We start from the raw sequence: 285,690 nt of genomic DNA on the forward strand, positions 1-285,690 counted from the left end.
TTTCTAAGGCTCCTTTCTAGAAAGTATTAATTTATTATATTAAAAACTCCTATTTAGTATTACTAGAACTATATAATAAAGTAAAGACCTAGTAACTATTATAAATATATAAAGCCTATTATCTAGAATAATTATATTTGCCTTTAGTTAAGAATAAGACTTAAGGTACTAGCTTAGAGTACTAGTTAAGCTTCTTACCGAATTCTTTTAGTATTAGGATCTTAATATTATTAGGCTATATAGGTATATATATCTATTATTTCTTAATATAGTCTATATATTATATAAGAATTACTTTATAAAATTCTATACTAAAAATAAGACTATAAGAGCTAATATTCTTATATCTATAGAACTAGAGCTTAAAAGAATATATCTTATTATAATTATCTATAATAAATATCTTAAGATTATAGGCTTAATAAACCTTAAATTAGTTCTTATAAAAGGTTATAAATTCTTAGTTATATTTAGCTAAGATAATAAAGCCCCGGCTTTAAACCTAATTATTATTAAAGAAGTTATAATCTAATCCGGTATTACCGAGTTTATTATATATCTCTAAGATACCTACTTCTAGCTATATTAATCTTATTTAAATAATTATATAAAGTAATATATCTTTTTTATTATAGCCAAAATTATTAATATTTAAGATTTAGCCTTTCCTTTTCTTTATTTCTTAGGGAAGTCTTCTCTAAAGTACTTTTCTATAGCTATAGTATTAACCTGCTTTTATAAATACCTTGACTTTTCTATAGTTTTGGTCTTATTAGAGTTCTACCGAGCCTATTTAGTATATTTGAAATATTTTATATTTTCTAAGAAATATTTTTTCTATTTATAAGTTTAATAAACCATACCTAAAGTAGAACTAGTACTTTATTAAGGCCTTAAAGAGGCCAAAGTACTACCTGAGGATTTCTTATATAATTTTCGGAACTTATTCTTTCTTTTTTAATGGCTTTATAAATTAAAATTCACTAAATTAGAGTTTTTAGGAATAGAGTTACTCTTACTAGACTCTTCTATCTTTATTTTTCTTAATTTAGGATAAGTAGTATATTTTGCTTTCTGAGCTTTCTTAAACTATTTAGAAATAAATACTATTTTATTTTCTAAGAAAATAAATACAAGTATCTAATAAGTCTTATAGTTAGATAAAGTAATATTAAGAGTCCGGATCCGGTTTCTCTTAGGATATAGGTCCTAGTTAACTTTGAAACTAATTATCTAAGTATATAACTTAGTAACTATCTTACTATTTTTCTAATAAAGATCTCAAAGTTCCTTAAAAATATTTTATTAACGGGTTTGAGATACTTAAAGTATATTAGCCAAGTAAGCCTTAAATTACTTCTAATAGACCTTATATAATAGTAGGCTTTGCTTTATTATAGCCTCCCAAGTATTATAAGATTTATTTTTAAAGGCACTTATAATAAAGTTAATTCTAGAAGAGTATCTATTATAAGTCTAAGATTAGGTTCTAAAAACTACTTTCTAGAAAGATATAAATATTCTCTATTTCTTAAGGAACTTTTTATAATATAAGTTAGATATCCGGATTTTAAAAAGCTTTTCTCGGTTTAAATATATTTTCAGAATATTATATAATAGCTTCTAATAAATAGTATTAAGATTATTCTTAAAGCTTATTATATTAGGAAAGAAAGTAAGTTCTAATTCTATTTTAGGAAGTTCCCTAGTAGAAATTACTAAAAAAAATAGAATAGACTTATAAATAGAGTTTTTATAAGATATAGTAAACTACAAGATATTCCTAAAAGTACTCTTATATTATTTTAACTATAGGATATATTAGTTAATTATATTTACTAATTCTTGCTTTTATTAGAATACTTTGACTTTAGTATATAAGCCTTATTCTATAGCTTAAGTAATAGTAATTCGGGTATTAATCTTAGTATCTTAATTATTACCGGAATTATTTCCGTTATTATTACTAGCTTTCGGAGGCTCCTAAGGAGCCCTATTAAAAGTATTAGATAAGTCTTTACTATTACCTATATTGGGATTAATCTAGTCGACTTTCTCTATAAGAATAGCTTTAGTAAGAGGTTATATATTTTACAGATTTCGAGATATAATTACTTATTAAACTACTTCTTTTAAGAGTAAAGAGATTAGCTTATAAGGTATTTATTAATAAGTAATAAGATAATAGAATAAATTAGTAAGTTATAAAACCATAGTATTAAATTCAGTATAAAACTAATCTCTATTTCTCTTATAAGGTCTAGAGAAGCCCCCTCTAAATAGGAGGCCCCGATAATATATATATAATTAGTAATTTATAAGCCTAATACTTATAATATAAATTGTAGTTAGTTATAAAGTTAAAGGGCCTCTAATCTCTCTAATTAATACCTGCGATATCCGAGGTTCGTTATATGCCCTTAAGTCACGTGTAATCCTATATATATTACAGAAAGCTACTAATTCTATTATATAGTTTATATAAATTATTTTAATTATTTTAAAAAATCTATTTCCTAAAATTATTATATTATTTATTAATAATATTAGAATAAAGAAACCTTATATAAACTATAATAAATAGCTTATTTTACCTAGTATTTAGTGTTTTATATTTAAATATTTTTAAAACCTAAATATAACTTTAAATAAAATTAAATAAGCTAGAATTAGTATTAAAGAAAAATTATAGTTTTATTATAATAGTATAATTATTATAGGCTTTATTTATAGAATATTTAGAAAAAGCCTTTTAAGCTTAGAAATTATTAAGATTTTAAAATAGAAATATTATAATAATATAACTAAAAATAAGGCATTTATTAGAATTATTATTTTTTATTATATTTGAATTAAAGGCTTTATAATTATTACCAAATCCATTTATTACTTAATAAAAAAAGATATAATATAGAAATAAGATAATAAATAAATATAAGCTATATAAATTCTTTAAGAAAAGCTTATTACTATTTTAATATTCTATAAATTATATTATAATTTATTAGAAAGTTAGGAAATAATTATATTAGTAATAAATACTAGCCTAAATAAATAAAATAGAACTCTTAGCTAATATAATAATAAAGAGAAAAAGAAAGTTATCTAGTATAAATCTAGAATCTAGAATAATACTAAATAAAAGTATAATATTACTAAAAAAGAATACTAAAAACTAGTAAAATATTTATAGAAAATATAATTCTAGCTATATAAAGTTTATTTTATTCTTAAACTAAATACTAATATATTTATTATATAGCTAAGTAAAGTAGCTATAGATTTTCCTAGAGTTCTAATTATTTACTAGCTAATATAAATTTAATTATTTGATTTCAAAATTAAGTATATTAAAGAAATTAAATATATTACTATTAATAAATTATTGAGATATCTATAGTAAGAAGGCAATACTAATTATAATAAAAATATTAATAAATAGTTAATAATAGAGTTTAATATTATTAGAATAATATCTATTAAATAGAAAGTTTAGTTAAAGGAAATAATTATAGTTTAATTATATAATATTATTTTAAAGAATTAGATTTCCAAAACCATTATTAGATATTTAGATAATAGTATTTAGTTACTAGAGATTAATAATTAAAGCTTTATTATATCTAGAAATAAATTAGTAATATTAAAAAATAATAATATCTAAAAGTTATATAATAAAGGCTATAGCCTTTTATATATAACCTCTAATAAAATAGTAAATAATAATACTAACTCTTATACTTTATTTAATAACCCAATTATTTTATTAGATTTCTTAAATAATAGCTATTTTAAATAATACTAGAATATTATATAATATTTTATAATATTTTCTAGACTAAAAGAATATCTAGAGCCGAGTTTCGAAAATTAAGTAAAAAAGCTTTAAACTATAATATAAGAAATTAATTACTATAAAGAGTTATATCTAAAGTATATTTATTTTAGCTTATTATTAATAATTAAAAATAAAAGGAAATTATTATTAAAAAGCTATATAATAAGATTAAATATACTAAAAAGAAAAATATCTTTTATTTAATAACTAGCTATTATTACTAAAAAGATTATTATAATTATATATAAAAATATATTAATATTTATAAAATCTATTAATATTAGAATAAAAGTAAATAAAAAAAAACTCTATATTTAATTTTCTTTTCTATTATCTTAGAATTAATATAATTAAATTATTAGATTATAAGAAATATAATTTATTAGTTATTACTAGAGATAATTTCTTAGGATAAGTTAAAACCAGATCTTTAAAAATCTAATTAATAAAAAGATTACTAAATTTATTTAAAAAGAAATTATTTATAGATATAATTTATTTAAATAGCTTAAAATAGTAATTTAGGAACTTAATAAACTAGAAATTAATAGAATTATTATTTTGGCTTATAATTCTAAAGGAAATAATATAATTAAAAGAGGATATTAATTAATTATTTAAATATTTATTATATTTATAATAAATAAAAAGAAGCCCTAGATAGATTTATTATTATATATTTTATTTATTAATTAAATTATTATATATAAACTAATTAGATTTGATTTCTTTTATATAATTTATAATAAGAAAGCTATATTACTTATAGAAATATATTTTTTAATCTAGAGAATATTTAAATAAAATAAAGTCTATAATTGAAAAATATTTCTAGAAATATATATAAAATAAATATAAATAAGAGACAAAGATATTTAAAAAGCAAAAATAAAAAAAAACTAAAAATACTAAAAGAGAAAAAAGTAATTTAATACTATTTACTAGATTTATTTAAAGCCTATTTCTAAAAAGAATCTAGTTCTTATATATAATATTAAATTAATAAATTAAAATAAGTTAAGAAATACGAAATTATTATATTACTAGCTTGGCCTATATAAGATAAGATATATAGATTAACTAATGAAATATTATATACTAGAAAAGCTTAATAGTATTATATTCTAGAAAATATATACTAGGAATTAATTTAAGTAATTTATTAAAAGAAATGAATTCTAATACTTTCCTAAAAACAAAATTAATAGTAAATATATATTTATAAATAAATATTTTAAAATAGATATAAAGTTAGAAAAGGAAATAATTATAAAATACTATAAGTAAAATAATATTTAGGAAATCGAGAAAGCTACTAGTATTATTATATATATTTTAGAATTATTAGAATTAAAAAAAGTAAAATATATTTCCTTTATAGAAAACTAAAAGAAAGTATCTAATAATAGAAGCTTTTCTTAATTTAAAAAGAAGTTTATTACTTTTAATTCTTTATATATCTTTTATTTTTTTTAATTATTATTTATAGCCTTTAGAGAATATTATTATTAGATTACTATTCTAGAAATCGAACGAGTTTTATTATTATTTATTTTTTACTATTATCTAGTTATTATTATTATTATATACTTTATTAAATAATATTTTTAATAAGAAATTCTATTATTAGATCTTAGGAATTAATTATAAAGCTTCTATTTTAATATAAAAATAAATAAGGAATTAAGAAGTTATTTTATAAATTCTTGATTTCGAATTATTATTCTTTCTAGTATATTTTAATAATATAAATAATTAGAATATATAAAAAAATAAAAATAAAAGAGGGCCTTTTATATATTTCTAGAAAAGAAAAAAAAGTTAAACTAGAAGCCTTTTAAGAGCTTTATTTGCTTTCTATTAGTTATTCTTATAATTTATACTAGTCTAAAGCTTAATTATAATATTTATAAATCTCGATTTTAATTTGAATTACTATTATAAGTTTATTTATAATATTTAAATAAATTTCCTAATTAGAAGTTATATATAAATAAAATAGCTAACTAGAAGTCTTATAAAAAGAAGAGAAAACTTTATTAAACCTAATAGTTATTTCCGAAAGTATTTAATAATATATAATTCTGGAAATCTCTTAGATATTAGATAAACTAGATCTGTCTATTTAAAGCCTATTTTATATCGAGAAACCTATTTTCTTTTTAATATAATTATAATTACTTTAAAAATATATATTAAGGCTTAATTAATATATTATATATTTTTATTTTTATATAAAGGAAATTTCTTTTATATGAAACCTATTTTCTAATTATAATACTATTTTTTTACTAAAGATATATTATTTCTTTAAAAAGTTATTATAATTTATTAATTCTTATTATTAATCTATTTCTTATTATTAAATATTATTTAAATAATTAAGAAAATACTTTTAATTTCTATATTCTTAATACTAATTCGAAATACCTAATTTTCTTATATTCTATATTAACTATTTCAAATTTAATAATAATACTATAAATTTTATTTATATTATTTTATAATTCTTTTTTTTTATAATCTTTAAATTCTTTAATATTACTTTCTTAAATATAAATATTATTTTAAAGTTCTAATTAACTAAATAGCTTTCTATTATATAAAATTAATTTTAATAAATATTAAATAATTATAATTAGCTTTTAGAAAAAATACGAATTAGTTTTAGAAGAAATAATACTTTATTCTAAATTATTTCTTAATTCCGTTATTTTAACTTCTTTTTTATTAATATTTATTTTATGTTTTTCTAATATTTTTAGTATTTTTATATATTTTATTTTTTATATATTTCTTATACTATTTCTCTTCTTTTATACTATTTTTTAAATTAATAAAAATATCTTTAAATAAATAATAAATTGAAATATATTTATATTATATAAATTTCGTTATTTTTTTTTATATTCTAATATTTTAAATATTATTATTATATTTCTATTTCTATTATATTACTTTTTTATTTTCCTGTTATTACTATTTAGTTTAATTTGCCTTAATTATTTCCCAGATTATATTTCCTTAAATATATATATTAGTATTCTTTTTTATAATAAAAGCTTAATTTTATATTTTACTTTTTATAATTATTTCTAATTTCTAATTATATTATCTTAAATATATCTAATTATTATATCTATTTTTCCTATTATATATATTATTATTTTAGTTTTATTTTCTTATTAAAAAGATAGAAAACTTAAATATATATAATGTTTTTATATAATTCAAGTTTATTTTAATTTATTTTTTATTTTGGGAAGTATTTAAAAGAAATTCTTATAATCTCGAGAATTTTTAATTCTATAATTTATAACTATTATATTAATAATACTTATATAATTCCTTTAAAAATAATAAAATAGCTAAAGAATAAATTCCTTAATTTAGTAAAATATAATAGCTAGTTTTTATAAGCTATAGTATTACTAAAAGCCTATAAATTAATAGTATTAAAGTTTAGAATATTAAAAGAGCTTAAATAGTTATAAAAGGCCTATTAACTCTAGAAAAGATAGCTATAATTATTAAATTTAATATAAATATCCTTAATAAGTTAAGTAATATATATAATAAGCTCTTGAAATAGAAAACCTTTATTAGAAACGGAACTAAACTAGGATTAACTAAAGAGAAACTAAAGAAATATTAGGCTAATAATAAAGAATTCGAGAATATTATTAAAGGTATTACTAAAGGTAAATAAAAGAAGCTTAATAAGATTAAGACTATAATAAATAATCTAGAAACTAAGAATTAGAATAGAATTATATTATATAATAAAGCCTTTAGCTAATATATTAATAATATCTATAAAAACCTTAATAAGAATATTTATAAGAAACTATACTTCCTTTTTAAAATAAAAGCTTTAGTATATAAGGCTATTTAGTTAATTAATAAAGCTATTTTAGAATATATTAAAAATAAGAAATATTAGAATACTAGTATATTTATTAAATTAGATATTATTAAAATACTTAAATATATTAAAACTATTTCGGAACCTAAAGAATTAGTTTTTAAGCTATTATTAGCTAATAATCTTAAAGCTAAATAATATACTTTTAATATTTCCGGAATTCTTATTAAAGAATATTATAATAATAAATCTTTTTCTAGCTTCTATAATAAGTCTAAAAAAATAGCCTCTTATTATAATTTTAGTAATAACTTAATCGGATTCAGCTAGTAAAACTAGAACTAATCTAATAAAGCCTATTACTAGTATTACTAATAAAGCTAATAAAGTTAATATAACTAATTAAGAATCTAATAAAAAAAGAAAATAAGCTAAGCCTAAGACTTCTAATAAATAGTATAAATCTAGATACTAGTTTAAATATAAGGCTAGTAATATATTAGGAAATGAAATAAAGAAAAGCAAAAAAGAAATATTATAACTAAAAAAACTCAAAGAAATATATTTAGAACTAAAAAGAAAAAGATTAATAATATTAATAATGTATCTAAATATTATACTTATAAGATACTAGCTAAATAAAAGCTAATATTTAGTTATTAGAATAATTATACTTTTAAGAAATTATATAATAGTATTTTAGGACTTATTTATAAACGAGAATATTATAAAATTACTAATACATTCCTTAAAGCATTTTATAAAATATATCTTTAGTAATTTACTAATACTTTCTTTATTTATATAATTAATATTAAGCTTATAGATATTTTAAAAGTAATTATTAAGATCTATAAAATTACTAAAAATAAGAAATATATTTCTATTATTTAAATAAATAAGGAAATACGGGATTTCTTTTTAGAAAATAAAAAAATTATAGATTATAAATATAAATATCGGATTTCTAATTAATTTATTCGAATCTATAATTCTAATTTAATACTATAGCTTTTATTTCTGAATTTAGTATCTCTAATCTAAATATAAATAGCCATATCTATAAAAAGAATTACCTGAAATAAATTAAGAAGCTTGAAACCCGAGAGCTCTTAATAGAAAAAATAAAAATATTATAGTTTTATTTCCGAAAAAATAAAGTATTAAAGTATAGAGATTTAGATAATAGCTATTTTACCTTAATCTTTTAATTCTTAATAGTAAATCCCTTAATATAGCTTGGATTTTATAAAGTATTAGCTAAGTATTCTATTTATCTAATTACTTATCTTTAGCTAGTCTAATACTATATTTCTGGAAATATTAATTACTATTAATATAAAGGCAATATTAATAATCTGGCTATTACTAAAGCTCTAAATAGTAAGTTCTTTCTTAGTAAAGAAAATCGGAATATTAGTTATATTTTTTATAGACTATAAAAAAGTAGTTTCCTTTAATAAAAAAGTTCTTAAAAATATTATTTATTTCTCTATTTATAATAATTTCGATTTGGAAGATATAAAAAAATTAAATAAATATCTAGTAAAAGAAGTAAAAAAAAAGTATTTAAATATAGAATACTTAACTAGATAAATAGATATTTTTAGCTAAATAATTTATAAGTCGGAAATTATAATTAAATAATATCTCTCGAATAAATTAATAGTTAAAGAATAATTTAATAATAATTTATTACTCAAAAAGCCTTTTATTATAATTCTAATAAGCCTAGTTACTATTTAGAATAAAATATATAAAAATAGAATCTCCTATAAAATTATTAAAGCTTTTTATTAAAAGCTTTTTCCTTTTATTAAAAGTTAATTTAAGAATACTAAAGATAATACGAAATTCGAAAAAGCTATTTATTTGAAATATACTAGTATAATTTATAATATAATTTGCTATAATAAGCCACCTTAGTATCTAGCTATAAAGGCTAAGATTAACTAATAGTTAAAGGCAAATATTAAGTAATAAGAAGAACTATATTATATTTAATATAAGAATATAGTTAAGCGAATTCGGATTACCTTTAAGTAAGTTCGAGAGTATAAAATAAAACTATTTAAAAGTAATAGATTATATTTTCGGTATATTAAGGAGAAATTAGAAATACTAATAAAAAATGATTCTAACTATTTTATTATTTCGGACTCTGAATAGGGATTTTCTATTAGTTTTTGGTATTTAGGAAACAAGTATAAATAAATGAGAGGTTAGATATAGTACGGCAAGCCGTACTCTATCAAAATTACTTTATTTTAATAGTTTTAATATTTTGGCTATATAATAAAGGCTGGGGCCTTTTGCATGTAACTTGCAGAAATCACATAAGAAAGCTAGCTTTTCTGTAGTTCTAGACAATAATCCCTTCTCCATTTTTAATTAATTGAGCTTTTATATACTGCATACTGTTTATACTTTATTATTTACGCCTTTGATCTTATTGTTTTGCTATCAAGTCACGTTTTGCGCTCTGGTATACTTTATGTGGGTTTTTGTCTTGTCGCAGTTTCCCTCCCACAGTAGTAGAGTTCTATGGTATAATACTTTTAGGGTTTAAAAAATTAAAAGAATCGGAGAGGCGGAATTACCTCCGTCCCCACCCCCGATCTGTATTACTTGAGATCGAGGTTTTTCATACTATTGGATAATATACGATTTTCCAACAAACTGCAATGTGTAACAAAATAATAAAGCCGGTTTGGGTGGCAATTAATTATGTGTGGTGGCTTGACGAATCAACATTCAATTGACGTCCCGTCGAACGGTCCCGCTTAGTCATTACACGGGCCACAGTAGTGAAGTTTACTACTGTGGCCCGTGCACCATCCAGAGGCACAGGCTGGAGGCCATTTTTCTGTAAAGGGGCATACACAATTCGAGATTTTAGCTATTATACCGCTCTAGAGTGCTCAGAAAAACGGAATTGGTTCCGGAAGAAGATTATATCGACTGATTTCCATGAACAACGCTGGCCTACGGTAACTAAGATCAAAAAGGGGACGAGACAATGGGAGTAAGAGGCCGAGTTTTTATTTTGAACAGAAGAGACGCAACTAGTGAGAAGCTCCAACCTCTACATGTGCTGGGAAGGAGTCCTAGTAGCTTGAGGTTTCGTTCGTGAAGTCAATTTTGCTACACCATCCGCGGCCCTCATAAACCCAATGATGTACTCAATCTTGTCTGGCCCAGTCAAGCGTTCAGGCGAGGCTTTGGGGTGGATAACGTCGCCAGGTAGAACAGATCGTCGTGTGAGATTTCTTGAACATCCGGGAAGAACAAGAGTAGACACATGCGAAGGACAAGGAGCTGAACAGTGGGTTTCAATGGGAGAGATTGTGCAGGCCCGACCATGGAGACTTGGGCCTCGATGTTTGCTGTGGCAGCCTCTGCAAGGCTCTCCCATTGCTCAGCCGTGAAGCGAATAAGTTGTCTTGTACTCGTCACAAATTCCTTGTGCCGGTCTGGATCGAGAGTTGTGAAGGCATTATCGATACCAAGGCGACAGCCGAACTCCTGATTTGGTAATGATCTTGCTTGAAAGTCTGGTTTGATAAGAAGCGTTCTGTAATTCTTTACCCCCTCTCGAATGCCGGTTGCTTCTTCTTGAGTTCCTGCCGCAGCCGCTCTAATCCTAGTAGCTGTCTGCTCTCGAGGTTTCGTCTTGGGAATACAGGCTAGCAAAGTAAACACAATTATGAAAGCAAAGATAAATCCAGCTATCCCAGAGTGTGCCCCCAGTTGCTTGGCTTCTTCCTTGGTGAGAGGCCTTGTTGCGATCAACTGAGACCACGACATAGGCTCAGAAGCGTTGGGTTCTGAATGGCATGTCATCGTGGATCTCAAAAGACAATTGATTGGAAATTCATATAGCACGATGTCATGAAATATGATCGTAATTATATATTACTCAGATACTTCCTTTTTCCATCGATCACGAATTCCGTTCTAGAAAGGTCCAAAGAAGTCGCGCATTTGGAACCCACATACCATGAAAACAAAATGCTCACTGATGGCACTAGAAGAAATAAAGTATTAGTTATCGCTAAAACAAGTAACGGAATAGGTCCCATATATATTGCGAGTCGTTTCATTTGTAGGTTTTAAGTAGGACCTACAACCTCACATGCAGAAACTTTCTCGTGAGTACTATAAGCTGGAAATATAGAATATCGTTGAGACACGGAATGCACTATATCAAGTATACTTTAATCCGTTCTAACTATGACCAGAGAACATGTCATGTGACGCGTCTGCTCCACCCATAAAAAAGCATACATCCCCTTTTCCATTTTCAGTTCGACTCGCCCGCAAGCTGAATCAGTCTTGTCCTCACAAAGACACACCCCAAAACATGACCAATTCCAAACTCCCAGCTCTCACAAACAAAAATCGCGGACGAGCCAGGAGATGCCTACTCGGCTATTCCGCTTCGCTTAGCCACGCCCCTTTCCACCACTCGCGGCACAGCCCGCAGGGCTCCCTGCAGGACTTCGCGATGAGACAGCAGGACTTCAGGACTGTAGGCACCAACGACGCGCCTACACACACGCTGAAAAGGACTTTGCTCTCATACCCTCTGCTTTTGTTGATCTTGACTCGATGACGGATAAATTCGCATCACAGCGAGTGGGAAATGTAGCAGATTTTGGTAAGTAAAGCGAATTTTTATTGCTTTCATCTGTATAATGGACTTGTCCATGATCCGGTTGACGGAGGCGGAGAAGTCGAAAAGGAAGCTGACCGTCCTCATTACAGGACCCAAAAACGCCGCCGAAGACCCAACTCCGTAATCATAGTAGACGCTGCGCTGCAGGAACGACAAACGCCAGATGTCATGCAACGCCGCCAAACAACGAACAGAAATACATATAGCAAAGTTCAAACCACCGGCAAAATTTCGTCGTCCAAAACTTCATTATCCCATTAATTAAAACGCAACACCAATCCTCGAGTTCCTTAACGACGACATACCCCCAGGGTACAGCATCATCTTCTCGTCATCGATTTGCAGCACAGCCGCCTCGCGGTTCCTCTTCTGCTGTTTCCTCCTCTCTCGCAAAGGATGTCGTCGATTCATCATGCATTGATTTTCTTCCGAAGCAGCGCCAATCGATGCACTCTCAAGTTCAAGCCGTCGATAAATATCCCTTGGGTGGATGAAAGGAAGTGCTTTCATTGATTCGTTGGCTTGGAGTTCAGGTTGGAGTGCAGATGGAGCTGCGGCGTCCTCCTTCGTCGCAACGCTTTCAGGCATGGGCTGCCTAGATTTGAGCCTAAGTTCCAACTTGTTAAAAGGCGACAGAGGTTCAGCAGATCTTCTTTTGCTTTTCCGATTATGAATGTTCGCGGAAAGCTGCGCCAAGACATCATCCAGGTTCTGAGTCTCCGGCAGCGAAGAAGTAGAGTCGTTGGAAACAATGATCAAGTCCTTTTTAATACGGTCGTACTTGAGCATCGGTCCTGACGAGGTGGACGTCGCTGATGAAGCAAGGGATGGCGAGGAGCTGGATGAAGTGGACAAACTCGATGTCCGAACCAAGTCTGGTGTGGTGACTTGCTGGCTGTCTTCGCTACACCAGCTGAACTTACGAGTGACGACCTCAAGTTGAGCGGGCGCAGATGAAGCACATGACTGTTCTGTTTCCGTAGATACCGTGGAGTTGATATCATCTTCGAACATGGTCTCCCAGCTGAATTTGCGACCGAGCTGCTGCGGCGGAAGGCAAGGAGAAATGGATCCCGCGTCCACTGGCATCCGAACAGTATTGATCTGCTCACTCAACGGAGCTTCGTCGACTTCCATTAGCTTGAGCAACGATAGGCTGTTTTGTGTTCTTTCCAACTTCGGGAGCTCATTGCCCACTGAAACCTCCGGGACCGCTCGTTCAGTAATATCTTGACCAAGATCCCTCGTCTCCTCTTTTATAATCGCACTTCGCAAATCCTTCAGTGCAATATCCCTCATCTGCGCATTACTAATCCCTTCCTCCACTTCCAGATTTATTTTACTCTCTCCCTGTTCGGGAATATCGCCAAGTCCTTGCCCTGCGCCAACATATGCCGTATTAGTCTTCCAAGTAGAGTTTTCAGTTCGGCTAGGACTACTAGGCAACGCAGGTAGATCGCCACGTCGTCGGAACGACACCATGCGTGACATGCCTACGCCGAGTTCTTGGAGGGCTTTGGTAAGGGACGACGATCCTGAGGAGCGTCTATCGCCGTCTAGCTCTGCTAGAGTAGAGGCGTTCGAAACTCGGCTCACTTGACCGATATCGGATGTGTTACTCCAATGTGCTGAACCTGCGGACCCTCGTTGGCGTGCAGATTGGGGAGGAATATCGAAATACCCTGCATTGGGATTGTGCTGCTGATTAGGGGTTGGGAGTTTAACGGAATCCTGTCCTGCTGAGCATGAGTGGTTGGATGCGAAGGTGGGTAAAACGGGAGGCGCCACAGTCCTGGCAGCAGCTTTATCAACAAGTTGATATCTGGTTTTGGGCGCATCGCATTGAACCTTTTTGTCCACCTTCCTCTCACCGTTCATAACGCTTGGAGAAATCGCCTTGCGAAAAGCGCGAGAAAATTCATCGATCTCGCTGCTTTCCGACGGGATCTGACCCAGGGCCCGACTTTGCTTCTGCAAATCCTTACGGCCGCTATCGAGAGGAACTCCCACGGTATCTGAACTCGGAGACAGATCCTTGAAATAAGATGCAGGAACCCAACCCTGCCGCTTACCACTTTGACGAGTCGACGATCCTGCAAAAGTCACTTTAGTTGTTCTTGGACGATGGTCTTCCTTCCGCATTAACTCATCAAAGTCGGTATCTAGTCTCTCCTCGACAACTAGTTTGCCCGAGCCCTCGCCTTGGATGTCATTGAATACCTTGGCTATTACTTCTTCCTTAGGGAGGCCTGCCGAACCGAGGAGCGAGCTGTTTGTCACCCCCGGAGCCAGCAACGATTCGCCGCCTTTGTCGGTCTCGATCGCCGATGCCGAAGACCTTTCTGCGGGGTAATGGGCCACCAGTGGAATCCCTCCCGGCCTTGCGACAAACTTTGGAATGGCGACTGTCAACCATTGTTTTCTGGGTGTAGTCTTCGGTAGACCAAATTTTTCCGTCGTCCTGATCGATGGCAGCCTAAGCGAAGTGATACCTTGACCCTCACCGTCGTCGTCGATCGTCATGGAGACCCTGCTTATTGTGGAGGCTCTACTTATTATGGAGGCACTGCTCGGACTCTGTTGGAGAGCTGCCTCTGGAGGTGTAACTGGCAACGAGGTATCCATAAGTTCACTTGGCCTCGAGGTATCCATAAGTTCATGTACTTGTCTACCTCCAATTTCGTGGGCGAGGAGTATTCGAGAAGCTGGCACCCATGCTACTGGTGCAGGCTCAACGTAATCCGTCTTTTCGTCATTTGGCCATGAGACAGTGGTAGTTGGGGGAGATGGCTGATATACTTGTGGAGTTCCCCGACTGAGACCATGTTGAGGATTTGTGCGAAGCCAAGTATCAACGCTGTAACGCCACGGGCGAGGATTACGATCGCCAGGTTCCTCATAAGCAGGTGGATTGCTGGAGGCTGCCTGAGCCAGAAGAAGTCGGCGTTGGCGCCGCACACCACGCAAGAATGGAAACGAGTTGTTATCACCCTCGTCACTAGCTCTCTTCTGAAATCTCGCCTTTGACTTCTTTAGCTTGAAGAATTGGCCTTCGCTCCTCGGCCAAAATCCATTGCCAAATCTGGGTCGTGAGGGTGACTCTGTATCTTCGGTGTCTCGAGGCGTGACGGGCCTTTCCCGCAGAGTGCCTAAGAACCGAACCACTCTCCGTGCGAACGAACGCTTCGGTGTAATCCTAGGACGAGATGGCGAGGAACTGATGCGGTCGTCCCCATACAAAGACCCTGCCTCGTCGTTGCCATCACGGTTAGTGAGGGACGAAGCAACGACCTCCTTCCCAGAGTCCAAGTTGACTCTTTGATATAGGCTTAGCTTGGCCTGAAAAGTCTGTAGTGGCTTTTTGGTAGTTGTGTTGCCTTTGGGGGTGTCCTCTTCCTTGATCGTGGGGAGGTTAGTAGGGAGTTCGGTATCCTCACCAGAACTCGCAGCAGGTATCTGTGGCCTTCTCCAGTCCACAGAAATTTTCCCTCCAAATACCTCCGGACACAATTTTGGGTGCTTCACAATGAACTCTACCTCATTCTCCGGGTGGTAATATGAGAATCCCTTGGAAATTTTCCGACGCATCGCCTCAGCATCAAGACGATTACTATAAGCATCGTAAATAGTAGCCAGAAGCCCAAGAGTCTCATTGCACTCTGTTTCGGACGTCCTTGGAAAGTCCCGCTTCAGCCTTCTCTTCCCGTAAAGTGCCTGCGTACACACAACGATAGCTTTCTCAAAGCGTCTCTCTACGAGATTTGCGATTGCTAATGCGTGGAGAAGATTGCAGACGATTGGATCAAAGTTGATCTTGGACTTGGCAATGCTGTTGACCAAGGGTTCTGCAAGCTGCCATTTATGCTGGAAGAAATAGCAAATTGCTAGTTGGATCTGGAGTTGCTTGAATTCGGAATCTTCTGAGGTTGATCCCGTACGCCTTTGGATCGCCAGCTCAAGCATGGATTGTGCTTTGGCAAATTCCAGATTGAGCATGCTGTCCTGTGCTACTTCTCCGTGTCCGCTTAATAAGTACGACTGGAACTCGGCCTCATGAGCTCGCTCCTCATTATCATCTGCCGTCTCTGACATGTTTGACTCAATCTCATGACTGTCTTCGGATGGGTCCGCTAATACTGGATCTGGGGTGGCAGGCCGGACTATCGATACTGCTGCGGAGCTGGGGATGCGTTGAAGGGGCTTGCGCTGTCGCCGCAGGGTCAGACGCCGCTGTTGCTTGACCCACGGATCAATTTGCTGTCTTTTATTAGGAGTGAAGTTCAATCCCCCTCTGATGCTTATGGCTGTATCCGACTGAAGATTCCCGAATAATGTTCCATTGAAGATTGTGCTAGCAGTCGAGCTGGCGCTGGAGTGGAAACTCTGTGCTACTCGAGTCAAGTTCTTCAGATTATAGGCGATACGACGGTCAGATGGATCTTCCAGCATCCGAGAAAACCCGTCGCTGTGGTATATGGCCGCTTGACGAGACTGATTAATGGAGATCTTTAGCATTTCCAGTTCATATAGGATCTTCTCTTGGGTTTCATTTCCTCGCAGTGAAAGTGTGCTGCTCGGCTATCAGAAAATCGGGATGTCGTAATGCGATTTGGAAGAAAGTAACTGACACTTGTATAGCAGAGAGCATGGTTTGAAGAGCCCAATTGGACTTGTGAATTTTCTCCTCGAAGCCCGTAATGTCTCCCGCATATATGGTCAAGTCCATTGTGACTTTCATTCTTCTGAATCTACCTGAGGATTTAGCTACCGCCTTGATCTGGTTAATGAACTTAGCAAGCTCGTCCAGGGTTAGCTTGCAATCCTCTAGCGAGAGCTGACTTTGCTGCCACAGGTCCACGTCCATGGAGGCGAGCGAGAGAGGTCCACGGCATTTTTTAAGAGTTCCTTCTACTGCTTCAAGAAATTTGATCAGTCTTGACAATTGGGTTGATAGAGCTGCGACTCTCGAATCGGCATTGCGAAAGGTTGCGACGAATTCGTGGAGAGCCGCAGACACCGTAGCAGCTGCTTGTATCAACGTGATCGTCGAGGTCGCGATCGAGAGGGGATCCATGGTGGGCTGATGTGCGGACGAGGTTCAAAGCATCAATGCAGTCAACTACGAATCAATCCTTCCATTGAGCATTCACGATGTGAAGAGGTTTCTTGCTCCCCAAGGCTTGCACATCCGAACCTCATGTGGTCAACTACCGGCGTGCACAAAATTCGTATGCCTGGGTGCGACACTTTCTGCATTGCTGCAGGCCATCCAAGGTCTCAGGCCCTGGAGAGCCTCACTGGCCCTGTGGGGGGAAGGGGAAGCGATCATGATTGGGCCTCGGTGAGCAGATTCAGCCTTGGGGTCGACGAGTCAGTGGTCAGTTGCATCGCTGACCGAATTGTGCCAATCAGAACAGCCCGATAGTGCTGCGCCTCGTTCTTAACAGCTTGGCTTACTATCCCCCCCTTGAACAATTTCGAGTGGGTCCAAGGATAACACCACCCAAGCACTGGCCATGTCAAGGGCCTTCAGCGAATAGTACTTCTCACAAGCACCTGATATTCCCCAACTCGGGAATATAAACGAGGTTTCAGGGTGGCGTTACCCAGGGACCCACTCGAAATTGTTCATGGGGGGGATAGTATGAGTGGGTTCTCAACGTCGCTGGCCAGTGGACGGAAGAACAGATTTCCCATCACGAACATGGGCAATTGTGAGTCGCGCCTGGGCATGGGATGGTGCCTGTCGATTGTCGATGCATTCTGTGAAGTGTGGGGAAGGCGGGGGGGAAGGAGGTGAAGAAAGTCATGTGACTCTAGACCTTGCCAGATCAGGCTAGAGCTGAAAGGCAGATGAGAAGCGACGAGAACGACTCAAACGAACTTCAACCTAGACACAACAAGCAGGTGGTATGCAACGAAACACTGCCAACTCTATCGCACCCCAAGATTCTTTGATCTGACTTGAACCTGCTTTCTGGCTTCTGCAAGTGCACAATGGAGCATGGCTAGCAAGGGATTCTGGCCACGCAACCGAGCAAGACCTGCGAACAGATCACAAGAAACGGTGGAATTAGCACATTGGAGCAGAGCTTCCTTCAGCAGAGATCCGATTTCGCGCCTCTACTGTGTAGAGAATATCGCCACGGAACAAGCAGGTCGAGAGCTACTATTGAAAACGAATGACGGGCTACAGTCAAACATATACGAGGCCTCCCAAAAATGGATGTATCCTCTCGAAGATCGTAGAAACAACGAGCATTTCATCCAGCGCACAAGGAATACAATTTACCAATATAAATATCCCAGCAGAGCACAGTTGGAGGTCTTGACGGTGCTCAATTCGAGGATGGCCCGTAATATCATGATGCGTTGAGTTGGTGTGGATATACTGCAACAATAATTCGATGCTGAGGTGCTGTCATATAGAAGAGAACCATGACGAAAAATCGAATGAGCATAAAGAACCGGTGGTTCTACAAGCGAGGTACCCTTCAAAGTTGGAAGCTCGGCCAAAGTATGGGGTTCCTACTCTTGGCTCCCTTCCAGTCTTGGTGGACGCAAGTCAAGCTGCTTGATATCATATTCCACTTATCTATAGTCTTTTTAAGGTCTCTCTTTGAGTATAATGTTCCATGTACTTCACTTTCACATTTGCTCTTTTGTAGTATTATGCTTGCTTGAAACCCCGTTCAACAAGTAGAGGCTACAATGTGAGCTCCCTGCTTCTCGAGCTTCGAGTGCTTACGCTATTCCAATTTCTATCTATCACTACCGCCTTTTCAATTCTTGGGCGATGTGTGTAAAGACAGTGAATTGCTACTGCTGGACTGCTCCACATAGTCACTCTGCGCATTATTCGGAGAATCACAATTCCATACCTCGTGCACCTAGAAAATCTCTTCGTTGCATTACAGTATCCCGTCTGGCACAACATGGACCTGCACCCGCCCCCTCTGTCAAGAATCAAGGCTGAATGGTCGAAGCTTGAAATATTTCTCCGTACTGCACCTCAGCGTATACCAGGTACTTTAGAGATGCCATTTTCCAGGTGTTCCGCAGAAGATCAAGGTGCAAGGCTTGCAAAAATTCAATATGTGTAGTACTTGCTGATAGTGATGAGCATAGCGGCGGTACTGAGTTCTGCGTGCACCCCGTACTTGTACTTTGAGTTGGTCAATAGATCATAACTAGCAGTGCAATGCAACATCTAGACTTGAAATTCTGTCCTGCTTCGTGTTCGGATAATTGATGAGGTTAAATATACTGTATTTTATGAACAGAAGGCAAGCAAAATGTCTTCCCCACCCTTGCATCCACATGCATATTCCCAAGTTGGGCCATAATGGCGTGCTCGGCAGCAACCCCGAAAACGGCCCTTGGCTTTCAGATCGACATTAGCCATCGTTAACACGCAATAGTCTTACAATAACTCCACTCTTGAAGCTGCATCTCAACTTGACCAACTATAAATCAGGAAGTGTGAGCTCTTGAACGCCCGAGTGCAGCTTGCGATGAAGGATTGAGGGACTCACATTTTCCAATTCCCAAAAGAAAAACCATGGCAGCAGCCACCAAATCGATTCTGCTCATCTCGACAATGCACGTTCTCTGCGGACCTCTCCACCCTCTCCATATCGCCAAATATGGCGCAACGCTAGACCACATCGCCAAAGGCCGATGGGGAATCAACATCGTGACCGGCCACCGTGCCATCGAGCACGAAATGTTCGGCCGCCAACGCATCGAGCACGACAAACGGTACGAGATGGCAGGGGAGCTATTCGACGTAGTGAACAGCCTATGGGGCGAGACAGAGAACCTCACATATGAAGGAAAAGTCTCACCCTGGCGGTTAGAAAACGTGTGGATAAAGCCTAAACCACTTTACGGACGGCCAGTGCTGGTAAACGCCACAGGCTCAACAGCTAGCATCGACTTCGCAGCCACGTATTCTGACCTTATTTTCATCACATCCCCGGGAGGAGCGCATATCGACAGCGCACTGGACACGCTGCCAGAGCATATTGCGCTTATAAGAGCAGCAGCTAAAGCCAAAGGCCGCACGATCAAGATTTTGATTAACCCTATCATCGTATCGCGTGATACACCTGAGGAAGCAGAGGCTTACGCGCAGAGTACCGCGGATGGAAAGCCGAAGCAAGATAGCAAAGCAACATTCGGCAACACTAATGCAAAGGCGTGGGATAGCGACGCTCATGCCTGGCGAGGCAGGAAAGATAATAGACATAAGCAGGGCCTGGGCCTAGGTGGGAATATTGAAATTATTGGTGATCCGGAACAGGTTGTGGATCAGTTGGCTAAGCTGCACGAGGTGGGGATTGATGGGGTGCAGCTTAGTTTTTATGATTTTAGAGCGGATTTGGAATATTTCGGCAAGGGGATTTTGCCCCTTTTGAAAGAAGCGGGGTTGAGGGTCGAGCCTGGTGTGGAGGTTGAAGGGAAAAGGAGAAAGAGGAAGGGGGATGATGAGAAGGATTTGAATAGATGAGGTTAAAAGGCTAGGAAGAAGCGCTGAAGCTGAAAAGCGTGCTATGCTGAACTTGATACACTACTCGACATTCCTCAAAATTTGAAGGCATTGAAAAATTCCCAATAACGCCTAGGGTGTGAGGGAGTGGAGGATAATACTACAAGGAGAGGTACCAAATTGAGATGAGATTGAAGATAGGACACTTGCATTCAATATCATCTCAGAAGTCCTTTTTTTTCACTTTCAGAAGCGCTTCTTTTACCACGTATAAGCATGTTCGGAGTAGATGAACAATACATTCGAATATTTATTTCATATTCGGATAGCATTGATAATTAATCTAAAATTTTGCCCTTGTTTGTCTGTTCGCAGTCAGCTCTTGTCAACCAGAGAGTCCGATGTTCATTCATCTTCTCCTCATCCTATATCATAGGGTCAATCTTGAAATCAGGCTCTTCTATCCTCTACTTCTTCTCCCACATCTCCTTTGACCATACCCCCAATTTCCCCATCCACTCAATCATCCTCTGACTATCCACAAAATCATACTGCTCCACCACCTGCTTCCCATCCTCCGTCATCTTCAGCAATATGACATACTCATTCTCATATTCTCCCGCATCAGCGGTCGCCTTTGCATCCACAGACAACGCGACCTTCTTGCTAACGTCGTCGACTACGGCATCTGTGATCGTAGCCAGGTACGTGTGCAAGATCTTGAAGACTTCCACGTTGAAGGTGGCGTATTCATCATTGTTGCGGTCAGGACTCTTGACAGTAGGTGGTCCGGCGCGGTGAACACATGTGGGTGCACACAAGGCTAGGATTTTTTCCAAATCCCGGTTGTTGTGAGCGTCGAGGTAGGCGTGAGCCGTTTGCAGGAGTTGGTCGCGGAGAGACGGAGACATATCGTTGGATGTAAGACAAGAGATAGATCTTACTTAAAATTCTTGACGTCTAAGAAACGGGAATGATGGGAAGAATTAAAGCGACTCGAGAGCGAATAAATCAAACCCTATAAAGTAAGCTAACGAATGTGGCTAAGTCTAGTCTAGCACATATCCCGCTGATCAGTAAAATGACATCGCAATTCATCCAATAGTATGCCAGATTCCCACCAGGATATAGCAGGCAGATTGAGAGAATACTGTGGAAAAGTCGAACTAAGATCCAGGTAGAGCGCACTAGAGGGGGAAGTGGAATTCAAAGCCTCGAGTTCCGGTACAGGAGAGATGCGAGCTGGGACGATGCAGAAGTGGTCATGTTGAGCGGCTAGAAATGCCAAAGGGAGCAGCAAACTAAATGAAAAGTTCGATAAAGATGGATGGCCCAAATTGAGATGGGAAAAGTGTGCTGCTAGTTGAAGGCTCTCACAATTTGGGTCAACAGGATTTTTTTTAACAGCAAACACGACCTCCTCCCAAGACCTCCTACTCCAAATCTAGTTTACTACCTTTATTCAAAACTGACCTCTATTTCTTTAGTGGGACAGCTATGCAGCCCAACTTAAATAAGATGTATATCCATCAGCTTCACCTCTCCTGACTTCAAGTGGTCTGTCCAGTCTACGCCCATGATGCCATATACAACACAAGCTCCCACTACTTGATACGCCTGGCCTTTCTTCCGAACGAGCATTGGATATTGGCATCCGGGCAAGATGCAAACTTCATCACCTTCCTGAATTCCATTTGGCCCATAACCAACATGACCTGACCGGGTAACAAAAACGGCTTTTTGTTCTAAAACTTCCAACATCGTCCCGGCGAAAAGTGTCCCCGTGAAGTGGTCATCATGACCTTCAGGGTTCTTCCAGGATAGCTCTTCATACTCGGAGGCTTGACTACCCCAAAACCCCATTAGAAGTTCTTGCTGTGATACCACCAAAAGATTTGAAGGCCCGCCTATCCTGTCACACTGAGAGTGAAGATGATCCACGGTACCCATAGTTGCTAGAAACCATGCAACACCGGGACTATCTGGCCTTAGGTCAAGCATATCCCTTACTATGCTCGTTTTAAGTGAAGGGTAGCGACTATCAACATTCTTGCAGAAGGCTTCGAACCGAGGATGCTGGTAATTCTTTGCTTTTGCTATAGAAGCAACCCAAAGCACGAAGCCTGCCGCATTTCTGTAGAAGTCCCTGCGAGTCATCTCTTGAAAGGAGATTTATTTTATATGCGTACTCGCAATATGTTACGAGGTATAGTCGGCAAAGAGTCGAAAGAAAGCTTGAGCAAGTGGGATTCCACTGGGATGCACCCCGTCGCAGTGGCGAACTACGAAGTCCCACAAGGAGATAAGGTCGTAAGAGTCGCTTGATGAGTTATTGTTGTGCAGGTAATGTGATCCAGTGAGCACCTTCTGCACAAAATCAAAGCCCTGGCGCCAACCGCTCTTTGTAACGGCAGGCATATGAACCCGCACGAATGAGTTCACAGTGTCGAGGAAAGCCCCCTGAGTCGATAAGATCATGGGATCCAAGGTGCTACTGATTGTAGTGGAGGCGGCTGAATCCGCACTTCTCGTGCAGTGACTATAGTCCCTGAAACTACCCTCCAATTCTTTATATGAGTAGTCGACAGCCCAAGAAGGTAGGCCAGGGATTCTGTCTGTCTTTCGCAAATTCAACCCAATACCATTTGAACCATCGAGCAGCAGTTGTTTCTTTTCGTCGATGACATGACGCAGAAATTCGACATAGACCTGCGCAGTTGGCTTTGCATAGTCGGGAGTTAACTCCCCCGTTGAGCCGGACATGCCCAGAACGCCATAAAGCTTATCTCGCGGATCAGTTGAGTTGCATCCACGACAGCGTTTGAGCAGCCTCGGCAGATCTGTTTCGTGAAGACCAGCTACTGACAATGCTGGAGGCCGTGGAAGTTCAAATGGCGGAAACCTGAGACCACCAATTTCGCCTATACGATCTGTAACGATCTTTAAAATATCCCATAGGCTTTTGAAGTAGATGATCTTTTGGAATGAAACTTGCTGTTTACCGCAGACTATAGTAGCGTTCGATGACAAAACCAGCTCTTGTACTGTCCACACTCGCCGCCAGTACGGCCTGCTCAGAAACGATTGAAGAGGATCGAATATAGATCCGGTTAATGCCTGGGTGAGTGGCATTTTGATACTTTCCTCTGTGACGAGCTGAGAAACATATTCGACTGGATCTTCGACTTCAGCCAGTGGCTTATCCATTTCGACCGTCCAGTTCTGGATTATCTCAATAGCAGCATCTGTATCCGCATTTCCTTCCCCTAGCCAGGCGTAGACGAGCTGGGCACTCGAATATATGGCTCCCATCATGCCCACCTGGCTACTACGTTCATCGATGTTACTTTGGTCGATGCATATAGCATCAACCCAGACAATGATCGTTTCAGCCTTTCCTCGCATTTGGCGGAGTGCCGCGTGGAGACTAGTTGTAACCAATAACTCTTCGTTATCCAGAGATATCAGCTCCGTGACCATTGGATCTCCCCACATGTAGCTAAGGGCGTTGAAACAAGGTTTGTCATTCAACGAAACAGTCAGGAGGCGGCACTCGATGTCTTTGATAGGATCAGAGGCAGGTTCAATTTGGAGTAGCCGAATCTCGCGTCGGCTGTATCGAAGTGGTTTGTAGGTTGATGATATTGCGCAGAAGAACGGCATTGTTGCTATTTTCTGCTTTTACCGTCGGGCGGCCTGTGGTTAAATTGGATACTGAAGAATTTGAGATCTGTGATATCCGTCGTTGAGTCCAGCCTGGTGTGGCATCAGTCTATTATCGCGCGGAGCACAGTGGGCGTAGGTTTTTGGGGAAGACAGAAGTCTAGTGTCGTCGGTACAAATCCCTGTAGAAAACTTCAGCACCAGTACATCTTTGTGCTTAAAAGGGTAATGATGCGGTAGCGTCGAAGGCGAAGATCATGAAGATGGCAAGGGGGTTCATCGGAGGCCGATGATTTGACACGGCTGAAGTGATTGCAGCCTAATCCCTGCCGGAATATCCTTTTTCCGACTATGGCTCGAGTAAGTAGACTCTATTATTTAACAAGGACGATAGAAGGTGCGAAATAAAGTGCGACAATCTTATCTTGTAAATTTTAGAATCTTGAAATTTATTATCATATAAATAAAAGTTATTACATGCTACCTTTGTTATTTATTGCAGCCTCGAGCAGACCTAATTGGAAAAGAAGTCTATCAACTGCCACTAAACACTATGGGAGGCTCAGGCTACTTCCTGCGGCCACTCCATACAGCACTTAGCTGAGGGCCGACTCTTCAAAAGTGAAATCTATAACAGCCTCGAAATCGATGACTATCAAATTGTTAGTCAACGCAGCAGTATCCTTTAGTGGGTGTCTCCCTACCTCGATGACCATCAACGCCGTCTTTTCTGTATCGGAAAACCTTCAGAGTTTTTGATATGAGATCACAGTGATCCCTGACCAGGAAGCAACGAGGTCTGAGCTCTAAGCAGGTAAGACTTAAGCAACTTGAGGCGATCTCGTAGAACTCACTCGTTTTAAATCAAAATACCTGGGCCTGATGCATTCCTCCTGATACTATGCTTACGAGCCATGCCATTTTGGCGATCTCCACCATCTCCGTCATAATTGGAGTCTACGGATTCCTGGAGCTGTACTGAGTTAGCCAAATTCCACATATATGGATGTTGAAGCAGAACTTACTTTGGGAAACTTTGAATTGTGTTCACGACAGCGGTAGTCGACGCGTCGTCAACACTCGTCGACGAACTTTTAGTCTTATTCGTCCAGCTTCTGGCAAGCCAACTGATGGTCCCCGGGCTCGCCGCTTTTTTAGATGAAGTTGAGGAAGAGCCGAACTTATTGAGGGACTTTGATGTAAGACTTGGTCTCTGAGATGAACCTCCAGGTGGAACAATATCGTCGCTGGGAATGATGTCCGGATACATAGGTGGTTTTGGATTCAAGAACTCGTCGACGCTAGTTCGTGAATCGTAATCTTTGGATTTTTGCGGCCTGCTTTGGTTTTTGTAAGGGGAAGGTGTGGACGTGGCCGACAATGGACGATTAATGAGGACGTTCGGAGCACTCTGTTGGCGTTGCGGTCCGTCGGGCTTCATACTCCTCGTCAAATCTTGAAAGCTAAGCCCGCTGCCAAGTTCCTGCCGCTCTCGACGCGCCGACAGAGCGGCACGCGCCGACCGACTATTAGTCATAGCCAAGCTTTTTATGCTCTCACTAGGTGTCCAATCTACTGTCGGAGGGGAGTCAGGTCCTGCAAAGATAGCATCCCAGTTGTGACTATCGTCAATTCCTGAGGTAGTCTTTGCTTCTGGAGGAGGTTGAGACACAGCCCCGACTTCCTGCCGCTAGACGAGGCAATCGACTGTTAGTCTCAGTGAAGCTTTTTATCCTGTCTCCTGGTGTCAAATCTGCTGTCGGAGGGGGGTCGACATCGTCGAGTCCTGCGAATATAGCATCCCAGCCGTGATCATCGTTGACTTTGGATTCATCCATTACCTGACGTTGTGAAAAGCTTTTCACGGTCTCCTCAGGTGTGGTTGCTCTCACAAGGGAGTCAGCAAAAGGATCCCAATCGTCATTGTAATTTTCAGAGGCGGTCTTTGTCTTTTGAGGAGGTTGGGACTTGAGCCTGTTGTCGACTTTCCGCGGCTGTCGACGCGGAGATCGATTGGCAGTGTCAGCAAAGCTTTTCACGGTCTCCTCTGGTGTTGACTTTGCTATCGCAGGGGAATCGGAAAAAGGATTGTGGTTTTCGGAGACAGTCTTTGCCTCTGGGGTAGGTTGAGACGCATTGACAGAATTTAAACGTGTGAGCCTCTCGTCCTTTGGCCTGGAAGGGTTTCGCTCTTCAAATTCGGCCAAAGTAGCTGTATATGCGTCCTCGTCGTCTTTATTGCCGTCTTGGCGACATACACGTATGAGAAGGTCGAGAGCTTTCTCTACTCCGCGTGAGCCCTTGCTGCCTAGCTTCCAGTAGCCTTTCAAGGCACGTCTACCATATAACATGGCTTCCGAATACGCTTCGTTCGCAAAGAGCACCTCCGCCAGGGAAAATGTATAGTACAGGACCTCATCAATGTCTTCTGGATTGGGTGGATTTGTAACTCTTTCCATGAGGAGAGACTGAGCTGCTTCCAATTTCCTTTGGCGAGAAAATGCAAAGGTTAGAAGTGGGGTGACTTCTGAGTTGATACTCAACCAGCGCTTCGCAGGAAGGGAAGGTCTAATAGCTTGTAGCCTGTTGAGACAACTCAAAAAATGGCGCTCGGCAGCTGGGAAATCGTTTTGTTCGAGCCTCTGCTTGCCGCGTTTCAACAGAGCAAGCATGGTTACTTCCTCTAGTTCAGTATCCGAGTCGACTGGGTCGTCTTCAGCTTCAAAGCCTTCCTGAACGGAGGAAAGAGGTGCACCAATAGAAGGCCGTTGAGAAGTATGGGATTGCGAGCCCTGCGGGTCCTCGAATTCGAATACCGTGCTTGAAGTTGCCCATCTTGACAACATTTCGCCAGGCTGTGATGGGAAAACGTCTCCAAACTCTGAACCATACTGCCTAGAATTGTGCTCTGCTGTGCCATTGCCTACCTGCAGATTTTCAGAGTCAGCATTTTCACCTGGTTGAGATGGGAAGTACTGTTTGAGAGACATTTCTCAGTCACTAGTACCCTTGTAATGCAGTTCCACCTTCGACACAGAAGATTGGTGAACCTACGATTGTGGACGCAGATGAGACAACGCCCGCTGATGAACGAATGGAATTTTCCAGATTACTCAAAACGCGGATATCGTCTTTTGTTTTGGTGGGTTGAACAGATTTCTGGAGATCTTCAATGCTGGAATGGATGTCACTGGCCATCCGCCGAATAGTGTTGTTCAGGTCATCTAGATTGGGGGAGATTCTATCTGCTGATTCTTGCAGAGTGACTTGATTCCAGCTGATCCAGGGTCAATATGGTCTTAGAGCTAGAAGCTTGCTTATCAGACTTACAGGGCTACTGTCTGAAGGGAGAGCTGCAAAGTCTCTCGATATGGTCAGGTTTGTTGTTAATAGATACTGATTTCTTCCACGGCGCTTTTTAACCGCAAGTGCTTTCGAAAGGACGAACAGTCTTAGTAGCCTTTACTGAGGCCATTAGCGGGCTAGTCGACAAAACCGAGAAGCGAAAAGTGATTTTCTGATTTTTTTGATTTTCGCGCCCGCACCCCCCTATACCTTACTTAAAAAAAAAGTATAGTATATATGCCTTATTCTCGACTACTCCTAGCCCCCCCTTAGCTTGCATAGTCCGTAAGGCAAATCCCATGAATTACGAGGCATATCTCTATCTCCCTTACTCTCTATATCCTCTATACTACCTATATTACTCGAATTATCTATATCTCCTTTATTTCCTTCTCTTCTAGTATCCTTACCTTCCTCTGCTATAACCTCCTTCCCTATTGCCTTCTAATCTTATATCTGTCTTTATACTTGCTTTTTATATCTTATAGGCAGTCGAGGCTTTAGTATAAAGGGTTTTATAGATATAGAATAAGGCTTTCCAGACTTAGTAGAATTAGTATTAAGTTAATAGAAAGTATAGACTTTACTATTATTATTATATCTATAATTTATATAAGCGCTATTAAATTCGCCTTCTATAATTATATAATATTTAAAAGAGCCCTTTGGTCTCTTCTTATTATTATAAGTAATATAAGCTTAAGAGAATTTAGTTCTATAAATATATACTAAACTTGCCTCTAGATTTGCCTTATCTTTCTCTAATTTCTTTAGCTTCCTACCCTAGTATAGCTTTATTTCTCTAACTTTAGTCTTATTATTAATTTACTTTACTATTTTAGTAGTATTATTAGATAGTATAAGGAAATTAAAGTATTATTATAAAGAAGAAAGAAAAGATTATATATAAGAATGAAATTAAGTAATAAAAGAATTTATTAGTTAAATATATTAATAGAAAAGAATATTATAGACTAAGTCTGAATTATTAGAGAATATATTATAAATATTATTTTTCCGCTTATTTATAGCTTTATTACTTTTTCTACTACTTTTGCCTTTATTAGAGCTATTATTTAAAGCTATATTTAATATATCTTTAATAAAAAAGAGCTTTAATAATAGTATTATATATTAGAATTAAAGTTATTTTCGGAAAAAGATTAGAATTAAAGTTAAAGCTAAAGTTAAAGCTAATATAGCTATATCTTTATTATTTATCTTTAGAATTGTTGGTATAGCTGTTCCTCTGGGAGTCACGTGCGTAGTCACGGGACACGGGACACGGGACATGGGCAATGGGACATGGGCAATGGGACATGGGATACGGGACATGGTCATGTGACCTCGCGTCCCATTGGTGACTCGACCAGTAGACTAGACCCCTTTAGGCTTAGCAGATTTAGGGATCGCATATTAATACCACGATACTGCGATCCCTACTTCTGAACAACAACTTCACTAACCTTACGCAAATAGCACTTCCACGCCTACGTAACGGTGCCATGCATTACTGGTGAACCGACAAGAATATAAAAATATATATTTAATATAATTATTTAAACCCGAATAAATTTATAATAAATAAAACCTAAAAATAGAAATATTAGTATTTAATAGCCCTAAATTAAGTATATTTAAATATAAAAAAAATTATAATTTTAAGTATTATAGTTATAAAAATAAAAATAAAAATAATCTTTCTTTTACTAATTTATAAAAGCTGAGATATACTAATAATAATTAAACTATATTTAATTTATATAATTAGCTAATTTACTTTACTAATTATAAATAATTCGAGGTAATTTAAATCTTCTTAAATCTTTATATATAGTTTATTATATAAACTTCTATATATTTATATTTAGTAATACTATAATTATAATTTTTAGATAAAAAGAATTTCTTTATTCTAGTATATATAATTATATTTATTTCTTATTTTTTAAATATATAGTTATTAAATTAGAAAGACTTAAGAATTCTAAATAATACTTTCTCCTAAAAAATATATATTTTTAATAAATAGTAAAAGTAAATATAGAATTATATAATAATATAACTATTCTATATTAGTAACTTTATTTTCTATAAAACTATAATTCTATTTTATTTTTATTCTAAAACTTCTATTTTTCTTTTATATTTTTTCGATTTTACTATTAATACTAAAAGCTTTTATTCTTTACTAATACCTTCTCTATTAATATCTTTATTAATACCTTTATTAATACCTCTATTAATACTAAGAGCTAGTATCTAATTACCTTATAACTTTTCTTTCTTTCTTTTTATTCTTCTTTATTTCTTCTCTGAATTCCTTTTCCGAACTCCTTCTTCTTTAATACTTCTTTTATTAATACTAAAAGCTAGTATCTAATTATCTTAAAACCTTTCTCTTTTTCTTTAAATCTTTCTAAATTCCTTTTTTAAATCCCTCTTTTAAACCTCTTCTCCTTTAATACTTCTACTAATAATATTAAAAGCTAGTATTTAATTACTACTTCCGAATTACTTTTATCTAGAACTTCTATACTATAAGTCTTTAACTTACTTATTTCTTAGAAAGCTAAATTTTAGATCTTTTTTTTTTTTTCTAATATCTTTTCTCTTCTTTTCTAATACCTCTTATATCTTTAGGCCCTTTAGAAATATCCTTTCTTAAACTTCTAAAAAAGAGGCTAATTTCTATTTAGATTTCTCCGAACTTTAATACCTTCTCTTCTTTTCTAATATCTCTTATACCTTTGGGCCTTTTAGAAGTATTCTCTTTCGAACTTCTAAAAAAGAAGCTAATTTCTATTTAGATTCTTTCAAACTTTAATATCTTCTTCCCTTTTCTAATACCTCTTATATCTTTAAACTCTTTAGAAGTATTTTCTCTCGAACTTCTAAAAAAGAGGCTAATTTCTATTTAGATTCCTCTAAACTTTAATACCTCTTTTTCTTCTTTAATATTTATAAAAGTCTTTAAGCTATTACTAAATACCCCTATTTTTTATCTTAGAATATATACTAACTTATTTTTATAGAAAATAGTCCTTTTCTCTCTAATCTCGATTTCTTTAATATATATTTCTTGTTTTTAGGCTATTTAGATATCTCTCTATTTACTTTTATAAAATATATACTAATTTATTTTTTAGTTTCTCTTGCCTTACTTTTTCTTTAATATTACTATATATATATCTAGTTAGTACTAGTTCTTATAACCTATAATTAGGCTTTCTATTTATTAAATATTCGAGTATTTTATTTTACTTTTATTTTATATATTTTATTTTATATATTTTATTTTTCTTTTATTATAGATTAGAACTTAAATAATATTTACCTTAAATACTTATATTTTCAGGTATATAAAACTTCTATAAATCTTTTAGGATTATAAACTAGTCTATTTTGGTTCGAGAAAGCTTTCTCGAAAGTATTCTAAAAGTTATAGTATTTATTATAACTTTTTCTAAAAATTAATATAGTATAAATATTTCTGGTTTATTTTCTCTTTATAAAATAAACTACTATTCTAAGTTTATATAAAAGTTCTAATTATTTCTCGAATTAAAATATAAGTACTTCTTATTCTTATTAAATTAGGTATAAAGAATAATAGGCGCTTTTGGGCTAGACTATAATACTAGTTAAATACTAAGACTTTCTATATTTATTTTATAAACTTATAGTTCGAATTATATTATATTTAATAAGGCTTCTATATCTAATTACTTTATATTATAATAAAACGTTTTGGTATTATAATTAAAAGAGTTCTATTTTATAATCTTATCTATTACTTATAGATTTTCTAGCTAATAAGTTTTAACTAATAGCTAAAAAACTTATTAGCTACTTTATCTAAAGCCTCTAGAAATAGGAAGTTATCCTAATAAAAACTTAGTATTAAAAATGAGTTTAACTAATTAATTTAAATAAGGAGTTTATAATAGGAGTTTTTATATCTAGATAATTTTATATAATAAACTTAAGTTCCTATTTCTGGTTATATAAGTAAGCTATATAAGAAACTCTTTCTGGCCTATTAAAATAGTTTCTATTTCTGGTTATACGAGTTATAATATATAATAAACTCAAAATTTTCTGGCTTATTAAAGCTTGAGTTATTTTTAGAAGAATTAGTAAGCTTTTCTAGATAAACTTATTAAAGCCTTAGTTTTTAAAGATATTAGTTTAGCCTTCTTACTTTTCTCTTAGATAATAGTTCGGCTTTTAAGAATTATATATAAATATTAACGAAACAAATATAGAGATATACTATATATATTTTCTAGATAAATTAAAATGAAATTTATAAAATTCCTATAATATTTGTATTAAATCTATAATACTAGCTAGTAAAGACTTTAATAACCTTAATAAAACTTGAATTACGAGCCCGGCCTTTAGATTTCCTATTTAACTTAAAGATTAAATAGTTTATAATAGGTTACTTATTATAAAATATATTATATTCTTTTTCTAAAGAATACCGGATACTAGTAATAGTTCGGAAGCCCTAAAGCCCTTAAGACACTTTATAAGTTTCGGGCTTTAAAGCTTTTCTATAGCTAGCTAATTATATAAAGTTATATAATTATACGGGTCCGGTATTAATATAAAGTAATTAGTAACTTTATATATAGATATAATATGGTTTTTAGTATAGCTAGTCTAATATATTATATATTTATATATAAATACTTGTAATTTTATTATTATAATATAATATATTCTTAATATATCCTTAATATAAAAATCTCTTTATAACCCTAGATTTTTAAGAGCCTCCTTTATACTAAAAACAAAATATATAATATAATTTGGATATTAAACTCAAAAAATAAAGAATTATAAAGGCCTTAATAATTATAAAACTTTATAAACTTGAGTGAATTTAAATATTATAAAAGTATTAAATTTAATAGCCTGACTTTTAAATTATATAAGAACTAATTAAAGAATATTACTTTAAAGTATTAATTATAAATTTCAAGTATATATATATTTATAAGAAAATAAGACCTAAAATAGTACTAAGCTAATTAAAAGATATAAGAAAAAGTATATTAGATATTAGGCCTATTTTTTCTTAATTACCTTAACCTTAGTAGATATTTATATATAATTTATTAGACCTTATATAATGGATTTGCTTAAGAGAAATAAGATTAATTAGTCTGGAAAGTTTAATAATAATAGTTAGACTTCTATCTAGTATAATAGATAAAGTACTAGTAATAGCCCGGATACCTTAAGTTTTACTTATAAAACTAAAAATATTATACTTATTAATTCTTTATATTTAATAAGGAAAAGAGGTAATATATTTATATCTTTAATATATCTGTTATTATAGAATAATACTAATATAGTCTATAAGATTAATTATAGTTCTTTTTACTAGAAAAGAGAATAGTAAAATTAAAGGAGAATCTAATAGCTTATTACTATTATTATTATTATTAGAATTAGCCTTAGTAGTACTTTCTATAATACTTTTTATATTATTTTGCGGCTTCTAGAAGTTGGTAAATAAAGAAAAATCCTGATATATATAAGTTAATTAAATCTAAAAACAAAAAAGGATTTATAAAAGAAATAAAAAGTAGAAGCCAGAATTAAAGAAAAAGATTATATATATATCTTTACTTACCTACTAGTTTATTAGATTCTTTCTTACTCTTAAAGTTTTATACTTATACTAGCAGGTAATACTTTTCTAAACTCTCTGAGCCTCTTTAGTCTATTATTTAATTTTCTCAAGTTACTATATCTTCTAAGTATTTTCTAGCTCTTTATAAGTAATTTTAAGATAGAGATCTTTATATAAAGTCTTCTTTTAAGTATTTTCTAGCTTTTTATAAGTAATTTTAAAACAGATATCTTTATATAAAGTCTTATTCTAATATAAAATAAGAAAAATTATTTAGATATTTTTAGGGCCCAGATATATACTATAGTAAGAAAGATTAAAGATAGTTTAAATAGAATCTAGTAAGACTATAAGTTCCTAAGCTTTTTTATTATTAGAACTAGTATAGTATACTAGTTTATTTGTATTATTAATAAATTAATAATAGCGGATAGATCTACTAATATAGAAAGAGAAGTAAAGTAATAGCTATTAAGAAACTATATTAGAAAGAGTAGAAAAGACTCGATTATTTATTTTAAATTAAAAGCTACTTATTAAAAAACATTTATTAGAATTTATATAAAGAATCTAATAAAAGAAATAGGAAAAAACTTATTACTAACTTCTTTAGAAAATTAGATAATTCTTTATTTAGCTCTCTAATTCTTTATATTATTAAATGCCTATTTATAGAGAACTAGCTATAAAATTATAGTCTATAATTTCATAAGACTAGATCCGGCTATATTTTAATTTATAAAACCTTAAAGGGCTTTAGGTAGCCTATTACTAGTATAAGAAACTATAGCCTGAGTAGTAGCCTAAGTAATTCTTATATTTATAGCCCGTTAAGCTTATATAATAGTATAAGTATTATTAGAAGAATAGTTAGATTAAGTAATATAGCTTATAGTAAAAGGAAATATAAAAGAAAGTAGTTATAGAACTATTAGAGCAGAAGAAGCCTGGAGTAAAGCAGAACTAATACCTGGCGGCTATATAGTAATAGTAACTAGAGAAATAAATATAGTAGATATTCCTAGAAGAAAAGATATAAAATAAGAATACTAAGAAAAGCTAGAAATCTGAAGTATTTCAGATATAAAAGAAAAGGCAGATATAGACGGAATTCCAGAGCTATAAGGTTTAAATTTACTAGTATTACTATTCTAGATAAATAAAGTAATAGCCTTTATATTATATTTATTATTAGTAAATTAATAGAACTTATAATATTAGATATTATTATACTAGTATTTAGCTATAGGATATATAGTATTAGGGCAGGTTTTAAGAAATAGTAATACTATTTTAAAAGATAAGAATTTAAGGATATAAAATATTTATATAATAATAAACTTAATAATTTTATTAGTATTACTTTTAAAAATAAAAAAAGGATTTCAAAAATAATATATTTAATAATAAATAATATCTATTTTAATATATCTAGTTATTTTATAACTGGCTTATTTAATTACCTTATATTATTAGAAGTATTACTAATAAAGAGCTATTTCTAGATAAAGTTCTAAATTATTAAAAACTATACAGGTATTTTTCTAGCTTATATATTATTTATATATTCTATATTTATTAGAATAATTTATTTAAGAATTCTATTTTATATAATAGTAATATTATATTTACTAGTTAGTTTTTTGGACTTTCCTAATATTAATAACTGCCCTAAAGCTATATATGTCCGGATTATATATTAGAGCTAATAGTAAACTTGAATATATAATTAGTTATTATTTTTATTAGTATCTCCTATATAAATATTAGCTATATTTATATTATAAAATATAAGCTTTTAATAATACTATTCTAGTATTTCTCTTAGTAGAAACTTATTAATATTTATATTAGTATATAAGTAAACTATTTATATAAAGCTATATAAGGTTATATTACTTACCCTAAACTAAATAATAATTAAGAATTATATTATAAAGCTCTATATTTATAAGGCGACCCTAGTACTATATCTTGTCTAGGGGCCTTATAAATAGTCTAAATAACTTGCCGGCTACTATATTAGGCCTAGATCTGTCTTTTCTAATCCTATAGATATTCTATAAATCTATAAACCTATATACCTCGTTTTGGATCTGCTATATATAAAGTACTAGTAAAGTAATCCGGTCTTATATATATTAGTAATTATAACTCCTGGTATAAATCAGTTCCTGAAAATAGTTCTATATATACTAATTAGAATTAGTTATAAAATCTAGTATTATAATACTAGACCTAATAGCCTTAATAAAAAGCGGTATAATTATTAGTACCTAATACTTTCTTCTAATAATAGAAAAAATAAAAGGCAGATATAAGGAAACGGAATTACTTATATATTACTAGTATAGCTAGCTCTTCTAAAGCTCTTACTACTAGAATTTAACCTACTAATTCTCGATACTTTTCCCAAAAATAAAATAGTTCTCTATATATATAACTAACGGATCGGCTATCTGCAAGAATATAAAATATACTTTAGTAATAAGGAGGAGTTTAGAGCCTTAATTAGCCTTAAAGAAGTAAAGGCAATAGCCTATTTAAATATAAATCTGAAAATACTATTATATAACCGAATAGGTAATTTAATTAGAGATTCCGATATATATCTAGATAATATTATATAAATAAATATTAATATAAATATATATTTTAATCCCAAATAGTAATAGCTTATTATATCTATTAATTAACTAAATCTAGTCCGGCCCAGATATAATATATTCTCTCTTTTTAAACTATATCTATTATATTTATAATATAATTATCTCGGGATCCAGAAATTATAATATTATATATAAGCTCTCCCTATAGATAATAAAATATATTAGTAAATAAGGCTCTAACCTTCTAAGCTAGAGCAAAATAATAAAGTATAGAAAGACTAACCGGGTTACTAGTAAACCTTATTAACGGAAATATATATATAAATACCGCTATCTATAATCTATAACCCGCCTATTATTTAGCTTACTTTATAGTATTACAAATAGTTACTTGTTCGCCGCTTGCCTGTCTATTATAGTTATATGGCAAATAAAACTAAGCTTCTTATATATATAGACGACTTTAGTAATTAAAGCTATATAGCCGCAATCCTTAAGATCTTTAAGTATTTCCTTATTTATATCTCTCAGATAATACAGAATTATAATCTATATATAAAGGAAAGATATATCTGCTATTTAAGTATATATTTGAATATTCTATTCTTGTAATTACTATTAGACTATATACGGATTAACTGAGATTCTATATAAATCTTTTAATCTATTTGTAATTTCTTCTTAATTAACGTTTATATAAGCCTATTTAGTAATGGCTTCGTAATATAGTAATAGATTTATTAAAAGTTATAATATTATTTTAATAAAATCCACTAAGTTATTTAATAGGAGTTAAGTTCAGGGTACGCTTTACTATTGCAATATACTTTTTAGTAATATAAGCGCTAAATTACTCGAGTAATATTACTCCTATATAATTTTGTTAATTAATTACTAAAAAAAAAGTAATTAGCTGGCTTCTCAGTTATTTTAACAGTTTAATTTTCTTATTTCTAATCTCGGGAATATTAAGGAAGTTATTAGACCCTATTAATAGCGTTATTCTAGAAGGGCTTATAGCCTGTAGTTATCTGACCATAGTAATTTGCAATAAATACTCAATTTTATATTATACTACCCGGCCCAATTTTGGCACGATTTCACGCGGTAGTATGGGCTCTCACTTCGTTAATTAGACAAGCAAGCAGCCTTACTATTGTTGCGTTATCCAAGCCGAAAGTCATATATGGGTGCTATACCCCTAATTAGGAATTCTGCCTTGGGGAGGAGGGGAGGGGTACGGGGCGCCAGTGCGAAAATCAGAAAATCAGAAAATCAGAAAATCACTTTTCGCTTCTCGGATTTGTCCGCTAGCTAGCTGTGGGCCTCAGTAAACGATCTGCCCGAAGCTCTTTGCGATAGGATTTTCACTTACCAATGGCGATTTTGCGTTCCAGTCTTTGATAAACCTTCCTTGCGTGATCGAATCTTCGAAGAAGATTACATTCTCCCGGTCGTACGCATAGAAGAGCTCAAGTCCTTTACTCCCAGATCAGATATCGCAGGCAATACTTCCTATCCGTACAAAATATGGCTCCACAATTCATATAATAACATTCGAGATGCGGAAACCAAATCTGTGAGTTATCTTTCACCCATACTTTACCTTCTTCAAATCATTGAAGGCTTAGTTGCAATGCTAATGTTTTCAGCACTTGAGCGACTACGATCGCAACACCTTCCGACTTGATAGGGAAATTCTCGACAACTCCTCAAAGCAATCTCACATCGATATGGCCCTGGCAATGTCCTCTATCCCCGGTATCATCAGATGTTATGGCTCACTCGTCCAAGGAGAATATCGGAACACGATTTTCGATCTCGAAGAGAAGACCTTGGAAGACTTCTTCAAATATACCTCTCCTCCATTTGAGTCTCAAGATATCCTCGATTTCTGGGATAGCTTATTCCAGCTGGCGTCGTCTCTTACAGATATTCGAAACCTCTTTAGCGGTGCCCACGTCGAACTTGAAGTGTACCACGTCGATTTAGCCCCTCAAAATGTATTCGTTGTTAGTGAGGGGCAGGTTTCGCCATATAAACAGAAGTTTAAGCTCGATAGATATCGCAGACAGCATAGTTTCAGTCACAGCCCATATCCTTATTAGAGTAGGTTGTCCAACTAGCCACATAGGTGCTCACAACTAATGATTGCAGATCCCCAAGGCGCAACCCCTAATTCTTTCGGAGTCTACACATGGCTTCTGGGGTGCTTGTTCAGTGAAGCAGTCATATGGGTAAGTGGTGGCTACTCAACTTTATTGAAATACAGAAATGCGCGAGGTTTGACTGGAGATGCCGAACAACATATATTCGCTTTCACGAGATATTATCATATCACTTTGCGCTCTGACAATGCCGTCACCCAAAAAGTTTCTGTCTTGATCCTAGGAGAAATGCTCGTAATTGACAGCGAACGAAGGTCTTCAATCAGTCGTATATGGCTGAAATGGCAAGATATTTTGAAGAACAAAAATTTCACATTCACCCCAGTTGGTCGTGACACTCGGACCTTGACGGGAATAAAATATGAAGGCCTGCCATTCAGTCAAACGGGCAAAGCTTGGCACGGTTTTGCTGTTAAAATGGCTGTACAAGACGATCTCATGAAAGCAGATGAGGACGTATCGCATCTCAGAACACACCTTTCATCTGCAACGGAGGTCACAACTCGAAACAATTCGGATGAATTGCAGTCTGAGAAACAGAAAGACACATCAAATAGTGTCTCGAGCCAAGGAGTTCGCGCTTCAGCATCCGCGACAGACCTATACCATGACGACGATGCGTCCGAGTTGGACAGGGAAGCAACGACTTCTTCTGGACGACTTCCAGGAGTCGCCGAGCAAGCTCTTGATTTGCTCCGGGAGCCTGCGAAGCCTGCGAAAAATCTCGAGCGTGTGAAGCCGAAATCTGTCTTCCGAAGACTTTTCGGAAGAGGTGACTCCAGCAAGGGGGGCCCAGCGGACAAGCCTGCAAAAGGGAAATCGCCGCAAGAGTCAATTTCCGGCACGTCTGCAGCGTTTACTTCGAGATATAAGTATCTTTATGAGCCCCTCAAGAGCACAAAAGAGATCAGGCTGCTCACATTGTTCCCTGGCGCTTTTCTTGATCCAATACGAACCTCGTTGTCTACTTTTGATATCGAGGCTGGAACCCCACACTACGAAGCTTTGACATACACTTGGGGGGATCCATCTTTGAGGCATGTAATTTCGCTCCATGGCCATGAATTTGAGATAACCGCTTCACTGTACGAGGCCTTAAAACACCTTCGTTTGATCGACAAGAAACGAATCATATGGGTCGACGCTATCTGCATCAACATGAACAACCTCGCAGAACATAGTAATCAGGTTATGATGATGAGAGACATATATCCTCGCGCATTACGCGTCCTCGTGTGGCTCGGTATTGCAAGCGAGAACAGTACCTTAGCCTTGGACACACTGGAACGGATTGATACTGCGGAAGGAGTACCACACTTGACATATGTGGGACGAAGTTTGGAAATCCCCTTGGAGCCTGGCGCATTGCAGGCAATATTGAATCTGCTACAAAGACCCTTATTTGGCAGAATGTGGCCCTGGCTGGAAATTCAGTGGGCTGCTGATGAATCTGTCATAATAGTCGGACCAGATTCTATGCCTTAGGAACATTTCCGCATTGCTCTCCGGTATCTCGCTCGCCTGCATCATGACGGCACCTTTGCATTGAGAGGGATCATCATAAAAGTGCTTGCGATGGTAGAAAAAGTCTCAGATAAATCCCTCAGAACACTCATCCAACGGACGCGACACCTCAACTGCACGGATCCTCGGGACCGAATATACGCCCTTCTGGGGAATCTCAGATACACTGCTTACAATCTTCCCTGATTATTCGAAGTCTGTGCTAGAGGTATACAAAGAAGTGACACTCCAGCACATTCTTGGGTGGGGCGATATGAATATCGTGAGCAGCTGTGAGATATCGAGCAAGACTGATTGGCCAACCTGGATCCCCGACTGGTCAGCTCCGAGCCGATGTCTTGAGCAGTTCACAGGTCTGAATGCCGCTGGCGATACGTACCCTGAAGCGAGACTCATTGGAAATGATACGTTGGAAGTTTGTGGGGTTCTTATCGACAAAATCGAGTTCGGAATTTCTCTCTATTTCTTTCCCAATAGCACTACTATGGAAGCCATCACAACAACACGGACACTGCTTCAACAGTACGAAAAAATGGACACACAAGTAAGAGGAAAATCTAATCTCGATGCAGTGTGCCGCACCCTCTGTGGTAACAAATTCTCTACACGATATATTCCGCACCATGAAGGTCTCTTGGCCCATTCTGATTTCATAGAAGCTGCCACCATGCTAGTAAATGCGCCGGAAAACTCTTTGCGAAGCTCCTTTCCTCGCGGTGTTTTAGAATGCATCAGCGAGATTGGGACGATGGCTGCCGGCCGTCGTCTTTTTGGAACTTCCAAGGGCTTCTTGATCTTGGACCAGAAGGAATTCGATCTGGCGATGATGGCGATGTGATCTGCGTGCTTCTAGGATGCAACGCACCGATGATCTTGCGGCCTTCCCATGACATCGAAGGTGCCTTTGAGGTCATCGGCCCTGCCTACGTTGACGGATTCGCAGATGCTCAGGCTATACTAGGACCTCTCAAGGATGGGACGTCTCTTGTTTATCAATATAACGAAATGACGAAAAGATCTCAGGTGGCATACTTGGATGAGGCTGGAGACACAACCTCCGATGATCCTAGGCTCGAACGTCTGCCTCTTAATTGGCGAGTCAGGCGCTATCCGGAAGAGAATGTACATGGCATATATGAGTTCGATGAGCGGCTGGCATCTGGCGGTGTATTTTCGGACAGGGACGCCCGTGATCCTAGGTTAAGGCCGGAAGCATTGAGGCGGCGTGTGTCAAGCTCCAGAACTTTCGGCTTGTATGAGATAGGATTCCGAACTGAATATTATCCCGCTACTAGTTCAAATGGATCTACTTCATCTTCCCAGGATTATATTTTGCTATATCAGATTCACACATCGCAAGACGGATACATTTCCTACCCAACTCACTCTCTTGCTCGCACATAGTATCAACCAGAATGCAGAGGGAACGAAGTTGAAATCCTGGAATGTTTTAAACTATCTAACTCTCGTATCTGACCTGTTAATGGTAGGTATGGTACCGTACTTCAAAGTACCCTGGGGAGGTCTCTGCTACCCCGCTATAACCCCGCCATTCCATAAAGTACCCTGCGCTGGCTTGCGTTTCGCCTCTGATATTAGCGCTCTTTGAGAATTCTGAGCTTTCTTGCTTCTAATAGAGATGGTATATTCTGCAGATTTCTACCTATTCTAACGTGGCTAACTGCCATTTGGTGAATAATTATCATGCCAATACGAAAATGAAGTCTTGAGAGAAGCGTGCCGGATGTCAAAGCCCCGCAGCAAGCCGTTCCCAGCCGCACCCCCACGAAGAATTTCTACACAGCCCTCCCCTTTACCTTCAACTTCACCTCAATCCATCGCATGACTCAACCTCTGTCCCTTTCAGAGATCATCTCATCTCAATTCGCACAGAGGCTCAGTTTCTAATAATATGACGACATGCACATGTAGCAAGGCTTAGCAAGTGCCTGACCTATCCTCAGGCTTGTGGACGCATCTGAGTGCGTGAGTCACCATGAGTCGAAACCCATCACTCTCCCTCACCGGTCCAAACAGTCTGTAACAGAGCGCAGCACTTTGCTATCTCAATTGGGAACCCAATGGAGGCAGTGGCGACAGGTACAAGTACTGCCTCTGATCTCTGTGTTCCTTTTTGTTTTCAATTCATCAAACAACGTCCTCTTTCAAGCTTCAATTGAAGCCTCAATCGCTCAGCGAATCAATTCAAAGTTATGCTAGACGCAACTACAAACACTGCAATAACGGGAGGAGCTCCCAGTGAGCAAGAACTCAATTGCACAACATGCCTTGCTCACTTCGAGACTAAGGAGATGAAGAGAGATCATATGAGAGCAGCGTGGCAGTGAGTTTTTATTCCTTTACCCGCACCCTATGTAGTTAACAAGAAAAGTGTCTACAACCTGAAACGCAAGATCGCCTCTCTTCCTCCCATCTCTCTCAAGATCTTCGAGACACAAGTGCGGACCTCGGAGTCGGGGAGCGAGGATGAGAAGTGGGGCACTAGCTCCAAGGCACCGAAGCATGTTCTGAGATCCGATCAGCTAGAGTCGGAAGCACCAGAGGCTCTTGCCTCAGTCAGCCTACTCTCGTCTAACGATGAAGAGGGTTTTGATGGGACACAGTGTTTATTCAGGACGCATACGATGTTGTTGGTAGAGGACATGATGAGGATAATCTCTGAGGACAAGCCTCTCAAAGAGTGATTGGTTCAAATCGTAGCCGTCCCCCTTCTCTACAGCAAGATCGTGGTGCACCTTAGGCCGAAGCTACTTGTGATCGCCAATTAAGATCAACTATTTGGTTTCCGGTCCCAAGCGGTAAGAACATAGCTCCCTAGTATTTCTCTAGCCTCTTTAATAAGAAGTATACCAGGTGAGATAGACTAGAGAGCCTAAATATACTTAGTAGTAACCGTTATTATATATCTAATTATATACTTTCTGCATATAATCTAGAGGTCCTTCTCTATATAAATAACCTTTAATCTACTAAAGAGACATATTATATATTATTTCAGCCTTATAAAGCCTAGTTATATATTCTTATAATATTTCAAATTACTAGCTATTTATAGCTTCTATCTACCTTTTAGCTTTTATTTACTAGATCTCTTTAAATATAACCCTAACTCTTCTCTTATATATTTCTATATCTTTTCCTTATTACTACTAGTTAAGTAAATAGAATAGATTTACTACCTTACCTCTCTTATTTACCGAACTATATTATTCTTCTTAGGTATATAAAATGCCTTAAAAAAAGAAAGAAATTATCTATTTTAAACTCGAGATATTTTATAATATTAGACTAAATAATATTAGCTTAGCTAAATACTTTAAAAGCTTCTTATAGGTTTCGAGACTCTTCTTTAACTAGATTCTTTATAAATTTAATATTTGCTACTAGTTTTAACTAAGTTTAATAGATTACTATATTTCTTTAAATAAAAGCAGTTATATTCTAGTTATTACCTAAAGAGAAGATTCTAAATAAATAATATCGGATTTAAGTATAAGGGGCAAGTATATAGGGAGTATATATAATAAAGTATAAGCAGGTATTTAGTATTCCGTATATAGTTTCCTGATTTAATTAAGGCTTATATAATATATTAGAATACTAAATTATATTTCTTAATTAGATAAAGAATTAGTATTTATCTATTCGAATATTAGAAAATATATAAGAATATATACTAAACTTTAGGAATAGATATATATTAGTCTATATAATTAGAGTTACTTATTAAAATTAGTTATATTTATAAGAATTACTCTTAAGCTTATTTACCTTAATTATTTATATATTATTCTATTATTATATATCTTATATTTTAATCTATTTATTACCTATAAGAAGTAGTTTATTATAAAGTAATTAAATAAATAATAAATCAAATTATTTATAGCTCTAATATTAATTAGAAGAAGTACTTCTATTATTACTAGTAATATCTAGTTAAGTATTTAGAAAAGTGCCTAGTTAGATACTTTCGGAGCTATCTAATTAAGAAAAAGAAATAGAATATAAATACTACTAGGGCTAAATAAGAGAATAAGTTTAGTAAAAAAGCTAGTAATAGCTTATTATTATATTAAGGAATTAGAAAAGGAAATATAATAAAGAAAGAGTCTAAAAGAACTTAAAGCCTAAATCCGTTATTTTAAGAATATTTAAATAGTATTTAAGGTAATAGTAATTATAAGAGGCCTAATTATATAAGTAGTAGTATTCTTTTCTTATAAAATACTAAAAACCTGGGAATTATTTATATATAAAAAGAAAAATATTAAGGAAGCTTAAGGCTTTTTCTATTAAATAAAGCTAAAATAATATAAAAATAGCGGGATTATATAAACTACTAATATAATAAAGTATTATAGTAAGAATTACTAAATTGGGGCTAGCGCGATTGCTCTGCTTAGTTAGGATCTATATACTTACTTCCTGAAGCTTTATACTTTACTTAAGCTCTTTTCTAGCTAGTTTAATAAACTCTTTTACTATCTAATATAACTCTCTACTCTATAATCTTTACGTGTATTAGTTATGAGCCCGGCCTCGCACTAATAAGCTTCCTAATTAGTACGCCGCAGAGAGTATTTAAGAGCTTATTTAATTTATTTCTTCGAAAATCACACTTTAGTTCGTATTTCCGTTACTAACTAATTAACAGAAACCATTCCCATAATTCCTATAGTTTCTAAAGCTTAATTGCGATCATATTAGAAATTATAGTAAAGATTATTATCCTAAAGAACTATAGTTCCTGGGCAGACTGGTTTAATACTCTCTATAAAGTAGCTAGTAATAAGGGTATCTAGAATAAGATTAATCTATTTAATAATAAAGTAATTAAAACGAATATAGTAGCTTCTCCCAGGCCTCCTCCTATAATTAACGAGCTTATACTAAAGAAAATAAAGGATTACTATACCAGATACTAAGTTAATACGGAAAATTGGGATAAAGATACTTAACCTATAATTAAGAAAGGATTAAAACTAGTATCTCTATAGCCTATAATATTCGGGAATATTAGAGATTACTATTTGGCGCTTTTACGGGACTATAAGATTAAGAAACTAGACTAGACAAATAAGCTAGTATACTACTATATAATTAGACAGTAGCTCCGTTAAATGGTTAATATAGAGATCCTTATAAACTTTACTCTGGGACTTAAAAAAAGTAAGTAAAGCTCTATTCGCAAGGTTCTCAAGGTATTATTAATAAAATACAATTCTATAGATATAGTACAAATTACTACTACTCGGAGAGTATATAGCTCGGTCTTACTATAAGCAAGTAAAGGAGAAGTGAGCCTAAAGTACTAGTTTACTAATTAGAAAAAGGTACTTAATAGAGCTAGAGCTCTTAAAATCACTGAAATTAAAGATACTCTAGTAATAATTAAGTTCTTAATAGCCCTCTAGCAAAAACTCGTACTAACCTGGGTAATAGAATAGCTTAGTAATCTATATAATAAAAACGAACTAGGGCTTCTAATTCTTATACTCGAATAGTATAGCCAGGTATTTAATCGGATTATTTTAGAAAATTAGAATACTAAATACTTAGGAGCTCTTATAATCTTTATTATACTCGGGAATTAAACTAGTAAAGAATTAGATAGTAAACCCGATTTAGATAAGAATAAGCACTATAAGTACCCATATAAGAGTTCCAAAATCTATAAGTATAAGTGGGACTTACTTAGCTATACTACTATAGAAATTATAATTACCGGATTAAGTAAAATTTGAATAAAATTTAAGCCTAATAAGAAATAAATCAGAAAAATCCGGGAAAGAATCTTAACTAAGTATTAGAAGAATCTGAAACCTTAGCTAGAAAAGAAATATAATATGAAAATTACTAGTAGACGAGCTATAGAGAAGCTAATACCCGGTACTAGTTCTAAAAAGGAGCTCAAAGTATTAGGAACCCAATTTCCTAAGAACTTTAATACTACTCTAGTAGATCTTATACTTATAATTTAGAGCCCAGGTTAGGAAATTTATATAATACTCGATTTCTTAAGATATCCGCTTTCTTAAAATATCTTATTAGATAATTATAGTACTATATATCTAGTTAATAGTAAGAATCTAATTAATTCTAGTACTTTTATTAAGGCAAAAATTAATAATTATATAAAAGTAGGAATAACTAGTTTTCTGATCATTAGATATAGTACTTATATAATTAAAAATATAATTAATAAACCTGCGGGACTATATACTAAAGATCTAATTCTCTATAATATTATAGTTATTAAAGGATTTTATATAAATATTATTTCCGAAGCTTGCCTAGCGAAAAAGAAAGCTTAGTATTATAGATATAATCTTATAATTAGATTAGAAGATTATAAAGAGAATATAGTATTAATATAATTAGATTATAGGTTAAATTTAGTTTTCCTTAAATATAAGCCGCTTTTTACTTACTCTAATATTTTGTTCGAAATTCCTACTAGTACTAGTAATATACTCATGTTTCTAATACTTAAATATTTAATTAGAGCTTAATATAAGAGATTAAGGAAGTATCTTAAGCTAAAAAGTAATTTAGAAGAAAAATAATATATGAGAACAGGGCATTTAGCCTATAAAGCTCTATAAAAGCTCGTTAATTATATATATAACATGAAAATTAATAGACTAATAAAAATTATATATGAGTTTTATACTTAGGTATATACTAGGTAAGTAATCTCATATAGGCTAACTAAGAGGAAGTCTACTTAACTATTTTAGAGAATCTTATAAGACTTATTTAATTACCTAAATAGCTATAATAGTTCGAGCTAGATTCTAATAATTAAGGACGAATTTAGTAGAAAGCTTTTTAGATACCTTTTATAGAGTAAAGGGGGTTTAGTAGTATTTAATATAATTAGGGATTTTAAGTAATAGGTATATAAGTAATATAATCTTTTAATTACTTATATTAAGTATAATTAGGAAAAAGTAGTTATTCTAATCCAAGAAATATTAGCCTATTAGATCTGGGCAAAGAAAGAAGATATTAAAATCGAGCTTTCTCCTTTATATATATATGAGCCGAATAGTAATACCGAATAAGTAGGGCAGGAAATTATAAATAAGGCTATTATAATATACTTAATAGCTAATTTGCCTAAAAAGCTATAGCCGGAAAGCTCTATAGCCGCGATTTACTTATATAATTAGAGCCCCTTATATATAAATTACTAGAGAATACTAAATAAAGTACTTAATTCGTAATTCTGTAATTATTTCTATTAGTATAACCCAGAGCTTATAGCTCAAATAATAATTAATCTCAGGCCTAATTAGAATAGGATCTATATATATGGTTCTAGGGCATATCTAATAATTAAGGACTATAAAGCAGGACGGAATAAGAAAGTATTTAAGGTTATATTATACGGGTATATCGGATATTTGGTTAGATATATTATATCTAATATTTATAAAATCTGGGTTCCTATACTTAATAAAGTAATTATTATACGTAATATTATATTTAATAAAAATATTTTCTATAAAAAGAATCATAAATATACTAAAGACTATAATATAAAAATTATAAAGAATATAGTAGAACTACTTCTAGAAAATGAGATTCAGGATACTAAATCAATTTTTAAGAATAAGGAATTATAATATAATAGCTTATTAGAGCAAATAGAAAATGAGCCTAAACTAGGGAATAATGAGTAAATAAACCAATAATTAGAAGAGCCCATAAGTATACTAATTAGTTATAACTCGGGGGTAGGGAGCTCTATAGCTTTACTAGAAATAGGACTTATAATTTCATAAAGTACTCTAGAGCCAGAAAGTATACCAGAGCCTAGGAATAGTAGAAATAAAGGTACTAAGCTCTTAAGAAGGCTTAGTACTATAGAGAGAGATATAATAGAGTATACCGGAACTATTAGAGAAGTATACTAAACTAATAAAAGCGGGAAAGGATTTCCTTAGGACTAGTAATAAGATTCACTAATAGCTTCTATAAGTAAAGCAGGAAGCTTACTTATAGAATAAGCAGATAGCTTAATAGAAATAGGAAAATTCTTTATAGAAAGAGCAAATAGCTTAGCTAAAGTAAAAGATTAAATAGTAAAACTAAAGAGAAAATAAATAAAGAAGCCAATTATTAGAACTAGAAATAGGCTAATCCAAACATGTTTATATAAGGGAAATAATTAGAACGGAGATCCAGGTAAAGCTAGTAGTAATATAATTATTATAATAAGCGTATTACTATAAATAATAAGTAAGTTAAATTAGATTAATTACTTAGAGTTTCTTTTAGGATCTTTCTAGCCTAATTAGCTAGAGGATTATAAGAAGGGATTTAATTATAAAACTATATATACCGTAATTATAATAGTAGTTTAATTAAGAGTATACCCAGAATAGAGTACTCCGGGTAGTATAATAATAAGAAAAATTCATATTAATAATCTTCTAAAGACTTTAAAGACGTGAAATAATCTAGAGAAATACCTAGCTAGGGAGTACTTTAAATCAGATACTAAATTAGAGATTAATAACTTTAAAGCTCGAAATTACTAGAGAATTATTCCTAGTAATAAAGTAAGCATATCTCTAATTTCTTTAAAATAGGTATTTATATATAAAATTAATTCTAATAGATATATTACTCGGTATTACTTAAGGCTAGTAATTTATAGAGATCTCTAAGAAGAGGTATTACTTCTATTTATATATGCCGCTATACTTATAGTAAAGTCTTTTTAAGTAGCTAGTATAATTATAGCTTATTTTAATCTGGAAATAAAGTAATTTAATATTATAAATACGTTTATTAATATAGAAAGAAATTCTAATAGGCTTATAGTAATATATAAGCTACTAGACGGTTTTAAGGTACTAGGCTATATAGTAGAGGTAAATCGAGCTCTATATAAGCTATGAGACTTTTCTGCTCTATAGTATAAGTATTAGATAAATACTCTCAAGAGAATTAGATTCTCTAGACTTAATAAAGAGCCCTATATTTATATAAATATAAATTATAAGGTCTTTATTATTTTCTATATAAATGACTTTTAAGTATTCTATTATAAGGATAATAAAGCGTGCGCTTAATTAATTATTACTTAGATTAAGATAGTTTATAAGCTTTATAATATACGGGATATAAAGTAGTTTCTAGAGATTCATATAATTAGAGATCGAAAGGCTAAAAAGCTCTAGCTAGCTTATAATACCTATATTAAGAAGATTACCAAGAAGTTTAGGGTAGTAGATAGGAAGTGCCCTAGTACTTTATTACCTGAAATTAATCTTTGGAAATATAGTAGTTAAGCTTATTTATATTAAATTAAGGTATATTAAAAAAAGATTAGATTATTACTTTATACTATAATTATAATTAGGCCGGATATAGCTTTTACTGCTTTAGTACTCTCCCAGTTCTTAATAAACCCTGCTCTAGAGCACTTTATAGCTATAGATTAGGCTTTCTAATATCTGTTTAGAATCCGGTTTTTAGTAATTTAGTATAATAGAGAATATAGAGAGATATAGCTATAGATTATATTTAATACTTTATATATAAATAACCTAGATATATAATAATTAAGCTATAGGTATATAATCTCCTTATTTAGAGGTTTAATATTATAGAAAGCTACTTAATAGAGTTCTATAATTACCTCTTTAACTAAATCAGAAATATATAGAGTTACTTATATAATAAAGGAAACTATAGCTCTCTAGAGGCTATTTAGAGATCTATACTTAGATCTTAAAGAGCTCTAGACTATATTCTGTAATAATAAGTAAACTATTTAACTAATTATTAGAGAAAATAAAAGAATTATTATAAAGCTCTATTATATTAATATCTAGAATATATAGCTATATTAAGAATATAATAAAGGCATATTTCAAGTTATATATCTTTAAATAAGTAGTATATCTGCAGACGGACTTATGAAAAATCTATCCTAATTTAAATTCAAGAACTTTAGAGCTTTATTAAATCTTTAGGATATTAGAGTAAAGATTAAAATAATTAAATAATATAAAAGAAGGCTTTTATTTATATCTTTTATTTATAAAATCTATTAAAATAATAGAGCTTGAGAACTAATAGCAGGAGATCTAAAGGCGCTCTACTATAGTATTAATAAGCTTATATAGAAGGCCCTTTACCTAATCGGACTACTTCTTATTCCTATTAATAGCCTCTTAAACCTTAGTAGAAGAGCTCTTATTACTATTTTCTTTATTAGATTTAGTAATCTTAAGTATAGTATAAATAAAGTACCTAAAAGCAAACAGATACTTTAAAACAGTTAGAATCTATAAAGGAGAATTAAGAAAAGAGAGCTTATAGTATCTTTAGTAATCGGAAGTTCTATAAGAAAAAGCTATATAATAGGAATATAAGAGATTAGAATAGCTAAATAAGAATAACTAGAAGCATACTTCTAGTAACGAGAACCTTGGCTAATAGTATTATAGCAAGAACTATTACTCTTGCCCTTTAAAGTAAATAAGACTATATTAAGTTAAAACAAGCTTTGAAATAATATAGAGAACTTATAATAACCCATATAAGGGATCTCTCTAAGACTAGTACAAGTAGGACGAGGAGTATAAGGCTTTGGTATAGACTTCTTTACCTTTAGTAGAGAAGTACTAGGAGTATTAGAAGACGGTACAGGGATCTGAACCTCGATACTCTATTAAAAGTAAGCTTTATATTAATAGTCAAGAGCTATACTTATAGCGAACTTGCAAGCTACTTAATACTATCCAAAGTTAGTAAAAGGTAAAGCAAGAATGTATTTTGGATTGAAAATACCTTGGATTTGTGAGCCGGAATTAACTTAATAGTAGTATGAGAAGAGATAGAAGCCATATTTATAATAATCGGAAGCTTGGAAGAAATCTCTAGAAGAGTATTAAAGAAGAGCGGTTTAATTTGAGGCTCTGGAGTTAGTAAAAAGGGATCCTTTATATAGGGCTTCCCTGGAATTCGGTAATCTGGGGAAACGATACACACTAAGCCTATTCGGATCAGAATATTAATACGGCTCTGCAAAACCCATATATCGGACGAATTTCGCTATTTTAAAGCTCTCTAATTGGGTAGAATAGGTAGAACACGGTATTATACTTTCCTGGGAGGTATATTACAGTGAGAATTACTGAATTAGGGCTAGTGCGATCGCTCCGCTTAGTTAGGATCTGTGCACTCACTTTCTGAAGCTTCACACTTCACTCAAGCTCTTTTCTAGCTAGTTCAATGAACTCTTTTACTATCTAATATAACTCTCTACTCTATAATCTTTACGTGTATTATAAAGATTATATATTATATTTCTTATTTTAAAAGTATTATTAGAAATATCTAGAAATATAAGAAATAAATAATATATATTAATACTATAAACTAGAAGAATTTTATAAAATTTATAAAGAATTCTATTATAAATCCAGAGAACTATAATATAAATACTATTATAATAAAGAAATAATCTATTTAGTTATTTAAAGCTAAAGATATAAGAAAAAATTAATAAATAGAGAAATATTCTAATAGGTTAAGAAAAACTTATAATTATAGTTATAAGAATTAAAAATTATATAAATCTATTTAATTTTTAATAAGAATAGCTTAAAGAAATGAAGGTAAAAGAAAGGAAAAATAAAATAGTAAAGAGAAAAGAAAAAAAATAAGTTTTTTTTAAGGCTTATTATTAAAGAAAAGTAAAAATATAATAATAGAATCTAATATTATTTTTATTTCTAGATTCGAGAAATCTAATATAACTTACTTTATTTATTAGAAAAAGGGCTATTATACTATTATTTATTCTAATTAAGTAAAGCCCATTTATTATAACTATAATAAGCTAGGTTATAAGTTATATAAATACCTTAAGCTAAAGAAACCGGGAAATAAAAACGCCTTATAATAATTATACTTATTTATATTATAGAAAAGAAATTTCTAGAAATAAGAATAATAATTAAAGTTATTATTAGAATAAAGAAAAAGAGATATAAAGTTCAAATAGTAGTAAATTATATAAAGAGGAAATTAGCTTTAGAAATAAATATTATATTAATACTAGAAATAATTCCCTTAATAATATTAGATAGAAACCGAATTTATTTATATAGGAATTATATTCTAAGAGTTATTATTAAGAATATAATAAATAATTAAAGAAAAGTTAATATTTATTTTATATTATATAATTTTAAATTAGGTAATATTAATTTAATTTTAGGATTTCTATAGCTATATTTAGTAAACTCTCTAATTTCTTTTAAGAATATAATATAAAGATATTAAATTTAGCTAAAGAAAATTAAGATTTTAAATATTAAAAAATTTATAAAGGCTATAAAATATAAGATATATATATTTTTATTAATTATTTATTTTATAACTAATAGCTAATTATTTATTACTATTATTATTTAAGAAACTCTTATATTTCTAAAGAAATATTATAATCTTTTTAAAGTATTTTTTATTAAAGCTATTTGTATTTTATTTAAATACTATTTTATAAAATATTATATTAATCTAAAACTAGAGTTTTAATTATTATATAAGCTTATATATATTTTAATAGAAAAAGAACTTAAAGTTTTATAAGATTATCTTAATACTAGCTTAAAAAAGAAATAAATCTATTATTTTATTAGCCTAATAAGAACTTCTATTATATTTGTTCTTAAGAAAAAAGCAGTTTTTGTTTATATATTAATTACTAGAATCTAAATAAAATTATTATTAAGAATTAAATATTATTATTATTTATTAGTAAAATAATAAATTAGATATATAAAATAAAAATATATATTACTAATTATATATCTAAAAAAGTAATAAATAGAAGATAGTATTTCGAATATATTATAAATATTTTAAATATTATATTATATATTTTAAGCTTTCTAATATATTAGTAATATTTCAGGCTTATATTAATTATATATTAATAGGCCTTATAAATATAATTTATATAATTTACTTAGATAATAATTTATTTTAAAAAGCTAAAGTAATATATAATAATTATCTAATAAATAATTAAAAAGTTATAATAATATTAGCTTTTTATAAATTTAGTAAAATACGAGTTTAATATTTAAGAAATAGAGTTTTTAAGATTTATAATTAGCTTAAAGAATATAAAGATAAAGGTTAGCTAAGTTATTATTATTTAGAACTAGTTATTTCTAAAAACTATTAAGGAAATTCAAGTATTTCTAAGATTTATTAACTTTTACTAGAGATTTATTTATAGATATTCTAAAATAATAAAATAATTAATAGATTTAGTAAAAATAGAAAATATATTAAAAAATAGTTTTATTTTAATAAAAAAGATAAAAGAGGCTTTTAAGAAACTTAAAACTATATTTATTATAATATTAATATTTTATTATTTTAATTCTATTTTAAAGATCTATATAAAAATAAATATTTCTAGATTTATTATTATAAATATAATTTCTTAGCCTTTTAGTAAAAGTATAAATATCTAATAATATCTTATTATTTTTTATTTAAAGAAAATAATTATAATTAAGAATAAATATAAAATATATAATCCTAAATTTCTAGCTATTATTCTAATATTCGATATTTAGTAATATTATTTAATATATATCTAATATATTATTATTATTAAAACGAACTATAATAACTTAAAATACTTTATAATAAAAAAGAAATTAAATAATTAATAAATAAAGTAAGCTAAAAAGTTAGCTACTTTTAATTTTATTTTAAAATATTATATAGGATATAATAACTTTACTAATAGGCTATTAAAAAGACTAAATTATATAATAAATATAATAAAAAATACTTTATTATTTATATTATATAATAAGCTATAAAATATAAAATAAAAGGCCCTATAAATAATAGTAATATATTACTATATTATTTCTATAAAGCTATATTATAAGGCTTAAAAAAGAAAATATAAGTATTTTTTAAATAGTAAAATATTAAGGAATTCCGAATAAAAAATCTATTTAGATAATAAAATAATAATAAAAATATTATTATTTGAGTTTATTATTAATATAGCTAGTTATAAATAGTATATATTATAAATTCTAGTAATATAGGCTATTAAATCCAAAATAGTATATAAAAAGAATAAAGAAATACTAGTTAAATTATTATTATAATATTAGAAGCTTAATTTAATAATATAATATTAATAATATAATTAGTTCTTTAAGAAAACTTTTACTAGAGCTATTAAGACTTAAAAACTTAATATATTTGAGTTATTAAAGTATTAGAGTACTATTTATATACTAGATAAATTTTCTTTTAAAAAGAAATTATTATAAAGAAATTATAATAACTTTATATAAAAGTATTTTAGTATTAGTAAAATGCTAGATATTTTCTATTAAAAAAAGTACTTTTAATAGAATATAAAAAAATATATAAGGAAAAATATTAAAACCTGTTTTATTTATTAATAATATATTAAAGAATTAATTATATTAATTAATTATATTAATTAATTAAATTAATATAATTAATTTAATTCAGACTTTTTTTAATTAGATTAGATTAATTAATTAGATTAATTATAATTAATCTAATTAATTTATTATATAACTATAGTAAATTACTATTTATTTAATAAGTATTAAATAACTAAGGTACTTATTAAGTAGTTCTAGTTAAACTAAGCTAGGGCTTATATAATAATAGCTATATATTAGCTTTTAATAATAAACTAGTTATTTTCCTATATTTTCTTTTTTTTTAATTTAGCTTTAGGTTATTTACTAAATATTATTACTTCTAATTAATATAATACTAGAACTAGAGCAGGCAGAAGTATTGCCAGATTCGGCTAGTATGAGAGGGAAACTATAATAAGACAAAAGCCTATATAAAATATACTAGAATATAAAATATAATTTAATAGTAAAATAATAAAATTAAAAGTATAAATAATATATAATATATAAAAGCTTAATTAAATAATATTAAAAAGGAATTATTTTCTAGAACTATAGAAAAACTAGCTTTCTTATATAATTTCTATAAGTTATATATAAAAGATTATAGCCTTTACTATATAACTAAAACCTTAAAATTACTAAAATAATATAATATTTTTAGAGAATATAGCTTGCTATACTATATTCGACCCCCTATTTATTTATACTTATTCTTTAAATACTAAAAACTAATAGAAAATCCCTATTTAGAATCCGAAATAATAAAATAATTAGGATTTTCCTTTACTAGTATTTCTAATTTCTTCTTAATATACCGGAAATATAATCTATTATCCTTAAATAGTCTTATTTTATACTCTCGAACTTATTTAAATATAATTCAAACTTACTTAATTATATTCTTATACTAGATTTAATATAGTTCTCTTTACTATTTAATATCTGCCTTTAATTATTAGTAAATCTCTGCCTTTATAACTAGATACTAAAGTAACTTATTATAGTAAATTATATTATAAATAAATAACTTCTTTAAATTTCGTATTTCCCTTAAGATCCTTAAACTAGTCTTTAGTAAAAAGGGAAAGCTTTTAGTAAAAAGCTTTAATAACTTTATAGAAAACTTTATTTTCGTATATTTTATTCTAAATAGTAACTAGGCTTATTAGAATTATAATAAAGGGCTTTTTAAATAGTAAATTATTATTAAGCTACTCTTTAACTACTATTTTATTTAAGAATTAATATTTAATTATAATTTCAGACTTATAAATTATCTAGCTAAAAGTATTTATTTATTTAATTAAGTATTATATATTTGAAAACTTTTTTCTTACTTCTTTTACTAGGTATTTATTTAACTTCTTTATATCTTTAGAATTGAAATTATTATAGATAAAGAAGTAATTAATATTCTTAAGAACTTTCTTATTAAAGGAAGCTATTTTCTTATAATTTATAAAAAAGATATAGCTAATATTTCGATTTTTCTTATTAAAGAAAAACTTATTACTTAAAGCTTTAGTAATAGCTAGATTATTAGTATTTTCTTTATACTAATAGTAATTAATATTTTTAGGAATATAGTATTAGGTTAGCTAAGAGTAAATAACTAGATAAATAGGATATTTAGCTAATATTTCATGAAATTCAAGCCATATTAAGGAGTCTGCTATTAAGAGTTAAAAGGCTAAGATAAAATAGCTATTACCTAAATCTTTATATTTTAATACTTTATTTTTTTAGAAGTAAAATTATAGTATTTCTATTTTCTCTATTAAGAGCTTTTAGATACTAAGCTTTTTAGTTTATTTTAGGTAATCTTTTTTATAAATATATCTATTTATATTTAGATTAGTACTACTAGACTTAGAAATAGGAATTATAGTATTAAATTAGAATTATAAATTTGGGTAGAATTAATTAGAAATCTAATACTTATATTTATACTTTATAATTTCTTTATTCTCTAAAAAGAAATCCCGTATTTTCTTATATATTTAAGTAATAGAAATATACTTCTTATCCTTAATAACTTTATAGATCTTAGTAACTATTTTTAAGACTTCTATAAGCTTAATATTAATTATCTAAATAGAGAAAGTATTAGTAAATTACTAAAAATATATTTTATAAGTTTTAAGAAATTTATTAGTAATTCTATAATATTCTCGTTTATAAATAAGTCCCAGAATACTATTATATAACTTTTTAAAAATATAATTATTCTAATAACTAAGTATTAGCTTCTATTTAGCTAGTATTTTATAAATATAGTATTTAGGTATATTACTAATATTATTAGTCTTCTTTTTCTTAGTTCTAAATATATTTCTCGAAGCTTTTCTAGTTAGTATTTCTTTCTTGCTTTTCTTTACTTTATTTTCTAGTATATTACTAGCCTTATATTTAGACTAGTATCTAGATCTATACTATTTATTAGGAGTTTTAGGCTTAGCTTATTCTTCTTTCTTACTAGATTCTTAATTAGTTATATTAGCTTTACTAGCTTTACTAATAATACTAATAATAGGCTTTATTAGATTAGTTCTAGTCTTACTAGCTAGATCTAATTAAGTTACTACTAAAATTATAATAGGAGCCTATTTTCTAGGCTTATTATAGAAGCCAGGAAAAGATTTCCGGAAATATTAAAAGTATATTATCTAGCCTTGAAATTATTAGCTAATAGTAGCTTAAAAACTAATTCTCTAGGTTCCAAAATAGCTTTAGTATATTTAAATACTTTAATAATATCTAATTTAGTAAATATACTAGTATTTTAATATTTCTTGTTTTTTTATATATTCTAAAATAGCTTTATTAACTAACTAAATAGCTTTATATACTAAAGCTTTTATTTTAAAAAGGAAATATAACTTTTTATAAATATTTTTACTAAGGTTATTATAAATATTATTAATATATTAGCTAAAGGCTTTATTATATAATATAATTCTATTTTAATTCTTGGTTTCTAAACTATTTATTATAGTCTTAATTTTATTAAGCTTTTTTTATTTGCTTTTAGTAATGCCTTTAATAATATTCTCGAATTTTCTATTATTAGCTTAGTAATTCTTTAGCTTCTCCTTAGTTAATTCTAGTCTAGTTCTATTTCTAATAAAGACTTTTTATTTTAAGAGCTTATTATATATACTATTTAGCTTATCTAGGATATTTATATTAAATTCGGTAATTATAGCTATTTTTTCTAGTATTAGTAGGCCTTTTATAATTATCTAAGCTTTTTTAATACTCTAAACTTTAATACTATTAATTTATAGGCTTTTAGTAATACTATAGCTTATAAGAACTAGCTATTATATTTTACTAGCTTGAGAAATCTATTTATTAGTTGTTTTATTATTTTTAAAAAGGTTATATAGGTATTATTAGTATAATAATTATAAGTTATAAAATTAAAAGTTCTCGAGATTACGAGAATTTCTTTTAAATACTTTCTAAAATAAAGAATAAATTAGAATAGACTTGGATTATATAAAGATATTATATATATTCGAGTTTTTCTTTCTTTTTATTAAAAGAATAAAGCTAAAATAGTAGTATATATAATAGGGAAAATAGATATAATAATTAGATATATTTAAGGTAATATAGTTATAAATTAGAAATAATTATAAAAAGCAAAATATAAGATTAAGTTTTTATTATAAAAAAGAATACTAATATATATATTTAAGGAAATATAATCTAGGAGATAATTAAGGCAAATTAAACTAAATAGTAATAATAGGGAAATAAGAAAGTAATATAATAGAAATATAAATATAGGAATAATATCTGAAATATTAGAATATAAAAGAAAATAATAAAAATTTTATAATATAGGCGTGCCTCGATTTTCTATTTATTTAGAAACGTCCTTATTAATTTAAAGAATAATATAAAAGAAAGGAAATAATATAAGAAATATATAAAAGATAAGATATATAAATATACTAAAGATATTAGGAAAATATAAAATAAGTATTAATAGAAAAGAAATCAAAATAATAGAATTAAGAAATAATTTAGAATAAGGTATTACTTTTTCCGAAACTAATTTGCGCTTTTTCTAAAAGCTAATTATATTTATTTAGTATTTATTAAAGTCGATTTTACATAATAGAAAGCTATTTAATTAGTTAGGACTTTAAAGTAATATTTATATTTAAGAAAGTAATATTAAAGAATTCGGAAATTATAGAAAAAAGAACTATAAGATAAATATAAATAGGGTTTATAGTACTATTATTAAGTTTGAAATAATTAATATTAAAATTAATATAAAATATAAAAAAATTAAGTATTCTAAATTAATATTAAGGATATAGAATTAAAGATATCTTTTTAATTATTTAAATAATATTTAATAATAGGAAATAAATTAATAATAAGAATTAACGAATTATATTAGCTTTTTAAAGAAATAATTAGTTTCTAGTAAAGAGACGATTTCGTAATTAGGAAATGGTTTTTATATAAAAGAATTTTCTTTTTTATAGAAATAGAAATATATTATATACTAACTAGACCTTGATATTAGTTTTAAGTATAGCTATAATTATATAGAAAAGAAAATAAGTTTTCTAATATAAGATAGGCTTTAAATAGGCAGATCTAATTTATTTAATATTTAAGAAATTCTCAGAATTATATATTATTAAATACTTTCCGAAATAATTATTAGATTTAATAAGCTTCTAATTAGTTATTTTGTTTATATATAACTTCTAATTAGAAAGTTCATTTAGATATTATAAGTAAACTTATAATAATAGTTTAAGTTAAAGTCGAGATCTATAAGTATTATAATTAAGCTTTAAACTAGTATAAGCCGCGAGAATAGCTAGTAAAAAAGCAAGTAAAGCTCCTAAAAGGTTTCTAGTTTAGTATTTTCTTTTTCTTAAAAATATATGAAAGGCCCTTTTCTTTCTCTTTTCTTTATATATAGTAACTATTTATACTATAAGAACTTTTAGAAAAATATAATAATTCGGAATTAAAAGTTTATAAGGCGATTTCTTAATTCCCTATTTATTTTTATATTAAAAAAGAATATTTTATATTTAATTCCCAAGATCTAGTAATAAAATCTTATATTAAGAATACTATTTAATAAAATATATAATAATAGTAATAATTAGATAATAGTAAGAAATAAGTAATAGTAAAACTTATTTAATCTCTAGAATAATAATCTAATAATAATATTTTCTAAAGACTATAAATAATAGTTAGGAGAAAGAAAATGAAAGATATATAAAAAATTAAAGGTAATAAGCTTTATTCTAGATTAAGAAAAGCTCTTATTATTAAATGCTTTTTTCTAATTTTTTATAAAAGAAATATATTTTACTTTCTCTAATTTTAGTAATTCTGAAATATATATAATAATACTAGTAGCTTTCTTAATTTTCTAAATACTATTTTATTTTCTAATTCTATATCTATCTTAAAATATTTATTTATAAATATATATTTATTATTAACTTTATTTTTAGAGAAATACTAGAATCTATTTCTTTTAATAAATTACTTAAATTAATTCCTAGTATATATTTTTCAGAATATAATACTATTAAGCTTCTCTAATATATAGTATTCTTTTAGTGAATTCGCATATCTCACTTTATATAAGCCAAGCTAGTAATATAATAGCTTTATATTTCTTGACTTATTTTAATTTATTAATTTAATATTATATATAAAAACTAGATTCTTTTCGGAAATAGACTTTAAATAAATCTAGTAAATAGTATTAAATTACTTCTTTTTCTTTTAATATTTTCTATTCTTTTTCATTCTAGCTTTTTTAATAATTTTATTTCTTATTTATATTTGCTTTATATATATTTCTAGAAATATTTCTTTATTATAGACTTTATTTTATTCAAGTATTCTCTAGATTAAAAAGCGGATTTTTATAAATAATATAGCTTCCCTATTATAGATTATATAAAAGGAAATAAATCTAGTTAGTTTATATATAATAACTTAATTAGTAAATAAAATATATAATAGTAAATAAAATATATAATAGTAAATAAAATATATAATAGTAAATAAAATATATAATAGTAAATAAAATATATAATAGTAAATAAAAAAATATATAATAGTAAATAAAATATATAATAGTAAATAAAATATATAATAGTAAATAAAATATATAATAGTAAATAAAATATATAATAGTAAATTTATTTAGGATGTCTTTTTACTTATTATAAATATAATAAGTACTTAAATAATTAGTTAATATTTTCTTTTAATTATATTATTTCTTTTAAAATTATAGGCCAAAATAATAATTCTATTAATTCCTAGTTTATTAAGTTCCTAAATTATTATTTCTTTAAATTCCGATTTACTATTTACCTTAAGCTATCTAAATAAGTTATATTTATAAATAATTTCTTTCTAAATAAACTTAGTAATTTTTTTACTAGTTAGGTTTTTTAAAGATCTGGCTTTAATTTATTCTAAAAAATTATTTCTAGTAATAACTAATAAATTATATCTCTTAGAATCTAGTAGTTTAATTATATTAATTCTAATATAATAAAAAAGAAATATAGCTTTTATTAGATATAAAACTTCTTTTTATTTTCTTTTATTCTTATACTAATAGACTTTATAGATACTAATATACTTTTATATATAGTTATAATAATCTTTCTAGTAATAATAATTAGCTATTAAATAAAAGATACTTTTCTTTCTAGTATATCTAATCTTATTATAGAGTTCTTTAATAATAATCTCTCTTTGCTTTTAATTATTAATAATAAGCCAAAATAAATATACTTTAAATATAATTCTTTATAGTAGTTAATTTCTTATACTATAATTTAAAGCCTTTTTATTTAATTTTCGAAACTCGGCTCTAGATATTTCTTCTAATTTAAAGAGTATTATAAGATATTATATAATATTTTAATATTATTTAAAATAGCTATTATCTAAGAAATCTAATAAAAATATCGGGTTATTAAATAAAGTATAAGAGCTAGTATTATTATTTATTATTTTACTAGAGGTTATATATAAAAGGCTATAGCCTTTATTATATAACTTCTAAATATTATTATTTTTTAATATTACTAATTTGTTTCTAGATATAATAAGACTTTAATTATTAATCTCTAGTAACTAGATATTATTATTTAAATATTTAGTAAAGGTTTTGGGAATCTAATTTCTCAAAACGATATTACGTAACTAAACCGGAACTATTTCCTTTAACTAAATCTTCTGTCTAATAAGTACTATTTTAATAGTATTAAATTCTATTACTAATTATTTATTAATATTTCTATTATTCTCGATATTACTTTCTTATTATAGGTATTTTAATAATTCATTAGTAGTAATATACTTGCTTTCTTTAATATACTTAATTTTAAAATCAAATAGTTAAATTTATATTAGCTAGTAAATAACTAGAGCTTTAGAAAAGTCTATAGCCGCCTTATTTAGCTATATAACAAGCATATTAGTATCTAGTTTAAGGATAAAATAAACTTTATATAGCCAGAATTATACTTTTTATAAATATTTTACTAGTTCTTAGTATTTTCTTTTAATAATATTATATCTTTATTTAGTATTATTCCAGATTTTAGACTTATATTAAGTAACTTTCTTTTTTCCTTTATTATTATATTAATTAAGAATTTCGCTCTATTTATTTAGGCTTATATCTATTACTAATATAATTATTTCCTAATTTTCTAATAAATTATAATATAACTTATAGAATATTAGAGTAATAATAAGCTTTTCTTAAAGAATTCATATAGCTTGTATTTATTTATTATTTTATTTCTATATTATATCTTTCCTTATTAAATAGTAAATAAGTTTAGTAATAATTATAAAGCCTTTAATTCAAATATAATAGTAAATAATAATTCTAATAAATGCCTTATCTTTAATTATATTATTATAATATTTCTATTTTAAGATTTTAATAATTCGTAAACTTAAAGGGCTTCTTCTAAATACTTTATAAATAAAGCTAATAATAACTATACTATTATAATAGAACTATAATTTTTCTTTAATACTAGCTTTAGCTTATTTAATTTTATTTAAGATTATATCTAGGTTTAAAAATATTCGAATATAAAATACTAAATACTAGATAAAATAAGCTATTTATTATAGTTTATATAAGGTTTCTTTATTTTAATATTATTAATAAATAATATAATAATCTCGAGAAATAGATTCTCTAAAATAGTTATAATAATCTATATAAACTATATAATAAAATTAATAGCTCCCTAAAATAATATAATTACTTTTAATAGCCCTAGAAGTATTATAAATATAGTTAAATCTTTATTACAAGTATTTAGTATAAGTTAATTATATTTGGAAAAGAAATTAATTAGAAAAATATAAATGTATTTAATAAATTCTTCCGAGATCTCATTAGTAAATAAGAATAGGTTAGTATTTTATAGAATTACTAAATTTATTTTCATAGTAGTATTAATTAGTTTATAAGTCCTAGTAATCTTTTTTATAACCAAAAATTATAGATTTCGGTAAAGTTTATTATATTTTTTAAGAATTTTATAGTCTAGGTATTCTAATAGTATTTTTATTATTACTAGTACTAGAGCTTTGAGATATAAGAAATTCTTCTCTTATTAGGCTTTATATTTATTAAGTTTAATTAAAATAAATAAATTAATATTTTTGTAAACTTTTCCTATTTTTTTTTAATTAAATATAATTATACTTTCTTAATTAATTATTAATTCTCGAAATATAACTAGTTTCTTTTCCTAGAACTAGTTTCTAATATCTAATTATTTAAGATATTCCGAAATAAGTTATAAATCTCTTAAAATAACTAATATTATTAATAAAAGGTAATTCTTATATTTCCTAGTATATTCTTATAAGTATTCTTTAGTTTTGGATCTCTTAAACTAGTCCGGATATTTACTAGAATCTTTCTAGTTCTATTATTAGTATTTACTAATTAAATTTTTTTATTCTTTATTTTATATATTTCCGTAACTAGAAATAAACTATAGTTATTATCTTTTTCTTTAAAAGCTATAGCTATTTTCTCTAGTATTATTTTTGTCTAATCTCCGGAATTTATAACCTTTTTATTTAGCTTTTTCCTATTTAGATATAAAGAATATCTTTTTATCTAATATCCTAAAATATCTTTTTTAAGCTCTTATATATTTCAGAATTCTTTCTAGTTTTGAGTTCCAGGTTCTATAGCTTCGGGAATATATTTCTTTATTATTAAAAGATTTTTTTTTTTTTTAGAAATATCTTTATTTAATATCTTTTTTATTTCCTTTTCTATTAAATCTAGAATTACTTTTAATAATACTCTAACTAGAGTCTTTTCTACTTTAGTTTCTTTAAAAATATTATTAATTTCCTAAATTCCTAAACCCAAAATAAAAGAATCTATAGGAAATCCCGGCGTTTTCCTATTTCCTCTAATATTACTATTAATTATAATACTAGATACTATTTTTTCTCTTTATTTTTACTTTCCTGTTTTATATTACTTAATTCCTTAATTCTAGAAGCTTAATATTCTTAAACTATTACTTTTTTCTATTTCCCGATATTTTTTAAAAATAAAATAATTATAATAATATAAATATTCTAATTATTTTTAGGATTAGTAAATCTTTTATCTTATAAATTATTACTTCTATATATAATATTTATCTTTACTTTTATTAAAAATAATTAATTAAGCAAAATTTTTAGAGTTTCTTTAACTAGGAAAAATATATTTTTATATTTTATTTTATTTATAACCTTAGCTCTAAGCTTTACTATTTTTATAAATCTAAATTTAGCTCTAGTAATAGTAAATATTTAGTAATTTATAGTATTATATACTATTTTATTAATATTTCTAGAGATTTTTTTAGAGAAAATATTAATTTTAATTCTAGTATTAATTATTTTCTTATAGTTTTTAAAATATAAATTAGAAATATAGAAATTATATAATATATTTATAAGCTAATAATATCTAAATATTAATACTATTACTTTTAAATTAAATAATTCTATTAGTATTAAATACCTAAGCTAGTACTTCTAATTCTTTAAATATTCTATTTATTATATAAGCCGCAGCTACTAGCTTTATAGATCTTCTAGTATATCTAACTATATTTAATATAATAGTATTTCCTATTTATAAGATAATAAGATAGGAAGTATTATTCTTAATTTATTAATTCTAAAATATAATAACTAGATCTAGTATTTTTAAAATATTAATAAGTATTTTTATTTCTTTCTAAGTCTTTAGAAATAATATAATTATTTTCTTTAGTAGTTTTATTAAAATATTATTAATTTTAGAAATCTCATACTTATTATAATTAAGAATATACTAGGTTTCTAATTTGTTTTATTTATTTCTGAAAGTATTAATATTTATATTCTTAACTAGGCCATTTCCTTATTTATTACTTTTTAAAGTAGTATTTTCTGGCCTTTTATATAAAATAGCTTTTCTTTTATTCTAGCTTATTTTCGGAAAATCTTTTTAGCTATTTCTATTTCTTTTTTCTTTTTTCTTAATAAGAAACCCGTTATAGTATTAATAGAAATACTATTTATAGCCAAATCTTAGTATTATTTATTAATTCTAGAACCTAAAATATTAGTAATTCTAATATAATTTCCTTTAAGGCAAAGCGGCTATTTAGATTCCCTAGATATAACTTATTTACTTTTATATATAAATTCCGATTAGCTAGTTCTTTTATTTCTTTCTTGCCTAATAAACTAGATATTTCCTACTATTCTCTAGATATTCTTAGATTATACTTTTAAATTATAATTAAATTTTCCTTTTTGAATTTAGGAAATAATTTAGTTAAATTACTAGTATTTATTAGTAAAGAGAAAGAAAATACTTTCTTATTTAGGCTTAAATAGGCCTTTATATTATTTTCTATTAAATTAGTAAATATATTTATAATTTATAAGCTCTTTTATTAGTAAATAATAGAACTAAGAAATATAAATATATTTTAAATTAATATTATTATTTTTATTTTTATTATAGCACCTATAGTAAATTCGTTTCCTTAGTTCTAGGTCTATATTATAGGCTATATTAACTTGAGTAATATTCTCTAATTATATTTAAAATTAACTTTCTCTAGAATATAATTATTTAAATTCTTTATTTATTCTAGTTTAATTACTATAGCTATTATAGTATTTCTTATAACCTCTATTATAACTTCTAGTATATCTTTCCTAAATACCCGAATTATATTTACTAGACTATTAATATTATTATTTCTATTATAATTAGCTAGATTATATAAATAGGCTACGAATATTTTCTCGAATTATAATAATAGCTATATTAAGTTATTTCTATAAGTTCTCTTAAGTTATAGTAATAATAAATAGTTTTTCTAAACTTTTTACTAGCTAGTTAATATTATTTCCTTTAAGTCTATTACTTTTAATAAGTTTCATATAATTAGCTATAAGCTAAATTCTTTTATTACTTATATTTATAATAGTTTTAGGAAATATAATAGAAGAAACTAGTAAAAAGTAATTATTTTCTAGTTTAGAAACTATATTATAGACTACTATATTTAAATATTCTTATCTAAGTCTAAAAATATCTGAATTATTAATAGTATTAAAATAGTATTTCTTTTCTTTATATTAATAGAATATTATTACTTTTTTGTATATTTTACTATATTTATAAGTAGAAATATTTGTAGGCTTAAAGTTTATATTCTTAAAAATATAATCTCTTACTAGAATAAATAATTCTCTTATAAATTCTTAATACTAAGTAATTTCATTTATCTTTTTCTTTTTTAGTAATTTCTTTAATATTTTATTAAATATATTAATATAAGACTTAGAAAAGATCTCTTTATTCTGGATTTATATAATAATTTAATTAAGGAAATCGCGGCTAATTTTAAATATTTCCTAGTTATACTTTCGGAATTCTTTTAGTAAAGCCTTAAAGAACTTGGTTTTCTAGTAATTTCCTGGGTTATTAGTATAGTATTTTAGTATAGCCTTAATTTAATTCTTATAAATAAGAGAAATATAATAAATAATTCTCTTTCTTTTAGTATTATTAAAAATATAATAGTTCTTATATATATTTATATATTATTTCAAGAATATAGAGATATTACTTTCTTGAAATTATAGTATTCTAGAAGCTCTTATAAATAGTAGATTTAAATCCGGTACTAGTATATACTTATTTTTAATTATATTAATCTTAATAATTTCTTTTATAACTAATTATAAAGTTTCTATATTTAAGACTTTTACTAATAAGGTTCCTAAAAGACTGCTTTTCTATTTAAATATATCTTTTGGTTTAGGAACCGGAATTAAAAAGAAACTAGTTAATAATAATAAATATAATTTAGATTTAAGTTTAAGTATTAGTAATAATAAGATAATAGCTTTTCTAATCTTATTTCTATTACTTATATTCTCTTTTCTGTTCTATTAGCTTAATACTTATAGTATTCTTATTTAATTTTACTAAACTAGATATATTTAATAGTATTATTAATAAATATAATAAAAACAATAATAATAAAAATAATTTTTCTAATTTTATTCTTTTCTCTGAATTTTCTGAATTTTCCTTATTATCTTTATTTAGTAATCTCTCTTTTTTTTTAGAGGCTTTTCTAATTTATTTATATAATTTCTTATTTCCGATTTCTTTTTAATTCTTTTCGATTTCTGTTTACTATCTTATTTAAAATTAAGGGCATTCCCTAATTCGGATATTCTTTTTAGACTTAGAAATAAAGTTTATTTTTAACTAAGATCTAACTTGTACTATTTTAGTATAATATTTCTTATTCTATTTTTTTAATTTTTTTATTCTTTTATAATTAGCCTCTATTTTTATTACTTCTATATATTATATTAGTAATTATATCTTATAGCTAACTTGTATTTAAGTTACTACATATATTAGAAATTAATATAAGATACTAAGATTAATACTTATATATCCTTAATATTTTAGCCTTAGGCTTAAAGTATTATAATAGCTTTTTTTTTTCCCCAAACTTACTAAGCTAATAATTCGCCTTATAGAAACCTCTTAGAACTTTATAAGAGTATTACCTTAATTATAAAGTTTTGATCTCTCTATATTACTTATTATAAAATATATAGGAAAGAAACTATAATAAGATAAAAACTTATATAAAATATACTAAAATATAAAACGTGACTTAATAGTAAAATAATAAGATTAAAAATATAAATAGTAAAGTATAAATAATATATAATATATAAAAGCTTAATTAAATAATATTAAAAAGAGATTATTTTCTAGAACTATAGAAAAACTAGCTTTTTTATATAATTCCTATAAGTTATATATAAACGGCCGCGGCCTTTATTATATAATTAAAACTTTAAAATTACTAAAATAATATAATATTTTTAGAGAATATAGCTTGCTATATTATACTAGCCCTATTATATATAAGATTATATAATTAGATTAGATTAATAGTTATTAATCTAATCTAATTATTTAATATATTATTTATTTATAAACTAAGGCTAAAAGATATTTATTATATAATATATTCGATTTATTTCCTATTTCCTCTAAATCTTAATAAGAAATTATTATAGATTTTATTATAAAGTTATTTCCTTTTAGGCTTTATAGAAAAATATATAATTTTATATTTATTATTATTAATAAATATATAAAAATAATATAATATATTTCTATTACTAAAAATATTTTAGTTATAGAATTAGTAAAGCTTTTTATATATTATATTATTAAAGACTTTAATATATTAATAAATATTATTTTAGATATAGGATTTATTTTTTACTAATAATTTCTAGTCTAGTCTTTATTTCTATTTAAAGATTTAATAATAGCTAAATATAATATTTTATTTTTAAATTAATAAATAAATAGAAAACCTTAATTAGATTTTAGAATAGTATTTAAAATATTATATTAGTTATTAGTAAAATAATTAAATAATAAAATTAGCTTTTATTAAGTTTATTTATAATAACTTCTAATATTCTATAATAAAAATCTCTTTATTTCATATATTATATAGTTTCTATTCTAGTATTAAACTTTATATTAGGAACAATATTCTAGAAAAAGAAATACTAATAATATATAAGAGAATATAAAGAATTAAGGCGAAATATTAGATATTAGAAAAGTAATAATAAAAAGTAATAGATATATAAAAGAAATATTATAATAATAAATATATTAAAAAGAAATTCTAAATATAAAGGAAAATAATATTTTATATAAAGAATATTTAATAGCTTAGGTCTAATATAAAGCTTATAAATAAATATTTTAGCTTTTTTAATATTCTAAAAATTATTAGAAATTATAAATAAATATATTATTTAAAGCTATTTCTATTATATTAAATTTATAATATTTTTTATATCTTTTTATTAGAATTATAATTCTTATAAGCTAGTATTATAAAAGAGCCTAAATCTATAAAAAAAATTAAAAGATAAAAGAAATTTGAAATAGATTTAGTTATAGTTTATAAAAAAAATTAAAAAAAATTAAAAAATCTTATATATTAGAAAAGCTATTTTTTAATAAATAATAATTAAAAGCTATTAAGGAATCTAGAAAATACTATTTAGAAGTTATAAGATTATTATTAGTTTACTAATAATATATAATACTATTATATAAGTATGAAATACTAGTTATTTAAATTAGTAAAATTATTATTATTTAGAAATAGGGAATATAGTATTATAGTATTAATATATAATCCCTAAATTTACTAAGCCTAATAAAGTCTAGTTTACTAGTTGAGTTATTTATAAAATATAAGGTTATATAATTATATCTCGTATTTTATATCTTATAACTATATATATAACTCCTAAAGAACTAGTTATACTAATACTAGAAACTCTCTAAAAAACGCGAAAAATAATATTCTTTTCTAATTATATATAAATTCCCTAATCCGGCCTAGTATTAGATTTCCCAAATACTTTATATATCTATATTACTTCTAAGATTTTAGTTATATACTAAAGGCTATAGCCTTTTATATATAATTTCTCTTTTTATAATATCCTCTTATCTTATATATTTATTTCCTATTCTATTTATATTTCACTTATTTCTTTATATCTAATTATATAATATTCGTATTAATTAGGTACTTGAGGGCATTTATTAGCTTCGATTTCGTTATAGAATTAGCAGAATTCGATTTTTTTTTAATTTATTTAATTTTTATAATCTTTTATTATTTATATATCTAGTAAAAATATATTATATTAATTATTAGATACTTTTCTCGAGTAGTTCCTAATTTAATAAAGCATTTATATAACAACTTCGAATTTATATAAACTATTAATAATAGTTCTATTTCTAGTATTCTATTAATTATAGATTTAATTAAAGCACCTATATTAAAGCCATAAGCTATATTATAGAGTTTCAAAGCTAGAATACTTCTATTAATTCTCTTATATTTAATAAAGAACTAGTAAATAATATTAGTATATTTAGTTTCATTTATTAGAACTAAAATATATCTAATTTAGGAAAAGAGATATCTATTATTTATAAATAAAGTATTTATAAAAATAATTAAATATAAGAATTCCTTTATTAGCTTTACGAATCTTAGTTCTCTAATAGTATTTTTAATTTATTATTAAATATACTTATTAAGTGCCTTTATATTAGTTTCTAAAGATTTAATAGCTTAAGTAGTAATTAATAGGTTATATAAAGCTTCTGGTTAATAGACTAATATAATATATATTCCTCTAGTATATTAGGTAATATATTAGTCCTTAATAGAGAGATTTTAATAAATAGTACCTCTATTATTTATAGTAGTAATATTTTTTATAGAAATAGTTTAGAGGTTTTTATACTAGTATTTCTATATAAGAGTAATTCCAGTAATATTTATATAAATACTACTTCTATTAAACTTGAGATTATAATTAAAAGTAAGGCATTTATACTTCTTAGTTAAGAACTTAGCCTTTTAAAGCTTTACTTACTTCGTTTTTATAAACTTATTAGTTCTAATAAATAAAGTATTATTAGTTTAAAGGCTAATAATTCCGAAGAATTACTTATTATAGAAAAAGTAAGAATTATAAATTAATTATTTTATAGAAAGCTTATTAATATAACGGGAATAATAAGTTTTAAACTAATAATTTCTAGTTTCTAGTATATTATATTATAGTTTTATAATTTTTAGAATAGAATTATTTTTTAGATTTAGCTTTTTAGTAAGTTCGTAAAATAAATTAATATAAAAATTATAGTTAAATAAGATTATTAATTAGATATAAGCTTGCGAGATATTATATAAATATAATTTTATAGTATCTATTATTATAGTAATAATACTAAGAATAATTCTCTAGCTAATATATTAAATAATAAGTAATTATATTAATACTATATATTTCTTACTATTATTATAAGCTTAGATAACTAGTCTCGATTTCTTAAACTCTCTTTCTATATCCTTATTCTTAATTTTATTAATAAACTAGGAATTAAAGATATATATCTCTTTTAATATCTAAGATCTAGAAGTAATCTTAAATATATCCTTTTCTAGAAAGCTAGTAATTTTAACTTAGTAGAAGTCCTTATATAAGTTATTATTTTATAGAAATACTATAAAATTCGGGTTCTTATAAAGGTATTCTTTATTATATTTTAGTAAAATAGCAGGAATAGTAAGAGGAATTATACTTGTATTACTTTTAGTTTTATTATAAAGTTCAGAAATAGTTTTAGGTTCGGGGCTATTAATAATAACTTTAATATCCCCTATATAAAAGGGCTTTATAGAAGTTAAATAGAAGATAGTATTACTATATAATAGAGCTAATATATAGTTTTCTCTATTAATAACTACTGGCTTATATAGCTTATTCTAATTATTAGGTTAACTAGTATTCTTTTTATATTATATAAGAATATCCGAATTTAAGGGAAGTTTATAGATATTAGTAATATTAGAACTATTTCGGTATTTAGGGTATTTATAATTTAATATCTAGCTTAAAGCTTCTGAATTTCTATTATTACTTTCTTAAATACTACTAATTACTATAATATAATTAGTAATAGGATATTATATTCGGTTATTTGAGATAAAGTACTATAAATTAAAAGAGTTAAAATAATACTATTAGGTTTAGCGAAATTATTAATAGCTTTAAAAGCTATTTAAAATATAATATTTTTATTAATTTTATTAATTTAGGCTATAATAATAAGGTTAATATATTAAATCAGGCTATAATAGTATTCTATAATTCCGATAGAATTATAAGCTTTTACGGGAATAATTTTAATCTTAGTTCCTATAGTATTTGCAAGTTAAGTAAACTTCTTACTAGTAAACTACTTTCTAATATCTATTATAATCTAATTAGGAGAACCTAAATAAATATTAATCTAATATTATTTTAGGGTATCTCAAGTATATAATATACTAATATTTTAAAGCTATTAGCCGGCTTAATATTAAGTATCTTTATTAATAATATAAAGTAAAGATTTACTAGAAATATAAAAAATATTAATAATAATAAAGTAATTAAAGCTAATATTATCTCTTAGGTTAAACTTAAATTATTCCGGTAATTATTCGAATTTCTAATATTACTTATAATACTTTATAAGATATTTAAGGGCTTTTATATTAATATTATAGCCTGCTTATTCTAGTATATTTCGGAGCTTATTAATAAATAGATAATTAAAATAGTAATATAGATATTATAATTTAATCTTTATAAGAAAGTAAGAGTTATAAATAAAGAATTCGGAAATAAAGCTTTATAGTATAATATTTCAAAACAGGAAAAAGTATTTAAAATATTATACTATAAATATAAAGTATCCGGTAAAAGTAATAAGATAATTAGCAAGATTATTAAAATAAATCCCTAGCTTATTTATATTAGCTAAGCTAAGTAGGAATAGAGTTTTTATAGATATAATATAGAATTATATTTGCCTAATTAGTATTTTATTATTATAGATCTAATAAAGAATATAGATCTAATATTAAACTAGATATTAATTTAATCTTTAGTAGTTTTATTAAGTTAGATACTATTATTAGTATACTATAAAGCTTGGAATTAGTTAGAACTAATAGTTAAGAATCTAGAGGCTCCGGTATTAATTATAATTTTATAAAAGTAATAAATATTATATCTTAATATATTATTAATTATAAATATCTGGGTATTTTCTATCTAGTTAATAAGCTCTAAAATATAGTTTTTACCTATTATCTAGTATATAAAAGAAAGAAAAGTAAGGTTATTTATAAGAATATTAGTTATAGGAATAATAGAAGTAAGAGTAATAGAAGTAGCTAAAAAGCTTTTAATAGAAATAAAATAGGAATCTGAGTAATATTTCTCTTCTTCATCTATTTCTACTAGTAAAACTTTAAAAGCATTATTTACTAATTTGTTTTTATTACTCTTATTATTCTCTTTTCCTTTAAATTTAATAATATACTATATATAAGTATTATTAAAGTATTTATTATAGTACTAGACTTTAAGTTTAAACCTTAAGCGAGAATCGCGATTTTAATAGCCAGAAACCCACTCATATAATTATTAACTACTATATTAAAAACTGGCCTATTCTAATACAAAATTAATGAAAATCATTATAAAGGGTATATATATAATCCTGCTAACTCAAAATATTAATCTGCCTTCCCTAATACTTCATATACTACCTATTTGCCATAATATAGGCCTCGATCTGGACCGGTATATTCTCTACTAGTTAATTAAAGAAACTATTAGAGAGAGCTTCCCAGGCTTCCTTTAATGCCTCCTCTAGCTTCTTCTAATCCTCCTCTGACTCTCTTATAGCAGATATTAGATTAGGAAATATCTTTTATATTATTTTTTTGAGTGCCTACTATATATACTCAATTAGGTTAAGGTCGGGGAAGTAGGGAGGCTAATTAGTAGTATCTATACCGTTCTCTTTAAACTATTACTTGACCTTCTTTACCATATAGATTAGGGCATTATCTTATATGAAAATAAGGCCGTTATAATAGCTATCTAGAAGCCTATTCTCAAGGACTTTAATATAGGAGTTCGCAGTATATCCAAACTTGGCCGATTCAAAATCCCGGGATAGAATAAAGAGAAAATACCTCTTTCCTTTACCCCAAAAGGATATCCAAACTATTATACATATCTGCTTTCTAGCCTTATAAATTATAATTATCTCAGGCTTCCATTTATCTTCCGGTATACCCTAATACCACTCCTGTTTAATCCCACTACCCCACTCTATAGAATACTCGTTACTTTACTAGTATATCCTCTATTACTCAATATCCCAATGCCTCCGAACTTTGTACTAGAGAAGCCTTGCGGCAGTATATATAGGCTTAAGCTCTGGCCTTTTCTTTGCGCACTAGTAGTAAAGGTTATTCATATATATAAGGTTTTTAATATAGGTATTACTTATTATAAAGCCTATATTCTTATAATACTACTGGAATATTAACTTTAGGTAAGAGCGGAGATTCTTGAATATTATTTGATAATCTTAATTGCTATAGAGAAGAGGATAGCCTTTGCGAGGTATAGAGGAGCCATTGGTATATAGGGTTTCAAGAGCAAGTATGCCTCTAATAGTATTACGTAAGTACTTTATTAATAGCTCGATTTCATGCGGTAATATGCCGGTAATGCGAGCGCCCTCGATCCTTCCCCTTTAGTAAGAAGTAAGCTCAGGGCCTCTACCGCATTAATTGCTATTAATATTGCGTAAAGGCGTATATTATAGTAATATAATTAATATTCTGGATAAAAGAATGAATGGGCGGGAACGCGAAAAATCACGGTTTTGTCTATTTCGGCTAAAACTTAGTATATATTACTATAAAGTTACGAGTATTTCGAGATTTAAATTAGTAAATATTTCTATCTTAAATCGAGCCTTTTTAGTCTCTTATTTCTCTAATATATATTTCTATAAGCGGCATTTAAATCTCTTATATATAAAACATAACTTTGAAATATAATTATTATAATTATAGGACTTAAAGTAATTATTACAGGTTCCAAAATTACGGCTAAGGTTATATTAATAATTTCCAGATAAATAATAGCTTAGAGGGTTTTAAAAACGGTATTATTAATTAGTAAAATAGATTTCGGTATTAATTTATTACTTCTTCTTATAAGTAGTAATAGATAATTAGAGCTTATTAATAAGCTAGCCAAGTTTATTAGAAGAGTCCGAAACTATATATTAGTATATTAGTAAGCCTTAATAGAAGATAATAATCTTATTATATAGGAATTCGGTATTTTATAAGGCAGGAATAAGGCTATATTATAATTTATATAGGTTATTAATTAGTATTTAAACAAGTTCAAATATTGTCTTTTTAGAGTCTTTTACTATTATAATTACTAAGGTAATAGTATTTCATTTATCTAAATTTCGATAATAGAAACCGGGCCCTTTAAAGAAGCTATAAATATTTATATAGGCTTCTTTATATATATAACTTAAGAGCAGGTTATTATAAAAGTAGTCTTATACTAGTTTCTTTAATATAATAAGAAAAGCTTTTACTAGTATTTCTTTTAGAAGTTCTATATATTAGTAAATATTAAGAAAAATAATAAGTTTATAATTAAAACTATTATTTATTTTATTATACTTTTATATTTTAAAATATATCTTTATTACTTTCCTAATAAGCTTTCTAGTAATAATAGTAAGTATTAATTAATAGAAGTTCGGGTTTAGTAGTAATACTAGTAGTAGTAAAAATGGAAGTAATAAATAGCTTTAATTTAGAGAAAATAAATAAATAGCTTGATTTCTTAACTAAGAATATCTAGTTTTTTTATATCTAGTTTCATCTAAAATAAAATAAACTAATATAATAGATTCCTAAAAAAAATATCTATTCTAATTAGATTATTATTAATAATATTAGCTTTATTTTATATGCTTTTTATTTTCTTTTAGGTGAGGTTAATAAAGAATTTTATAATAGTAAGGTTCTTATAGTTCTATTTAATATAAATACTATTATACTAAAGTTAAATTCAAAGATTTTATAAGAGTATATAATTAATTAGACTATATACTATAATATTAAAGTTCTTAAAGTTATCCTGAAATAGATTTTATAAATTATTATTATTCTTTCTATATAAGATATACTAATATATCTTAATAGCTAGTTATTCCTGAAAATTACTTTTTATTATAGTTATCGGATTAATATTATTCTTCTATTTCTTAATTAGTTCCTTTCTCTTATTAGTATCTATACTAAACCGAGTTTAGGTTTTCTCTAATATATATATATATAATTTATAATAAGAGGAGTTTAAAGATAAGGTAGTTTATAGTAGGTTTATAGAAAGGGTTTAGTAGTAAAAATATTCAGATATTTAAATACCTGGTTTAGATACCTGGTTTAGATATTAGATATCTAATTTAAATACCAGATATCTAGATATCTAGTAAGGATATTAAAATATATATTTTGCCTTTAAATATTTCATTTATAACGAGAAATTTAGAAAGAAAAATATTATAATTCCGGGAGTATCTAGCTCGATTTAATAGTAAAATTAATATTATAATTAAAAAGCTTTAAGAATATATATAGAATATATATTCCGGAAAGAGAGTCCTATAAATACAGGTATTATATAAGTAGAAAAGATAGTTTCCAAAAAAGTAATCTTGAGGCTAAAAGAAGTTAGTTTTAAAGAATAGTAGAAATTAAATAAATAGATAATTAAATGGCTAACTATTTATTAATTAGTAAAAGCTAGATATCTTTTTTATAATCTATTAAATACTTTTATAAAATTAATAAATAGTTTTCTTCTTTAATATAGAATAGACTAGATTTGTTTTAGGCTATTAAATACTTTTAGAACTAATCTAAAATCTTCTCTAATCTATATATATAAACTAATTAGTATTAATTTACTAGTAATATATAATACTATTATATAAGTATAAAATACTAGTTATATTAAGTTAGTAAAGTTATTATTATTTAGAAGTAGGAAGTATAATATTATAGTATTAATATATAATTCCTAAATCTACTAAGCCTAATAGGGTCTAGTTTACTAGTCAAGTCACCTATAAAATATAAGGTTATATAACTATATCTCGTATTTTATATTTTATTACTTATATCCTATATCCCGTATCTCGTAACTATATATATAACTCCTAAAGAAATAGCTATACTAATAATTACTTAAAGATAAATAATATTACTATATTAATAAATAAAAAGAAATATAAGAAATAAATACTTTTATTAGAAAAGCTATTTAGAAAAACTATATAAAATTTATATAAAAATATACTAAAAATCTAGTATTTATATTTTGTTAATACTTCTTATTTATATTTATTTTATTCTAGTATTTCTTATAAGGCCTCTATTTTTTTTTTTTTTTTTTATTTTTTTTTTTTTAGATTTTTAGATTTTATAAAAAAAGATAAATAAATTATTTTATAAGAAGGTTAGTATTTAATAAGAAATAAAAAAAGAATAAAACTTATTTAATATTATTAAGAATATATTATATTTATAATATATTAATAAGAATTACTTGTTTTATATCTTAAAATATAAAAAGAATTCTTATATCCCGAATTATAGCCTTTATATAAGAGATATAAGAGCTCTAATAAATAGTAAAGTTAATCTAGTTCTGGATATAATTAAAGTAAATAAAAGCAAACTTCCGGAAATTATTAGTAATATAGAAAAGGCAATTTAAGTATAATATAGTAAATTAGAGAATTTTAGATATTATTAAAATAAAAAATAAAAAGAAAAACTAGAACTTATAAAATTATATTTCTTATTTATATATTATATAATTATTTACCTTAATATATCTAATATTAGAGTATTTAGTTATATTCTTAGAATATTAAAGGTAATAAGAATAAAATATTATTATAAATATATTTATTAAATAACTAATAATCTTTTAATATTAGAGATTATTTATTTTAATAAATAAAGAATATAAAAAAGGCTTAAAAAAACATAAAAGAAAAAAAAATACTTATATATAGAAATATATATAATTATATAAATAAAAAAAGAAAGCCTTTTTATATTCTTTTTCTATAAATAGTAATTATTAATTTAGGGCTAGAAAATTCTAGAATTTATAAAAAAAGAAATTAAAGAATAAATTAAAAAATTAAATAAACTTTTCTAAACTAGAAAAATAATAGAATAATAATTAAGTTATAAATAAAGACTAAAATAGAATTTATAAACTAATTAGAATATTAGATTAATTTTCTAAATAGTTATATATTTTATAGTATTATTACTTTTATAAAAAGGAATTATAATAAATAATTTAGAAATAATTAGGCTTAATTTAATTATAGAAATCTTATAAGCTAAATAAAAGTATTATTATTAGATTCTTAAATTATTTTAAGAGTATAAATATTTAGAAGTATTAGAATAAAACTATTTATAGATTATTAAGGCCTTTTAGAAATAAGGGCTTAAAGAGAAATATTATAAAAAGTAAATATATAAAAAGTAAATATATAAAAAAAAAATATAAAAAGTAAATATATAAAAAGTAAATATATAAAAAGTAAATATATAAAAAGTTAAATATATAAAAAGTAAAATATATAAAAAGTAAATATATAAAAAGTAAATATATAAAAAGTTAAATATATAAAAGTAAATATATAAAAAGTATATATATAAAAAGTAAATATATAAAAAGTATATATATAAAAAACATATATATATAAGAAATATATATAATAAAATATAAATAAATATCTAGTATTTTATATATAGTTTTCTAATTTAATTAAAGCTTATATAATATATTAAATTATTAAATTATATTTTTTAATTAGATAAAGAATTAGTATTTATTTATTCTAATATTAGAAAATATATAAAGATATATATTAAACTTTAGAAATAAATATAAATTAGTTTATATAATTAGAGTTATTTATTAGAATTAGTTATATTTATAAGTATTACTTTTAAGCTTATTTATCTTAACTATTTATATATTATTCTATTATTATATATCTTATAATAATTAGCTTCTAAAAGAAATACTAAAAATAATAGCTATTAGCTAAATTAAAGAATTAGTTTAAAGAATATAAAAAAGATAATATTAGATTCTTTATATTATAATATAAAATTATATATTTAAATCCTAATAAGTTATCTAATTAAAAGTCTTTAATTAATATTAATAAATTATTATTAACTTTACTAAAAAAAATTAGGCTTAATAAATACTTTAATTTCTATTATATATATAATAGTAAATATCTTTTCTAGACTTCTTTTTCTTATTATAATTATTATAATTACTATTATTTTATTTTTATTTTATTTATTATAGTTTTTCTTTTAGCTAATTCTTTTATTAATAACCTTTTTATTTATAGAATTATAAAAGGCTAAATAATTATAATTCCAGGCTTTATAAATCTTAATAAGTCTTAGTAAATTTAAATTATTACTAGACTATAATATATATCTAAAAAAGCTTTCTAGTTTATTAAAAGAATTATATTAATTTAGTATTTCTTTTATATTTAGAAAATAAGAAAAAAGAAAAAAATAATCAAATCTAATTTTAATTAGAGAACTTTTAAGAATATATTATTATTAGTATTTTTATCCCTAATTATTTATTTATTATACTAATATTATATAATTATAAATATTTAATACTATTATTTTTTAATAAAAAAGAACTATTTATTAAATATTAAGGCTATAAGATTTAGAAGCTAAAAGCTATTTTTCTTATTATTTTCTTAATTTTGAGATTCTTTAATAAAATATTCTCGAGAAATATTAAAAAATAATATTATATTAGTAATTGTTTGTATATAAAGATAATATAGAGCTTTTAGCCTAATTTAGAAACTATAAAAAATTCTATAAGTTCTAAAAAATAATCTAATATAATTATAAAATACTAGAAAATCCTTTAGTAAATATATAAATTATATTTATAAATATTATTAAAGATATAGATTAGAGAGAAATATATTCCTATAATTTAGTCTAGAAGAAAAAAATTATAAGCTAGAGAACTAAATTAAGTTCTAGGCTTTTTATATCTAATTTAGTATTAAATTAATTAAAAAGAAAATAATTAATTAAAAAGTAATAATAAATAGTTTTCAGAAAAAGGCTAATAGTATAAATATTATAGTATCTAAAAAGGCAACTAAAATTATAAATTTTAATTAGCTAGTATAAAAGTATTAAAAATAGAAGCTAGAAATAAAGAAGTATTTCCTATAATAAACTAAATAGAAATATATAATAATAGATTCCGGATATTCGACTTTTATTAAAATAGATTATATTAATAGAATTATATTATTAAAAGTAGTTCAAATAGCCTTTATTTCCGATTAATAAATAAGGAAATTAAAAGCCTAATTAGCCTTTAGTAAACTGGGAATCTCGAAACGGAAATAAGTATAATTCCGGAAGCTCAAGATATTAAATACTATATCTAAGCTCTTATTTCTTATAATAGACTCTAGTTTTATTATAAATAATATTTTACAAATACTAAATAATCTAATAATAAAGCCTTGGTATATTAAGACTCAGATATTATATTATTAATTCCTTTTATAAAAAGTATTTAAAGTAAAGTAATTTAGTAATACTAATATAAAATTAGTAATAGTATTATAATAATATATAATTTAATAAAAGTATTATAATAATATATAATTTAATAAAAGTAATTTTTAGATATATAATTCCTATAACAATTATAGCCTATATTAATAGAGGTTATAATATATAATAGGCGAATATTATAGTAACTAGTAAAATAAATACTAGTATAAGAACTACTTGTTTTTTATAAGATAACTTTAATCTATTCTAACTTAAATAAGTATTAGTAACTATATTAAATTTAATAGCTAATTATTAAAAACTCAATTCTATAAAGCTATTAGTAGAAATAATACTATTTTATCTATATAATATATTATATATAAGTATTAGTTTAAGGAGCTAAATATCGGAAGCTATTAGGAATTATAAAGAATTAAATAAAAGTATTTAGAGATAAAATAATAAAGGGTTTTATTCTTCTGATTATATAAATTTGTATTTAGGCGGTCTAGTATAGTCTTTAATACTATTTACCTCCTATTTAGATAGATAATAATTATTTATTAGAGCTTTGAGAAAACGGTATGGTCCACTAGGAAAAACGAAATCTAGCAGGAAAAAAAAGCTCCCAGTCTCGCTTTACTCCATTCACAGCCTCGCTTTCACAGCCTCGCTCTCGATTAATTATATTGGGCAGATGTGTCTCAGCCAGCCTTTACTATCGCTTTGGAGGGAACTTTTTGGGAAACCTTACTCGTCCGCGTAATACGTAGGCTTTCTAACCATAGGTCCATTAGTCTAGACGAAAATCTATAGTTGCCATCTTGCTTTTTAACAAGAGGGATCCAAAATTGCTCCACAGGAACTCAGTAAGAGAGCAGAAACCGATTCCCGGGTAAAATTCGGTAAGGAAACTATAGCCGGGGCACACAGGAGGCCAAAATGGGTTCCACATTATGGTGCTCAGGATGCTCAGGCTCTGCTCAGGCTTGCCCAGGCTCTGCTCCGGCATGCTCACCCTCGGCTCAGGTATGCTCACCCTCAGCTCAGGTTAAAACAGCAGTTGCTCAGGTCCGCAGACTAAAACGGAACCAGCGAAAGGGAAAATTAATCCTCAGTCTCAGGGTATTAAAACCTTCTCAATGTCCATTTCCCTTCGACTGGTGCAAAGTATATGCAAATTTTGCAAACCGGAATTTTGAATCCGGCGGATGAAATCTAAGAGGCGCTTCCTTTCACTGGCTTCAAGTGAGTATTCGTCGAGGGCATCGAGTACCAGATAGCTACCTAAAAATCCACGTATGGTTGCTATAAGTGCATTTCGGAGGTCGTCTGGATCTGGATTCTGACCATTGTTTCGATATTTGTGGAGAGCCTCAACGGCTTCAGGGGTGTTAGGCCGGCAACAGTACAGTTGCTTGATCAAGGAGCGCATCAGTGCCAAGGTATTGGGCTTTTCTTTGTCGTTACATCTAAAATAGAAATATGCCAGAGCAACTTATGGGTCTTGACCACAAGTCATTTTGAGACGTTTGATAACAGAAGAGCTATGACTTATTTTAAGCTCGAAGTCGCCATAGAAATCTACCCAACACTCACCTTAGTATAGTCTTGCCCGAGCCAGCTACAAGTTTTATCAGCCAAATGGAGCATCTCAAATAAGAATGGAGCCTCACCTTTCCCATTTACCCAGAGGAAAGAATTAGGAGCATTGACCCAGCCCTTGAAGTCTGTGCTATCTTTGATAGGCCAATCGCCTGTTTCAGGTTCGTGTTTTCCACGTGCGCTGTTGTAGTTGATAGATGGGTCAGCAGTCGAGAGCCACTCTACCAATTTTGTCTGATTTTTTTCACTTTGCGCCGAAGCGACAGCTTGTTCAAATCCAATAATGTTTTCCGAAATGAGCTTCAAGATGTCCATGCTCTCGACATGGCGGCTAGAGAGCTTCTCATACTCATCTTGAGCTATGAGATCTTCCTTGATTTCGTATACCTTCACGAACTCACCCTCTTGGGCCGTAATTTCTTGAAGGAGTGAGTCCCACATATCCCACTTCGCAACATCGCGGCCAAGACGATTGGCAGCGTTTTTCGAGTAATAGCTTACACATTTCGCCTCGAATTTCAGAATACGAATGTAGAGTTCCTTGAGTGTATCTCGATACTCATGCAACTCCTCACCACTGTTGTCAGTCTTATATTGGCGCTCATAGAGCTTTTGGCGCATGTCACTCCGTACGATAAGGTTGCCAATATAACTGAGACCCGTAGCTAGCGAAACAGCTTGTTTTGAAGGATTGAGAAACAACTGAAGTTGTTAGTTACAGTCTCACTTTAGTTTTGCGTACTTTATTTCGATAGTTTCCATAGGCGTACTCACGTCTTGCTCAGTGGTTGTCTTACAGCAAGCAGAGGCCAGTTCGTTATTGGATTTCAAGACTCACCGGAAGAAGCAAGCTAATTCCAGCCCACGCAATTGAAGCATACGGGTTTGTGCTCACAACCCTATGGACAAATTTCTCGGCGTCATTGATAAGCTTCACAGCGGGTTCCGCCAAGTCCTTCAATACAACCTCGTGTTCGCCATATCTCAATTTCCAGGCGTTTTTCTTTTGCTTCTGCCACCTTCTCAACCAAGGCTGCCATCTGCTCCTTCTTCCCGACAGATACTTCAGGAGCTCCGAGTGTGATAGATATGCTACCCAAGATTGTCGAATGTCTTCCGACATTGCATCTTCGTAGTCCTTGATAATGCTCTTTTCCTTCTCTTTCAACTCTTCGTATGCTTCATTCCAGAGCTCCTTTATGGGCTTCAGTGACAGTGTGGATGCTTTCGACGCAATGCGTGAAGCAGTAGAAATTGTGTCGACGGCACCAAGCACGGATAAATTGTCGTTGTTGGTAGTTGGTTGAGCGGAGTGAGGCCTGCTGGTCGATGAAGCACCTGGCCTAGTTTCCATGACTGAAGGTTCAGCGGCCCGCGCGCCTGATGATGCCGGAATTTCAAGAGCACTTTCCATGGATGCATTCTCGACGGACCCCAGACTTGTCCTTTGTGCAACACCTGATATTGTTGACTGAGCACCAGGAGTTTCAGTCCCCTCGTAGCTCTTTGTTTCGGAAGTAGATAGCTTGTTGGGCCTGCGAGGCAGCAAAGATCGCTGGCCGGCTTTGGTGAACATATTCTTGAGCTTCGTGAAGGGCGATTTGAGCCAATCCTTTCCCTTCTGCAGTTTTTCCCCACTGCGTCCATCTTCGCTTCCTGCCATTTGTGCGTAGCAGGAACCCTACCAGCGATATCGTCACTCGATGTTGTTAGACATTCAAGGGGATAGGCTGAATGTCGGATTCTAGTCCTCAAGTGCAATGCATCGATCATTTTTGAAGATCTCTGTGCGAGGCTGCAATAAAGTCAGGGCACGAGGTCGCCTGCACAGCCTTAGCGGCAACGTGGACGAATCAACATGCTTGTATCTCTGTTCCCACCGAGACAGTCTTCTTTTACAGTTTCGCAGTGGACAATAATGTTCCAAATCAAGTTGGAACTGCCGATGCATATCCCAAAGAATGTGGAGTTGGGCTCTGTACTAAGTACGGAGATCGCGGCATAAAGTATCGGGAATACAGCGCGTTGGGACTCTAAACCCACTATAGCGTGCAATAGTAGGGGCTGAGCCCGCTATAAGACCCTGTAACTCTAGGCTATACGCCCTGAAAGCACGCTGTGAGACATTCGCAAGGCTGTGGAAGATCTTCAGGGGTATTAGCGCTGCTGGCAGAGCAACTATAGCGCTCGGACGCTGTAAGGAGAGCAATCATAGGGCTCTTTAGCGAGGTAGCCCCTGTAACGACAGGGGAGAAGGCTTTAAAAGGTGTGCCACCCCTTGTTAACTGCTTATAGGGCATTTTCAGGGTAATAGCCTAGAAATATAGAGGCTTATAGCGGTTGAGTGTGCCAGAAATGAGCTCTATAGTGGACTTTCAGCACAAATGCCCTGTATTCCCGATACTTTATGCCGCGATCTCCGTACTTTCAAAGCCTACTTCTTAGAATATCTTTTGAAACATCAATTACTAACTTTCTTAGTCCTACCTCCAAAAGTGACAAAGTCCAGCAAAATGTCGAGCGTAGACTCAGGAAATTTTGAATCAGTACCACCTTTTCTGCCCTGTCAGAACAGTGTATACCCCTCGAAAGTTATTCTTTGTTCCGTGTTACTTCGTGTTGAACTAGGGGTAGCGCCGAGACCTCTTGGCGCTCTGTGAAGTTGTCGACTCCCCGCTATCTAGCCCTCTCTTGGTTACTAACATGAGACTAATTTGAAAATTAAAAGTCGTTTGGGAGAGACAGATATAGGTGACTGCCAAAAAAAAAAATTAAGATTTTCGGCTCAATTTATTAAAAAGAAAATATGAAATTTAACTTTCAATATAGAAGCTTAAGAACTCAGGGCAGCGGAGAAAACTATGCCGAAAATACACCTTTTCTAGGTATACAGTATCTTTCTCTCATAAACCGAAGTAACACAAAGCGAAGAAATCTAGTCTCTCTCAACCCCTCAACTCTAGGTCACGCCTCAAAAGAATCCCCTCCTGTCATCTATCACTCCACATTATCCGCCCCCCTATCTCGTATACTATAGGCTGACTCCTAGCTAACTCAACTCCTGGTGGGACATCTATCTCACCTACACCATAGCCACCTTCTCCCAATTCGCCTCTCGATTTGGCAGAGGGTGCCCCTAATTCCTACTCTACATCCCCAGGCGTGCCTTGTGCCTCCCCTTATTTCTTCCTCCCGCAGCGCTCGGACATATACCAGGAGGAAAATAATCAATCGTTGCAAAGGATGAAAGATCGCGGGTGTCGGTGCGGACCCCACTGGGCCTGGTCCTTTACTATACTAAGGGCAGGCGGGATAAGCAGACGTGCTAATTTTCAAGTAGTTTGCAGTGAGCTGATAGAAGTAAAGAGGGGACGTGTAAAGGTGGTCGTGAGGGGAGCAGCATTGGGGGATGTTGGAGTGGGTGAAGAAGTTGATACTGCTGCCATCGGGGCGGAATTAAACGGCAGTCAAATAAAGGAGCCGAGTCTTCAGTCTTATCTGAGAGGGATGCACGACCTTTGTGAGAATTTGAGAAAGATTTGCCTCCTATGGGCCGGACCGGTAGTTAGCTGGGGATCGACAAATCTGCACTTAGTAATGGAGGTGTAGGTAGTATCAGGAAGGATCAAGATTGCTTCTTCCCATAGCCAATCCCAGCTCACAGTCCTATTCGGAAACCTTGAAGAGAAAAATTAGGTAATAACTTGAGCCTAATTGCCATTCGCCAGCCAGGTATGCTCTTTATATTAGATGGGGAGCGAATCCCCAGATACACCCTCTCCGAGAGTTTCTACTAAGTAAATAACTAATCAGCGGCGCTCATCAGTCATCGCTCGCGTCAGTCAGTGATATTCCGGAAAATATATCTATTAGCTAATCTAAACAATCTCCGCTAGTCTGCAGCTGATAAATTGAGGGTTTCTGCAAATGCTTTTCAGCCCTTTGAGACTAATGACTTAATATCTCGGCTGCTTTCTGTGTTCTAAAATTTCACAGAATGTAAGAATCTTGGCTGATCAGAATAGTCCCGAAACGGAGATGTTGAAAAGTCCGAATACTTGATTCACAGCTAATACTTCATCAATTTCATTTCCGAGCATGATATCATAATCCAGACGCAGTCCTCCTACTTAAGTTCAAGAATCATACCAGGAAAGGCAGGAAATTCCTCCTCGCCTTCAACTTGCGTATGCACCATCCCCACCTGACGAAAACCCAACTTCATGTAAAGAGGCTTCCCCATAGGACTAGAAAAGAGAGTTACAGCTGCAAGTTTATCAGAAACAGCTTTCTTGATGCCCCACTCACAAAGAGCCTTTCCGGCGCCCCGCCTCATGTAGTCAGGGTATGTGGCCAAGGTCGTCAAGCACATTTGACTTTCACCAAACTTCTTGTCGAACCACTCCTCCTTGGCTTTGCAGATGGCTTTTCGAAATGCTGTCATTCTCGCCGGATTGGCATCTCGGCGATCTAGGTGATCGGATGGAGAATTTATCGCTTCGTTGTGTGTTAGTAAAGTTCCGGAACTGCTTTCTATTTAACACGACGTACCGGACTTTGCTTCGACCTCAACAGGCTGTATGTGGGATCCTGGGAGTTGCCAGATAGCAAATGCAATTGGTTTCTTGATAGACGGGTCCTCGTTAGATGGAAGTTCGGCGAGCATGATGTAGGAAACGCCTTGTACTTGATTGGCAAAGTATTCAGTGTATCGTATGCGGGTAAACTTCTTGTGATCCTCTGGGTAGACAGAAGCTAATGGAAAACGGTATGGCCATTGGGGATCCAAAGGCAGCGATCCTAAAGCAATATTGCTGATGGCTTCGATGTCCGATACGAGAGCTCTTCGCAAAGTCGGCTTGACTTCCATAATATTTTTGCGTGGCTCGTGCTTCCAAGATTTGAACAACGCAAAGAATATGAGGCAAGAGATAATCGAGAGGAGCCGTAGACGTCGTCTCATTGAAAAATTTACGGTTCCCGACCGCTTTTTACAGAAAACTCATTCAAAGGTTGGGGTTGTTCAGGTGCCAGCCATCAAAGCCACGTATGAGAATCGTGGTATAAAATGATATGATCGGATACGCCGATGTAACTAGTGGACGTAACATTATGCACCGAAATCCACCAGTAAGAAAAGAGCATGAATCCAACAGGCCGAGTTGGTAGCTTCCGTGGAACGCTAAAGACCGGTCAAAGGATGGTTGAAACAACCGGTGAAGAAAAGCCTGTGGGACCGACCCCGGCTCATACCTCCACGGCGGAGAAGCAAAAAACGGGCACGGGAGGGATATTTTTTGGTTCACCAAGTGGGGGTCCGAAATGCATGGAGTGGTAAATTGAAGCTCAAGGTGGCAAATGCTATTCTGCTATAGATCAATGTATAGAATGTCTAACACGAGGTCAAGTTCTATCTACACCCTCATAAACATCCAAAACTTTACAACGAAGCAGAATCAACACAACCTAGTTAGTACAGGAGGCTCCTCACATTTCTTTTAAAACAAATGCCTATCTCCGTGACCACGTATGAAACGAATCAACCGTAGCATTTGTAGCAGCTAACGAGAGCGCAACGGTGATTTTCCGAACAGAGATACACCTGCTTCGTGTCAACCCCTCTATCCGTCCGTACTCTAGCCTCCCCGAGCCTGATGCTTTGTTTAAAGTCCCCATAGAGTGACGCCATGCGATGTTTTCCCATCGTACAAGAACATTTCGTCTCAAAGTTCCCCATAAAACTGGCTTCCCAGATGGCTGAGCCATCCTGCAATGGGACCATTCACATTCTGGCCGAGAGTCCACGCTTGCTTTCCTTGACTTGGTACAAAATACAGTGCTTGTAGTGCATCGAACTCACACCAAATGATTGAGTCGTCATCAGCCAAGTTGCTGCTTTCAGCGAATAGAAAGCCAAATTGTCCTAACGAGGTGTTAAAAGGGCTAACGGGTCAAGCGAACGGGATCGTAGAAAAGTTGACAAACCATTACAAGCAAGAAGACCAAGATAAGTGTGCGCCGAAGGGCATTCATTTGTTCCGACCTCGGCTGAGCTGCTGGTTTCGTCGGCGGAGGCGTGGGGCATGATGGTGGTGGCAAGGTTTGCAAATGATTTCCTGGGTGGTTGTGGCTTGAGTGGCTCGGAAAGCTTGTCCAATTGACAAGGTTCGTTCACTCCTTGACAACAGGTAGCTGCCAAATGATGCAGCATTTTCAGCTTGGAGAGGAGGGGAGACGTGGCGGGTGGCCAGAGTATAAGTATATCATGCCAGACTTCCAACGCAGACGCGATTCAGCATTCACAGGTTCTCCTTTTCAAGCCTGCGATCGACATGTTCCAGAACTTCTTTCATACTCAGGGTTTTTGGTGACCTAGGCACTTTCCGTCAAAGCTCGTGACCAGTCGGGCTTGCGGAAAAAATCCACGCGCAGGCTACCCCTGATCTGTCAAGACTCTCGCCGGCCACGTGACCAACCAACGGATCCATCCCGAGTCAGCCTAACGACGCCCATGCCTGATTTGGGCATTGCAGAGTTTCCGGGGAAATTTTCTTGAAGTATTAATGAACACGGGCCTGAGTCCCGGCATCCCCGAGGAGCTGCGGAACAAGCCTTGATTAATCATTCCGGCCTAAAAGGAGGGAATCTCATATCGGACAATCTTGGCGCTCGAAATACAAATGCGCGAGCCCTGGCGGAAGTGAAGATCTGTCAAAGATGCAAAATATATTGTTCATAAAGGTTGCCAATGGGTGTCATATAGTTGTGACAAGAAAAAGAAGTCATGTTCGCACTCGCCGTTCTTCTTCACAGCGTCGAAAATAGCGGCTAAACAATATTAGATCATTTCTCAGAACTCATACAAAGATAGGACATTGCCTACTTACCTTTTTCTTTGACTAACTGGGCAGTTTTCGTCAAAAACTCGAGTTGTTCGGAGCTGAACCCAGCCTGTTGTACGTTTCTCTCGATGGTCCAGTCCATGGCGAATGGAAGGCTGCCTTTGTTCATGTAATGAAAGTGTGCGAGCATAATATTCGACCCGGTATGCAATTCCTCAACGAATGACCCATAAACGTAACGCGACTTAGAGCAGGTAAGCAGGAAGAAGTGAACCAGGGAGACAGGAGGTGGGCTTACCTGAAGTCCGTATTTTTTAGCTTGCGTGTTCTCAAAAGAAGTCAGCAAGGCGCAGCTATGCAGCAGCACGAACAGGCATAGATATATGGTAAGCCATGACCTTTTTCTATCTGCCTTCATAAGCTCCTGTAGCTGCTTGAGAACTTCTCTCTTCAAGGGATGAAGAACGATGGCGGTCATAATGAGCTCAATTTGGGCACTCATGACTGGAGGCACAAGCACTTGATTGTAGTTTGCGGCGCTTGGGTCCAATGTTTGTGGCGCCATTCCCAGATGTTCTTTGCCGCAAATTCGCTCAGATCGAGACTCCATGCGTATTGCCACCCAGAGTTTCAAGACAGATCGCAAAAGACTTTTATCCTTCTCTCGCTTATCGTAAACTTTAATCAGCTTGAAGTCCAACTATGTTCTGGATGTACTTGCCTCTGCAATTTCGGAATGCCTGTAAGCCATGCGATATGTTTCTTGCAGCAATTCATCTGAGTCGCCGATATAGTGACCTATCGCCGTGTTGATATTTTCATCGACAAATTTCAACATTTGCTGGCCTGTCTCTTTCATATTGGCGATTGCGTAAGTTGCACATCGATGTGACTGTTGCTGTCCGTTGGTTGTCCATTTCCTCTCCAGGGAGTCTCCTTCCACGGGAATGAACTTCCGCACATTGACCTTATAGGTGGCGTCTCCAACATCCTGCGTGAGCTCGATTGTCTTCACATCAGGGTGCTCCCATTCTTTTATCTCGACGATTTTCATCTCTTTCCAACGTTGACACCATATAAATTGTGGATGTGGCCCTTTGTCGAAGAGAGCCGTATCGGAGATTTTATATCGGAGACAAGGGAGTTTTGACTGGGTGGGGTTGGTTATCCCCTGGCAAGTGATACATGTGCCATGAGCATTGTGAGGGTCTGTGTGGCACTGATTTGGTTATTGATGTTAGTTGGGCGCATGGCCATGAATTTGAGGGACGTACACGGATACGTTGCATTCTGCACCTCAAGCAAGCTCTCCTCTTTCTTGTTTCCCCCGTCTCCATTCTTTCCATCAGATCAGTGAACGCTCCTCTTTGCTTTGGTCTTCGCCTTTGGGAAAGGGGTCCAGATTTGTTGACATTTCTGGAACTCCCCCTCTGTGCAGTTAGAGAGGTTGCTTTAGTTCTGATTGGACTTGAAGACTCTCTCTCGGTGTGAGGGCGTTGGGTGCTCTCTGACTGTGACTGAAAGTCCTGGAAGGTATTTGCAGGAGTCTCTTTTGTTCTGCAGAAATTAGATGAGCTGCCCTCCAATATTTCACTTTCATCGTTCACGTCGTAGCCGAGTCCAATACTCAGGGAGGCGCCCATGGAGGACGACAGAGCCAATTGAGGTTGTTCTGGAGTATGAAATGAGAAAGAGGGTTGATGTTGTGGCGAAAATGGGAACCCAGCATTGTTCGACATGTTCGGGATCCAGTCGCTGCTGGGGAACTCCTCATAGAGATAACCATTGCGCTGCTCATATGTTGGGGCCCCTACAGTGGTCTGGTCTAGAGCAAGTTGTCCCCAAGGCTGAGCATGTTGAGAAGTGTCTTGTGTAAGGCGTGCCGCAACATGTGGTGTGGAATATTGATAGTGCTGCTCGTTGGTTCCAGGGTTGAACAAGTGCCGAAGACAAGTTACGTCGTCATCATGTATAAGGGTGCCTAGCTGACTGGAAGGAGCTTCAGAGTCATTCCTGTCGGAGAACGAGATTGGGAGAAATTCCTCTGGAAAGGCACCAGGGAACCCGTGCCCGAGTTGTGCGATGCTGCTTTGCTCTCCCAATTGACAATCGATATTTCTTGGAGCGAGGTTTTCCTGAAGGACTTCCGCATCTGCGCCTCCGCCGTTCGCATTCTCTGATGAGCCAGGGAAAACATTGTAGTCGCTCGGGGAGTGCTCAGAGAAGTACTCCCGCCGTTCCGGTGCAGTGGACTCATGTCGTCCGTTGGAATGAATGCCTGCACTGTGCAGACCGGTGGAACCAGACTGTGGGGTATCGATTGTTGTCGCACCGCTTGAACTGGACCCTGGGGATGTCGTTCCTGGGCTGTGTTCCGCGCAGTCTCCCGGGAAAGCAGCATCAAGGAACGCCTCGTCGGTGAGAGCTTCCAAGTTTTCCCATTCCCCCAGGTACTTGGAGCTCGGTAGGGCAGACATTTCTCCGGCGAGGACGATGATGGGAAGAGGATCCTCAGGCTCCGTGATAGCTGAAACGCTGTAATCCGGTCCGAGTTCTTACTCGTTAAAGTTAGCCTTTGTAGCACAGCCTGCAGGTACCCAAAATCCAGTAAGCTCAACTTCACACTTCATCGGATCTCTCTTTTCTCGGACGAGGTGTCCTCAAGAAAGCTTCGCTTCACCGGACACGTGAGAGGCGTTTCTCGTCCGAGTCAGTGGTTGAACTGCTCGAGCCTTCCTGGGCTCAAGTGACAGCGCGACTCAGGCTGCTCGCCAATCATCAGTGACGGTTGCTAGCTGCATGTACCTCGAATCTCACCGGGCACGTGTTCAGGCACTCACCGGTCACGCTTGTTGCGGCTGCGAGCAGAGCCTCAACTCCAAATTCCGACCCCGCAGCAGTTTGATTCTATTGGACAGTGAGGACTGGTTTACAACGGCCCATTGCACTCCATCCCTAGACCATTATTTGAATTTCATAGGCAGACTTTCCCACTTTGCCTCAGGGCACAATGATTGTGATCTTGATTTTGCTGCTGCCCCTAAAATCATAGGCATCTTGGTGACCTTGCTCGGGGACGGGGCCTGCTGTTATGGGAGCTGTCCCACGCTACTACTGTTTTGATTTCTATAGAATATCTTTATATTCATGTAGTAAAATTACATCGTGACAGATATTAGATTTTCGAAGTGTGTTCTGGCAGTTTAAATACGTCCTACATCTTTGATGTGTCCTTCTGACCAAGGCGCTCGAGATTCTCCAGCCAAGAGCTGCACGTATCACTTCGCAATCCAAACACATTCCCTGTAAAAGCAGAGCCTTGTTAATGGTTCGAATGCGTGCTTGGGGACCTATCCTGCTTTATTTGCCACTTCTATCTCCTTATTGGGCCCCTGGGTAGTTTAGCTGATACTGTGACCTCAGTCTAGTCTAAACCGCAGTTCACTGGTTTGGTCCAGCCTCGGTGTACGTCAGTGTAGTGTAGTTTAGTGCAGGGTTCTAAACCGCCGGTTGAAATACCTCTAGCAAGCTGCAAATTTATGTGTAAACTGCTTTGCTCTACAGTTGAATCGTGGTCAACCTTACCGCAACTAGACTGCAGTTTGAACCCTTTTTTTTCAGTTTAGTTTGTCTGCTCTAAAGAGCGGTCTCAAATTTTGAGAGTGGACTTCAGTCTCAAAACTGCAGTTTGCACTATTGTCTACCCTGCCCCTGGGCAGCTTTCTGCTACTAGACTTCGAATTTGTCCCCAAATCCACAGCCAACCTTTGACTTTGGCAAGAGTTTGGGAGCTAGTTGAAACACTACCTTGTATTTATACATAAATGAGCTAACAACATAATCATTATTCTCTTAGGCCAGACAGTACGAAGTAAATTCTGACAGCATGTGTTTGGGTCTGAATCCCAATCACAGTGCTCCTCACACCACCTTCTTTGATAGGACCGCATCATTCGTCGTCGACGCAACCAGACACTCGACCTGTGACCTCTAGCTGCAACTCTACATCGCCAATTGAGTCGCATTCACTTATCGTGTGTCATAAAAACGTGGAAAGATGTGGAAAGCTCTCAAGGAGGCGAAGTGGGGGGGGCAACTGAGGCTCAAATCAACTTCCCATCTTTTAGTCGCGTCCTCTAGCCCCCCTCTTTTGAGAGCATCTATAAAGCCGGCCGTAGTTACCATGAAATAACCTTCTCTCCAGCAACCAAACCAAAAATCGAACCACGCAAAAGAACCGAAACCACTTCTCACTATGGCAACAGAGCATCACTCCATCATCCAAGAATGGCCAACTACCTTGAACTCTACCCTGGTGTGGGACCGCAAGCAATTCACGAACGAGGACACCTACATCCACAATCTGTCTAACAATGAAAAGGCTGAGATCAATGCCGCACTGAATCATTTCAAAGGTCTGACTCTTAATGAGTGGTGGCAAACATTGCACAGAAGCTGACGGTCTACAGGTCTTGGCTTGGATGGACAGGAAGTCAATCGCCAGAACTTCCCACTGCCTACCGTCCAGGAGCGTCTTCGAGCCTATACCCAAGAACTCTACCGAGGCAAAGGATTCTTCTCTATTCGTGGACTCGATCCAAATGAGTACTCCCCTGAAGACAACGTCTTGCTGTTTCTGGGAATTTCTAGTTACGTCGCCGAGAGGCGAGGCAAGCAAGATAGCAGGGGCAACATTTTTGGTACGTGGACTACTACTACAAGAGGGATTGCAAAACAATTCTGACTCCCCTCAGCGCACATCCGCAATGCCACCATCATGAAGGCACCGCAGGAAGACCGGCCGTTCAAAGATTCCACTGTGGCACAGGTATCTCAAGATTGCCCGAGTCCGGCATGCAATACATTTACTAAAGAGCGTTCTAGGGCTTTCACAACGACATGTTCTGCGACATTCTTGCCATGCAGAGCCGTGCCAGAGCCGCAGAGGGAGGTCGACACTTCCTTTCCCCAGCTTTGACCGTCTACAACGAGCTGGCTGTGGAGAGGCCAGACCTGCTCGAAGTTCTAGCCACCCCAAACTGGACATTTGACAAGTATTTTCCTCCTCCTCCACTCACCGCCATAAGAATAAAAAACTAATGCTCTACAGCCGTGGCCGGGACTCGCAGCCCAAAAAGCGTGCACTCCTCTTCTACCACGGCGGCCACGTCATCCTGAATTTCGTCCCTCAATCACTCGTCGGCCTCCCAAACATGGCCCGAGACGCTGACTTGCCGCCTCTATCTCGCCTTCAGCACGAGGCGCTCGAGGCAGTCCAACGCATTGCGGTGAAGCATCAACTCGCCCTGTCCTTCCAGCCAGGAGATCTAACCTTCGTCAACAACTTTGCAATCCTTCACGCCAGAGAAGCGTTCACGGATGATGAGGTGAACCAGCGCTACCTCGTTCGCATGTGGCTTAAGAATGATTTGCTCGCGTGGAAGCTTCCGCACCCCCTTCAAGAGGGGAGCAAGAAGATCTTTCACGACAAGAGTCTGCAGGAGGTGTGGAACATTGCCTACACTCCTCGATTGACATTTGAAATCCGCGAGTGCTTCTCACCATGAGTTACGGGAGGTTATTAGCAAATATTTCGGGTGGTTTTGGTTCAAGCGTTGAATTCGAAGGTGTTTTTCTGATCCCTTTGCCCCTGTTTAAGTCTCGGTACGGTACTCTTCAGAACTTCTGTTAGTAGTTGAGATAACGATGAATGACATTTCAATGACCCAATTACTCCGTACATTGTGATTCCAAATCTGCAATAAAAATGCGGTGCTGAATCAATCCCTCCTACGAAGTGTCGGGGGAACCGCCTCTGACCCCTGATTTCTGACTTTGGAGGCTCAACTGTGAAACCAACCCCACGCTGCACACACACACACACAGGATATAAGCCGACCCAATCGGTTAGTGAAGGGGAAGGTGAAAGCGGGGGTCTCGCATGCGTTGGTATGAGTAAGTCAGTCGGCCTCTGACAAGATCCCAATGAGGAGATTATTGTGCAATTACCACGGAATACCTGGTATAACACAATACATAAGACAGTAGTTAGAATTAGAAGTAGAGCCTCATTCCCACTTGTAGTATTCCGAAATTTTGCTCGCTTCTACTTCTTGTCCTTTCCTGGTAGCTCAATAGACATCTTCTCTCTTCTATCCTGCTCGAACCCGTTGATGATACTTTGACCTGGTGCCCTCTCTACTCACTCTTCTCATCTGAATCATCTCCAAACGAGAATTGTCGTAGAAAAGAGAGACTCATATGCCAACATGGAGCCCACGCCAGATATGTTCCACGCGGTCATGTACCCAACCGCCGCCTTCACCCCGACACTCGCGTCGGACCCCTCGCCACCCACCGGCCCAACTCCCTGGGAAGCTTCCCCTCACAACCCAAAGAACCGAATAGACAGTCTCACCGCGGTCCTCACACCGACCTGGCGCCTCGACGGCGGCGAGATGGACGGCACCCGCTTCTTCGCCACCCCCTCGTTTGCCCTCAACCGCAGCCCCCTCCGCATCGACGTGCACATCCCCTCTCCCGCAGACCACGCGCCAGAAGTCCGCGGGATCCTCAAGTCCCACGCCGCCATGCTCGTCGACGGCAGCCAGCTCGCGCACCTGCCGATCGCCCAGCTCGTGCTCCGCATCCTCGAGCGCTGGTCGTCGTCGTCGCGCGGCACCACCGCTCGCCTTGCGGAGCTCTACCACGGCATGCCGTTCGGCTCGCGGATCGTGATTGACAGGATCTGCGCCGACATCGACGCCATCGCCGTCCACCTCATCCCGAACTACGACGTCGAGCAGCAATGGCTCAGCCCCGCCGCGCTGCAGCGCATGTGGAGCGCCGACCTCCCGTGGCCGGAGGTGCGCGATCTCAGCTGCGTGCAACTGCAGCGACAGCTGCACGACGCGATCGCGCTGGTGACGATGGAGGGCCACGGCGACGATGAGCTGTTCGTGTTCAAGTCCGCGACTGCAGACTGCAAATTCCTGTACCACGAGCTCAAGCTGCTGCTCAGCATGGCGCCGCACGCGAACGTCGTCGCGCGGCCCCTCTACATCGTCACGAAGCGGTGCCGGTTCGGCGGCAAGGTCGGCGTCTGCGGCTTCGTGCTCAGATATTACGCAGCTGGCACGCTGCAGCAGACGCTCGTGGCCAGATCGCGCGGCGGCGGCAGTCTGGCTTTGGAAGAGAAGTTCCGCTGGGCGCGCGAGGTGACGGAAGCTCTGCTGCACATCCGCGAGTCCCCAGCCGGGTTTTACTCCGACGTGAAGCTGAACAACATCATCATGGACGAGAGGGCGGACGGGCTGCACGCCATCGTGCTCGACTTCGAGCAGAGGGGCGGCTGGTACAGCTGGAGCCCGCCAGAGGTGTTCTACACCGAGTATCTGGAGCACGTTGCCTCCTCCCCACACGTTCCCGAGAAGACCAAGGAGAAATACACAGCCATGTTGAAGAAGTGGAAGCCAGACTGGGCGCCGAAATCTCGATCCGTTCGTTACTGGAACCCGGAGTTCGGCTTCAGCATCGCGTGGACTTCGCTCGCGGAGCCGGAACGGGAGAGGGCCCAGGTCTTCATGCTGGGAAAACTGCTCTGGTGTCTGTTTGAGGGCGTAGGGTCTGTCAATGCTTGTGTGACGCCTGAGACGTTCAGGGACGAGCTCTCGGAGCTGCATTTCCCTGAGTTTAGACGGACGCCGGAGGCGATGAGGAGCTGTATACGGAGGTATACGTCCGGTGCGCCGGAGTGGGAAGGTCGTTATCCAGCTGTTGTGAGGAGGGGAAATAAGCTATTTCCGAGGGAAAGGTATGAGAAGTTCGGTGCAGCTGGGTGCACTGCTTTTGAGGCCCAAGAAGCGGCTCGGCAGTGGTGGAAACAGGAGCTGGCTGATGCAGAGCGCTTTCTAGAGAATCGCACCTCAAAGTACGCAGAAGGGCTTAGAGGTAGGAGTATAGCTGCCCTTCAAGATGGGAGGCCACTTTTGAAAGATGTTTTGAGAGATGTTCAAGAGGTTGAACAAGAAATGTAGACGTCAACTCAGAATAGGGGCATGGTAAATTAAGCGAAATTCCGCGAACAACTTCCAAATCGAGCCTTGCTCGGCGGCCTCCTGCTCAGGCAACTTTCGTCGCATCCAGAATTTCGTGGGAAAGGGATAGGAGGCCATCGATGTCAGCCCAACGCATACATTCACCTAACCCCCACTGCCTACACCCTTTATCTCCCTCGTCCCTCCCACCCCATTTGCCCCAAGATGGCAGCAATGTTACCTCGCCTATTCACAACCACTCCACCCTATATACCTCATACTTGATCATGCATCATAGCACATGCTCCATCCGTTCCTGTCCTTTCAATGCCAATTCCGCCCGTTTCCCAAACGCCATACATCATAACACAGCATCCCAAGCAGGCAGCCCAAACGCCATTATCTCTCGTCTTCTTCCATCTCCCCTTCTCATCTCCTTGTTATAAACCGTTTCGCGTTTGTGTACAATGTACAACCACCAGTCCTCGTAATCCTACACTACCCCTCGTTCCATTTGCGAATGTATCGTTTCCGTAAAAGGCCAGCGAAATCGAATCTTCAACCCAAGCTCAAGCTCCCCTCCTCCTCACTCCCCCCACTCCCATGTACCGGAACCGGTGGGCTCGCGCTCTTGCTCCTCCCCCAAAACTTCATATTCATACGGAACCGACTCGGCTTCTTCCTCAAATTCCTGACCTTCTCCATGACCACCCCTTTCCCATCCTCTTTCCCCCTATCGCTCGGACTATCGTCCGTCATCGCCGGGCTATCGCCCTCGCTCCGCGAACAGGGACTCCTCCTCGTCGGTGTTTGGTTATTCTCGCCGTTTGAGGACTTCTCCAAGCTGTCAGAAGACATGATGCTCGTTCCCTGTGTTGATGGCGAGAGGGGCATTTTCCCGGTGGTGGCAGAGGTGGCTTGACTCGTCCAATCTTGGCCTGAAGTGGCAGACACGCTGCCTTCTGTGCCATCGCTGCTGCGCTGCTTATCTTTGTCTGATTCTGCCTTGCCTGCGTTAGGAGTCGGGGGGTCGATCATGATGGGGTGGATGACTACAGGGTCAGCGACAAGGGAAGGGCTGATCGACATGCCATTCGCGCCGTTCGTGTGCTGAAGGTCTTGGCTTGGGTGGTCGAGTAGGCCTGGGGCACTTGCTGTCGCGAAGGATAGTTGGAGCTGGCTTGGTTTGTTGGAGGAGCGGCGAGAGCCGGGATCTGGCAGAAGCTCGCTGGGAGATGGGTTAGGTGACTCGGTGTGGGGGGCGGATGTAGTTGAGATTTCGGGGAGCGCGTGGTGGTGAGGTTCGAATTCGTCGAGAGAGCCATTAGCGTGTAGGAAGGGGCTTTTGCTGAGCAATGCTTTCCTCAGGTCGTGGTCGGGCGACAACGTGGCATTACTTATCTTCTGGTGACTAGCATCAGAAGGATTTGCCACGCTCATCGCACGCGGGGAAAACATGCCGTCCGTCATTGCTGAATCATCGCTATCCTGTCTCGCCCTCGCTTGCTCGACTGCGATCCTCTCTTCCCAAGCTGATTTGTTTCGTTGTAACTCATCCACGCAGTAACCCATGCCTGGCATGACGTCCGTGACTCCTTGGAACAGGGGTATCGCAAACATGTTCATGAAACCAAGTTGTGACTTGCCTAATTCAATAATCTCTCGCACCGGAGGGGCAAAGAGAGCGGATGGAATCCCCAAGTCTGTTTCCATCGAAGCTTGGCGAGAGAATTCGTCGGTCAGAATCAGTGTCCACTGAGCAGCAGTTTCATATTTTCGAGCCTGCACTGGTTAGCCAAGCTTCCCCAGAATGACGGAGCACATACCACGTTGCTGATGTCGGCACACTTGATCAGCAATGAACAAGCAAGGGTCCTTTGCTCCTCGATCAGCCTGCCATTCCAACCATCAGTGCCCCCGTTCTCGTGTAACTTCTCCTGGAGAAAGCCAAGTCTCTTCATGTAATCGAAGTGAAGTCCCATATCAGTTGCAAGTATCGAACTGATCATGAGTTGCCTCATCTCAACTCCTTGAAAGGCTGCGGGCCAATGCCGTCGGAGAATTTGCGAATATGCAGCGCAATGGAAGGATTCTAGAACAGATCTATCGTTGTACAACTGGGCCAGGGGGGCATTAAGAGTGACAAGGAAGGCATTATTGACACCAGGGTGGCCGACATCGTGCCCGATGGCTGTAATTAGAAGGGTAAGGGCGTCGAATGGTCGGATGAGAGCAGCTATGGGTGAGAGAGGGATATCCAAAGTTTTGTTGGAAGCCGGGTACGGAGGTAACCTGCCAAGTTGGAGAAGGAAGTGGAAGATGGCTTGTAAGACATCCACGACATGGCGAAAATTATGATATGGAACAAAGGCATTGTACGCCGACCGGGAAGCTACTAGAAATCCGGTGAGATTCTCTGCATCGGGTGTCAGCATATGGAGGCACACGTCATCCGAAACATGACCACAAGTCACGGTCTCTTACCTGTCGATATCCGCCACTTCTCCAGTTCTGGCATCGCAAGCGCATGTTGTAACATGAGCAGTGCAGCATGCAGAAGCTCGTCGTCCGTAAAGTCGTGTGCCGAGAAATTCCACGAACCAACTGCGGATGCAATCTTCTCCCGGCGATCCAACGCTATGGATATCCTTATATGACTGAACGGTTGATCATCGCCGCCTACTTTGCATATCCCATCCATCAATCCAGACACCATGGCTTCCCGCAGATAAGCATACGGTTTCTGGTCGTCCACGCCCACCCATGACCGTTTCCTACCCCTCTTCATCTCAAGCAACGCTCTCTGCTCTTTCGAAGCGTCCTTGTGAGCTCGATATGCGTGAATCGCTAGGCTGGGTAACCGTTCGTGCAGCAGGGGACTCGTTAAAACATCGACTGCGCCAATATCTAAATATCGCATTGTCCTGTTTTGATCCAGTGGAATGACCAACCCAGAGCTCTTCCTCGGACTTGACGGGAACGAGGTATAACTGATTTGTACATCTGGCCGTGAATTCGCGCGTCTTCTCCCAGATATGGAGACAGTATTGCGTTCTGGTATTGTGACAACAGCGACTGGCACCACCAGCCGGGACAGACTCTGGTATTGAATCTCCGAGGCTATCCACTGTAATAGTTTGAGCCCATATGCATCCTCTTCCGCGGGTTCGTCTACCAATCCATCAATATGCCCTTTCGAGCTTGGAGAAGGGGTTCGAGCGTCCCGCGGTGATTGTTCATGCAATTGATCATCGTATGGGATATCTATGAGGACGAGGGTAGGTATTAACTCGACAATGGAGGCTTGATTCAATTCGGATAGTTTCGATACGCAGGACTTGCCGGATGTGCAGATATGGACTGAGGATGTCAGTTCAATGCTCAAAATCGGAGTGAATCGACATACCTTCACTGAATGTCCCGAGCAGTGTCCGTAGATTGTCGTCTACGGGGCTGGGGCTTCGGTGGGCAGGCGCATATTCCTGCGCATGATTTGGGAGTGTTTCTGTTGAGCCTGGAGACGTCGCATCGTCCCTCTTCACCAGCTTGTCCTCTCGGGCTGTGCGATCCACATACACCACATTGCATGCCGCATAGTCCATGACTGCTTCGCGCACCGCGAGGCCCGGACTCGACGTGCGTTCTCCCCAGCAGCGGATGATCGAGTTTGTCTCCGGAGTAGAAGAGGATATACGGCCGGAGCCAATGCTGCGCGCTCTTGGATCAAACTGCTCCGTGTCGCACTGATGGCTCGAGCGCTGGCGCAACGCCTTTCAGACGAGTCAGAAGTTCGTCACCGAGACTCCTCTCGGCGGTGTCGTCGTGACGTTGGTGGCGAAGGGGAAAGTATCGCAAAGGGTGGAAGGGGACGGGGTATGGAATTTGTGTCCGTATAAATCGGCAATGGGTCTATTTCGCGATTGCAAGGGAGGGCAGGCGGGCGGCGTGGAGAGAGAGGGAGGAGGTGCGTCCGCCGCTTCTGGACACCCAAAGCTCTGCCGATTGTCCTACAGGAAAGACTCGCGCACAAATTATTTTTCTCTAGGGGATTCGAGGGTTCTGCAGAGCGCCGGGCAGCTCAATTGCGTGCTGTGCGACGGAGGGACATGGGCTGGGCTCGAGTCGCAGTTTTTGCGCGAGGACAAAGCACAGGCACAGGCACAGGCGGTCGAGTCGAGTCGATGCGGAGCAAGCCTGGCTGCTGGATGGATAATGGGCAAAAATTTCCGCTAGAACAGTGGCGGCGAGGGTGCGGCAGCGAGCATGCCGAGGGGTGAGGTGTGTCTTCGTGATGGCGATGTTCGAGCAGGAGGAGGTTGAAGAAGAATGAGGAGGAGAGGAGAAGTTGGGGGGGGGGGGAGGTCGAGTGAAGTGGAGACGGGACGATTGAAGGCGTTCGCGATGGTGGTGAGTAAGTGAGCGAGTGGGAGGCCAGGCCAGGACCCGCAGGGAGGAGAAGCCGAGAAGGGCAGGGCAGCAAGGGCAGCAAGGGCAGCAGAGAGAACGACCAACAAGGCCAGCGCAAGAGCAGCCAGGAAGCAGCCAGTCGAGGCCGACGGGGAAGCAGCCCAGCGTCCCTGAACGCGGCTGTGATTGGACGGCCAGGGGAAAAAGAGCGGGGCAGCCCTCGCCGCGCCACGAGCCGAGTTGGTCTGCGGGCCTTCGAGAAGTGCGCTAGAAGTGTTCCAAGTTCCAATGCCCTTCCATTCCAAGTGCGCGCCGGTTTAAGGTTGGGATTGCACGCACGTAAATTTATATTAAGGCGTGCGCTCTGCGCCACTCCCTGCCTGCACAGTAGGGGATCGCGGTATTGGCTCGCAGGCCTCACAAGGGAGTGAGGGAGTCCGGCGCTTTATTTAATAACCTGCTGCATTATGATCTCTTATCTGCAGCAGTGCGCATGGTGCTCGGTGGTGTCGGTGGTGTCGGTGCTGTCGGTGCTGTCGACCTCCTGCCCTCGCCTCGGTAATTTTACAAGCGTGAAGCGTGCATCCACTGCTTCGTCACTGGGGATCGGCGCTGATGATTCTTCTGTGAAGCTTCTAGCGCTCACGGCCGAGGAAGAGGAATGTAAGATGCCCCGACTTTGCAAATTAAGGTTAGCATCAGGCCTCAGAAGCGCTGACGCTGGCTGCAGGAGCGGAGACCGGCCAGGTACTGTTCCCCTAAACGGCCAATTCAACGTCGTCAAGCCGCTCACGAGGCAGAGGTTTGCACAACACTTGCAAACCGCCGCCAGTACATACGCGCATGTCCGCCCCCCTCCGCCCCCTTTTCCCGCCGAGGAACTCGAGGCTCACGGCTCACCACATTGCAAGCTTGCAAACGCCAGCCACAAACACCCTACACCCATTTAAAAAGCCTCCCTCTCGCGAGACAAGGCCCTCATCTCCCTTACTACCTTCCTCATCGGCTTTCGCCAACATTCAATTCGCATTATCCAGAGGTCAACAAACAGTCTTGGGCCATCCCTTGATTCCCGCCATCTTGCAGGAAAGACTAGATGCCTCGGGGCTCGCCGCCTGCTGTTCCCATTCGCAGACGTCAGGAAAAGATGTTTCAGTGTTTCAGCTTTCCGTTCCTTTTTCCAGGCCGCCTCTCCCCTGAAACTCTCATACAGTATTGACGACAGTACAGCCAAACAGCAGCTTTTCCACTCCCACCCCTCCATCCCACGCTCACACCATCCATCTTGCGCCTCTGCGAGCCCCACACTCCAACCGCACTCGACGACAAATGCGGACATTGAGAACATGTCGCTGGATTGTTGGTTGCACATCTACTGTATATTTCCAGCAGACCTTGCGGGAGCGTGACGAGTCACGACGACCCCCTCCCCTCGTCAGTCAACCGGGACAATAAATCGCTGATCCCCGACCCCCCGACGCAGCGCCAGAATAATCCCCCCATCTCATCAAGCCAGCCCCCACCCCTCCAAGACTTCTCTGCGCCTCACCTCCATCCGCACCTCTGAACTCAGATATATTATTACATTTCGACCCAGCAGCGAGGCAACGGCCCCGCAGCAGCAGTCCGTCACCGGATTTCCCGGGTCGGGCACAGCTCAGCTTGCTGCAGCCAAGTCATCACCCTTCCTTTTTATTGTATTTTTTTGTTCGGAATCCCGCAGGATTGATTGCATGCACGAGAATTCGACCTCGCTCCGGGCACTCGCAGCAGAAGTCTGCACGGAAGCCAAGAACGTTCCTCGGACGGCCGAATCGGCGCGGAAGCGAGGGCAGCACTCGCTTATCCCCGACCTTCCTGATGAGATCGCTGCCAATCTGGCGAGCGGCCAATCGGGACGAGCAGAGCCCGGCCTGCTCCTCAAGCCACGATCTGCGCATCTCGGAAAGCATCGAGGGGGCGGGCAGAAAGCTTGTGGACTTCCACTTGCGATAGCGGCGGCTTGCAGATACTCCATGTGATGGTCCTTTTCAACAGCAGGCTCACCCCTTGACTGGTGCTTAAAGTTGCGCAACGGTGCCTTGCGCGGTGGTTATTGCAAGTCGCAGCCCCGGCTTTCAAGAAGGAAGGCAGCAAATTGAGTTGGGTTGAGAATGGGAACGTCGGGGGTGGCCGCATGTGAGCACGTGACTGAGTCGAAATCTCCCCCCTGAGTGACTCACTCGCTTAATCGGGGAATTCATTGCGTGCATAGCCTTCTTATTCAGCGCCGAGCAGAGTTTTCATTTGTACCTCGTACTTCAACCAAGTACCGCATGAGCGTGAGATTTCATGACTCTTTCTCTTGTCTGTTGTGAGATTTTCTGTATTTAAGTCTATAAGTCTAGCTAAAATTTCACTTCCACGAAAACAACCATACAATCAGTAAATCCCTTCATCTGAATAGCATATCAAAATATCACATCGCAATTTCGTCTTTCTTAAAATCTCACAACCACAACAGAAGACTTCTCTCAAAAAAAACATCAGCCCATAAACTGCGCAAACAAACATGGCAGTCCCCTCCCCATCTCTGGCCGCTGAACTCGCCCCCCACTTCCTCGAAACGCGTTCCGAGCCCACAGAAGAATCCTCCGCAGGTCTGACCTCGCAGATGCAGCACCGCCTCGACATCGTCAACTTCTGGGCCCTCGCCCCGGGCTCCCGCGTCCTCGAGCTCGGCTGCGGGCAAGGCGACACCACCATCGCGCTCGCGCACGCCGTCGGTCCCAGCGGCCACATCGACGCCGTCGACCCGGGCTCCCCAGACTACGGCACGCCCCCCCTAAAAGACGCCCAAAGCCACATCCTGACGACTCCACTCGGGGCGAGGATAAGCTTCCACCACGCAACCGCAACCTCGTACGTAGAGCAGTACGCCGGGCCGGCCTATGATTACATCGTGCTGGCGCACTCGCTCTGGTACTTCGAGAACCCTGCCGTGCTGCCTGAGCTACTCGCCGCTCTCTCACCGCACCTCTCTCCCAACACAAGACTCTGCATCGCCGAATGGTCCCTCCGCGCCTCATCCCCCGCCTCCACCCCGCACGTCTGGACCGCCCTCCTGCGCGCCCTCCTCGAAGCCAAGCGGCCCGTCCCCTCGGCCGCAAACATCCGCACCGTCCTCTCGCCCTCGCAGGTCAAGAACATCGTCACCTCGCTCTCCCCCTTGAAACTAATCAGGGAGGCTATCATGCCGACGAATGAGGGCATGCAAGACGGCTTCTGGGAGGTCAGCTACACGCTCCGTAAGCGGGAAGCGGATATCCAACGGTTGGTAGATACAGGCGTCAGTGATGCCGAACGGGTACAAGTCGAAGCTTATTTCGACGCGCTTCAGCATGCGGTGGATAGCTTGGGCGAGGCGGGGGTGGAGGGGGTGAGGAGTATGGATTTCTGGGCCGCTGTTTTTGGGCCGTAGGTATAGATAGGGTGAGGCGTCAGCTTTGATGGTGGAAGAGAAGGGTAGAAGAAGTGAAGGAATTGGAGATGGTGTGGATATAATATGGAGCGAGTTTCGCACTCTGGGAAAACCCCGATGGATGCTGGCCTGCCGGCGAAGGAGTAAAGGTCTTGGATGTGCCGGGTTTTCTTTCCGTTGCTTCATTATCTGGCTTACTTATTGCTCTTCCTTTCGATTAAACCGTGGGTGTAAGATTAGCTTTTACATGGGAATGCAAAGGCAGCTGGAGTTCCTGGTTGTAATTTGAGGTATAGGGAGTATATCAGTCGTGTCGCAGGGGTGGGGGGAAGAGCAAGTTTACATTGCGAATCCGGGTGTTTGGCTGAAGGAGGACAGGAAGGATTTGAGGGTGCTGAGCAAGTCTCCTAGGATCTTCGTACACAGCTGCACTTAGAGGATGAATTGAATTTGTTGTGTGGAGTGCTTCAAGCGAAATTCTACACAATCTATCAGAGCCAAATCCTTGGATGTTGGCTTGATGTTAATTGCTGATCCTGAGGAAGAAGTTGGGCAAATGATGAATGGTACTATTCTGGAAGGAGAAGTTCTCTTGAGGCATGCTGCTGTGTGGACGAGGGACTCTTGTCAGCTTGCCTAGACTCGGTGTCGAGTTTCCTTCTGCTATTGTGATATGTACAGAGGGCTTAAATTGGTATGTTTCAAGTGCTAACTTTCCTCTGAATTTGCTTTATCTATTTCTTTGCGACTTCTCTTCTCTTTCTAACTCTTACATGATAAAGACTGGGGATGTCACGCATTCATCCAGTCGTGTATGGTGTTTTGAGACATGATTTCAGCTGCCATTGGTCACTTTCTTTACTGTTTTGTAAGACTTCGTTCACTGGCATAGGAAGGCACGACTCTTAGTCACCTCCCTCCTCTGTTTTTCTTTAACATAACATAAGAATGCTTTTTTAGTGTTCGTTGATATCTTCACCCCATTAGCTGGCATGTCATAAGTTCAATCATAGTTTTAGGCTTGCAGAGAGGAAGGCACAACTTCAATTGACTCACCTCTCACCTTAACCTCTCTCCTATACATAATTCACAATCACAGCCCCCTCGTTCCTTCCGCAAAGGACATCTACTCACAGCTCTTTCAACTACGTCATAATTTCCCAAGTCATCACACTCACCAATATTTACGCCTTCGGTTCGATTTTCCCGCTCTTCCTTTAACCACCACTTCCTCTGAACCTACTCTCACATTCATCTTTCCCCCAACAACAGACACTTCACGCACAACACTTTATCCATGCAACACATTCCGCAAGGTTTACATAAATCTTCTCTTGTCATTTCCCACAATCACTCTTTCATGGTATGATAGGTCAGGCTACATATCACCCTCATCCCAAGACCTCAACAAACAAATCTATCCACTTTCGAGTCACTTTCACTGTCACAATGCATCAATCCGGTGTCACACACCTATTCACTTTCCTCGGTCTTCTCCTTCTCGGCTTCGTCAATCTGTCAGCCGCCTCCCCGATCTCCGGCATCGTTGCTAATACTACCTCTCAACTCGTGCGTCAGCTATCCAAGCTCGTCAAGAAAGAGCGAGGAGAAATCTTCGCCCGAGGAGATGACATCTACGAAACCCAATATCCGTGCACCGATGAACCAAACTGCGTACTCAAACTCCCAGTATGCATGGCCAACTATGATGACTCAAGAATGTGCACGATAAGCTACACTACGAAAGAGGACTGGGGCTTCGTGTGTCTCCCCCTCACTTCCCATTCTTAAATCCGAATCATCACATCTAACGTGTTCGTTCAAATAGGCAGCTCTCGAGCTCTGGGACAATAACTGCCAATCCCTCGGAGCCTTCGACGGCAACATTACGTACGACAAATTGCAGCAACAGCCCCAGGGCTACGCTCTCCACTCCCGGCTTCCCTACGCTGTCAATGTCCAGATCATAGGCAACGCCACAAACGCCATCGACAGGAACTTCTGGATTAAGCTCTGGAATGCAGACTCCGGATTGCAGATCTGGGACAGTACGCAGTACAGGAGCTGGGGAGCCCAGTATAATCTCGGAGGGTACAGTGGCGTAAGGCTGCCATTCCAGTGCCATAAACAGGCTGTCAAGCGCCTGGACGAAGAGCGCAGCGAATCGGTTAATGTATCCACGCTCGAGCCAGAACGAAGCTCATTAATCGTCGCCCGTGACGACATGCACTACGAAATCTATCCCTGCAGCCACAGTACGGGATGCGCACATGCGATCGGAACCTGCATGACTAACTATGGTGACTCAAGCATGTGCACGCTGGCATATGTCACCCACGACGACTGGGGCTTTGTGCGTCCCTCCATCACCCTCCCATTCCCGAAATTACACTGCTCTTGCTAACATCTACTCTCAAACAGGCGCAGCTCTGGCTCTACGACAATGGCTGCAACAAGATTGGTTACAACCATTATGTGCCATATGGATACTTCAAAATGCAGCCCCAAGGTTACGCTCTCGGTTCCCAGCTCCCTTGGACAGTCGATATCCAAATCCCAGGGGACCCCTCGAGCCCAGGGGGCGGCAACTTCAACCCCTACATCTGGTATGCCGGCTTCGGGATGAGGGAGCCGCTGGTCGATCTGACGTAGCTCGATTGGGCGCCAATGTATCTTAACGATGGATACAAAACTGCAGGCCTGCCGTTTCAGTGTCGCTGAGAAAGGGTGGCGGAGGGAGGAGCTCGATGTTTTTTTTGGGGGGGGGCGCTGGATCAGTCGGTGGGGTTGAGAGTTTTGCATTGATTCTATAGAATGCACTCCAATTTGAATGCTTCAATATGCTGCAATTATAGATTCGGCAACATGGGGATGGGGAAATGGGGATGCGAACAGAACATGGAAGGAACTGCCAACCTGGGAATGGGAATACTGGAAAGGGGATATGGAGATCTCTTCGCTGATTTAAACATGACAAACACTTGCAGATAGATGAATTCCGAAGCGTTGCGTAGTATTTCATGGTTTGAACTCGAGGAAATGCGCAAGTGATGACGTTGTTAACACAGAGAAATTCTCGCTTAAAGAAGGGGCGGGGATTCGCTTAGCCAAAGGAAACCATTCGACACACCTCCAAATTCTCAGCCGCTCCTTGGAGAGTGCATTGAATTTACCATATCTAATAGTATGCCTAAAGCAGGGGAAGTAAATTTATTTCAACCTCTAAAATTAAAACCTTGTGGCTGTCCTGAGCCTTTGAAGTGGTGTTTGGGCTTAGCGAGGATTCCGTTGAGACATGGGAATAGTGCCTTCATTGCAGGACCTCACCTTCATAGAAGCAAGTCAATAACGCCACATTTGCAAATAAAGGAAATAGATTATCTCAATGCCTGCCAGAGAGGTGGTTGATCCGAGTGAATTTGTGCAACGGGAAATGTGTCGGAAGAATATCGCGGCTGGCAAAATGGCACTCCTTCCTTCCCGATACCCTTTCACAACATCTGTTCATTCTGCACATGACTGACAGCCATCATCGCATAAATGCACCTGGCGCTATCATCTCTTGAGAACACAACCTCCGATCTCCACACCAGCAAATACACGGGCGTATTCACTAGCGCTATTTCCAAATAATCGCGCCCAGATACTTCCACCTCAAAGCCTAACCCTTTGCTCGCTCTCAAACACAATTCAACTCAACGCTATTTCTGCGGCGACCAAACTCCAAGCAATCATGTTAGTTACAATCCCTGTTGTTTCAGCCCTCTTACCATGGAACAATCTGACTTAGGTGACATCACAGCCATTTCACCATTGACACTCGAATTCCAATCCACGATGCATTCTCCTCCCGTCAAGTCACTCCTCGCCCTCCTCACCTTTCTCCTCTTCTCCACCTTCTGCACCGCCAACCCACTGCCGGCCCCTACCACACCCAATCCCCTCAACCCCCGCCAATTCTCCGGTGTGTTCACTGGCAACCTGTGCGACACCCATTTTGCTCAAGGCCCCGACCAGTGCTTCTTCATCATCAGCTCCAAATCCATCGACATCGACATCGGCGAGTGGATGAATTGGAGCTCGCTCTACATCTTCCGCAACACCTGCGAGCTGATCGGCTACGTCCCCGGCGTCAACCTCGATGGCAATTGGGTTAGCGTGGATAGCCAACTGCCGTGGACCGTTGACGCTATTACGCTGGCTTTCGTGCCGGAGTTTTGGTATGCGGGCAGGCATTATGATACTCATGGTGGCAATTGGTATATGGAGTGGGAGGAGAATGATAGCGGATTCAACGTTTTTAACTGGCGTTTCTTGTTCAGTTGTTAGAGCGTGGGGGATTGGAATACCGTATCAGGAATGAGGGGCTGGTGAGGCTTTGCGTTGGTTTTCTGGGGAATGAACGAATGCTTCTGGGTTATTGAGGCGTAGAGCTGAGGCGTTGATGGAAATCTACCCCGGTATGGGGCAACCGTTGCGTTATTTGATGCAGGCCAAGAATTCAAGGCTTGACTAGGTGCTTGCTTCATTTGCGGAAATAGCATTTCTTTGGCCTTCAATCTTACCTGGTTCGATTTGCAAATACCTGGGAACAGTTTTCCAATATGCTATTTCAAGGGGTAAAGGTAAGTCATGTGAGTGCCGTAGTACCTGAAGGTGAATTACAAAGAAGTTATTGGGGATCACATACTGGCTGACGACAGGTATCAAATGATTTTCTCTCTCTGTCGCACCTCTTCTGCATCCTCTCTTCTACAACCATCTCTTGCTTTGCCCCTTTTCAACACCATCTCTCTCAAACCAACGCTCTACACCTTCTCTTCTACAACATCTCCCAGCCTAATATTACACCTACATCCATTCTTTCTAAAGGCTACCTTCCAATTCTCATCCATCAACATCATGCACCAGAATATTCGGGCAAGCAAGAAAGCAATCCGACCACGAGTTTGAAAATAAGTTCACTTTTCACAACGCGCATCACTTTCATACTCCACCACTCCACCCATCACTTCCGTTATCCTCTCTATCCCACTCTCATCGTTATACCCAAAACTTGTATTTCACTGCACACATCTGTCAAATCCTACAGAATTCCTATAGTTGCCACCTCTAGAGAGCCAGCCTCTAATCCTCTCACGAGCAAGCACTCCGAACCCATTCTTCCATGTCTATTAACCTGTACCACTTTCGTACATCCAAGATGAATTCCTCTTCACACAAACAATCTTCGGCTTCCTCTTTCGGCCGTGCCTCTTCACCTTCACTACCGCTGCTCCACTCCCGGCGGAGATTGCGCGAAACGACACCGCCGTCTTCGACCGTCAGATGTCCAACGGAATCTTATACCGCAACGCCTGCGACTCTCTTAAGGGCGGACTGCAGCAATTCTACCTCAAGGGATGCTTTCTCGCCCTCTACCAGAAGAAGAACAACATGCCAAATGCTACACCTGGGATATCACCTTCTACATCTTCGGCATGAATTACGATCTCATCGGTTACCCCCCTGGTGACTTCAACCTTGAGAATACCTGGTTCTCTATGGCTAGCTAACTCTCGTATACTGTGGACAACTATACTCGCAATAATGTTCCGGGGCTCAAATATGTTACCCAACACTACAGCGGTAAATCCAGGGCATTTACATGGAGCAGTGGAACAAGAATGATAGCGGCATCGATGCGCACCACTGGCAGTTCATGTTTGACTGTGCTTAAGTTCCAAAGAACGGAATTATGACTGACTGGATAGGTGACTAGTGATTGCTTTTACTAAGGTTAGAGGGATAGAGAAAATATTGCTCGGAGGAATATAGCTCAATGGCCTGGCGGGAGGCATATACATTTAGACTAAAGAACTCGTTACTTTACCTGGGCATTGTTGTAGAAGGCAGGGTGGTGGATTGGGGGAGCACACAGCGTGACTTCTCGCCGAACTTAAGGAACAAATTGCGCTGGTGTTCACCAGAATTTTCTCACAATTGATGGTGAAGGCGATTGTGTGACACAATTTAGTTCCTCTGGCTCTGTCGATGATCGATTCCATATCCGCAACAATCCTCTTGGGGAAGCTGTTTAGGGAAGTCTTTCCAAGCAACTTGCGACTCAACTGGCTATCGAAATCAACATATCAAATCAGGGCATGATTTAATCAGCATACTTAAACATGCCGTATAATCGGTGACTGGCAATACTTTGTTCGTATTCGTGTCCCAGCCACATGCGGCAAGGCTGCATGATGACTTGGCAATCACCTTAGGATTGATAGGAGACCGCCTTCGCGGACACCATAATTAAAGCTAGCAACCCACCATTATTACGACGATGGCAAGGCCTAATATACAGAATATTCCACCCAGTCCGGCATTGTCAACGGGTCCTCCCGAAGATCTCGAGGAAGGCCCAAAGAGACCGACGGGTTACGAGGGATTGGCACAATTAATGGGCGTGTATCCCGAACTCGCTATCTTTCGCCGATTTGGAGCTCTGAACCTGCAAAACGTCCTCTTCCTACAAGCTGAAATCACTGCCCTAGAAGAGATTTATAGCGAAGTAGCTGCTAACCAAAACCACTACCCTGGATTTTCGGAAGAATGGTACGAGAAAGTGAAACGAGGAGATGTTTACCCAGACGGCCAAGACCGGAGAGACAGGGACTTTGATGGCCCATCGGGACGCTACAAATTGGTCCTTCGCCTTCGTAAACTGCTTAATGAATACAGTATGCTCACATTTTTCTTTCCTTTTCTTGGCTGACAAGGTTTTCCTTCTGGACTCCAAATTTACTGACCAAAAAGACAACGCACTCTTGCAGCAAGCATCTATTCTTGCACTACAGCCGCCCGCTAGAAACGACCTTCATTTCCTACGAAAATGGTTGACCACTGCGGAACTTGGGGCAAACTTCTTGCCACCACGGGATTCAGCTACATGGGACAACTACAGTATTCTCGACTTAGTAACTCTTCGCCCGCGATCCGAAAGCGATAAAAAATTCTCAAAACGAGTCACAGACTACTCGATAGCGCTATTCCGGCGGGTTTTCAGGCGGAGACGCTTATTCAGTGGCGATGAGCTGATCCCAGGGCTGGTTGACCACCAGCCCTCGAGCTTGCTTTTGTTCATGCAAATTGCCACAGCGGTCCTTTCATCACTCTTGCTCGTGGTGTCCGTGGTTGTTCTGTATTTAGTTCACGCCCCAGGGGCACGTCTTGGTATTATCGGTGCCTTCACTGTGATTCTCTCGCTGGGCTTGGCGCTTTTCAGTGGAGCGAATAGGAATGAGATTTTCGGTGCGACTGCTGCGTAAGTATTTTCGGCAAATTCCTAATTTCACTGCTAATGGCCTTCTAGATGTATCGCAGCTTAGATAGTCTTCGTCGGTACGAACTGAGGGAGATGGTAATTGAGACGTTGGATGAGGGGCTCGCTTAAAATAGGGGTAAATTTAATTTCACATCATGGACCAACGATGAGAAACGGGTGTTTCTCTAGGGTGATAGGGAAACTCAGTTTCAGTTAATTGTAAGAGTCATGAACCGACTCTTGGAGCTTTTGAATTACCAGATTGTCCATTGTCCCAGGCTTTCTTACCCGGGCTTTTTTACCCTCCTCGCTGCCCCACGAAAGTTCCACCCCTCGTCGGCGTTCTTCATCCCAAGCTAAGCCGCAAGAACGGGACGACATTCAAAGGAATATTGCTAGACTCCCTCAATGTCCGCTGACTCTTCAGATTACCTGCCTTTCTGGGGCTTATTTTCGGAGTTTGGCTGAAATGGTGGCGGTGGCGCATCCATTCCTCAAAAATGATTGGACCTCGTAACATCCCTGTTTCAGCTGCTCGCTTTCTGGACCTCGGATTCTTATTTGGATTTCAAACGCTTTATTCTTTCCTCTTCAACCACAACTGTTAAGTTGAAATGCTGATGCATGCTTGCTGGCAGGGCATCATTACCCGACCTCGGTATGCAGCAAACCCCGGCACTAGCCGTCAAGCGGACTAGGCGACGTGAGGCAAAATCATGCACGGAGTGTAGGCGGAGAAAGCAGAAGGTTCTTTGGTTAGCCCCTGTTTACGCATCCGGAGCGCTCACGCTGTACAGTGCAACCCACGGAAAGAAGGAGGGCCCTGCGGTAACTGCTTGAGACGTTATCCTCCTGTTGCGTGCGTTGGGAGGGCTGAACCGCCTAAGAAGCCGAACACGACTTCGTCAGTTCTATTGTCACCGACCCTCAAGACAGAGTTCTAAAATTTAGATCTACAGCGGGGAAGATCTTGATCCTACCCTCAACATCGAAGAATACTCCCCTGGCACCTCCAGCTCTAGTGCCCCTGAACTCGGCGAACCCAGATCTCAAAGTCTTTACTCACACTCCAACGACTCCCACACTCCAAATCATTCAGCGTCAATATCCCCAGCAATATCCGCAATAACCGATCAAAGTGTTTCCAGCTACTTCACAAAGGCCCATTCTGATGTAGAGAGGAGCAGCGAGATCATCCTTTCTTCGAATCCAAGCCCCGCTCACACTCCAGATGAATCTCCTTACGGAAGTCCTAAAATGTTTGGGGGAATCTTGACTTCTATTAACACTCTGTACAGCCTTCCCATAAAGCAAACATCCCAAAACGCAGAGCTCCTCCATTTCTGTACGTTTCTTTCGCACAACTGGATCCACCAAATACTAATATTCTTCTCCAAGTTCACAGCTACGTCGTGCCAAATCTCGTGTCAATAGATGGACGAAACGTCCCACCCCTATTCCTGAGAGAAATGTTACCATGGATGATCCAGTCGCCATTGATGCCAAATATTGCAATTATGATGGCATCTGCAACGCAAAGCAGTGAGCAGGAATTAATGGTTAAAAAGAGTGCTGAGACGCTTTCGATTCAAAGTCATGTCTTCAAGATCATCAATCAATTTTTGAAACGGGATTTCAGTGAAGTTGGTGGGGAGGCACTGCGGGCAGTGATCCATCTTGCCATATCAGAAGTGAGTTGATATTTATTTGCCGCTGCTAACTGAGAACGAGTGGCACTGACCCGACAAAGTTCTTCTGGGGATCTTCTGAGATGTTGTGGCCTCATGTGAAGGGTCTCAATCAAATGATCAAGCTTCGAGGAGGTTACACAGGGATGAAAGATCCTGTTTTGGAGTCAGTTTTTGTCCTGTAAGCACCTATGACTCTTGATCGGCTTGCAATGACTGATTATTCGCAAGCACGGATTATGAACTCGCCTGCTGCTTCGAACGTGATCTGTCAATGCAGGAACTAAATCCCGCGCGAGATACGGACCCACCTATTCCTCTCTCGTATGCAGAGGCTTTGAAATGCCCGTTAATCACCTCACCAACTACTTTCGAGCAGACTCGAGAATCTCTGAATCTCAATACTGCTGCGGCCGAAATTCTCGATGACGTTCGATTCCTCACTTTATTCATAACCTCACCAGATACACAAGCCAGCACATCAAAAATCCAAAGCACCGCTTCGTGGCTGCACAAGCAGTTGGAAATCATACCAGCGCCAATTGGACTTTCTGATATACCAGAGGCGGACCTCATCCTAGAGATTATACGCATCACAGCTCTCATATACACCAACTGCATCGCAACTCTCAGACCCTTTACAAACGCCTACATACCCACCCAATTCATCTCCCTTCTCGACAAAATCTCTGCAGTAGGCTTATTGCGATGGAAAGAGATCCCCGGCATCTTCCTCTGGATTCTCCTCGTAGCATGTCCGAGCGCAGGTAACGATTTGCAAGGCAGGTTCTTGAAGAAGAAGATGGCTGTCACGGGAATGACTATTGGAATGGAGGACTTTGGCTTGTCGATTGGATGTTTGAGGGCTTTTTGGAAAGTGCAGAGGTGGATTGCGAGGGAGCGGGAGAGGGACGTCATCGATCCTATGATTTTGGGAGAATGCGGGAATACTGCCACAGAGGAAGTTTAGTCACATCGCATTCGGGGCTTCTATCTGTGGCCGTTTCGTTTGGTGGCTTAATAGCTTGTTAAATAGTTGTAGTCTACGAGCCTAAAGAAGTTTGAAGGGGAAAAAGTATAAAGACGCATACCGCCATAAGGCATTCGGGTATCCACGATGCAAAACCCCCCATAAACTTGTGTTTTGCTATCCTTATGTCCTTCGGAAACCCCCGACGCTTGGTCCTTGGCTCAAGTCGATTTATCAGTTAAAGATCGGTACGGTCCGAATCTCGCCTCGTGTAATAGGAGGCGCGCTCGCTAATTTTCTTAATTAAATTCAGGGGTGGCAATACCGGAGAGGAGAACAAATGTCTCCTATTCTCAGTTTGTTGTTGTTATACGGACTCAAATCATAGCCATTCTGGAACCTTTCTCCTAATTATTGCTACAAGATTCTGCTAAAGGAACGGTCAAATGATTAATTATATGACGCGCCTGCCTTTCTACCTACACTCGCGGTGGATATAAAAGAGGCACTGAATATACCAAGTTCGATGGAACTCTTCAACTAAATCCTCTCGAAAAATTCCCCGGAGCTCCCGTACTTTTAAGATCACTTCCAAGATCTCAAAAACTCAGGTCTTCTCTTCTCAAAGTTCAGACCATCGACCTTCTTTGATTAGGAATATTGAAAATTTGGAGTTTTTCTGTCCACAACGAGCTACCTAGGTACTTCTCCTTATAACCTCCCCCCGTCCTATGTTGTAATTTATTCTCTTCGTATGTAATAACAACCCGATGAAGCCCATTTATCAATCTTAGTCTATCAAGTAAGGACTAGGTATGACAAGGTATAAACGTTATTCTTAGATAGTTTATTGTTACGATTTCACGACATAAACCAAAAACCCAACAACACTGACACAACTATTAGTGGCCGTGTAGCTTGCCACTCTTTCCCGCGTCCCGCCATGCTCACCTCTACGGGCGTCCCCGTCGACGTCACATTGGTGTCAACGCTGCAGACAACACGGCAGCCCGAGCCACGGGATAACAGCCATCCGCGATCGTGCGGCCGAGAAGCAGAAGGATGAAAGTCTCCGTGGGGACTTCGTTGCTCGCTTACCTGAGAAGTGACAGGTTCCGCCACCCGCCCCAGTAACTTAAGTCCGTCACGCACCATCTTCGAGCCCTTTACCGGACCCGATGTGTTATAAGCAATCTCAATCCACTGTATCTGCAAGTACGATGAATCGCCAACACTCATATTCCCCGTCCAGCTCCCGCCATTACTCCACATATTCAGAATCAGGCCTGCGGGATTCTTAGGCGCTTGGAAACTGATGCTTCCCACGCTCACTCCATTCACGTACCAGGTGCTCAGGTTGGGCAACCAGTCGTAACGGTACTCGTTCCATGCACTCCACTCCAAGTCATTGGGGAGCGTGGCATTGATTGTCGCTTCGGGTACGGAATGACCTGATGCAGACTCGGAAGGTTGGTTAGTGAGCTGGATCTTGGTTTGCGGACCCGCGGTCAGGATCTCAATGTCGGCTTCTTCGACGTCGGACGAGGATGCAGAGCAGGAGCCGGAGGGACACCGCCATGTGAAGATGCCTCCACAGCCACCGGCATCGCCGACCGTACGCGCGAGGTAACGCGCGGATAGGTAGTGGTAGTTGAGGGCTGTGGTGTCGATTTCGGCTGCGGACTGGAAGTCTGCCGTCCGCACTGTTCGGAGAGTGAGGTAGGTGTTATAGGCAGGATTCTCATCGATGCTGGACTCTGTGAGGAAACAATTACTTTATGGCCTTGCTGTGGGCAGATCTTTGGAAAGCTATACCTATGTAAACATTGTTTGGCGAGTTGATCATGAATACGGTTGCGTCAGAATTTGGCGTGTTGATGCTATCGCTGTTATCCCAAGTCGCTGCAGCCCAATCTGCTGTCCATGAAGTTCTAGAGAAGAAGGCACTTGTGTTCGGGGCATTACTCGAGTCTGAAGCGCTCGTTAGGACCTTCGGGTTTGAAGTGAGTGAGTAAGGGACGTTCCGGTAGTCGAAGAAGCGGTGGTAACTGAAATATGCCCCGGTGGAGCCATTCGTTTTAAAGCAGTCGCAACTGCCGCCGTTGTCTTTCTGAGCTCTGCCGAGGGTGCAAAGCAGCAGGATGCTGAGGAGTGCTAAGGCTTGGCCTGCCATGCCGAATAGGTTCGAATTCTGGATGATCGTTCTAAATACATGGATCCGAGGCAGAAAGAAGGAAGATCAAATCAACGAGTATGTGGTTTTGTAAACAGGCCAGCGGGCATCAGCTACAAGTTATGCTGAGTCGTTGATGCCAAGGTTCATCCGGCAACAAGAGAGTTAGGGTAGAGTCTTCAAACGTGAAGGGCACAAGATTATCCTCCAGAGCTTGATACTCAGCGTAGCAAAGAGTGAGGCAGCACACACACCCCAACGCCGACATCAGCACCAACACAGACTTGGGAAGGAGGGCGGTGCAATCCTCAAAGAGGCATGAGGAGGGGACAGGCAGGAACCCTGAGATCAAGACCTCCTGGAGGTACCTCTTCAACTCAGAAGTCGGTCTGGATGGATGGTTGTTGGGTGGTTGATGCTTAGGAGACCTATGTCACGTCAGGGTTTGCTGACCTGCAGGTCGGCGCGATGAGGCGCCGTGGAATTAGAAGTGTTCACCCGCCAACCGCCCAAACGCACTTTTCGCCCAAGCTAAAAACCGATTTTTCTCTCGCCGTTCATAATACTGGGCTTCTTTTAATTATTATTTGATATAGAATTAAAATTCTGAAAATATAATTAAGAATTTAATTCTATAAATAATATAACTAATATCTTTTACTTTAAAATATTAAAATTCAATTAAAGAATATATTATTTAGCCAAAATAAAAAAGTATAAAATTAGGTTAATAATTGAGAAACTAATATTAAAGTTGAACTTTGGATTGGGCGGAAAGTGGGTTTGGGTGGTTGGCGGGTAAACCCTTCTATGGTTGGCGATAGAACGCAGCCGGAAGACGGAATCCGCACTCAACATCAAACTCCCATCCAAACCCAAAATCAATAGTTTTTCACATGCATGCACGATGCTCGATGGACATGGGGTACGTACGGGTAACGGGCACGCCATGCAGCCAGCTGTCGTTCCCGCCCCGCCCATCTGCTGCCCACTAAAACCCTCGGCTGCCCCGTATTCGGGTGCCGATGCGGGGGAAATATTCTCTTGGTACAATACTTTGGTCTAACCAGAACCGGACGGTTGAAACGAATGCGCTGCAAGATGGCAATACTCTGGAGGACTTCTTGGCGACCTCTCAACCAGCCGAAAGAAAACTCGCGAGAGAACTCGAAATTCGGCCGCCTACCCCAGAAGCTTTGCTGTCGACTATCGAAAGCCACGGCTGGCTGACACGCAGGAAACTTTTCATTGTTGGTCTTCAGTTGTGTTCAGTCTCTCCTTCTGCCAAGCTTGGTGCTGGGGATTGTTGCGTTGCATTGTTAGCTGAGGGTGAGGGCTGTATGTACCCATTCCAAAATGGAAGAATTCCCGTGTTTCTACCACTGATGTCGAGGCAAGTTGAACTTCGTCCTTAAACTCGATGCCCTCACGCTGGTGTCATCTGATCAGTTTTCAGTCGGCACGTTAGTAGTCAACTTTCCTTGAGTAGGCCTCTGTTGACTGGTAGCAACTCGAACTCTGCCAAGGCTTCACTTTTCACTTTGGCAATAGACACCAAAACACAGACCCAAAAGTGTTGATCGCGACCATGCATTCAGCAATCCTTCTCTCGGTCTTGCTGGTACCAGTCGTCCTTACCCACGGTGAGGCTGGTAACCCCCATTACGGTCTTCCCAGAATGATGGGTGGGAGCAAGTTCAAGGCAGCTCTCCAAAACCGCGAAACATTTGGAAATGCCCAAGTTCGGGACTTCAATGCGGAAGACGTCGAGTGGTGGTCTCCGTTTATTTCAGAGACACAAACCATCGGTCCACGTCAGAATTGCGGACCTGGAGTAGGAAGTTGTGGTGCTGGACTCTGCTGCTCCTCAGATGGGTGAGTTATGATAACGCACTCGGGCAGTCAGTGCTGACGGAAAGCCTGCAGCGTTTGTGGCACAGGGATAAACTTCTGCGCAGGTCCAGATTGTCAATATAACTATGGCCCAGCTTGCGATGCAAACACTGTTCCGCCCGGGGCCTCAACATCCGGCATTGCGAGGCCTCAGCTTGGGAGCGTTCCATATGGAACACGAATCAATGATTGTACCAGACCAGGCGTTATTGCTCTTACATTTGATGATGGTCCCTACCTCTATACAAAGGACCTTCTTGACCTGTTGGACAGATACAATGCCAAGGTAACCTTCTTCATCAGTAAGTTCGACATGAGTGATTCTGATAAAGTCCCTTGCTCACCTCAGCTTAGCTGGCAATAATCTCGGAAAAGGGCGAATCGATGATTGTTCGACGGGGTATCCTGCTCTCATTCAAGTATGTTCTTATTATTGTGAAATGCCGGATATATCTAATACTCACAACAGCGTATGATTGCTTCAGGCCATCAAGTCGCCAGCCATACATGGACACACCAGGATTTTGTTGGCCTCAGCCAGACCGACTTCAATAACCAGGTTTACTACAACGAAATGGCCTTCCGAAACATACTAGGCTATTTTCCGACATACCTTCGTCCGCCTTACGTTGACTGCGATAGTCAGTGCTTTAGTCGCCTGGCGACCGTTGGCTACCACGTTATTTACTATGATCTCGACACCTTCGACTACTTGAATAATGATCCGACCTTGATCCAGAACTCGAAGAATAACTTCGCTAACTACATCACGAATTCTGCGCCCAACCCGGCAACAGGTAACATGCTCCCTCTTAGCCACGACATTCATTACCAGACTGTCTACAACCTCACCGAATTCATGCTCCAGACCATGGCTGCCCAAGGCTATGGCACGTCTGTAACCGTAGGCACATGTCTCGGAGACCCTCCTGCAAATTGGTATCGATCTGCTGGCTCACCAACAGGGTGCAACAGCGGACCCGGCACAACAACCTCATCGACCGCTCCCAGCACCACCTCTGCGGTGGTCATCAGCTCTGACGGCACCTGCGGCACAGGCAAGACATGTCTCGGCTCAACGTATGGAAACTGCTGCTCTCGATATGGATTTTGCGGCAGTACTGCTGATTACTGTGGTCCCTTCTGTCAACCGGCCTTTGGAACATGCTCGCCTAACCCGTAAGTCTCTCCCTCCTCGCACTCTGCTCACCCATGCGCTACTATTTTATATCATTCGATTCCTTATCCCTAATCTCCACTAACCTGTCCTCTCTAGTACCAGCACATCAACAGCACTTAGAGTCAGCACAGATGGCTCCTGCGGCAGCGGCATTACATGTCAGGGCTCTACCTTTGGAAATTGTTGCTCTCAGTACGGATTTTGTGGGAGCACAACTGCATATTGCGGCACCGGGTGTAACCCGAGTTTTGGGACCTGTTCGTAACATTCCTCCCATTATTCCAAATACCAGCCGATTGGTCACCCTTTATTAAGACAATGTGTCAATTAATGTTTCCTTCCCGATTATTAGGGGCCTTAGTTGAATTGATACTTTGAATGTTGAATCTGTAACACTCGTGACTCGAGAATTGCAATTTAAGTGAACATAAACCAGACCAAAACTCTCTCTCAGAATCACTCAAGGTTCTATTCATAGAACCGAACTTTGCACAACATCGAATTTTGAGCCCTGGAGGCACTGAGCACGTGCGGAAACTCAATCAACAAGCTTGACTATAATTTCGAGGTTGGTAAATCTGGGGTTTGAAGTTCAATTCAAGTCATTCAATTTATAGCTTTAATTACGATATTATCATAAATATTGAAGCAACATTTTGTCACTCTACTACTTAAGCCACAGACTACAATGTCAGCACTACCGTAAAAGTAAGAGATATGACAATAAAAACAAAGTTCCCATCAAGCCTTCTCCCGTCTGATTTTTTCGCTTTCATGGTACAGCTCACAGTAACGGTACCGCTACACGCTGTAGGCGAAGGTCCCGAAGAAGGGATAGGCGTAGGCGTAATGTTTGCCTGGAATAGAATACAGTCAGCAACTCACCCCGTCATCCCAACCGCCAAAAAACGCAACGAACTTCTTTTTACATACCAGACTCTGGCTCACAGCCGCATCAGCTGGAGCCCCAGATGCAGCCCTATACCAATTCTCAGGCGGATCGCCCAGACACTCGCCAACGGTCACAGAAGTACCGAATCCGAGGGCGAGCATGCGATCTAGTGTCCACGCAGTCAGGTTATACGCAGTCTGTTCGTGGATGTCGTGGTTTATGACGATGAAATCGGCTGGGTAGCCGGCGGTGACGTTTACAGTTGCAAATTGCACGTTTATTGCGTCTTTTGAGTTTTGGATGAGGGTAGGGTCGTCGTACAGGTAATCTGGGGTGTGTTAGGAACTTCAATGCCAGGAGGAAGATTAGGGGAGAGGGGGAGAAGGTGGTGAAGTGGTGTGAGCGTCTAAGCCAGAGGGTTGGATTCAGCTTACCGCTGCTGTCAATGTTGTAGTACACAACGTGATATCCCATGTCATACATCATAGCTTGGGTCTCGTTGTTGCACTCCGAGTACGGCGGTCTCATATACGTTGGAAAGAATCCAAGCACATTCCGAAACGCCATCTCGTTGTAGTACATCTGGTTCTGCCTCTGTTGGACCGTGAGAGCTGACAAGTTCTGGTGCGTCCATGTGTGGCTGGCTACCTGGTGGCCCGCCGCATGCATCCGTTTGAGGAGTTGGGGGTAGCCCGTGGAAGCATTGTCCAGCTGGCCCTTCCCCATGTTATTCCCCGTGATGAAGAATGTCGCTTTCGCATTGTACTGCTCCAAGACATCAAGCACCTTCTCGGTGAAGATGTAAGGCCCGTCGTCGAATGTCAGCGCTACATGGCTCTTGTTTTCGCAGAAATAGAGACCGGTTCCTCCGTAGCTGATGTTTCCTAGGTGCGGCCGTGCAACATCTTTTGTCGAGGAGCCGAGAGGTGAGGTGTTCCCGTCGCATTTGTCTCCATAACTGAGCTGGCAGGCTGGCCCCGAGCAGTAATGGAAGTCTTTCCCACTGAGAAAGCATTCAATACCTGCTTCACTCTGGGGAGATTTTTTTACTTACCAGTACCCTCCAATTGAGCAACTATTGCAATGTCAGTATTGTCTCTAACAAAAGGGTTCTGAACATACCAGTATCCAGTCGGACAGGAACCGTTACCTGGTCCACATCTGAGGTTTACAGCACGTTCATCTATATACCCTTGTTGAGGAAGGGCCGCTCTGTGCTGCATCACATGATTCACATGAGGAGCAAACTGTGAAGCTCCCCTTAGTTGCAAATTAGAAACAGCATCGAAGCCACCCAAAAGCTTGAGGCCGCCATGGCCGATAGCAATGTGAGCGATGGGAAGCACCGTAAGTAACCAACTGTTTAGGCGCATGGTGGGCAAAGGATAAAATGAAGTTGGAGATAAATTTCTTGCTGCAAGTCAACAAAATATGTGCCAAGCTTCTAATGCCCCTCCCTTGCCTCCCAGAAACAAAGGCCGCCAACAAGGTGCAATGTGTGGGCCAGGAGGCATCAAATCTCCGTCCGATGGCCCATGAGTGCAAGTTCTAACTGTTTACAAGATACCCAGCTCAAGCTGCCAGCCATGCAGGAGCAAGAACTGAACGGAGTCTAGTGCAGAAAGCTCGATAGACATCGCCATTGCCGTCAACGGTCGCCAAAAGGATTGACAGGGGACAACCCCTCATGGCGCCACGATTCTCACCCTTGCAGTTTTCAGCCCAAGAAAACGCCTCAGCCACCCCGCATCCCACACGGCCAATTTGTCCCGAGTCGTGGCGTTCCCACCCACGTCTGTTTGAACCTCACATAACGGCCAATGCCATGGTCAAGGCACTGCTCTTGGCATGTACGACTTCGTATCCGGATTTGGTTTTGTGCAGCTTATTCTCTGGCCTTGAATCGGCCACGGGCTCCGGAGCAATAGCAAATTTTTTTTAACCGTCTGAAGTTCTTGGCGGAGGGTGTTTTAGCAGCGCATGACTGAAATATCCAGAAGATTATGAATTTTATGAAAGTCAGGTAAAGCTAACCGAGGGGAAAGGGGGCTTGGCAACCCTCTTCGGTTAGATGCTTTATTACTTCTCTTATAGATTTCATAATAATTTAATAAACATGCCTTTAAAATAGACAGGGATTAGGCTCTGGATTTTTAATTAATTGAATCCAGAAGCGTCTTTTAGAATATATTCCGACGCCCCTCCTTTGCCGTACTTGCCCGTTTCGGACCACACCTCAGGAATATGCAGACGAAATATCTTGCTAAAAGCACGAAATATCAAACCTATCGCTCTGAACACGTGGGGCCACTCGTGCGTCACTGTGTGAAGATCGCCCGTGCGTTCCTCTGCCCGGGCGATGCAAAAATAGTACTCGACAGCTCTTGGAATCCGCTAAAGTTTCCCGAAAGTGAAAAAAGACCCGATCTCCTGCCCTGCAAGTGCTTATCAGCTTTACAGGGCTCCCCGCATTGTGATGTGTCAATCATGTACTTGCATGTACCGTGTTTCCAGATCAGGGGTCAATCCATCTGATCATTGAGCTATTTTATTCTGGAAAAAAAATATTTACGGTAAGCCTGTTCGTACCCCTTCCTTGCTTTTTGGTTCCGTTTTTATCATCAGAAGCCAGCCCGGGCCATACTCTCCTCTGCAGCCGAATTCTGAAAGCGTGAATCTTCGAAAGATCGAGGCGGGGATTTCCGTATCTTGTTTCTGCCACCACGCCGAGGCCGCTTTTCATTCACTTTTTCGCTTCCCGGCAAAGTCTGAACTGTCTCGACCACTTTTCTTGTTTTACCCCAGGCAAAGTTGTCAAGGCTCCACAAGGCGTAAAGGAGAACAGTAATGTTCAAAAAGGGGCCCAGAAAGAAGTAGATTAAGAGACCGAGCAGATACTGCACGCGCGCTTTCACTCCGCGTGGCTGCCACACCACGATGAGGACGTAGTAGATCAAGGGGCAGATCATGACGGAAGCAAAGGCAAGAATGAGACTGTAGTGTACAACTAAAGAAGGGAAAGAAAGTATGTCAGCCAGAACTCAGTGTACATCGGTGAAATAGAGGCCGTCAGGAATGAGATGATGGCACTCACAAGTACAAGCCTTTATAAAGCTCGCAATGCATGCAATGATGAAAAGGTTCAGGACCCAGGTCAGGACATTTGCACACGCTAAGAGGCGCTCAAACCAGACTATTCCCGGCGCGAATACAAGCAAAAGATCATTTGAAGTGGCTCCTAGTGTCCAGCGTCTCCTCTGAGACAGAAACACCGACCACGAGCGTGGAACATCAGTGTAAGCCCTTGCCCTGAGCGCTTGGCGAGTCTGTGCCTTTGGAAACGCGGAGAGCATGAGACACACATGGTTGCGGTCTTCGCTCGCCGTGGCGCGGATTTGCTTGAGGAGGGAATCCGTTACCTTCGGATGGTAGCCAAAGAGGTCAAGCAGGATATGGTCACCACATGTGGTTTCAGAGACTTTGAGCAACTGGCAGCACCCCGGGAGACAGGATACTTTATGAGTCGCAATGGACTGGTGAAGGCGTCGTAGGCACTGCGAGATGGTGTACTCGGCATTTTGGTACACGCGCCATGGAGACCAGGGTCCAGATTGAAAATCTACGGCAACGTAGCCGCAGACTCCGACGGTGCTCACATAGTGTGATTGCTTGAGGAGCTCCGAGATGCAGGTTGGCTCGAAGAAAGTATCGGCATCCATTCCAATGAGAACGTCTGCCATGGTGAAGCCAGCTCCAAGCGTGAGGAAAGACACCATGACACTGAAGAAGTATGGAGAGTGGATCACGGCTGGCCGAGTTGCACGTATATTGAAATTGTAGAGGAATGACCGGATGAGGATGAGACCATCGCGCTTGCCCCGGTTTCCCTGTTTGATGATGCAAAGGTATGGGATTCCGCCATAAGTTCCGCTTTGAACCACTACATCCATTTGAGTATGATCCCAAGATGTGTATGCTGCTGAGATGTATTCTCGGGAGCTTGGCCCCGTCAAAATGTTGTCCAAGAGATATGCGGCAGTTGTTTTCGCCATCCCGGGCCCGCGCACTTGTCCATCGCAGACGATTATGATTGCCTTTTTGTGCTGGTCGATGTTGACCTGACCGACAAGTGAATCTAGCGACTTGACCAATTCTTCACTGGTCTCGTTGTAGCATGGCAGCAGAAGAACCATGGTTTCGGGGGTGGCTGGAAACTCCTCTTTCTCGGGAATTATTTTGTGCCGCAGGGTGTTGAAGGTTACCGAGGCGACCATAACACAGTTAAGGGCGACGGTGATGGTAATGAATGGTAGGAAGACATAATAATATCTCTCCCACCACCATGTTGAAAAAATGAACATCGTACTGCAGGTTTAAGATTAGTAATGGTATTCCGTTATCACCAATTCAACAAACTTACTTTGCAGAAAGGAGAAGGGCTACGAAAATCCACTTCGTGATGCAGATCATTCTTTTGCCGACCTTAATTTTCCGTGGCGTTTGATCCAAAGGCTCGGGAATAGCTCGCCTTGTTGAGAGGTCAGAGCCGGTAGAACTATAGTCTACATCCTGCGGATATCGCAATTCGAGTTTTTCGCTCTGCGGGAAGTCATAGAATATGTATTCTCCGGTTGAATGACCTATGGGTGGAATAGGCAGAATCTCATCTGAAGCACTCCTACTATGAGCTGAGGCATAGCGCGGTTGTTGCTGATGACGCGGACTTGAGGCAAATGGGTCACGGACGTGTGCAGGACTGAATTCGGCAGGTGGATGGGTTGGGATCTCAGTAGAATGATCAGAGAAGGAATCATGCACTGAATAACTGGACCCAACCGATGGAGTAGGATCTCTGAATGGATCTTGAGTGTCTAAAGATGCACTCGACTGTTGGCGTCTTGAATTCTCCATTGATAGCTCTCGATATAAAAACGAAGATATACAAAAAGTGATAATTGGAAGGTAAGATTCAGATGTCCAAAGAGCAGACAGTGGTGACTTGCAAAACCACACAGAGATAAATTCAACGATTCAATAACCAAGCACGAGATACATTGCATGATGGCCAGCTGGGCTGCAATGAATTGGAACCACTAGGCACCAAATTCTGCATGATTGCCAGAGGCACATGTGCAGCCAGGCACCTCAGCTACGCTAACAAGAAAAGGAACCATATTCCGTATTGACAAGTGTCTACCAAGCAGTTAGAGCTTCCGAAAGAGAGGTTCTGAGCAGGACAGCCAAGCTCCCATCCACGTGTCATCTCAGTTGAGCTTCTAGGTGTCCCGCTTTCCCAAAATAGCTATGAGCCTATGACCCCGGAATCCAAGAAGGAGTTCACGCAAGAGATTACAGCTGGCGTTAATATTGAGCGCTCGACTGTCTTGAAGGGGAATCAATATCGCAAGTGATGGGAAGAGACTCCATCATACGAGGCTCGACTGGAGCTCGAGAACGTATGCCAGTGGAGCTGAGCATTTTGAGCTTGTGGTCGGGAGTTCGTCCAAGTTCCAGAATAGATCTGCAGAAAAGCAACAGGCATAAATAAGCCATATCAATAGTTTCATGCTGACCTCGCATCACGCCTTCAGACCAGCAGAGCACTCACTCGCCTGGATACACGGCTCGATGAACTACCAACATCCCGAAGTCTTGGCATGGCACAAGGTTGGCAGGACCGGTTTGGTCGACAGCAAGGCTTCTGCAGAGCCTGCATCTATCAAGCCTTATGCATCCCATCCTAAGATCTCTTCAATCCCAGCTTCCCAGCAACTTCACGATGCTGTGGAATGAATACGAGAAATGACTTCATGGTCTTCTTTCCGATAATGCGAGAGGCGGGCAGAGTTCTTGGAGCAGACTATTGAATCCCTTGTACCTAGCCACACTGTGACAACAAAGTTCCTGGGATGTTTGAGCCACCGCCGAGCTTGTGCAGAGCTTGTCTTAATCCTGTCTTATAGATTCCAGCCTAAGATATCTCTGGATCAGTTTTTCAGCAAACAGACGGCGTGGTGGAACAAGTACGAGCGCTGGCTTCATGGTCTTCATTTCAACGACGTGCGGGAGGTGCAAATAGTCCTTGGAATCTGACGATTGGACCTTTGGGTACCTGGCCACACTGTGGCAGCAAGTTCCACGTAGGCTAGGATGTTCAGCGTAAACGAATAGCGTTCTGTCTGCCCTCCCGGGAGCATGTCAGGTCATGTCTGTGGGGATAGCAAAACTTGACAAGGTAGCTCCGGCCCACGCTTGTCATGCCATAAGGCTCCGGCCCCGCGCTCATCGTTCTAGCACTGCAGAGATGGAGTATGGCCTGCAGGGGCAGGCAATGCGGGGCGCGGGGCTCGTCTGCGATCAACACTTGTTGTTCTTCACATGTGCAACAGGCAAGGTTGTGCCGACTGCTGTCCCTGTTCTAAGAGTTGGCTTGTTGCCCCGGCCCGTCTTGTTAGATTCGGGCAACCGATGTTGAGGCGAGAGGATGTGGCAGGCAGTGGCAGGCAGTGGCAGGCAGCGGTTGATGCACGTGATGCAACCACAATATCACACCACCGCCACCCCCCGCCTTCGCCAAGCTGCCATCAGCGCGCAGGTGCAAGGGTACGGGGCGGCGAGGCGGTACCTGTCCCTATGTCTAGAGATCTCAACGGGTGCAGCGGTCATCTGAATGACCACGCTTACATACCTTCGGTCCGGATGTTCCGCCAACTCCTGTCCTTTCTTACGCACAACCTTATTTGCTGCTGCTACCATGCAGCTCCCAACTGCAGCTTCAAGGCACAAACGTCCACATCGACGATATGCCCAGAGTAATTCTCAATTCTCTGCTTCAACCCCGCACACGTGTATTCGTGCCATTCGCCTGGTAAGATACTTGATCCTCGATCTGTAGTTGGTCCTATGATTCTGACTATCATAGGAATGCACTATATCGATAGACCAATTGGACGTCATGGCCTCCGAATTGCACCGTTAAATTTACAGTTTTTGCGTGCGTTTCATCCATGTATTTTGGCGGAACGCTACTTCCGCATGGGATTGTCCAATTCGCCATACGAGAACAGCCGTCAGATACATCACCCCTCGTCCGGATGACACCATCATACAACAGATCGGATATGATGCCACGGGTTGGCGCTCGTTCGACTTTTGGGCCTTTGGCGTTGAACCATACGAGCTCCTTAAAGGACCAATGAGAATGGCCCAGAAAGGGCGCACATTAGCTTCATGAATTTTCAGTCATATCCCGATTTGTAAGCCTCGTGTTTTTGCGGGGTTACCTCTTGGCAGTTTTGACAACAGGTCAAGGCTCCTAGGATCTTGTCAACACTGGCTCAAATAGTTTGGCCGAAATTACTCCTCTGGGGAATCTGCCATGCCCTTGAACACGTTCTAGCTACGGAAGAGGCTATGGAATCGTCAGGCCGCAAAGAAATGTTTTCCTCCATGCTCCGAAAGGAGGGAGGCTAACCGTGTCGGCCGTGGACGATGCGGCTGAGAGAAAAGCAATCTGAATTCATGGCCTGTTTAGCCGTTGTCCGATCACTTCGCCAATTTGCCTACACATGGCTGCCCGGAGAACGCTTCAGAGCTATTGGAAGCTGATCATACCACGGTAAGCCTCTATTGCGACCTGCACTGCCACTCGTAGTGGCACTGACTGAGCTGTGGTGGGAATAGCAAGAAGGATTTTGAGAATATGGTCACGATCTTGGCTTCAGTCATCGCTAAGCAGCAACCAGTTACTCACACATGTGCCGTTTACAGCATGCACATCGAAACACACCTATTTTTCAGCTGAACTACATCGATTAAGTGATTGTCGCCCTCCCAATTGACTTTAGTCTTTGCCATCACTCTCCAGTTCTATGTCTGTCCTCCCCAGGTCACTGGACTTGAAATTTCATCAACTGTATCTTATTATTTCTCCTCCCTGTGTGCTATCTCACTTACGGCGGTCTCTCAATGAGTGTTTTGATGTCGTCTGCCGCTTTCCAGGGCCAAGAATGGGACTCGATTCGCAAGTTCCACCCAGAAATTTTGATTGAGAAAGTTACCTCACCCTCTTCAAACCACAGCTCGTCTTCTTCCCCCAGCACAAGCCCATCATCCGAGTCATCTTCAGCCGAATACACTTCAAGTTGCTTGGAAACTTTGAGCTCGTCGTTTGAGTCTCCCAAGGATTACTTTTCTCATATTCGAGAAGATGAACACCCTTTGGTTGCGGTTGTGGGGGTCGGATACGTCGGGTTTCATCTCGTCTCTGCGTTCTCTAAGTGTTACAAGGTCATTGCCTTCGATGTGAGCGACAAGAGACTCACTACCGTAGCCGAGCAGCTTCCGGACACCGCAAATATCCACTTCACATCCGACGCCTCTTGTCTTGCAGGAGCAACACATTTTCTAGTAGCTGTTCCTACACCCCTTCTTCCCGGCACAACGGAGATTGATACGTCCATAATTCAAAGCGCTCTGGACACGATCTGCGGTCAGGCTCGAAGAGGATCTACCATCGTCATCGAAAGCTCCGTTTCTGTTGGCATGACCCGAAATCTTCTCGGCAAAATGGTACAAGAATACGGGCTACGTGCCGGCATGAGCCCAGAAGTAAGAACGTTGAGCACCCATCAAAGTGAATCACCCCCACTGACATTTGACCAGCGCGTTGACCCTGGTCGAATCGACCCCCCCTTTGAGAGCATCGCCAAAATCATCTCCGGACTAGATGACCTGGCGCCGAACTCCCTCAACTACATCCATAAACTCTACTCCCGCGTCTTCAAGCACCTCGTTACCGTTTCCTCTCCCGAAGTTGCGGAAATGACAAAGCTCTACGAAAACTGCCAACGTATGATATGCATCGCCTACGCGAACGAAATGGCCGACGCCTGCCAGGAGCTCCTGACACCGATCGATCCATTCGAAGTCTGCCGCGCCGCCGCTACGAAACCGTTCGGCTATATACCATTCTCCCCATCTGCTGGCGTTGGAGGACATTGCATTCCAGTAAACCCGTCTTACCTGTTTAAAACAAGCGGGTTCCCTCTTCTTCGACACGCCACCGAGAAGATGAGCAGAAGGCCTGCAGAGCTGGCTGACCGAACAATGAGAACGCTGCTTCAAAGGGGCACAGACTCCACCTCCGAGTCCATGAATCGCAAACGAAAAGTGCTTGTTGTCGGCATCGCATTTAAACCTGGGCAAGCCCTCATTACCAATTCGCCAGGCGTCCGCATCATAAATCATCTTCTGGATTCCTGGGACGCGCACGTATCCTTTGCCGATCCCCTGGTAAAAGAACACGCATTGACGTATGTTCCAAGGTTGGATGAGAAGGTGGAATGGAACCAAAAAAAGCTGTGCCAGTTCGACGCGATTATTGTTGTGATCAAGCAGGTCCAGTTGAACTTCGATGTATTGAACGAACTGAAAGGGGTATTGATTGAGAAGTATTGCCAATAAATTTATATTTATTTCTAGTCTTCAACGTGGGAGGGATATAATAGAAAACAATCCTTAGGAGAATGTATCCGCTTGGCTTCACACTCTTGATTGATCAAGTAAATAGCAAACGTGTAATTAGTGGTACCACCGCATGATACTGTGTCTATTTCGAATAGCAGTTTTCATCAACTACAGGCAGGGCTGTCTATGCTTGTGTGCCAGACTCTCGATTTACATTTCAAGAACAACCATGCATCCTCGTCAGCGTGTGGCCGTAACCGTCCCCCCACCTGTATTCGAATCAAGCCAACGTAGGCAATTATCAGCAAAACACCTGCGTACTGGTCAAAAGTTTCGTGAGGCCGTCGTGCAAGTTGATCTTGTGCTTCTTAAAGAGTGTCTTAAACAGTGATCGTTCACCTAGTTGCACGTCTTGACGATTGAGGTTAAAGCGGGGACACCTTGTTGACTTGATAATAGTCGCGTTTAGATAGGTGGAGTGAGATTCTGACGTTTTGGGGCAGGTACGTGGAGGTCGAGTGTAGGAGAAGCGTCGTCCACGACTTGAGGAGACGTGGAAATAAGGTTCGAGTTCCCACCGCCGAGGACCAAGACCCGGAAAGTCGTGGCCATCACGCTACTTGCCCAAAAAGGCAAGCACATTCGACGCTTAAGCCCGGCCATGACAAATGTGGCTTATATGCGAGAGCTTAGATGCTATGGGAGTCGTGACGCGTGGTACGCAGCACGCGTAATTCGTACATTCTTTGTACATATAACCCGTCCCAGGGCTGGCCAAGAATATATCATGCCACCTACGAAAGCAGATGGGAAAGGGAAGGCAACTGTAACGCATTTATTAGCATCGTACTTCTAGGGTGCGGCGCATCCAACATTCTCTGTTCAACTCACATTGGGGTTGTCAAAGATGCAAGTCCAGCCACCCGATTCCGGATGCCTCAGCAATTTGTAAATGCGGTGTATTATCCTTCGTGGAAAATATACAAAGGCCTTGCACCATCAGAGCTGCAATTTCAGTTGATTACCCACATCTTCTATGCCTTTGCTCGGTACACTCCCGTGCAGTACTTGTACAGCAGAACTTATGACATTTACTAACATCTTTCAAGCATCAACACAGATGGGACATTGCGCGTGAGCCTACCAGTTATCTTTTAAACCACCATCTCCGCTGAGATAGCATGCCTTATCTGTTTCAATACTGACTCTCTCCCCCGCAGCTCTTAGATGAGAAAGCTGACACGCAACTTACTGTCGATGGCGAACAGGGCTGCTTTACTACCCTCGCAAAGCTCAAACGCCAAAATCCACATATCAAAACACTCTTGTCTGTAGCAGGGGGTAGTGGGAGTGCCAGCTTTCCGGCCGTTGCAGCGAGCTTCCAAGTACGAGAGTCTTTCGCTAGGACAGCCCGCGAACTCGTAGAGCGGTTCGCACTTGACGGAATAGATAGTAAGCCACCTTATACCCATTCATCAAGTTTAATAATTTCGTGCCTCCACCTTGAAAAGACCTACGGAAATTGACTTCTCATCAACAGTTGACTAGGAACACCCCGAAACACCCGCGGAGGGCGAGAACTTCGTCCACCTTCTCCGCGCCACGCAAGCTGCCCTGCCCTCACCAACGCACCAGCTAAGCACCGCACTACCAATGGGCCAGTACTACCTGAAGAACATCAATCTCTTTGAAGCAGCACAAGAGCTTGACCTTCTCAACCTCATGGGGTACGATTTCGCTGGCCCCTGGACGGAGATCTCTGGCCACCAAGCACAGCTGTTCACACCATACGGAGACGGCTCCCCCTCACTCAAAAAATCTTGTTCCAATGGGGTCAAATATGTCCTATCACGGGGTTTCCCAGCCAACAAGTTGGTCTTAGGAATCCCTGCGTATGCTCGGTTCTTCCAAGCGCGACAGGCCCAGGACAGCCATTCCTTGGGAGCGGCGAGGTCGATTACGAGAGCCTTCCGCCAGAGTGGGTTGAGAAAGCACAAGTTGATTACGCGTTAGGCGTCGTGTATTATATCAATCTTCAGGGGAAGGGATTTGTGTCGTTTGATGTCCCGGGTACTGTGCGGATGAAGGCTGATTTGTTCGGAGGAAGGGTCTGGCTGGGTTGTTCAATTGGACTGGGGCAGGAGACACGAAAGGAGAAAGTAGTCTGGTTGCTTCCGGCTACAAAGCCCTGAGTAGGTGAATATATGCAAGTAGCTAGGGGCTATTTAAGGGAAGCTCGCTAGCTTTGTGAAGACGTTCCCTGTTTTCGGAGATGTATTAAGCGAGCCCCTAATATCTGATTTGTAGTCTCTCGTAGACTACAACTAGGAGAATGGTCTACACCGCAGTGTACCTTGAATAAACTTCAGATATATGCGACTATGGGTCTTAGAAGACGATCACGTGGGGCAAGCTCTTAAAAATCAAATCCTCGCCTAACTAAACACCCAGGACTAACCTGTGCGTGCGAGATCTAATCATCTTACCTTGTCAGTTTTCCTCTTCACGGACGGTGCACGAACTACTCTCCCAATCCTGTAATTACGGCTTGTTCATCATCTTGCTCTCTACGAATCAGCGATTTCAGTAACTGTTCCTCACGCACACCGACCCCGGGTCGACCTCCACATCACCTGTTCAAGTGGTTCCTGTCCCTCCTGTCCCTGCACCCATTTCAGCCCCTCTCCCGCTCACGACTCTAGTACCCTTCGTTCCCGCCTCACCGACTTTATTGCTTCCAATAGTTTCAAAATATCATCCCATCCATCAGTCCATTCATCAGGATTCTCAAGGCCTACCCCTGAATGACCAGGCATCGACTTTTCTTTTCTTTCTTTGTGGTACACCTCGTTTAGTACGTGGTCTCCTAAGAATTTGACAAGCTTCTCGATCTCGTATGCGAAATGTCCATAGCCCAATGGGACATAAGTCCGCAATAAGTTAAGAAGCTCCTTGGGGTCATCAAGGATATGACTCCGCAGAATTCCATCAACTAGTTTACGATGACTCAACAACCACCGACTTGTTTTCAAAGCGTGGAGAACCATCTCCCGGTCTGCAGATAATTGATTTTGCAAAACCCCGAAGAGGTTCTTCCGCTGCTCCTCGTCTTGAATCACGGTGGAAACAAAAGCTCGTGCCTTTTGAATCACGAACTTCCATGAGTCTTGAGCGTCTGCGTGCTTTACCTCAATCAGCACAATAGTCCGTGCCGTTTCCAGCACTTTATCCATATCCCCATACCACATCGATTCACCCAACTCGCTGACAAGAAGATCAAATCTCCAATGTTTGAACTTATTTTTTACAGCAGTTCCCAGATCGTTGTTGAGATCAAACCTACCATTGGTGGTTTGCGCGTAGATGAGCTCCTCCAGGGCAATATATTTTGTGATACGTTGACGTTCTAGCTCCGAAATAGCTGGCTCCAAGGCAGCTGTTTCCGGAATTGAATCTGACGGTGCATAGCTGCCATAATCTTCGTCGTTTTGGTTTGATTCCGGGTACACTATCCTCTGGGGAGAGTTAAGCCATAAAGTGGAGGATACTCTTGGCACATTGCTGACAAGTTGAAAATTCTCGGCTTCCGAGCCCCATGGGAGATATTTTGTTGGTTTCTCCCGCCGTGCCGATCCCACCCCCAGTCGCTTCCAGAATCCAGGCATTGGGAAGCAGTACGAGCGTAGTTTGAAATTGAGGGTGATGATAATCTTTCATGTAAATTGCGGTGCAGTGAATCAGCACCACCCCACAAGCTTCCCTGCGAAGACGGAATCCAAGGATCCTTGCCGACTCCTTCTACCGATGTTTCCGCTCCTCGATTTTCTGCAGCTTTGGGTTGATTGTTCAAGTCGCCCATGCCCATATCTGTGATTGTCCTGTCGAGTATGGGCATTGTGCTTCCGTGTGCTTGATAGGGGTAGTGTTGTAAGCCTTTACTCAAACATTAATCAAACAATGAAGCCTCACCATTTCTTTGCTTCTCATCCTCACAAAAATATAGCGTGGCAGGCGATTCATGGCCTGTTACCGATGCTATTCGTTTTCCCGAGCGGTTGAATTCTGGTGCAGGTATCAGTTCCGAGTCACCAGTCTTCTTTGGGAGACTATTGTAGTCCATTGTTGATCCAAAGTTCCAGTCTCGCGAGTTCCAGTCTCTAGGGGTGTCTGGTGCCGTCCCCTCCCCCTTCCCTTTGCCTTTGTCGAATCCGGGCCCTGGGAACCTAGAACTTACGAAAGCAGGAGCGTTAGGATCCAGTTCTCTCGCGGTTGTCGTCCGGGATGAAGTGCGAGTTCCTGTTACGATTGCTGAGCCTGACGTCGAAGACTTTGCATGACCTGCATCTTTCGTGGTCAGACGTCGAACTAGCCCCAGACCTGCGTAAGAGACTGAAGAGACCGTTTGTTGCCATTCGTTCTTGATCCGATCATGCTCCGCTCTCAATTCTTCAAGCGTCGGACCCGCACTCACTGTTGAGGTTATTCTTTGTTGTTCTGCAAGTTCCTGTAAGGCAACTAAGTCAGCTCTTTGTCCACCTCTCCTAAGCCTTCTCCTTTCCTCCTCTTGATTTCCTCTTCTAAACGCACGCCCAACCTGGTAAGGAGCTTTCATATCTGTCTCTCGCGACTGCTCCTCCTTATCCACAATCTCCGAGAACTCAATCACGGAATCTATTCCTCCTCGTTCGCTTTCCCTTCCCAAGACATGCTCATTCTGTCCAGCGCTCGGGTTATATGCCGGTGGCGTTATTACGGACCTCACCGAAGTATTGCGATCAACACTGTTATTGGCAGGCGCCTCATCTACTCGGAGAGCTGTAGTTTCTTGCGTGTAATGAGCATTCCCAGTCTCCTTTGTAAAAAATTCAAGTCTTCGTACGGGCGGGGGGCGCGGTCGCGCGGCGCCTCGAACCAATCTTTTGAATGGCGCGAAAGAGGGACCGTGGAAAGCTAATTGATTTGGAACAGGGTAATCCGTCGCACCCAACCTGGTCCTCGTCAATTCCGCAAGCTCAGTCTTCTCTGCTTGATACAAGCGCGAGGTCTTCTCCAACAAGTTGATGTTGTCCACAATCACAAAACTTGTCCATTTACTCGACAACGACCACTCGGTTCCAATCCTTTCGCCTTCAGCCTTAGCAAGGTCTTCAACATTTGCCTGGGCGGTTCCGTTATTCTTTTGACCAATTGCATGCATCCAGCTTTGGCCACTCTCCAGGTCATGTAAGACTGCCTTTGCAGCCAAGAGGTGCACACAGGTACGGCTGCTCTCGAGACTTTGAAGAGGGAGATCTGCGGTTACTGTTTCTCCGGATGTCGCAGTCGCTTTGAATTTGACGCTTTTGGTCATGACTTCTTGAGAGAAGAGAAAATATACAGAAGACCTGGAGAATGCATGAAAATCTGGGATTTGGTAAGGAGCTTGAATGCAACGTTGTTCCTTCCAATTGTGAAGAATTGAGTCGTCGTCCAAACTAATCTCAATCTTCCATGTAGAAGGAGTCAAGGCAGCTTCTAACATGCGGATGACTCTTCCTTTCCAATCGCCTCTTGAGTCCACTGAGACGACTTCAGCCAATCCGCCGCCATGTCGGCTGATGCCTTCAACAAGCTGATGTGAGACCGCATCTCCTATCCCAAGAGCGAAGAATCGAATCTCCTTTTCTTCATTGGCGGCCCTTGTGTTTCTGATGAAGTCAAAAGTGTTGGCTGGATCCCAAACCTCGCCGTCCGTCGGAATAATGATTTGGGTATTCAAAGCCAGATTTCTTTTCAGGACAACCTTCCGCAATCCCGAAAGAAGCTCCGTGCCTCCCATATCGGCTTCGAAATTGATTGTGACGTACGATATTGATTCATCAAGATTTTGCTGGTTATATGGCCTGGAATTGGGCCACATGAAAACGTGGTTGGAACCAAAAGAACATATGTTGAAGAAACAATTGTTCGGAAGACTCTTCAAGAAGAATCCCATGGCCGTCTTCAATGCTTCGATCTTGTCTTGCATTGATCCTGATCGATCTGCGAAGAAAATGATTTCGCAGGGCGATTTTGGCGAAACTACATCTGGAGTATACACATCCCGGAGGTTGATGGAAACCATCAGAGCCGAGTGATCTGGAAGTTTTGGATGAGGTTCCTGGGTAGCTCGAGAAGCCAATAATGTTCCACCGCGACATTGGACGAGGAGAACAAAATCCTTCCCCAGACAGGCGCTTCGGTCTGAAAGGGTTGCTCTGGCCTTTTTTGGATCATACTCCAAAGACCCACGACTTTTGGCTAGGTCTCTGATATTTCTCGTAGTTGTATGGCCGTGGGAACCCATCTCTATTGTCACGGGATGTGTCCGGCTCTCAATTCTGTTGATCGCAACTGGTGACGAAACTTGTATTTGGATCTGAAGTCCATTTTCCGGCGGAACAGCGAGGGATGCAGAGGCACTTGAACTCGAGAAAGAGATCGGAGGCGCCCCATATCGTGGTGCAACGGACGTGGGAACCGTGACAAGAACACCTTCTCCGCTGAGGTCGGCTTTCAGTTCTGTAATGTAGCAGATCTCGATCTTAACAGTGGACTGGGCAGGGATATTGCCAATACTGGTTTCGAAAACTTCTGGCGTGTGCTCTTCAAGAAGAGCGGCAACACGCTGACGAGCTACAGCAGCCTGGAACTCGGCCTTTGCTTGTGGTTTCGGCTTGACAACCCCCCTTAAGACTTTGTCAGAGCCAATGAAACAAGTGAAATCTGTGACTGTCGACTTGTCGTACAGCGGGAAACAATAAGTTGCTTCTTTAACAAGAGAGGTTGTTCGGTTCGTGAAGGTTTGGGTCAACTTCGTCCATGCAACAGTCCCCACGACCTCGACCTCCACTGATACTTCTAGCAGTGGCAGGTACAATTCATTGCCTTCCTTGGTCTGGCCTGGAACAACGAAATCGTCGTGTCGTACATCGTGAGCGGCTCCTTCTGTACTACGTTTTAGCAGTGGGTGCCCGAGCTGTTCGTTCTTATTGGAAAGTGATCGATTTATTGATGGAAAATCGATATATTGGAGGTTGACAATCTGTAGAATGACTAGATACAGGAGAGTGAAGTGTAAAAACAGAGGAAAAGTGTCTAAAGTAAGGGATTTATTCCCATTACCCTTCGGCGATACCGGTGATGCCGAGCCCGCTTTCTCCGATACATTATCAATCAGCTGATAAATCAAAAGTAATCAAAATGACGATATACTAGTAAGCTTGGTAAGCTCAGCGAGTGACGCATGACAAATGAGAGTGGAGAACCCTAAATTAGTGGTTGAACCTGGTGCTGGAAGGACTGGTGAGCTAGCTATGGTAGCGTACCAATTTCAACAGTTCTGCTCGAATCGGAAAAATAGTCCAGAAGCGAGTCGATTGACGTTAGATGTTTCAAGACGAGCGTAGTAAGAAGACATCTCCGCCGAAGCGCTTTGGAAGGTAGGCTGGATGAAAACTTTGGTCCGGAGTTCTGGAGTCTTCTCTATAGAGAAGATTTTGCATGAAGGAGGATGTAAAGTTTGAGCGGGCTGAGGAAGCACTCAAGGTAAGCGTGTTCCGATCACACGATGTAGGGGGCTGAGTTTCATGGCTTCTGCATGGTGCTCAGCCTCAACGCCCGATTCCGCAGGCAACAGCCTCATGGAGATATCTCAACGTTTCAGCAATGTTGAGCCGATGAGAACTATCAACATGTCTTTCCGCATATCTATTGGGGATATTCATATGATTTCGGGCTTGGCCTACAGAATCGGGAAGACGCTCACGACAGGTCGTAAGTCGGCCCCAGGAGAGTTCAGTGAGGTCCAAAACCAGCTGTTCGCAATTAGCAATGCGCTGAAGCTCCTTTCGGCGACATTGCAGCAAGAAGGTGTCCCAAATACGGAAGGGGCTGTAGGACCAGAGGAAGATGAAATTTTGAGTCGGATGATAGAGAATTGTCAGACGACACTGCAGCATTTGGATGGAGTGCTCAAAAGTTATCCTGAGCTTCGAACGGAAATCGACAAGGAGCACGATGACGAGACTGCTCATAAGAGATGGCGAACACAGTTCAAGGAAAACATCAAGAAGATCAAATGGACTGCAGAAGGTGCCGATTTGGATAAGTTGAGGCAGAACCTTGCTACTCATGTCAATGCGCTTAACTTAGCAATTGCCGCACGAGGCTGGTAGGCTTGATCCCTTTTATGTTCTGCGCTCCTGCTGATATTGAGACAGTATCCAAACGGATAGAATGAAGGCCCAAGTTGATCTTGTTCATGGAATGCTAGGGGAGATTCATGAACGGTACTTGAATAATCTCAAGAATGTACCGGCAACGTCTGGAAGATCCAAAGCCGCCAATTCTGGAAGTGCTGGGTATTGTACTAGTTCGAAACAGGTACGCTCGGAGCTCGAGTTAACATTTTCCGTCAATCTCGACATTTCAAACCATTTGCTGTGTGTCAAAACTGCGTTCAACCCAGAATTGTTACGTACTCAGGGCACACGCATCTTCCGTTGCCTCTGTGGCAACCATGATGACCTTGACTATACCTGTAGGTGTTTGATAACCAGATGGAAGATCAAAAATTGCCATGGAGAACTGACACCAAACAGTACTTCCAGTGAGCCTCCTTGTTCGACTCACGAATGAGCGACCAACTTGGAGAATCCATGCATTTTCAAGGGCGCATAACTCCGTTGTTTCTTTGCTTCTTTCCAACATGCCATCGACCTGTACGTACAAACTGCCAAGGCACTCAAGATAAGGCTGTGTATTAATGAAGCGCAAGACATTGCAGACTTTAAGAGATTCGTCGCACAGCTCGCTTTAGTGCAAGGCCTCAAGGCATCGTCAATAACTGGAGCGAGTTCTATGCTCATGTATACCTCCGTACGAGGAGATGGCTGCGGATATCTTTCAGTTCTGAATACCCAGGGGTAAGTCTCTTGATATTCTAACTACAGCACAAACCAGCGATACTCACATTTCCCTCTTCAAGTGATACGGCGGACTTCCGACAAGACATTCGAAGCATAACAATAACATCGAATGAACTCCGGTACATCGTGGAATCCATCGATAGTGTCCAGATGTTGCATTACATGATGATGATGTTCCCTCATCCGAGCGAGGTTACCGAACAAGAAAATCTAGGATTCCTGCCCTGTCGTAATGCGGAAATTGTTCTTCATACCAAAAGTACCATGGATGATAGCGACAACGGCGATATTACTCAACTTATCGTGCAGTGTAAGCGCTCATAAATCCTCTGAAACCGGTCCTTCTGACTGACCTGTATATACCAATAGTCGATCACCTAACAGTCGTTGATGAAATTGGGCATACTCTAGGTGTCTTGTTGAAAGGTGTCACGGGAAAGGTATACTTGGGGAATAATGAACATCTCGATATACACCAAGCGGATATCGAACTCACATTTACGTCTCGTGAAGCAGCAGCTTCGTGTTGGAGCTCAGTAAACTCTCTGCAACGATATCTCTTCCTATCCTATTTGCAATATCAGCGTCTCGAGGAGATCACATCTTTTCGAAGGTGAAACCCTTTTCCCAGGAATAGGCTCATGCTGATAGTGACAGTAATATCGGGGATGTGATGATTCGGGATATGCAACTTCTCGATGCGCAAGCTACCGTTGTCCAGGACCCGACTACCAATGAACAGAGGATGATAGTTAGCAGTAAATGCGGTTCCAAATTCGTCACTATGATCTGTAAGTAATCTTCCCGGTACACTTGAATTACGATCTTTTTTCTGCAAACTTACAAGACTGTAGTATCGTCAGCTTCATCGGGCTCGCTACTGGTGGATGGGTCTGGGACTGCTTCTAATCTGCCTGCATATTTTATTGATATTAATACGGAAAGAACAAGGGTCATTGAGCAATAATCTGGAGTTATTTCGTCCTTTGCGCTACCCCCCGTGGAGGATACAAACATATCTTTGCATGATGTGTAAATGAGATTGGCCACTGCTTCGATTGAGAAAAGGGAAGTGGAAAACTGGAGAATGCAAGGGACCCTGAGACTTTATCTGATCATTGAGCACTACTCGGTACCGCGTTCAACCGGGAAAAGAGGCCGGTCGGCACTTGTTGCTCACTTGAGTATTGCACGGAGTGATTGGCAATTGTACAAACTGGGTTTCATAGAACTAGGAGGTGCACTGGAGTGTAGTCTTCAATTTTCAATGGAGGGGATTATTCAATACTCATACAAGTACAAACATATTATCCGAGATATGTCTGATGTACGATGGCGTTGATATCGGAAGGGGTTGAGAATCTCCTGTTGCATTTACCACCGTAGCGGAAGGGGCTTGATTGAGCGGCTCTGGAGTAACTTGGCGGGAGTCAGCTCACTCACATTAGAACTCCCATTAAGAAACAATTCCATACAACAGCCCCCGAGCCTCACACTTTCCGCGTACAACGAATACGTAAGCGCATTCTTTACCGCGACCTCCGCCGTGATGTTCAACAGGCCGGGTTTTCCATTCACATTTCTATTGGTCCCGGACCATTTCGATACTATTTCTATCACGCTGCTTGCCATATCGATATTAATGCGCTTCGACACGACTGAGAGAGCAGTGATAAGTCCGCCACCCCTGATTCGGGCAGAATAGAATTTCTCCACGCCGTTCCATTGCGCGGGCCGGAAAATAAATGGATGCTATTGTTGACGTCGCCGATCCAAATAGCGTTACCGTCGCATGCAGGCGATTACGAGGGACTTGTTTTGCATATTATTGATGACGTCGGCATAGACGGAGCGGATTTCATCTTTCAGGTCGGTGGGGTTTAACTTAAACCAGTGTGTGAACTCATAGCCGTAAGCCCCGGTATCTATAGCGATGTTTGCAGCAGTGGCCATGGGAATACTATTCTCAATAGTAGTCTCCAGGGCTGCTTTTTGGTTGGCGCCGCATCCTTGCCAGATTCCTGAGCGAGCTGCGCTAGCAAACGCAAGGAAGGGAAGGATGTTAAAAGGAATAATTAGAGATTTTAAGCCATGAATTGGCTGGGGAGTTGACTATATGTAGGTGCTGTTCAAAAAGCTGGAGAGAGAACAATGTATCATCTCTACGTACTTGTTAGTATTGTTGACGAGGGGAAAGGTAGGTCAAAACTTACCCAATTGCACAGCCTTATTCTCTTGATAATACAGTCATGCAACACAAACAATGACATCTCTTGTGCTCCCTTGAGGCCTGCTTTTATATAGATGAAGAAGGGCGAGGGTAACGGACAGCATCTGTTAAAAGAAGCAGACACTTGCATCACTTAGTAATGATGCAGTTTTTACTTGATACAACCACACGAGCTCACTCCATATTGGCGGTGCGGCAAGGCTGTTTTAATTAGTAATCCTGTCATAGCCATCAGTAGACTTATCAAGGGAGGTTCCAACACGTTGGAAGCACTAATGACGAAATTTTGAGTGACACCTGATTAAGCGAGGGTATATGCCCCCTTTTGCCTAACACCGCAACACTTACTGGCAGTGGGAGGCAGAGTGCCTATATTGCTCAACTGCAACCTTGCAAACTGTCTTACGTGGGCAGCGCTGTGATTAATATAAGTCTAACAGCAATTCCGAAGGAACGGCTCAATCACATCCAACTGTTTCCAACATTGCTAGCACTAACACCAAGTGTAGGCAAAAGGAAAATTGAGCGGCGTCGAATATTGTTATTCGGCTGCTGCCAGTGCCGAGTGCGTATTCAATTTCTCCGACCGAATTGACATCCTTCTTAAGCTTCAAGGCCAGGAAAAATATTTTGGCTATGGGGCCGTTCCCTATTTTATTTTGTCCACTGCGGCAGATGTTCAACTGACATATGAAGTCCAGACGCGAGATAAGATAAAAAAACAAAATTAAAAATTAAACACTGGCATGCAAAGTACTTCCTCCGTGGGGGCGAAGCTTAAAAGAGCCTCCCGGTATTGATTGATCTCTTTCTGACAAGGGAGGGCGATTGTGGCTCTGTCGCCTCGATGTGATAAACAATTATTAAATACACCGAGACCTCTGCCCTTGAAGGGTATATCCGTGCTGCGTGATATATTTGCAGAACCCAGGGGAGTTAGAGAAAAGGAGTGTCACAATCGTAAGAGAAGGCGGGGACGAATGTCTCACGACCATGCATTTCGCAGGGCTAAGCCCAGTCGGATTGTAGACTGAGTAGTTTTCATTTTTCGGTGGAGGGAAATATCCTATTACCATGCAAGAGAGTAACCATACCTCAAAAATATGTTTGTTGTACAGGGTCCCCAACACCGTCCCCGAAATATATAGGGTTAGTAGGTTCCATCAAATCAGTCCAAATGTCCCACCCCATCTGCTGATTATCACTCGTCATGACACCAGGCATGACATCAAACCCCTGGTTCGGATCACCAGCCGCTGGATTAAACCACTGATAACTCCCGGCAAACTGCTCCCCAATCCCAATCTCCGTTGTTGTTGTACTCGGGGGCGTAGCCTCTGTTCCCACAGACGAACCCGTACCCGTCGATTTCGGCGGTCTCTTCGCAGCAAGCTGTTGCTGTTGCTGTTTGATGAAGTTCGGAGTTACCGGAATTGGTTGTTGCATCGCCACAAAGGCCTTCTCTCTCGCTTCCCATGCCTTGACGGTCAAATTTGCGATGGCGAGGTGGATCAAACTATCCTTATTCCTGCGCCAGAACTGGCTCTCCTTGAATTTCCTATTCTGGTTCTCAAATCGCCATTCGAAGAGCTCCCACGCGCGATCGGCCAGCTCCCCGGTGGTTTGGTAGCGCATCACGCACAGGAGGTGGACGAGTGCTGGCATCGGAGAGTTGGTCAAAACGAACCATATGAATTTCTCCAGGCTCGGTAATGCCATCATCTTGTTGTGGTTTTCGAGACACGATAAGCTTAATCGGAATAGGTAATCCCTTTCCTCTGTCCCGATTTGTGATATGTTGGCCATTAGTTGTGGGTGCCGGGGTAGCATTCGGACCTTGGCTGTTGCGAGTTTGACCATTAACACGGTGACTAGGTGGAAAGGAATCGATGGGTCGCAGTACTGAACGTATGTCTTCTCCAGCTTGTTCTCGAGGGCGGTGATGGCTTCGTCTTTGACAACCAGCGGCATGTCTTTATCCTGGAATTGCTTTGCGAGGTTCGCCACCTCGCAGCGGTGCAGTACAAACACCATCTCTGTCGCCCCAGGGTGCTCTTGCGGCGTGTCTCGCATGTCGGGGAAGAGATCGCTGTCGTTGACATTTGATGGGAGTTTTGTTGTCCAATTGTGGTTCAGGACAGTCGAACCAGCACCGGATAATTCCGCCACACGAGTGTCGAGAAGGAGGATTTGCCACCACAATCGACGCCGCATCTCTACCTGAAATGGGGAAAGGCCATAAGCCGTGCCATCGCAAGTCAGCCCCATCCTTTGGGCGATCCGAACGGCAATGCCGGTGAGGCAGAAGAGTGAGCGTGGGTCTATCGTGAAATTGAGACATGACATCTGTGATTGTAAGCTGAAAGGTCTAGAGGCAATATTGGATAGTTACGCACAAGATATAGCACATATCCTTGCAAAGTAGTCAGGTCCGAAGAACGAAGAAGCCCCGCCCTCTGGCACGCTAATCGTGCACCAGAGTGGTATCGTTTCAGCAACGTAGTTTTGGATTCTCCAAATATCGGTAAGCATTCACGGTCGGTGAAAGAGGCGATAGCCATGCTGTATATTCCGAACATCAACGTCTCCATCTCCTTTGGTACATTGTCCAAGTCAGCGGTGGCATCGAGAACTTGTTGCTGCACTGTTGGCGCGTGAAATATTTTGACTAGTGGATTCACAGAATCAAGAAACTTTTGCCAAAGTCTGAATATATGGACTGTTGAAGGGTGGAGATCCCGCAGATCTTCAGAGGCTGGGGAGGGGAAGACGATGTCACTCCCATACTCGTCAATTCCATCGTAGGTCCTGCTTATGGGGTTCTCAAACATTTCATCCTCAGAGGAACCTTGTAGCAGCTCTTCGGCATCTCGAAACTAGAGGCGGCTTAGAATGTGCCCCAAGATGGGAGACCGATGGAACTCATGGAGTGAAAGGGAGACCGACCTCTTGATTGAGCCCGCGCGACAGATTGCTATACGAGTCAACCACAGGACGAGCTAAAAGAGACTGGAATCCTTACTTTTCGACGTTCTTGAGAGACCTTCGAATTGATAACGATTTGATAGGTTCTGGGGTCGCGCCGTCAAGCGGGGAAGTGGAAATCTTGATGGTGGGGGTGGTAGTTGAAGCAGACTGCAGTCCCGCATTGGGCCCTTCTGAGTTAATGGCATCTATGTCGGCTCCATAGCTTCTCAAGTGGTCCTCGTACTTCCTCAAGCGTGCAAGTAGCTCTGCTTCGGGGAACCGCTTTTTCCGTCGCCTCGGCGGCAGAGTTGTGGGTGAGACGCACTCAACCAAAGCCTTGACGCAATTGGCACAAGGATCGCTGCGGTCACACTTGACCTTGCGTTGCTGGCACAACACACACGGATGTCTTTTTCGATTCTGGGATTCTTCGGGTCTATCGGGGGTTGGTAAAGGGGGAGAAACAGCTGGATTGGTAGCGTGGAAAGACATTGCTGAATACTCTTCATCAGACGTGAGACAATCCAGACATGACCTCTGGTAGCGGCAGGTTGTGCCTAGGGATTCTGTTTGCAGGGCTAGACAAGCTACCCCGGGCAGTCTTGAGTGTATTGCAGACGTATATTTACAGATTCGGCTTTGCGGGGTTTGCGGGACACTGATCTCAATCTCCTCATCGGAAGCCAATCTCACATGTACAGAAAGATAGGACAATCGTAGAAATGGTGACTCAAAAAAGCGTTCAGGAGAGTGGAGCGAATTCTCTTTTTAGGCAGCGCTCTTGACAGGTGCCCACTGCATCGATCTGTAGGCATGATGTTGAATTCGGAAAATAGATTTCAGCGAGGTGGCCGGGGTCTCGGACTTCAACTCGGCAAATAGAAATTCCCGTTGCCAAACTTTTTGAAAATCCCGTGATGTGACGAGAGGCTAGTTCAATGTGTAAAAGTGTTCGCACCAAACTGCTTCAGATCCTATTCATAGAAGTGAGTTTCTAGAAGGCGAAGAGGTGGAGAGCTTTGTGCCTCTTTTAATATTTACGTCACGTGAGAATCCGCGCGTTTCTCCACCAATCAAATGCACCAAAGCGTAGCCGAAAATCACGCGTCCTAGCACCGCCGCATCTCCCGGGCAAGCAACGCCACGAACGACTTCCAAGTTGACGACTCCTATTCGTAAGCCCATGGGGGAGGGATAGCTTCACTGTTTATACTCTCTACTTCGTCCGGTCTCGACAGCTCCAGTTCCATTTCCTCGATCGACGTCTGTTCGCCCTGCGGCTTTCGAGTTTCGAATTAATCGCGCTCAGACGCCAACGGGATAAGAATCTCGAACATGGACCGATTCAGAAACCCCACGCCATCTTTGGCATTGTCTATCGGCCTGGTACTCTCTGCAAAAGGCGCTGCTGCACACGGAGGACACAATATGGAGAAGATAGTCGATGGCGAAGCTATGAGCGTGGATCCGATAGTAGGTGTTTTGGCTCCGGATGACAGAATGGAGGTGCTGACACGGGGCAGGATTCGATACTATGGATTCACATTCTGCTGATGATGTTGTCCTTTGGCATCATCTTCCCAACTGGGATGGTTCTTGGGGTTCGTTTCTTTTTGCCGCAGTAGATGGGCTTTACTGACTGGTACAACAGATAGTGCGGAATCGATGGCACGTCCCGGTACAAGTCTTGGGAACGGCGATTGCAGTGGTGGCATATTTTCTGGGTCACTTGCATAAGGGGAAGGCATTCGCGAAGAATATCCATGCCGGGTTCTCGAATTGGCTGATGTTGATGTCGGGCGTCCAAATCGTCTTCGGCATCTACCTCAAGTTCCACATCACGAAGGGGTTCCATGGGAAGATTCGGAAAGTGGCCGTGGTGGGGCACGGAGTTGTAGGAAAGCTTATGCCAGTTGTGGCCTGGGTGCAGATGCTTTTTGGTGGCATCACAGCTTTGGGATACTGCCGGGATGATCATTTGGGACAATGTCTTGCCCACTTCATTATGGGAAGTGCCTTCATCGGATACGGAATTGTTCTTACGATCATCATGCTAGTGGGTCAGGCATGGTTGAAGAGGACAGGCCGATCACAGGAATTCTTTGACTCCCTTCTCATCGCTGCGTGGGGCTGCGTCAACACTTTCACTGAACACCGATGGGGAGGTGCCTGGGTTGCAAATGATATCCAGCATACAACTATGGGCGTGATTTGGTGGTGTGCAGGTCTGGCTGGTGTCTGGCTGAGCAGAAAGCGAGACGGAGGGCCAAAGAGAAACTTCATCCCAGGTTTCGTCATCTTGATTACTGGCTGGGCTATGTCTGCACATCCTCAGCATCTGCTGCTCAGCACAATGGTTCATACCGTATTTGGATATACTCTGATGGCCGCTGGTTTGACAAGGATTATCGAAGTTTCCTTCGTGCTCAGGGATGCGAATACCATCTCAGAGGATGGCGATGCCAACAGCTTCCAATATATCCCTCCTTTCGTAAGGCTACCCGCCCTCTCCTATTGACAACTGCTGACCAGTTCCAGTTACTCTATGCCTCCGGATTCCTTTTTATGGGCGCCACCGAAGAGCAAATGCAGCTCATTTCTGACGCGGGGATAACTCACGTCTCCTACGTCCTCGTTCTCTACAGCTTTGCCTTCCTCATCTTCCTGTTTACCAATATGCTCCTCCATCTTTACGCTGTCAATTCGACTCCAGCCGTGCCACCAAAAGATACCGACAGGACAGCAAGAATGCCGAGGATGAATGGGCATGCCAGGGCCACAGACTCGAGACAAATTCGAGATGCGGAGGAGTTTGAGCTGGAAGGGTTGATGAGTGATGATGAGCATCCAGAGAGTCCCAGTACGCTAGGAAAGAATAATGACACGAGGGTTGAATAGGGTGTTTCTCCTGTTATGGGGTGGACAAAGTATACAGGGCTTTTGACTGCTCTTTGGGACATGCATTCATCGGCGTATAAAGATGGGATGCATTTGTACATATGAGGTATGGGTAATTATATATTAATTTACTGCAGCCTTACATGAAATAAACAGCGATTTTCCCCGCAAGGCAATCCAAACGAAGCCGAGATAGCGGTGCTGGAAGCAAAGAGCTGAAGAGCGTCGCTCGGTTCGATGTGAAGCTTCCCTCCGTCTTGAGACAATCAATTCATGGAAGGTTAGGATTCACCTTGGCCCAAGCCATATGCCAACGCTTTACCCGCCATCCCCGAGCCATACTCATGCCCTTACACCATATGCGGATAAATCGACCCCACCCTCATGCCATCCCTCACCTCCACCAAAACCAAGAACTCACACCCCTGGGGCAACTCTCCCAGCGGCCATTTCACGCCCTTTGCCTTGAGGACCTTCAGAGCCTGTTCTGACTCTTGATGATCCACCCAAAAGCCGGTATCTGCGCACGATACCACCGCTTTACCGTCAATGTCCTCAATGTCGTCCTTGTCGCTGAACAATTTACCACGTACGGTCGAATGTCGAACATACTCGATTGGGCAGGAAGCCATTACCTGTAACGAAAGTTAGCAGTGTCTTGATAAAGGAGTGGCATCAATCTACCCTCGTCGCGTTCCTCCTCGTCATCTCCAACACCTTCTCAACCCTCTCAAGACCCGACCCAAAGGCCCTCAAAACAGCAGCAATCGCATATGGGTTGGACGACAAGACCCCAACCATTTGTGCGTTTTCCTCTCGCAAAGCTTCAAGAAGGGCTTTCGCGATCCCTTGGTTTCGGTGAGCAGAGTGGACAACGAGTTGTGTTATCCATAGGACCGGGCGGTTGTTGTGCAGGAAGCGAGTTGCGAAGACGTGACCGACCGAGAAAGGGGGGTGATAAGCGGAAGGCGTGCTGGGGAGGAGACCGCGGACGTAGATGTGCTTGCAATTTGGCGACTTGAAAGGCGGGAGGACTTGTTCTCTCAGCTTGCCGAGGGACATTTTCACTCTTGATCCTAAATCAACTTCAGTCAGCGAGATCTGAGTATGAGATGAATGTCCGCAGTCTGGTGGCAGCTCTCGATGGTATGATTTTAGAAGGGGAGAAGTCTTACCTTCGTGTACTTCCATCTTTTCTTTTGCGATAAAGCCCCAGACTCCATAGTGTAAGCTGAAGAGGTCGGCGGCTTGGGCTATAATCTCGTCTGTGATGTCGGCGCCAACGAACTTCTCAATTGTAGCAGCCATCGTGTATCTGTGTTCTTGGAAAGTGTTGTCTGGAAATGAATGTTGAAGTTGATAAAACATCATAAAATGGTGCAGGTGTGACACAAGGTTAGGCGGCTCTCGGCGTAGCTTCCCCTGGGTACCAATGGTTCCCCTTTCTGGAAGGGAGGAACCATGGACGATGGACGTGCTTTCCTTCCTTAGCGAGGAGGGAAGAGCATAGCAGAACCTATCCCTCCTCGCTCGCACACCGTCAATTGATCGTCATCTCCGTATCTATTTTCTAGAACTGCCCTAAGTTTTATGTTATTCTATGTCTACTTCATCACTCGGGCCCTAGCTGGCCGTGGGTGTCTCCCTCATTCCCGGTCACCCCGCCATCCTCGTCTGGGCTGATTGCAGCTAGTTGGCAAGTGCCAGCAAAAAGATCCGATCTCAGTAACTTCCCAGGCGAGCGGCCATTGACAAATAATTTCAATCCCTCCCATTAATAACCATAGTATACGCATTCAGACTCGGGCAGAGCTCAAAAAACGACCCGGGCTTCGCAGCAAAGAAGTTCGGTCTGCTTTCACCCTACTCAGCAGTATCACTACCTACCTTCAACTTTTCTTTGTCTCGAGAGCCGGCGGTCCGGCCATATCCTGCATCCCATTTCTCAAAACAACAGGGTACATACATCTGATTTTATACCCGCCGGCTAGCACTGTTATTCGTGTCCCCTATCCCCTACCAGCTTCGCGGCTGACATGGTTCTTCTATCTAGTTGCTAAGAGAGATTACGACGAGGACCCACAGAGAACTCCGGTTCTAGTTATGATTCAGGAAATGGTAGTAGTCGGCCTCCCACGTTCGCTTGCTGACTATTATTGAAAGACTTCCTGGCCAATACCCCACCGGGCCACAACCATCACTTCCCCCCATGTTATGGGAAGCGCGCATTAGAATTGTCTATTACATCAGGGTTGATATCATAGCGTACAGCTTGAACTGAGGCGGTTCATCAACCGTGAAATGTACCGCATAACTCTCTGGGACCCAAATCTCGAACATCTTTATGCTCTTTCCCTTGAGCTTGTCCAGTGGTACCAGCCACATTTCTCGCCTGTTCTCCAGTGGCATATCCTGACCATGATAATCTGGAAGAACGATCTTGAGGTGACTCAAGCTTTCCATGTTTGCGAGAATCGTACACAGCTCAGTCCAGAATCTTTTGAGTCCAGAGTAAGTGTAATTTCTGTTAAGTAGACCCGGCCGCCCATAATAAGTGAGAGACGGCATTCTCCACACTGCCTCTATAAAGGTGATTTCCGCCAGCCGTTTGGGGAGGACGAATTTGGAAAGATTCGGAAGCATTGAAGACGAAAGTCCTTCTGTAAAGTACGTCGATTGCCTCTGAATAACTGCCCATCCCATGTTAGCTCTCCCTCAGGTTTCTGGCAAACAAAAGGGCAAGGTGTTCATATCTTCCGACAGGTCAACAAGATCGCAAAATCCAGCTTCTGCATTCCTCCCATCGAATAAGGCGGCCAATGTTTCTCTGACCGGTTCCAATACTTGGTGGCTCCACAGAGATTATCCATCAATATGTTCCTGTACGAGTTGTCTTCGCTGTGATCCCAGGTGCAGTTTGTGTTCCACCAACTCCCTCTTCTTTCCCCTAGAGTCATCACCCAGGGAACGGGCTCCAGCTCACGCCGCTCTGGCCCAAAGTTCCCAAACCCAAACGAAATATGGACCCTGCGATCACCGAGTACAGCATTATATACTTCGAGGTAGATCTCAAGTGATAAACGCATGAGAGGGAGGCTCTCTGATTGAGGATAGGTAATCCGCGAGGTCTTCCCCCTGCTTTTCGATGTGCTTGGGTTTTTTGGGGGTGGGAGTGGTAGAGTCAATGCTGGAGGTCGCTCGAGGTCGGTGGAGTGGGAGACTTGGTTCATAAGCGCGGTATGGGGTGATGCGGTTGTATGGGGACGCTTGTAACGCTTCTTTGGGTCTTCCTTAAGCTTATCTTAGACAATGTTACAGAGAAAACCCAGTAATGCGGTGAAGGTCTTTGGAAAGCTGGCAACATGCTTTCGAGGAGGGTTTCTAGGCCAGCCATCATTTCGTTTGCAACGAACCAGGCTCGGCAACGATTGCTGAGTAATCGATTAGCAATCGATTGTGTGCACTATTGATTAGCTATCGATTGTAATCGATTGGTAATCGATTACTAAACGATTGTTCCACCGCTTTTACCCCGCATCCCCCCATTTTTCTCTTCTCTCTCTCTCTCTTCTTCTCTCTATTTTCCCTGCCTCGCATACTGATTTTTTCCAAAGATATCGTCAAAATGTCTTCTTCACTTGAACCAGATTCATCGTTTGCGCGATCAGTTTCAGTAGATTCCACTCCAAGTACTCTAGATATGTCAAAGTTGAGAGCACCTTATTGGGAATTTTGTCGTATTCCTACTCCAGATAATCTTAAGCAAGACGTTCTTTATTATACCCTTTGTAAAACTGAGCCATATGGTACACGAATATCAAGAAATATGGGGGATCATTTGAGCCGCCACCACCAAATTACGATATCAAAGGCTAAAAGTAAGAGCCAAATCACTACAAACCAGCAACTTAAATAACTCTGGTACGAAGCTCAAGCTAAGGAGGGAAATGGGATTGAGGAATTTGATAATAAGGTCCTTGGAGCTTGCCTTAATACAGCAGTTATTACTAAAGCTCTAATCTCCCTGATTATCGTACGGAATCTGTCTTTTACTCTCGTTAAATGGCCGGAATTTCATACCTTTTGCCAAGTCCTGAATCGAGCTTGCGAGGGCAAGATTATAACCTCTTACTCTGGAGTTTATAATAAAGTCAAAGAAGCTTGGGGAAAGCATAAGATTATCGTACGAAAGACCCTTTAATCGGCAGTCTCACTTATCCATATTTCGCTCGATATTTGGACCTCCCCAAATCGATTACTTCTTCTGGCAATTTATGTACATTTTACTATATACGATTATAAGAGGCAAAAAGCTCTTCTTGCTCTCCAGAGAGTACCTGGCCATAGTAGAGAGGACCAGTTCTCTATTCTTTGCCCTGTTCTTGAGGATTACGGCATTATACGAAAGCTTGGGGCTATTATTACCGATAATACTTCCTCAAATAATGTTCTTTGTCAATATATTTAAGCCTTCTTAGTAGAGTCGTATGATAGGGAGTAGAATACAGAGGAATAGCGAGTTCGCTATATTGGCTATATTATTAATCTTGTTATCTAAGCCTTCCTATTTACGGACGTAATTAGAGCAGAAGAGCTTAAATTATATGATAGCCAGGAGGAGACTAGAGAGCTTGCGGATAAGGAAGCAATTAGGGCCAAGTTTAGGCTCTTGGGACCACTTGGCCAAGCGTATAATATTGTTATTTATATTCGTGGATTACCAGGCCATACGGCAGCCTTTAAAGCTCTTGCGAAAAGGCTAATTCCAATGGATAATCAAACGAGGTGGAATAGCTAGTATGATATGCTTTTTGTACTTCTCAATTTGAGGCCTGTAGTAGAAAAGTATTGCCAGGACTACGAGGAAGAGCTAGAACTAGATCTTTTGAGCCACCAAGACTGGAAAAAGCTTCATATAATTAAGGAATTCCTTAGTCCCTTTTTACGAGCTACTTTTGCTATAGAGGGAGATTCCACATCCATTAATACTACGCTCTTTATAATAGATATTTTAATTAAATACTTGCAAGAAATAACTATAAGCTTACCCCTTTTCCTTTCTCTCTTTCCTTTCTTCCTTGTCTTTACTTAATTAACTTTTATAGGCTAAGTACAAAAAGAAAAAGGATAAAGAGAGCCAAGATTTCCTTTAATGCCTAAATATTGCATATGCAGTACTTAATAAGTACTATATAAAGACAGATATGTCTCCTATTTACGCTACCGCTTTAATTCTGAACCCTGCACGCCGTATAAGATATATTAAAATGCACTGGCCAAAGAAGTAGGTAAAGCCAGTTCTACTAAGAGTAAAAAAGCTCTGGGAAAGGTATTGGGACGAGGGGCCACAAGCTCTAATTATTCCAACTACTAGCTCTTCTCAGGAGCCAGAAGCACTCGATACTTACGATCGGCTTGCCTTAGCCCTTCAATCAGCTACTAGGCCAGCAAGTGGGGACGAGTATGTGGACTTTAATATAGAGGAATCGTATGATCCTGGTAAAAAGGGGGCCCTTGTATAGTGGTGCCAAGATACGTAAAGGCAACGCTGGCCTAAGCTCTCTCGTATGGCTATTAATATCCTCTCAATAGTACCAATGAGCGATAAACCAGAGAGAGTCTTTTCAGGGGCTCGTCGTACGGTAAGCTGGGATAGGGGGCAGCTAGAAGCCGAGACAATTGAGATGCGGGAGTGCCTTAAGCACTGGAAAAGGACTGGAATTCTAGATACTTTCTTTAAATAGGTAAATAACAGAGAGCCTTTCCTTTATTATATATAGTATAGTACTTTACTAAACTTCTGAACCTTCTGGAATTAGAAAAGGGGTAAAATCGTACGTATATAGGGATTAGCTCGCTAAATAATCGATTGCACTATCGATACAATCGATACCTTACGATTATGGCATTGATTGTTATTGATAGTGCAAAACGCCAATCGTTGCCGAGCCTGCAACGAACACAAATTCACAAAGGGTTTGTACCAGTCCCTGTCCGTTCTTTGAATATGCTGACTTAACTCTCTCGTCTGTAATGCATTTTTTGAGCGTATAGTTAAATGTAGCCTAAAATTTTGAAGTATTGTCCTCGGGTGTCGGGTTCTCTCGTGACGCACCAACCCTCATCTCGCTCATGCGCTCCCCTATATAGCCCAGCCCCTGGTACCATAACGCAAAAACAAAGTTCCGGGCTCCATCTTTGGGCGGGATCACCCGCATCTTCCTAACTTCGTCTCCAAGGTTGTTCCGCATAGGCATGCCGTCAAATCACGACGACACAGCTCAGAAGCCGTGCAACCCCCCTCACCGTACGTTCCCGATCTTAACACAAGCACGTATGATTGTATGGAGGCCTTCCAGCGTATTTGTGAAAATTCGTCAGCCACGCACCAACCTCCACGATTTTCCCGCTGCAGCCCACTCCCCCAACCACGCAACGACTTCCCTGGAACGGCTGCGACAAATTAGATTAACTGCGGTCTCGTTTCCTAGCCCTTTTTAGTCACAGTCTAGACATTTTGGAAGCCTAGCCAATACTCTGTCTGCACGATTTAGGAAGGGGGAGCCATCCGACCAGTCAGACGAAACTAACTCCCCTATTTGCCTATTTGGAGCTGACTGGTTTCCTGAATCATGTTCAAACCCGGTAAGGGCGTGTCTTTAATAACGCGTTGCATTTGCAGATGTGCAACAAACGATCGATTTCTCCTCCTTGAGCTCTTGATGTCCAATGGCAATCGTGGAGACAGCATGGGCAGAGCGCCTAACCTCCCGGGCAAGACCGGAAGCATACTATCACCTGTTATTGAAAAGCCAGTCCGGGTTGTTTCCTTGCACACACAGCTTTGCAATATACGTGCAGAATAGCAGATGTGCAACAGACCTTTTCCGCCTCGTCTCCTAGAAGCTTTGCGAATCGCCTGGTGGGAAGGTTAGGCGATAGTAAAGAAGATTTGGTGATAGTTGCTATATTATTACGAGAGGCGAGTCGGCTTCATATAAGGTTACCACCCTCAAACTTCAAAGCGCCGGGATCCCAATAGCACGTGGGGAAGCGAGTGCCAGGATTCCAAATATCCAAAATAATTCTCCTATCTATTACCAAATACCTCGGATGTTATTCTCAAGGAAACTATATCTCCATCGTCAGCCAAATGGTCTCGAACCTTTCGCAGAGCACAGCCTTGGCGACCCGCTGCCAAAACGACCCCATCCTGCTCTTTCTTGTCTTTCCAAGATTCTACGCGGCTGGTTGTCCACTCCGTATAGCAACGCTAACCCTCCGCTAGGATAAAGTCTTCCTCAACTAAATCAAATTTTCTTTCATCAACCCAAGTCGTCCGGATCAGGAGATGTGGTTCACCTAAGAGGTCCAATCCCACTTAAAACACTTCAAGTTGGTTAACTCGTTAGCAAGGGACTCCAATCTGTATGATTTTCGACGGAAACAGCATCTACAGAATAATCCCCTACTTTCCTCCGTTCTTTCGGCACCGGGAAACTCAACCTCGCGGTCTTCCTTCCCGCCGCAGCCAACGAATTGCCCCTCTTATTTTCCTCCCCATTTCCGCCCTCAAATACAAACACCTCCTTGGCCAGCCCAACCCCAATCTTCAACCCCCTTACTCTCCCCACCAACTCCAACTATGCTTTCACCGAATGACTATCTGTCGTAGACAGTTTCGGCACCGGCTATACGACTTGAAAAATTACATTCAACACCTTCCTTCCCTTCCCGCTCACAAACACAGTGAAATCACCATCCGCGCTCTTCTCCCAGAAACTCCTTCCAAAACCCAATCGTCAGCTTGGGATGTCCTTCCTCAAAAACAATCTCCGATGTCGCCTTATGGAAAGGCACCGCGGTGCGTGAGAGCACGCGGACGAGGATTTCGAGTTTGTAGGCGGTATCGATTGCGATTATTAGGTCGCCAGTTACGAGTTACGAGGTTGACAGATGTTGGAAAGCCGGCCATGCCGCGCTTGACGCTAGAGAGGACGGGGGAGTTCATTCTTGGGATTAGCTCGGGGAGCGTGGAACCGAAAGAAAGGACTTGGGATGGTGGTGGGGTGGTGGTGTTTAGTGAGAAGGAAATTTTAGCGGTGAAAGCTTCGACTGATGGCGAGTCGAGGGTGGGGAGCTGCATCTTGGCAACTTGCGTTAAGGGCACCGAGTTATCTTTCCTTGAGTGGATTTGTAGAACAATAAGGAAGAAGCCTCTGGGTTGTATGAAGTCTACTTTTAATGAAAGGCATTGAAATTTATGTGCGTACCTTGCAAGTGTTTTGGTGTAGCTGGGTTCTCCCCCATTTATCGGCAAATTTTTCCGATGCGGTAAAGGAGCAAGCCACCCGCTCGCTCCCAAAGAAATCATTGTTGAATCACGACGTACAGCGCAGATTGAGTACAATCCAACATAAATATTGTGAGGTCGTAACAGGCCCACAAGTTTGAAGGAAATCCGGCAAGAAAATTATGTCTCTGTCACACATGCTTCAATCTCGCTGCAAGTTCGATGAAGAACCTAGCACCCTAACTACCACAAATGGATGAAAGTGGGAGTATCAGAGAAGTCTGGAATCTATGCAGAAGATACAGGATTGTGGTTAAATCCAGAAACTTTGAAGTGTTCCCAGTGACTTTGGTGCCAAGCGAAACCACGCCATGGTGTGGAAATCGCAGATAAAAGATTAAGGATGAATAGGAATTACAAGATTAAAATGGTTATCCGGTGATAGATTTAGCATGGCGCTTTGAAGTGTGATAGAATTGTCGGAACATTCTCGATGGTGTTGTGATTTCCCAAAACGCAAGTTTCCCTCCGATCCTCCGCTTCCAGTGGCTAGATAAAGGGCCGCAATTTTGCAATATTTCGCCCGGACTCATGCAGAACCTGCGAGGAATAATCGGTTACCATAGGCCGTGGAATTATTAGACGCTTTCGTCTTTGCTACAAGATTGCACAACAATGCGGCTTCGGTACATTGTCTTTGTTTACTCAGAACCCTGACTTTGGCTCTTTGTTCTTCCTTTGTCTCTGTGATATAAATGACATATCTTCTTCCATATTCGGCGTCCACCTTCTAATTATTGAACAAATAAAGTAGACTGCTCCCAATATGCGCCTTTTCTTTTTGAACCAAAAATTAGTTTCGACGCTCACAACTATCATGAAGTCTCAGATTCAAAAGCCAACGCCAACAATGAGTATCTTCAAGCTTCTAAAGCCTGAAGATGCCTCCAAAATTCTCCCTGGAGTTGTTATGTTCCTCCCACCTCCGAAAATCATCCCAAAAGGGGCTTTTACAGATTCTGAGCTACTCGATGGAGCCTTTAATCATCCTGTGGTCGTTCTCTCAATTCCCGTGGATGTCCAGTACAACTCTCACGTTGAAATTGCCATCGTAAGTCAGAATAAACAATTTAACAACCGAGCTAACGTTGGCAGATGACTTCCTTCCATGGTACTGCTATCAAGAAGCATGTGGCATCGAAGGGTATGAAATACAATACTGGAAATTTGGCTGCGCATCGTCTCGGGTATTTGCGCGTTGCGACCGAGAGCAAGCCTTTTGCAAAAGACACATTGAAGCTTCGCAATGGAAAGGCGATGAAACGTGATTTCTGTTATGTCAACGTGAAGAAGTCGTATATGATCGAGTTACAGGCCTTGGCGCAATATGGGTTTAAGGAGCCGGTGGATGCATACAGATTAACTGCTCATTCGTTGAAGACGTTGCATTACGCTATATGCTCTAAAGAGAAGCTAGCAAAGATGGGAATAAATAAGAGGCAAAGAGAGACGGTAGTATAATAAGAAGGGTTTACGATTTAATTAATAAATATTATATTAATGACTTTGAGTTTATAAAATTAATATAATAATGAAAATTTTATTTTCATCTCTTATTTTATTTTATCCCTTCGTCCGGCGAGACATGTCCACGCGCTATGCAGGGGGTCTCAACTAGAAGGGTTCACCAGCCAACCGCCCAAATCACTCACCGCCCAAAAAATAGGTTTACTATAACCACACCATAACCACATCCCAAAATGAAGAAAATAAGTTAATATTCGTGATCTACGACCTCGCTTTAGTCATTCCAATGATTTTCTGGATTTTCTGAGCCCTTTGAAAATTTTCCAAAATTTTGCTTGGGCGGTGAGTGATTTGGGCGGTTGGCTGGTGAACCCTTCTAGTTGAGACCCCCTGCATATGTCTCGCCGGACGAAGGGATAATTTTGTGTACTCTCGACTTTTTACACGCTTGGAGTCCTTTTATTCAAATTCCCGAGGCTGTTCCCCTCCAAGAAGGCGATGTCATCCGACACTTCTGCTATTGACCTCGATAACACTCACACAGTCATTACGGATCTAACTGTGTGCTTTTGCTCTCCAACAGAAACTCCTTCTGGCTGCGAACTAGACTCACGGATATGGCACCGCATAGAGAAGGACCTCTACTTACATACAGCTCAGCAGAGCGCATGGCTGCATATAGCGAGGGCGAAGGAGACAGAGCTCACAGCTGACGACCTGCTAGTTATGGATATCAGAGTTGGCGAGCCGCATCCCAACGCTGCCTTTGATAACTCATGGGCGAGTCGACCTGGCGGTATTTGGGTGCTAAGACGTAGCTATACCGGCGACATTCGTCAGGCTGTGACAGAGCTGGGCGTTCTTTTTGGTGTAGATGCCGTTGATCCACGACCACAATGGGCTCTTATGCAACAACCGCTCCAGCTCAACGCTCAGCCAGAGGTACCGGTTGCAAGGCTAAGCGTACTATACGGCAGGGCGAAGCCGAAACAGAATGGGCCTCGGACCGCTTTGAGAGTTAGGACGGACGGCAAATTCAAGGTTTTCCAGATCTCCGACACTCACATGGTTACTGGTGTTGGTATATGCAAAGATGCCATTGATGGCCATGGGCGGGCTCTACCTGAAAGCGAGGCCGACCCACTCACCGTAGACTTCGTTGGAAAGATCTTGGATATCGAGAAACCAGACCTTGTTATTCTCACTGGGGATCAACTACATCACAATATCCCCGACAGCGAATCTGCCCTTTTTAAGGTGGTTGCTCCTCCGATTGACCGTTCGATTCCATGGGCAGCTGTCTTTGGCAATCATGACAGTGAGGGTACTTACGCATTATCACGTAAGTTGCTTGTTCCATAAGATGGCAAAACCCAGATCTAGCCATGGATACCAAACGCTGTCACGATTTCGCGAGCATTGGAGAATGCTTTGCTCCACGCGGTTGCTCTCCAAGACTCTTATGCCCTCTTGATCAGCTAGGTCCCAGCAATGCTAGCTGCCCATTTCTTGGGCCGCGTCCTTGGGCTTACATTTGTGTCATGACACGACATTTCCTGACTCTTGCTGACTACATAGCATGGCAGGCACGGCACAGATGTCAATCTTTCAGGACCTGCCCTTTAGCCTCTGTCAGTCGGGCCCAGAGCAGGTCGACGGCGTTGGCAACTACTACCTTGAGATCTTGGCTCCTGCGCCGTCACAACGCCCACTATCGACTTTATATTTCCTAGACTCCCACGGGCAGATACCAAGTAAGGTACACAATCCAGACTATGACCCGATCAAGCAAAATCAAATCGACTGGTTCACAACCACATCGCAGTCGCTACGAAAGGCGCGTGACAAGGACGATAATGACAGCCGCTTTCATCTGTCTCTGGCTTTCTCACACATCCCTATTCCCGAGTACGGAGACCGCACACTTATAATACGGGCCGGCCATCGCAGAGAGCCCACCGAGGGTCCGAGCTTCAACTCACACTTCTACGATGCTCTCGCCAAAGAGGGCATATCAGCATTAGGCTGCGGTCACGATCACGTGAATGACTTCTGTGCTCTGCTGCCACAAAAGCAAGAAAAGTCTCAGCGAAATAGCCACGAGACCCCTCAGCTTGGCCCGTGGCTATGCTATGGAGGTGGCAGTGGATTCGGAGGGCATTGTTCGTACGGGTGGAAGCGATATCATCGGCGAACGCGGGTCTGGGAAGTTGATACGAGCACTGGAGGCTTAAAGACCTGGAAGCGGGTTGAATATGCTGGAGAGCGAGTAGATGAGCTGGCGCTTGTGGAAGGCGGGGCGGTGGTCCTCCCTTGTGATATAGATGAAAGCACAGGTGGCGTGGCTGCTCTGCTCAGAGATTGTGTTGTAAAGTGAAGCTGGTCTCGCTGCGAAACTACAATACGTATTTGCTCTTTTTTGGTACACCCGGCTGCACAAACCAAGTTGTTAAGAGGAATGAAATGAGGAGATTCAGGAAGCGGCTGCTTATCTGGCAGGTATACTGAGGCCATTAGCGGGCTAGTCGACAAAACCGAGAAGCGAAAAGTGATTTTCTGATTTTTTGATTTTCGCGCCCGCACCCCCCCCCATACCTTACTAAAAAAAGAAGTACAGCATACACACCTTATTCTCGACTACTCCTAGCCCCCCCTTAGCTTGCGTAGTCCGTAAGGCAAATCCCATGGATTATAAGGCACATCTCCATCTCCCTTACTCTCTGTATCCTCCGTACTGCCTAGATCACTCGAATTATCTATATCTCCTTCGTCCCCTTCTCCTCCAGTATCCTTACCCTCCTCTGCTACAACCTCCTTCCCTATTACCTTCTGACCTTATATCTATCTTTATACTCGCTTTCTATATCTTATAGGCAGTTAAGGCTTTAGTATAAAGGGTTTTGCAGATATAGAGCGAGGCTTTCTAGACTTAGTAGGATTAGTATTAAATTAATAGAAAGTATAGACTTTACTATTATTATTATATCTGCAATTTATATAAGTACTATTAAATTTGCCTTTTATAACTATATAGTATTTAAAAGGGCCCCTCGGTCTCTTCTTATTACTATAAATAGTATAAGTTTAAGAGAATTCGGTTCTATAAGTATATATTAAGCTTGCTTCCAGATTTGCCTTATCTTTCTCTAATTCTTTTAGTTTCTTATTCTAGTATAGTTCTATCTCTATAACTTTAGTCTTATTATTAATTTGCTTTACTACTTTAGTAGTATTATTAGATAGTATAAGGAAATTAAAGTATTATTATAAAAGAGGAAAAGAAGGTTATATATAAAAAGGAAGTTAAAGAATAGAGGGATTTATTAGTTAAATATATTAATAAGAGAGGATATTATAGACTGAGTCTAAATTATTAGAAAATATATTATAAATATTATCTTTCTATTTATTTATAGCTTTATTATCTTTTCTACTACTTTTATCTTTACTAGAGCTACTATCTAAAGTTATATTTAATATATTTTTAATAGAAGAAAGCTTTAATAATAGTATTATATATTAGAATTAAAATTGTTTTTAGAAGAAAATTAAAATTAAGGTTAAGACTAAGATTAAAACTAGTATAACTATATTTTTATTATTTACTTTTAGAATATAAAGATATATATTTAATATAATTATTTAAATCCGAATAAATTTATAATAAATAATACCTGAAAATAGAAATATTAGTATTTAATAGCTTTAGGTTAAGTATATTTAAATATTAAAAAAATTATAATTTTAGATATTATAGTTATAAAAATAAAGATATAAATATTCTTTCTTTTACTAATTTATAAAAGCTAAAGTATACTAATAATAATTAAACTATATTTAATTTATATAATTAGCTAATTTACTTTACTAATTATAAATAATTCGAGGTAATTTAAATCTTCTTAAATCTCTATATATAGCTTATTATATAAACTTCTATATTTCTATATTTAGTAATATTATAATTATAATTTTTAAATAAGAAAAATTCTCTTATTCTAATATATATAATTATATTTATTTCTTATTTTTCAAATATATAGTTATTAAATTAGAAAGGCTTAAGAATTCTAAATAATACTTTCTCTTAAAAGATATATATTTTTAATAAATAATAAAAGTAAATATAGAATTATATAATAATATAACTATTTTATATTAGTAATTTTATTTTTTATAAAACTATAATTCTATTTTATCTTTATTCTAAAACTTTTATTTTTCTTCTATATTTTTTCGACTTTATTATTAATACTAAAAGCTTTTATCTTTTACTAATACTTTCTTTATTAATACCTCTATTAATACTAAAAGCTAATATTTAATTACCTTATAACTTTTCTCTTCTTTTTCAAACCCCTCTTCTAAACCCCTTTTCTAAACCCTTCTTCTAAATTCCTCTTCTAAATCCCTCTTCTAAATTCCTCTTTCGAACTTCTTCTTTAAACCCCTCTTCTAAATCCCTCCTCCTTTAATACTTCTACTATTAATATTAAAAGCTAGTATCTAACTATTTTATAATTTTCTTTTTCTCTTTTAAACCCCTTTTTTGAACCCCTTCTCCTTTAATACTTCTATTAATAATACTAAAGCTAGTATCTAACTATTACTTCCGGGTTACTTTTATTTAGAACTCTTATATTATAAGTCTTTAATCTACTTATTTCTTAGAAAGCTAAATTTTAGATTTCTTTTTCCTTTTTCCGATATCTCTTTCTTCTTTTTTCTAATATCTCTTATACTTTCGGGTTCTTTAAAAATACCCTTTTTCGAACTTCCAAAAAAGAAACTAATTTCTATTTAGCTTCTTTTGAATTTTAATATTTCTTTTCCTTTTCTAATATCTTTTATATCTTTAGGCCCTTTAGAAGTATTCTCTTTTAAACTTTCAAAAAAGAGGCTAACTTCTATTTAGATTCCTCTAAACTTTAATATCTCCTCTCCTCTTTTAATATTTATAAAAGCCTTTAGGCTATTATTAAATATTTCTATTCTTTGTTTTGGAATATATACTAATTTATTCTTATAGGAAATTGTTTTTTTCTTTCTAATCTCGATTTCTTTAATATATACTTCTTGCCTTTAGGCTATTTAGATATCTTTCTATTTGCTTTTATAAAATATATATTAATTTATTTTTTAGTTTCTTTTACCTTATTTTTCTTTTAATATTATTATATATATATCTAGTTAGTACTAGTTCTTATAACTTATAGTTAGGCTTTCTATTTATTAAATATTCGGGTATTTTATTTTACTTTTATTTTATATATTTTATTTTATATATTTTATTTTATATATTTTATTTTATATATTTTATTTTTCTTTTATTATAGATTAGAATTTAAATAGTATTTATTTTAAATACTTATACTTTCGGGTATATAAGACTTCTATAGATCTTTCGGGATTATAAACCAGCCTATTTTAGTTTAGAAAAGCTTTTTTAAAAGTATTTTAGAAGTTATAATATTTATTATAACTTTTTCTAAAGATTAATATAATATAGATATTTCTAGTCTATTCTCTTTCTATAGAGTAAACTACTATTCTAAATCTATATAAAAGTTCTAATTATCTCTTAAATTAAAATATAGGTATTTCTTATTTCTATTAAATTAGATATAAAAGATAATAGGTGCCTTTAGGCTAGATTATAATACTAGTTAAATACTAAAACTCTTTATATCTATTTTATAAACTTGTAATTTAAGATATATTATATTTAATAGAGCTTCTATATTTAATTACTTTATATTATAGTAAAATATCTTAGTATTATAATTAGAAAAGTTCTGTTTTATAATCTTATCTACTATTTATAGATTTTCTAGCTAATAAGTTTTAGCTAATAGCTAAGAAACTTATTAGCTACTTTATCTAAAGCCTCTAAAAATAGGAAATTATCTTAATAAAGACTTAATATTAAAAATAAATTCAACTAATTAATTCAAATAAGGAGTTTATAATAGAAGTTTCTATATCTGGATAATTCTATATAATAAACTCAAGTTTCTATTTCTAGTTATATAAGTAAGCTATATAAGAAACTTCTATTAAAATAGTTTCTGTTTCTAGTTATATAAGTTATAATATATAATAAACTTAAAATTTTCTAATTTATTAGAGCTTGAATTATCTTTAGAAGAATTAATAAGCTTTTCTAGATAGACTTATTAAGGCCTTGGTTTTTAAAGGTATTAATTCAGCCTTTTTATTTCTCTTTTAGATAATAGTTCGGCTTTTAGGAATTATATATAAATATTAATAGAACAAATATAGAGATATATTATATATACTTTCTAGATAGATTAGAATAAAACCTATAGAATTCCTATAATATTTATATTAAATCTATAATACTAGCTAGTAAAGACTTTAATAACTTTAATAAGACTTGAATTATAAGCCCGGCTTTTAGATTTCCTACTTAACTTAAAGGTTAAATAGTCTATAATAAATTACTTATTATAGAATATATTATATTCTTTTTCTAAAAAGTACCGGGTACTAGTAATAGTTCAGAAGCCCTAAAGCCCTTAAGACTCTTTATAAGTTTCGGGCTTTAGGACTTTTCTATAGCTAGCTAATTATATAAAATTATATAACTATACGGGTCTAATATTAATATAAAGTAATTAATAATTTTATATATAGATATAATATAGTTTTTAGTATAGCTAGTCTAATATATTATATATTTATATATAAATACCTGTAATTTTATTATTATAATATAATATATTCTTAATATAAAAATCCCTTTATAATTTTAGACTTTTAGAAGCCTTTTTTATATTAAAGATAGAATATATAATATAGTTTAGATATTAAACTCAAAAAATAAAGAATTATAAAGGCTCTAATAATTATAAGACTTTATAAACTTAAATAGATTTGAATATTATAAAAGTATTAAATTTAGTAACCTGACTTTTAAATTATATAAGAACTAATTAAAGAATATTATTTTAAAGTATTAATTATAAATTCCAAATATATATATATATTTATAAGGAAATAAGATCTAAAATAGTATTAAGCTAATTATAAGATATAGGAAAAAGTATATTAGATATTAGATCTATTTTTTCTTAATTATCTTAACCTTAATAAATATTTATATATAATTTATTAGACCTTATATAATAGATTTATTTAAAAGAAGTAAGGTTAATTAGTCTAAAGAGTTTAATAATAATAATTAAACTTCCGTTTAGTATAATAAATAAAGTACTAGTAATAGCTCGGGTATTTTAGGTTTTATTTATAAAACTAAAAATATTATATCTATTAATTCTCTATATCTAATAAGGAAAAAGAATAATATATCTATTATTATAGAATAATACTTATATAGTCTATAAGATTAACTATAGTCTCTTTTACTAGAGAAAAGAATAATAAAATTAAAAGAGAATCTAATAACCTATTACTATTATTATTATTAATAGCTTTAATATTATTATTATTATTATTATTAGAATTAGCTTTAATAGTATTTTCTATAGTACTTTCTATATTATTTTATAGCTTCTAAAAGTTAGTAAATAGAAAAGAATTCTAATATATATAAGTTAATTAAACCTAAAAACAAGAATCTATAAAAGAAATAAAGAATAGAAGCTAGAATTAAATAAAAGAATTATATATATACTTTTATTTACTTATTAGTTTATTAGATCTCTTTTTATTTTTAAAGTTTTATATTTATACTAGTAAATAATACTCTTTTAGGCTCTTTGGGCCTTCTTAGTCTATTATTTAATTTTCTTAAATTACTATATTTTCTAAGTATTTTCTAGTTCTTTATAAATAACTTTAAAATAGAGATCTTTATATAAAGTCTTATTCTAGTATAAAATAAGGAAAATTATTTAGATATTTTTAAAGCCTAGATATATACTATAGTAGGAAAGGTTAAAAACAGTTTAAATAGAACCTAGTAAAACTATAAGTTCCTAGACTCTTTTATTATTAAGACTAGTATAGAATACTAGTTTATTTATATTATTAATAAATTAATAATAATAGATAGATCTACTAATATAAAGAGAGAAATAAGGGAATAGCTACTAAGAAACTATATTAGAAAGAATAGAAAAGACTCGATTATTTATTTTAAATTAAAAGCTATCTATTAAAAAATATCTATTAGAATTTATATAAAGAATCTAGTAAAAGAAATAAAAGAAAACTTACTATTAACTTCTTTAGAAAGTTAAATAGTTCTTTATTTAGCTTTTTAATTCTTTATATTATTAAATATCTATTTATAGAAAACTAGCTATAAAACTATAGTTTATAATTCTATAAAACTAGATCCGGCTATATTTTGATTTATAAGACCTTAAAAGACTTTAGATAGTCTATTACTAGTATAAGAAGCTATAGCCTAAATAGCGGCCTAAATAACTCTTATATTTATAGCCCGTTAAGCTTATATAATAGTATAAATATTACTAGAAAAGTAGTTAAATTAAGTAATATAGCTTATAGTAAAAGAAAATATAGAAGAGAGTAATTATAGGGCTATTAGAATAAGAAGAGCTTAAAATAGAATAGAAATAGTATCTGGCGGCTATATAGTAATAGTAACTAGAAAAACAGATATAATAGATATTTCTAAAAGAAAAAATACGAGGTAAGAATACTAAAAAGAGCTAGGGATCTGAAATATTTCAGGTATAAAAGAAGAGATAGATACAAGCGGAATTTCAGAGCTATAAAGTTCAAGTTTACTAATATTACTATTCTAAATAAGTAAAGCAGTAGCTTTTATATTATATTTATTATTAGTAGATTAATAGAACTTGTAATATTAGATATTACTATACTAATATTTAGCTATAGAATATATAGTATTAGGGCAGGTTTTAAAAAATAATAGTACTATTTTAAAAAGTAAGAATTTAAGAATATAGAATATTTATATAATAAATAAACTTAATAATTTTATTAGTACTACTTTTAAAAATAAAAAGGGGATTTCGAAAATAATATATTTAATAATAAATAATATTTATTTTAATATATCTAGTTATTTTATAACTGGCTTATTTAACTATCCTATATTATTAGAAGTATTACTAATAAAGGGCTATTTCTAAGTAAAATTCTGGACTATTAGAAACTATATAAATATTATTCTGGCCTATATATTACTTATATATTTTATATTTATTAGAATAACTTATTTAAGGATTTTATTTTATATAATAGTAGTATTATATTTACTAGTTAGCTTTTTAGACTCTTCTAATATTAGTAGCTACCCTAAAGCTATATATATCCGGACTATATATTAGAGCTAATTATAAGCTTAAATATATAATTAGTTACTATTTCTATTAATATTTCCTATATAAATATTAGTTATATTTATATTATAAAATATAAGCTTCTAATAATATTATTCTAGTATTTCTTTTAATAGAAACTTATTAATATCTATATTAGTATATAAATAAACTATTTATATAGAACTATATAAGATTATATTACTTATTTTAAACTAAATAATTATTAAGAATTATATTATAAAGCTCTATATCTATAGGGCAATTCTAGTATTATATCTTATCTGGGGGCTTTATATATAGTCTAAATGGCTTGCTAGCTACTATATTAGACCTAGATTTGTTTTTTCTAATTCTATAAATATTTTATAAGTCTATAAATTTATATATCTTATTTTGGATCTATTATATATAAAGTACTAGTAAAGTAATCCGGTTCTATAAATATTAGTAATTATAATTCTCGGTATAAGCCAGTTCCTAAAAGTAGTTCTATATATACTAATTGGAATTAATTATATAATCTAATATTATAATACTAGATTTAATAGTTTTAATAAAAAGTAGTATAATTATTAGTATCTGATATTTTCTTCTAATAATAGAAAGAATAAGAAATAGATATAAGGAAACGGAATTACTTATATACTACTAGTATAGCTAGCTCTTCTAAAGCTTCTATTATTAGAATTCAATCTACTAATTCTCGGTATTTTTTCTAGAAATAAAATAGTTCTCTATATATATAACTAATGAATTGGCTATTTATAAGAATATAAAGTATACTTTAGTAATAAAGAAGAGTTTAGAGCTTTAATTAGTTCTAAAAAAATAAGAATAGTAGTTTATTTAAATACAAATCTGAAAATACTACTATATAACCGAATAGATAGTTTAATTAGAGATTCCGGTATATATTTAGATAATATTATATAAATAAATATTAATATAAGTATATATCTTAATCCCAAATAGTAATAGCTTATTATATCTATTAATTAACTAAATCTAGTCTAATCTAGATATAATATATTCTTTTTTTTTGGATTATATCTATTATATTTATAATATAATTATCTCGGGATCCAGAAGTTATAATATTATATATAAGCTCTTTCTATAGATAATAAAATATATTAGTAAATAAGGCCCTAATTTTCTAAACTAGGGTAAAATAGTAAAGTATAAAAAGGCTAACTAGATTACTAGTAAACCTTATTAATAGAAATATATATATAAATACTACTATTTATAACTTATAATCCGTTTATTATTTAGTTTATTCTATAATATTATAAATAGTTATTTATTTGCCGCTTGCCTATCTATTATAGTTATATAGTAAATAAAACCAAGCTTTTTATATATATAAATAACTCTAGTAATTAAAGCTATATAGCTATAATTCTTAAGATTCTTAAGTATTTTCTTATCTATATCTTCCAGATAATATAGGATTATAATCTATATATAAAGAAAAGATATATTTGCTATTTAAATATATATTTAAATATTTCATTCTTATAGTTAGTATTTTATTATATAGGTATTAATATTAATTTTCTATAAATCTTTTAATCTTATTATAATTATTTTATAGGAAACATTTATATAAGCCTATTTAATAATAGTATTATAATATAATAAAAGATTTATAAAGTATTATAGTATTTTAATATAATTAAATAAGGTATTAATAGTATTAATATATTATAAGTTCAGGCCATATATTACTATTGCAAAGCACTTTTAGTAATATAAGCACTAAATTACTGGAGTAACAGTGAGGCGTATCCTAAAAATAGAGGGGTAGGTATGTACGGTTGTCAGAAATCAGAAAATCAGAAATCGAAAATCAGAAAATCAAATCTCGCTTCTCTGTTTTGTCGACTAGCTAGCTGTGGGCCTCAGTAAGGTATCCGGGGAGGTTGTAAGCGAGTTCCTTCAAGGGGTGAATGTGTCTATACTCGCAGGCGAACAGGGGACACAGTCACTGCCGCGAATATATGTCTTGTACGTAGAAAAAACAGACAATTCAACAGAAAGATCAAACTACGTCTGCTGCTGACAGGAGTTGATGAGTACGATGTTGGAGTACACTGCGTAGAAAACTGCTGCTGACGGGAGGTGATGAGCCCTCGTTTCACGCTTCCCAGAAGCAACTTCCAAGGTTATGCGCAAGCACACTCAAACAAACCTAGCCGCTTCTAGTCTGCAAATCTAGAGGCGCCTAGTAACGAGTGGGCGCCAGAACTCAATCAATACTTCTCCATTCCTGAAACAGCAAAAGACGCGGACGACTCTTCGACCCATTCTTCATCGTCGCATCGGTGCTGCAAAATTCCGCGGCGGGAGTATCCTGTGGTGTGCATACCACTTGGCAGCTTGGCAAACACCAGAAATAAACGATTTTCTGTCCTCTCACAGGCCTCGCGTTCGCTGTCTGACTTGGCGGAGTGTCACTTGGCAGTTTCCGCCCCGAGCCTTGGCGATCTCCCTTCTCCTTTAACATTATATCCTCACCTCTTTTACTCTCTCTCTCTCTCTCTCTCTCTCTTTTCCCAGTCCTTTTTGATTGCGTTCATTTTCCTTTCAATCTCGTTTTTTTCGTCCAAAATGGTTTCCTTTTCATTCAACATTCTTGTGTGCATTTCAGCGGCATTCTACACACTCGTTCAAGCAACTCCAACACCAGGTCGCCATGGTGCAAAAGTCAGTGGAATCGGCGTCCCCGTCTCAAACGAAAAGGCCAAAAACATCATTTCCAATCGCTACATCGTAGTCTACAATAACAACGCCTCCGACTCTGCCGTTGAAACCCACCAGGCATCCGTCATGACCGCCCTCCGGAAACGGAATCTCATAGCGAGAGGCAAAGAAGGGAGGATGTTGAGCAGCAAGATGGATGCGTTCTCGATGTCAGGGTGGAGGGGCATGAGCTTGGAGGCAGAGGATAGTATGATTCTGGAGATTGCAAGCGCGACGGAGGTCGCCTATGTAGAGGCTGATACGGTGGTTAAGACGGGTGCGTTGGTGAGCCAGGCAAGTGCCCCGGCGGGATTGAGGAGGATAAGTCATGCTGCTGCGGGGGGTGCAGGGTATGTTTATGATAACAGTTCTGGGGGTGGGATCGTGGCGTATGTTGTTGATACGGGGATCAAACTCACGCACGCCGTAAGCCCTCTGTCCGTCGTGGTGAAAGGGGAATGGCTAACGAGTACAGGAATATGGCGGCCGTGCAATTTGGGGTGCGAACTTCGTCAATACCATTGTACGCCCCCTCCCTTGGCCGTGCCTTGCCTGAAACTAACCGAACCAGAACACAGACGAAAATGGCCACGGCTCCCACGTCGCAGGGACAATAGGAGGGGCAACATACGGCGTCGCTAAGGCCGTCTCCCTCGTCGCTGTAAAAGTCCTCGATGCCGACGGAGCAGGCACAAACTCAGGCGTAATCCAGGGCCTGAATTTTGTAGCCACAAACTCGACAGCTAGAGGATTGGCAGGGAAAGCAGTGCTGAATATGAGTATTGGAGGGAGTAAGAGTACCGCGCTGAATAGTGCAATTGCTGCGCTGACGAGAGCGGGTGTCGTGGTTGTTGTCGCGGCTGGGAATGATAATGTACTTCCCTTTCTTCCCTCCCTGCTTCCCGGTCTTGACGATACAAAAACAGATCGACGCAAGCTCCACCTCCCCAGCCTCCGCACCTTCCGCCATAACAGTCGGCGCCATTGACGCGTCCACAGACACCAAAGCCTCATTCTCGAATTTCGGCGCTGCAGTCGATATCTTTGCGCCGGGTGTGAAGGTGCAGTCTGTCGGCATAACGAGTAATAACGCCAGTGCGGTGTTGAGTGGAACGAGTATGGGTACGTATATATCCCATTCTCATTGAAATTTCCCGCTTGGGAGGTGGAAGGATGGTAGGCTGATATGAAGTATGTAGCGTCTCCTCACGTAGCAGGTCTTGCAGCATATCTCATGAGTCTCGAGGGGCTCGCTACTCCAGCAGCGGTAACAAGCAGGATGAAACAGCTCGCTGGAGCGTCGGGGGCGAGTGCCAGGGGAGCAAATGCTGCGACGACAACGTTGATTGCTTATAACGGGGATGGATTCTGATCACTCACAATTTCAACTGCAGTTTAATATTTATACCCGATAGAAAAAGGAAGCAAGATTCGATTCGTCAGATCTGAAGTTTATGGTTCACCTTACTATTCTCTCTCTTCTTTACTCCTCAGCCAAAAGGTCTAAGTCCAGCGTCCACTTATCCTTCTCCTGAGAATGCACTTCCCAGAATTTCTTCGCAATCTGTTCCGTCCATTATCAGCATTGGCATACCCTAACATTGCGAGATGGAGGATGGGAGGAGAAACATACTGCGGGCTGATTAAACCACCTATCTTCCCTGCTCACCGGCCCCCCAATATTCAACAGTGCAACATGCACATCCGGGTGGGTCATCGCGAGACTTTGAACCAAGTTCCTTTGGCTAGCTTTCGCCAAGCTCAGCGAGAAGACCTGTGGGGCGGGCTGTTGAGGCAGTAGACTACTTGTCACTAGCAACGATGGCTTGTCTTCAGGTTTGAGTGCTGAGAGGAGAGGGAGTCCCCATTGCGCGGCGGTGTAGAGTGCTATTGTCGTTGTCTGAAAAGGGTTAATTAGGATTGCGTGTGTGTGGGTGGAGGGGGGATGGAAGATCTTGCCTTGAAATCCTTCAAGATCTCTTCCTCAGGGAAGGTGAGCAGATGGCTGGGCTCCACTCTCGCAGCATTAAACAGCACGCAAGTGAAAGTCGCGAATTTCTCCGTTTCTTTCAGGACGGCCGTGAATGCTGCGCTGTTGGTGATGTCCACGCTCCATGTTTGAACTTCAACTATTTTGCCAACCGAGTTGGCGGCTTGCAGAATGGTTTCTCGGTCCTTGGAGAGACGAGTCTTGTCTCGTGATACGAGGGCAATTTTGGTGTACTTCCTTTGGGCGAAGAGGGAGGCGGCTGTGACGCCGATGCCGGGGCCGCTGCCGATGATGAGGAGACCGTTTGAAGACATGATGAAGTTTGTCTAGGGCAATGAAAGTGTTCAGGAGATGCTGAGCTGATTTTATCTTCAACATAGTCACCAAGAAGAACAGTCGAAATATATAGGCTTGCTTTGAAGTCACGTGTTGAAGTTCACGCGGCTATCCTCGCCGAGAAAACTTGCATTGTGTAAGCATTGCGAGGACATCCAGGCAAAAAGAAGCCGAAGGTGCGAAGTAGACAAAGAGAAGAAGACCAGCTCACTGTTTAGCCTTCGCCGCAAAGGTCTGAGGGGTTCCGTTTGTGTGAAAGTTACGAGTAGCCTTCGTGCGGCCGCAGCCGCAGTGGCGATCGCCACCGGGCATGTCCCACTCCTCCACCATGCTGTTGTACATGATTTCTAGGACCCAGTAAAGGCCCACGGAAATTCATAATTTCGAACTGGCATGAAGCGCGATATTACTCAGCTCGGCGACTCGAAGTCAAAGGGCATCAGCTGTTGTCCCTTCCTCGATTTGCCACCCAAGAACGCCTTTCACAAGTCACCATGGTTGACTTCACCCTCTCCCCAGAGCGAGCACAACACCATCCGTGGCATGACCAAATCGTTCGCGTACAACGTTCTCTCAATCGCAGCAGCTACATATGAAAGATACACAACGCAAAAAGAACGCTTCCAATCGCTCCGCCCATTCTATCGCAAAGCTGTTGAGGGGCACGGGTTTGGGCCTGACACCATTATTCATCGGAGGAACACCTGTTCAGCATGAGGAATTCTTGAAACCGTTTCTGAGTGGTGAAGAGGAGCCATTGACGTCTCATATACATTCGGAACCAGGAGATCCTGCGAATTATCTGGAGAAGAGAGGGAAGGGCCTGCAGACAACCGCAAGGAAGGAGGGCGAGGATAGGATTGTGAATGGAGATAAGTTTGTATTTCCATTAAGCACTTGGTTGAACCCGACGCTGGCGTAGGTGAAGACGCGGGCAACGAATTGCTGAGGTTGGGATGACCGTGGAGCTGATTTTCAATGTCTTGTCTGCGACTATTCGCATGACGGGAGGGATCGGGATCCGGATGCAGTACCTGCGGATTCGACCATGATTCTGCTAGTAACGCGCGAGATCGCCGCCAGGAACGAGGCCAGCGCATTTCAGGTTTCAAGCGTATAAAAGTTCAGGCCATTCATCAACAGCTGGCCCACCCACTCGCTTCGCTGGATTCTGCGCGCCAGTGCGCAATATCCTCGTAGCACCTGGAAAGGGCGCTGCGAGCGTGGCAGCGTCTTTCACCTCTCCGGCTTGTTTGGTAGGTGCCATGTCTGTTGGCGTAATGCCTGCAGCGTTCGAGGCGGCTCTTCAGTTTGGCAAAACCAGACCTGAGAGCAGAGGCACTGGCACTTCTGAGCAGACAAAGTGTCCTGACCTCTTGATGGATATTAAGATGAGGACCGATGCGGCTAGATTCTTGACGTGGAAAACCGCTAATGCGTATGATAATGGGCATGGGCTTGAACTTTGCTTGGATGCCAAGATCTTCTGCTCAGATCTTGCCGTAAAGTCGGTTGTCGATGCAATGTCAGCCGTGGGGATGTACAATATGACATAATCCTCGAAGGATATTGCCGACAAATTCTAGGTCCTCAAATGACAAGGACACGGTCTTTCCATCGTTGTTGAACGATGCGATGTGTCTGCCACGCTTCGATGGGGGAAATGTTGGGATGAGAAGACGCGGACTGGAGAAATTGATGGTGGCGGATGGTTATCAACCGTGGGGTTCGACCTTCGAATGACCGCGAAACGCGGGAGCATCAACCCCGGCTGATATTCATGTCCCGGAGGAGCTCATGTGCTCCATGAAACTCTCCCGCATCTCTTTCAGTAGCAGAGCAAGCTTTCTTTTTCTCAGCCAAGGCGATATCAACCAGATCTAGGTAGTGTTCTGGAAATGTTAGCTAAATTATGGAGCCCGCCTTGGTGACTTACTGCCAACATTCCACCTCTTCCCGAAATACTCAAGCGTGCCTCTCAAGCTCTTCATATTTTCACTCCATTCGGGACCCAGGAATTCATCCCCCGCGAAGTCAATATATAACATTGCGGCCCGGTATACCGCATACGTTGCTGGAAGAGGCAGTGCAGGAAGGTCAATGAAGGCTAGATCCATGTGAAATCTCCGACTGATGTCGATGACCATCCTCGTCGTCGAGCTCAATGCCATGCATGCAATCTCTCTTCTATCATCGTGTCCGGGCGACCCCCTAATCAGTTCCCATGTTCTGACGTGGAGGAGTAGAAGAGCACTGTTACTATTAGCTCGTTGCTGCCATCACCTAGATGGAGGCATACCTGAGTGCGAGTCCGATTGCCGCGCAGCATTCTTCCCAGCCGTTGACGGCCAATTGCATCAGGCTCATTGCAAGTGTTTGAAGGGATGCATCCAGTTCTCTAGACTTTGCTTCGTCCATCTCATTAGTGTATGACGACCGTGCCACTAGATCCAAGACTTTCCCTAGAAGATGAGCCGCCTCAGAAGCACGGCAGAAGGGGCCTAGTCTGGTTGTTGGTCGAGAGGCGGCGGATATCCCGGAGATCGTTCTCATGGTAATGGGTCTGATTAGTCCAGCGTGAGCTTCGTCATCAACGGGCAACTCCATCGACGGGACTCCGTCACTCGAGCTCCCAACTGTAAGCTGTATTTCTTCGGGCGATAGAATTTGATTCAAGTGTCTGCGAGTGATGTTAGACGAATCGTTACGAGTTGACGAGAACATACCTATCCAGAATAACAAGACCCCACCATAATCGTCCAAAATCGGTGTTCTGAAGTTCAGGTGCAGCTCGTAGGGCGACTTTCATCTTCATGGCCATCCTGGTACACACAGACATGGTCAACTGAGCCACATCGATCATGCCATGCCCTTGCTCGTAGAGCGAGAGAAGGACTCCAGCTTGAATAACTTCAATGGACAAATTCCCGGAGGATGTGAGGGTGGTGAGAAGAGTCTTGGCTTCGAAGTAGATAGGTGTTTGCATCTCTTTGATTCCACTTGGCTTTCCGGGCTGGCGGGTAACTAAATACATGCAGAGCAAGAGATTGGAAAGCTCGGGGTTGTTGTCGGAGGCGATGTTTTCCAGTTTCTCGACGCATCTCCGGGGCGATATGATCGGGAGCCAGACATCAATCGTTCGGAAGTAAAGAGCCGTGACCGACTGCACATTTTCTCCATTGGCAATGAGAATGGAAAGCACCTGGGAAGGGATGTTTGCTTCTCCGCCGGAAGACTTGGGAGAGCCATGTGACAATGAATGCAGGAGTCTGGAAGCAGACTGCAGTGATGGAGGAGTGTGGACCTCGATCGAGGACGCTGGTGAGGCCTTGCTTTGAGCCCCTGACGACTCTGGGGCATTGCCTGCAGTCCAGTCGTAGTCGCATCTCAGCAGAAGTCTGAAACGCGTCAGCCGATGTCCATCTCATAAGGTTACCCAGCGAGGACGCACTTGGCGCAGCGTGCACAAGAGGGCAATTCTTTGCTGCACTTCCTCTTCCCGTTCTTGCAATTCCAGCAGACTTGCGAGGCTAAGGTCATCGCAGGTCTGCCGGCCATGTCGAGCAGTGCGGCTCGCACAGGGACGAATCGTAGATCTGGAGCTGGTGGGAGGTTGCACCACAAGGTCGCACCACACAGCACACAGCACACAGCACACACCACAAGCCGCGCGATCCGGGCGGTGGGAAACGAAGATTTCCGCCCACCAGGCTCAGCTAACTGCGTGGCCAGTAGTGGCCACCAAACAGTGAGAAGTGGTGATCCGGCCTGTGTCCTGCGTGGGGTGAGCACGCAAGCGCGATTCAGATCAAGCCGAGGTTGGGAGTCGCTTTGGCGGCATTGGCATTGGCATTGGCACTGACATTGGCATTGGCAACCTCGACTGCGAATGCTTCTCTTTGTTGAAAAAGGTGCCAAGATTCTGGTGCCCAGGGCAGCTTGGGCGCTGGGAGACTAGTGCGATTCCGGCCTTATATATATAAAGTTGAAAGGGCGTGCCAGCCCCGATTAGAATGGAGAATCAAGGCCTTCCAACCACCCCAAGTAACACTCTCGTCCCAGGGTCGCCGAGGGTGGTTATGCGGTACAGGGACGAGAATCTCTCGTTGTTCAAGCTGCAGCTGCCTGCAGCTGCAGGTGAGGTTTGATGAGTGATTGTTGTGTTGGCGGTGCCGTGGTCTAACCCCTTTCGGCCATCAAGGCCAGCGATTTAATACAGAGAAACGCGTCGACAATCGCATTCGATTTCCATCCGATGTCTCACGAGTCTCTGACCACCCCTTCTTCAGCAACACAAATTGTCCTTGACAATCGATATCGCTGGCCCACGAGTGCACCGCGATGCCAACGCAAGCGCCAGGAAAGCGTTCCGATGCAGCAGCCATGACCTCGATGACGAACTCGAAACTCCCAAGCCAAGTTCCAGAACGCGCACAATCTTAAGGAACGTGGCCGACTCGAGCTTGCTCTTTCTGATATCTCAATGAAGCTTCAACGATCTAATACTCACGATATTCTCCTCGGCAGATTGGAGAACAGCCAGGTCTCGCAAAGCAGATTTTCGATTTCCAAGCCACCATCACGAAAGCCGCCCATAATACAATAACCCTCGATCCCGACACGGTAATTAAATACACCGCATGCCAGTTAAACTCCGAAAATCATAAACTGCTTGACTATTCCAGAGAGAAATCAGCAGAGGACGAGAAGTGCGGGACGCTATCATCGAGCAGGTAGAGGAACAGATTGTGTTGAGAGTCATGGACTGCCGTTCGAATCCCGACTACAACGCCAAATTTGATGTACTCTCTGCGCTTATGGGCATCGTGAAGAGCGTCGTGTCCCTACCGCAAGATGGCGGATGGCATGACTGCTTCCAGTCAGGTTCTCTTCCCGAAGCCCTTGTTTCTGCGCTGGTAAAGGTCGGGAAATGATTGTCTGATGCGGAGATTGATCGAGCTAGGGAGGAAACACAGCTTCTTAAAGCACTGGAGTCCGCGACAAAATCTGAAATCAAGCGGTCTGGAGAACAAAGCTTCAAAGATATCGCATAGTTCCAAGCAATGTTCATCGATATCGCGGCAGTCCTAGAATTCTAACGGTTCCTCGTTGACGTGGACGAAGCATTGCCATAAAATCTCTCGCAGAGGACAAACTCCGGCCTCCTCGTTGTAGTACCACGGGCGAACCAGAACGGAGAGATACCGTACCACGAAACGGCGGCGAAAGAATCATCACGAAAGAAATTTCTTGGAAGCTCAATCGTCGAAGTCACTTCGAGACAAAGCTTAATGTGTTCAAGGTCTTGACGAATACAATTGTGAGAGTTTGAGGGTGGCCACATGTGGGCATTCGGGGATTGTGTCTTGGAAAAGATCTGCACGGATGCAAGGGAGAAGGTACGCACCTTTACGAAAGACGATGCGGATGATTTGCTCCCATCGAGTTCTCCTGTCTTGTTGACGAGGAATTTATGTGGGATATTATGGATCTCAACAACACACCAGGAAGGCAGCACTATCAGATCTCCCGTATGTCCTTTGATCTCTTGACATTCTCGCCAATCCAGGTTATCCTTGGATCGTATACTGGGCGACCTGCCTAGGTCTCGTAATACACTGGTTGGAAGATGTGCCACTGGAAATCCATGCCCTACTCTGCTTCGAACCGGCATTGGCAACGTTGGAGTTCCAACACTGTACAAGACCTCCTTGTCTAACATCATTGTATTATTCTTTACTTGCTGTTCTAGCCATGCCCATCACTTCGCGTTGATTTCTCCGCAAGTTTGCTGCCCTTAATCTACTGATTCTCCAAATGATACGTACTTATTCTGAATTTCGTCTCCCCATTGTAGACAGAAAGATTGTCAAGTGCCCCTTTTCCTTCTCGTTCAATCGTTGACTTGATCTCGTCGTTTCTTGCTGTTATCCTGCATTTGAAGGGGTTCGGTCTGATGTTCAACCCATCACTTCTTTCTGGTTAGGGTCTCAGCATTCCTGGAAATGAGAAGCGACACTCACGTGTAGCTGAATATATCCACAGGTATCTCATTCCCAGACTCGTCAAGACCTTTCTGAATGTTGAAAGCCCACAGCAGCCGGGCAACGCTGATGAACGTCCCCTGTTCCGCAAGTGCTTGGCCTGCACAGACACGCCTCCCCCATCCGAAAGTCATATACCCACGCTCATTTGGAAAGGGTCTATGATGCGGGCTGTCTTTCAGAAACCTCTCTGGTTGGAATCTATCGGGGTCCGGAAAGTCTTCCTCGTTCCTATGGATTGCCCAAACATTGCCCTGTGTCCAGGTATTTTTCGGTATCAACCATCCCTGTTCACCAATTGTCAGTAGATACATTTCTACGGTACCGCATGAAACTCACTTTATATATTTCATCCTGAATTGGAGCGTGAGGTTGTCCGCCAATGATTGCCACTGACCTCCATCTCAGAACCTCCTTCGCAAATGCTTTTACATATGGAAGATTTGCCTCGTCCTCGAAAGTTGGACTTCGGTGAGGCCCGACTATTCTGTCAAGTTCCTCCCACGCTTTAGGCAGCACCTCCGGGAATGCGCAACAGGCTAGAAGAAAGGTTATGAGGGTTGAGCTTGAAGTATCGCTGCCCGCTCCAAACAAAGAGCCGGATAGGGTCGAGAGTTCCATCTCACTCAGATTGTATTTGGGCGCCAGCTCGAACAATTTCTTCGCATAGTTATCTTTCCCCTCTTCGCTGTGTGCTGCTTCTTCTGCCAGTGCATAGAAAAAGTTCTTCGCGCGCGGCTTGCCCATATTCTCCATCCACGGTGCCATCCATCTCGGAAACTTCGCAAGAACTAACCAGTGTTAGTAATACACCAGATGAGGTGGGACATCACTGACTTGGAAACGACTCCATGATCATCGGGAATGAATTCCCCGGCACATTATGCTCGGCCGCCCTTTGCATGAGGAAAATCACCTCTGTGATAATCGGATCCGTCACGGTCGAAATCCTCCTCCCAAACCCAATAATCGACACAACACTAGCTGCATAGCGCTCAAGGTGAGCCACATAATTCTCCGAGTCATTGAGCAAGTCATAGAGAACAACTTTGTTCTCATCGCTCTGCAAGTGCTGGTACCCCCTCACTTGCTGCATCCCAACTCCCATGTGAGTCAATTTTCGATGCACTCTAAATCGGTCACCATAATACATCGTCACGAGACTAGACTGCCCGAATGCCAGTTCCCCGAAGACAACCATGAGAGGACGGGACGAAAAAGTCGCAGCCCGCTTGTCGAAGAGATCAGATGCCGATTGTGCGTCGTTGAGCCAGACGTTGGGGCGACACCCCATCCAGAAGGTGATGACGGGTGAGTTGTACTCTTTGGCTAGTTGCTCGAAGTAGATCCATGGCTTGCGGTCTGGTAGGAGATGAATGTTTCCAATGATTGGCAAAGGGAATGGGCCGGGTGGCTTGGGAGATGTCAGTGATGGCTCCCACCGGAGAAAGTGTGCTTGCCATTTTCCTCCGCAACAACAACACTCTGGTATAGTCCACCACCAGCATGCCAAACCCCGCTGCCAACAGGATCAGGATCACCTGACCGACCGTCAGCCAGCCAACTAGTTGCTGCAACTGCCCAAGCAATCCGTTCGCCATCTTTCTCACAAGAGACACAAAAATTTAGCCTCTCTTGTCGTTCCCTCTTGATCTTATGAACAGCCTACAACGAGTGTTGAATCCAGCGAGGTTATTTCAACTGCCCTAGGCAAACATTCCTCCGAAGTCGTCATCAAAACCTCGGGAATCCTCCAGATTAGCCTTCAGGTGTTGGTTGCGCTTTGTCAACCACTCGCCGCTACAGTGGATATATTACAGGGGCTTCGGAAGCATCGCACCGTGAAACGCAGCGCTTCACCCCCGCATCCAGGTGCGGGGTAGCTCATGTGGGGCTCGAACAGCCATCACCGAATACCCTGCAAGGCTCTACGAGGCTGTAGTCTTGTGTTTATCTAGCTTCTGTGTCCTTGAACTTCAAAGGGTTGCATGTTTTCTCTGTTGGGACAATGACTTCTTGCTCCAAATTCGGCGAGGCAACCACAGCCACCGAAGTAACTAATACATTCTCAGAGCAAATCAAAGGCAAAAATAGTACAAACACGCCCCTCCTTTCCACCTTCTTCAACCTCAAAAATAAACCCAACTGACACCATTCCAAAGTCCTCCTCGTGGGCGCCAGTCCCAACTCCCTCGGCGAGCACATTGCCCTGTCCATCTCGCGGCACTCACCAAGTCTACTCATCCTCGCCTCCCGTACCGCCTCCAAGATCAACACCTTGATCTCCTCAATCCATGCCATCACCCCCAATAGCCCTGTCAAGTCCCTAACCCTCGACCTCTCCTCGCAATCCTCCATTCGCAAAGCAGCAAAGGAAATGGAGACTCTCACCTCAAAGTTAGACATCATAATCAACAACGCCGCCCTCAACGTCCCCGACTGCGAAACCACAACGGAGGGCATAGAGATGCATTTCGGCACAAACCACATCGGAATGTTCCTGCTCACCAACCTCTTGCTTCCCAACGTACTCCTCGCAGCCTCGCAATCAGCCATACCTGGCAGCACAAGGATCATCAACTTGACCTCCGCTGGCCATCGACTCTCCCCGATACGCTTCTCGGACTTCAATTTTCTGAAGAAATATGAGGAGTTACCAGAGGAGGAAAAGCCACCGACAGGGCTGCCCAAAGCACTGATGGATCCGGAAGTCACATATAGTCCATTCGTGGCATACGGGCAGAGTAAGACGGGGAATATTTTGTTTTCTGTGTCTTTGACAGAACGTTTGAAAGACAGAGGCGTTCTGTCATTTAGTGTGCATCCTGGTTGTGAGTACCCCATCGAGAATTGAGGAGAAAGGGTCGGGCTGATAGCGAAAAGCAATCTGGACAGGTCTAGCGAGGAATCTTGACGCGCAGGGACAAGCGCTGATCAAAACTACGGGCAAGGTGTGGAAATCTGGGGATCAGGGGGCGGCGACCGCGATGGTTGCTGCTTTTGATCCAAAAATGAATGGTAAGTCGTTCAACCTGTGCTTGTTTACGCGATCCGCCTTTCTCTTACTGGAGTGCCTTTGGAAAAGAAACTTGTGCTGATACCGATTTCTTGGAGATATGCCGGGTGGCTATTTGGCTGATTGCCAGTTTGCGCCTGCGGCGGAACACGCTACGGATCCGAAGATTGCGGAGAGACTTTGGAGCTTGAGTGAGGAGTTGGTGGGGGAGAAGTTTGATATGAGAGGGAAGTAAATCCGGGGCCGAGCCAGATGGCGTACACCGCTGTGGAGGATCCGCGGTTTTGCATGTTTCAACTCTGGCATTCTTGGAGCATGATCTCATTTTGGGCCGGCGGGTAGATCATGAAGCTGCGAGGAACTGCAGATCTTTCTCATATGCCTGTTGATTGTCCTGTGAGTTCACCCGTCGCGTGACTGGCGATATTGTGATGATCTCTGTTCCTGGAGAGAAGAGGACATGGGTTTACGAGCGTATGTTGCAAATTTTGGCTCTATTTCTTGCTAGATGCTCCCACATCGGTTCTGTTCTTCTCCTGCCTCACCGAAGCAAGCACCAAACGAATCTTGCTAACATTTTCTCACCAGTGCGATCTCCTCAAAAAGCAGTCGGCAAATTTTGTTTTCGCAAACATATATGTACCAACTATTCCTCAAGTTCATCAACCTTGACACCCAGAGCTTAGAAGATCACCCAGCGCTTAGTCCACCACTTCGAACGAGTCTATGCCTACTTCCAGTAGTACCATTTGCATATCGGCTCTCCTCCAGGGGTGGGCTTGGTCATGATAATGTTGGGGATTGTCTCAATGGTATCCTCAACTACCAGCTTCGCAAAAAAAAAAAACCAAAAAAAACCTCCTCGTATCCTTCAACGAAAAATTTTCCATTCTGCCCCTCGAGATCCTCTTCGTTCCACAAGATGAAACAAAGAGGAACAAATGTCAGTGTCTTTAGTCCCTGGAAGTACTTCGAATCACCCTTTGGAAGATCGGTAAAATAATATTGACCTCTGAAAGGTTTGAAACCCCACTCCTCAATCTGTAAATGTTGAAGTTGGCCGAGGATGTCAATAGTTGATTTCTAGAAGTGATTCTTGCAAAACTCTCAAGATCTACAGCCTTCAGTATATTCGTCTCTACGCGAAGAGTGTCAAGGCCCTTGTTGACGGATAAGCCAACGGGTGGGTGGGCGAACCCAACTAATTTACAGCAGGGGCCTGTTCTATCCTCGCACGACCAGACATGGCGTCGCGGACGAAAAGTAGCGTGCCGGATCTTGCGGCGGAGTTCCACTGGCATCTGCGAGAAGAGTGTGAACGGCAGGAGCTTTACCGGACGACGTGCAACGGCTGAGGCGAAGACATCCGTGACATGGTGGGGTGCGAAAGAGTAATACTCGGGAGAGTCATAGACGCTTTCGACCTATGGACCTTTGACCCAGGTTGTTGCAACAACGGGACCTTTGACGCCAGGACCATCGGCATTGGTGGAATTACGCGAGACGGTGGAAGTATCTCGATCTTTTGAAAAGTGAGCCAGTGTTCCATCGAACAGAACTGACGGCGGACTCAACTCCATCCTTATTCGTGACTTTTCCATTGCCATCTACCCCCGCGGCCGTCTGTTCTTGATTCAAAGTAATTGCCGCGTCGATCCTTTCTGCCCCCATGCGCTCACGCTCCTTCCGGTCTGCTTCCCTCTACTTCTTGTTCTGCTTTCGTCGAGCATACTTGGAACAATGTCTATTTGATGGCGTTGGCAGTGTGAGAAATGAATAGAGTTGATTAATGGCCCCTACTTATATTCTATTCATTAAATATCCTTCTACTTATATTTTGCTTGTATTTTACTTATATTTCACTTATATTCTACTTGTGACGGCAGGAATAAAGCAATGGAACGAGGCTCAAAGATCTATAATTCCAATGTCTTAAGGATCTAAAGCTAAGGGGGAAAGGTGTGAGGTGTGGCAGTGGATAAGTAGGTACGGCCAAGATCACTAAAACGCCGAGCTTAGTTTGAACCTTAGCTTGGAACCAAGCTTGATACCTTAGCTAAAACCTTAGCTGAAACTAACCCGTAGTACCCATATAACACCAGCCGTTATACTACTTATATTCTACTTATATTCCAATCAAGGTAATAATGTAATGAATTGAATATTCATGAATACTTTGTTGAAATGGCTGGTTTGGCACGTGATGGCGCTAAGAATAAAACCTTGATTTTTGGGCACTTGTAAACCTTAGCTTTTATACCAATTATATGCTCTTTTGCAGGACCCCAAAATTACCCTCTTAACATACTTTGCGTTATATGCACGTGACTTACGCACGTGACCGGATGGCCTTATTGAGTAAAGCTCCAGCTACTCCCGCTCTAGTATAACCTCGCCACCCAATTAGGCGGCGGCGAGGCTTAATAAGCGAATTAAAGTACAGGATTCCGAAGAGAATAATTAGCTAATTATTACAAAAAATTAGTACTTAGCTAATATTATATATTTTAGCTTAGTTTAACTAGAACTACTAATAAATACTTTAGTTATTTATTAATTATTAAGGAAACCTTAATATATTATAGTTATATAATAAGTAATTACTAGTATTTATTATTAAACTAGTTTAATAATAAAGCTAGAGTTATATATATATAATATAAATTAAGTAAAATATACTAAATTAACTACTATTCTATAATAGTAAATAGCCTATTTATATAGCCCTAAATTCCCTAAATTATATATACTAAATCCCTAAACTAGAAAGCCTTATATTAAACTATTTAACCTTAGCTAAACCGATTTAGCTTTATAAGATATATTATATCCTAAATTAATCTTATAAAATATAATCTATTTAATAATAAGCCTATAGCTTAAGCCCTATTAGTATATAGTTCCTAAAGCTTTATTTTGGAGCTTATTTTACTTATTAGAGGCTTTAGGTTTCTAATTTTAATATTTATTCTCTTTTATATTATCCTATATTCGGATTACCCTAAATAGTTAGCTCTTAGAACTCCTGAAAAAAAACTAGTTATATAAGAAATATTAGAATTATTCTATTTTAGGGAATTATATATCGGAATATAATTATATCTAAATTCTTAGTATTTAGCTTAGAATAAAAGAAAAAGAGCTCAAGTATCTTTCTTTATATTTTAGTAATTCTGAAATATAAGAGGCTTTTATTATAATTTTTTAAAACTCGAGAGAAAATCTAAAGATAGTAGTTCTATAGAAAGTATAAAAAAAACCCCTAGTTTTATATTATTCTTTTTTTTTTCTTTTCTTTATTACTATAAATTCTCTTTACTTTTATATTTCTTATAAATAGAACTAGCCTATTTCTAACTTGATTATAAAACAGACTAAGCTATATAAGACTTGCTTTTACTATTAAGTTTATATTTTCCTTTTTTTTAATTTTATCTAACTAGTTAATAAGCCCGAAATACTACTAATTATATCTAATATAAAAGAAAAACTATAATAAAACAAAAACCTATATAAAGTATACCAGAATATAAAACGTAATTTAATAATAAAATAATAAGATTAAAAATATAAATAGTAAAGTATAAATAGTATATAGTATATAAAAGCTTAATTAATTAAATACTAAAAAGAAATTATTTTCTAGAAGTATAGAAAAACTAGTTTTTTTATATAATTCCTATAAGTTATATATAAAAAGCCGCAGTCTTTATTATATAATTAAAACCTTAAAACTACTAAAATAATATAATTTTTAATAAATATAGCCTATTATATTATACTAGTTATATTTTGCCTTATAAGAACTTAATTTAAATATTCTCTTTATTTTCTAATAATAATAATAATTAATTATAGATATTTCTATAAATAAATTAGTTTTATAATACTAGTAATAGATTTATTAATTATCTATTATAGCTCTAGTTAATATTTTAAAGAATTCTTTTATAGATTTATTTATTATATAACTTCCTGGCTTTTTTTTATATTTCTAGCTAGCTTCTATATATATAACTAGTTTACTTATAAATTATTATATAGCTTATAAAGCCCTTTATTTTAGTTATATAAATAATTACTTTAAAGCCTATTATAAAAAATATAATATAATACTTTCTTTAATCTATAAGCCTCTTTTATATTTCTTTTATTTTTTTATAAATAATAATCTATTTTACTAAATTATTTAAATAAATATTTAAATATATAATTCTATTTTTACTTTTATATTAATTAAATATAAAAAGAATATATAAATTAATTTCTTTTATAAGATTTAGTACTTTTAGATTTATAATAAGTTCTTTTATTTTTAAGGCCTATTATAGCCTGCTTTATATACTAAATATTTCTTTATATAGCTTTTCTTTTATAATTTGCTTTTTATAACTAATATATAAGTTATTAATTTCTTTTATTTAGATTATATAATTCTTTTATAACTTATAAATATATTTACGAATTATAATTCGTTTATTATAATTTATAAAATAGCCTATAAGTATTTTATAAATTAGTAAACTAATTTTCGAATCTTATTTAATTTATAAATATATTTAATTCTCGAATTAGATATTAATTATTATTATAAGAATTTCCTAATAAATAATAAGGTTATAGCCTTTATTTCAAATAAATATATAAATATAAGCTATTATAATCTAATATTTATAGTTTATAAAACAAGTTATAAATATTTATAAATATATATAATTAATATTATATATATAATATATATTTTATTTTTCTTATATAATAACCCGAACTAGTATTATAGTTTATAATTATAAGACTATAATAGAACTTATTAGTAAATATAGCTAGAATAATAGGTTTTTTACTAGTATTATTTCTATATTTATCTAGCTTTTTTTCTATTTATTTATATTAATTACTTCTTTTAATAATATATTATTAATATATATATTTTATTTATAAAATTATCTTATTTAACTAGCTTTATTTATATTAGTAAAATATTTATATAAATATATATACGAGTTTTATAAATACTTTAATTTATAAGAATATTTATATAAATAATATTAATTATTCTTTTATTCTTTTATTAAACTTTATAAATAATAATTATTTTATATAATAGATTTTTTAAAACTTAATAGCTATTATATAATACTTTAATAAGCTAAGCTTCTTTATTATCTTTATAACTAACTTATATTAGCCTGAGATTATAGATTATTTCTTAAATAAATAATAAGTAATTAATTATTCGGATTTCCTTTATTAGATTTTTATTCTAAAAGTAAAAAAGTTTTTATTACAAAATAGTAAGGAATAGTGATTTATATAAGTGGTTGTCTGATTAAAAGAAGCTCTAAAGGAAGCCTCTGGAAATAAAAGGGGCCGCTAAGTAAGCGAAGCTAAGCTCCCTAGTACCCGTATATACGACACACTCCCTAGAGGCTTCTAATTCTATATATAAAGGAAATAGCTAGTAAAGTACTCCTATAGAGCACCCCTAGCAAAGCAAAAAGGAGTGTATATATATAGTCTATCTCCCCTAATTAAGAGCTAAGAAACCGTTATTCCCTAACGCCTTATATTAAGCTAATAGAACCAAAAGGGGTAGGAAGTAAAGTATCCCTAGACGTCTCCGGTAGTATACTTAGTTCCAAAAAAGCCTAGCTCTAGCCCCGGACGGCTCCGCAAGCCCAAAGCCAGGAAACTATATTATATATACTATTAATACTCAAAGTCCCCTAGTAACTTCCCTCTATTCTTTATCTAACCCTTCTTCTCAAGCTGCCCATATAGCTTCTCGTATCCCTTTACCAAGCGTTCTCGTACGGCCTTTAATTACTCGTCCGTAGGCTATGGATCAAGTTTCCTGGTACAGGAACTAGTAGTTACAAGCTCTAGAATAGAGCAATTAACGGGCTTCTACGGGTGCTTTTCCGCTCTTGTTTCCTTATAAGAATACGAGTGGCCTTGCAAATCAGATTATCTAGTAAGAGAAGCAAAGATTACAAGTAAAGAGTATTTATTTTGCTAAATCAGGGCCTTAAAGATCCTTCCGTATTACTCGAGTATACGAACGGGCTCTCTAAGCATATTAGCCTCAATTACTAAAGCGAGTTGCTATGCTCCCCAAATAGGTATAAACTTGGCTACTACTATTTAAAGAAAGTTCTTGATTATCAGGAATCCTTCGACTTCTGTAACTCGGTAGGTTTGAGCTCGTATAAGAGCTTGGTACTAATTATTAATCCAGGCTATAGGAGATTCTCTACCTATTCTGCTACGGTCCAGAATTCTGTTATAATTCTCCCTTACTTATTCCCGTGTATTATTCTCCGATGACTGGAATTTCTTGCAAAGAGCTCGTATAACGTTCTAAAGAGAGAGCCTCTGCTAGGAAACGAGTAACTCAAGGTATAGTGCGAGCAGAGCAGGTTCTACTATACGGCATATCTAATCCCAGATATTCTAATACCGAGAGCTTTGCATTAACCAATTCGATTGCTTAATAGAGTACTCCTTAAGCCTAAACGAGTATTCCTCCTTAATATTATTAAAACAAGCTAGACGTGGAGCTCTTGGTCGTACTTCCTTCTCTGCTTCTGGCCTTCCATCCGCATCCCATATTACTAATAGAGTGTTTCGCTCGATATTCGATTACTTAATTATTTAATTAATCATAAGAGGTAGGGGGGGCTCTGCAGAGAGCAGGTAAGGAGCTTCTGGAGTATCGGGATTAATGAGGTACTATACGTTTCGAAAAGTGGAATTGATTTTAAGCTCTATATACTATATAGGGAAGCTTCTGTAATTAGTAAGGCGTATATCGGAGACTAGTAAAGCTGCTATTCTAAAGAGAGAAATAAAGGATGAGAAAACCAGGTGAAACGTATTCTTTTAGTAATTACGACTGTAGTAAGAATAATCGCAATTACTAGAACGCTTACTAATTACTAATAGAGGTGTGTAGCTAGTGTACCGGGCTTATAACTATTACAAAATAGCAAGGAATAGTAATTTGCATAAGTAGTTATCTAATTAAAAGAAGCTCTAAAGGAAGCCTCTAGAAATAAAAGGGGCCGCTAAGTAAGTAAAGCTAAGCTTTCTAGTACCCGTATATATGACAGTTTTTTATAGATTTTAAAAACTATTTTTTCGAATAATATATAAGCTATATTTATATAATTAAGTACTAGAAATATAGCCTTTTATATATATATTTATTTTTATTTTTTAGAAGAAATATTATTTTTTTAATTTCTAATTTAGTTAATAATATTATTTATATTAAGTTTCTAGATCTATTATAGAATTTTATAAATAAATTTATAGCTATAATTATTAGTTAGATATTTTACAGGCTATATAGTTTTAATAATAATTTAAAAGCCTTATATATAATTTATAAAATACTTATAATTCCGTTTATATATTAGAAGAAGTTTCTTAAAGTATTTATAACTATAATAATTATTTATAAGAATAAATATCCCGAGTACTAGTACTAGAATAATAGCTATATATTTATAGTTTATAAATTAGGCTTTCTAGATTAGAAAATTATTTATAATAATTTATTATATATATAAGTACTAGAGAGCTTTAGCTTTACTTATTTAGTAGCTCTCTTTTATTTAGCTAGATCTAGAAGCTCTTTTTAGAGTTTCTTTTAATTAGATAACTATTTATATAAATTACTATTTCTTACTATTTATAATAGTTATAAGTCCGGTATACTAGCTATATACCTCTATTAGTAATTAATAAGTATTCTAGTAATTATAGTTATTCTTACTATAATTATAATTATTAAAAGAATACGTTTTACTTATTTTTCTTATTTTTTATTTCTCTCTTTAGAATAGTAGCTTTACTAGTTTCTAATATATGCCTTACTAATTATAAAAGCTTTTCTATATAATATATAGAGCTTAAAATTAATTCTATCTTTTGAAATATATAGTACTTTATTAATTCTAATATTTTTAAAGCTCTTTATCTGCTTTTTATAAAGCCCTTTCTATTTCTTATAATTAATTAAATAATTAAATAATTAAATATCGAGTAAAATATTTTATTAGTAATATAAGATATAGATAGAAAACTAGAAGCAGAGAAGAAAGTATAACTAAGAGCTCTATATTTAGCTTATTTTAATAATATTAAGGAAAAATACTTATTTAGGCTTAAGGAATATACTACCAAGTAATTGAATTAGTTAATATAAAGCTCTTAGTATTAGAATATCTGGAATTAGATATACTATATAATAGAACCTATTTTACTTATACTATACCTTAAGTTACTTGTTTTATAATAAAGGCTTTCTTTTTAGAATATTATATAAGCTTTTTATAATAAATTCTAGTTATTAGAAAATAATATACGGAAATAAATAAGAGAGAATTATAATAGAATTCTGGATTATAATAAAATAGGTTTAAAATCTTTTAAAGCCTGAATTAATAATTAATATTAAGCTTTTATATAAGCTCAAACCTATTAAGTTATAGAAATTAAAAGATTTCTGGTAATTAAGAACTTTCTTTAAATAGTAATAGCCAAGTTTATATCTATTTAAGGAATATAATAACTCGCTTTAGTAATTAAGGCTAATATATTTAGAGAACCCGTTTATATATTCGAGTAATATAGAAGAATCTTTAAGGCCCTAATTTAGTAAAATAAATATTCTTTACTTGGGATCTTTATTTCTCTTACTAGATAATCTAATTTATAAAGCTATTTATATTTTTATAAGAGAATAAAAATAGAAAAGTACTTATAAAAGCCTATTAATTACTTTATTCTAGAGCTTATAACTACTAGTTCTTATATTAGGAAATTTAATTTATAGCCTATAGATAAGAAATTAAAGAATATATAAGAACGTCTTATAGTAAAGGGATATAAGAAGCTATATAGATAGCTTAAGAAAAAGAATTAGATAAAAAAGAGAATAAAGCTACTAGGGTATTTTAAATACTAATAGTATATATAATATAATTTCCTGGCTTTAGGCTTATAGAACCGTTCGGAACTAGAGCTAGGCTTTTTTGAAACTAAATATACTACCAGAAATATCTAGAAATACTTTATTTCCTATCTCTTTTAGTTCTATTAGCTTAATATAAGGCATTAGGAAATAATAATTTCTTAGTTCTTAATTAGGGGAAATAAACTATATATATACTTATTTTTACTAGGGATATTCTATAGAAGTACTTTACTAGCTATTTCCTTTATATATAGAATTAAAAGCCTTTAGGAAATATATTATATATATAAGTATTAGAGAGCTTTAGTTTTATTTACTTAGTAGCCTCCTTTTATTTAATTAGATCTAGAAGCTTTTTTTAGAGCTTCTTTTAATTAGATAACTACTTATATAAATTACTATTTCTTACTATTTATAATATAATTATTAGATTATTTTATATAATTTATATATTTTTTAGAAATTCTATTTATATATTAATATTGAGATTTATATATTTATATAAGTAATTAAATATATTTATAAATATATATATATAAGAAAATAAATTATATAATTATTATTATTTTAGGAATAAATAATAAGATTATCTAGTATTTCTAGACTTAATATATAGGCTTTATAAAGGCTTTCTAGTATTTATTTAAATATCTAATATATTAAAGGTTTTCTTTAATTTATTTTTTTATATTCTATTTTTCTAAATAATATATAATTTGCTTTATAACTAATTTCTTATTTAAATAAGTTATAAATAAAACCGCAAATATTTATTTAATTTTAATAGCCTTTTTTAAATATAATATAATATATAAAAATAACCGCTAATACTTATATTATAAGTTCTTATAATACTTTATATAAGTTACTAAAACCCGAATATAGAAGTATTATAAATAAGAATATAGTATTAGCTATATTTATTACTATAGTCTAGTTTTAAATAAATAGTTCTATTTATAGCTTTTACTAATAGTTATATATAATTTATAATTCTTTAATAAGCTATATTTAATTAAGGGCATTTATTATTCTATATTCTATATTATTTATATTACTTATAGCTTAATAGAAAATAATTAGAAATAATTCTAGTATTTTAATAAGATTATTTTATTAATAATTAGCTATAATTTATAAATATTCTTTTTTATAAGTATTTATTAATAGCTAATTTCAGATATATAAATAATCTAGAACTAGTATAAAAAGTATTTCTATAATAACCTAGTCTATAAGCTAGCCTATAACCTATTAATTAATTTCCTGTTATTTTTAGTTAATTTTTATTATAATTATAGTTTCTTTTTATTTAATTTTAGCTTTATAAATCTTTAGTAAATACTTATAAATATTATTTTATTTAAGAATACCTTTAATTAGATTATAAGCTATTATATAGCTAATCTATAAATTAATTATATCTATAAGATATTACTAGTAATTATAATATAAGTTTAGCTAAATATAAACTAGTATTTTTATTTCTAAATAATTCTAGTAATAATTATAAATAATTTATAAATAGTTTATTTCTATTTATAGAACTCAAATAAAACTAATAAAATATTCTTTTATAAGACTTTCTATTACTATTATTATAGCTAAGATAAGGTCGTTTTATATATAATATTAATAGATAAATATATATTTTATTTCTAATTCCGGATTTTACTCGAGTTTAATAAATTATTTATAAATATAATTATTAAAATAAGTTAGCTCGAAACTATTTTATAATCTATAAATCTAATTATCTAAAATAAGATATTTATATAATATAAGTATTATTATAAAGTAATATACTAGTTAATAATTAATTTATAATTAGTAATAAATAATTTTTTTTAAGAGAAATACTTATAATTCTCGAGAAAAACTTTATTTAGATTTTACTAGTAATTTTATATAATTTATAAACTAATATAATACGGGCCTATTTATAATAAATATAGATCTAGTTATAGTTTTATTAGTTATTATTACGAATTAATATATAAGTCTATAATAACTTGTCTAAATAGGATTTTATAGACTAAATTAGTAGTTTTCTATATAACCTGTTTTTAAATAAATAAATTATATTCTTGCCTTTTATTTTATATATCTAATTAGTTATAAATCTAATTAATTATATTTATTTATAAAAGTAACTTTTACGGGCCTTATATAATTATTAGGTCTTTAATAAATAAGTAATTCTATTAACTCTAAATAGTATAGTATATAAACTTAATTAAAAAATTCTAGATATATTTCCTGGCTAGAAATAAATATATTTTATAATAAATTTAACTAATATAAATAAAGCAAATTCTATAATTATAAAATTATTTTTAGAGGTTTTATAAAGTATTTATTTACTAGATTTATTTCTTTTCAAGCTATAATTTAAGATTAGTATACTTATAATACTTTTATAAAATCTCTATTTATAGAAAAGGCTTTATAATAGATTACAAATATTAATTTATAACTTTAAAAGATTCTTAATTCAAATATAGCTATTAGATAATAACTTTAATAACTAATTATAAATAATTCTATAAATTAAGCTCTAGTTTATAAATTAGTAATTATCTTTTATATTTTCCTATAAATAGTTTCTATTTAATTTATTTTTTATAATAATTATTAATAAGTTATAAAGCTAGTTATTTAAGATAATAAAAGTAAATTTATAATTACTAGTCTTTTCTTATAGCTAGTTCTATATAGCGGCCTTATAAGTAATCTTATAAATTGAGCTTTATATTTTTTTATTTTCTAATATAAATTATATAAGTAATATAGTATATCCAGAAATATTATAAGTTCTTATTTAGTTTTTAACTTATTTATAGGCTATTTTTCTTCTATATTATTTATAAAAAGTTTATATCTAATTTATATACTTAGCTAAAAGCCTTTATTATATTTCAAACCTATTTGGAACGAGTTTAGGGTAAAATTATTACTAGCCCCAGAGCTTATATAGGGCTACTAGTAATAATTTTAGTAAAGTAGCTCTAAACTTATCTATTTTATATTTTTACTATTTTCCGAAAAAAACAAATACTATTATATAAATGAATTTATATAGAAATATTAAAACTTTAGGCCTATTTTATAGTTCAGGCTTTATTTTATAGGATTTATAGGCTCTATAGGCTATCTTTTATAAGATTTATAAACTAATTATATTTTATTATATTAGTAGCTATATATAAATATCTCTAATTTGGATTATATTTTAGCTAAATTAGAGATATTTATATATAACTACTAATATAATAATATTTTAATAAATAAAGAAATAGGCTTTATAGGCTTTATAGGCTTTATAGGCTTCTAATATATACTCTTTTTTTAAACCGGCTATATTATTCCGAATATAAGTTCTTTTACTTAATTATAAGCTTCTCTTTTTATAAGAATAAATATTAATTTTATATTTATAAAACCTGCCTTATATAAAAGTATAATAAATACTATAAAGCTATAAGTGAGTTTATATAAGAAAGGTATAATAGAAGGGTCTTATAAATAAAGAAAGCAAAACTATAAGTATAAAAGTATGAGATATAGAATTCTATAGACTTAGAGAAGATATAATTAGAAGAAGAAGCCTAAAGGCAGGCTTGAAATAAGTAAAGAGAGTTCTAGGCTCAATTATAAAATAATAAATAGTAGTAGTATAAAAAAGAGAAGTAGTAGGAAATAGAATAAAAAAAGAAATAGGAAGAGAATAATCCGGTAAGAGCTTGCAAATAGTAAATAGTAGTACTAATATATAGCAGTTTATAGACGAGTATAGGAGGGAAAAGCAGGAATATAAATAGAAATAGAAGTAAGAGCAGAAATAGAAGAAAGTATAGTACTAGCTTATAGCTAGCTAATATTTGGAAATATAAAGAGAGGAGAGGCTTATAGCTAAAGAGAATATACCTATAAATAAAGGAGAAGAACTTGCAGATAAAGAGGGACCTATAAATAAAGAAAAGAGATTTATAAATAAAAAGGAGGGATTTATAAATAAAGAGGTACTAGTAAATTAATTTACAGACGAGCTAACCCGTAAATAGAAAACCCTATTCGTAAATATTTATTAATTCTTTCTCTTAGAATATTATTCTAGTTATAATTAAAAATACTTCCTTTCTGATTTTAAATAATTCTTTATATATTCTATATATTAAAAACGGAAGCAAAAGTTAAATTATTAATATAGTATTTAAAAAAAGAAGTAAATAAGAGTATTGCGACTTGAAAATAAGCCTATAAGAGACGAGCTTTAAAGATATATATAAGTATATACTAGGGAATCGGGCAAGCAAATACTTAGAAAAGTAAGGGCTATAAAATACTATAGGTATTTTATAAAAGATAATAGAAAACAGGCTTTAGAAATCAATAATTATTTAAATAAAAGCTTTTAAAAAGACTAATTTCCCGTATACTTATATATTATATTAGTATGAGCTTGCAAGCGTAATATGGCTATATATAATAAAAAAAGAGGGAGAGGGAAATTAAGTAAGAAAGAGAGCTTAATAAGTAAAAGTAAGGCTTAAAAGGGTTTATAAAAGGGAAGAGAGAGCTTTATATTAGAGCTAAAGTTACGTGACCCTCTTAATCTCGAATCGAGATCAGGGCAAAATTAAAGACTGGCCCCGGAGCTTGTATAGGGCCGCCAGGCTTTAATTTCTCCCTGATCTCGTAATTATATGTTATACTCTAGTCAATTTTTTTTGAATTTTACACTCTATTCAACACTAATTATGAATATTCATGAGTAGTATGAATACCTTGAGTATTTCTTTCTCACACTGAGCGTTGGCAACGTCCGACATCGAGTTGCTGCCTTCCATAACGGCTTCCATAGTAGGTTGCTAGTCCTGCTAGTCAACTCTGACTGCTGTGATTCACCTTCAAACGTATAGGGGGACGCACTTGTTGTCGCGGGAAGCTCGAGTCAGGGGCCAATCGTCGAGAATTCGAGGACATTGGATGACTTACATATTTCGACGATGACGAGTAGTCTGTTGATACCGCAATCGCGTTACGAATTTCCCTCGACGCGTTGGGCTTCGCGAGTGTTGAAGTTGCGGAGAGGAAAGGGGGAAGTTAAGTTGACTTCGACCTGAAAAGAAAGATTAGTTGGGCGAGAAATAAGAGAGTAAGCGTTTTGCTGTCAAGCTAAAAAATGACGGTACAGTTAGGAAAAGGAAATACAGGAGGGACAGTGAAGATATTCCTCAGTTTCCTAACTTGTAATCTGCGTTTCATTCGAGCCTTCCTTCCTCAGCTCCATCCGCTTGCACCTATGGTACCGAATTTCAAGGCTAACGCCTAGCAAAAGGTGCCAAAGTACTTTCAAAACATTAACAAGGAATCCTTCTCCACCTTGATGTGGAATCCTCGCTCTGTTCCTTTTATATCTTTTCTCCCAAAAGTTCTCACCTGCTAATGGATCTCTATTCTCAGACCCTTTTACTCGAAGAATAAGTCCCGACTTGACAAGCTACGAACTTCCTCCAATCACAAGGGCCACATTGTCCTCGTCCTCACTTAGATTTAACACACCGCCAACTTCTAGCGTTGCCTCTATATCTCTCTGTCATTCCAAAACCACCGCTCGCAATCAGAATTTTCTCTCTCTCGTTGGGCACTAGTGTATCTGTGAATTACAAGCCCTGTACTGGCGATTAACGCATTGTCAACGTCAGGAACAGCTTCCGCAGAGATCACCTCCATTAGTTTGTGATTATTTCCGCGACGATTTAATGCTCAGCACACTCAAGCTTACTGAGAATAGCACTTCTCACGTATTGCAAGATCTTAGGGTGCGATACACACATCTAGATACTTTGGCAGTATTCGGAAACGCCGCAGCTAAGAGTACATCAGGAAATTGCGTATGGCTAATTATGTTTTCAGTGAACCGTTTATCTCGAACTTGCTGCAATATACCAGTATCTGGGAAGACTTTCACACCACGGCTGGTAAAATGCATTGTTTCTGCATCCCAAATGAACTACTTCTTAAATTTTCCTTCCCGCTGAATAACTCGATATAGGCAGTTTTCCGTGATACTTATAATGGAGTCGAACGCTTGATCTGGGAAGATTGACGGAGTCTCTTAGCCCCGTTTACTTGTGAATTAGGGTTCTAGTGCTTGAAATTGTACTTAATTAGTTATATCACTTCTCAATTTTTCACTCCCGAGCGTGAAATGTGTAACTTCCACATTCCTTCGAAGAGCATCGGAACTTGTCTGTTCATATCGCACGTTCGCAGAGGGTGTTCCAGTAAAAGCGAAGAACGTTTTAGAATTCAAGCCGAACACAGACTCGCTGCAAGCTAATTAATGTCGAGATCCTTTCTCTGTCTCTTGAATCGCTCGGCAGTGTCTTGTTTTGGCCATTTTTAAGCATGCCTCCGAAAGATTATTTAAATCAGGCATAGATCGCATCCCCTATTGCTGCTGATTAATTTACGAATTGATTATCACATGGTAATAGGTAAATGAAAAGCTCCAAGTTCCGCGTCCCAACGAGCACCATACATTTAATGCTGAACCTTTATATCCATGGTGCCAAAATACAGTTTACCATTCGTCGATCATGTCATGTCTATGTTGAGTTTAGCCAGGGACTCGTCTGAATAATCCAGAGCCAGGGTAATTTGTCCAAGTCTGACAAAGTCAGTAGCCATACTACGGTGCCAGGAAATCCCACGTACGTCAGAGCGTCCCCCACCAGCCCTTTGATGATGACTGGGATGAAGAACGGAATCCACCCCTCCTTATCAAGAGGCTTGTCGAGCCCACAACGGATATCCTCAAGCCCCTGGCTTAGATACGGAAAGGAGTGCATGCACGCTTCCCAAAGTAGGCCATATTGGGATACTGGCCGTCCGGCTATTGTCATGAATCAGCCTGGTTCATGCCACATTTGGAAAACCTGATCGATTTGGAGGGAACATCTTACACAGGAAGAATAGCTCAGTGGCCCCATGGCCCCATCCTCGTATAATCAGACCTCTGATCACTCGGTTCACCCACAGCGCACCTCTCCTCAGACGGTACAGGTTCGCTGCCCCAGAGCTTGACATACATATCCTCATCAAATCATTGATGGTATTTATCGGTAGCCCTTGATGCTCCATAACTACACATAAGCTAGCAAACACCAGCTCTCTGAAATTATGAATCTGCGAGACAAACATCGTGTTTGTGCCCGAAGCCTTGGTATCCAATGCATACTGACGTGCAGATAAGATCAATGCGTCCTTGGTATTCATACCGGGGCGCCTCTCCTCGGTTAGGAGAAGAGAGGAGCCAGGAGTCTGGGCCCATTCAGAAGGGATGCAGTTTTGCAGCCCAAGGATGAGCGTGAGGGCGCGGTTGTTCTGGTCTACGGAGTCTAGACCACAAGTGACTCGTTTGAGGGTCCAGCCTCGTGGATCGTCCCACCCTGCAGTGATCTGGTCGACGATCCGTTTCCATCTAGGGTTATTTCCCGGCGGGGACTTTTGAGGTGGCTTGGCTGACGTTGGTGATGTGGCTGCGATCTGAAGAGCTGGAGGTTGATTAACTTGGTATTCTACGAGATCACTGGACTCGAAGTCCACTACCATCTCGGGGGGGAGGTATGGCACGTCCGGAACCAGGATCATAGGATCCGGGACGGCCCAGGGAGTGCAACACTCATGGTGCTGCTGGAGATAGGAAACCTTGGCCTCCAGGTAGCCGATGTAGCTAATTAGCTCGGTTATCTGACCAGCTTGGTCTTGCCAAGGGATATGGGTCCGTCCTGGCGATGTCATTGTGAGTGTGGTTGCAGTAATCTGCGGAAGTGGTACGATACTCCGTAAGGTGTTAAGTACTGACAACAAACCATCACGTCAAAACGCGTTCCGAGGAGAACACATTTCACGTTGACCAAGCAATTCATCTCCTGGCCCCACATGACTGAATCTTACTGGGAGTTGGGAAACACCACACAAATGTGGTCGAATGTGACTTTTCGCTAAAGTATTACGCTGATAAATCACAAAATGAAGGATCCCTATTCGGCTACCCCGCCACCGCCCTAATCATTGAACACCTTCGCACCACTATCATCCCCCTGCTTGTCATCTTGTGGCATTCACAGCACCAAAGAGTAATCGAAAGAAGCTAGTGCCTCTTCCGTCGAGATAAGCTTTTCAACCACTCCCAAATCTTCTTTCGTGATGTAATCCTCTCCACTCCAGCTCTTTTCCTTGTACTCACCCCAGAACTCCATCATGACGCCCATTTCCTGCCCCCACATTGGCCAGAGGCGATTATACTCAGCAAGTGGGATCTGAACGTACTCCGTCTGCTTGCCAGTGACACGCCCCCAAGTGGAGATAAATTCTTCCACTGTGGACTCATCCACTGTAGCGAGAACAAATTTTCCATTCAGAGTCAACTCAGGTTTCTTGGCAATTCCCACGATGATCGGACCAATATTCTTTTTCTGATCTGCGACTGAAAGAATTGGCGTATCTGCTGGAGCTGGCTGCAACCAGACGTATTTGCCTGAGGATTTCTGTTTCTATTTTTTAGCTGGCTCTTGACTTCCTGGTGGGTCTACCTTACGATCAGGTTTGGGGTGAACATTGGAAAGAACAAGTTGCTTGCAAAAAAAGTGACCCAGACAAAAGTAGTCTTTGTGAGGAGAGTGGGGTCACTCTTGATATATGCATCGATTTGATTTTTGGCTTCAAAGTGAGGGACAACATATTTTCCTCCCGATATCTTCTTTCCGTTGGGAAGCGTGCTCCATATGTAGTGCTTGAGTGTAGGGGTTGCCGAAGCGGCTTTGGCAAGATTGATTCCTTGGACAGATTCTACTTTCATGGCTTCCTCAGGTCCCTTGGCGGCGAATGGCTCGAAGAAGTCTGTGACGGCGAAGATGAGGGTAGCGCCCTTTGGCTTGTTAGGGAGGGCCTGTGAGTACTTCAGTGTACATACCTTAAATGCTTCAATGAGCGATGCTTGATCATTGAGATTAGCAGTCACCACTTCAACACCACGTTTGTGAAGGGCCTGGGCATTTGCGTTGTTAACGTTTCGGGTGACGCCTCTCACTTGATACGTTCCGTCTTGGAGAAAGGAATCGACGACACTACCACCCTGGCCTCCTGTTGCTCCGATGATAACTGCGACTGGCTTGGACATTGTAGCGAAGTGTTGAATATTAAGATGAGTAAGTGAGTCTGCGAAGAATTTTGAGTGTGAATTTTGTTTGGTGGACTGTGCTGTACAGTTGATTGCTGTGTTGCTTGAGAATGATGTCTTGAAGGGAAGAGGATGGGCATATATTTATCCCCATTGCATCGGGTCTGAGGATGACAAACTGCAGTGCAGGACATAATGATGACGCAAATGATTAAATATGCTTCTCGGTGCAAATTCACGATTTTGCTTAGAGATTGATGCACTGCTTCATGTGTGGTGATGGTTTTGTGTGTGGTGATGTTGATAATCAGCATAATGCAGCCACACATAGTGTGGTGTCAGGGGTGAGCTCCGCGGAGTCCGGCAGTATCCCACCTATCACCACAACCCTGGCTTCAGCAAGTATTCCAGATGAGATAACGAGATTCGCCAATAATACATCAATAAATCCTCGTCGGTGCTGCGCAAGCATTTTTATGGACTGGCCCGCGAATAAGGAGCTCAGTTAATAATTGCTTTCCCGCTTTAACAGCGGCTTTTCCTTCTAAACCCACAAAACAGTGTTGCTAAGCTTCCAGCCTTCTGCAGTGCAACCGGAGAAGGGATCACACTACTCCCTTTGCAGGAGCAATGTCGAGTCCATCCAGGTTATTAAGCGTGCATTAATGATGAAAAACGATGATTGGCTTCTCTTAACGTTTCCAAAAAGCTGGCGAGTCGACCTCGGGACAGCGCTGGCCTTGTGTTCAAATTTCTATCAGGCTGGGGCATGCAAACACAAGTTCTGCTCGGAGTCGTTCAATGAGGTTAAATTAGACCTAACTCGATGGAAGCTATTTCCCGGAGATCCCAGCCGGCCATTTGGTAATAAGTGGTGATTCTGTACCGGCGAACTTCCTGGGGGAAATGGCAGGTGGCTAGGCAAAGACGAATAAATGGTGGAGGAGAGCGAGGAGCGCATGAAGCTTTGCTGCCGTTCAAATGGTAGAAATGCTTACCTCCGCCGGTTCCAGTGTCAAAAAAATAATTAAGGTAATTAATTATATTTAATTAAATTAAATTTCTAATTAATTATAATTTGATTATCGACTTCCAAAAAAATAATTAATTATTAGACTAATTATAATTAAATATATTTAATTATTTTTAATTATTACGTAACAGTTATATAAAAGTAATATAAATAATAAGTTCTCTTCTTTTTCTTTAAATAATATACGATTAAAGCGTAGAGAGAGCAAAGGTAAGTTAATTTCCTAAGAAGAGAGAAGGAGAGCAAAGTAATATATATGTGAATTATTTGCTCCGGATGTCACATGACCGCACTACGTAACTAGGGAAGCCGAAACCACTACCATAACACTTATTTACTATTGCAATAAATACGGGTATATATAGTATATATTGGATATCCAAGGAAGAGAGGTGTGGTGTGGGTGGCCAGAGCTTAAATAGAATAACCATGGTCACGTGAAGACAAGTCACGTGGTCAGCCTGCAGTTGCCATACAACAGTTACAAAGATAAGTAAAGAAAGTAAAGGCGGCATACTAGCTATTAAGCCTATTATAGTTAGGCAATATCTAAATTAGGCTAGAATAAACTTTATTTTTGCCCGATAACGCTTGTGCTATCTCTATAGTCACGTGTAATACCACGTAACCAAATAATTAATTATATTTAATTAAATTAAGTAAATAATTAATTATAATTTGATTACTACTATTCTGACTTAATTTAATTTAATTACCGGCCAATAATTATAATTAATTAAATTATTTGACACACTGGCCGGTTCCTTTAGATTACTGCTTATTATACTTAAACTGGTCCTGAGTGTGGCCTCGTATCTAATTCTGGGTCGCAAATAAGCTTGAAATAGCACTAGAGAAACTTCTGAGTATCATGAATCAATTGTCTCTTTCTTGAGTTTCGTATAGAGTTAACTAGCAAGAGGGCTAATTTGGGAGTTCTCCTTATTTCTATTACCCAGGGCAGTTATACTTTGCGTTAAATGCTTTTAATAAGAGGAGAGTAAGTGAATTAATTATAACTTGCTATAATAAAGGCTTTTTTAATAAAGTAAATCGCGTATTTCTATATAGCCTTTCTCTAGTAAATAAAACCCTGAAGTATAGTCTAGAGTATAATTTAAATATAATTATTATTTATATTTATACTTGCTTTATATAAAAGCAATATATAAAATAAATAAAGCAAAATAAAATAATAGCCCTTATTTATATATTATTTATATTTTAATTAAGGCATTTATAAATATTTATAAATACCCTAAATAATATATATATAACTTATATATATAATTAGCTAGCCTAATTAAATAAAACTCTAGCTACTTTTATACTAGTATTATCTCGCTATTTAATTAAGTAATAAAATAGTTTAATAAGTAAATTAAAGTATAGAATTCTAAGAAAAAGATTATTATAAAAAAGTAATATTTAGTTAATATTATATATTTTAGTTTATTTTAATTATAGTTACTAATAAATATATTAGTTAATAATTATTAAGAAAACTTTAATATATTATAATTATATATTTTATTTTTATAAGGTATTTATTAATAAGTTATGAAATTATAATATTAAATTTAATATAAAACTAATTTCTATTTCTTTTATAAAATTCAGGAAAGTATTCTCAAAGTAAATAGCCCTAATAATATATATATAATTAGTAATTTATAACTCTAAAGCTTATAATATTAATAATAATTAATTATAATATTAAATAGCCGTCGATTTCTCTAATTAATACCCGTAATATTCGAGATTCGTTATATATCCTTTAGTTACGTGTAATTTTATATATATTATAAATAAAATAAAACGAATTATAAGAGAATTAACGAATTATAAAATAAAGAAATATATATATATATATATATTAAATCGAGTATTATTAAAAATAAAGAAAGTAATATTACTAGTTTTTTAATAAGGAAATAATATAATTTATTAAAAATTACTTTATTATATAAAGTAGTATATAGTGCTATAAAACGGAAGTCCATGAATTATCTCAGCTATAAAAGAAGGATAATTCTCGTGTAGGGCTAGATAATTACGCGGTAATAACAGTAAGTCTTCCTCTGAGTAAAAAGCCTGAATTCAGAGTCTGGCCGATGTAGTACTCGGTTGACCGGTAGACGGATTCAGTCACAGAGCTCTTGCGTAAAGACACGTCCAGCTCCTAATTAGCCCATCCACAAGCGAGGCTAAAATCTACGGCTGAAGGTACCCAGTTCCCGTTGTTCTGCTGTTCAAGAGGATGGTCTGTTGCCCGCTTTATAAAGTTGAACTCCCCAGCCTCTGTAACCTGAATCTGCCCGTGCCACCGATATCTGTCCCGGGTTCCCGTGAATAGAAACTCAAATTTATTCTCTCCATCGTCTCCTCCCTCGTCAATCTCAGTTGCTCCAATGTCAATGGGGCTGTCTGCGACAGGACCCACATCACCCGGGCCCCCAAATATAACGCTGAGGACTTCGTTGAGGACTAGGCCGGGACCCACAGATATAGAAGCGATAATTCTGAGAATCCGGCCAGTTAGTCGCCAGGGTCCGCGTTCCTGGATGACCGATAACGATCTCGCTTCGGGAGCGGCGACGTCGGCGTCACTTGTAACCAGTAAGCCTCGCTTATGGAGAGGGAGAAAAGTGGACGACGTGCCCCTCGTGAAGGTTGCGGGTTAATTTTCGAGGTACCCTTGCTTCTCCGGGGGCAACCTCACTATTCTGTGTGAGTACATCTATTCCAGAATTTTTGAGTGCATCGACCTTATTTACCGGACAAAAACGCCGCCCATGTTACTGGCTGCCTCGCGCGGAGTTAATATCGGACTGCCAATATCTCTGGGTCCGCTTAGATCTTCGACTGTTGGTATGGCAAAGGCGCTGCCAATGGCAAGAGTGGTAAAAATGGCTGAAACGTGCATGGTGATTGACAGATTCTAAGAATTTGAGTAGTGCTCTAGGTGACCAGGTGAGTCTATAAAGAAGATGTGTAGGCTTGAGTGATAAAGCATTATGGTCGGAGAGGGAGGAAATCATCCCTCTTATATATCCTAAAAGCTCAGGCATACAGGTTCAAACATAAATTGATCAAATGGATATGTATATTACAGGTGTAACGGCGGGATCAATGCAATGGTCGAAAGCTCAAAGTTCAAAGAATCTCATGTATTGGAAAATACTAAGCTATGGAACAAAGTAGGGAGGATGCCTCGACCTTTAGTATTATTCCGTCTAAGCAATTCCGGCTTAGCTTCGTTTTGTGCCTGTTTCCGATATCCTGTCCTTGGCAGATTATGCCCTTACGCCAGCCGTTATATTACCCTCCTCTCAAAGAGAAGTCTAAATGCCCTTATTTAGGGGATTATTTAGCCGTAGTATAGAAAAGAAAAAAAGAGGAAATAATAGCTATTAACCCCATTCCGTCTAATTCCTATAGTTTACTTATAATTAAAGTATAGTCTTAACTTTACTAGAATAACCTAGTCCCTAGTATATTCCGGCCAGTCCTTAGTATTCATTGCTCGCATTATGCCTATACCTATATTAATAATATAGTCTGGGAGTGCTATATAGGCTATGGCCGATATTAGGACTATTATTATCGGGCGGTCTTTAAATAGGGGTAGTAGATCAAGTCTATCCGTTAATATAGGCTTTAATATAATAGCTTGCTTGCCTTTTTTCTTAGTTAGGGTAGTAATATTTGACTTGATTATACCGTTTCTGAGCTACTTAATTAACTTCTGGGTCTTTTCGAGCTTAATATATATATTCTTAAGTTATTCCTTTATAGTAGAGACTTATATATTAAGAGCGGCTATTTGAACTACTTTATTATTAAATCCCCGGGCCTTAAGCTATATAATTTTGGTTTTATAGAAGTTTCTAAGGGGTTTTCCGACTTCCTAAATAGTATTATATACTAATTCATTAATATTTATAGGGTATTACTTCTTTAATTTGGCTTTTAGAATTATTTGCTAGCTCTTAGTTTTAGACTAGTACTTTATATAATAATTACTACTTAATATTATATATCTTCTAATTATAATAGATATCTTAATATTAGTTTAGCTATTTTTATTATAGTTAGAGTTTTCTTTATTACTAGAAGTTTTTCTATTCTTAGTCTTTTTATTATCGGAATTCTTACTATTATTTAATATCTTATATTTCTTAAATAAACTAGCCTTACTCTTTTTAATTTTCTTAGTATTTGACTTTATAAAATTAATAAAATAGCCCTTATTAATACTATCTATTCCGCCTATTAGACTATTAGACTTATTATTACTAGTAACTAAAACCTTTATTTTATTATTTTTAGAATATTTTATTAAGATATTCTTTATAATAATTTCAGATATATTTTTAAGAGTAATATAGGCTATATTCTATATATTAATCTATTTTTAGGTAAGGGAATTACTATTTTCGTTTATAAAAGTAATTTGGCTAGTAGTTATATTAATAATAATAATAGCTACTAAACTTAAGATACTATTACTATTACTTAAATTATCTAGAATCTAGTAAGTAGCCTTATTTAATCCGGCTATAAATAATATATTACCGGAATTTCTTGTCTATTTCGTCTTTATTAATAGTTCTATTAAGGTAATAATAGTAGTATAAATAATTAAGGTTATAAAGGTTAAAGTAATTAGAAAGGTTTTCCTTAATTTTTAATAATATTTTAAACTAATATAAATAAGTATTTATTTTTGGCTTAGCTTTAAAAATTTACTTTTTTTTTGTAATTTGCCTAGATAATAAAGTATAATCTAGTATAATAAAAGAAAATAAGTATTAATATAATAAAATAAAGAAAATATACTAGAATTTAGATAAAACCCGGGAAATGTTTAGGTTTTTCTTCTTCTTCTCTAGTTATAAAGGCCTTATTATTATCTGAGTAGTTTTTATTAAACTTATTCTTTTTTCATATACTAAATCTATTTATTTAGTCGGATAAGAAATCCTGCTTTACTAGAATTCTACTTATAAAATTTATATAATTTAAGTACTAAGTTCTTAAAGTTTAATATAAGGTACTATTTATTATTTATATTCTATTTCTTCTATTTAATCTTATAATAAAGCTTACTATAAAGTACTTTAAAAGAAAGAATCTTTTTAACTTCTTATTCGAGTTTACTATTAACTTTAGTAGAACTAGACTCTTTATTAGTCTGGCCAGATAATAGATTAGTAGAATTCTTATAAAATCTATTTATATAGAAAATTAGCCAAATTCTATATAATAGAAAAAGATCTAATTAATATAAATAGCCGACTATTTTATTAATCTTAAATAATCTAATAAGGAAATAATTTAATTTATTAAATAAATAATTTGTTTTCTATATTTTTTTAATTATATAAATTATATTTCCTAAACCGAAATCCGGTTCTTACTATTTCTTATTAGCTTACTTAGCCTAATATTCCTAAGCTATTATTATATATTCTTGGATATAATTAATAGTAATATTAATTCTCTTAGTTTACTATTATATTTCTTTCTAATTGAGTTTCTTTTTTAGTATTTTAAACTCTATTATTAGTAGTATCTAGTTAAAGTTTAGCCTAGGTTTATATCTATAATTAATTATTAAAAGAAATAAGCTAGTTAATTTATATAGGCAAGTAGTACCTATAGTATTAAATATCGGAAATAAATTTATCTAATTATTCTAGAAGTAATTAATAAAGAAATAAAGTCGGGTATTAATAATCTAGTTAATAATTTCTATTTATTTATTAGTTTGGGTATATTCTATAGTTAAGAGCTTTAATTTAGTTCTAGTTAATCTTAATAGTTTATTTATAAAGTCTGAAATAAATTAGGGTCTTTAATTACTTATAATAATAGGGAGAAATCCTCGAAATTACTAGATATAGTAATAGAATAGGCTAGTAATAGTTCTAGCTATAGTATTTTTAATTATTAGTAGGCTTATATATTATTTAAATAATTAATTAACTATAATAAATATATTATTATATTTCTTATTTATAAAGCTAGAAATATAAAAGTTTATAGATAAATTGTTTTATATCCTTAGAGGAACTAGTAATAGATATAATAGGCCTGGCGTTTTATTTCTTAGTTTATAAAACCTTTAATATTTATAATAGTTTACTATAAAGCAATTAATATCTATAGAGAAAGTAGGCTATTAGTAAAGTTTCTAAACTAGAATTTTTGTCTTATTTTAACCGGAATATATAATAGTTATTATATTATGGATTTATTATAGGAGCCTAGTTTATAGATTATTATATTTATCTAATATAATAAGTCTTTTATTATAAAGTATATAGCTATTTAATATTTCCTATAAATCTGTATTTTCCCGGGCTTTCTTATATTTATTCTCTAAGGCTAGGTCTATCTAATTAGCTTATAGAACTTTAATTATAATAAATAGCTTATCTATTTCTTCTATTTTAGTAGAAATATAAGCTATATCTATTATTTTAATAGAAGCGAGAATTAGATCTAATAGAATAATTTATCTAGTTCTTTTTATTTCCTTAGCCTACTTTTAGATTAGTATAAGCTTGTCTTTTTAGGATAAGATATTAGTAATAGTATTATTTTTGCCCGGCTAATAAGTAATCTAGTAATAGAATTATAATAGGAAACTTATCTATTAGATTTATTATTTATTTAAAAGTTTTTTAGTACCGAAATATTCGAGTACTTTATAGTTAGTAATAATTAGAAAATTAGATAAGCTAATTAGTTCTACCTACTATTACCGAAATCCTTTAATAATAATAAGAAGTTCCTTATTATAAACTTTATAATAGCTTTTAGCTTCTTAAAGAGCTTTAAAGTAGAATAAAACCGGGTATTATTATTTGTTTTCTGGGCTTTTTTAAAAGAGTATATCTATAGTAGCTAGATTTAAATAGTTAGTTTCCAGGCGGGTTTCTCTATTATATTTAAAATAGAAAAGTATAGAAATAAAGAGAAATAGATCTTTAAGCTAATTAAAGGCATCTAGCTAGATTTTATTGAGTATAAACTTTAGTAAAGTATTCTTTTTAGTTAGATAGTTTAGGGAATAGGAAATATATTTATAGGCTTAAATAAACCTATAATAGAAGTTATAGAAGCCTAAAAATAACTATATTTCTCTTTTTATTATAGGTTAGTACTAGTTTTAGATAATAGAAGTTTTGGCAGAATCTATTTATATACCTTAATTCGAAATAATAAATTCTAAGAATATTATCTTAGAAATTTCAAATTTATATTTATAAATATTAATTTATAATCTAGTATTCTGGAGCTTTTATAGAACTATTTTAATATACTATTAATACTTCTTTTTATTCTTGGAAAAAATTAGTATATTATTAATATAGGCCAAGTAAAAGTTATTTAAATAGTCTATTAGAATAGTATTAATATATTACTAGAAAGTTATTAGATTATTATAGAATTCAAATAGTAGAACTACTAGTTTAAAGAATCTATATCTCGTTCTAAAAGCTGCTTATACTATAGAAGCTAGTTCTATATAAATTCGATTAAAAATATATTAAATATCTAATTTAATAAATATTAATAATTCGACTAATTAGTTAAGAATCTTAGTAATAAGCAGCAGGAAATAGTAGTTCTTTTTTATTATAGTATTTAGCTATTAATAATTAATATAAAATTATAGGCTACTATCTTTCTTTTTAATAAATAAGACTAGTAATAAGAAGAGGAATTCGGATAGCTTAATAAAACCCTTTTTTAGGTTCTTAATAAGATACTTTTTTATTTTTTCGAGTTTATTAAAGCTTATTTTATAGAAATAGGCCGTTTTTATTAAGGGATCTGGTTTATTAAAACAGAGCTTATAATTAAAAAGTCGAGATTAGAGAAGCTTATCTACTACTTTCTTAGAGAATGCTCTAGCTATATTATATAGCTATATAGAGAGAAATACCCGAAGCTCTTAAAGTTCTTTGGGATTAAAAGATAATATATTACTAAGGGTATTAGGTTTATCTATATTCAGGAAATATATTAGGTTACTAGTTTGAGTATAATATCCGGTAGGCTATAGTATTAGTTATCTAATTACTATAGGTAATAGTAAATATTTCTTTAATTTATAATTCTGTTTCTTAAATATATAGTTAATTTTATTAATAGTAACTAATCTAATTAAGTTACCGGAATCTTTAGTATTTAATTAGAAAGTAGCTACTCTAATAAAATAGTAGAAATAATCTAGTAGCTTAATTATTTTAAGAGTATTAAGATCTAGCTCTTTCTTTCTTACCTAATATTTGGCTTTTCTTATAAAAAGATAAGAAGTATATCTTTTTATTTCTCGGATCTGGTTTTACTAGTTCTTTTTAGAATTCTAGTTAGAATATCTTTAAAATAAATTTTTTTTTAAAATTTCTTATTAAAATATTGGATTTTCTAAATAAGATCTAGCTAATAAAATTAATTCCGTTAATAGTCTAATAAGATATTATACTTTACTAGTTATTTTCTTTCCAGAATTATATTATAAGAGCTAAAATTAGTAATAAGTAGGTATTATCGAGTTTGAGAGTATTAATTAATAGTTAGATTTATAGTAGCTAGATATTAAATAGCTTTACTAGGTTATTTATTAAAACCTTATAAGGAAATAAGGGTTTTGAATTTATATAAAGGCATTTATAATACTTTTATTAGAGGGCAAATATACTTTTAGTTAATTAGAATATATATATTTATTCTAGTATTTATTAAGTACTAGAAGATTATAGTTTTGCTTTTCTAATATACTTAATAATTAATAAGAAACTAGTTCCCGCTAATTAGCTAAGTAAGATCTATAGGTTCTTAGTAAAGTTCTTATTTTAGAAAAGCTACCTTTATATCTAGAACTAGACTTTTCTCGACTTATTAATATTATACTTTTTATTAAATAGTAAATAAGAGTTAGTATTCTCGTTATTTATTTCTAAATTATCGGCTTTTTCTAAATAGTTCTCTTTAATAGATATAATCTTATTAAAGTTAGAATAGATACTTTTTATATATCCAGGCTTTTTATAGCTATAATAATAAAGACTCTCTAGCTAGTCTAGTCTCTTTTTAAATTCTCGGCAGACTGCCTTCTTTAGCTATAAAAATACTAGCTACTAAGATTAATCTATTAAATATAGAATTACTATAGTTCCTTGAATTCCGATAGGCTTTCTAGCCCGAGGTAATATTTAATAGTAAGTGGTTTCTACTAGTTATTTCTTCTAGAATTACTAATTTTTAATTAAGAGAAGCCTATTCTTTTATTTTATATATTATTTAGTAAGGTTCCTAGAAGTATTAAACTTCTTATTACTTAAGCTTTTAAGTAGCTCGAGATTTATTTTATCTATTAAATTATTATATTAGTTATCTAGTAACTTTTCTAATTTTATTATTAAGTAAATAAACTTTACTTAGAATACCGGAAATAGCTTATCTCTTTATTTTAGGTACTAGTATATCTCTTTTATTTCCTAGTACTCTATTTCTTTACTTTTATTATAAGCTTACTAGAGGATCTTAAAAATTTATTTAATAGTTAAGATCTATCTAACTAATTCAGGTTCTAGTTAATTATAGATAAAGTTACAGGCATTTCTGGTAACTAGTTATATTATATAAATTTTTTTTTAGTAATTTGCTATTAAATTCAGAAGAGTTCTATATTAGTTTATTTCTTATATTAAATATCTAATTATTAATCTAGTAATTATTCTTATTTATAAATAGAGCGGAATCCTTAATTCTAATAAGCTATAATTAATTACTATAGATTAAAAGCAAGAGGAAGCCTTAATATTAGCCCCCAAATAGTTCTCCTAATAGGAATCTATAGTATTCCTAAATATTTACCTATTTAGATCTCTACTTTATTACTTCTTCTTATATTAGTCTTTCTTTTATATAAAGTTAACTAGTAATTACCTCTAGCTTATTAACTTTCTTAGTAAGTTAATTAATATATAAATAGAATTTCTAATAATATTTCGCTTATTTATTAGCTATAAGGCAAGATTTATTAATAAAGTTATCTTATATAAATAATCTTTACTAGGCCTTATCTATTTTCAGAGTATTTATACTAATTTTAAATTTCAAGTCGGCTAGCTATTTCTTAATATCTTCTTCCGAAATAATATTATAATAGCTTTCCTAATAGTATAGATTTATAATATTAAAATCCGGCTTCTCTATTTCATTATACTAGGGCCTCTTATCTAATATATCTATAATAGTAGTACTTGGCCCCGGGCTATTTATAATAGCTTTAGAAGAGGTATTAGCTATAGAGATAAATACTAAATAAGTTCTTCTTATTTAATATTAGTAAACTATAACTAATTATTATTTTATTTAGTTTTAAGTTAGTAGACTAAAACCGACTATAATTTTTTCTTATTTTAAATTAGTAGACTATTACTAATTCTTTCTATACTAGGGAAAGAAGCTAGTTCTTTTACTTTTATTAGTATTAAGGGAATATTATCTGCTTTAGTTAAGAGTTAGACTTCGAGGTTAACTAGATTATAGAGAATATTATACTTCTAGTTAAGCTCTCTAGTTCTTTATAGTTCAAGGAGATTATTAAATATTAAAAGCAGTATTCTGTTTTTATTTCCCAAAAATAAATACAAGTCTTTTACTAGTAGTATTATATTGCCTCTATAGGCCGAGTCAAATAAGCTTAGTATTATATAATAGCGGAATTAATATAATAATTAAAGACTTAAAGTTTAAAGAATCTTATATATTAGAAAATACTAAGCTATAGAATAAAATAGAGAGAATACTTTAATCTTTAGTATTATTCCGTCTAAATAATTCCGGCTTAGCTTTATTTTATATCTATTTCTAATATTCTATCCTTAGTAGATTATATCCTTATACTAGCTATTATAATAGGTACTATTATACTATCTTATATAATTATAGAATCTATTATAATTTATAATTATATATAAAAGTTATTTTTATTAGATATATAGTTATTTTTTAATATAATATATAGACTAAAAAATCGATATTAGAGTTACTGGGATATCGGAATTAGTATTACTAATAAGTATAGTAAGCTGGCTAAAACCGGGTACAAAAATGCTTGCAAGTAGTATATAAACTCTAAGTAACGGGAAAAGGAGATAAGTTTCGTAATTCGTGAAGTATTTCTAATAATATAACTTCTATTTCGAGGTTATATAGAGGCTCGGTATATATATACTAGTAAAAATTAGTACTTCTTCTGGAAAGTAAGTTTAAAAAATAAGACCGGAGAGTAAGAATAAAAGTTAGAACTCAAATTAAAATCTTAAATAGTTTAATATAATATATAAAAAAAACTTCTATAATTTTTCTTGTTATTTAAATCTCTAATTCATATAAAACTTATTATAACTTATATAACTAATAATAATTAATAAGAATAAGCTTCTTTATTTATAACTAATAATATTTCTAATAAATATTTACTTAAGTAATATTACTATTACTAGTTATATAACTAAGAATAATTATTTAATAAATATTAAATTAAGAAAAAAAGAAAAAAAGAACAAATTAAATATAGAATAGTTCTTTAATATAATAGCTTTAGTATTATAATATTAATATAGTAATTATATAAGAATTATAATAAGTAAAAAGAATTTGATTTTTATACTTTATTATATAACTAAAGCCAAGAAATAAATAATAAGTTATATATTTATATTAGAAGAGTGGCCTATTATATTAATTAGCCTTAGAATTTCTTTAAATAATAACTGGGCCTATAAAAATATAACCTGGTTCCTAATCCGAGACCCTTGCTTTTATAGAAAATAGCGCGGGCCGGCAGAATAATACCGAGTAAGGCTTAGAAGCCTTTCGGGGACTTATCTTCTAATTAATCGACTATGGGCTAGAGTAAAAACATGGTAAATTGCCTTTACTATGGGCCGAACGAGTAATTCTTGGTAAATTAGTAACTTTGGTCCTAAAATATTCTCGCAACCTTATATATATTTTGGACACAAATATAGGATGCACTCTGTATAGGGTGTTTAATAATACAACGAATATCTAGCAGAGAATAATGCACAGCGTTTAGGACGAGATGCTAACTTTGAATAAAGGTATTGTAAAAAGAACTATCAAAATACTCGTTGTCTAACCTATAGCTAACTAACTCGTTCTAGTGCAATGGTAATTTTTCTAGCCTGTGGAAGGCTAATACGAGGTTCGAAGTGCTTGAACACTAATATAATTGACATAATTAACTAATCCCTCAGGAGTTCCAGCAAATATCTCCTTCGGAGTCTGAACACGCCTCGCCCTCCGTCGAGATCTGATATATCTCGAAGTCATATAGACTAATTGGCGCGCTATGATCGCATTTGCCGGTGCCGACTTTGTCGCCGTAATAGCATGGTGCTTGGACGCCCCAGCCCTCCGTTACAGAGACCTCACAGCAATAACCTGTTGCCGTAATAATTCTGCCGGCGGGACCGCAAATGCAAGTTGGGCTGTACTCATGGAACGTGTTTTGGCTCAAGAGAAACCAAATGTTGCATCCCGTTTGTGCCAGGGCCAGACTTCCCAGCGAGAAGAACAGAAAGAGACGGCCTTCGGGGAAATTAGCCTCAATATGTCAAAAATGAAGGGCTATAGACCTACTAGCCACCATCTGGCCAGAATATTATACGAGCTGGATTTAATCAAGCGAAGCTTACAGACTGTCCCACGCCCTGTTCCTTAGAAGCATTTAATAGATGTTTGAGAGAGAGTACTAGCCAGGGCATACGTACAAATAAAAAGCGGTATTTTGAGAAGAAAGATTTGCAATAACAGATTCTCGGTGGTTCGGGGGAATTGCAGGTTGTGTAGTGGTTTTTCTCTTTTAATGCCTTACGCTACTCATGCCTTTAATTCAATTTATATAGTATTAATTCTATATGGTACTTGGACTTAAAAATCCGAGATAAACGAGACCGGGGAAATCTTAGGGTATTTAAATGAAATTTGCTAAGATCTAATCTAATTAGTATATTATAGAATTATTCAAGTTATTTAAGTTATTTATAAATAATTCATAATTAACTTAAATAGAATATAAGTAATATATATCTTAAATAACTTGAGTAAAATAGAATAATTATTTATAAATAATATAAATAACTATAAATAATTATATGAAAGTTATATAGAAGTTAATTAATTATAGTAAATAGATATATATTTAAATTTAAAAAAAAAGAACTAATATATTTATTAAGCAGCCTTATATAAGATAAGCTAATACTTATATAAATCTATTTAAATACAGATTTTCTATAATAAATAAACTAACTATTACTAAGGTTTAATTCGCTTATTAAGTACTATTATTACCTAATTAAATAGCGAGATAATACTAGGTGCGGCCCCCCCCCCAAAGCCTTACCCGATTAGGCTAGCTCAATCACGTGTACAGATCACGTGCGTTATTCAAGTTATTTATAAATAACTTGAATAATATATAAATAAAATAAAAGTAATAGCTATTATTCTATTTTATTTATTTAATATACTAAATCTAATTACTATTTATTTAATATATTAAAAAATAGCTTTAATTAAAATTAAATAAAATTAATAATAACTTAATTAGCTTGATTTTAAATTTGATTTAATTTAATTAGAACTATAATTAATTATAATTATTAAATAAAAGTAAAAACTTATAAATTTATTATATATTATAAGTATTATAAGGCTTAGTTCTAAGTTTAAAAAGCAAATTAAAGTAACTTTTATTTCGAGATTACTAAAGAGAGAAATATATATAAGTATATGAAATAATATAGCCTAATATAATCTAGTATATTTATATATAATAATATATAATAATTATATCCGGATTTTTAATGCGTTTCTTATATATATAACTAGTATAAAATTAAATAAGATAAGGTATTTGCTATTAATTTAAAGCAAATAATATTGATTTTAAATAAGAGATATATATTATTATAAGAAATAAGAAATATTAATTACTAAATAAATAAACTTAACTAAAAAGCGAAATCTTCTTATTAAATATAATATATTAAATTCAAGAAAAAAATAAAGTTCTAGTAATAATATTAGTAATATAAATATAATAACTTTTAATATTATAACTAATTATTAATAATATAAATAATAAATATAAATCTTTAATTTTAAGTTTTAATAAAAATAAAGTTTCAAAAGTTTATAATTAGTGAATTATTATATAATAGTTAAAAAGAAAAAGAAATAAATAATAACTTTAAATAAATTTATTATATTTAATTAGAATTTTAATTATTTTCTAATAATAAAAAGTAATTAAAGAAATAATAATAATAAAGAAAACGTAAAATTAAAAAGCAAGAAATTTTAATTAAATAAACTTGCTTAAATTATAATAGCCTTTTTAAGCTTATTAATTAAAAACTTTAACTTTAATATAATATTTAAATAAAAATAACTTATAAATAAGCTTTAATCAGTATTAATAAAAGATTTTTTTTATATAAAATAACTATTATTACTTAAAAGAAAAAGTAAAGTATTATATATAATATTAATAATAAATATAAATCCTTAATTCTTTTTTAATTAATAATTAAATATAATATTAAAAAATAGCTTTTATAAAAATAAAGCTATATATTAAAAAGATATTATTATTACTAAAATATAAACCCTAATAATAATAAGCTATAAATAAACTTTGAAAGAATTAATTAAAGTAATAACTTTATATAAAATAGCTTTTATTATTTAAAAAAATAAAGACTAATTAGTAATAGAAATATAAAATTAAAAAAAACTTTAAAATATTATAATATATATAAATAATATAAAAGTTATTAATTTAAATAATACTTGTTTATTACTTTTAAATAAATATAATAAAAATATATAATAATTAATAAAAGTTTAAAATCTTGCTTAATTCCTTAATTATACTTTAGATACAAATTTGTTTTTATCCTTAACTTGTAGTTTATTATCGAGATTAAAGTTTAGTTCTGGCCTCAAACTAAGTAAAGGAATATACTGTGCTAACTCTGAGTTCTTCTTTATTTTCGTGTATTTCCATTCCATTACTAGACTTCCAAAAATTGCTATAGCAGCAATGATAGCTGCTGCTCTATATGGCCGAATAAGAGCGTCGTTATAAACGCGTTTGACGCCTTGTAGGAACTGCGTAGACATCCATTTATCGAGGGAAGTGGCGCCATTGGCCAGGACGGTCTGGGGATCCAGCTCTGGAACGGTGTTCTTCAGACCAGACACAAGCTTATTGATAAAAAGATTCTGGCCGGCAGAAACAAAGAGTGCACCTCCGATATTGTATGCGAATAAAACAATTGACGTTCCCTTTGGCACTTCATTCACGGCGAGGGCTAGCTGTACTGCGATGAGTGGCATCTGTACTCCTAAGCCAAGCCCGATGCCTGCCATTGCTTCATATCCGATCCAAGCTGGGTAATTGGTGTCTGGATGAAAGGTAGAAACCATACCAAAACCAACAGCACTAAGTACAGAGGATATAATCATAAATGGCGGACAGTATCCAATACTTATCACAGCCACACCACCTGCGACAAGGTTAGCCTTGAAATTTAAGCAACATGCAAAGAATATACCTATCAATGAACCGACGAATATTCCCAAGTCTAGAGGCAAAATCATTAAGCCTGACTCTAAAGCGGAGGCACCTTTCACCGCCTGAAACCAGATAGGGAGATAGCTGTGGATAACATGAACGGCTGATCCCATGGCGAAGGAGAACAAAAAGGCAGCAATAAGACAGCGTTTGCCGATTAGGCTCAGAGGAATTGTCGCGTCTTCTGGCCGGAATACCTGGACACAATAGAAGATCATGAACAGAGTGACGAAACCGTCGAACAGCCAAACCATGGTCACTCCACCCCAAGGGTGTTTGCTCCCGCCCCAATTCAAAGCTAGGATAAGACAAGTGACAGAGGAAATCAACAAGATTTTTCCTTCTAGATCAATTTTCTTCACGCGCGCCAGCGAACCCCCAATATCATCAAGCTGGGGGGATGGAAAATTGAGGACGACAATAAGAATGACAACTACAGCAACAGGGATTTGAAGGTAGAAGCACCATCTCCAAGACACACTGTCTGTCAAGGCTCCAGCAATGATAGGTGCAACAACACATGTCATACCATACGCAACGGTTAATCCAGTGTATGTAAGGCGCCTTTTTAAAGGGACCGAGTATTCAATAATTCTCAGAGCTCCAGATAATATGCCTCCAGATCCAAAACCTGTAACGCCACGTCCAACGATCAACATGATGCTCGAGGTTGCGGAACTGCAGATGGCACTTCCGGCCGTGAACACGGCTAAACAGCTGATGAAAGTCCACTTTAGGGAGCATATGGGGTACAGTGCATCCCAGAGCAATTGGGAAATGCCAAGTGTGAGCAAGTAGGCACTCGTGTACCATCCTATGTCATCGAGAGATTTGAAAGCCGTCGTGATTTTAGGAACTGCTGTCGAAATCATATTTACGTCCTGAATTTTCGGAGTTAGTAGTGGTTGCAAGCGCAAAATTGTGGGTCTTGGCTTACACTGGCTGTCAAATATGTACAGAGATAGCAGGCGAAGGTAAGAGCAGTAAGCTTTACACCGTGGGGATACTCTTCGCATGCAGTGTCACTGCTAGACCGGATTTGAAGGTCATTTTCAGAGCCAATCTTAGGCCTCTTTTGAACTGTATCCCCCAATAAACAGGGTTATTCTTTGTCGTAGTTGTTGCACCGTTGCTTCGGACGGAATCTCAAACGATGCACGGCCGTCCAAGGTTTTGAGGATGTCACGAAGTACGGGCTCAATTGGAAGCATATATCCCCACGGCTGCTCCACAGCTCTAGACAGGATGTAGCCACAGAGCCTGTTGTCTCGAATTACCCAAGATCCCGAGTCTCCGTTATCTAAGAGGAATCATCAGCCGCATCGGATTTAAGCAACCTTAATACACTTACTCAGTTGCTTGTCCAAAAATACCGTCCTGACTTCAAACTCAAAGTCTTCAAACATCCAATATGCAGAACCTGGACTTAGGTAGCCTTCCAAGACTCCGCTGGTCCCTGAGATAACATGCACAGGACCGTGCACAAGCTCTTCGTGGAGGAGGTAGTCGTTAATCGATGTCTGCTCGGACCTTCCCGGGAGTTGCACCGTGTTCGGGCTGTACATCGGAGCTTGAATGCTAACCAGTGCCCAGTCTTGACCATATGGGACATCTGTGGATGCGGATTGGCCATCAAAAGAAACCTGGGAACTGGCGATCGAAAGAAACCTGTATGAGTGGATGTTTCCAACGGGCGTGGGGACTAAATATAATCAGGATATATCTGAACATTGGATGGTAGGCATGCCCAGCATAAAGATCGGCAAGGAAGAAGACTTACTCTGTGCATCCTGAACATCTATGTCTCTGTCGGGTATGTAGTCCGGCCCTAAAAGTGAATGCGACGTGGTCAATCCAAACACGCACCCATCCACGACAATTAGTCCACCCAATGTGCATTTAGCGCCACTCCACATATTAGATCCACTGCATAACACGCCACATATTGATGAGCCATTGTTGAGATAACCCCGGACTACCTGACCAGGAAAGGCTCCAGGATCCATGGGCTCGCTGACACCAGAAGCGCAAAGTTGAGTCTCTTGTACCAAGACAACATGTCGGTAGTCCACTGAAGGCACCACTTCAATACCCCCCCCGGCCATCTGCCTAAGAGCCGATGAGATGACCCGATGTTGCTCTCTAGTGAGACATAAGAATAGGATCGTGGGTTTCAGTTCCATGGGGTCAGGCCTGGTGCTTGCATAAACACAGTCAATAATAACACCTGTTGTGGTAGTCCATTTCAAGGATTGTAGGAAGTTTTGAAGTCGTATCTTGAGATCTGAGTTAGATCCTAGCTCGAACCGCTTTGGAACTGGTACGTCGATGGCTATGTAGCAGTTGTCGGCCAAGCAATGCAAGGGGCGTTGAGAGCTGGCACAAAGATCTTGCGTGCCGACTGTTGGAAGAGACGGAAGGCCAGCTTCAAGCTCTGGTCTAACGGTTGGGCTGGGATGCAGCGGGTCCGTGGTGTCTGGCTGCTCATCTGACGGACCTTGGTCTTGAGAATCGATCAAACCGTCCCCAGAAGGCAATGAACCTGGACTCGGGTCCAAATCTGCTTTGCTTCGTGTGTTTTCACTCTGCACGGCTGCTGGTAAGGAGCTTGTTCGGACTCTATCGTTGATGTGCAATGTATTTGAGAAAGGCCAAGAAGTGTGGCTACGGGGCCTCGGGGCTGCAGATATTTGACCGCGCTTGAATAGTCGTCCCCCAAATCGAGCTCGACCACCACCTAAGTCGTGGACTTTGACGCGAGGATCCGGCTTTTGGATATGACTTGGTACATGCGGCAGTCCATTGAACGCGTTTTGAGTGACATCCAATGGCGTCGAGATCTGTTGAGGACGCCCGTAGGCTCTCTCTCAAGGCGAACATCATTGATGATCTCTGAGAGCCCTTGCCACTTCCACGGAGATTCCTTTGTGCTTGATCACTATCACTTTAGATTGATGTCAAAAGATATAGAATTATGAATACAGAAATTATTTAGGCTGAACCCTGGGCTGAATCACTGATACAGTGACGCCCGGCTTGAGTGGCGGATTGCAACAAAAGCAATAACCAATTGTTCAGCTGACCGCCACTTTGACGTGAAGCTGCCTCGCGAATCAGCCTTACCAGAACACCCAACACCAAAATTGGTTCGGGCAGAAAATAATTACCCAGGAGGCCCCATCTCAACTGGCTCGAATTAAAACCCCGCAAATTCACCAGATATCTCTGTCATAAAAAATGGACTCAACAACAAGCCTTTCCGAAGACCCGCCAGAGTTACTCAAGAAAAAGATCGTTTCGCGTTTCTGGCGAAAGCCAGGGGAGGCTGTAATTCTCGAGCACTACGATACTTACTTTGAATATTACAATACGACGTGCCACGCCTTGTTCGTTGGATTCTCTTCAAAAGAGATTAATACCCTTTCCATCAACTCGCACGAAGACCTACTTCACATGGTTGACGTATTCTGGGAATTATGCAAGGACACACCAAACTTCGACCGCCCACAGGCACGATCCGCACTCAAAAAGTGCCCAAAGCATAGGAATGAGCCTCAAGATAAGATCAACAACTCGATCGATGTCTTGCTACGCTTGTGGCTCACAATTCGAGTACAGAATTCGGACTTTTCGCCCGCAGCCAAGACTCTCCAATGGGACGACACTTCAACAGTTCAAGACTTTCTTACACAACATTTCCCTTCGCCACGAAGCCACAGTTCTGATCCTGGCTTGCCGCTAGAGAGCAACTTTACTGCAGTCAATCTTTATCGCATGTGTGGGATTCGAGTCTCCTGGACCTATCAGCTCGAAGACCATCTGAAATATGACATTGAGAATCGGATCGTCTGTGTCTACTCTCTAAGCCAATGCCTTCTCGATCATTTAGAAAGGTATAATTCGGGCAGAACTCATGATTTTGAACATTACTGATATGGAAATAAGCGTTTCGATCCTTCCTCGACCTCTGGTAGAAGAGACCTTGCTCTCCTTGAGTATCCTATTTCCAAATTGGAATTTCGCCACCGAGAAGTTTCTCCGCAAATCTCAGAAACTCCATCTTCACGATAACCTCTTCGAATACCCTGGCCATGCTCATCTTGACCAATTTCACCACTGGCGGGGTCGCCTCTCTCGTCTACAGCTCGAGTTCCAGGCCCCTGGTCCTGGTGTTCGACACATCTGGTCGGATAGGAGGAATCGGCTGCAGTGGTACACTTTCTGGTTTGCAGTGGTAATCTTGATTCTTACCATTTTCTTCGGCGTGATAACAACAATTTTGACGACGTTGCAGACAATTTATACGTATCAAAGTCTCCAGCTAGCTAAACAAGCTGTGTCTCCGGGAAACGGGCATAGTATATAGTTATGAATTGAATCGTTAGGTGCTTTTTTTTAAATACCATTTGCGATTCGAAGATGTTTCAATTGGAATGGCGCAAAGTAAAAAAAGGCGTGACTTGCCAGCCACCCCATCTTCGCCCAATAATATGTAACGCGGAGCTATTCAATCCCTCCCCACAATGCCAGCCAGACCTCTCTCTTACAACCGAACCTACACTCGAACTCCGCAAAGCCGTTATCTCTGGACGTATCTCAGTATTGAAATTTCGAAAGCCATAATTAAGAGCCACATTTCTACCGGCTCGCACTTACTCAGACTTACGCTAGGGGTTTAACCGAGATCGCTAATTCGATCCCGAACCTAAAAGAACGCCTAACTTCCTTTCGTATCAAGAATTGAAGCTTAACCTCTAGTCTTATTTCCAAAAGCTGAAGATTTCTCTTGAATTGTACTTGACAATTATAAAGATGTTTGGGATATAGTAACATTCTTGACTCTCAAAGTACGAGGGGGGATATAGACTATTTACTAGAATAGTCTAAATAAGAATCGAGTTTTATATAAATAAAAATTAATAAAGAGCTTGAGATTATAATAATACTAATTGAAATTATATAAAGTTAGCTATTACTTAATTGATTTACTTATTAAACTAGTATTTTAGTTATTTTATATTATAATAAGGTAATATTATAATAGTAGTAAAGAGCTTGAATTGAGCTAAAGGCTATCTGCCGGGCTAAAAGCACTGGCTACACGCTAAGTCACGTGCAGTGGTGCCACGTGACTGGTGCCACGTAATATTTTAGCTAATTTTACTTTTTTTTATAAAATAAGAAATAAAAATCTTTATATTATATTATTTTAGTATTATTATAGTATATTAAGCTCTTATATTTCTAATAATATATAGTATATAATAGCTTATAATAATTAATTATAATTTACTAAATTTAAATATAATAAATTTAATAATTAATTTTACTTTATTAATTTAAAAGAAAAACAAACTCGTATTTTTAATAATTTAATTAATCTCGAAATTTAGCTTTTAATTAAAGTAAATAATAGTTTCTTTTATAAATATTAGTTCTTTAGTAATTTAAAAGAACTTAATTTTTATAATTTAATTATTTTTAAAATTTAGCTTTTAATTAATAAATAATATTATTTTAATATTAATAAAAGTAAAAGAACTAATAATTTCATTTTTAATAATTATTTTTTATATATTTATACTTTAATTATATATAATATTTTCTTCTAATAATATATTTATTAATATAGTTATTATTTCGGGAATTATATATTTAATTATAGAACTTAAAAATAATAAAATATAAGTAATAAAATATAAGTAATAAAATATAAATAATAAAATATAAGTAATAAAATATAAATAATAAAATATAAAATATAAAATATAATTATATAATTTTAAATATTATAAATATTTTAATAAATTTAGGAATTATATATTAATATTATAATATTATAATTCTAATTTCTAAATAATATATATAAAGATTATAGAGTAGAAAGTTATATTAAATAGTAAAAGAGTTTATTAAACTAGCTAGAAAAGAGCTTAAGTAAAGTATAAAATTTCAGGAAATAAATATATAGATTCTAACTAAGTAAAGTAATTATACTAGCCCTAACTTAGTAATTCTTACTATAATATATCTTCCAGAAAAGTATAATACTGTATTCTACCAGTTTTACCTAATTAGAGAGCTTTAAAATAGTAAAATTCGTCTAATATATAAGTTTTATAAAGCTGTATTAATATTCTAATCCGAATAGATTTAGTATATATTATTTCTCCAGATTACTAAATTTCAGGAGATCCCTATATAAACCCCCTCTTTTTACTAACTCTAGAGCCTCTAATTAAATACTCTTCTTTAATATTCTTCCAGAAATCCCTTTTCAAGCTTCTAATTATTATAAATATAACTTTTATCTTTTTTTATACTACTATTAAATTAATTCCGGCTTGCAAATTCACGGTATTTTTAATTCAAAATATATTCTTACTTTATCTTTTACTAATTTTAAATAGTATTAAGTAGCTCGTAAGTCTGCTATAAGTATAGCTCTTAACTATTAATATAAAGCTTACTTTTAATAGAATATTAAGGTTTAGATTCCTGTAATATCTTCTAATACTTCTAGTACTTCTTTACTAAAAATAAAGAAGTTTATATTAAAACCTTATATTTCTTATTCTACTTATACTAGTTTTAGAAAGATCCCTTATATAAGTTACTATAAGTTCTCTATATTATTTCAAAGCTCGTTTTAACTTAATATAGTCTTATTTACTCTAAAAGGCAAGAATAATAGTTCTTACTATAATATTATTAGTAGATATTCTTATTACTAGAAATATACTTCTAGTTATTTTTATTTAGTTATTCTAATTTCTTATATCTCTATTATATAGCTCTTTCTTATATAACTTCTAATTATTAAAAATACTATAAGTTCTCTTTTCTTAATTCTCTTTTATAAATTCTAACTATTTTAAAGTATTTATTTATTTTTAGATACTTTATTTATATTATACTTGAGATTACTAAATCTAATAAAGAAAATAGTAATAAGAGCTCTTTTACTAAAATTTACGAGGCTATTAAGAAAAATAAGAAATAGTCTAATTAGATAAAGGGCCTTTTATATAAACTTATTAATATTATAATAAAACGCCTTTAGATCTCTTACTATTAGCTTTTAAGCTCTATTATTTTAATAGATTTTATAAATAAAAGATATAAATAAAAGCTTCTTTTTATATTATTTAATTATTTTGATCTTTATTCTAATATTTTAAAGATTTAATAAAGCTTTAAAATTCTCGAATTTAAATTAGAATAGATTTTTCATAAATTTATTTATAGATATATTACTTATTTAAAGATATATAACTTAAAAGATATCTTTATTATACTTTTAATATAGCTATATATTCTAAATATTAATATAATAAAGCTTTATAGTAATTCTTTTATTTTTTCTAATAATTAGTTAAATAGTTTACTTATTATTATAGAATATAATTCAGAGCTTTCTAATATCTAAATATAGATCCCTAAATAGCTTCTAGAAAGCTATAGTTTTTTTTATTATATAAGTAACTTTATATATTTCTAATTTAGTTAAAGAAGTAATTATAGAGTTTTATTAAATAGCTTTTTATAATATTAAATCTCTAAATAAGGAAATTATATATCTATAGTTTAATTATCTTATATTTAGATTATCTATATATAAAGTATTAGATATAATTTATAGCTATATTTTTCTATATTTTCTATTATACTAAATTATAAAAAACCGAGTTTTAAACAGGTATTAGAAAGCCTAATCTATAGCTATAAAATATTCTGGAATAGGATTTATTAAGAACTAAGAGAATATTAATATAATAAAAGCTATATCCGGCCTAATTATAATTATAGTATAAAGTAGTAATCTAACTTTCTTCTAATATATTTTAATTTAATATAAATAAGCTTAACTATTATATTTCTGAAAATTAATTTCAGGTAATAAAATACTAGAGTACTTTTTATTTATTATTCTAAACTTCTTAGTAATCTTTTTAATATAGGTATTATAAACTAGTTAGAGTTTTTTAGTCTTTTAATCTTTAATTATATAAATCCCGAAAAATTATTCTATATTCTATATATTATAAAACTTATAAACTCTTTTAATCTAAGTAATAATTAATTAAATATATGTTTTATTATTTTTATAATAAAGTATTATAATATAGTAGGCTATACTTTTTGAAAATTATATTATTTTAAAAATTTTAAGATTTAGGTTATATAATAAAAGCTATAGCCTTTTATATATAACTTATAGAAATTATATAAGAAAACTTGTTTTTCTATAGTTTTAGAAAATAATTCCTTATAAGTATTTAATTAATTAAGCTTTAATATATTATATATTATTTGTATTTTATTATTTATATTTTTAATTTATTATTTTATTATTAAGTTATGTTTTATATTCTAATATACTTTATATGGGTTTTTGTCTTATTATAGTTTCTCTTTTATATATTTTATAATAAGTAATATAGAAAGAATAGAAACTTTATAATTAAGATAATACTTTTATAAAGTTCTAAGAAATATTTATAAAGCAGATTATTAGTTTAGTAAATTAGGAAAGAAAAGGGCTATTATAATACTTTAAGCCTAAAACTAAAATATTAAAAATATATAAGTATTAATCTTAGTATTTTATATTAATTTCTAATATATCTAGTAATTTAAATATAGATTAGCTATAAGATATAATTATTAGTATAATATATAAAAGTAATAGAAATAGAAGCTAATTATAGAAGAAAAAGAAATAGAGGAAATAAAATAAGAAATATTATACTAAAATAATATAAATTAGACCTTAATTAGAAATAGGCTTTAGTATTTAGAAATAAAGTTATATTATTAATTTATATATTATTTTTAGTTATAGTAAAAACCAGAATAAAAGTAATATTAATTTTAGTAAAAAAGCTTATTTTTAAATCCGGAAAAAATATCTAAAAGAAAAAATATTCTTAATTTTAAATAGAATAGTAAATATTATAGGTATAGTATTTAGGGCTTAGAAAGTAAAATAAAAGATTTCTTATAAAGATAATTCAAAGCTAAGAAAGAGAAAACTAGAATATAGAAGGCTATAAGGAAATATATATATCCCATAATATACTAGTCCCGAAAGAATCTAGCCTTCTAAATATTTCTAATATATTTTAAGTATATTTCTCTAGTAAAGCGGCCACATTATATATATCTAGAAGGCATCTAGTATCTAGTAAGGCATCTCAGATATCAGGTATCTGAGAATTATAATATTATTTCCTCCTTTATAATAAGCTTATTTCCGAGCTTTATAAAAGCTATTAATTTATCTAATTTTGTATTATACTTCTTTTTAAAATAAAACTAATATCTCGGATATAGAAGTTATATATAAAAGACTAATATCTTTATTATATAATCTAGAAGGATTTATTATTATTTCTATATAGTTCTAAATAAGTATTATTTTTTATATAATCTAGCTAGTATTATAGGTTCTATAAAGTTTCTAGTATATTAATATTATTATTATAGAAACTCTATAAAACTAGAGAGCTATTACTTAGTACTAAATCTTTATCTTAACTAACTTACTAAATTCTATATTTTAGCCTATTTCTTACTAGCTTAATTATAATAATCCATTTAATACTATATTCTTATTTACTATTCTCTAGTATTAATAGAAGTAGTTCCGAATTTATTTAATCTAGTAAAGAATTCTAGAAATCTTTTTATAGCTTCTCTATATAGAAAACTAGATATATCTTTATAGTTTCCGGTAGTTTTAAGAAAAACAAATAACTATACTATTCTAGAATCTCAAATAGATTCTCTATTTAGTTCCCTAGCCTCTGGTTTAAATAATTAGATTTCTAGTACTTTATAGTAATTTATATTTTATTCCCGACTTTAAAATTAATTAAATAGTAGTACTTATTAGCTTATACTATATATTATTTCTATACTTATTTTATATAGCCTTAGATAACTTACTATAATTCATATAATTAATTTACTAATATTTTAGCCTTATTTCTATTTAGTTTTTCCTTAGGTAAGTTAGCTTTAATAAGGAAGTTCTAGTCTAGAGAAATATAAGGCTTATAGCCCTTTTTAGTTATAAATAGAGACTAGCTAATAGTTTTATACTAAAGGAAGGCTTATTAATAATTAATTATAGTAACCTATTTATTCTAGTTATTCTAATAGTAATTAATATACGGGTATAATCTCTAATTAAAATACTAATTAATAATCTCTATTTATTTATCTGTTTAGAGGTAATTAGCTATAAAGAGCTTGAGCTTTATATTAATTCTCGTATAGAATTTGCTTTAAAAATCGGATATAAATTAGAGTTTCTAATCTAATATAATTATTTCTGGAATATCTATTTAATATATTATATAAAGTAAAAATAGAAATACTAGTTATTTAGCTATAATTATATCTTGTACTAGAATTATAATTAGGTACTTAAATAAATAATTCACGAATATAGTAACTATATTATAGCCCGATTTACTTTCTAGATAGCTCTTAAAATCTATAGTAATATATTACTAGAAGTAATTAAGAACTAGAAGGAAATAAAGCAAACTAGGCTTCTTATTTCTAGATATATATAATTTCCTATAAGTATAGTAATTACTTAGTATTAATTAATATCCTTACTTATAAATAGCTAGTAATATTACTTTTTTAATAACTAATAAAGCTTTATATATCTAGAATATTTAGAAAGGAATTTATTATATACTTTATAAATTAGGGTAATTTATAAAAGTAATTCGGAAGTTATTTTGTTCTTTATAATATAGAATCTTTTATAATATAAAAGAAGGCCGTTTTATAATATCTAGATATTACTTTTAGCTTAGGCTATTATATATAGCTTTTCTAGATTCGGTAATATATAATTATTCTATAGAATCCTATTTATAAATTATAAATTACTATACTTAGTAGGAGCTTCTAATAGTACTTTTATAGAGGCTATTATAGTAAAGTCTATTAGTAAAACTTCTAAGAAAATACTTTCTTCTAGGGAAATTATATTTCTAATAAAGGTATTTTCTTCCGGAAAATCTTTAGTATATATTTGATTTTTAGAACTGAATTCCGAATTAAGTAAGCCAACTTTATAAAGTATTACTATAAGCTATAAGTTATAGATAATCTCCGAATTAATCTTATTTTTAGGGGAAAATATTTGGGTTTATAGCTTTTTCTTAATCTAGCCCTAAGTATTTACTTTATTTTATTTTTATAATAAAGTATTTACTTATTTATTTAATTTTCCAGAATAATATATAAGCTTAAAATAATAGTAAGATAAGAGCTTAGCTTATTTAGCTTATTAAGAAAAAAGCTTTTTAGTAATTATAAAATACTTTAAGATATAATAATTAGAATAGACCTTAAAAGAAGTATTCTAAAAGCTTTCTAGCTTAACTTTTTATTTCTTTAGTACTTATATTATAGCAAGTATTTTCTTATTATATATATTATAATTAAGTTTTACTAGAAGTATAATTTTGGAAAAATAGACTATAGGATACTAAAGGCCTATTTCTGGATCTTATTAAAAGAGTAGGCTAGTAATTATTTCTTTAGATATATCTATTTCTATTATTATAGGCAGATCTGAATTATAGTATTATAGAATTAGAATAGAAATTATAGCTTTCTTTAGACAAGTAAAAATCTCTTAATATTACTCGAACTACTTAAAGGAAATTTCCTTTTTTATAAATAAGATAAAAGATCTAGTAATTCGTTTATATTCTCTAATAAAATATTTATAAAAGTTATAGAAGCTAAAAAAAAAACTATATATTCTTAACTATTTTCGGGAATTACTAGTTATATATTATTTTAATTTTATTAGAATCTATTTTAATACCAGATATAGAAATAATAAAGCCTAAGTACTTTATATATATAACTTTAAATTCCGATTTCTTAATATTTACTTAAAGGCTAATAAAATATAAATAATCTAGTACTTTTCATATATATTATTTGTATTCTACTAGATTCTCTAAGTAAATAAAAATATTATTAAGGTATATTATATAAAAGTTATCTAGATATTTAAAAAGTATATTATTTATATAGTATTAATATATAGCCGAGCTATTTATAAGGCCTTTCTAGAAAATATTATATTTATATACTTTATAGTAGATATGAAATATTATTAGCTTCTAAGAGTTCGAGTTTATAGCTATATAATAGAAAGCTTAGTAAATATCTAATTTAATATAGATCTTAGTCTTAGATAATTAATTTAAAGTTTTATTAATAAGTAGAAAGAAAAATTAATTCTTTTAGATAATATTATTTAAATAGTAGAAATTAATATAGAAGTATAAACCTCTATTTGCTTTCTTTATAAAAAGAACTAGTAAAGTAAAGGGAGTCTAACTAGCTTTAATAAAGCCTTTAGCTAGATTATTTTCTAAGAAATACTTGATTTCTAGAAGCTCTTAAGTAAATTACTACTAGAGAAATTAATATCTAATACTTTCGATTTCCTTTAGGCCTTTAATCTAAATCTTATAATTATATAGTTTATAGAAAGAAAGAATATTAGATTTCTTTTTAGAGAAAACAGAGGTATATTTTTTAAGTTCCGGAAATAATATCCTCTATAATTACTAAAGCTTTATTTCTTCTAGTTATTAATTCTCTAAGCCAGAAATAGCTTCTTTTTTTCCTAGTTTTAAGTTTCTTATTAATCTTATAAATAAAGATTCGACTAATAATATTATTTTCTCTCTTAGCTATATAATTAAATACTATAGAAATAAGAATAACTAGATCTAATATTTGCTTTTTATTAAAGACTTCTTCCTGCTTCTTTAGCTTTTATTTAGATATTATATTTTAATTAAGCTATAGAAACTTCTTTTCTATAATCTTATATAATTTTCTCTAATTAGTCTAAAAGAAAGAAGACTACTTTAGAATAGAAGGTTTCCAGAAATAGCTTATAATAGAATCTTATTAATTAGTATTTTTTTAATATTTCTTATTAGATTACTTATCTAGCTATTATTATAAAATACTAATAATATAACTAAATTATATGAATTTAGGCTTATTCTTTAGTTATATAAGCCTATATCTTTTATAATTAACTAAAATATTAATATATACTACTTATTTTCTACTAAAAATAATATTATAATTTTTTAAGTTTAGAATAATTATAAATATATTAATATATTATTTATTAATTAGAAATAAAACTTTTATATATTTCTTAATAAACTTAGCTAGCTTTCTATTAAAACTATATATAATATAGAATAAGAGAAAGAGTTATAATTCTATTTCTAAGAATTATTTTATAAGCTAAATAAGCTTTATATTAATAAAAGTATAATTATTAGCTCTAGTATTAATAAAAGAAATAGACTTAATTCCTAATTTATTTATACTAATAATATAGGATATTATAAAAGTATTTCCTTCTATTAGACAAGTTAAGTTAATCTTTACTAAATCTATATTATAAGCCTCTAAAATAAAGACTTTCTTTAGAGGTATTTGTTTCCCGGTTTTATACTAGAATTAGAACTTAAATTCTCTAAATACTTTACTAGAATAGTATATTCCGGTAAAATAGAAACTAAGCCCGGCTTAATTCTAGATAAAGATACCTTAGTTTCCTTATTATATAGAACTAGATAATATCTAATATAGTAGCTAAACTTATTATAATTAAAGTATTTAATAATTAAGAGATTCTCGGTTTTTATAGAATATTATTTATATTTATAAGAAAATATATACTTAATAAAAATAATAAATATAGGCTTCTTAGGCTCTTTCTTAGAAATATACTTCTTAGAAATATAAAAGAATATAGTACTAGAAGTAAACTTGGCTAAAATAGCTCCTGCTTTCTTATACTTCTTAGTTTTTTTATATATAGCCTTAATTTACTAATTATTAATAGTATAATATTAAATAAAATAAGTAATATTAATAGAAAAGTTATTATAGTATATATATACTAATTTCTAGAGCTTTAGTAAAAGCTTTTTATTTAGTTTATATTTAATATCTTAAAGACTAATATTGCTTTTTATAAATAGTTATAAAAAGAAAATATAAAACTCCTGAAATATTTAACTAGAATATATTTAAAGCTTACTAAAGTTATAGTAAGTATTTTATATTTTATTAGAATTAGAAAATAGCTTCTTTAGGTAAAAGTAGAACTCTGAAAACTAATAGTACTAATTTAGACTATTTTCGTTTATATAAGAATTAGTTAAAATAAGAGTATTACTAGTAAATTTATTAGAAATATAGATAATCTTGAGATTCTCTAAGAAATATAAATTAGTATTTCCTTATAGCTTATTTTTAATCTAAACTAGCTAGTTATTAAAAATAATATAATCTCTAGTAAAGAGAGTTAGATCTGGAAGCTTAGTAACTCTAGTATCTTTAAAGAAAATATAAGATATAAGAGATTCTAAACGGGAATAAGTAAGAAATAATTCGGAATTCTTTTAAAAAAAGTTTAAAGTAATTAGAGCAGATAGAATAGAAATAGTTAAAGCTATTATAAGCTAATTTACTATAGCTATATAGTATTTACTATTATTCTTAAGCTTAGTATTATAGAGCTTAGTATTCTCGAAAATAGCTTTATTATAATTATAAGTATTCTTATATAAAATAGCTTTTTAAATATTCTTCTAATAGCTCTTTATAATAATATTAATATCTAAAAGTAAAATATTAGGTTCCTTAACCTATTTATATAACTCTCTGGTAATAATATAATCTTTAGTTTCTAGAAGCTTTATAATAAAAGCAAAGAGTTCTATTTCTATAAACTTGTTTATAAATTTTCTAGAAATACTAATAGAACGTTTGGTTTAGGAAGGGCTACTAACGGGATGACCTAAACTAGTAGAAGCTTTACCGGAAGCTTTAGTAAAAGTCAATATAGTTCCTAGTTATATAATATTCTAGGAAATTAATGTATTATACTTTTTCTTTATTATATTCTCTCTAGTAATCTAATTACCGGTATATATATAGGGCCTATAAGGTTATAGAATAGGGCTTAAGAGTAGTAGTCAGGTTATTGGCTTATATATATCTATTACTCTAGATCTTAATTAAAAAGTAGCCTTTATTTAAGGTTCTTTAATTTTCGGATTTTTGAAAGGGGTTTCTAATATATTACTAGTATATATTTATAAAGATATAAATATCTAATTCTTCTGAGAATTCTAAAGCTTTTTGCTTTTATTATTCTAGAATTTATTACTTGTATTTCTAAGATTCCGTTATTTTAGTAGTATTTATATTACTAATAGTTCTAAATTAGTTTATTTGAAATCCTCTATAGAATTAAAGGAAGTAAGCTTTAAATACTATTACGGGTATAGTATTTAGGGCTTAGAAAGCAAGATAGAAGGTCTCTTACGAAAATAATTCAAAGTTAAGGAAAGGAAAACTAGAATATAAAAGGCTATAAAAAAGTATATATATCCTATAATACGCTAGTTCCGAAAGGGCTTAGCCTTCTAAATATCTCTAATATATTTCAAGTATACTTCTCTAGTAAGGCGGCTATATTATATATATCTAGAAGACATCTAGTATCTAGTAAGATATCTCAGATACCGGGTATCTGGGAATTATAATAGTAAATAGAAATTAGAAATAAAAATTAAAAAGAAATCAGAAATAAGAAATTATATAAATAATCTAGAGAAGCTTCTAGAGAAAGAAAAAGATATTAAATAGAAAAAAGAAAGAGAATTTAGAAAAATCAGAAAAATTAATAAAATTATATTTATTATATTTATTATTACTTTTAATAATATTATTAAATATATCTAGTTTAGTAAAATTAAAAGAAAATACTATAGATATTAAGCTAATAGAATAGAAAAGAAAATATAAATAATAGAAATAAAATTAGAAAAGCTATTATTTTATTACTATTATTACTAGAACTCGAATTTCGATTATATTTATTATTATTAACTAGTTTCTTTCTAATTCCGGTTTCTAAACCAAAAAATATATTTAAATAGGAAATTAGTTCTTTAGAAACCTTATTAATAGAAGTCTTAGATATAGAAACTTTATACTTAATTATAAAGGAAATTATTAAGATTAATATAGCTGAGAATAAATATATACTAGTACTAGATTTAAATTTATTATTTATAAAAGCTTTTAGAATATTATAGTTTTAAAAAAGTAATATTTCTATATTTTTAAAATAGTATATAAAAATATATAAGAACTATTATATTTCTAATAATACTAAAAAAGAAAGAATTATTTATTATATTTTTTTTATTTATAAGAATTAGATTAAAACTATATTAGAATACTATAATAATAATTTAGAAAATTACTAGAAAACTAAGTTTTTTAAGGCTTTATTAAAGGAATTCCGAAAATATAACTAGAAAATACTTAAAATTAGTTATGATTTTTTTTAATTAAATTATTATATAAGTCTAGAATAGAAGAATCTCTTCTAAATCTTATATTAATATATTTAATAGATTATTAAAGAAGTTATTAAAAAGAAAAGAAATAAATGAAATTATTTAGTATTAAGAATTTATAAAAGAATTATTTATTTTAATAAAAGATTATATTTTTAAAAATATAATCTTTAAATCTATAAATATTTCTATTTATAAATATAAGAAAATATAATCTTTAAATCTATAAATATTTCTATTTATAAATATAAGAAAATATATAAAAAGATAATAATATTCTATTAATATAAAAAGAAGAAATATTATTTTAATATTACTAATAATTCAGATATATTTAGACTTAAATAAGAATATTTAAATATAGTAATTTATAATATAGTTTCTAAACTAGAAAATAATTACTTTTTATTAGTTTCTTTTATTATATTTTTTAAAGCTATTAATTATATATTAGAACTTGTACTAAATCCCTTATATCCCTGCGGGTTTAGTGCGTATTAGTAATACAGTCAAAAATTAGTAATACGGTCTTTTTTTTACTATTATATCGATTTTAATTAATTAAATATTAATACTATAGCCAAATTCGACCCAGAAGAAGAGAAAAGAATAGCCCAGGCCTCTGATTTCTATGCCAGGAACCCATATATTAAAAATCTGTAATTGCACATTAATTTAGGGTCAAATTACGCCTCTGGAAAGCGCATCTCGCTGGCCGATTATTATAAAACATTAAAGGAGGCCTCAATAAGGTCTTTTATTATAATTAGGAGAATGCCCTAAAGTAGTTTATTAATTTTTTAATCTATTTAGGCCATAATATTAATCTCAAGAGAGTGCGGGAAATAGTAAATAAGATTCTGAAAGAGAGTATATCTATTTACTAGGTAATACATATTTATATATAATAATAAATACTAGATAAAGAGCTTGGTTTTATTAACCCACTTTTCCCTTTCCCCTTTATTTTATAATAATGGCTTTGGTAATATAGTTAGATTAGATACTAATAGGAAGGAGATAATTATTAGATATATAAATTAAGATATAGTAGTTATATAATTAATTAATTTCTTAGAATTATAGCATTTTGGGAGAATTACTAATAAGGTAAAGTATATAATATTTCTACTATTTTTTACTATATATATATATAATATAAAAGTAAGAGAATTTCAATTATTAATTATAGTATAAACTCTATATAAACTATAAAATATTTTTCTTTAATTTTTACTAAAATTCCGAAAATTAGTATTCTAAAAAAATAACCGTATTATTAATTTTTGACTATATTACTAATATATACTAAACCTATAGAGATATAGGGGATTTAGTACAAGTTCTAATATATAATTATAAATATAAGTAAAAAGAGAATCTAGTCTATAGCTAATTATATAAAACCTATTAAAAGTAGTAAATTTAAAAGAGATAATATTAACTAGCTAATAAGAAATCTATAAAAATAATTTAATATAGCTATTATTATAATTCGGGAAAATATATATAGCCTATTTATATAATCTAGCTTATTATAGTAAATATAATAGTATTAATAGCCTAGTAAATATAATTCGAGTCTTTAAAAAAAATATACTAAAAGTTATAATAAAGGATATAAAGAATATTATAGTAGCTATAATAATTAAACTAGAATAAATAGAGAATCTAAATAACTATATTCTAAAAGAAGTTAGTTTTAAGTATAATTAGAAAATACTATTTAAATTAATATAGCCTATAATATAAATCCAGAATTAAAAGAATAAATTTATTATAGGTATTATAATAGAAATAAAAATAATAATATTAATTCAGAATATATTTATATTTCTTAATTCTATTATTTATTAATAAAAGAACTTATAAATTATAGATATATTTACTAATTTAATAAAGAATAATATAAAAAGCTATTTAAGTTTAAATAAGAAAGTATTTCCTTTTTTTTACTAGTAAATACTAGTAGTTTAATTAAATTATTTCTTAAATCCAGAAAAGAAAATTCGACTATAATTTGAATATTTAATCTAAAAATATCCAGAGATTAATAGAAGATATCTAGTTTACTAGATAAAAAAGAGAAAAAGAAACTAGCTAACCGGAATTTATATATAGAAACAAGTAAGTTATATTTAAGGAATCTAAATAACTACTTTGCTTTAGAAGAAATTATATTAGAATTACTAATATTTCAGATTCTGGAATTAATAAATAATACTAAGATTTGGTTATAAATAGAATTTCTATTAATATTATAATAGGTTTCTTATTAAGGAAAAAGGGAAAAGAGATAGAAATAGCTAAAAAGACTTTTTAAAAACAAGTCAGAATAAAGGAAAAGCTATTTTATATAAAAGACTAAAAGAATACTATTCTAAGAAATAATAAATAAGGAAATAGCCTAGCTAAGGATATAAATATTAATACTTTCGTAAATAAATAAAATGAATTAGGAACTTGGTATATTTTTAATTATAATAAATATAGAACTTCTAAAATTAATAATATTCTAATAAAACTACTAAAAAAAAAAATTATTTTATTTTTAAAAACTTAAAAAGAAATAAAAATATTAGATCTAGCTACTATATTTTAGAATTAATAAATTAAGAATAATACTTTCTATTTTATTATTTTATAAATAAGAAATACTATTATATTAAATATAGTTAGATATATTAAAAGATTTATAGAACTAGTAACTATAGCTTATATAATAAATAGAATATTTAAAGAATTAGAAATACTAATTTAGATATCTAATACTAATAGAATTATTTAATTTAAAAATAATAGTATTAATATTCGAATATTATTAGCTTATAAATATATTATATAATTTTTATATTTCTAATTTATATTTTAAGAATCCCAAAAGAATATTAAATATAAAGAAATAATTAATACTAGAACTAAAATTAATATTTTCTTCGAAAAGATTTCTAGAAATATTAGTAAAATAATATATAATACTATAGATTATTAAATATCTACTATTATTAAAATAGAATTTAAATTTATAAAAATAGTAAATTTCAGAATTAAGGTTATAAATAGAATAGAATATTAAAATATATTCTTTTTAGTTAAAAGAACTTTAAAGATTCTATTTAATTAATTATTTTTAGTAAAAATAAAAATAAAAATTATATATAAAAATAATAGTTTATAAAATAAAGGATTTACTAATTCTAAAAATAACTAGAATATATATATTATTATAATTATTTTACTTTTAAAAAATACCGGGAAATAGAAAAAAATAATAGTTTAAAAATATTAAGTTTCTAGAATTAAGAAATTAAGTAATATAAAATAGGAAACTAAAAATAAAAAGAGAAAATAAAGCCTAGTATTATAACTAGTACTAATATTAAAGGAAATAGGAAAATACTAGAATTTCTTACTAATTCTTTTATTTTAGATTCAGGAATTTAGGAAATTAATAATATTTTTAGAAAAACTAAAATAGAAAAGGCTTTAATTAAAGTATTATTAAGAATAGTTCCGGAATTAATAGAAAGAAAAGCAAAAAGAATATTAAGCAAAAATATTTCTAAAAAAGAAATAGAATAATATCTTTTAATAATAAAGAAATATATTTCCGAAGCTAAGGAATATAGAACCCAAAACTAGAAAGAATTCTGGAATATATAAGAGCTTAAAAAATATATATTAAAATACTAGATAAAAAGATATTTTTTTATATTTAACTAGAAAAGAATTAAATAAAAAGATTATAAATTCCAGAAATTAGATAAAAAGAAAACTAGAGAAAATAGCTATAGTTTTTAAAGAAAAAAATAATAACTATAATTTATTTCTAGTTATAGAAATATATAAAATAAAGAATAAAAAGATTTAACTAGTAAATACTAATAATAGAACTAGAAAAGGCTCAGGTAAATATCCGAACTAGTTCAAAAAATTCAAAACTAGAAAATAAAAAATAGAAATATACTAGAAAATATAAGAACTACTTTTTACTAAAGATATTAGCTATTCTAAAAAGTTTATAACTTATTCCGGAATATCTAAAATAATTAGATATTAATAACTGGCTTTAGGGAAAAAAAACTAGCTATATTTCAAGAATTAATAATTAATTAAAAAGATATAATTATATTTAATTAGAAAGAAATAGGAAAAGTTTATAAGAATATTAGTTTATTTATTCTAATTAAGACTATTAAGTATAAGGCCTAATAAGAAAAGAATTTCCTATATTCTAAAGCTCTAATACTAGTAATAATAAAAATATTATTAAAATATCTAAATTATAAAATCTTTAAGAAATATAATAGACCTTACCAAAATCTATAGTTTTTAATTATAAAAAAGGTTACTAGAACTTATAAACTAATTAATATTACTATAAAGATAAATTTAGTAATTCTATAAAATATTAATTTATTTCCGTTTACTAATAAGATTTTAGAAGAATTTACTAGATATATTTATATCTTTTTAATTAATTTCTTTTCTGAATATAATTAACTTATACTAGATATTTATAATAGAGATTTAATTATATTTATAATATATTTAAAGCTATTAAGAATAATTATATTACCTTAGAAAACTACTAATTTCATTATATAGTTTATATAATTTATTATAATTATTCTAGAAAATCTATTTCCTAAAATTATTATATTATTTATTAATAATATTAGAACTAAGAAACCTTATATAAACTATAATAAATAGCTTATTTTACCTCGTATTTAGTATTTTATATTTAAATACCTTTAAAACCTAAGTATAACCTTAGATAAAATTAAATAAATCGAGCTAATATTAGAGAAAAATTATAGTTCTATTATAATAATATAGTTATTATTAGTTTTATTTATAGAATACTTAAAAGAAGCCCTTTAAACTTAGGAATTACTAAGATCTTAAAATAGAAATATTATAATAATATAACTAAAAATAAGGCATTTATTAAAATTATTATTTATTACTATATTTGAATTAAAAGCTTTATAATTATTACTAAACTTATTTACTATTTAATAAGAAAAGATATAATATAGAACTAGAATAATTCTCTTCTATATTATTCTATATTCGGATTACTCTAAGCGGTTAGCTTCTAGTATTTCCTGGAAAAAGCGAATTATATAAGAAATACTAGAATTACTTTTTTCTAAGGAATTATATATTAGAATGCAATTATATTCAAATTCTTAGGGCTAAGCTTAGAATAAGAAGAAAAAAGCTCAAGTATCTTTCTCTATATTTTAGTAGCTCTAGAATACAAGGGGCTTTTATTACGATTTTTTAAAGCTCGGGAGAAGGAGAGAGGAATTCTTAAGGTACTAGCTAGCTTTTAGGGCTCCCTAAAAAATATAGGTTATATAAGAAATACTAAAAAAAAAAGTTAGCCTTATATTACTTTTCTTTTCTTCTTCTCTTTATTACTTTTATATTTACTACTTTCTCTTTTATTTATATTATAGATTTTTTTCGCTTTTATATTATTTATAAGTAAAACCGGCCTGCTTCTAACTTTATTATAAAGTGAGGCAAGTAATATAAAACCTGTAATTATTATTAAGTTTGTATTTTCCCTCTTTTCTAACTTAACTAATCTATTAATAGGCCCGGAATACTACTAATTATATCTAGTAATATTCTGCCTTATAAGAACTCGATCCGAATATCCTCTTTACTTTCTGGTAATAATAATAGTTAATTACGGATATCTCTATAAATAAGCTAGCCCTATAGTACTAGTAACGGATCCGTTAACTGTCCGTTATAGCTCTAGTTAATATCTTAGAGGACTTTTCTATAGACCTATTTATTATATAGCCTTCTGGCTTCCTTTTATATTTCCGGCCAGCTTCTATATATATAACTAGTCTGCTTATAGGTTACTATATAGCTTATAAAGCTTTCTATTTTGGCTATATAGATAATTACTTTAAGGCCTATTATAAAAAGAATAATATAATATTTTCTCTAATCTATAAGCCTTTTCTATATTTCTTTTACTTTTTTATAAGTAATAATTCGCTTTATTAGGCTTTCCGGGCAAATATCCGGATATATAATTATATTTTTGCCTTTATATTAGTTAAGTATAAGAAAGATATATAAATTAACTTCTCTTATAGAATCTAGTATTTTTAGATCTATAATAAGCTCTTTTATTTCTAAGGCCTACTATAGCCTACTTTATATACTAAACCCTTTTTTATATAGTTCTTCTTTTATAATCCGCTCTTTATAACTAATATATAGGCTACTAACTTCCTTTACTTAAATTATATAGTTCTTTTATAGCTTATAAATATATTTACGAATTATAATCCGTTTATTATAGTCTATAAAATAGCCTATAAATGTTTTATAAACTAGTAAACTAATTTCCGGATCTTACTTAATCTATAAATATACTTAATTCTCAAATCGGGTACTAATTATTATTATAAGAATCTTCTAATAAATAATAAGATTATAGCCCTTATCCCGAATAAGTATATAAATATAAGCCGCTATAATCTGGTATTTATAGTTCGTAAGATAAGCTATAAGTATCTATAAATATATATAATTAATATTATATATATAATATATATATTATTCTATTATATCTTATTTTTTCTATATAGTAATCCGGGCTAGTATTATAGTTTGTAGTTATAGAACTATAATAGAATCCGTTAGTAAATATAGCTCGAGTAATAGATCTTTTACTAGTATTATCTTTATATCTATCTAGTTTTCTTTTTATTCTTTTATACTAGCCGCTTCTTTTAGTAATATATTATTAATATATATATTACTTATAAGACTACTTTACTTAACTAGCTTTATTTATACTAGTAAAATATTTATATAAATGTCTATATAAGACTTATAAATACTTTAATTTATAAGAATATTTATATAAGTAATATTAGCTATTATTTTATTCTTTTATTAAGCTTTATAAATAATAATTACTTTATATAGTAGCTTTTTTAAGACTTAATAGCTATTATATAGTACTTTAGTAAATTAAGCTTCTTTATTACCTTTATAGCTAACCTATACTAGCTTGAGATTACAGATTATCTTTTAAATAAATAGTAAGTAATTAATTATCCGGATCTCTTTTACCGGATCTTTATTTTAAAAATATAGAAACTTCTTATAGATTTTAAGAATTATTTTTTCGGATAATATATAGGCTATATCTATATAATTAAATACTAGAAATATAGCTTCTTATATATATACTTATTTTTATTTTTTAGAAAAGATATTATTTTCTTAATTTCTAATTTAGTTAATAAGGTTATTTATATTAAGCTTCTAGACCTATTATAGAATCCTATAGGCGAACTTATAGTTATAATTACTAGCCAGATATCTTATAGGCTATATAGCCTTAATAATAATCTAAAAGCCCTATATATAGTTCGTAAAACGCCTATAGCCCTATTTATATACTAGAAGAGGTTTCCTAAGGTATTTATAGCTATAATAATTATTTATAAGAATAGATATCTCGAGTACTAGTACTAGAATAATAGCTATATATTTATAATCTATAAATTAGGCTTTCTAGATTAGGTAGTTATTTATAATAATTACTAGATTATTTTATATAACTTATATTTCTTTTAGAAGTTTCGCTTATATATTAATATTAAGATTTATATATTTATATAAGTAATTAAATATATTTATAAATATATTTATAAGAGAATAAATTATATAACTATTACTATTTCGGAAATAAATAATAAGATTACCTAGTATTTTTAGGCTTAGTATATAGGCCCTATAAAGGCTTTCTAGTATTTATTCGAGTATCTAATATATTAGAAGTTCTTTCCGGTTTAATATCTTATAATTTACTTTTCTAGATAATATATAATCTATTTTATAATTAATTTCTTATCCGAGTAAATTATAGACCGGGCTATAAATACCCGCTTAACTTTAATAGCATTTTTTAAATATAATGCAATATATAAAAATAGCTACTAATACTTATATTACAAGTTCCTATAATATTTTATATAAGTTACTAAAACCCGAATATAGAAGTACTATAAGTAAGGATATAGTATTAGCTATATTTATTACTATAATCTAGTTTCGGGCAAGCGGCTCTACTTATAGCTCTTACTAATAGTTATATATAGTCTATAGTTCTTTAATAAGCTCTATTTAGTTAAGGATATTTATTATCTTATATATTATACTACCTGTATTACCTATAGCTTAGTAAAGAATAATTAGAAGTAGTTCTAGTATTTTAATAAGGCTATTTTATTAATAACTAGCTATAGTTTATAAATACTTTTTCTTATAGATATTTACTAGTAGCTAATTACGGATATATAAGTAATCTGGAACTAATATAAGAAGTATTTCTATAATAACTTGGCCTATAAGCTAGCCTATAACCTATTAATTAACTTTTCGCTACTTTTAGTTAATTCTTATTATAATTATAGCCTCTTTTTACTTAGTCTCGGCCTTATAAATCTCTAGTAAATACTTATAGATATTACCTTACCTAAAAATACCTTTAACTAGACTATAAGCTACTATATAGCTAATCTATAGGTTAATTATATCTATAAAATATTACTAGTAATTATAATATAAGCCTAGCTAAATATAGACTAGTACTCTTACTTTTAGATAATTATAGTAATAATTATAGATAATTTATAAACTATCTATTTCTATTTATAAGGCCCTAGTAGAACTAGTAAAATATTTCTTTATAAAACCCTCTATTATTATTACTATAACTAAAGTAAAATAGTTCTATATATAATATTAATAAATATTATAACTCTTTTTTTTCTAAATAGATATATATCTTATTTCTAGTTCCGGATTCTACTTAAGCTTAATAAATTATCTATAAGTATAATTACTAAAATAAGCCGGCTTAGGGCTCTTTTATATTCTATAAACCTAATTATCTAGGATAAGATACCTATATAATATAAGTATTACTTTAAGGTAGTATATTAGCTAATAGTTAATTTATAGTCGGTTATAAATAATATTCTCTTTAGAAAGATATCTATAATTCTCAGAGGAAACTTTATCTAGATTTTACTAGTAATTCTATATAGCTTATAGGCTAATATAATATAGGCCTACTTATAGCAGATATAGATCTGGCTATAGCTCTATTAGTTATTATTACAGATTAATATATAGGTCTATAATAACTTGTCCGAATAGAATTTTATAGACTAGATTAGTAGTTTATTATATAACCCGTTTTTAAATAGGCAAATTATATTTCTGTCTTTTATTTTATATATCTAGTTAGTTATAGATCTAATTAATTATATCTATTTATAAGAATAACTCTTATAAGCCCTATATAATTACCGGGCCTTTAATAAATAGATAATTCTATTAACCCTAAATAATATAGTCTATAAGCTTAACTAAATAATTCTAGATATATTTTCTGGCCAGAAATAGATATATTTTATAATAGATTTGGCTAATATAAATAAGATAGATCCTGAGATTATAGAATTATTTCTAGAGGTCTTATAAAGTATTTATTTACCGGATCTATTTTTTTTAAGCTATAACTTAAGATTAGTATATATATAATACTCTTGCGAAATTTCTGTTTATAAGAAGGGCTTTATAACGAGTTATAGATATTAATATATAGTTTTAAGAAGTTCTCAATTCGGGTATAGCTATTAGATAGTAATTTTAATAGCTAGTTACGGATAATTCTACGAATTAAGCTCTAGTTTATAGATTAGTAACTGTCTTTTATACTCTTCTATAAATAGTTTCTATTTGCTTTATTCTTTATAATAACTATTAATAAGTTATAAGGCTAGTTATTTGAGGTAATAGAAGTAAATTTATAATTACCGGTCTTTTCTTATAGCTAGTTCTATATAGCAGCCTTATAGGTTATCTTATAAATAGGGCTTTATAGTCTTTTATTTTCTAATATAGATTATATAAGTAATATAGTATATCCAGAAATATTATAAGGTTTTATTTAGCTTTTAATTTACTTATAAATAACTTTATATATTTATAGACTATTTTTCTTCTTATATTATCTATAAAGAGTTTATAAAGAGTCTATATCTAATTTATATATTTAGCTAAAAGCCTTTATTATATTTCAATTCTATTCGGAACAAGTTTAGGGCAAAATTATTAATTGGCCCTAGAGCTTATATAGGGCCGCTAATTAATAATTTTAGTAAAGCGGCCCTAAACTTATAAATAAGTACTAGTTATATAAATTCTTTAAAAAAAGCTTATTATTACTTTAATACTTTATATATTATATTATAATATATTAGAAAATTAGAAAATAATTATATTAGTAATAAATATTAGCTTAAATAAATAAAATAGAACTTTTAATTAATATAATAATAATAAAAAAAGAGAATTATATAATATAAATCTAGAATCTAAAATATTACTAAATAAAAATATAATATTACTAAAAGAAAATACTAAAAGCTAGTAAAGTATCTATAAAAATTATAATTCTAGCTATATAAAGTTTACTTTATTCTTAAACTAGATACTAATATACTTATTATATAACTAAGTAAAGTAGCTATAGATTTTCCTGAAGCTTTAGTTATTTACTAACTAATATAGATTTAATTATTTAACTTTAAAGTTAAATATATTAAAGAAATTAAATATACTATTACTAATAAATTATTAAAATACCTATAATAAGAAGATAATACTAAAAATAATAAGAATATTAATAAATAATTAGTAATAGAACTTATTATTATTAAAATAATATTTATTAAATAGAAAGTTTAATTAAAGGAAATAGTTCTAGTTTAGTTATATAATATTATTTTAAGAAATTAGATTTCTAAAACCTTTATTAGATATTTAAATAATAGTATTTAATTACTAGAGATTAATAATTAAAGCCTTATTATATTTAAAAGCAAATTAGTAATATCTAAAAATAATAATATCCAGAAATTATATAATAAAGGCTATAGCCTTTTATATATAACCTCTAGTAAAATAATAAATAATAATACTAACTCCTATTTTTTTTTTAATAATTCGACTATTTTATTAGATTTATTAGATAATAGCTATTTCGAATAATACTAGAATATTATATAATACTTTATAATATTTTTTAGACTAAAAGAAATATCTAGAATCGAGTTTCGAAAATTAAATAAAAAAGCTTTAAATTATAATATAAGAGATTAATTACTATAGAAAATTATATTTAAAATATACTTATTTTAATTTATTATTAATAATTAAAAGTAAAAAGAGATTATTATTAAAGAGCTATATAATAAGATTAGATATATTAGAAAAGAAAATACTTTTTATTTAGTAACTAGCTATTATTACTAGAAAGATTATTATAACTATATATAAAAATATATTAATACTTATAAAATCTATTAGTATAAGAATAAAAGAAAATAAGAAGCAGTTCTATATTTAATAAAAGCTATATTTCTTTTCTATTACCTTAGAATTAATATAGTTAAATTACTAGATTATAAAGAATATAACTTATTAATTATTACTAGAAATAACTTTTTAGAATAAGTTAAAGCTAGACTTTTAAAGAACCTAACTAGTAAGAAGATTACTAAATTTATTTAGAAAGAAATTATTTATAAATATAGTTTATTTAAATAGCTTAAAGTAAATAGTAGATCGGAATTTAAAAGAATAGTAATTTAAGAACTTAATAAGTTAGGAATTAATAGAATTATTATTTTAGTCTATAATTCTAAAAAAAATAATATAATTAAAAGAGGATATTAACTAATTATTTAAATATTTATTATATTTATAATAGATAAAAAGAAGCTTTAAGTAAATTTATTACTATATATTTTATTTACTAACTAAATTATTATATATAGACTAATTAGATTTATTTTCTTTTATATAGTCTATAATAAAGAAGTTATATTATTTATAGAAATATATTTTTTAATCTGGAAAATACTTAAATAAAATAAAGTTTATAATAAAGAAATACTTCTAGAAATATATATAAAGTAAATATAAATAAGAGATAAAAATATTAAAAAAGCCAGAATAAAAATAAATAAATAATACTAAAAAAAAGAAGTAATTTAATATTACTTATTAGATTTATTTAAAGCCTATTTCTAAAAAGAATCTGGTTTTTATATATAATATTAAATTAATAAATTAAAAGAAGTTAAGAAATATAAAGCTATTATATTATTAGTTTAGTCTATATAAAATAAGATATACGAATTAATTAAAAGAATACTATATACTAAAAGAACTTAATAATACTATATTCTAAAGAATATATACCGGGAACTAATTTAAATAGTTTATTAAAAGAAATAGATTCTAGTATTTTTCTAAAAATAAAGTTAATAATAAGTATATATCTATAAATAAATATTTTAAAATAAATATAGAACTAGAAAAGAAAGTAGTTATAAAGTACTATAAATAAAATAGTATTTAGGAAATCGAGAAAGCTATTAGTATTATTATATATATTCTAGAATTACCGGAATTAGAAAAAGTAAAATATATCTCTTTTATAAAAGACTAAAAAAAAGTATTTAATAATAGAAGCTTTTCTTAATTTAAAATAAAGCTTATTATTTTTAATTCTTTATATATCTTTTATTTTTTTCTTTTAATTATTATTTATAATCTTTAAAGAATATTATTATTAGATTATTATTCTAGAAATCGAATAAGCTTTATTATTACTTATTTCTTATTATTATCTAATTATTACTACTAGATAGTATTTTTAATATAAGATTCTATTACTAGATCTTGGGAATTAAATATAAAATATTTCTTTTAGTATAAAAATAAATAAAGAATTAAGAAGTTATTTTATAGATTCTTAATTCCGAACTATAATAATAAATAGTAATTATATATAAAATTAGAAAAAAGAAAAAGAAAAAAAGAGGCCTTTTATATACTTTTTACTAAACTAGAAATTTTTTAGAAGCTCTATTTGCCTTTTTAACTAGCTATTTTTATAACTTATACTAGTCTAAAGCTTAATTATAATATTTATAGATCTCGATTTTAATTTAAACTACTATTATAAATTTATTTATAATATTTAAATAAACTTTCTAATTAGAAGTTATATATAAATAGAATAGCTAAACTAGAAGCCCTATAAAAGAAAAGAAAACCTTATTAAATCTAATAATTATTTCTGAAAGTATTTAATAATATATAATTCTAGAAATTCTTTAGATATTAGATAAACTAGATTTATTTATTTAAAGTCTATTTTATACTAGAAAACCTACTTTCTTTTTAATATAATTATAGCTATATTTAAGATATATATCGAGGCTTAATTAATATATTATATATTTCTATTTTTATATAAAAGGAACTTCTCTTATATAGAACTCTTTCTTAGACTATAATATTATTTTATTACTAGAAACTAATTATTTTTTTAAAAAGTTAATATAATTTACTAATTTTTATTATTAATTTATTTCTTATTATTAAATATTATTCAAATAATTCCTATATTCTTAATACTAATTCAGAATATATAATTCTTTTATATTTTATATTAACTTTAATATTAACTATTTCAAACTTAATAATAATATTATAAACTTTATTTATATTATTTTATATTTCTTTTTTCTATATATTCTAATATTTTTAATATTATTTTTATAAATATAAATATTATTTTAAAGTTCTAATTAGCTAAATAGTTTTATATCTTATAAAGTTAACTTTAATAAATACTAAATAAATATAATTAGCTTTCGAAAGAAATATAAATTAGTTTTAGAAAAAATAATATTTTATTCTAAATTATTTTTTAATTCTATTATTCTAATTTCTTTTCTATTAATATTTATTTTATATTTTTCTAATATCTTTAATATATTTATATATCTTATCTTTTATATTATTTTCTTTTTTTTATACTATTTTTTGAATTAATAGAAATATTTTTAAATAAATAAAAAATCGGAATATATTTATATTATAAAGATTTTATTATTTCTTTCTATATTCTAATACTTTAAATACTATTACTATATTTATATTTCTATTATAATACCTTTTTATTTTTCTATTATTAGTATTTATTTTATTTTATTTTAATTATTTCCTAGATTATATTTTCTTAGATATATATATTTATATTTTTTTCTATAATAGAAGCCTAAATCTATATTTTATCTTTTATAATTATTTCTAATTTATAACTATATTATTTCAAATATATCTAATTATTATATATATTTTTTCTATTATATATACTATTATTTTAGCTTTATTTTCTTATTAAAAAGAAAGAAAAACTCAAATATATATAATATCTTTATATAATTTAAGTTTATTCTAATTTATTTTTTGTTTTAAAATATATTTAAAAGAAATTCTTATAATTTCGAGAACTTTTAATTCTATAATCTATAATTATTATACTAATAATATTTTTATAATTTATTAAAAATAATAAAATAGCTAAAAAATAGATTTCTTAAACTAGTAAAATATAGTAGCTAGTTCTTATAAGCTATAGTATTATTAAGAGCCTATAGATTAATAGTATTAAAGAAGCTTAAGTAATTATAAAAGGCCTATTAATATTAGAAAAAATAGCTATAATTACTGAATTTGATATAAATATCCTAGATAAGCTAAATAGTATATATAATAAACTCTAAAATAGAAAACCTTTATTAGAAATAGAACTAGATTAGAATTAACTAAAAAGAAACTAAAGAATTACTAAGCTAATAATAGAGAATTCGAGAATATTATTAAAGGTATTTCTAAAAGCAGATAAGAAAAGCTTAATAAGATTAAAATTATAGTAAATAGTTTTAATATTAAGAATTAGAATAGAATTATATTATATAGTTAAGCTTTTAGCTAATATATTAATAATATTTATAATAATTTTAATAAAAACGTTTATAGGAAATTATATTTTCTTTTTAAAATAAAAGCTTTAGTATATAAAGCTATTTAATTAATTAATAAAGCTATTTTGAAATATATTAAAAATAAGAAGTATTAAAATACTAGTATATTTACTAAATTAGATATTACTAAGGTATTTAAGTATATTAAAGCTATTTCGAAATCTAAAGAATTAGAGTTTAAGCTATTATTAGTTAATAATTTTAAAGCTAGATAATATATCTTTAATATTTCCGGAATTCTAATTAAGAGAATTTATAGTAATAAGCCTTTTCTTACTTTTTAAAATAAGTCTAAAGAATGGGTTTTTATTATAATTTCAGTTTTAATTTAATTAGATCTAGCTAATAAGAATAAAGCTAATTTAATATAGCCTAGTAATAAATCTACTAATAAGACTAATAGAACTAGTATAACTAGATAAGAAAAACCTAATAAGAAAAGAAAATATACTAAGCCTAAAACTTATAAAAAATAATAAAAATCTAAGTACTAGTTTAAATATAAGGCTAGTAAAATAGAAGAAAATAAAAAGGAAAATAAAAAAGAATTCTTTATTCTAAAGAAAAAAATACTATTTAGAAAAACTCCTATATTTATATCTAGAATTAAGAAGTAAAAAACCAAAAATATTAAGTCTAGGAAACTTAAAAAAGATATCTAATATACCTATAAAATGCTAGTTAAATAGAAGTTAATACTTATTTAGTAAAACGAATATATTTTTAAAGAAATATATAATAGTATTTTGAGATCTATTTATAAATAAAAATACTATAAAATTACTAATAAGTTTCTTAAAACTTTATATATAATATATATTTAGTAGTTTACTAATATTCTCTTTATTAATATATAAAATATTAAAAATACTCTAAAGTTAATTACTAAGATTTATAAAATTACTAAAGACAAGAAATATATTTCTATTATTTAAATAAATAAAGAAATATGGGATTTCTTTTTTAAGATTTAGGAAATTAAAAAATATAAATATAAATACTATATTTCTAATTAATTCTATTTAAATCTATAGTTCTAATTTAATACTATAGTTTCTATTTCTGAATCTAATATTACTAATCTAGATATAAATAGTTATATTTATAAAAAAGATTATCTAAAATAAATTCAGAAATTTAATATTTAAGAGCTTTTAATAAAAGAAATAAAAATACTATAGTTCTATTTTCGAAAAAATAATATATTAAAATATAGAAATCTAAATAATAATTACTTTATTTTAGTCTCTTAATTCTTAATAATAGATTTATTAATATAGCTCGGATTTTATAAGGTATTAAATAAGTATTCTATTTATTTAATTACTTATTCTTAACTAGTTTAATATTATATTTCTGGAAATATTAATTATAATTAATATAAAAGTAATATTAAAAATCTAGCTATTACTAAAGCTCTAAATAATAAATTCTATCTTAATAAAAAGTATTGAAATATTTACTATATTTTTCTTATAAACTATAAAAAGGCTATTACTTTTAGTAAAAGGTTTTTTAAAGATATTAATTACTTTTTTATTTCTAATAAATTTGACCCAGAAATAGCTAAAGAAATAAATAAATATTTACTAAAAATAATAAAAGAAAAGACTTCGAATATAGTCTATTTAATTAGATAAATAAATACCTTTAGCTAAATAATTTATAAGTCTAGAATTATAAATAAGTAATAATTTTCGAATAATATAAAAGCTAAAGAATAACTTAATAATAATTTACTATTTAATAGGCCTTTTATTATAATTCTAATAAGTCTAGTTACTATTAAGAATAGAATATATAAAAATGAAATTTCCTATAAGATTATTAAAGCCTTTTATTTAGAGCTTTCCTCTTTTATTAAAAACTAATTTAAAAATATTATAAATAATATAAAGTTTAAAAAGCCTATCTATTTAGAATATATTAGTATAATTTATAATATAATTTACTATAATAAGCCTCCTTAATATCTAGTAATAAAAGCAGAGATTAAATAATAATTAAAAGCAAATACTATTATGCTCTGCCGCTTTACTAGAAAATTTAGCGTTACGTGACCACGCAATGACGCATGCGGTTGGGGCTAGTATTTAGAACACTAAAGCTCCTGTACATACGAGCTTCCTTCCTTAGTTTAGAATCCTTGGATTAAGAGCCACTCTACCTGCTTTCCAAGCCCAGAGCCCGGTTTTATAATAAATACTAATTAATATAAAGAATTATATCGGGTTTAATATAAGAATATAATTAAATAAGTTTGAATTATTTTTAAATAAGTTCAGAAATATAAAATAAAAGTATTTAAGAGTAATAAGTCTTATTTTAAGTATATAGAAAAGAAATTATATTAGCTAATAAAAAAGAATTTTAATTATTTTATTATTTCGGATTCTAAATAGAATTTTTCTATTATTTTTAGTATTTAGGAAATAAGTATAAGTAAATAAGAGATTAAATATAATATAATAGGCTATATTTTTTAAAAGTTATATTATTTTAGTAGTTTTAAGATTTAGGTTATATAATAAAAGCCGTAGCCTTTTATATATAACTTATAGAAATTATATAAAAAAGCTAGTTTTTCTATAGTTTTAGAGAATAATCTCTTATAAGTATTTAATTAATTAAGCTTTTATATATTATATACTATTTATACTTTATTATTTATACTTTTAATTTATTATTTTACTATTAAATTACGTTTTATATTCTAATATATTTTATATAGGTTTTTGTTTTATTATAGTTTCCTTTCTATAATAGTTTTCTATATATATACTTATTTTTATTTCTTAGAAAAAAATATTATTTTTTTAATTTCTAATTTAATTAATAAGATTATTTATACTAAACTTCTAGATTTATTATAGAATTTTATAAGTAAATTTATAGCTATAATTATTAACCAGATATCTTACGAGCTATATAGCTTTAATAATAATTCAAAAGCCCTATATATAGTCTATAAGATATCTATAGCCCTATTTATATATTAGAAAAGATTTCTTAAAATATTTATAATTATAATAATTATTTATAAGAATAAATATCTCGAATACTAGTACTAGAATAATAGTAATATATTTATAATTTATAAACTAGGCTTTCTAGATTAGGAAGTTATTTATAATAATTACTAGATTATTTTATATAACTTATATTTCTTTTAAAAGTTCTATTTATATATTAATATTAAGGTTTATATATTTATATAAATAATTAAATATATTTATAAGTATATTAATAAAAAAACAAATTATATAACTATTATTATCTCGGGTATAAATAATAAGATTATCTAGTATTTCTAGGCTTAATATATAGGTCTTATAAAAGCTTTCTAGTATCTATTCAAGTATCTAATATACTAGAAATTTCTTCTGGTTTAATATCTTATAATCTACTTTTTTAGATAATATATAATCTGTTTTATAACTAATTTCTTATTTAAATAAATTATAAACCGGATTATAAATACTTATTTAATCTTAATAGCCTTTTTTAAATATAATATAATATATAAAAATAGCTACTAGTATTTATATTATAAGTTTCTATAGTATTTTATATAAGTTATTAAAACCCGAATATAGAAGTATTATAAATAAAAATATAGTATTAGCTATATTTATTATTATAATTTAGTTTTAAATAAATAATTCTATTTATAATTCTTATTAATAGTTATATATAGTTTATAGTTCTTTAATAAGCTTTATTTAGTTAAGAGTATTTATTATTCTATATATTATATTACTTATATTACCTATAGCTTAGTAAAGAATAATTAGAAATAGTTCTAGTATTTTAATAAGGCTATAGTTAGTATATTAAATAATTTAATTAATTATAATTATTAGCTAGTAATTAAATTAAATTAAATTAAGTCAGAATTATAGTAATTAAATTATAATTAATTATTTACTTAATTTAATTAAATATAATTAATTATTTAGTTATATAGTATTATATATAACTATAAATATAGTAAAAGTATTATAGTATAAAAATAAGGTTTACTTTAGCCTAATTTGGAAACCACCTTACTATAATAGGCTTAGTAGTAGCTATATCTACTTAATAAGCAAGCCAGAAGATACTAGAACTATTTTGACTTTTTAGTAATTCTTTGCTACTTTATTAATACTATAATTATAAATAAAGTAATTATAAATAAGGGGTCTTAGAAATTAGTACTTTAAAATCAGGAAAGTATTTCTAATTAGATGCTTATTAAAGAATCTTCTAGATTATTAGACATTTTATATATAAATAAGTAATTCTTCTTAATTTTCTAATAATTTCTTTATTTCAAAACTATATATTATATTAACTACTTATTCTATTTAAAAGATTTCTACTATAAAGTTACTCGAAACTCGTATATCTATCTAGAAATATTATTTATAAGGCTTAATATCTTTTAAAATAAAAAGGATTTTAAACTAGAACTACTTAAATAATAGCCTCTTATCTTTTCCTTTAAATATTATTCGAAAATTCTTGACTTTCCTAAAAAGAACCCAGAGAATCTAATTAACTATTAAATAGTTACTATTAAGTATTTATTAAAGAAATATAAGTAAGTTATATCTATTAGAATTAAAGGAATTAAAGCTAATATAATATTAGTAAAGTATTTCGAAAATAAAGAGTTAATATTACTATAAATAATTATAAGACTTATTATCTTAATATATATAAATCGGTTAATATTAATAAAGCTTTAAAGGCTAAAGCTCCTATAAGTAAGTTTAAATTATAATTAAAACTTAAAGAAATAATAAACTAACTTTTTATTTTAAATACTATTATAGAAAATATAATCGAATTAAGTTAAATATTTATTATAATTTCCTTTAATAAAGGCTCTAGAAATATAAAAAAAGCTTTTACTATAACTTATTTTAAGAGATTATTATTAGACTTTATAGTTAATAATAATATTTCTTTTTATATAGTTATTATTCTAAGCTTTTAAAAGCTTCTTAATTACTTGAATTAGTAAGTTATTAAAAAATTATCTTATATATTATTTAACTAATTCCTTTATAGTATAGTATTACCTTTATATTTTTAAGTTCTTATAAACGAACTTACTTTAAGGTTTAATAAAAATAGTAACCTTATTAAAGAAAAATTATTAGAAAACATTTTATTAAATAGTACTTTCTCTATTATTTTAGATACCTAAATAGCTATAAATTAAAAGGCTTATTTAGGAATTACTATATAAGTTACTTTATTCTTATTACTTATTAATAAAATATTTACTAATTTAATTTATAAATATTTTATAAATAAATATTTTAAATTAAAATCTTATTTACTAGCTATAAAAAATCTAAAGAATATTTATAATAGTAAATATATAAATATAGCCTTATTAGAAGCTTTAAAAGAATATAGTATTAAATATAATATTACTAGATAAGTAATATAATTCTTGTTTTTTATAAGAAAAAATACTAATATATTATAGTATTACTCGAGATAATACTAGCTCAAATAATACTTTATTATAAGCTTTTATAAAGTATTATAATAAGAAAGGTATTAAATTTCAAGGAAATATACTTTATATAGCTTATATATTAAATCTAGTAATTTAAAATATCTTAAAAGCTCTTATTAAGAACTATTATAATACTTCTTATTCTACGAATTTATATAAGCTAGAAAAAGATAATATTAAAGAAAGAGAAGAGAGAAAATAAGTAAAATAAGTAATAAGTAAGTTTCTTATATTGTTTATAAGAGATTTATTAATTTAGAGAAAAGTTAGAAAGACTATTATAGGTCTTAAATATAATTAGAAAAACCGATAATTATTAGAAGCTTAGATTAAAGCTTTTAATATAGAAAATACTCGATTTCTTTAACTTAGTAAGTAATTAACTAATTCTTTAATTATTAATTAATACTAATTACTTATAGATTAAAAAATATAATAGTCTTTAACTTATTATATACTAAAAGACTTTCTTTATATATATAAAGTTATTAAAGTAGTTATTAATAGCTCAAAATTAAAGGCTTTTAAAAACAAAAGTTTAATATTAACTAATATTAAAATTACTTATTTAAATAATATTTTAAATATAATTTTAATATTTATTAAGGCTATTACTAAGTTATAAGCCGAGAACTATCCTACTATATATTATATTATATCCGAAGTATATAAAATATATAATAAACTCGAGAGTTTTAAAACCGGATTTAAAATAAGTCTTTTCTAAACTATATTATATTAATAGTATACTAATTATAAATAGAATAAAACTTTCGAAAACGCTATTAATAAAAGTATAGCTAAGCTTTATAAATATTATTCTAAAATCGGTATTTTAGATAATAAAAATAAAGCTTTATATTTAGCTTTTATTCTTAATTCTCGAATTAAAAGAATAGGTCTAGCCGGAATTGGCCTAGATTCTGGTATAGTATCTAATATATATAATAGGTTTAAAACAGACTATAATATATAAGTATATATTTCTATTTAAATTTTAAATTCTTTAATTACTAATTCTTATATAAATATAAATAAGACTATTTAATAGCTAATTTTCAAGATATTAATTCCGGTATATTTATAAATAATTTAGATAAAGATAAACTTAATATTTATATAAATAATTAAGAGAATAAAATAAAAGACGAATTAATAACTTATTTAGAAAAGAAGAAAGTAAATAAAAAAGTAAATAATATTTACTTATTTTACTTTAAAATCCCTTAAGAACTACTAATTCTTTTATTATAATTTTTTTATATATAAGTACTAATTTAGCTCTAGATTTAGCTACTTGATTATTAGAAAGCTAATCAAATTAGATTTCCTATATTATCTCTTATAATAAGGAAGTACTTAGAAATACTAGCTTTATCCGCTGCTAGTAAGCATTTCTTTTTATAAGGGGCTCTTATTAATACTAAACTATATAATCGACTTAATAAGAGTACTTTCGAGAAGATTATATACTTTAAGAGCTGGGAAATATTTATAAACGAGAAGGAAGAGATAAAAAAGGCAGAAAAAGAACAGGAATTAAAGGGGAAAAAGGATTTCGAGCCGGAAAATCAGTTTTTCCTTTCTGAAAACGCTTAGTTCTATAGTATTATATATATATTATTAGTCTAGTTAATATTTTACTTAATAGCCTTATAGTTATTTAAAGAAAATAAAGAAAATAAATTTTTTATATAATAATTAGAAATAATTAATTATATTTAATTATAATTAGTCTAATAATTCATTTCTTTTGAAACTTAATAATTAAATTATAATTAATTAGAAAATTAATTTAATTAAATATAATTAATTACCTTAATTATTTTTTTAATATACTAGCTATAGTTTATAAATACTTTTTCTTATAGATATTTACTAGTAGCTAATTATAAATATATAAAGAATTTAGAACTAATATAAGAAGTATTTCTATAATAACTTGGCTTATAAGCTAGCCTATAACCTATTAATTAACTTTCTATTATCCTTAGTTAATTCTTATTATAATTACGGCTTTTTCTATTTAATTTTAGTCTTTTAGATCTCTAGTAAATACTTATAAATATTACCTTATCTGAGAATACCTTTAACTAGATTATAAGCTATTATATAGCTAATTTATAAGTTAATTATATTTATAAGATATTACTAGTAATTATAATATAAATCTAGCTAAATATAAACTAGTATTCTTACTTTTAGATAATTATAATAGTAATTATAAATAATTTATAAACTATCTATTTCTATTTATAAGGCCTTAGTAAAACTAGTAAGATATTTCTTTATAAGACTCTTTATTACTATTATTATAACTAAGATAAAGTAATTCTATATATAGTATTAATAAATATTATAGCTTTTCTTTTTCCGAATAAATATATATTTTATTTCTAGTTTCGGATTTCGTTTAAGCTTAATAAGTTATCTATAAATATAATTATTAAAATAAGCCGGCTCGAGGTATTCTTATAATTTATAGATCTAATTATCTGAAATAAAATATCTATATAATATAAGTATTACTTTAAGGTAATATACTAACTAATAATTAATTTATAATTAGTAGTAAATAATATTCTTAAAAGAGAAGTATTTATAATTCTTAAAAGAGACTTTATCTAAATCTTACTAGTAATCCTATATAATTTATAAGTTAATATAATACGGGCCTATTTATAGTAAATATAAATCTAGCTATAGTTCTATTAGTTATTATTATAAATTAATATACGGATTTATAATAACTTATTTAAATAGGATTTTATAAACTAGATTAATAGTTTTCTATATAATTTATTTTTAAATAAGCAAATTATACTCTTGCTTTTTATTTTATATATTTAATTAATTATAGACCTAATTAATTATATCTATTTATAAGAGTAACTTTTATAGGCCCTATATAATTACTAGGCCTTTAGTAAATAAATAATTCTATTAACCCTAAATAATATAATTTATAAGCTTAACTAAATAATTCTGGATATATTTCTTAACTAGAAATAGATATATTTTATAATAGATTTAGCTAATATAAATAAGGCAGATCCCGAAATTATAGAATTACTTCTAAAAAGCTTATAAAATATCTATTTACCGGATCTATCTCTTTTTAAGCTATATCTTAAGATTAGTATATCCGTAATACTCTTATAGAATCTTTATTCATAAAAAGGGCTTTATAATAAGTTACAGATATTAATTTATAGCTTTAAGAGGTTTTTAATTCGGATATAGCTATTAAATAATAACTTTAATAGCTAATTATAAACGATTTCACGAATTAAGCTCTAGTCTATAAATTAGTAATTATCTTTTATACTTTCCTATAAGTAGTTTCCACTTACTTTATTCTTTATAATAACTATTAATAAGTTATAAGGCTAGTTATTTAAGGTAATAAGAGTGGATTTATAATTACTAGTCTTTTCTTATAGCCAGTTCTATATAGTAGCCTTATAAGTAACCTTATAGGCAGGGCTTTATATTCTTTTATTCCCTAATATAAATCATATAAGTAATATAGTATACCCAGAAATATTACAAGGTTTTACTTAGCTTTTGACTTGCTTATAACTGATTTTATATACTTATAGGCTATTTTTCTTCTTATATTATTCGTAAAGAGTCCGTACTTAATTTATATACTTAGCTAAAAGCCTTTATTATATTCCAACCCCACTCGGAACGAGTTTAGGGCAAAATTATTACTAGCCCCGAAGCTTATATAAGGCCGCTAGTAATAATTTTAGCAAAGCAGCCCTAAACTCATTTATATAATAATACTATACGTTGGGACTACCTATTAAAAAACGGGTCACGTAAGGAACACTAAAACTTGAGCCCGCCCCTCGTATATTACTTGCTCCAGGAATACTAAAGCTCTCTATACGCTCCCACTTATACGCTCCCTACTTGCACGCTCCTTATACGAGTGAGGCTTGGGAGGGCTAGACAAATAAAGAGGGCCTGTGGGAGGAAAGAGAGGGCTCTGCGGGTATAGGTAGGAGCTATGGCGGTTCGTAGGAGGGAAGAGAGGGTTTGCAAAGGGAGGAGAGCTTAGCAGAGGGCTTGCGAGGGGATACGGACCGGGAGGAGAGCTGGGAAGGCTTAACGGATAAGGAAGGGAGCTTTACGGGCCTGCAGAACGGCTGGGGGGGGGGGGTTCCGGGTAAGAATAAGGCTTGGGAGGGAAGGAAGAGCCCTATAAGTAAGGGTGCAAGTAGGAGTGAGGCTTGGAAGGGAGTTGCGGGTAAGAGTACGGGTAGTAAAGGGCTTGCGGGGATATGTAAGGCTTAGGGGGGCCCGCGAGTGGAAAAGGAGAGCTTTGCGAGTGAGAATAAGGCTTGGGAGGGAAGGGAGAGCCCTGTAAATAAGGGTACAAGTAGGGGTAAGGCTTGGGGAGGCCCGCGAGAGGGAAGGGGGAGCTTTGAGAGTAGGAGTGGGCTTGGGAGGGCTCGCAAGTAGAAAGGGAGAGCTTTGCGGGTGAGAGTGAGCCTTGAAAGGGAGCTACGGGTAAGAGTACGGGTAGTAACGGGCTTGCGGGGGCAAGTAAGGCTTGAGAGGGCCCGCAAGAGAGCCAGAAGATCCGAGAGAGCTTTATAGTTCCGGTAAATGGCCTCTAAAAGCAATACTACTCCTCTTGTAATCGAAAAAGCCTCTTATAGACTTTAGCCAGTTCTTTATTTATAATATATACCAGGAACGGAATAAGAAAGCAAATCTGGCCTAATATATAAAGCAAAAAGCTAAATATTTAAATAAAGGGTCTTAAAACTAATTTCCCTTATACTTATATATTATATTATACTTGCAAGTTTGTACTAATATAACTATATTTAAGAAAAAGGTTTTATAAATAATAAAGAGCTTAATAATTAAAAGTAAGGCTTAAAATAGCTTATAAAAGAAAAGAAAGAGCTTTACGGGTATAATTAGAGGTATAGTAGTCTATAAAAAGAGAAAGATCTTTATATTAAACCTAAAGTTACTCTCTTAATCTCGAATCGAAATTAGGGCAAAATTAAAGACTAGCTCCGGAGCTTATATAGAGCTACCAGGCTTGAATTTTAATAAAGCGGCCCTAATCTCGTTAATAATACTAGAACTATTTCGGATATTTAGAATATTTATAATCTAATATCTAGCTTAAAGCTTCTGAATTTCTACTATAACCTTTTTAAATACTACTAATTACTATAATATAATTAGTAATAGAGTATTATATTCGGTTATTTAAAGTAAAATAATACTATTAGATCTAGTAGAATTATTAATAGCCTTAAAAACTATTTGAAATACGGTATTCTTATTAATTCTATTAATTTTAGCTATAATAATAAAATAAGTATATTAAATCGGGCTATAATAATATTTTATAATTCCGATAGAATTATAAGCTTCTATAGAAACGATTTTAACATTAGTTTTTATATAATAGAACCTTGCTATAATAATTCCTCGATATAATAATTGGTTTATATACTCTATATAAAAACCTTATAGTATTATTAGATATTTTCGGTCCCAAATTCCTGTTATTACTAAACGTTAATAATAACCTCGCAATATTATTAAATATTCTCGGTCCCGAGGCAATTATTATAGTAAGGTTCTACTATAGTATTTATAAGTTAAATAAACTTCTTATTAGTAAACTACTTTCCGGTATTTATTATAATCTAATTAAAAGGGCCTAAATAGGTATTAATCTAATACTATTTTAGAATATTTCAAATATATAATATACTAATATTTTAAAGCTATTAGCCGGCTTAATATCGAGTACTTTTATTAATAATATAAAATATAGGCTTACCGGAAATATAGAAAATATTAATAATAATAAAATAATTAAAACTAATATTATTTCTTAGATTAAACTTGAATTATTCTAGTAATTATTCGAATTTCTAGTATTACTTATAGTATTTTATAAAATATTTAAAAACTTTTATATTAAGATTATAGCTTATTTATTCTAGTATATTTGAAGCTTACTAATAAATAAATAACTAAAATAGTAATATAGATATTATAATTCGATCTCTATAAGAAAATAGGAATTATAAGTAAAGAATTCGGAAATAAAGCTTTATAGAATAGTATTTTAAAATAAGAAAAAGTATTTAAAATATTATACTATAAATATAAAGCATTTATTAGAAATAATAAAATAATTAGTAAAATTATTAAAATAGATCTCTAGCTTATTTATATTAGCTAAGCTAAATAAAAATAAAGTCTTTATAAATATAATATAGAATTATATTTATCTAATTAATATTCTTATTATTATAGATTTAATAGAAGATATAAATCTAATACTAAACTAGATATTAACTTGACTTTTAGTAGTTTTATTAAGTTAGATACTATTATTAGTTTATTATAAAGCTTGAAATTAGTAACTAGTAATTAAGAATCTAGAAACTCTAGTATTAATTATAACTTTATAAAAATAATAAGTATTATATTTTAATATACTATTAATTATAAATATCTGAATATTTTCTATTTATTTAATAGATTCTAAAATAGAGTTTTTACTTATTATCTAATATATAAGAGAAAGGAAAATAAGATTATCTATAAGAGTATTAGTTATAGAAATAGTAAAAGTAAAAATAATAGAAGTAACTAGAAAGCTTTTAATAAAAGTAAAATAGAAATCTGAATAATATTTCTTTCTTTTATTTATTTCTATTAGTAAGGCTTTAAAAGCATTATTCTTTAGTTTGTCTTTACTATTTTTATTATTCTCTTTTCTTTTAATTTTAATAATATACTATATATAAATATTATTAAAGTATTTATTAAAGTTATAGAAGTTTCGGGATCTAAATTAATAGATATTTCTACTTTTAAATTAAGCCTTCTTAGTTTCTTATTTCTTTAGTATATACTTTTATAAATAGTATTCGGGTTTCTTATATATAAAATACGATTTCGGATTATAATTATTATAATTATAGAACTTAAAGTAATTATTACAGATTCTGAAATTATAGCTGGATTTGTATTAATAATTTCCGGGCAGATAATAGTTTAGAGAATTTTAAAAATAGTATTATTAATTAGTAAAAAGAATCTAAATATTAATCTATTATTCTTTCTTATAAGTAATAATAGATAATTAGAGCTTATTAATAAGTTAATCGAGATTAGAAAGAAAATCCGAGACTATATATTAATATACTAGTATATTTTAATAGAAGATAATAATTTTATTATATAAGAATTCGATATTTTATAAAATAGATACTAATTTATATTATAATTTATATAGGTTATTAATTAGTAATTAGACGAGCTTAAATATTATTTTTTTAGAATATTAAGCTATTATAATTATTATAATAATAATATTTCACTTATTTAAGTTTTAATATTAGAAATTAGAGCTCTTAAAAAAGTTATAAATATTTGTATAGGCTTTTTTATATATATATTAAAAGAGCTAGTTATTATAAAAGTAATCTTATACTAGTTTTTTTAATATAATAGGAAAAGCTCTATATATTAGTAAATATTAAGAAAAATAGTAAGTTTTTAGTTAAAATTACTATTATATAGTAACTATAGGCTAGTTACTCACGTGACTATACCTACTGTATTTAGCTCCGGCTACTCACGCTATACCTTTCTTCCTATTATAGCTAATTATATTATAATATAACCGTATTTAATATAATAAGTAGTAGTAATATCTTTTAATCTGAGCTCTTAATTAAGTATTCTTTTAATAAACAAATTGATTCTTAATTATCACCATCCGTATAATAATTACTATTATCTGAATCGGAGTTCTCGCCCGTTATAGCGACCGATACTGCCCTCCCAATACTTCCGCACTATATAAATAATTATTAAATCGGAATATGGCTTATGCAAACGTTATAATAGCCCCTTCTCGTCCTAGAATTGTCCTAAACAAACGTCTTCGTTAATTAATCGTGGATACTGTCCGTAATGCCCTTAATAACTTCCGTAATAGCCATTAATTAGTAACGCCATTAATTCCTCTGGCTCCTGCAGAGCCTTTATTGACTTCTTTGCCTCCTAAAAAGTTTCTATTATCCTGCTCTCCTGTAATTAAATCTCTTGCTAATAAATTGAACTCCTGCGGTATTAACTACTCTCCTGTCGACGAGCCTCCCTCCGTTTAACCTGACGTCCCTATACGCTTTATATAGCCTCGACTGCCCTCCTGCCGTCTTTATATATAGACGACCCCTCTCCTCCTCTCCTGCGCTCCTAGCGCTTCGATTTTATATATATCGTGGTACTTGAATAGGCCTTAGGCTTCTGGGAGCTTGATTACTAGCCTTAGGCTAGCTAGCTTAGTAGACTTTAGGGATACTAGATAAGGCATGGCAGAATTACCGGATTAGAATAGAAATACTGGCTAAGACTGCGTTTTTGGACAAATTAGCTATTAAGGACACTGGCAGATATCTCTTTTAGGCAGGCATATATTATATAGTAATTACAGGCTAGTTACTCACGTGATTATACCTACTATATTTAGCTCCGGCTACCCACGCTATATCTCTCTTCCTACTATAGCTAATTATATTATAATACAACCGTATTTAATATAATAATTATTATTAGTTCTATTATATTTCTATATCTTAATATATATCTTTATTATTTCTCTAATTAGCTTTATAATAAAAGAGCTAGCTAAAGAACTATTTAGAGGTAATAGAAATAGTAATAGTAATAGAAATCCGTTATTATTAGCTTTTTATAATTTGATATTAATAGAAGTAATTATAGATAATAAAGAAATATAAATAATAATTAGTTTATTAATTTTTTATAATACTATTATTAAGAAATATATATAATAAAATAATAGAACTTATATTAAGGTCTAATTTAATAATAATAATATTAGTTATAGTCTAGATATATTATTCTTTTTCCTAAATAGTATTAATTAAGAACTATATAATAATAAGTTCCTTATTATTTTACTTAATATAAATACTATTATATTATAAAATAGCTTATAATTTATATAATATATATTAATCTAGATAATTAAATATTTCGAGATTAAAATTACTAAAATTATTCTTAAATAATTCCCAGAGATTATTATTAGTTAATTTCTCTATCTTATACTAGAATAGTCTAATATTAAAATAGTCTAGAACTTCCTTATTATTATAAGTAATTAGATTAATATTACTTTTCTATTTCTTTATTTATATATATCTATTCTATAGTTCTATTATATTAAATCTCTAGAGCCAAGTTCTTTTTAATATATATATAATTTATAGTAAGAAAGATTTAAAAGTAAGGTAGTTTATAGTAAGTTTATAGAAAGGATTTAGTAATAAAAGTATCTAGATATCTGGTTTAGATACTAGATATTTAGATATCTAGTAAGAATATTAAAGTAAATATTTTGCTTTTAAATATTTTATCTATAATAAGAAATTTAGAAAGTAAAATATTATAATTCCGGAAGGGTCTAAAGCTTTAAAGAATTTTAAGAAGATATATAGGATATATATTCCGAAAAGAGAATTCTATAAATACGAGTATTATATAAATAAAAAAATAATTTCTAAGAAAATAGTTTTGGAACTAAAAGAAGTTAGTTTTAAAGAATAATTAATAGTTAAATAAATAGATAATTAAATAGCTAACTACTTATTAATTAGTAAGAACTAGAATCTTTTTTTTTAGGCTATTAGATATCTTTTTATAAAATTAATAAGTAGTTTCTCTCTTTAATAAAGTAATTATTAGTTCTTAATAAAAGCTAGCTATTTTCTCTTTTAGGCTATTAAATACTTTATAGAATTAATAAATAATTCCTTTCTTTAATATAGACTAGTTTAATTTTATTATAGGCTATCGGATACTTTTTTAGCTTAAAAGATTCTATTCTCTAATCTATATATTATGGTACGGCAGGCCGTACTTATTAAAAATCATATTATTTTAGCGGTTTTGAGGTTTAGGTTATATAGTAAAGGCCGCGGCCTTTTATATATAACTTGCGGAAATTATATAAGAAAGCTGGTTTTTCTATAGATTTAGAGAATAATTCTTTATAAGTATTTAATTAATTAAGCTTTTATATACTATATACTATTTATACTTTACTATTTATGTTTTTAATTTATTATTTTGCTATTAAGTTACGTTTTATATTCTAGTATACTTTATATGAGTTTTTGTCTTATTATAGTTTTCCTCTCATATATTTTATAATAAGCAATATAGGGAGGATAGAAACTTTATAGTTAAGGTAATATTCTTATAAAATTCTGAGGGGTATTTATAAGGCGGATTATTAGCTTAGCAAGTTAGGAGAGAAAAAAGGCTATTATAATATTTTGAGCCTAAGGCCGAAATATTAAGGATATATAAGTATTAATCTTAGTATTTTATATTAATTTCTAATATATCTAGTAACTTGGATATAAGTTGGCCGCAAGATATAATTACTAGTATAGTATATAGGAGTAGTGGAAATAGAGGCTAATTATAAAAGGAAAAGAAGCAGAGGAAATAAAATGAGAAATATTATATTAAGATAGTATAAGTTAAACCTTAGTTAGAAATAGACTTTAGTATACGGAAATAAAATTGTATTATTAATTTATATATTGTTTTTAGTTATAGTAAAAGTCGGAATTAAAATAGCTTTAATCTTAGTAGTAAAGCTTATTTCTAAGTCTAAAAAGAATACCCAAAATAGGAAATATCCTTAATTTTAAGTGAGATAGTAAATAGAAATCGAAAAGAATTAAAAGAAAATCGGAAATAAGAAATTATATAGACAAATTAGAGAAGCCTCTAGAGAAAGGAGAGATTACTAAATAGAGATAATAAGGAGAATTTAGAAAAATTAGAGAAAATAGCGGAATTAGAGAAATTATTTTTATTATATTTATTAATAGTACTATAAAGTATATCTAGTTTAGCGAAATTAAGGGAAAATATTATAGGTATTAAGCTAATAGAATAGGAAAAAGAGTATAAGTAATAGAAATAAAACTAGAAAAGCTACTATTTTATTATTACTAATACTAAAACTCGAACCTTAATTATATCTATTATTATTAACTAGTTTTTTTCTAATTTCGGTTCCCAAATTAAAAGATATATTTAAATAGGAAATTAGCTTTTTAGGAATATTATTAATAGAAGTCTTAGGTATAGAAACTTTATAATTAGCTATAGAAGAAATTATTAAGATTAATATAGCTAAGAATAAGTATATACTAATACCGGGTTTAAACCTGCCGCTTACGGGAGTTCCTGAAGTATTATAGTTTTAGGAAAGTAATATTTTTATATTCTTAAAATAGTATATAAATATATATAAGAACTATTATATTTCTAATAATACTAAAAGAGAGAGAATTATTTGTTATATTTCTCCTATTTATAAGAATTAGATTAAGGCTATATTAGAGTATTATATTAATAATCCAGGAGATTACTAGGAAACTAAGTTCTTTAAGGCCTTATTAAAGGAATTCTGAGAGTATAATTAGGAAATACTTAAAATTAGCTATAACTTTCTTAATTAAATTATTATATGAGCCTAAAATAGAGGATTCTCTTCTAAGTCTTATATTAATATATTTAATAGAATATTAAAGGAATTACTAAAGAGAAAAAAAAAATGAAATTACTTAGTACTAAGAGTTTATAAGAGAATTATCTGTTCTAGTAAAGGATTATATTTTTAAGAATATAAATTTCGAGCCTATAGATATTTCTATTTATAAATATAGTAAGATATATAAGAAGATAGTAATATCCTATTAGTATAAAGAAAAGAAATACTATTTTAATATTACTAATAATTTAGATATATCTAGACTTAGATAAGAATACTTGGATATAGTAGTTTATAATATAGTTCCTAAATTAGAAGACAATTATTCTTTACTAGTTTCTTCTATTATATTTCTTGAAGCTACTATAGGTATAAGTAAGAAAAGAACCTAGCCTATAGCTAATTATATAAAACCTACTAAAAGTAATAAACCTAAGGGAGATAATATTAACTAGCTAGTAAGAAGTCTGGAAAAATTATCTATTACTACTATAACTTAAGAGAACCTATAGAGATAACTTAATATAGCTACTATTATAATTCGGGAAAATATCCGTAGCCTGCTTATATAGCCTAGCTAACTATAATAAATATAATAGTATTAATAGCCTAGTAAGTATAATTCGGGTTTTTAAGGAAAATATACTAGAAGTTATAATAAAGGTTATAAAGAATGCTATAGTAACTATAATAGTCGAGCTAGAATAGGTAAAGGGTCTAAATAATTATATTCTAGAGAAAGTTAGTCTTAAGAGTAATTAGAAAATACTATTTAAGTTAATATGGCCTATAGTATAAACCTGGAACCGAGAGAATAAATTTACTATAGGTACTATAGTAGGAATAAGGATAATAATATTAATCTAGAATATATTTATATCTCTTGGTTTTATTACTTACTAATAAAAGAACTTATAAATCGTGAATATATTTACTAATTTAATAGAAAATAATATAAAGGGCTATTTAAGCCTAGATAAGAAAGTATTTTCTTTTTCCTTACTAGTAAGTACCGGTAGTTTAACTAAATTATTTCCCAAGTTTAAGGAGAAGAATTTGATTATAACTTAAATACTTAACCCAAAAATATCTAGAGATTAATAGGGGATATCTAGTTTACTAGGCAAGAAAGAAAAAAGGGAACTAGCTAACCGGGATTTATATATAGAAATAAGCAAGTTATATCTAGGGAATCTAAATAGCCGCTTTGCCTTAGGGGAAATTATATTAGAATTACTAATGTTTTAGGTTCTGGAATTAATAAATAGTACTAAGATTTAATTATAAATAGCGTTTCTATTAATACTATAATAGGTTCCTTATTAAAGAGAAAAAGAAAAGAGGTAGAAATAGCTAAAGACGTTTTCCGAAAATAAGCTAGAGCTAAAGAAAAGCTATTCTATATAAGAGGCTAAAAGAATATTACTTTAAGAAATAATAAATAAGGGAATAGCCTAGCTAAGAATATAGATATTAATACTTCCGGAAATAAATAAGATGAATTAGGGACCTAATATACTCTTAATTATAATAAGTATAGAATTCCTAAAGTTAATAATATTCTAATAAGATTACTAAAGAAAGTAATTATCCCACTTTTAAAGACTTAGAAGAGAATAAGAATACTTATTAATGCCTTGAAAATACTAGATCTAGCTATTATATTTTAGAACTAATAAATTAAGAATAATACTTCCTATCTTATTATTTTATAAATAGGAAATACTATTATATTAAGTATAATTAAATATACTAGGAGATTTGCGGAACTAGTAGCTGTGGCTTATATAATAGATAGAATATTTAAGGAATTAGAAATACTAGCTCAAATATCTAATACTAATAGAATTATTTAATTTAAAGGTAATAGTATTAATATTCGGATATTACTAGCTTATAATATGTTATACAAGCTTTATATCTCTAATTCGTATTTTAAGGACTTTAAGAAAATATTAAATATAAAGAAATAATTAATACTAGAGCTAAAATTAATATTTTTCCTAAAAAGATCTCTAGAAGTATTAGTAGAGTAGTATATAATACTATAGATTATTAAATGTTTACTATTACTAGAGCTAAATTTAGATTTACAGGAATAGTAAAGCTTAGAGCTAAGGTTATAGATAGAGTAGGATATAAAGATACGTTTTTTCTAGTTAAAGAAGCTCTAAAGATCCTGTTTAGTTAACTATTCTTAGTAAAGATAAAGATAAATATTATATATTAAAGTAATAATTCGTGAGATAGAAGGTTTACTAACCCTAAAAATAACTAGAATACCTGTATTATTATAATTATTTCATTTTTAAAAAATGCCGGGAAATAGAAGAAAATAATAGTTTAAGAGTATTAAGCTCTTAGAATTAAAGAATTAAGTAATATGAAATAGGAAACTAATAGTAAAGAGGAAAAATAAAGCCTGGTATTATAATTAGTAATAATATTAGGGGAAATAGGAAAACGCCGGGATTTCCTATAGATTCTTTTATTTTGGGTTTAGGAATTTAGGAAATTAATAATATTTTTGGAGAAACTAAAGCAGAAAAGGTTCTAATTAGAGTATTATTAAGAGTAATTCCGGAATTAATAGAAAAAGAAGTAAAAAGGGTATTAAGTAAAGATATTTCTAAAAAAGAAATAAAGTAGTATTTCCTAATAGTAAAGAAATGTATTCCTAAAGCTAAAGAATATAGAACTTAAGACTAGGGAGAATTCTGGAATATATGGGAGCTTAAGGAAAATATATTAAAATATCAGACGAAAAGGCGCTCTTTATACCTAACTAGGAAGGAGCTAAGTAAAAAGGTTATAAATTCCGGAGATTAGATAAAAAGAGTACTAGAGAAAATAGCTATAGCTTTTAAAAAAAAAAGATAATAATTATAGTTTATTTCTAGTTACGAGAGTATATAAAATAAAGGACAAGAAAATTTAATTAGTAAATATTAATAATAGAACTAGAAAAAGCCCTAATAGATATCTGAACTAGTTTAAGAGATCTAAAGCTAGAGAATATTTATAGAAGTATATTAGGAAATATAAGAATTATCTTTTACTAAGAATATTAGTTATTTTAAGAGGTTTACGACTTATTTTAGAATGCCTGAAATAATTAGATATTAGTAACTAGCTCTAGGAAAAGAAATTAGCTATATTCCGAGAATTAATAATTAATTAAGAAGATATAATTATATTTAATTAGAAGAAAGTAGGAAAAGTTTATAAGGATATTAGTTTACTTATTCTAATTAAGATTATTAAATATAAAGCCTGGTAAGAAAAGAATTTCCCATATCCTAAAGCTCTAGTACTAATAATAATAAAAATACTATTAGAATACCTAAATTATAAAGTTCTTAAGAAATATAATAGACCTTACTAAAATTTATGGTTCTTGGTTATAAAGAAGGTTACTAGAACTTATAGACTAATTAATGCCGCTATAAAAATGAATTTAGTAATCCTATAAGATACTAACTTATTCCCGTTTACTAATAAGATCTTAGAGAAATTTACTAGATATATTTATGTTTTTTTAATTAAATTTTTTTCTGGATATAATTAACTTATACTAGATACTTATAGTAGAGATTTAACTATATTTATAATGCCTCTGGAACTATTAAGAATAACTATATTATTTTAGGGAGCTACTAATTCCGTTATATAGTTTATATAAGTTATTATAGCTATTCTAGAGAATCTGTTTCCCAAAATTACTATATTATTTATTAATAATATTAGAGTTAAGAGACCTTATATAGACTATAATAAGTAGCTTATTTTACCTGAAATTCGGTATTTTATATTCGAATATTTTTAAAACCTGGATATAACCCTAGATAGAGTTAAATAAGCCGGAGCTAGTATAAGAGAAAAATTATAGTTCTATTATAATAGTATAATTATTATTAGCTTTATCTATAGAGTACTTGAAAGAAGCCCTTTAAGTTCAGGAATTACTAAGATTTTAAAATAGAAATATTATAATAGTATAACTAAAGGTAAGGCATTTATTAGAATTATTATTTACTATTATATTTGGATTAAAGGCTTTATAATTATTACTAAACCTATTTACTACTTAATAAGAAAGAGTATAATATAGAACTGGAATAATAAATAAAAGCAAGCTATATAAATTCTTTAGGAAAAGCTTATTATTACTCTAATACTTTATAAGTTATATTATAATTTATTAGAAGGTTAGGGAATAATTATATTAGTAATAGATACTAGCCTAGATAAATAGGGCGGAACTCTTAGTTAATATAATAATAAAGGGAAAAAGAAAGTTATATAATATAAGTCTAAAATCTGAAATAATACTAAGTAGAGATATAATACTACTAAGAGAGAATACCAAAGGCTAGTAAAGTATTTATAGAAAGTATAATTCTGGTTATATGAAGTTTACTTTATTCTTAAACTAGATACTAATATATTTATTATATAACTAAGCAAAGTAGTTACGGATTTTCCTAAAGCTCTAGTTACTTGCTAGCTAGTATAAATTTAGTTATTTGATTTTAAAGTTAAATATATTAAGGGAACTAAGTATATTATTACTAATAAGTTATTAAGATATTTATAATAAGAAGGTAATACTAAAGATAACGAGAATATTAATAAATAGTTAGTAATAGAGCTTAATACTATTAGAATAGTGCCTGTTAGGCAGAAAATTTAGATAAAAAAAGTAGTTCCGGTTTAGTTATATAATATTATTTTGAGAAATTAGACTTCTAAGACTTTTATTAGATATTTGAATAATAGTATTTAGTTATTAGAAATTAATAATTAAAGCCTTACTATATCTGAAAATGAATTAGTAATATTAAAAAATATTAAAATCCGGAAGTTATATAATAAAGGCCGTGGCCTTTTATATGTAATTACTAGTAAAATAATAGATAATAATACTAACTCTTATACTTTACTTAATAACCTAACTATTTTACTAGATTTCTTAAATAATAGCTATTTCGAATAATACTAAAATATTATATAATATCTTATAATACTTTTTAGACTAGAAGAAATATCTAGGGCCGAGTTTCGAAAGTTAAGTAAGGAAGCTTTAAATTATAGTATGAGAGATTAATTATTATAGAGAATTATATCTAAAGTATATTTGCCTTAACTTATTATTAATAATTAAGAATAAAGGGAAATTATTATTAAAAAGCTATATAATAAGATTAGATATACTAGAAGAGAAAGTACTTTTTGCTTAGTAGCTAGTTATTATTACTAGGAAGGTTACTATAACTATATATGGAAGTATATTAATACTTATAAGGTTTATTAGTATAAGAGTAAAAGAAGATAAGAAGAAGCTCTATATTTAATAAAAGCTATACTTCTTTTCTATTACCTTAGGGTTAATATAGTTAAATTACTAGACTATAAAGAATATAACTTATTAGTTATTATTAGAGATAATTTCTTAGGATAGGTTAAAGCTAGATCTTTAAAAAACCTAACTAGTAAGAAAATTACTAAGTTTATTTGGGAAGAAATTATTTATAGGTATAGTTTATTTGGCTAGCTTAAAGTAAATAGCGGATCGGAATTTAAAGAAATAGTAATTTAAGAACTTAATAAGCTAGGAATTAATAGAATTATTATTTTAGCCTATAATTCTAAAGGAAATAGTATAATTAAAAAAGGGTATTAACTAATTATTTAGGTACTTATTATATTTATAATAGATAGAAAGAAGCCTTAGGTAGATTTACTATTATATGTTTTATTTACTAACCGAGTTACTATATATAAACTAACTAGATTTACTTCTTTTTATATAATCTATAGTAAAGAAGCTATATTACTTATAGAAACATGCTTTCTAACCTAGAGAATACTTGAATAGAATAAAGTCTATAATAGAGAAATGCTTCTGGAGATATATATAAAGTAAATATAGATAAGAAATAAAGATATTAAAGAAGCCAGAATAAAGAAGGATAAAAGATACCGAAAGGAAAAGAAGTAATTTAATACTACCTACTAGATTTATTTAAAGCCTATTTCCAAAAAGAATCTGGTTCTCGTATATAATATTAAATTAATAGATTAAAATAAGTCAAGAAATACAAAGCTATTATATTACTAGCTTGGCCTATATAGAGTAAGGTATACGGATTAACTAAAAGGATATTACGTACTAGAAGAATTTAATAATACTATACTTTAAAGAATATATACCGGAAATTAACTTAAGTAGTTTATTAAAAGAAATAGATTCTGGTATTCCCCTAAAGATAAAGTTAATAATAAGTATATACCTATAAATAAATATTTTAAAATAGATATAGAACTAGAAAGGAAAGTAATTATAAAGTACTATAAGTAAAATAGTACTTAGGAAATCGAGAAAGCTACTAGTATTATTATATATATTCTAGAGTTACCGGAATTAGAGAAAGTAAAGTATATTTCCTTTATAGAGAACTGGGAGGAAGTATCTAATAATAGGGGCTTTTCTTAACCTAAAATAAAGCTTATTACTTTTAATTCCTTATATATCTTTTGAATTTTTTTTTCGATTATTATTTATAATCTTTGGAGAGTATTATTATTAGATTATTATTCTGGAAATCAAACGAGTTTTATTATTATTTATTTCTTATTATTATCTAATTATTATTACTAGATAATATTCTTAATATATGAGATTTTATTATTAGATCTTGGGAATTAAATATAAAGTATTTCTTTTAGTATAAAATTAAATAGGGGATTAAGAAGTTATCTTATAAACTCTTAATTCCGAACTATAATAATGGATAGTATCTATATTTAGAAATAGGGAGAGAAGAGAAGAAGAAAGGGGGCCTTTTATATATATCTTACTAAACTAGAAATCTTTTAAAAGCTTTACTTACTCTTTTATCTAGCTATTCTCGCGGCTTATACTAGTCTAAAGCTTGACTATAATATCTATAGATCTCGACTTTAACTTGAACTACTATTATAAGTTTCCTTATAATATCTAAATAAACTTTCTAATTAGAAGTTATATATAGACGAAATAGCTAAACTAGAAGCCCTATAAGAGAAAAGAGAAACCTTATTAAACCTAATAGTTATTTCCGAAGATACTTAATAATATATAATTCTGGGAATTTATTAGATATTAGATAAACTAGATCTACCTATTTAAAGCCCATTTCATACTAGAAAACCTATTTTCTTTTTAATATAACTATAGCTATACTTAAAACTAATACTGAGGCTTAGTTAGTATATTATATATTTCTATTTTTATATGAGAAAACTTCTCTTATATAGAACTTATTCTCTGACTATAATATTATTTCATTACTAGGAACTAATTACTTCTTTAAAAAGCTAGTATAATTTGCTATTTCTTGCTATTAATCTATTTCCTATTATTAAATATTATCTGAGTAATTGAGAAGATATTTTTAATATTATATTCTTAATACTAATTCAGGATATCTAATCTTTCTATATTTTATATTAACTTTAATATTAATTATTTTAAACTTAATAATAGTACTATAAACCCTATTTATATTATCTTATAGTTTTTCTTTTTACGTATCCTAATACCTTTAGTATTATTTTCGTAAATATAGATATTACTTTAAAGTCCTAACTAACTAAATAGTTTTATATTATATAAAATTAACTTTAATAAGTACTAAATAAATACGGATTAGTTTTGGAAGAAGTTATATCTTATTCTGAGTTATTTTTTAATTCTATTATTCTAATTTCTTTTCTATTAATACTTATTTTATATTTTCCTAATATCTTTAGTATACTTATATACCTTATTTTTTATATATTTCCTATATTATTTCTTTTCTTTTATATTATTCTTTGAGTTAATAGAAATATCTCTAAATAAATAAAGGATTAGGGCATACTTATATCGTGAAATTTTTATTATTTCTTTTTATATTCTAATATTTTAAATATAATTATTATACTTATATTTCTATTATATTATTTTCTTGTTTTTTTATTATTACTATTTAGTTTAATTTGCCTTAATTATTTCCTAAATTATATTTCTTTAGATATATATATTTATATTTTTTTTTATAGTAAAAGCCTAATTCTATATTTTATCTTTTATAATTATTCTTAATTCGTAACTATATTGCCTTAAATATACCTAATTATTATACCTATTTTCCCTATTATATATATTACTATTTTAGCTTTATTTTCTTACTAGAAAGAAAGAAAAACTCGAATATATATAATGCTTTTATATAATCCAAGTCTGTTCTAATTTACTTTTTATTTTAGAAATTATTTAAAAGAAATTCTTATAATCTCGAGAACCTTTAATTTTATAACCTATAACTATTATACTAATAATATCTTTATAATGTCTTTAAGAATAATAAAATAGCTAAAGTATAGATTCCTTAAGCTAGCAAAGTATAGTAGCTAGTTCTTATAAGCCATAATATTATTAAAAGCCTATAGATTAATAGTATTAAAGTTTAGAATATTAAAGAAGCTTGGGTAGTTATAGAAGGCCTGCTAATACTAGAAAAAATAGCTATAATTACCGAATTTAATATAAATGTCCTAGATAAGCTAAGTAGTATATATAATAAGCTCTTAAAGTAGAAAACCTTTATTAGAGACGGAACTAGACTGGAATTAACTAAGAAGAAGCTAAAGAATTACTAAGCTAATAATAGGAAATTCGAGAATATTATTAAAGGTATTTCTAAAGGCAGATAAGAGAAGTTTAATAAGATTAAGACTATAGTAAATGGTCTGGAAACTAAGGGTCAGAATAGAATTATACTATATAATAAAGCCTTTAGCTAATATATTAATAATATCTATAATAACCTTAGTAAAAATATCTATAAGAAGTTATACTCTTTCTTTAAAATAAAAGCTTTAGTATATAAAGCTATTTAGTTAATTAATGAAGCTACTTTAGAGCGTATTAAGGATAAGAAGTATTAGAATACTAGTATATTTGCTAAATTAGATATTACTAAGGCATTTAAGTATACTAAAGCTATTTTGGAACCTGGAGAATTAAAGTTTAAGCTACTATTAGCTAATAACCTTAAAGCTAGATAATATACCTTTAATGTTTCTGGAATTCTAATTAAGAGAGCTTATAGTAACGAGCCTTTTCCTGCTTTCTGAGATGAGCCTAAAAAATGGGCCCCTATTATAATTTCAGCTTTAGCTTAACCGGATCTAGCTAAGAAAAATAAAGCTGATTTAATAAAGCCTAGTAAGAAAGCTAGTGGAACTAGTGAGACTAGTAGAACTAGTATAACTAGTAGAACTAGTATAACTAGATAAGAAGAACCTGGCAAGAATAGAGAGTAAGCTAAGCCTAAGACTTCTAATAAATAGCAGAGATCTGAGTGCTAGACTAAGTATAAGGTTAGTGAAATAGAGGAAAGTAAAGAGGAATTCTTTATTTTAAAAAGAAAGATACTATCTAGAAAGACTCCCTTAATTATACTCAGAACCAAGAAGCAAAAGACTAAGAATATTAAGTCCGGAGAATTTAATAGTAATATTAAATATATTTGTAAAATACTAGCTAAATAGAAATTAATGCTTGCTTAGTAGAATAAATATATTTTTAAGGAAATATATAGCGGTATTTTGGGACCTATTTATAAGCGAGAATATTATAGGGTTACTAATGAATTCCTTAAAGCTCCCTATATAATATATATTTAGTAGCTTACTAATACTCTCTTTATTAATATATGAGAAATTAAGGATGCTCTGAAGCTAGTTACTAAGATTTATAAAGTTACTAAAGGTAAGAAATATGTTTTTATTACTTGGGTAGATAAGGAGATACGGGATTTCTTTTTTAAGATCTAGGAAATTAAGAAGTATAGATATAAGTACTATATTTCCGATTAATTTCGCCTAAATTTATAGCTCTAATTTAATACTATAGTTCCTATTCCTGAGTCTAGTACTACTAATCTGGGTATAAATAGCTATATTTATAAGAAGAATTACCTGAAGTAAATTAAGAAGCTTGGTATTTAAGAACTCTTAATAGTAGAGATAGAGATATTATAGTTCTATTTCCGGAAAAATAATATATTAAAGTATAGAGATCTTAGTAATAGCTACTTTATCTTAGCCTTTTAATTTTTAATAGTAGATTTATTAATATAACTCGGATTTTACGAGATATTAAATAAGTATCCTATTTATCTAGTTACTTATCCTTAGCTAGCCTAATACTTTACTTCTGGAAATATTAATTATAATTAGTATAAAGGTAATACTAAAAATCTGGCTATTACTAAAGCTTTAAGTAGCGAATTTTATCTTAGTAAAAAGTATTAGAATATTAGCTATATTTTTCTTACGGACTATAAGAAGGCCGCTACTTTTAGTAAGAAGTTCTTTAAAGATATTAATTATATCTCTATTTCTAATAAATTTGAGCTAGAAGTAGCTAAGGAATTAGGCGAGTATTTACTAAAAATAGTAGGAGGAAAGACTTCGAGTATAGTCTATATAACTAGATAAATAAATACTTTTAGCTAGGTAATTTATAAGTCTGGAATTATGGGAAAGTATTAATTCTCGGATAATATATAAGTTAAAGAATAGCTTAATAATAATTTGCTATTTAATAGGCCTTTTATTATAATTCTAATAAGTCTAGTTATTATTAAGGATAGAATATGCAAAAATGGAGTTTCCTATAAGGTTATTAAAGTCTCTTATCTAGAGCTTTCCCCTTTTATTAAAGATTAATTTAAGGATACTACGGATAATATAAAATTCGAAGAAGCTATTTATTTAGAGTATATTAGTGCGATTTATAATATGATTTGTTATAATAAGCCTTCTTAATACCTTATAGTAAAGGCAGAAATTAAGTAATAGTTAAAGGCAAATACTAATTAATATAAAGAACTATATTAGATTTGGCGTGAGAATGCGGCTAAGCGGGTTCGGATTATTTTTAAGTAAGTTCGGGAGTATGAAATAAGACTATTTAAGGGTAATAAGTCTTATTTTAGGTATATAAAAGAGAAATTAGATTAACTAATAAAGGAGGATCCTAAATATTTTATTATTTCGGATTCTAAGTAGGATTTTTTTATTATTTTTAGTGCTTAGGGAACAAGTACGAATAAATGGGGGGTCGGATATAGTATAGCAGGCTATACTTATTAAAAATTATATTATTTTGGCGGTTTTAAGGTTTAGGTTATATAGTAAAGGCAATAGCCTTTTATATATAACTTGCGGAAATTATATAAGAAAGCTAGTTTTTCTATAGACTTAGAGAATAATTCTTTATAAGTATTTAATTAATTAAGCTTTTATATATTATATATTATTTATACTTTACTATTTATGCTTTTAATTTGTTATTTTACTATTAAGTTACGTTTTGTACTCTAGTATACTTTATATGGGTTTTTGTCTTATTATAGTTTCCCTCTTATAATATATAAACTAATTAGTATTAGTTTACTAGTAATATATAATACTATTATATAAATATAGAAATACTAGTTATATTAGTTAGTAAAATTATTATTATTTAGAAATAGAAATTATAGTATTATAATATTAATATATAATTCCTAAATTTATTAAGCTTAAAGAAATCTAGTTTACTAGTTAAGTTACTTATAAGATATAAAATTATATAATTATATTTCGTATTTTATATCTTATTATTTATATTTTATATCTCGTAATTATATATATAATTTCTAAAGAAATAGTTATACTAATAATTAGTATATTAATAATAATTAGTATATTAATAATAATTAGTATATTAATAATAATTAGTATATTAATAATAATTAGTATATTAATAATAATTAGTATATTAATATAATTAGTATATTAATAATAATTAGTATATTAATAATAAAATTAGTATATTAATAATAATTAGTATATTAATAATAATTAGTATATTAATAATAATTAGTATATTAATAATAATTAGTATATTAATAATAATTAGTATATTAATAATAATTTTATTATAGTTTATAAATAAACTAATAGAATTCCCGAGTTTCTAATTATTTTTTAATTAAAATATTTTTTTAAATAAGAAACTAATATTTTTATTTGCTTCTTTATTTGCTTTTTTAGTTTCTTTATTTATTTTATTTTTATTTTCTAATTTATTAAAACTCGTTTTCTTATTTAAAAAGCAACTTTTTTTAATTAGACTTTTATTTTATAAATTATTAGTAATTTCCAGTTAAATATTACTATTACTATTATTATTCTAGCTTATAATACTTATAATAAAAAAAAAGAAGAATAAAAGATATATTTTAAAAGAAAATATTAAAAACTAATACTTCTAATATTAATTAAATTTACTTTTCCGGCTTTAGTAAAAATATAATTATTAGAATTAAAATATTTGTATTTTTTGAAATATTTAAATAAATAATTAGATTCAGAAATAAGTTTATTATAAAGGTAAAAGAATTATTATTTATTAGGAAAAAGAAATTATATAATTAATAGAAATTATAAAAGCTATAAAATACTTATACTAATATTAATTTTGTTTTTCTAATAAGAATATATAATAAAGTTTATTTAATTATTATTTCTAAATAAATATTATATAAATAAAATAAAATATATTTAATTATTTAGCTATATTAGAATAGAGATATATCTCTTATTTATTTCTATAACTTATATTATAGATCTAGAGAAATTTAGTTATTTAAATATTTAGTTATTTTTACTAAGCTATTAAAATTTCTAATTAGTTAATATATTTATATTAATTATATTTAATCTATATTTCTACTAAAAATAAAGTTATACTTTTATTATATATTTAAATAAAAACTTCTTTTTTTAATATATAATTATTTTTAAAACTAATTTAATTAATCTAATAATATATCTTATAATAAATATCTATTATTTTTATTATAAGAAATTATTAACTTATTATATCTGCTTTTTTTTATTAGTATATCTAATAAAGCTATACTTTTCCGAACTAAAGAAAAGTATTCTATTTTATAATATATAATAAAATATCTTATTTTAATTTACTTTATTTTATATTAATATAAAGCAAAATATATAATTATTAATATTAAGGATATCTAATAGTTTTTTATTCTTTTAACTACTTTATAATATTGAAATTTATAATTTATTAGATAAAAAGAGTAATATATTTCTTTTATATAGCTAAAAATAGGCTTATAAATTACTTTTTTATAATATATAATAGAATATTTCTATTAGAATATAATAGTAAACTATTTTAATTTTCTTAGTATATTAAATATATATAATATAGGAAATAAGTAAAATAGAATAGAATAGTAAGTTCTATTTATATTTTATTTAAATAAATTTCTTACTACTTATATTCTATTTAATATTCTATTTAATTATTTTAGAATATTCTAGAATAGTTAAATAGTATATATATAATACTATATATAATATTATATATAATATACTAGCCTAATTAGGTAAGGCTCCGGAATAGCCCGAGTTTAGTACTATTATATTATCTAATTAAGTAGTAGTAAGGCTTAGTAAATAAGCTAGAACTTTAATATATTTATATAATTTCCTTAGTTATTAAGAATAAACTTTTCTCTCAAGGTATTTTTATTATTTAAATTATATAATAGATTTAATAAGAGTATTATTAAGATAATATCTTATTTAAAAAGCTGAGAGTTATTTAAAGACGAATTAGAAAAAGTAAAAAGAAAAGAAAAAAAGTAGGAAAAGAAAGATTTCGTGGTAGAAAATCTGGTTTTTATAGAAGAAAAGTAGTATTTAAGTAGTCTTATATAAGCTCTAGCTTAAATTATATAGTACTACTTAATATATATCTTATTTATTTATTAATAATTAAATAAATATTAATTTATTATATTTATATAACTTGTATATAATTACTCTTAAGTTACTCTAGAGTAGTACTCTATTCTACTCTATTTAAGTACTATATTATATTACTTAAACTTTACTCTATTTTATTTAAGACTATTCTAGAATAGCTTGAGTAGCTTGAGTAGTTTTTGCCTATACTAGATATATAATAAGTTACGAACTAGATAACTCTACTAAGTATAGCTATTTATAGATACTTACTGCTTAAGAAACTATATCTTCGAAAAGAAGAGAGTGCTATAGGTTCGGCCTTTGGTTATTCCGTTCCTTGATTAGTAATTAACCCGTGACCTGCTGCGCTAACCGTGCGCCATTCCTGAAACTTGGTCGATTTCATTGGCGATACACTTATTAACATGCTATTCTAATATTTCTTAGTTAAAATTCCATTACTTTGCCTTCGAAATTTGACCGAAGGTTATAACTCATTTCGAAGGCTTCGTATGAGCCGCAGGCTGGCACCCGTATAGGGACTTGCTACAGTCAAAATGAAGCAACTCTTCCGCTACTGATCTGTTAGAATGATTGGTAATCAACCCGTGACCTGCTGCGCTAACGGCTGGCCTATCGGCCCACTAGGCGGCCCCCCTGCAGCTCGCCCCGTCGGGAGAGTAAACCCTCCCACTTCGTTTCAGGGCACAAGATGTGTCCGTTGTACGATTATTATTGGAAGATTCATATGTATGGGCCTGGACGAGATATCGGTTATTCTGAAAGAAGTGGATCATGTACATAATAGCATTACAGTAGAACCTCGATATAACGATATCAATTTTAGCGCCTTTTTCTAACGATACACCGAGGTATCGTTAAATCAAGGATCACGTGCACATATAATAAATAAGGAAGGACCTCCGTAGCGCTCGTCGATCAGCTTCTGTCATGCCTCCGTCTCCTTTTGGGCTGTTCAGGGGCTAGAGAACGAGTGGTAAGATCAAGGGGCTGTGATTCGGTGAGATCGATAGCCTATGAGGTTGTGCTACCAGTGCCAGAGGGCCCTGGAGCATTGATAAATTGCTCCTTCTCTTGATAAATTAGAACGATATACCACCAAAAATTAAAGGTTGGGACCGAAAAACCTTACGATAATCGTAATGCCAAGGATATCGTAAGCCTAAGGCTAAAAAAGTGCGGGACCTTAAGGCCGTATCGTATTACTAAGGATATCGCTATGTCAGGGATCGTTATATCGAGGTTCTACTGTATTGCCTTTTAGGCTTAGTCGGGCGTAATAAACTACCACTACCACCGCTGATTTCGAACTTTACTATAGAACCGAGCCAAACTCCAACCAAGTACAGGTCAAAAGTGGAGCAAAAAGCTGGAACCAGGGTGTCAAAATTAGCAGAAGATCCAAAATTGGAATCATCGGCTCTAAACCTAAATAGTACCTAGAATAGAATGAATAAATACAGTGTAGGCTCCGATAAGCTCGATAAGCGACGATTAGATAATCGGTAATAATTATTATTCTAGGCAGTAAGGGGCCCGGCAAAATCTGCCCCTCCTATTCTCTGTTCTAATTAATTAATTAATTAATTAATCTTTATACTAGTTTTTTAAAGAATATAACTAATTTGAGATATATTAAAAAAGTAATAATTTGAGTTATTACTTTATTAATCTAATAGCTAGCTAACTACTTTGCCTTAGATATAAAGATTAATTCCCTAATATCTGACCTGGTTATTTTACTAGTAACCCAAGTAAACTAATTACCCTATAGTACTACTATAAGGCATTTACTAACCTTACTAATACCCATTATTCCTAATCTCATTTATTAGACTAGCTTTATATCCTTTTTCTGAATAGTAACTCGCTTTATATAAATGGCTATAAGGTTTATTACTAGAATTAGATTAGTATAAAAATTAATATAATTAAGAAAAATGACTTATACTTAAACTCTATAATAAGAAATACCTCTATAGACTCTTATAAAGTATATAAAGCCAAAGCTTAAATATATATATTTTGTCTATTTTTCTAAACCAAAATCTCTTTTACTAATTAATAAAATAGTACCTTTAGAATTAATAACTTAGTACTTCTCTAATATTTTTGGATTTCTTAAAGGGCCTTGGCTATAAATCTAGTTAGTAGATATACTAATATTTTTACTAATTAACTAATTACTAGATCTAAATCTATATTTTCTTTTCTTTTATATAATAGCAGAAATATAGCCTTTTCTACCAAGTATCTTTCTTAAAGCCTTGCTTATAAGAGCCTTCTTAAAAGTAATATACTTACTATTAGTTTACTTAGTTTATACTATAATTAAATAATTAACTAGAGATTATAATTACTATATTTTAATTAGTATAGTAATTAATATAAATTAAGAGATATATTATAGAAGAAGTTAATTAAGAGGTTAATTAAGGAATTAAAGTAGTATAATTAAAGGAAAGATATTAGCTAAGGTAAAGTAATAGAAAAGAGTAAAGTAATAGCTTAAAATTTTTTTTATATATCTTAAAAATAAATTATTTTATATTATAAAGTTAATTTTATTTTATTTTATCTTACTTATCTTTTAATCTTTTTTTAATTACTTAATTATATTACTATATAACTTTATATTATAACCTATAATTTAGTATTCTAATATACTAATTAATTTACTAATCTCTATATAAATTATTCTTATAATATATTCTATAGTAATAGACTATAATTAGTATACTAAATATATTAGTAATTGCAAAATATTACTAATTATTATTAAATTATCTCTAGAGCCTAAGGTAAGTCTATACTTATATTATATTAATATAGTATCTTAACTAGCTTCTTTTATTAAATCTATCTATATTACTACTTATAAGAGAAAAGTACTAATAAATCTGTTTTAAAACCCAAATATTATAAAAGTATATAAGTATAATAAAGCTCTTATAAAAGACCCTATTTATACTAAGATTAAGAAAGTAAAAGTAACAGATTAAGGTATAATTATAGTAGTAAAATATAAAGTAGTAAGCTTAATAGTATATAAAAGTACTTTACTATTAAAATAGCGGGAAATAATATAAGAGTCTATTATAAATATTAAATTAAGAAGGTATTTTCAGAATATTTCTATATTAATCTTTATACTAATTTGGCTTTAGAGAATAATAAAAAAAGAATTAGAAAGTAATTAAATAATTATTTGGCTATAATAAGTATAGTAGCTTATATATAGCTTAGAATAATAGTAATCCGGTATAAAAAAACATTAAATATAATTCCGAGAATAATATATAGTTTAAGGAAATATAAAAGACTAAGGAAAAGCTTAATTAAGAGAAAGAAATTAAATAAGTTTTAGAGAATAAAATAAAAGAAAAGGCTAATAGAATATAAAGAGCTTTAGCTAAGATATATAACTTCTTTTTAGATTAGTATAAAGATTAGTATAAAACTAATTAAAATAATTATATAAATATATTAAGTTTATAATATAATAGAAAACTTAGTAAAAAAAGAAGAGATCCTTATTTTATAAAATTAGATTATTATATAATAGATATAGATTTTACTTATTTTTATATTAATTACTAATTATTATATAATAACTATATTATACTTATTAGTTCTATTAAATTCTTTATATTAGATAAAAAGGCTATTTAGAGAAACTTAACTAGTTAGATATAGGGAAATAATAAATGAGTTAATCTTTCTAGTTCTATTATATAATAGCTAGAATTCGAGGCTAAATTAAATATTACTAGCTTTTATTTCTTTACTAAATCTCGAAAAGGCTATAAAGTAATAATATTACTAGTATATACTAGAAAGAAGCCAAAGAATAGCTTATATTAATATATCTTTTTATCTAATTCTAAATTATAAATTATAGAAAATACTATAGCTATTTAATAATATTTGAGAAACTTCTTTAGTAAAAGTAGTAGTTAGCTAAATACTATATCTTTAAAATACTAATAGTTATAAATTATAAAAAAAATAATTATAATTATACTAATTTTTATACTAATTTTACTACTTCTTACTAGTATTAATAAAAATACTTAAAATTCCACTTTTTTTCTAATATTTTAAGTATTTTATTATTTTTAAAGTCTTAGCTATTATTTAGGTTTTATTCTATAATATTATATAGTAAGTACCTAAAAAGATTTGCTTTATTTTAGTACTTATTACTAGAAATAAGAGCTTTAGCTAATATCTTTTTTATATATCTTAATACTATTATTAAAGTATAAATAAGTTTCTAATATTATATAATTTTTTTTAATAATAATTCTTGTATTTGTCTTAATTTACTAGTTATATATATTTCTCTAATATCTGAGTAATCTTATTAAAATTATCTAGTTCTTTTTTTACTAGCTATTTAATTTCCTTAACTAGTATTAAACTATTAGAGATAAATATCTAATCTTAATATTTCTTCTAAAGCTTTTTAATTTTAATTAAGATAGGCTAAACTTATTTTTTTTCCTAATTAGTTCTAATATATTTTATATAGTAATTCGAATAAAGTATAAAAGTAATAGTATAAAGAGATATATTATTAGACTTATAATAATATATATTAAAGACTTCTTATTTTTTCCGAATTCGAGTATAAAAGTTTTTATTATTTATATATATATTTTATTATACTATAATTAGTATTATTAATTCAAGTAATAAAAATTAGTATAAAGATTAATATAAAAATTAGTATAAAGATTAATATAAAGATTAATATAAAGATTAGTATAAAGATTAGTATAAATATTAGTATAAAAATTATTACTTACTAGTAATCTATTAAATACTCGAATTAAAATATCTATTATAAAAAGCATTTAATTAATAATTATAGTATTTCCTTAAGTTTTAAAAATAGCTTTATAAAATAGTTTAAAAAAGATAGAAATTATCCGAAGCCTTCTCTAGTTTTCCGAACTAAAGTAATCTAATTTTAGATTTATAAGATACTTCTTATAATAAATATTAAGATAAATATATTACTAAAAAGTAATATTAAGTATTATATATTAGCTATTTTATTATATCTAATTATTAAAAGAAATTATTTTTCTAGTAAGAGCTTTAAATCTAGTAATTTAACTAGAAAAGTAATAAATATATATAATAATATTATAAAGCTAGCCTAATAGTTCTAAAAGTCGAAATTTTATTTGTTTTTTCTTATTACTTAATAGAGCTTCTAAATCTCTCAAGTTCTCTTATTTATTAAGTACTATAGGAGGGAAACTATAATAAGACAAAAACCCATATAAAGTATACTAGAGTATAAAACGTGACTTAATAGTAAAATAATAAATTAAAAGTATAAATAGTAAAGTATAAATAGTATATAGTATATAAAAGCTCAATTAATTAAATTCTTATAAAGAATTATTCTCTAAGTCTATAGAAAAACTAGCTTTCTTATATAATTTCTGCAAGTTATATATAAAAGGCCGCGGCCTTTACTATATAATCTAAACCTTAAAACCGCTAAAATAATATGATTTTTGGGGAGTATAGCCTGCCGTACTATAGTATTTCTAATTCTTTATTTATAAAAATATTATAAAATAAAAAGGCTTATATAGAAAGGTTAATAATATATCCTAAATAATAAACCCGCTATTATAAAGTATCTTATTCTAATTCTTTTTTCCTTAGTAAATAAGCCTAAATAGTTTAATATAATATACTATTTATACTAGTATTATTACTAATAATAGCTTTAAGTTATTTAGTAATATTATAGTCTTAAAATATAGGTTATAAAACCGTAAATTAGTTTTCTTCTAAATAATCTAGTATTATATAAAGAGCTAGAAGAGCCTTTATATAATTCTTATTTTATTATTTAATAAAATATATAATAATACCTAAAAAAAGATATTTTTATAAAAAAGTTCAGATATTAAAAATAAAATAAATACTTGAAATTATAGACTAGAGTTTTTATTATATAATATTCTTTAAGCTAACCTAGTACTTCCTAAGCTTTTTTCTTATATAAGAGTAAGTTATAAAAAAAAGAACTAAGATTCTAGATTAAGTATTTAATAAAAAATAAAAAATTCGGGTTATTTAATTATTTGAAAAAATAGATTATAGATAATTATTAATGAAATTAAAGCTTTATAAATTACTATCTAATTAAGATATTATTAAAAGATATATATATTAATTTTAGTTATTTAGCTAGATAACTTTATTTATAAATAAAGCTATTATAACTAGTTAATCACTTTTAATTAAAGTAAACTAATTTCCGATCTGCTCTTAATAGTAGTATTATATATTAATTTAAGATAATTATATTAATTAGTAGAAACTAAAGTCAAATAAATATTTAATAGATTTTTCTTTTTATAAAGAAAATAATAATAGTATTTAAATAGTTCTCCTATATCTAAATACCCGAAATAAGTATAAGCCTAAATAGTTCTTATAAGTTCTCTTTATTTGAAATCAGATTTGAATTAAATCGAGTCTATATTAGTAAAGGCTTAATAGATTAATAAGGCAGATTTAGAAGCTATATTTAAATAATAGAAAATAAAGTACTATTATATATTAAAGAAAGAATAAAAAAGAATATGAAAATTTTAATCTTTTTTAGAAGAAATAGTAATATAAATCTTAATATTATATATTAAATACTAGCTAGTCTATATTATATAATAGACTATTAAATAGAAAGTATAATAGTATATTTATAATACTTTATTTTTATATTAATCTTTATACTAATTAGTTTATAATTAAACTAGAAAGCGAGATATTTATATAATGAGACTTGCTTAATAGCTAGCTGGACCCACTTTTATTAATAGTATTATTGAGGTAATAGGGCTTGCTTAAGGGCTGGCTGGGCCCACTTTTATTAATAAAATTATTAAAGTAATAGGGCTTGCTTAATAGTTAGCTAGGCCTACTTTTATTAATAGAATTATTAATAACTGGATTAAATATTAGCTAGTCTATATTATATAATAGACTATTAAATAGAAAGTTAAAAAGTCTAATAATATAGTAATAATAGTCTACTTTTATACTAATCTTAATACTAATCGGTTTATAATTGAACTAGAAAGCTGTAATGGGGCTCGCTTAATGGCTGGGCCCACTTTTATCGATGATAATTATTAATATCGATCGTTTATCGATCGCTTAGCCGATAACGATTACTAATCAATAATCCCGATCGATAATTTATCGGAGCCCACACTGAATAAGCAACATGCATGGTATAAGCCAGTGGCAGCGGACAGAGTAAGAGACTGCAGAATGCTAGGACCAGATGGGGTTAAGTTGAGACAGTTTGAGGACACTTTGATGGCAGATTCTGAGAATAAGTCAGAGGACAGAGAAGAAAGTGAATTGATTGGAAGAAGCAAAGTTTTGTTGCAGATCGCACAAAAAAAAGGGCATTGCCATCGCAAGCTAAGGGAAGAGCAGGGAGTTAGGCAGAGATATACGGAGGGCAGGGTGCCCGTGGTGGGAGAGGAAGGGGTAAACTCTTTTTGAAACAGGAAAGACAGTTTTTGGTTGAGGCAAAAAAGATGGTGGAGCAGACGTTGGCGTGAGCGCCCTCAATGCCCACTCCGCAGACGCAAGAGGATATCCGTGAGCAGAAGCAGCTGCCTGTAGCCTAGTGGCAGTACATATGCAGTCCATTAGGTGACCCGCTTGGCTTCGGTTGCATCATGCATGTCTAAAACCGGCATTTTGCATATGCATTGGTAGCAAAGTGCTTCGATTGTTGCATCTCATGTAGTACAATGTGTAGAACATTTGTTAGGGAAGGCGAGGCTCTGATATAATGTTTACGTGGTTAACCCAAACCGCAAAATTTCAGAGTCGAAGTGAATTTGCTGAAGTCCCTTCCCCAGTGTCCTGTTGCAAGACCCGACTATGGTCGCCTAACTGATGAGGAACGGGTTCGGGTGGATTAAGTTGCAAGTATAATTCGTGGGCGAGTTTCATAGGTTGAGA

At 33.4% G+C, this 285,690-nt stretch overlaps 51 protein-coding genes across 51 annotated transcripts; 24 read left to right on the plus strand and 27 right to left on the minus strand.

Moving 5' to 3' along the window:
- Positions 1 to 10,904: 10,904 nt before the first annotated feature.
- K444DRAFT_631365 (uncharacterized protein) lies at positions 10,905 to 11,546 on the minus strand (the record flags this gene model as incomplete). The annotated part of the gene is made up of 1 exon (XM_024883348.1): positions 10,905 to 11,546. The coding sequence occupies one exon, from the start codon at positions 11,544 to 11,546 to the stop codon at positions 10,905 to 10,907; it is 642 nt and encodes a 213-aa protein (XP_024734909.1).
- An 871-nt stretch (positions 11,547 to 12,417) lies between these two features.
- Positions 12,418 to 17,455, minus strand: K444DRAFT_664792 (uncharacterized protein; the record flags this gene model as incomplete). Its single annotated transcript, XM_024887005.1, has 2 exons — positions 12,418 to 16,951; positions 17,010 to 17,455. The coding sequence occupies 2 exons, from the start codon at positions 17,453 to 17,455 to the stop codon at positions 12,643 to 12,645; spliced, it is 4,755 nt and encodes a 1,584-aa protein (XP_024734910.1). The 3' UTR covers positions 12,418 to 12,642.
- Positions 17,456 to 19,942: 2,487 nt separating this feature from the next.
- Positions 19,943 to 20,893, plus strand: K444DRAFT_631367 (bacterial luciferase-like protein; the record flags this gene model as incomplete). Its single annotated transcript, XM_024883349.1, has 1 exon — positions 19,943 to 20,893. One exon carries the CDS (start codon positions 19,943 to 19,945, stop codon positions 20,891 to 20,893), a length of 951 nt encoding a protein of 316 aa, XP_024734911.1.
- Positions 20,894 to 21,309: 416 nt separating this feature from the next.
- Positions 21,310 to 21,783, minus strand: K444DRAFT_664793 (uncharacterized protein; the record flags this gene model as incomplete). The annotated part of the gene is made up of 1 exon (XM_024887006.1): positions 21,310 to 21,783. The coding sequence occupies one exon, from the start codon at positions 21,781 to 21,783 to the stop codon at positions 21,340 to 21,342; it is 444 nt and encodes a 147-aa protein (XP_024734912.1). The 3' UTR covers positions 21,310 to 21,339.
- Positions 21,784 to 22,447: 664 nt separating this feature from the next.
- Positions 22,448 to 24,385, minus strand: K444DRAFT_487780 (HET-domain-containing protein; the record flags this gene model as incomplete). Its single annotated transcript, XM_024873149.1, has 3 exons — positions 22,448 to 22,617; positions 23,269 to 23,491; positions 23,810 to 24,385. Coding segments are annotated over 3 exons (969 nt in total), but the record flags the coding sequence as incomplete, so codon positions are not given.
- A 746-nt stretch (positions 24,386 to 25,131) lies between these two features.
- On the minus strand, positions 25,132 to 27,733 carry K444DRAFT_631371 (uncharacterized protein; the record flags this gene model as incomplete). Its single annotated transcript, XM_024883350.1, has 5 exons — positions 25,132 to 25,187; positions 25,240 to 25,334; positions 25,561 to 26,225; positions 26,377 to 27,462; positions 27,590 to 27,733. The coding sequence occupies 5 exons, from the start codon at positions 27,731 to 27,733 to the stop codon at positions 25,132 to 25,134; spliced, it is 2,046 nt and encodes a 681-aa protein (XP_024734914.1).
- Positions 27,734 to 39,183: 11,450 nt separating this feature from the next.
- Positions 39,184 to 39,570, plus strand: K444DRAFT_486390 (uncharacterized protein; the record flags this gene model as incomplete). Its single annotated transcript, XM_024873120.1, has 1 exon — positions 39,184 to 39,570. A coding segment is annotated over one exon (387 nt), but the record flags the coding sequence as incomplete, so codon positions are not given.
- Positions 39,571 to 41,708: 2,138 nt separating this feature from the next.
- K444DRAFT_20393 (uncharacterized protein) lies at positions 41,709 to 42,737 on the plus strand. The gene is made up of 4 exons (XM_024871020.1): positions 41,709 to 41,820; positions 41,889 to 42,178; positions 42,227 to 42,653; positions 42,709 to 42,737. Exons 2-3 carry the CDS (start codon positions 42,048 to 42,050, stop codon positions 42,537 to 42,539), a joined length of 444 nt encoding a protein of 147 aa, XP_024734916.1. The 5' UTR covers positions 41,709 to 41,820; positions 41,889 to 42,047; the 3' UTR covers positions 42,540 to 42,653; positions 42,709 to 42,737.
- A 30,730-nt stretch (positions 42,738 to 73,467) lies between these two features.
- K444DRAFT_532785 (uncharacterized protein) lies at positions 73,468 to 73,644 on the minus strand (the record flags this gene model as incomplete). Its single annotated transcript, XM_024875103.1, has 1 exon — positions 73,468 to 73,644. A coding segment is annotated over one exon (177 nt), but the record flags the coding sequence as incomplete, so codon positions are not given.
- A 7,592-nt stretch (positions 73,645 to 81,236) lies between these two features.
- K444DRAFT_592310 (uncharacterized protein) lies at positions 81,237 to 83,075 on the minus strand (the record flags this gene model as incomplete). The annotated part of the gene is made up of 3 exons (XM_024878235.1): positions 81,237 to 81,613; positions 81,745 to 82,423; positions 82,560 to 83,075. 3 exons carry the CDS (start codon positions 83,073 to 83,075, stop codon positions 81,237 to 81,239), a joined length of 1,572 nt encoding a protein of 523 aa, XP_024734918.1.
- Positions 83,076 to 85,847: 2,772 nt separating this feature from the next.
- K444DRAFT_532857 (uncharacterized protein) lies at positions 85,848 to 86,591 on the minus strand (the record flags this gene model as incomplete). Its single annotated transcript, XM_024875108.1, has 3 exons — positions 85,848 to 85,968; positions 86,026 to 86,191; positions 86,264 to 86,591. 3 exons carry the CDS (start codon positions 86,589 to 86,591, stop codon positions 85,848 to 85,850), a joined length of 615 nt encoding a protein of 204 aa, XP_024734919.1.
- Positions 86,592 to 88,454: 1,863 nt separating this feature from the next.
- Positions 88,455 to 90,206, minus strand: K444DRAFT_532807 (uncharacterized protein; the record flags this gene model as incomplete). The annotated part of the gene is made up of 5 exons (XM_024875105.1): positions 88,455 to 88,549; positions 88,609 to 88,807; positions 88,862 to 89,241; positions 89,281 to 89,782; positions 89,838 to 90,206. 5 exons carry the CDS (start codon positions 90,204 to 90,206, stop codon positions 88,455 to 88,457), a joined length of 1,545 nt encoding a protein of 514 aa, XP_024734920.1.
- A 2,612-nt stretch (positions 90,207 to 92,818) lies between these two features.
- On the plus strand, positions 92,819 to 94,130 carry K444DRAFT_532821 (Clavaminate synthase-like protein; the record flags this gene model as incomplete). The annotated part of the gene is made up of 5 exons (XM_024875107.1): positions 92,819 to 92,978; positions 93,033 to 93,263; positions 93,318 to 93,382; positions 93,448 to 93,617; positions 93,674 to 94,130. The coding sequence occupies 5 exons, from the start codon at positions 92,819 to 92,821 to the stop codon at positions 94,128 to 94,130; spliced, it is 1,083 nt and encodes a 360-aa protein (XP_024734921.1).
- A 351-nt stretch (positions 94,131 to 94,481) lies between these two features.
- K444DRAFT_20458 (uncharacterized protein) lies at positions 94,482 to 96,819 on the plus strand. The gene has a single exon (XM_024871028.1). The coding sequence runs from the start codon at positions 94,833 to 94,835 to the stop codon at positions 96,597 to 96,599; it is 1,767 nt and encodes a 588-aa protein (XP_024734922.1). The 5' UTR covers positions 94,482 to 94,832; the 3' UTR covers positions 96,600 to 96,819.
- A 338-nt stretch (positions 96,820 to 97,157) lies between these two features.
- K444DRAFT_532775 (BcPDE2, cAMP phosphodiesterase) lies at positions 97,158 to 100,201 on the minus strand (the record flags this gene model as incomplete). Its single annotated transcript, XM_024875102.1, has 4 exons — positions 97,158 to 98,381; positions 98,426 to 99,015; positions 99,084 to 99,959; positions 100,006 to 100,201. The coding sequence occupies 4 exons, from the start codon at positions 100,199 to 100,201 to the stop codon at positions 97,158 to 97,160; spliced, it is 2,886 nt and encodes a 961-aa protein (XP_024734923.1).
- Positions 100,202 to 103,290: 3,089 nt separating this feature from the next.
- On the plus strand, positions 103,291 to 104,766 carry K444DRAFT_20524 (S-adenosyl-L-methionine-dependent methyltransferase). The gene has a single exon (XM_024871034.1). The coding sequence runs from the start codon at positions 103,558 to 103,560 to the stop codon at positions 104,464 to 104,466; it is 909 nt and encodes a 302-aa protein (XP_024734924.1). The 5' UTR covers positions 103,291 to 103,557; the 3' UTR covers positions 104,467 to 104,766.
- A 1,149-nt stretch (positions 104,767 to 105,915) lies between these two features.
- Positions 105,916 to 107,472, plus strand: K444DRAFT_664801 (uncharacterized protein; the record flags this gene model as incomplete). The annotated part of the gene is made up of 3 exons (XM_024887007.1): positions 105,916 to 106,227; positions 106,295 to 106,819; positions 106,888 to 107,472. The coding sequence occupies 3 exons, from the start codon at positions 105,916 to 105,918 to the stop codon at positions 107,116 to 107,118; spliced, it is 1,068 nt and encodes a 355-aa protein (XP_024734925.1). The 3' UTR covers positions 107,119 to 107,472.
- Positions 107,473 to 108,303: 831 nt separating this feature from the next.
- On the plus strand, positions 108,304 to 108,795 carry K444DRAFT_631382 (uncharacterized protein; the record flags this gene model as incomplete). The annotated part of the gene is made up of 1 exon (XM_024883351.1): positions 108,304 to 108,795. The coding sequence occupies one exon, from the start codon at positions 108,304 to 108,306 to the stop codon at positions 108,793 to 108,795; it is 492 nt and encodes a 163-aa protein (XP_024734926.1).
- A 3,575-nt stretch (positions 108,796 to 112,370) lies between these two features.
- K444DRAFT_592324 (uncharacterized protein) lies at positions 112,371 to 114,570 on the plus strand. The gene is made up of 6 exons (XM_024878236.1): positions 112,371 to 112,519; positions 112,570 to 112,676; positions 112,732 to 113,117; positions 113,171 to 113,463; positions 113,523 to 113,641; positions 113,692 to 114,570. The coding sequence occupies exons 1-6, from the start codon at positions 112,397 to 112,399 to the stop codon at positions 114,428 to 114,430; spliced, it is 1,767 nt and encodes a 588-aa protein (XP_024734927.1). The 5' UTR covers positions 112,371 to 112,396; the 3' UTR covers positions 114,431 to 114,570.
- Positions 114,571 to 115,068: 498 nt separating this feature from the next.
- K444DRAFT_564373 (glycoside hydrolase family 16 protein) lies at positions 115,069 to 117,032 on the minus strand. Its single transcript, XM_024877059.1, has 2 exons — positions 116,246 to 117,032; positions 115,069 to 116,187 (listed from the first exon to the last, which is right to left on the minus strand). The coding sequence occupies exons 1-2, from the start codon at positions 116,601 to 116,603 to the stop codon at positions 115,292 to 115,294; spliced, it is 1,254 nt and encodes a 417-aa protein (XP_024734928.1). The 5' UTR covers positions 116,604 to 117,032; the 3' UTR covers positions 115,069 to 115,291.
- Positions 117,033 to 117,771: 739 nt separating this feature from the next.
- K444DRAFT_564375 (carbohydrate esterase family 4 protein) lies at positions 117,772 to 120,040 on the plus strand. The gene is made up of 6 exons (XM_024877060.1): positions 117,772 to 117,993; positions 118,058 to 118,478; positions 118,530 to 118,798; positions 118,851 to 118,915; positions 118,966 to 119,675; positions 119,773 to 120,040. Exons 2-6 carry the CDS (start codon positions 118,192 to 118,194, stop codon positions 119,939 to 119,941), a joined length of 1,500 nt encoding a protein of 499 aa, XP_024734929.1. The 5' UTR covers positions 117,772 to 117,993; positions 118,058 to 118,191; the 3' UTR covers positions 119,942 to 120,040.
- Positions 120,041 to 120,642: 602 nt separating this feature from the next.
- On the minus strand, positions 120,643 to 121,570 carry K444DRAFT_472082 (carbohydrate esterase family 4 protein; the record flags this gene model as incomplete). The annotated part of the gene is made up of 2 exons (XM_024872890.1): positions 120,643 to 120,896; positions 121,003 to 121,570. Coding segments are annotated over 2 exons (822 nt in total), but the record flags the coding sequence as incomplete, so codon positions are not given.
- A 1,518-nt stretch (positions 121,571 to 123,088) lies between these two features.
- K444DRAFT_564378 (glycosyltransferase family 2 protein) lies at positions 123,089 to 125,056 on the minus strand. Its single transcript, XM_024877061.1, has 3 exons — positions 124,989 to 125,056; positions 123,663 to 124,933; positions 123,089 to 123,575 (listed from the first exon to the last, which is right to left on the minus strand). Exons 1-3 carry the CDS (start codon positions 125,036 to 125,038, stop codon positions 123,190 to 123,192), a joined length of 1,707 nt encoding a protein of 568 aa, XP_024734931.1. The 5' UTR covers positions 125,039 to 125,056; the 3' UTR covers positions 123,089 to 123,189.
- Positions 125,057 to 128,548: 3,492 nt separating this feature from the next.
- K444DRAFT_532801 (nucleotide sugar dehydrogenase) lies at positions 128,549 to 130,033 on the plus strand (the record flags this gene model as incomplete). The annotated part of the gene is made up of 2 exons (XM_024875104.1): positions 128,549 to 129,178; positions 129,233 to 130,033. 2 exons carry the CDS (start codon positions 128,549 to 128,551, stop codon positions 130,031 to 130,033), a joined length of 1,431 nt encoding a protein of 476 aa, XP_024734932.1.
- A 664-nt stretch (positions 130,034 to 130,697) lies between these two features.
- Positions 130,698 to 132,236, plus strand: K444DRAFT_644207 (glycoside hydrolase family 18 protein; the record flags this gene model as incomplete). Its single annotated transcript, XM_024884933.1, has 7 exons — positions 130,698 to 130,706; positions 130,979 to 131,085; positions 131,146 to 131,170; positions 131,257 to 131,457; positions 131,585 to 131,928; positions 131,982 to 132,111; positions 132,144 to 132,236. 7 exons carry the CDS (start codon positions 130,698 to 130,700, stop codon positions 132,234 to 132,236), a joined length of 909 nt encoding a protein of 302 aa, XP_024734933.1.
- Positions 132,237 to 132,726: 490 nt separating this feature from the next.
- Positions 132,727 to 137,474, minus strand: K444DRAFT_664807 (uncharacterized protein; the record flags this gene model as incomplete). Its single annotated transcript, XM_024887008.1, has 4 exons — positions 132,727 to 133,746; positions 133,839 to 133,945; positions 134,006 to 137,033; positions 137,439 to 137,474. 4 exons carry the CDS (start codon positions 137,472 to 137,474, stop codon positions 132,727 to 132,729), a joined length of 4,191 nt encoding a protein of 1,396 aa, XP_024734934.1.
- Positions 137,475 to 137,748: 274 nt separating this feature from the next.
- K444DRAFT_631391 (uncharacterized protein) lies at positions 137,749 to 139,951 on the plus strand (the record flags this gene model as incomplete). The annotated part of the gene is made up of 8 exons (XM_024883352.1): positions 137,749 to 138,227; positions 138,277 to 138,439; positions 138,525 to 138,596; positions 138,797 to 138,981; positions 139,044 to 139,294; positions 139,354 to 139,597; positions 139,642 to 139,775; positions 139,839 to 139,951. 8 exons carry the CDS (start codon positions 137,749 to 137,751, stop codon positions 139,949 to 139,951), a joined length of 1,641 nt encoding a protein of 546 aa, XP_024734935.1.
- A 2,251-nt stretch (positions 139,952 to 142,202) lies between these two features.
- On the minus strand, positions 142,203 to 144,959 carry K444DRAFT_614599 (uncharacterized protein). Its single transcript, XM_024880557.1, has 4 exons — positions 144,237 to 144,959; positions 144,161 to 144,188; positions 143,611 to 144,090; positions 142,203 to 143,560 (listed from the first exon to the last, which is right to left on the minus strand). The coding sequence occupies exons 1-4, from the start codon at positions 144,671 to 144,673 to the stop codon at positions 142,310 to 142,312; spliced, it is 2,196 nt and encodes a 731-aa protein (XP_024734936.1). The 5' UTR covers positions 144,674 to 144,959; the 3' UTR covers positions 142,203 to 142,309.
- A 471-nt stretch (positions 144,960 to 145,430) lies between these two features.
- On the plus strand, positions 145,431 to 147,233 carry K444DRAFT_20799 (uncharacterized protein). The gene is made up of 4 exons (XM_024871058.1): positions 145,431 to 145,654; positions 145,705 to 145,782; positions 145,833 to 146,672; positions 146,720 to 147,233. The coding sequence occupies exons 1-4, from the start codon at positions 145,517 to 145,519 to the stop codon at positions 147,077 to 147,079; spliced, it is 1,416 nt and encodes a 471-aa protein (XP_024734937.1). The 5' UTR covers positions 145,431 to 145,516; the 3' UTR covers positions 147,080 to 147,233.
- K444DRAFT_664811 (uncharacterized protein) lies at positions 146,963 to 148,387 on the minus strand (the record flags this gene model as incomplete). The annotated part of the gene is made up of 3 exons (XM_024887009.1): positions 146,963 to 147,714; positions 147,764 to 148,155; positions 148,255 to 148,387. The coding sequence occupies 3 exons, from the start codon at positions 148,385 to 148,387 to the stop codon at positions 147,430 to 147,432; spliced, it is 810 nt and encodes a 269-aa protein (XP_024734938.1). The 3' UTR covers positions 146,963 to 147,429.
- A 933-nt stretch (positions 148,388 to 149,320) lies between these two features.
- Positions 149,321 to 149,782, minus strand: K444DRAFT_631395 (uncharacterized protein; the record flags this gene model as incomplete). Its single annotated transcript, XM_024883353.1, has 1 exon — positions 149,321 to 149,782. One exon carries the CDS (start codon positions 149,780 to 149,782, stop codon positions 149,321 to 149,323), a length of 462 nt encoding a protein of 153 aa, XP_024734939.1.
- K444DRAFT_20789 (uncharacterized protein) lies at positions 149,721 to 150,495 on the minus strand. The gene has a single exon (XM_024871057.1). It carries the CDS (start codon positions 150,307 to 150,309, stop codon positions 149,827 to 149,829), a length of 483 nt encoding a protein of 160 aa, XP_024734940.1. The 5' UTR covers positions 150,310 to 150,495; the 3' UTR covers positions 149,721 to 149,826.
- A 177-nt stretch (positions 150,496 to 150,672) lies between these two features.
- K444DRAFT_20867 (uncharacterized protein) lies at positions 150,673 to 151,681 on the plus strand. The gene is made up of 2 exons (XM_024871062.1): positions 150,673 to 150,957; positions 151,009 to 151,681. The coding sequence occupies exons 1-2, from the start codon at positions 150,705 to 150,707 to the stop codon at positions 151,278 to 151,280; spliced, it is 525 nt and encodes a 174-aa protein (XP_024734941.1). The 5' UTR covers positions 150,673 to 150,704; the 3' UTR covers positions 151,281 to 151,681.
- Positions 151,682 to 152,628: 947 nt separating this feature from the next.
- Positions 152,629 to 152,823, plus strand: K444DRAFT_532862 (uncharacterized protein; the record flags this gene model as incomplete). The annotated part of the gene is made up of 1 exon (XM_024875110.1): positions 152,629 to 152,823. A coding segment is annotated over one exon (195 nt), but the record flags the coding sequence as incomplete, so codon positions are not given.
- A 3,477-nt stretch (positions 152,824 to 156,300) lies between these two features.
- K444DRAFT_481938 (uncharacterized protein) lies at positions 156,301 to 156,821 on the plus strand (the record flags this gene model as incomplete). Its single annotated transcript, XM_024873012.1, has 2 exons — positions 156,301 to 156,483; positions 156,561 to 156,821. Coding segments are annotated over 2 exons (444 nt in total), but the record flags the coding sequence as incomplete, so codon positions are not given.
- A 484-nt stretch (positions 156,822 to 157,305) lies between these two features.
- K444DRAFT_564395 (Metallo-dependent phosphatase) lies at positions 157,306 to 159,480 on the plus strand. Its single transcript, XM_024877062.1, has 2 exons — positions 157,306 to 158,241; positions 158,486 to 159,480. Exons 1-2 carry the CDS (start codon positions 157,398 to 157,400, stop codon positions 159,274 to 159,276), a joined length of 1,635 nt encoding a protein of 544 aa, XP_024734944.1. The 5' UTR covers positions 157,306 to 157,397; the 3' UTR covers positions 159,277 to 159,480.
- A 9,334-nt stretch (positions 159,481 to 168,814) lies between these two features.
- On the plus strand, positions 168,815 to 170,804 carry K444DRAFT_690765 (putative subtilisin-like protease; the record flags this gene model as incomplete). Its single annotated transcript, XM_024887778.1, has 5 exons — positions 168,815 to 169,372; positions 169,422 to 169,469; positions 169,518 to 169,820; positions 169,873 to 170,068; positions 170,146 to 170,804. 5 exons carry the CDS (start codon positions 168,815 to 168,817, stop codon positions 170,316 to 170,318), a joined length of 1,278 nt encoding a protein of 425 aa, XP_024734945.1. The 3' UTR covers positions 170,319 to 170,804.
- Positions 170,227 to 171,605, minus strand: K444DRAFT_20917 (putative short-chain alcohol dehydrogenase). The gene is made up of 3 exons (XM_024871069.1): positions 170,906 to 171,605; positions 170,580 to 170,846; positions 170,227 to 170,510 (listed from the first exon to the last, which is right to left on the minus strand). Exons 1-3 carry the CDS (start codon positions 171,248 to 171,250, stop codon positions 170,430 to 170,432), a joined length of 693 nt encoding a protein of 230 aa, XP_024734946.1. The 5' UTR covers positions 171,251 to 171,605; the 3' UTR covers positions 170,227 to 170,429.
- A 161-nt stretch (positions 171,606 to 171,766) lies between these two features.
- K444DRAFT_644214 (uncharacterized protein) lies at positions 171,767 to 173,015 on the plus strand (the record flags this gene model as incomplete). The annotated part of the gene is made up of 4 exons (XM_024884934.1): positions 171,767 to 171,826; positions 171,925 to 172,148; positions 172,396 to 172,812; positions 172,859 to 173,015. The coding sequence occupies 4 exons, from the start codon at positions 171,767 to 171,769 to the stop codon at positions 173,013 to 173,015; spliced, it is 858 nt and encodes a 285-aa protein (XP_024734947.1).
- Positions 173,016 to 173,182: 167 nt separating this feature from the next.
- On the minus strand, positions 173,183 to 174,830 carry K444DRAFT_631401 (uncharacterized protein; the record flags this gene model as incomplete). The annotated part of the gene is made up of 4 exons (XM_024883354.1): positions 173,183 to 173,501; positions 173,572 to 173,952; positions 173,999 to 174,670; positions 174,724 to 174,830. 4 exons carry the CDS (start codon positions 174,828 to 174,830, stop codon positions 173,183 to 173,185), a joined length of 1,479 nt encoding a protein of 492 aa, XP_024734948.1.
- A 2,184-nt stretch (positions 174,831 to 177,014) lies between these two features.
- On the minus strand, positions 177,015 to 178,824 carry K444DRAFT_653685 (cytochrome P450 monooxygenase; the record flags this gene model as incomplete). The annotated part of the gene is made up of 5 exons (XM_024885887.1): positions 177,015 to 177,243; positions 177,296 to 177,603; positions 177,656 to 178,107; positions 178,154 to 178,730; positions 178,777 to 178,824. The coding sequence occupies 5 exons, from the start codon at positions 178,822 to 178,824 to the stop codon at positions 177,075 to 177,077; spliced, it is 1,554 nt and encodes a 517-aa protein (XP_024734949.1). The 3' UTR covers positions 177,015 to 177,074.
- Positions 178,825 to 179,324: 500 nt separating this feature from the next.
- On the plus strand, positions 179,325 to 180,567 carry K444DRAFT_532893 (putative short-chain dehydrogenase; the record flags this gene model as incomplete). The annotated part of the gene is made up of 4 exons (XM_024875111.1): positions 179,325 to 179,409; positions 179,479 to 180,147; positions 180,200 to 180,334; positions 180,431 to 180,567. 4 exons carry the CDS (start codon positions 179,325 to 179,327, stop codon positions 180,565 to 180,567), a joined length of 1,026 nt encoding a protein of 341 aa, XP_024734950.1.
- A 5,123-nt stretch (positions 180,568 to 185,690) lies between these two features.
- On the minus strand, positions 185,691 to 186,962 carry K444DRAFT_614609 (uncharacterized protein; the record flags this gene model as incomplete). The annotated part of the gene is made up of 6 exons (XM_024880558.1): positions 185,691 to 186,149; positions 186,210 to 186,239; positions 186,396 to 186,437; positions 186,513 to 186,547; positions 186,590 to 186,627; positions 186,793 to 186,962. Coding segments are annotated over 6 exons (381 nt in total), but the record flags the coding sequence as incomplete, so codon positions are not given.
- An 8,649-nt stretch (positions 186,963 to 195,611) lies between these two features.
- K444DRAFT_592355 (uncharacterized protein) lies at positions 195,612 to 197,195 on the minus strand. Its single transcript, XM_024878237.1, has 3 exons — positions 196,287 to 197,195; positions 196,039 to 196,216; positions 195,612 to 195,991 (listed from the first exon to the last, which is right to left on the minus strand). The coding sequence occupies exons 1-3, from the start codon at positions 197,122 to 197,124 to the stop codon at positions 195,919 to 195,921; spliced, it is 1,089 nt and encodes a 362-aa protein (XP_024734952.1). The 5' UTR covers positions 197,125 to 197,195; the 3' UTR covers positions 195,612 to 195,918.
- Positions 197,196 to 197,309: 114 nt separating this feature from the next.
- K444DRAFT_564409 (NmrA-like family protein-like protein) lies at positions 197,310 to 198,732 on the minus strand. Its single transcript, XM_024877063.1, has 3 exons — positions 198,299 to 198,732; positions 197,924 to 198,253; positions 197,310 to 197,873 (listed from the first exon to the last, which is right to left on the minus strand). The coding sequence occupies exons 1-3, from the start codon at positions 198,503 to 198,505 to the stop codon at positions 197,448 to 197,450; spliced, it is 963 nt and encodes a 320-aa protein (XP_024734953.1). The 5' UTR covers positions 198,506 to 198,732; the 3' UTR covers positions 197,310 to 197,447.
- Positions 198,733 to 199,109: 377 nt separating this feature from the next.
- Positions 199,110 to 199,442, plus strand: K444DRAFT_21114 (uncharacterized protein). Its single transcript, XM_024871084.1, has one exon. It carries the CDS (start codon positions 199,171 to 199,173, stop codon positions 199,381 to 199,383), a length of 213 nt encoding a protein of 70 aa, XP_024734954.1. The 5' UTR covers positions 199,110 to 199,170; the 3' UTR covers positions 199,384 to 199,442.
- Positions 199,443 to 201,720: 2,278 nt separating this feature from the next.
- Positions 201,721 to 202,464, minus strand: K444DRAFT_631405 (uncharacterized protein; the record flags this gene model as incomplete). The annotated part of the gene is made up of 2 exons (XM_024883355.1): positions 201,721 to 202,147; positions 202,316 to 202,464. 2 exons carry the CDS (start codon positions 202,462 to 202,464, stop codon positions 201,721 to 201,723), a joined length of 576 nt encoding a protein of 191 aa, XP_024734955.1.
- Positions 202,465 to 211,511: 9,047 nt separating this feature from the next.
- On the plus strand, positions 211,512 to 212,316 carry K444DRAFT_631406 (uncharacterized protein; the record flags this gene model as incomplete). The annotated part of the gene is made up of 3 exons (XM_024883356.1): positions 211,512 to 211,534; positions 211,757 to 211,763; positions 211,930 to 212,316. The coding sequence occupies 3 exons, from the start codon at positions 211,512 to 211,514 to the stop codon at positions 212,314 to 212,316; spliced, it is 417 nt and encodes a 138-aa protein (XP_024734956.1).
- A 2,213-nt stretch (positions 212,317 to 214,529) lies between these two features.
- On the minus strand, positions 214,530 to 216,247 carry K444DRAFT_532820 (putative efflux pump antibiotic resistance protein; the record flags this gene model as incomplete). The annotated part of the gene is made up of 3 exons (XM_024875106.1): positions 214,530 to 215,170; positions 215,219 to 216,119; positions 216,176 to 216,247. Coding segments are annotated over 3 exons (1,614 nt in total), but the record flags the coding sequence as incomplete, so codon positions are not given.
- Positions 215,808 to 217,139, minus strand: K444DRAFT_564413 (uncharacterized protein). The gene is made up of 4 exons (XM_024877064.1): positions 217,019 to 217,139; positions 216,590 to 216,940; positions 216,176 to 216,538; positions 215,808 to 216,119 (listed from the first exon to the last, which is right to left on the minus strand). The coding sequence occupies exons 2-3, from the start codon at positions 216,801 to 216,803 to the stop codon at positions 216,303 to 216,305; spliced, it is 450 nt and encodes a 149-aa protein (XP_024734958.1). The 5' UTR covers positions 216,804 to 216,940; positions 217,019 to 217,139; the 3' UTR covers positions 215,808 to 216,119; positions 216,176 to 216,302.
- A 1,444-nt stretch (positions 217,140 to 218,583) lies between these two features.
- Positions 218,584 to 219,517, plus strand: K444DRAFT_564414 (uncharacterized protein; the record flags this gene model as incomplete). The annotated part of the gene is made up of 2 exons (XM_024877065.1): positions 218,584 to 219,131; positions 219,184 to 219,517. Coding segments are annotated over exons 1-2 (774 nt in total), but the record flags the coding sequence as incomplete, so codon positions are not given.
- Between the last annotated feature and the right edge of the window lie 66,173 nt (positions 219,518 to 285,690).

The sequence above is a fragment of the Hyaloscypha bicolor genome (genome assembly GCF_002865645.1).
Source record: "Hyaloscypha bicolor E unplaced genomic scaffold K444scaffold_107, whole genome shotgun sequence".
Taxonomy (NCBI): Eukaryota; Fungi; Ascomycota; class Leotiomycetes; order Helotiales; family Hyaloscyphaceae; genus Hyaloscypha; species Hyaloscypha bicolor.

What these genes read in the sequence shown, in the direction of transcription:
- K444DRAFT_564409 (XM_024877063.1), bottom strand. Translation starts at nt 198,505, where the DNA reads ATGTCCAAGCCAGTCGCAGTTATCATCGGAGCAACAGGAGGCCAGGGT. An exon ending in CGCTCATTGAAGCATTTAAG is followed by an intron (nt 198,254 to 198,298) that starts GTATGTACACTG and finishes AACAAGCCAAAG; the next exon opens with GGCGCTACCCTCATCTTCGC. An exon ending in TGTTCACCCCAAACCTGATC is followed by an intron (nt 197,874 to 197,923) that starts GTAAGGTAGACC and finishes AAATAGAAACAG; the next exon opens with AAATCCTCAGGCAAATACGT.
- K444DRAFT_564395 (XM_024877062.1), top strand. Translation starts at nt 157,398, where the DNA reads ATGTCATCCGACACTTCTGCTATTGACCTCGATAACACTCACACAGTC. An exon ending in GGGTACTTACGCATTATCAC is followed by an intron (nt 158,242 to 158,485) that starts GTAAGTTGCTTG and finishes ATAGCATGGCAG; the next exon opens with GCACGGCACAGATGTCAATC.
- K444DRAFT_20917 (XM_024871069.1), bottom strand. Translation starts at nt 171,250, where the DNA reads ATGTCTTCAAACGGTCTCCTCATCATCGGCAGCGGCCCCGGCATCGGC. An exon ending in AGATCTTGAAGGATTTCAAG is followed by an intron (nt 170,847 to 170,905) that starts GCAAGATCTTCC and finishes AACCCTTTTCAG; the next exon opens with ACAACGACAATAGCACTCTA. An exon ending in GGTGGTTTAATCAGCCCGCA is followed by an intron (nt 170,511 to 170,579) that starts GTATGTTTCTCC and finishes TGGACGGAACAG; the next exon opens with ATTGCGAAGAAATTCTGGGA.
- K444DRAFT_21114 (XM_024871084.1), top strand. Translation starts at nt 199,171, where the DNA reads ATGATGAAAAACGATGATTGGCTTCTCTTAACGTTTCCAAAAAGCTGG.
- K444DRAFT_564373 (XM_024877059.1), bottom strand. Translation starts at nt 116,603, where the DNA reads ATGGCAGGCCAAGCCTTAGCACTCCTCAGCATCCTGCTGCTTTGCACC. An exon ending in GCCAAACAATGTTTACATAG is followed by an intron (nt 116,188 to 116,245) that starts GTATAGCTTTCC and finishes GTTTCCTCACAG; the next exon opens with AGTCCAGCATCGATGAGAAT.
- K444DRAFT_20393 (XM_024871020.1), top strand. Translation starts at nt 42,048, where the DNA reads ATGCTAGACGCAACTACAAACACTGCAATAACGGGAGGAGCTCCCAGT. An exon ending in CATATGAGAGCAGCGTGGCA is followed by an intron (nt 42,179 to 42,226) that starts GTGAGTTTTTAT and finishes TAACAAGAAAAG; the next exon opens with TGTCTACAACCTGAAACGCA.
- K444DRAFT_592355 (XM_024878237.1), bottom strand. Translation starts at nt 197,124, where the DNA reads ATGACATCGCCAGGACGGACCCATATCCCTTGGCAAGACCAAGCTGGT. An exon ending in CACTGAGCTATTCTTCCTGT is followed by an intron (nt 196,217 to 196,286) that starts GTAAGATGTTCC and finishes TCATGACAATAG; the next exon opens with CCGGACGGCCAGTATCCCAA. An exon ending in CTGGTGGGGGACGCTCTGAC is followed by an intron (nt 195,992 to 196,038) that starts GTACGTGGGATT and finishes TGACTTTGTCAG; the next exon opens with ACTTGGACAAATTACCCTGG.
- K444DRAFT_20799 (XM_024871058.1), top strand. Translation starts at nt 145,517, where the DNA reads ATGGACCGATTCAGAAACCCCACGCCATCTTTGGCATTGTCTATCGGC. An exon ending in CTATGAGCGTGGATCCGATA is followed by an intron (nt 145,655 to 145,704) that starts GTAGGTGTTTTG and finishes GACACGGGGCAG; the next exon opens with GATTCGATACTATGGATTCA. An exon ending in TCCAATATATCCCTCCTTTC is followed by an intron (nt 146,673 to 146,719) that starts GTAAGGCTACCC and finishes GACCAGTTCCAG; the next exon opens with TTACTCTATGCCTCCGGATT.
- K444DRAFT_20524 (XM_024871034.1), top strand. Translation starts at nt 103,558, where the DNA reads ATGGCAGTCCCCTCCCCATCTCTGGCCGCTGAACTCGCCCCCCACTTC.
- K444DRAFT_20458 (XM_024871028.1), top strand. Translation starts at nt 94,833, where the DNA reads ATGGAGCCCACGCCAGATATGTTCCACGCGGTCATGTACCCAACCGCC.
- K444DRAFT_592324 (XM_024878236.1), top strand. Translation starts at nt 112,397, where the DNA reads ATGCTTGCTGGCAGGGCATCATTACCCGACCTCGGTATGCAGCAAACC. An exon ending in GTAGGCGGAGAAAGCAGAAG is followed by an intron (nt 112,520 to 112,569) that starts GTTCTTTGGTTA and finishes CACGCTGTACAG; the next exon opens with TGCAACCCACGGAAAGAAGG. An exon ending in CGCAGAGCTCCTCCATTTCT is followed by an intron (nt 113,118 to 113,170) that starts GTACGTTTCTTT and finishes TTCTTCTCCAAG; the next exon opens with TTCACAGCTACGTCGTGCCA.
- K444DRAFT_20789 (XM_024871057.1), bottom strand. Translation starts at nt 150,309, where the DNA reads ATGAACCAAGTCTCCCACTCCACCGACCTCGAGCGACCTCCAGCATTG.
- K444DRAFT_614599 (XM_024880557.1), bottom strand. Translation starts at nt 144,673, where the DNA reads ATGTCTTTCCACGCTACCAATCCAGCTGTTTCTCCCCCTTTACCAACC. An exon ending in TCTCTCAAGAACGTCGAAAA is followed by an intron (nt 144,189 to 144,236) that starts GTAAGGATTCCA and finishes TGACTCGTATAG; the next exon opens with CAATCTGTCGCGCGGGCTCA. An exon ending in CGCGCGGGCTCAATCAAGAG is followed by an intron (nt 144,091 to 144,160) that starts GTCGGTCTCCCT and finishes AGCCGCCTCTAG; the next exon opens with TTTCGAGATGCCGAAGAGCT.
- K444DRAFT_564413 (XM_024877064.1), bottom strand. Translation starts at nt 216,803, where the DNA reads ATGTACAGCCCGAACACGGTGCAACTCCCGGGAAGGTCCGAGCAGACA. An exon ending in ATTTTTGGACAAGCAACTGA is followed by an intron (nt 216,539 to 216,589) that starts GTAAGTGTATTA and finishes GATTCCTCTTAG; the next exon opens with ATAACGGAGACTCGGGATCT.
- K444DRAFT_564375 (XM_024877060.1), top strand. Translation starts at nt 118,192, where the DNA reads ATGCATTCAGCAATCCTTCTCTCGGTCTTGCTGGTACCAGTCGTCCTT. An exon ending in CTCTGCTGCTCCTCAGATGG is followed by an intron (nt 118,479 to 118,529) that starts GTGAGTTATGAT and finishes GAAAGCCTGCAG; the next exon opens with CGTTTGTGGCACAGGGATAA. An exon ending in GGTATCCTGCTCTCATTCAA is followed by an intron (nt 118,916 to 118,965) that starts GTATGTTCTTAT and finishes TACTCACAACAG; the next exon opens with CGTATGATTGCTTCAGGCCA.
- K444DRAFT_20867 (XM_024871062.1), top strand. Translation starts at nt 150,705, where the DNA reads ATGTCTTCTTCACTTGAACCAGATTCATCGTTTGCGCGATCAGTTTCA. An exon ending in TACGATATCAAAGGCTAAAA is followed by an intron (nt 150,958 to 151,008) that starts GTAAGAGCCAAA and finishes TCTGGTACGAAG; the next exon opens with CTCAAGCTAAGGAGGGAAAT.
- K444DRAFT_564378 (XM_024877061.1), bottom strand. Translation starts at nt 125,038, where the DNA reads ATGATCTGCATCACGAAGTGGATTTTCGTAGCCCTTCTCCTTTCTGCA. An exon ending in GCCCTTCTCCTTTCTGCAAA is followed by an intron (nt 124,934 to 124,988) that starts GTAAGTTTGTTG and finishes TTAAACCTGCAG; the next exon opens with TACGATGTTCATTTTTTCAA. An exon ending in CTTTATAAAGGCTTGTACTT is followed by an intron (nt 123,576 to 123,662) that starts GTGAGTGCCATC and finishes TCCCTTCTTTAG; the next exon opens with TTGTACACTACAGTCTCATT.